At 39.0% G+C, this 205,885-nt stretch overlaps 1 protein-coding gene across 2 annotated transcripts; it reads right to left on the bottom strand.

The window, feature by feature from the left end:
- Positions 1-1,350: 1,350 nt before the first annotated feature.
- Positions 1,351-178,984, bottom strand: GNAL (G protein subunit alpha L). 2 transcript variants are annotated; one of them, XM_063396725.1, is made up of 12 exons: positions 178,390-178,984; positions 111,751-111,823; positions 110,852-110,906; positions 110,548-110,667; positions 54,447-54,544; positions 12,765-12,819; positions 10,344-10,417; positions 9,442-9,500; positions 9,087-9,207; positions 7,679-7,809; positions 5,461-5,528; positions 1,351-1,598 (listed from the first exon to the last, which is right to left on the bottom strand). In XM_063396725.1, exons 1-12 carry the CDS (start codon positions 178,850-178,852, stop codon positions 1,452-1,454), a joined length of 1,464 nt encoding a protein of 487 aa, XP_063252795.1. In that variant the 5' UTR covers positions 178,853-178,984; the 3' UTR covers positions 1,351-1,451. The 2 variants fall into 2 exon arrangements, with proteins under 2 accessions (XP_063252795.1, XP_063252806.1); XM_063396736.1 differs by lacking the exon at positions 178,390-178,984 and adding an exon at positions 112,155-112,708.
- Between the last annotated feature and the right edge of the window lie 26,901 nt (positions 178,985-205,885).

The raw sequence follows: 205,885 nt of genomic DNA, 5'->3' as shown, positions 1-205,885 counted from the left end.
TTTCTCGCTATTTACTTGCACAATGAAAGCCGCTGTTGGTACAAAGATTGAAGAGCTCTATATAATGGTGCTTTACACATTCACAATCGGTCTGTGCAATTGTGAAGTTCTATGAATGACCAAAGAATTACCAAACATATTTTCTAATTATAAAGGACGAAAAAGAAAAAAAAAGAAATAAAAAGAAAATAAAAGAAATCCTTGTTTCCCATTAAAACAACACCAGGTTGCAATTTGAACACTCGAATGAATTCCAATGTTTTAAAGCTGAGACTTCAAAAGAGAAAGGCATGTTTGCTGCAACATCCGGTGACTGTAATACCTTACTTGGAAAGGTAAGTGGTTAATTTGCATAATTTATAATTTTTATACTAAAGAGCATTTTTATATAAACCAGAAAAAAACCCCTAAACTCTACAGATAAAGTTCTTACCTCCAGTCACTGCTGCAGGTAAGGTTGACATCAAGCTGTACAGCGCAATCAAAAACATACTTACATCTTAGCTCATTTTACAGGTACAGCCATAATCAAGGCACAAAGATCTTCTACAAGTATTTTTCTTCAATAAAGTTGTACAAAATAATATTACATTTTACAGTCTGTACAATATAATAAACCAGCAGTAAAACAAAAAAATATATATAGGGAGAGGACTGTTGTCCAAGAATGATCGGAACTAAAAAGGATCATTTGTGGACAGCACAAATAACATAAGTGAGGGTGGTAAATTTTCTGCCTAGATGCAACAGGCTGAAAAGTAGCTGTAATTCAAATGCCTGAGGTGTGCAGAGACACTTAGCTCCAAAACCCCAGAAAAATTGCTTTGTCTTCACTGTTCCTCTCATTATCTACTCTACTTCCTGTGCCAGTAACGGCTTAAAAGAGGAGGTCACTTTATCAGTTGACCTGCAACTCAGAAATGCTAAAAATTGTGACAGAGTAATAAATATTGTGGTGCTGCTACATTGTGTGTCTACTTCCTCAACAGTATTTAATAACCTGATACAAAGTGCATTAATCTTTTTTTCACCCATCAAGTACTCTTCAATGTCATGTTAAAAAGGAAACCCACACAGAGGGATAGGTATGACTTCAGTGTCATCCAGCTGACATACCGGTCTGAACTGAGGTTAACCCGCTGGAAAAAATTTAGCGGGTCACGTTCAGTTTAAAAAAAACAAAACCTAAGGGAACGGAGGTAGCCAAAGGGCTTTAGTGGAATGACGAAGAAGTGGCATGTCAAAATAAAGCACAAAAATAGTCCCAAAAAGCATGAAGGGAAAATAACCCAAACTTGCTTCAAATCAGCTTTAAGGTTAAACAATTAAAAGTAAACAAAGTGAAGAGACTGACATTTCTATAGTATATTCTTCCACCCTGTGTGGGGTAGTATCAAGAGAAAGAGTAAGGAGCAAAGAATTTAAAACCACAGGTTCCACGGTGATCCTGCTCACAAGAGTTCGTACTGGCGGAGGTGCATCCTCTGGATGATGTCCCGACAGTCGTTGAACACTCTGCGGATGTTTTCTGTGTCCACTGCGCACGTGAAGTGAGGGTAGCAGTAGTGCCGGCCGTCTCCGCTCGCCGTACTTATCCTCTGTGGAAACAGGGAGGCAAAAACACAGGGATCAGGTGCCGTGCCGTGAGGAGTTTCACATCTCAGCAGTCTGCAGAGCCGTGGGGAACCAAGAACCCTGGGAAATCTGTATACAGATCACTCAGGGAAGTAAACAAGAAGGGAGGGCTGTGGTCTGGTCAGTCGGAATGGCAAATTTGAAATGAAGATTACAAAGCGTTCAGGATACTGTTACGGGGTCAGGACAGGAGTCCTTTGTGGGAGCCACCGATGCCACCTTGGCTGCACAGGCTGCTGCCATTTGTGCATCACTGTGCAGCCAAATCTGTGCTGCTGGCAGCTGTGCAGCCTGCCATGCAGCTGCCCCAGGAATTGTTTCCTCTTCTTTTTTTGGTGCCATCATGTGGCAAATTCTTGAACTCTTGCTCACAAAACCAAACCCCTCCTGTTGTGGAGCCAGCAGTGGAGAGAACAGCATTCAGCTGCTTCTGCTTCTTGTGTCACCTTGAGTCACCTTCACTTAGAGCACCTATTAAGCCAGCTGAAGGCTTGGTATCATCATTGCACCCCGAATTTGGTGGAATTATTGCCAGAGTGGCTGAGTTCACTGAGCGTAACGAAACATGCACCAATCCAGTAAACATCAGACCATGCAAAATCACATTTTCTCAAGGCTACTGCACAACTTTTTAGCCTCTAACTTAAAGCTCCAGCATCTCTTTGCCCATGGTTATCTTGTTAAAATTCCCCAGGATCTTAAAACATATATATATATATAAAAGGCTTAATTTTTGTTCTGTATTACTGTAGGACTGACAAATATAAATCCATTCTAGATCATTATCTTGCAGAATAGAAATGAAATGTCATGAAAGCAGAAAGTCAGTTTTTAGGATAACAGTTTTCATAACTATTTTCTAAATTTTATTATAAATTACTCTGGCTAAACAACAAAAAACAATATTCTATCTCATTCTGGCTACATCATATATTTTTTAACACAGGATTTATTTTACACATAGGTTTGACCTTTTGAATACCTGAAGGTAGGGATATGCAAAAAATGACATGTAGAGATATGTCATTTAGAAGCCATGAGTTACATAATTAGATCAACAAGAAATTGCAGATCTTTTCTAGGTAATTTTGGTAATATCACACATTCAACACTGATTACACAGGGGTATTCATACACAGTCTAAAAATTGTTTCCTTACCATACTACTTTCAATACCTAGTCCAAGGCTTACCCTCATGAAAAATACTAATAACTGTCTGCTTGTGTTTATCATGCACTGATTTCACTCATGTCTATGGCACTAAGCTGCCCACAGTCCTGGTTACATACACAGCATGCCAAAGGATGTTTTTTCAAATATTAGGGGGCTGTCTGTTTTTGTCACCTGACAGCTCTTGCAGTCCTCTCGTCTGAAGATGAAGATTTGTCACCCCTTCTCAAAACCCACTTTGAATAGTTGTATGTTACTCAGCACCAGTTCACAGGGGAAAAAAAATCCCCTGGGTCACTGATGAAAGAACATTTGCTTTCCAGGTGGGAATATTTAATACTGGCATGCCTGCACTGCAGGGGTCAGGATGACACGTGAATTTGAGGAAGCCTGGTCTGTGTGTTTGAACAGCAGCTCCTTCACCTCCCAGACTCAGGTCTGTAAAAACCAGCAGGACAGGAACCAGAGGGGCCATGCCACTGTTCTGACTGGGGGTGTAACTAAAGAAAACATCAGCAGCTGGAGAGCCCTGTGAGCAGAACACCAAAACAGGGCTGGGAACAGCCTCACCAAGGAGTGCACACGCACTCTGCCTCCAGGAAGAGTCTGGGAGGAGAAAGGATGGGCCCGAGCTGAAAGGCAGAGGATTTCCCACAAGATACATTTCCAGGACCAGAGATACCCCTGCCAGCCCAGCCCTGAGGTGCAGGCACAGGCTGGGCTTGGGCCCAAGCCATCCCTCCCTCACTGCTGAATCCGACAGATCCCAGCCCTGCTGCCCAAGCCTGAGGGGCCACAGCCCCACACCAACCCTGAAACCCTGAGCTGGCATCTTTTGCCTTTCTAATTCTCATACACTAGTTTGTAGCAATAGTTATTGGAAATGTGGTCAACTTTAACCTCCTACTAAAATTCATCAAAATTACAGGCTTTAAATTTGCCACTACCATTCCTGCAGTCAGGCAGATTTAAGGGGTGCAGCACCATGGTGGTGTCACGCATATCCATGGTTTATGCAGACCTGCTACCATGACAAAAATCACAGTAAAGCATGATAAACACAGATTTCTCTGAACCATGTCTGAAAGTTTAACAGAGTGCAGCAAGGAAAAGGTCATGAATCAAGAAACTTGTGAAAGAAATATAAAACAAAGCCAAGGCAGACACAGGTAGAAAACGCAGGCCTTTTCTTCCTGGCAGCTGGCTAAGGCCATCAGATCCCTGCCAGTCTGTATTTCACTCCCTCTCTGAAACCTCAGCCTTTTGTGCCTGACCCCATGGAACTGAAGTGACCATGTCCACTTGGCCTTCTCCCACCTCGCCCTCGTTCCTCAGAGCACAGAGCCAGGAGACAGACGTGTCACAGAGGAGATGCTCTCTGCCAAGCCTGCAGCAGTTGCAGGGAAATGAGGGAGAAGCTCTTCTGGCCCCACGCCTGGCGAGCCCCAAGGGGTGCCTGGCAGGTGCTGGCCCCAGCACAGGAGCTTCCCTTGCCCCAGCACCCACAGGGGTTTCTTCTGTGGCTGCAGTGCCTACGCCCCCTCCCCATCCCCTCCTTCTGTAATGCCAGTGAGTCATGACAGGTAAGGACCTCACCCTGGATGAGGTTTTTTAAATCATAAAAACAGATAAAGGTGGGCAGTCTCACCCTCATTTCCCTGTAACTCAGCTCTCAGAGCCCCTCTCCTTGCAGGCTGGATATCGTCACTGCTTCACAGGATTCCAGCATTACCTCAGGAGAGATTTGCCATGAAGTGAGTTTTTTGGTAACTCTTACGTTAACACGGCGCAATCTGACATTTCTCCTCAGGATCTGGAAGGCTAAGGCAGCAACTGGAAATCCCCAAAGTGTGAATACAGCTAATTGCTTCTTTCTTGGTGCGTCAGCAGCTGTAAATCCTAACAATGCTCGTGAATGCATAATGACTTGAAAATCCTTAATTCTAAGACTCCATTTGTTATCTCAAACACACACATATAGCTTCTATCAGTAGGGCGTGGTGGATGAGCTTTGGTTCTGTTCTGTTACTGCTCTGCACTGTGGGAACAACTCAGAATGAGCGAAGCCACAAGTGATACTGGATTAAACTTTCTGTTTCTGACAGAGAGCTGGGCTGTGACTGTGTGCCTGACAACTGCTTTCACCTTCAAAATGTAAACACCACCTCTTCACTCCAGCTATGGAGGAAACTTTAACTGCAACAAAAATGTGACTACACAAGGAAACTTTCTTATGATGCTTCAGTAGGGCCATGACACCTGTGCAAAGGTGTGGCAAACCTCCTAACTGGCATACCAGAAATCTTATTTAAACATAAAATCTGCCTTTTTTTTTTAAATTCCTGCTGTCAGCTGACCACTGCCAAACTCCTTGAAGGAATGCAGGATGAAACAAAGAAATCCTATTTGTTTATGCACTAGCACTTACTGTGTGACAGTCTGCATGGCAGGTGACTTTATATAAAATGGGCATAAAAATGTGCAGCACGGAGGAAGGCTCTGCAAGATGGGCAGCTGAAAAGAATTAGGGAATTGCCAGACGTTGTCCTCTCCTTCTAGCTTTCTGCAAAACCCCATCAGTTTTCCCTAAATAAACTATGCCATCTGTCAGTATTTCCTATGATAGAATCACACATAAGATGGAAATTACTCACTAAAAACTCATCCCGGATGAAGAACTTGGCTCTTGTGACTTTGGGGTCTTCTCCTGCATCTGGTGTTGCTGTTCAATTAAAAACAAATGACATCAGAAACATGAAAACCAAACAAACATCTATTTGTAAAAAAGATTTAATAAGGAGGAAGTAGCCATCCAATACAGAAATTGAAATGTTAAATACTAGAGGAGATTCCCAGCAAGTAATTCTAAAATGAAGAGTACTGTAAAGCCTGACTATGCATACAACATATTTTAGGAACCTGAAAATTGCTGAAATCATTGCAACAACGTCATTGGTCATATCACAAAAAGGCTTACTCACATCCACAGGTTTGTTCATATAGATATAAAACAAGTGGGAGTTAGGGTTTAGCTTTTATCAGAAAATACAACTCAAAAAAGCAGCTGATCTGTTCAGTTTCTACAGCAGAACAGTGTCTCCTGAAAAAAGCTTCTGCAGGCAGGAATGTGAGTTTTAAAATGGTTAGTCCAAGATTACACTTGGAAAAAATGATAGCACTGAAAGACCTTTTGATATATATATATATATATATATATATATATATATATATATATAAATGTATTTTATTTCCAGGCTCCTATTCAGCAGAATACTTCAGACATATTGCCCATCAAGGGGTCTTGGATTAAATTCTGGTTGAGCAGGAGACTTGGTCAGTATTAACTGTCTGTCAGCAGATGAAGTTGTCACCATCTAGGCCATGCAATGACCGTATTTATTCTCAGTGTAAAAAACAATGCAGTGAAGAGATAACCCATTTATTTCCTTTCAGTATTATCTCTCATCTAGGATACCAAAATAGATGCTTATAATATTGCAAAGGGCAGAATTTATCAGAATACAGAAATGTATTTTTTATCCATAGTGCTGGGGGTAAAAATAGAGCAGCAGCACAATCAACAGCATATTGGAATTCAGTGCTGCTGCCCTTAAATAATGTCAGCTGAAATTGAAGAATAAGTGAACAACTACAGGTTAAAAATAGAGAGCTGCTTCATGTGTGAATATTCTGGATCACTCTAGATACCCACTGTAAAATACCAAAAGCTACTTTTTTCTGACAATTGGCTTATTATAAAAAAATGCTGAAAATGCACTCAAACTCTGTCTATGTGGTGTATGTTTGAGAAGTGGAAATTTGGGCGATGGAGATAAGATTTCTTCTGATAGCCCTCAGCATTACAAACCAAGATTTCTTCTGATAGCCCTCAGCATTACAAACCAAGATTTCTTCTGATAGCCCTCAGCATTACAAACCAAGATTTCTTCTGATAGCCCTCAGCATTACAAACCAAGATTTCTTCTGATAGCCCTCAGCATTATAAACCAAGATTTCTTCTGATAGCCCTCAGCATTACAAACCAACGCAGATTTTGGGACAGTTAATTTATCCTCTGCACCTGAAACTCAGAATCACTCTCATGAAGTTCCATGCCTCAATGAAGGCTGAAAATAGCTTATCACCACCTTCACCTCTGTAACCAAGGCTTTTGGTGGTGGTTGGTGGAGAGTGACAGCCTTTTCCAACAGGTGGCTGCAAGCACCTCACCAGGAACATCACTCAGGTAAGGCAGAGGTGAGTGGTCAGAAAGTTTTTACACTTTTCTAGACAGACCTGAGACCTTTGGGGAGCTCTCTGCCTGGCATGCACCTGGCACCATACCAGAGTTTACCTCTGCAGAGTAGTGCAGGAACCACTGCACTTCTTGAGATAAGAAACTGATTGCTCCATCACCACAGCTCTCTCCCTATCTACTGATGTGGTTTTCCTCCACTGAAGTTCCCTTACTGGTCTGCTGGGCTTCTCATCAGTGTTTCAAAACCTGAAATTCAGTGTTGGAGGACACAGAATGGCTGCAAAGTAAGTCTCCTGAATCCCCAACACAGTTCAGCACTGTGGGAGGCCCAGACAGAAGGATCTGGGAAGGGGGGACCTGTGTGGCTGCTTTGCTCTCCCGGGACTGGTGGTTCCTCCCAGAAGGTAGGGTGGGTGCTGTGGAGCTGGAAGCCCTTCAGACCCTACCCACACTGGGTGCCTGTGAGCTACAGGCTGCTGGCAGCTCCTTACCTGACCAGCAGCTCATGCAGAGGAACAGTGTGTGCCTGGGAGTGTGTGTGTGAGAGCCAGAGAGAGGAGCTATGGGCTGGGCCATGCCAGCAGACCCAGTCCCAGAACAGGGAAAAGCCTTACCATCCTCAGGTACTGTATAATGCGCGTATTCAGGAAAGTAATCTTCAATTTTTGATTTCCCTGCCAAGACTTTTTCAGCCAGCATGTCCTGCTTATTCAAGAATAAAATGATAGAAATGGTCCGTAACCACCTGTCAAAAAGAAACCAAATGTTTGTGTTATCTCTGACATGTTACTCAACAAAAATGTATCACATTGATAGAAAATATACTGGCAATCCCTGTGTGGACAGAATGTGAAATAGTGTAGAACATGCTTCAACAGAAAAAAAAAAGATCACCTAAGTGATTGTTTCGATTGGTCTGCACCTGTGCTGGTAGGTATATTTCTAGGGGCAGTAAATACATTTACAAAAACTGCAGTGGACATTGTTGAAGGGAGCAGTTTTCAAAATTTTTTTCTAAATTCTCTTTCAGATATCAAATTGGGAAACTGAAGACATTTTCTGGAAGCACCACAGTTCACAACCAGACATTATTGCCTGCTTTATTTGGTTGTGATACAGCAAAAGAACCCAAACATCAAAAAAACCCACAACCAAACAAAAAACCCACAAAACCAAAAAACCCACAAATAAACAACAACAAAAAAAGAGACTAGAAAGTTCCCTTCCCTCAGACTGCTCTAAACTACTGTTCATCCACACAGTTGTCCCATCTTTTAGGGCGGCCTGTATGACACCTGATGAGTGGAAAGAAAATAATGTCTCTTTTCTTCCCCAATTAATCCATCACTGTGACAACGTGCCTGGGGAGGTGCAGTTAACATTCTCCCTTCACTCTGCCTTCAGTCACTTCTCAGTGCAGAGCATCCTCACAGGTGTGTGCTGAACACTTCAAACTTACTTTGCACTTCGTGTTTACCTGTTCTCCACCAGGAGCTCATCTGGGTTGCTATGTGGTTCTGTACCTACGATTTCCATGCCCTGTGGCAGCGTGGCCATCTAATGGCAGTTCCAGTTGGGTCCTGCCTGACACCATCCCCCAAGGCAGAGGTGCCCTGTGCCCTCAGAGATGACCCTTACGAGAGCAGCTGCCCGCATGGGGAACAAGCACAGCGAGCCGCTCCTCCGCTGTTTGAGGAGGAGATCAAACGCTCCTCAGAGGATCCCGGTCTCAGCCAAGCAGCAGAGTGATGTCTCCCCTGCTTCCCTTGTAGCAGCCAGCCTGGGGGCCTTGCCCTTTCCAAGCTGTCCCCACGCCCTGCATCATTTTGGCCCAGTGTTGAAATGCCACATGCAGTGTCCCTGTGCCCTGCCAGGGAGAGGTGTCACCGTGGGACACTCTGGCCCAACCTGGGTATTTCCTGAATAAACAATCTGAGCCTACAGCAAGGGGAGTCCTATTTTGAAAGGAGTTGAACTGTAATTAAACGGGGGAGGATGGGTGGGAAATGAGGTTTGTTTTACCTATTATTCCAGATACTTTTGAAAAGGTCCAGGGATTCCCGTAGTCTGTTTGTGTTGTTGTCTTCCCTTATTACCATGTTGTAGCTGCTGCAAGCCACAACGAAGATGATAGCTGTGACATCTGGGCAGAACACACAAAAGAAAAAAGGACAGAAAGGAGAGAGAATTGAACATCTCCGTTATCCCAGCACATACTCCTCAGGGTAACACTGCCATTACTCACCAATCGGCCAAAAATACCAGAAAGAAGTTATCTGTAACACTGGACCTCTGTGCTGGTGTGTGGATATGAACACTAAGCTGCTCACACCACAGGGAAGAAGTTCAAAATAAAACATGGAATATTTTTACTTACCATTAAAGCATTGGATCCATTTTCTTCTCTCATCTCTCTGGCCACCTACATCAAACATGCTGTTAAAAAGCCATAGGATGTTATATCACTTATGTGCACTAGGAAAAATCACACGAAGCATGCACAGCACGAGGGTTCAATTTAAAAATCTGACAGCCCCAAGGAGAGGGGCGGTGAAATATTGCCTGAAGAGGAGAGAGATCTGCTGATGCTGCACTGCATGTCAGAGACAGCTGCACTGCTCCACCTGCCCTGCTTTGCCAGGAGAAACCACTGAACCAATAAAATGAGAAATACACTCTTCAAGGACGAGTGCTGGCCTTTCCAGTCCACAGCAGGGCATATGGCATGTACCACTGTACTATGAACAAGGACAGGTTTCAGGATAATTTGGAGGGTGGTGGGGAGAGGACTTCTCTGTATGGAGGAGGACATGAAGCAGCTCAGCCCTGTCAGCACTGCCACTTTTTTGGGCAAAAACTGGCAAGAGAAGCCAGTCTGACTGTGGGTGTTTTACAGAGACACAGCAAAAAATTTCAACAAACACAGAGCTTGCTCCTCTGGAAGAAGGGAGGATTCCCACTGGCTTCTGTGAGCTCTCATACCCAAAGGTATTTTATGATTTTATAGTGCTATACCAATGCAGCAGTTTTTACAAGCAGCTACACACAACCCTGCTACAGAGCCCTGCTAGTATATATAACTAATAAAAGCTCTTTTTGCAAAGTATGAGGAAATTTTACTAGGACCTATGGAAAGAGAGCTACAAAGCCAAATCAAACAACTACAAACCATCCACTCCCACCCTAAGCCTTCCATACCATGCATACATGAACACAGACACCTGAATGAAGCTGTTAAAAACAAGTATGATATTCATAAATCATTACTAATAGACTTACTGGAAATTTACTTTATCTACTTGAAATCTTGTTTCAAAAATCCCTGATGTCAACACTCTGCATCTTAGTAGGTCCTGGAAATGAGAAGACAGTAATTAATTATTAAGGCCTTTTTTTCTAATCTTATTTTGTTCTTAAAAGCTTGGAATATTATTTTCCACAAAAAGTCTTACATGTTTCATTTAATGAAAGTTCAATCAGACCTGTTGGTAAATCAGCATTTGTCTGTACTGACATGGCAGATAATGATCACTGCATGTGTTTGTGCAGTCAGAAAGCAGGAGACCCCATCTATGTTCTCCTTACTGCCCACTGAAACCTGTTCTTGATGGTCATACACCTTGGTATGTGATGAGGATAATGAATTCTGAAGTTATATAAAACTAATTAAAATGTTATTCATGTTGTAAAGTCAAGTATTCAAATGTTAGAAAACTCCAGATTTACAGTTGCCCAGGCAACCTTAACTCTGCCCTCTTTTGTACTGAATGAGACAGGAATCCTATTGAAATAATAGCTTGTGACTGAGTAATTAAAGCTCTGTTACAGAGCACAAGGGAGCACAATTTAGGTCGTGCAGAAATATGGCATTTCTTTCCTATTTTTTAAATTAGCAATAATTTACAACTTAACCAACTCTTCTTTAATAATTAAAAAATGAGAATTTCCTTGATTCTTGAGGGGAGTAGGCAAAAGCAATTTCTGATGTCCCCTTCCTGGTTGGAAGGAGGCAGCCAGTGGTGCAGAGTGCAAGCACAGCTTGCCTTTTTTCCCTACTACTGTCTGCTGCTTCTGGTAGCCAAGGCAAGCCTTGGCTGCTTTGACAGCTGCATACACCCAGCTGAAGGCTACTTCTTTAATACTTTTAGTTATTTTATATGTTACTGTCATTCTCTGTCACTTGCTGACTTTGTTATGGTGCAAACCCCACCCCCTTCCAAACCAGAAAGCAAGGGAAGACAAGAAATAAGTGATTTTTACTAGTTAATTCAGCAAGGCAACTGATACAGCGTAACAGGACAAAAACAAAAGCAAAAGTTATTTGCCCCCCTCAGAGCAAAAGTTTTCCACCTGCCCAATACCAAGGGCCTTATCTGATCTTTCAAGACATTTCTCCCCAAAGGAAATATCAGGAAAAATTTCTAGGTGATGAAAGACTACTTCAGGTAGAGAAGGGCCTCGCAGGAACAAATAGGCCAACAGCAATGTAAATAATGAAAGCAAAAACGAGGCTTTTCTTCACTGACTTCTCTCTCCAGGTGAGTGATCTCAATGCTAAAACCATGAGGTCTAGATGGGGCAAACCACAGTGCTAATTGCTTTGGTCTGAAAATGTCTCAAGTGCTTGAATAATTGATCCTATACTGGGTCGACTTTAGGACATGCTCATGGTTATGGGCCTAAACTCGGTCTGAAGGAACAGGCTCTTCTCTGCATGCTTCCTTGGGTGACCTCTGGCAAGTCACCCAGTCTCTCTGAAGTTCACTCCCTGATTGCAAAGGGAGATTTGACAACTCTTTCTTTTTAAGGGCATCCACCTGTTACACGCCTTGCAGAGATTCTCTTCTGCCACCTGTATTTGGAGTTTATGACGTGGCCCACAATCTTGGCTGAGACTGCTAAATGACAGTGGGATAGCAGCACTGAAAAATAACAGCTTCAGCATGTTTGCTGAAGAGACAGCAAAGGAAAGCACACAGCCTGAGCTCAGGGAAGGCAGCTGAAGCCAGGCAACATGGTGAAACCCCTCCTTACTGCAAGGCTGCACCAGTTCAGCCTTAATGTGAATGTGTTTGTCATTAGAGCACTCCATCGCAATGTATCACAGCATCTGGGGAAAAAAATGTCCTGTCCTGCAAATAAAGCTTAAATAGAAACTGCTACCCACAGGAGATGGGCACAGCCTGCAAAGAAGGAATCTGCAGGCCTGCAGAGAAGTTTGCAAGCTCTGCTGCTGCCACTGGTGCTCTCTCCTGAATCTGGACACCACATCCACTGCAAGCTTTTGCCTCTGAAGGACCCTTCTGATGGACCTGGGAAGTCTCCCTCTGGGATCACCTCCACCACTGAAATAATGCATTGCTGCTCTGTAGCAAAGGCTGGTGAGCCTAGAAATAACTTTCTACATTTATGCTTTCTGTTCTTTTTTCCATTCACCCTTTTTTGTGGGAAACAGAATGGGAAGCAAGAAGACAAAACTGATGTATTACAGGAATCACTGACCAAATATTACAACAGTAAAGGACAAGTTAGCACCACCAAAATGCCTTCTTTAATACCCATTACTTAAACTGCTAGACCATATTTTGCTATCCTGCCATATGCCCTATTTCAGCTGCATTAGGGACTAAAATAAATTACATGGAAAATCCAGATGAATGTCAGTCTTGGTTCAGACCCTACCCCATTATTTTTACTAACCTGATCTGTGGGTGTGTAGTCATCCATGCTGACGCTGTCAATTCTTTCTAAAAAGCTAGAAGAAAAATAAACATGCACTTAGATACATAAAATTCTGTCTAGTAGAAGACATTTCACTACCTTTTCTAGCTTACACTCCTGCTGAGAAGTAAAACACAACTTGAATGGTAAAGTTAGGAGCCTGATTATTTTCCTGTATTGTTCAAGGTTACATTTTATAAGCCAAACAAACATTTTACCCAGGCTTTGTTTCAATTCAGCATTTTAAAGTTACCATTATGCAGTACTCACAAGTGTTCAAAATGCAGTTAAAATGTTACAATTTTGTGACATCCGCTAAAAAATACTACGACTAACCACAGCTCATAACATCATATGGTTGTTAAGACTTAAAAAAGATTTTGGGATTTAATATAGAAAATGTGCAATGGGGTGCCTTTATTTAACAATGCTGATCAAGTATAATGTTACGTTAATTATGGTCTCAGTAATGTTAGCAGAAATGCTCGTTGGTATATACAAAAAGCTTTAGACTGACTTGCTGCCATCCAACACTGCAACTACAGCACAAAAAGTACAGGTTAATGAATCTGATTCTTTAGGTCACTCACCACATGCACGGAGTAAAGGAAAAGACTTACAGCTGCAGGGAAGGGCAAGAGAAAAGAGAACCAGAAAAACAGGGGGGAACTACATTCTATGATTATTTAAAAGATTTTTCAAGCTTTCATTCTTTCCTAATATGTGTTAGAATGGCAGCACTTAAGGACATATAAATGTGATTTTATATTTATTGCTAAAAGAGGCAGGTTCTCCTCCCTCACTTCCACCCATTTCTTAGATCTCCTGTGAGCCCAGCTGGTTCATTTTCCCTTGACTGCCTTTGAGACTTAGAAGCTTTCTTGAATTTCTACATTGTTATTTGGTATTTGACAGTGAATATCCCATTAGCTGACACATCCCACTACAATATCATCAAGATTTCTTTATCAAAAGGCAAGTTTTCCCCAATTTTTTTACTTGAGTGTGCACATGAAATACGTATCCCACTTAATTGCAGTGGGAAAGAAAGAAAAAAACAGTGAACTCTTGACTTAAAATGTAACTCACTGTTAACACAGGGGTCACAAAGACTGGCCTGTTGAAAAAATAGCCCCCTAAAAGCCGTTTGTAATTCTCATAGCAGTTTCCCACGGATTTGAACTGAAAGGAAAAGAAAATACACTGCATATGTATTTACTTATAATATCTTTCCTTTTCGAACCTCCACTGTTACAGCAGGGAAACAAAATGCAAGATCTACAGTTAGAATATCCAGCTTTTCTTTCTGGATTATCAAGGTGTGATGGGTAAGCACAGGGTTTAACAAAAAAATCACTGTTTAGCACAACTCAATGGATGCCTGTTAGCAAAACTATACAGAAGAAACCCTGAAGAAAAAGCATCTTTTCACAAATCCTCCTTCCTTGCCAAAAGCCCTATAAATTTATATAAGGATATAGAAGTACATTTTTATAGTCAGTTACAGTCGCCATGGGAAAGCAGTTGCATTCAGGCTGAACCTTGTGGTCGGATGATTGCTGTCACCTTGAGTGAGCAAAGTTTACCTTCAGTTATCCCCACGGTTCATGCAGACACTAGAACAGAGTGATGCATTTTTAAGCGACACACCTATTGCCGCTTGCAGCACAGAACATGAAAAAAGAAGGCAAAAAAGCCCAAAGCAAAAATGGCTCCAGGATGAACCTTCCTGATCAGAGTAATGTTCCTTAAAATTGTTGTTCTTCTAACTCTGTTCCAAAGTACAGACCATGGCTGACACAGAAAGGGATCTGCTTAAGAGTGTGCACTGATGTCAGTGTTTGTGCACAAACACAACTCCACCACAAACCCTGCAAGACAGCGTGGATTGGCTTTTCTTGCAGAAACGTGTCTTGTGAAGTTGGCATATAAATCAGAGACAACACATCTTGTTTCCACAATACCAGGACCCTTTGGGTAGAATTTATCCAAAATGGTTCAACACAGTACTAAGTGCTCACTCAGACTTTTCTCACCTATACAACAAGTCCTTAGGGGAGGCTTTTGGTTGTTAGGACTTGCACGTTTCAAACAGGCAAACTACAGCAAGGAACAGAAGAGTGAGGAGTACTGCAGTTACACTGCACAAAATCCATGGCAGGTTGGGAAAGAGGTAAGTCTCCTAATTAGATGTCCTACCTATGAGCTGAAGTCATCTTTCGCTTCCTCCCAGCAGCGAGTTTTGAATACCCTAAACTGCAACATCACAGCTAAGAGAGAGCCAGCTCTGACAAATATCATGTGCTTAAAAAAAAATCGTTTGACACAGCAGCTGTACCATTTTATGCTTGTAAAGTTGATGTCTGCATGTAAGCCATACTGAAATAAATGCAATGATTTACAAGGTTGTACCTGCCACCTTGCTGTAACAGTATCACTAACATCCAATAAATCCACATGCAGCTAATATTAGGACTGGGATAAATTCTGTAGCTTTATAGGAAATTAACCTTTCCAGTGTGTGATGGACAGGCCTCCTAAGATTTCTTCTGCAATGACATCGTTAAGTGTTCAATGAGATTTCTAAGACAGCGAAACACAGACAGCTACACTCTCACCTTTTCAAAAGAAAATCAGTGCTTGAATATCCTTCATATGAACTCCTTACTTGGCTAATTAGCAGAACATCAAAAAATAGGCCTGACAGGCAAATGTACATACTGGGTACAAGAAATGGATTCCAGATGAGATAAGGAGTCAGTACTGCCTCAGTTCTAAACACGCTAACTTCATTGTCGTTACCGTATTAAAATGGAAAAAACTGAAATTACTTTTCTAAACTGCTTTCTAGAGAACATTAACTTCACCTAATCTTAATTGTCTTGAAGAATTATGTTCTGATAAAATATAGATTATTTTATACATATATATATACTTACAGATCAGCAAATTTTAAATTTACAGGACTGAAATTTCCATTGAAAGAGCTTAAAGTACAAAAAGATCTCTCAACTGTGGCAATGCTGATGTCTCAACTAAAAGAATCAGAGTGAGGAAAACATAATAACAGAAGAATGAATAAAAATGGACACCAAGTATCACTTGCTCTCTTTTTAGATCCTGTTGTTTCCTTTTGGTTTTTTGGGGCTTTTTTTCCCAGCTCAGGGATGTAATTATTTTCACAGAATCACGCCTTTTTACAATACTGACAGGTTTTTTATTTATGTAGCTTCTACAGAAACCCATGCTCAGGATTTATGGTAATTCTGCAGTGACTGTTTTGCATGCATGTGCAATGAACTCCAAATTCACACATTCAATTCAACAGTGAACAAAACAATAACATGATACAGTATTTACATTTCTATTTCACAATTGTGGTTTTACTTATAAAGGATTCAGTCAGATAACAGGTATGGCATTTATCTTCTTTTAAATTTTATATAAGGTGTTTTACATTTCCCTACATGGAATAGCAGAAACTACCCTTTTCTTAAGAAATTAATTAGGCAAGGTTTTGGGCAAGGTTTTAGAAGGAAGGTCTCTTCTGCTCTGTTTGGAAATGGTTTGAGATATCAACAAATTAAAGCAAACTAAAATGGACCCATAAAGTTAAAAAAATCATGAGCTACTGACATTATTATATCTATTATTAAGCTGATCTGTAGTTTTATAAATATCTTCAGTGAGTTTCCTAGGAAACTCAGCTGACACTTAGTTTGACAAGCAATCTCTAAATTTTATATTATGCAAGCTGTGAACACAAAAAAGTACAGGTTTTAGATGTGCCTGCCAGTGCATGTGGGAACTATCAATACGCATTATTCTCTTTAAAAACCATGGCAATTTGAGCAGCAGTAGCAGCTATATAAGAATTTCTGAAAAAAGGATTCATAAATGCACAAATAAAGAAGAGGTAATCGTACATGAAAATCCTTTTCTCACTGAATAAATCACTACATGGTTCTGTGTAGATATTCTGACTCCACAAACAAAATGACAATTAAAAGAAAAATCGTGTCTTGAGAATAATGATAGACAGAAAACCCATGCTGTATTTGTAAGCGTACTTTGACATCCAAAGAATTTGAAAGATGAAGTGCTAGATCACATATCAATACAACAAACTAGGCATTTTAATAACTCTTGATCTACTTCAACCATTTTTATACTCTCACCTGAACATTTCAATGGCCTTATATAAAAAAATTCCCATGGAAAACAAGAAATCAAATCCATTCATAATGCTTGTCTCTTAAAAAGCAAAAGGTATTGTGGCAAATCTTTAAAGTTTATGTTCTCAGAGTGAAGAATCTCAAAAACCACCATCAAGTAAGTTGTGTGGTCAGCAAACCTTTACAGTGGACCATTAAGAGCTTTGCAAACACCTCAGCCAGGCTCAAATAATTAAATATATATGTATATATTTGGAACCATCCAGTACTAGGACTTTTAATTCCACTCGCCTTGGATATGAAGTCAGATACAGGTGAGGCAGATACTTCTCAACAAAAACACATACGCCAAAAGTCTCTAGGGATGTGAAATGGAAAAGACTTTTTTTTTTGTTTCTGCTGCAGTTCTCAGGGCCAACATCAATATTGCACTTTCCCCTCCCAAATATATATATTTTTTAATCAGCTAAGTCATTATAATCCTATTAATTCTTCCTGCAACATTTGTAACAGAATACTGCAGATTTCTGCTCTTGAGAATACCTGAATAGCTTAGGCTCTAAGGTTGGGCTTCAAGCAAACTCACACTATTCTGATATATTTCTGGGCAACTGAGAAAGACACAATGAAAAGAGCCTCCAGTAAGAATCGAACCCCTAAAGGACTCATTTTCCCAAGTCATGTGCTGAAAATATCAGCAGAAATCCCTCAGAAGGCTTGGTAAAATTTAGCGGCTAAGGACTTTCCTGCCAAATTTAAATCATTGCTATATTTTAAATAGAGCTTCCATGTGCTAGAGGCGTGCTCCTTTCTCTCCCTGCTCACCACTCTGCAGCCTCTTCCCACCGGGAGCCAGAACGAGTGCGAGGGCACAGCAGGGCGGAGGGCAGAGGGAGCACCAGCGCTGGCGGGATCCGCCCCGGCTCACGGGTGCCGTGCCCCAGCTCTGAAGCACCGGCTGCAGCTGTGGCGGAGCACAACACCCCAGACAGACCCTGAGCACGGAGGATGCTGCAGCGGGGCCGGTGCTGTGCCTGTCACACGGTGCGGCCCCGCTCCCCCGTGTGCCCCAAGCCGAGGGCTTTGCGCGGGGCGGTGACAGCCGGGAGGGGGCGCGCTCTGCCCGCCTCCGCTCCTTCCCCTGCCCACCCCTTCCCGCAGCGCGGCCGCAGGCGGAGCGAGGCTCTGCCGCCTCTCGCCGTGGGGTTTTTTTGCTCTAACACACGAATTTAGCACAGATCTTGCGAATTTACGTTGCTCATCCCTGTTCTCGGTTTTCGCTCCCGTGCTTCCCCGCGGCCCGGCAGCCTCGCAGCGGAGCTCACGCTGCGCTGCCCGCGGCTGCCGGAGGGCTGCGTGGGGCTGACCGAAAAACCGCGGGACACACGCACAGAAACGCACCCTCACCCATCCGCAACGCCCCGCTCGCCAGCAAGGCCAGCCTGCCGCGTGAGGGGATGAAAAGGTTAAACTGGAGGCCAAGAGGGAGAGCAAAGTACAATCATGCCTGAAAACCGCCAGCTCCTTATCGGCCCAGGGAAGCTGGAGGATCTGCGGTTCAAAGCATCTGCCCAGCCCTCTGCTCGGGCCAGGGGGGTCGCAGCGGCCGCAGCGGGGTCAGCACCAGCCTGCTGGGGACCACGGACAAGTGAGAGGATCGTACAGCCTTTGCAAAGCCATGTGTTTCCCTAGGGCAGCACCAGCCGCTGTGCTTGCCCCAGAGGGAGAGGCACAACAAGACTGAGAGGGTCTCAGGCCCCGATGGTGACTTTCCCGGGCGCCTCAGTTTGCTGCACAAGCAGGACTGGGAGCACAACCCCTCCCGTTCTGTCCCTGGCACGGCTGCTGCCAGCTGTGGCCCCTGCCACCATGAAGTCACCAAGAGCACGGCTGTCATGAGAGGCTCTCCTGGCACCAGCAATCAGTGCTCCTCGTGATCGCACAGAGCAGGAAAACTCCAGCGTGAACCCCATCTACTGACGACAGCTCTGGCAAGACACTAACAGCACAGTCAGATGATGGCTCCAACCAAGGGCCCATATACCATTCATCAGGCGACCCTCTCCTGCAAGGCCTGCTGGTGGCAACTGGGGGCACATTTGGCGAGGAGAAAGAGAGATGGCCAAATCTAGTTTTCCTGGTCTATGGTTTGGTTAAGGGAGTTTCCTAGCAAAAATCCATTTCAGCCTCACTTTCTCCACCACTGCAGAACATCTCCAAGCTTCACAGGCTTTGGCATGTGTCCAGCTATTAACCTAAACAAATTCAGGAAGAGTTCAATTGCATTAAATGTTTCAGATATGAGTAATACCCCCTTTTTGCTTAATAAGAGCAATCTCACTTTTAACTGAAAATACATAAACTAAACAAAAAAATTAATAAACAGTATGACTTCCATAAACTGCTTGCCCCCACTGGTTCCTTAAATTTGTTAAGAAGCAGTGTGAATTTTGGGAAATGCATTTCTTCCTTCTAAATTTAGCAAACTAACCACTTCTTGGCTTAGCAGATGTTTTTGCTTTCTGAGCGAGAGGCCTATGGGGATCATCATTAACCCTCTTCTTAACATAAACACTGACTAAGACTTAAATCTGGAAAACTGTCATTCACACAGAAAGGTTAACAGGCTCCAGAAGAAATGAGACTCATCATCTGCAACTTCTGCCACATGGGATCTCAGAGAACAGGGAAGATGACAGGCAAAGAGAAAAAAAAGAAGAAAGGTAATTTATTTACTTATTTTAAAAGCAACATTATTTTTCTACTGCATGTGTTCAGACATTTTATTCCCAGGGGTGCAAGTGGTGGAGCCACTGCAAAACACAGACTAAGAACAAAGCACTGATAAAATCTGAAGCTTAGACTGGCACATGCAGACCCTTCTTTGGATCAGCTTGAATCCACCGAATTCAGTGTATCTTCTTTCTTGTGAGCAGATAATCCTAGGCAAACAATCATTATGTGCATACTGAGACACCCATGGAGTATTTATACAGACACAGATTTGAGTTCTGCAATGTAAAGGCTACACAGAACGCATCCTGCAGTTATAAGTTCAATTTTGAACAGCAGACCCAAAGATAAAAACCTGGAAACAGAAAGCTCATACTGTGGTACCCAGAGAGATCTGGATCCTGACTGCTTTGTGAGCTGATGTATGGCAGATTAGGATCTCTTTATCCACTGTCTGAATGAAACAACTGTTTAACATCTTCCAGCAACTACACAGACTGGTGCTGGAAGGGAAGCTGAGAATACCTAAAACATCAGATGAGACACATGGGCAGAATGCAGCCGTCCCATCCGGACCTCCAGAATGTGCCTTTTGACAGAATAATAGATCAAAACCTTGGGTTTATGTCCCACTAACTAAACTGCACAGAAGACCTCATCTCCATCTCTTCTGGTGAATTCTTCAAAAAGAACTTGGACTTTTATGTTCAGGAAAGCTGAGCTGTGGGAAAAAGCCTTGATAACACTAAAAGCTATAAAATGCATCAGGTTTACAAGCATCAGAAACATACCATAGCAGTGACAGGGGATGTCAAAAGTTAACAAAATGTATTTTCATTGGATGTTGCAAATAGAGCTTCCCCTCCTGCTTCCAAGTTATCTTGCTGTCATAATGGAAAAATTATTTCACTGCAACTGACACACTCTGATTGATGGTTTTGTTTTCAAAAATTGTTGCACTGTAAATATCTTCCTAGTGTACACAAATTCACCGAGTACTGTGAGCCCTGAAGAATGCCAAATGCAGGTTAGAAACAGCAATAGCTGTTGAAAATTGAAGATCACTTATTCTGGTGGAAGTGGTTTGGAATAATAAATCTGTTATGGTGACTGCCAGAAAGGAAAAACCAGTTTGACTGGAGTTTTTTACAGAAGAGAAAGCAGAAAATCTCCAAATGGGAGAAACAAAGGTAAAAAACCACAGACTGAAAAGGAAGAAGTTTGTGTTTACCTGTGGCATCAGTCCAAACTCAGTGCAAGAGATCTTGCTGCCAAAAGTTCTCAGGCCTAAAATCAAGCCAGATGATTCCAAAAAGAGGATGCTAATACTCTCTTGATAACCCAGATGACGAAAAGTGAATTCTTTAGGTGGCGAACACTCCTGGCCAGAAAAAGCATGTTTTAAAAAGTGTGTTTATTAATGTTTTCAGACCTGTGTATTTTTCTGGCATGTAAATGAAAGGAACAGTGTGTTAGAATCCTGAGCAAAATGAGTGTGTATCAGTTTGCTTTCACCTATCATGCTTGTCAGGCGTTGACATGGCCAAGAGAATTGACATGGCTGGAGACCGAGTGAGTGCTGGGGTTAAACAGAATGGCAGTAGCTCCAAGTATTAACATTTGGATCACAGGATCTCATCAGCTCTCATGAGATCGTCTTGGAGGCTCCAAGACATAAGCAGGATCTGAAGCTTCTACAGATAACACCCATTCAAGGAATATGAGGCCTCCTAATAACCATCCTACCAGAAAAGAAGTTTTCTGGGATTGTATGTAAAACCTGAAGTATGCCATCACTGCAAACTCAGGAAACAGAAAAAATGTTTCTATGGAAATGTCAGGAAGGCAACCAGCTTCCTGCACAGTGGAAAAAAGGAACTCTTAATGCTGACCTAGCAGAACACCTGGTACAATTTCTTTTACCTTATTGCAGTTTATGAAGTGCAGTGACAGATCATTTCTCTTCTGCACTCCTTAATCCTTGTCCCAGCTTTAACAGTGCACTGTCATACCTTTACTTCGTGTGAAGGACATGTTTCACTAAAGGTAAGGGTCATGCTGGACACAGCTCTGTGAGTAATCCTTTGATGTGCTGGGCTGTTGTGTGGTTCATCAGCTTCTTCTCAAAGTTACTGACATAGGATACTACCTTGTCAATGTCCAAGAAAAGAAAACTTACACAACGGCAAAATTTAATGGCTCAGGAGTTAAAGGACAGAAAGATGATGAGGACTGACATCCTTGCAGCATTTCCTGAGCACTTCCAAACACCCAACAGAACCACTTCACCCATCATTCAGAGGTACACCTGTTGCCTTCTCTTTAGAAGAGCACAGAGACATGGCAACAGTTCACCTTCAGTGGGAAGGACTCAAAGCTTGATCTTCCCAAACTTGCTCATGCCAGGCACTAGAATTTATTAGGCCTTCCCTAACTGTAGTCTAGAGCAGATGAACCGGTTATCCTTCTTATTCCCATGCACAACACACTCTGGAGCTATTAATGAAAAACAGTATCAGGTAAATATCTGTATATGATCATCTGCCTTAGAAATTACCAGGTGAAAGTAATAACATCAAGCAGAGGTCTAACAGTACAGATAAAAATGCTAGACATAACCATTAGAGTCGTAAGAAAATTCCTGTATCTTTACAAATGCTGCTGCTGAGATGTTTTTATTAAATCACCATTATCCTGCCCATTTTAGAACAGGATATATTTAACTACTGAATGTATTCAAGCAACTGGTCACACCACCTACGGCTTGGCTGAGTGAATACCTCGGGTAGCTGGAGGAAGGCATGGAGCTAAAGCAACAAGATGAATTGTTACTACAAAAATTGAAGGAGAAGAATGCAGTGGCTATGTCCAACTTGCTAATAATTGGCCTACTTCCATTTAACAGCTATAAGCTATTTAAACATGGGTGATAAAACTTCAGTGTTAAAAACTAGCCCTACAACCCTGCTAACTACATTTGAGAGAAGTCACATTAACAACTGTTTACTATTAATAGAGCATTTTGTGAAAAGCATTCCTAATGCTGCACTCCCTGTAAGTTTCTTTACATTCACATCAATTTTCTTTGGCTTTTACAGTGCACAGTGCATTTATACTTTTAAAACAACATATAACGAGTTGAGTTTGAGGAATGAGGAAAATAATTATGCAGCAACTTGATTATGTTCTGCTTCAAGTTACTTTAAAGATTAGATTACGCTTCTGTTTTTAATCTCTCTACCCTGTACCTAACAGGTGGCTGTCATTTCTTGGGTCTGGTTTACAAAAAAGCTGGAGCAAAGGGATATTGGCTTGTGGCTAACAGAGAGTTTGGCACCATGGGCAATCCTTTCTGCCACCTGCATGTCCTCCACACTGAGATGCTGGCTGCCACCATCTCTGGCCCCAGGCGGGAGAGCTCAGGAAGGAGGGGGCTGAGCAGCACTGGCCACGCTGTGCTGGTGCTGCAATACAGCAGCATGGCCCAGCCAGCCTGAGGATCTGCAGCCAGCCACCTGCAGGGAGCCTGGCAGCTGCAGCTCCCTGCAGGATTGTGACCAACATCACCACCCCTGAGGGCATGACGGTGAGAACAACTTCAGCCTTTACAGCTGAAAAGTCACTCTGCCACTTCCCAGCAGCTCTTGCTTTGCACCATGTTCACAGCTGCAAGGAAGGGCAGAGACTTGATCAAAGCTACCTTATCAAAAAACATCCACCGAGATCAGTTTCAAATCCTGGACTACTTTTAAAATTCCTAACAACAGGCACCAAGAAGGAAGCTGAACTTCCTGACTTGTCTTCTCCACCTATACACTTAGTGGCAAAAACATAGAAGATTTATGCAGTAGCAGCTGGAGAAGGTTGAAAAGGAATACACAAATAAGGCATAAATGTCAGAAACCCAAAGCCACTTGTCAATTCAGACCTCAAAATGTTGTCTTTTCCCTCTTTTTTTTCTTTTAAACAGAAGAATAAAAATACCATTCCCAGCTTGAATGTAACCTGTGGAAATGAAAACCAGGAATCATTTGTTCTCTAAATACAGAACCGTCACTCATGTTTGTGCAATGATTTATGGCTGCCTATCTACATATATATATATGCAGGTCACCCTGCAGTCAGGCTTTGAGGGCAGGTGCAAGTTTTGTATTTTCAGGGAGAAAACTAGATGCCTTTTAGTACTTTTGCATTTTCTTTCTCACTTGAAACACAAGGATGCCTAAAACAACAAATTCCCTAACAGGTTCTCTTTTCCTCATCAAACCGTGTGTACGACATTGTGGCTCTGAGAAGGAGCGTGCCCACCACCTGTCCTGAGGGCAAGAACAACTCTCATGATGACTTCTAAGGATCTGAACCTCTTTGACAGAAAAGTCTGAATTCAACCAAAGTTCAAATAAAAACGTTCTTCAGACTATTGCTCAGCAGAGTTGGGTGCCCTCAGGAAGTGGAGGCAGAAGGATCCAAAGTGGAGTGTGAAGAAGAAGAAGGACCTTTATCCTCTGGGACTTCATCCTTTGGGATCTCGGCTCCGCAATGAGGTGAAACTCTCAATCACCAGAGTTGGACACTTTTTTAACAAGAAATCTGGGAAGCTTCACTAAGTGATACCAGACCTAAACTGCAAAGTTACAGACAAAGCCTCAGCCTGTGTGAAGGAATATCCTATTGAATTATTGTTTTTGCCCAGTACCTAAAAATAGAATTTTTAAATTTAATGTACATTATTTTTAAAAATGGTCTTTCCTCCCATAAAAAACTTTTCTTCAAAAGGGCTTTTAATAATAAAGTGCACTGCAATTCAGTGAAAACTAATTAGGGACTAGACATTGTATTGAAATCATCACAGAAACAGAATCAAACCACAAAATTTTGTTGTTTGCCTCTTCTACTTCCAATCAAATGTGATTTCTGATCCCAAATACCAGAGCACAGGTATGGCAGCCAAATCTGCAAGCATTTATTTTAATGAAATAAGCACACAGATAATTGCTAATCTTATAATCCCTTCAAATTGTTAGTAACCTCCTTAATTAGATTACACATAATCCAGTCCTAACACCAGCACTACAAATACTGATCTCCTGCTCTTAACAAATGTCTGTACTGCAATGGGGCATCATGCATTAGATGTTGAAGCAGTTTACACTTCCTTCAGAAAAATAATAACTTTGCTTTGTGAGGCATTACTTTGTTTGGGGGTGCATTGACAAAAATTTTAAATCCAAAAGTACAGGTTTACAACATAACTGTGATATTTTGAAAGCAAAAGCCATTTGTTACCTCAGCACACACTGATACTTCACCTGTTTTGCAAGATGTTTGTTTGAGAAAGTCTCAATGCAACTCATTCAAAAAGTGAAAAATAATAATACTCATATTCAAAGGAACTGTTTTTACTATGTTTCTTAAATTTTAGTATTTTTAAAAGCATTTCTAGTACCTTGAAAACTCAACAACAAATCAAGAAATGTAACTAATAAACAACCTCACATCTTTAGGACATGTATCTTCATTTATTGGTTACGTGTTGGATTTGAGGCTGCTCTGACCTAAATTCAGCTCAACCACTGCAATGCACTTCTGAGCAGATTTGGTGTCAAAACATCATGTGGACAAAAGCCAAACCAGAGAAGTGAGAAAATGGGGATGTTTCCAACCTTTTTTAATGCCTTGTGCTTGTGTTTCTTCCCATCTCAGCACTGAGAAATAGTATGATGGGCTTCACCACCACCCTTTGTGGATGTCCTGGTCCACTTCTGCTCCTCCTTCCCATGCCAGCAGGGAAGAAACTATGACCAAAGTTAATCTGGAGTGTAAGAGAAGTGCACTGAAGAACTGCTAACCCTGTCCTCAAAACTGACACCATCTTCAAGGTAAGCTGTTTTCTCACAGAAGGTACAAGTAAGAGGGAATTTTAATAACTGTAGAACAAAAGTAAAGAAAATAAACACAAACAAATGGCAAGATATTCTGACTACATGGCAGTTTTGAGCTTCCCTGCGCTTCTTTTCCTTGTGTTAGAATGATGAAATATTTCAGATATACAGAAGGACTAAGAAGTTCAGTGCAAGAAAAGCTTTGGTTCTACCAAGACTCACTCATAAGCATAGTTTTAAGGATGCAAGTAGTCCTACTGAATGCAACAAGACCTTGGAATTCAAGGGGACAGCTCCCATGCATAAAAGATCAGTAACGTGTGCAAAATTCTGGATGTCTGGAGCCTGAATGAAGGTTTTTCCCCTCAAAGCCAATGAAGACCCCACTCTTTGCTCACTGCAGCCCAACTCCAAACCCCACAGTCAGAACTACTGCCCAACACTATGTGACATCACACAGCATGTCTCTGTACTTAGAAAGTACAGAGGTGGCTTTTTATTCTGGGGACCGATCACAACTATGTCATTCTCCACAAGCGTAATTATCTTGCTATTAAGAGTAACCTGTAATTTTTCAGAAATCCAGCAGCTTTAGATACAGACAGCTAGCCCTCTCTCATATCTTCAATGCTTAGCCCAGGATATAATGGATACAATAAAAACACCCTACCTAACAGTGGTTCTGCCACACGTGACCCAAGGGAACCATCAGTGCACATTGCACCACCAGCACTGACAGCCTCCTCTGAAAGCTCCATCAAGCCACCAGGATCAATCCAGGCTCCAGCCTTACCTCGTAGTATGGCATATTGTATTATAAGTACTCCTCCTCGTTATACGGGGGATGATCTATGGGGACACTGCAACAAAGACACAGCCTAGGTCACTTTCCAGGAGGTGCCTGCTGCCTCTCTGGTGACTGCCACGGGCTGGTCCATGAGCTGAGGGGGCCCCAGGACATTCACTGCTTTATAAAGCAAGACCTGCACACCGATCTGTTGAAACAACTGGGAAAAACTCGTAATTTGCCATCACTAAACGCCAACTTGCCTTTTGAGAACAGCCTTGCAAGTGCTAAGGAGGTTTTGCTAATTATGCATGCAGGACTTGCTTTCCAGTGTAATTGATTTTCTTCAGCAGTTCACCTTAAAATGTTTTTGGCAAGGAGTACAACATCATGCAATACCCATGCCCTGCTTAATTACATCAGAAGAACAATAAAAAGACCAGAAAAGTGAAATAAGCTATAGAAGCTCAGCTTTTAACAGTCCTAGCCCACCTCTATCCTTTTATAAAGTCTTTTAAAGTTAAATTTGCTTGCTTGGAGGATCTGAATGACTATGGTCTTTATCTTTAAACCTGAAAGAAGAGAGAGGTGCTGGAAGTAGAATACAAGAGCACAGCATTTGTGACCCGACTAGACTTTTTTTTGTATTTACTGCTTCAAACACAGCTATACTGATTATCACCAAAAGTCTGGTAATAAGCTGGCTACAATTAAAATTTAGTATAGATATCATATAGACACCAATAGTCAAAGACATGCCCATGCATTAATACTGAAAATTCAGTGCCATGAGGGATTCAAAGAGCCAGTGCACTGTGGCATCATAATTAGTACTAAAATGACCAATGTTTTAACATTAAACATGACCAACAACTGTTAAGGAAATGAATGGAATGAAAGATACAATAAGAAAGCACTGTTTTAACATTAATAAATAAAAACAATACTGACAAACTACACCCAAATGAGAAAGTGAATTATGACATGACATAAAATACATATGCAGTGTTCTGAGGGAAAAAAAATGCATTTCCCATAAACCCACAACCAACCATTTTTAGGCAATTCATATTTTCTGTAACTGTTAACAAACCATTTATCTAGATGAGCACCAAATCTAGACAAGACGTCTTTTATTCTAACTATCCCCAGAATACACATTCAAGTGATCAGGACAGCTGCCCCAGCAAGCCACACAGCAAATTTAGAGTTTTACAGATATATACTGATACACATTTTTATCGGTGCTGAAGAGCTTTGTTCTACTATTTAAATCATCTACTGAGCATCTGAAGGAACATCCCTGAACACAGCAGGACAAAGAAAATTGTGGAAGGAGCAGTTTAGATAGAAATATAGCAAAATTGAAACCATGAAAGAAGGAAAGCTTTGCTTATTTATAGTACAAAAGAAATTCCATCTGGTCAGGCTGTGGGTTTTTTCTTGTAGAAATTAAACAGGAAATTATTTTCTCCCCTTCCCCCTCTTATAAAGCAAGGCATTTTCACTTATGATGCCAAAAGCTTGATATTTGTAGATTTGTCTGCCATCAGTCATTAATCAGCCTCATACAGTTTATAGGTAGAAGGATATTTCCTGACAGATACAGAAAACAGATTTAGAACCGAAGCCGAAAATTATATAAAGACAGATATATAGATACACATCTTAGCACCCTGGAGTACATTTCCAAAAATAAACTAGTCAAATGGTTATCTTCCTAAAAAAGCTGATTGCATAAGCATAATTACACTAAACACAAGTACCTGCACTATCTCTGTGAGAGTTATAAATAGTTCAAAGTTACATTATACAGTCTTATTCTAAAATGCTATTGTTCCAAGTTCATTCCTTCTCTCACAATCCTTTCAAAAAAGGCCCTCAGCTCTCACCACTAGCTATTTGCTGTCACTGCTATAGAACTTGTAAGAATCCAAATACACTACTTCCACCTTGCAACCTGCACTCATTATCCAAAGAAAAATTCCAGCAGTTAAGAAGGTCGCTTGATCACATCACTCTTTTTCTACTGATGGCCAGGATTCCTCTGCTTGCTTCTAGGGTCTTAATTTTGTAACTCAACAACTTTTTGCCATCTTGGAAAAAACAACTGAGAGAGGTGTGTATTTCAGGGTACAATTTATTCAAGATCCTCTTCAGAGACCTTAAGCTGAGAGTGTTGAGAAAGATATTCAGTTGGATCTAAGAACCGAAAAAATCTGCCAAGTACTAGATGGGAGAAGCACTATCTGCTCGATGCACACTGAGGAGACAGCGCTGGGGTTTTTCCCCACCTGTCTTCCTTTGTGACATAAAATTGCACTTACTGAATTTGTGCAAAAAAGAACAAAACTCAGCCTGGTAACAAGTAGAAAGTGAGCATAAAAAGCACCTCTGAGAGGAGGAACATGAACTGGCAGTGCCAAGCATTACCATACAACACTGTTCATCAGCATCAACTCAGCACTCAGACAACCACCACCGTAAATAACACAAAGGATGTATATTTTTCATCAGAGTGGTTAAATCCATCAGGGATGGGTAGCTGCTTGATACAAACTCCAGTTTCAATTCAAGTGTCATTTAAACATTAAGACCAGGGGGGCAAACCTAACCCCCAGGAGGAGGTCCCCTGTCAGCAAGGGCAGTTCTGTTGTAGGACACAAGCATGACAATGCTGTGGGAGGAGACCCTTGGCATGATGTTCTGCTGACAGCAAGGGTTTTGCTAAGAAAGAAGATACAGATGAGCTGTATTTTGTACCAATGATGACAATTCAGAAAACATCACCTCCTCAGCTCCATTTCTATGTGTTGCATATGCAGTAGATAGTTCTTCCTATACATGGTATATAATGAGGAGTGTAACAATTAAAAGCAAGCCAGCTGATATTAATTAAAGTTACTGAAATAACCACATATTTCTAAGAAACTGCAGAGACTGAAACAAATAAAAGACAATCCATATCAGCAAAAAAACCCTGTATACTTTATTCAATTATTTTACACAAAATAAGGATATTTCTGGCTTCTGCTGGGTATTTATACCAAAGTAGTTTTTTTGATGTTTAATCATGTAGGGGCAGACTTTTTTCTTTCCTGTGTCTAGCTCATGAAACAAGTGTCTATCCATGTTTCAGATACTGGAGGGATTAAGTGATTTCTTACATGGTCAGGCATTGAAATAGGTTGCCCAATGAGGTGGAGGAGTCACCATCCCTGGAGGTGTTTAAGAGGTGTCTGGATCTACCCCTGGGTGATGTGGTTTAGGATTTACATGGGTAGTGCTGGGTTCATGGTTGGACTTAGTGATATTAAATGTCTCTTCCAACTTTGATGATTCTATGACTCTAGGTAAACATACAGCTATGAGCTTATTCTACTCCCAGTGGAATTAATGCAGCCAGCTAGCCTTCTTCCCTAGAATGAAATCAAGTACACTCTTTAATTTACCTTTGAAGCTCATCAAGGAATGTAGAGGTTTCTAAATACATCACATTTGTAGAACAAGTAAGAGGGGTTTTACCAATGTATTAGGAAACATAATTATTAAAATCCAGTATCATTATTTCAAACTATGAGAGTTGAGAATAATGGAGGAAGATGTGGAAATGAAGAAAGTAAAAGAGATAAATATCAAAGAAAAGACCATTTGGATAAGAAAGAGGAAGTGCTGAACCAGAGCTTACGAAACTCACATTACAGAAAAAAAAAAAAGGAAGACACCCACAGGATAGGTACATAACTATGCATTTGAGAAAATTACACCTCAGACATTATCTTCATGGTGATCCACAGGCATACAGAGCAATCACTGCAGGCATCTACTGAAATTTAAATTAGCTAGCCCAATTATGGATAGCAGTATTTTTGCTATGTCAAGGCTTTAGCACTTGAGCCCTGTATTTTGGAGACCTGGCTGTATTTAAGCTTTTTTCTGCACAGGTGCCCAGACTGGTTAGGTTAATGGCAGGCTGGGTGTGTCCACACGGGCTGCAATTGCACCTGTGTCAAAAGATTCAAAGAGCCTGCAAAGGAGCTGGCAAGAGAAGAAATACAGAAAAAAAATCTTCTGAAATACCTAAATCAGAGGAAAGTTAAGGCTCATGTATAGCAGCTTCTTCACCAGAGACTGTGGAACAACAAAATTACAGCTATTGTATGCAGTTTACAAATATTATTTCCTAGCAAAGGTTTTGCAACTATATATAATAATGCCAGCTTTGATCTAGTTGTATTTAATTCACTACCTAATTAAAACAGTTTTATCTGCCAAAGTTAATTTAAGCAGTCGTATGTTAACCCAGCATAATTTTCAAGAAATCCTCTTCCTTTACAATTATATTGCCGTATGTTAATATGATGGCTTTTAATAGATTTTTTGTTTACATACATGTCATAACTGACCCACTGAAAGATTGTATCCTAGTATCTGAGTAAAGTAGCATCTGTTCTAAGTTCCCCTGTAGCTAGCAGATTCACAGCAACTATTACTCCAACTTGCAATTTTTTTTGCATCACTAAGAGCTCAGTGCAATTACTTCCTAAGTGTGCCATCTCTGCTGTATGCTTCATTCAGTAAAATCTGTTTTATGGATGTTTCAGTGGCGAGCTGAGCTGTAGAAGCTGTAATTTGTGAGCTGGATGTGACGTACAGCCTCTCAGGCACACCAATTTATTTATTTTGCTTACTCCTGATAACACTGAGGTGTGTGTCTGAAAGGCATTCAGTGAGCAGGAGATTCCCCACCCTCGCTGCCTGCCTTGGTTTCCTCCCAGGGCTGGGACAGGAAATGCAGTGGTTGCAATGCACACAACTCCCAGCCCTCCTGAGCACTGTCAGCACTGCAAGGCTGCTTAGTTTGGCCACAGACATGGAGGTGATTACTGACTTCTGTTTCACTGTGGCAGATCTGCTGGGAATAAACAGCAAGTTATTTCTTACAGAAAGCACAACAGTGTTTCCTAGCATTGGCCAAATCACAATTAGCTCCTGCTCTCCAAATTCTGTTTCTATGAGACCTAAACACGCCACAAAAATTCTAGCTGACAACCAACTGCTTTCCTGTGACTTACAGTTACTTCAAATCAAAATGTTTTCAGCTTATTTGTGTTTTGAAATGACAATGGCAGAAGTCATTGTAGCAAAACCAGGCACAAGGATGTGTTGCAGCTTGCATTTTAAAGAGGAAGAGATGGGTACTGGAAAAAGGAGGCAGGGTATCTGTGCGAGGGAACTGACAAGAAGTAAGTTCAGGGGTTTATTCAGAGATATTCACGGCCATATCTTGTTATTGTAGCTTACAGTAAGGCAGTATGGTACACTTAGATTGTCAATTCATGTAGCAGCTGTGAATTCTGAGTTCAGCTGGGTGCTCCCTTGGTTTGGCCATGGGCACTTGAAAACCTGGCCCCAAAAAGTCAAAGTACTTTCCTTAAAAACAAAGAGAAATAGTAACATCTGAATGAATAGTTTACAAGCAAACTTGGCTTCAAGTGTTAAGTTACCCAAAATGTTCCATGAAGAAAGACTTTATCATTATTGAATGAATTTAGAGTGCATGAAACATTCTTTAAGAATTTCCTGTTTCTACTCTTTGTTTCCTTGCTTTTCCTACTCTCAACATTACATTCTATGTCGATTTTTTTCCTGGCTGCAACTTGCCTAAAATAAAAAATAAACAAAAATGTACAGGTGGGGCTACAGTTCCTCTTTGACACTGAAGTCTATTAAACTCACAGTTCCAAGAAGACTCACAGCACCTATACAGGACTCATGCCATGTCTGACGTGCCTAGGAGCCCATATTCATATTCCTGGCCTGGGTTCCTTCCAAACCCAAATGCCAGCTTGAGTGACTCTTTCCCCAGCCCAGGGGAAAACCCAGTTAGGAACAGCAGGGAGGTAACAACAGGGACTTGTTGCACTCAAGAGTTCTTTTGTGCCATTGGTGACACAACTGGCTTTGATATTTGCATTTGTCTTGATGTGCCCATTGTACATTAATCTCATCTAACCCTGTTTTGCATGCGCTGCTATTGTAGGGAAATCATATTATTCAGCTTTTCCCTAAGTCCTTTTACACAACTATTTGCATTTACTGTAACAGCAATAATCACCCTCCCATTTCCCCAGGTTCCTGAAAGAGAAACCCCAACAAATTCAAGACCTGAAGTTCATTAAAACACATGCACCTGCAGGATCAACAAAGGATGCATCACCTGAACAGGTGGTTTTCAGGAAGAAGGGAGGCAGCCGGTTTTTGTTGTTTCTTTTTAACTATCAGTTGAAATGAAAAATTTCAACACCCTTTTTAAGCTTTTTAAAGGTTGTGTTTCAACAGCTTGAGTAATAACAGGATGATGCTATAGACTGACCATAAGCTTTCACGGCATGGCCTTGGCAAGTAATTCTGAGTAACAGACAAGACACTCTTGAAACTACCTAGTTTCTATTTGTGCCTCTGATAGCATGCAGACACATGGAAACCAAAGTAAACTAAGTAAAAGTTAATCTTTGAAAGGCTCACTGAATATTTACCCAGGTTAATGTATAATTTCTGAGGACAGATGCATTTCATGCAAAAATCCCACAAAATAAAAATACCAGTTATGAATGGGAAGCCTCATAGAAGAATATATCAATCCAATTCATGTGTAAGAGTGAAGTATTTGCTCATATTGCTCTTCTGCTTGCAGAAAAACATCTCCCTTGCTGTAAAGCTGTGCTTTCACAGCAAGGACATCCCCTGTGCAGTGGCTCTGCAGACAGCTGCATGAGCTTCTGCTACACACACGTGTCTTCAAACAACGACTACACTCTTAATAAAAGATAGAAAATTATTATAAAAAAGAGAAGGTTTCTAAATAAAATGCCTAACTCTAAAGACTGCATCGAGTGAGACAATGGGACACCAGGAAACATGGAATTCTTATTAGGCTCCCATGTTTGCAAAATAGGAACATCTCCTAAGAAACAGAGCTGGTGCATTTGCCTCTCGTGCGAGGCTCTGATTTGGGTTCTTCCAGTACCTGAAGGTTGTTTTTTGACAGCGCCCTTGTTTTGTTTACAGTACATTGCTGGGATACTCCCTTTGATTCAGCCTGACACACGTGACGCTCCGCCAGCTTCTGTTCTGCATTGCTGCTGCTGCTGCACTAAAAATAGCTTCTGCTTGCTTTGGCTCCACATCTAATTTATGGAAACTCACAGAAAAAAAGGCCCCTGTTAGTGGGTGAGCGACGTACGATTCTCCCGCTTGTGCTGCTCATCTCACTCGGCCTCCTGAAATGCATCAGTCAAAATTTAAAATTTTACCCTGCAGTTAAGGGTGGGTAATGGGAAAGATGAAAATGCTTAATGATAATTTAACAGAAAAACAGTCAGACAGTTGGACTATGCTATGTAAGAATGCCCATAATTCAGAACAGAAATTTTTAAAGGGCTACTAGTGCCTACTTGTTTGGGGAAAGTGCAATAAGGATTTTCTTAATTAGTTTACAAATGACAATAAGATTACAAACCTCCTGTTTGCTCTAACAGCTTTCACATGTTCTATACAAACTACTTCACTGTGCCATGCAAATAATCATCATGTAAATATGCCCTTTACGAAATGCTGATTTTACAAACTTTCTCACATAACTCAACTCTGTGTGAAACACTTTGCATCAACATAAATCTGACATACAGCTTTCTCTGAAAAAAATCCAAGTTTATGGTAAAACTCAAAATCAAAGTAAGTTCAACCAAGTGGTTACATTTCTTTCTACAAAAGAATGGGTTCCTAAAGCAAAATTTAGAATGTTCTAAAGCAAAATTTTTCAGATGTTAATTCATAGCATCGTGTCTAGGACTGTCACCAGCTGAGCTGGAGTTAGTTTCAAGGGAAAACCAAATTAGAAACAGGGATGGCAGAAGTCTGGTATCTGTATTAATGCACTGTTTTTTAATGGTTTAAATTTGAAGCCCTGAAATAATGAATAAAAATTCCAACATTGAAAAGGAAGGCCTGTTTTAAAAGTTTTTAGAGTGAGTAATGAAGGCCGTAAGGAAATGGGATTCAGATTTTATTTTAGATACGAACTTTAGGTTAAGCAAAATACAGATGGCTATCAGCAGCTAAAGCAGAAAGAGATTTCAAGGCTTTCTCTTGTAAAAACCAGCAAATAAACTATCTGCCTATGTCCAGAAAGGCTCCCTGCATAAATTTAGCAGTCTGTATGCAAACTATCAATTTAAGGATTGGTGTCCAAACTGTTATCCAAGTAGGGACATTACTTAGCAACTACCACGGCTAAAAAGGAATTTTCATAAGTCTCAAGAGAGGTTATGAATTATTGACCAAAAAATTCCAACAGAATCCTGAAACCAATTTAGGCTGGTTACAGTTAGCTGCTTGTGAGTTACATGACTAAGTAATGGTCACAGTGAGTCTATATCAATCTATTTATGCAAAAAATACTGTGCTGTGTTACTGTTAGAAAGGTCTTTAATTGAACAGGCAATTATTAACTTCAATAACTCTTTTGGGGCAACCCTTTTTTTCTTTGATTTGGGGCAAATCCTGCAGTGACGGGGGGAGGAAAGGACAAACAAAACCTGTTACATGCATATGTGCTCAGAAGCAGGGAATAGTCTTTGAGAAGAATGAAAAACAGCACTCTGCAGCAGAGTTTTTGTGTGCAACTGTGTGTGATGGAGAGGAAATAAGCGAGGAAACAGAATGATTTAATGCCTGCAGGAGTGTCATTTTCCTTTCCACCCTAACCACCGAATCCTTTTATTTTCAAGGAGTTCAAACCACAGCTTTAAAAGCCTTTTTTTTTTTTTTTTTTTTTAAATCTGGCGCATTTAAACATGAAATTCTGTTTACATTCTTAATTATGAACATGTATTGAAAATCTGTGGTCTATCTCCAATCCCAAACCAGTTTAATAGCATTCAAATCAATGTTTGCAGTCTGGCACTTGTTGCCTTTGCAGCTTTAGCCCTGTGCCTCTATGCTGCTGATGGAAGTGTGAAGCATGAAGTCCCACAGCCTTGCAGTGCAATCGCTAGAAAGGAAATGAGAGATGGGGTGGAGATGTGAGATCTCAAGCTTAGGAGAGGAGAGACAGCAGGGGCAGCCATCCCTTTAACCACCTCACACCCCGCTCTGCTCATCTCCCCTATCAGCAGCAGGATAACAGCACGTGAATACAAAGCTTGGCCCTGCCTCAATTTAATTCTGAACGTTACATAAGTGCTTGATAAACAAAGCAGGCAGCTAGAAACGAGATAACCTAGCCATGTGTATATTCAGCTGACTACTCACTTAGATTCCCAGCTCATATGCTGTGACTGTGATAAAGAGCAAGAAAATGGCCATAAATACCAACCTCTAAAGGCATTCTTGGATCTTCTAGGACAATGTAGTTTTTAACACTATGTGCTGGATAAACATGCCAACATTTTAAATATGGCCAGATTACACCTTTTATTTCCTTTTCCCTCCCCTGCTCCTAAGGAGTAAAATGAATGGCAACACAGGAAGCATTTCCAAACCATTTTGTGGCCCACCCACAGCGACAAGACAAGACAGGTCACATCTTTTACATGCACCTTCAAAAGGTGCTAGAAACTAAATGGTACATCTTGGCTTTGTGAACTTAATTCCAGGCAATTAGGGTGAAAGATGCATTATCTAAATGTCCCACTGCACAAAATACATGGGCAGTGTTACAGAAGATCCCAGGAAAAACCTCAGACACAATCTCTAATGTACACTTCTCACGATGTGGTAAGAAACATTTAAAGCAATGTCAATTGCATCTCTTGTCTTAGTGATGAATGAAAACAAAAGCATGAGGCCATGAAAACAAAGGCCATGAAAAGAAAAGTGACCCAGCTTCACACTGATAAGCAGTGACCGAACTCAGTATGTTTCTAATCAATTAAAAGCTACTTTTAATAAAAGTTTACAAGTACCTTTAAACAAAAGCATGCTGCTCCAGAACAGCAGCTAGAAAAGCCATGGAAAGGAAAGAAAGAATGCATGGAAAGTGCTGATAAAAACCCCCAAACAAAACGAAACAAACCAAGAACTCCAAATGAGAGTTTAAACATAAGCTACACTTCTAGAAATGTTATCTTAGCTGTACTAAAAATATACATCAAAATGCCCACTACTGCTATCTGAAGCTCCCTTCTGTTGGGCCCTCTTCCTTTAGAGCAAACAAAGTTGTAGCAACAGCCAGCTTTCTTCCAACTTCCCCTGCGAACAAGATCCGCTGGTGGATGTAAGTGGTCAACCACTGCCACCAGCTCTACAAACTTCCACATTTCTCTAATCCTATTCATTGTCTTGCCTTTTTTTTTTTTTTTTTTAATTTTTTTTAAAGTGGTTTAACAGCACATGCCAGTGTTTTTTGTAACTCCTTGGAGGTGTGCCTGTTACTTCTTACCCATCACCATCTCAGGTCAGACAGGAGGCACTGTCCAAATGCTACACATTTCTTACAAAGTCCAGAAGAAAAAGATGATCCTGTTCTTTTATATTCAATACAACTGGATTTGTACTTTCTCAAACACTACAACTTTTTTAGAACCACAAACCATTTTTGGCTGCCCTACACTACAAAACGAGAAGCACATTCTCCCATCTGGCACATAAAGCAGTGTTTTGCATGAACAGAGTTTTGAGGATTTTTTTTTTAAATTGGGAAATAAATTTAAATTTTTATGCATGTGTCTGATGTAACTGATGGAAGGAAATTGCTGGCCATGAGATTTATCTTGCAGCTACAGAACATGCCCTGTGGCCATCTGGTCATCTGCTGCAGAGTTGGGCTTGATGAAGCAAAGGGAAACAGAGACATGTTTAATGACCTCTATCCTTTGGGACCAGAGAAAGGCTTTATTGACCAGTTCTATGCCTTGGTTTATCTCAGGCTCAAGCATGGGAAGAAACAGAGACAAAACTTATCTATGCGTGCAGTTCTGAAGGATTGCCATGGCTCATTTCATCACCTGTACCAGGCTGTGTAAGGACCTTTTGAAATGAAGTTTTCTCAGTTGAGAGAATGTAATTTTTTTACTTTAACTTTGGGACTAGCTGCCAGGATCCAGTTCCAGAGGAACAGGGACCGTTCATCAGAACCAGAAAGTCTGGCAGCAGCTATGACATCATTAAGAAACTGGCTGCTGCAGCAGATGCACCAGGCAGGCCCAAGGACTTCCCTTCCTGTCCCCTTCCAAGTTCACACATTGTAAGCAGTAAAATAAAAGCAAGTCAGTACAGCATGCACAGTGGTAGTGTATCATGCTGTGAGATTAAAAATAAAACATGGCAAATTTGTGAATTACAAATGTTGGCTGGTTCAACTCTGCAACGTGCAATCAGCACTTCCCATAAAGAACTAGTGTGTAATTCAAGTATGTTACCATTTGTGCTATACCTTTTAGCTCTCAGAAATTATTCTCAAAATTATTTGAATTTCCAGTAATACATTCTTTTAGAAGGACTAGTTACTACACGTACACAGATCTGCACAGGCAGAACCTCCTAGTATCAGCTGAAAAATCCACATTAAAAATAGCAAGTTTGGTTGAAAATCCAGTGACAGCTCTGGGAACTGCTTAAATGTGAAGCTTAAATACAAATATGATTTATGCTGGGACTACTCAGTGCATAACAAAGAAAACAGCATAAGCCTCACCACTGGAAAACAAGTTTACATTAAGAGTTGTTATCATTATTAATTGCTTTCCTTCCCAGTTCTATCACATCACAAATTAAATATGCAGATCTTTTTCTAACAGTTTTCAACTACCAACCACAGCAACTAGAAGAAAATACTTATTTTAAGATAATGAAGTACTATACATGGAAGTGAATGCCTACACTGTTTGTGTTCCAATACCGGAAGGGGTTCCCCTATAAAAATCACAGCCACTCAAGAGAGATTTTTTTAAAGGTCAGATCAAACAACAGACCTAACAAAATAAAGGTAAGGAAGACTGAGCCACCTTAGAAAAGGATATTTTGGAACTACAAAATAAAGAAAATAATTTGAGCTTTATTGATAGGCTTTTCAATTCTTCTGAAAAGTCCCTTTACTTTTTGCAATTCTTCTTCTCTAACTGCAAGATTTTGCTGCACTGTCTGCAGTAGATGGGACAGACAGCAGAGAGTGGCTGCACTGGCTGTATGAAGAGAGATTGCAGTGGGGCTGCTCCTCTGCTAAGAATGGAAAAGGTCATCCTCACTACAGCCTGTGGATGGAGGAGATTACTGAGTATGCTTCTCCAAAGCCTGTCTGGAAATCTGTCTCAGGAAGAGCCCTGTATCAATGCAGCCATGTTGATTAAGGGTGTGACTCTTCTCATGCTCCTCTTCCAATAAAACCCCAGAAAAGGCCAAGCCTTTCTGTAAGGCACAGTCCACCCAGGTCTATTGCTTTGCATGCCTAAAATGGCCAGGTGGCAGATGAAACTGTAATACGGTTTAATCAGCAGGAAACTAAACAGCACAGATAATTTTAGCAGTCAATCCCACAGAAGGACACTCCACTCAAACACTGCCTACCTGCACTGTATTTATTAACAAAAGAGCTGCCTTCCTGTATCTATTCCAAATGCAATAACCACAGATTACACTGAGTTATCCATTTTAGAGCCAGATTATTGCATCTAACAATTCAAAACCCTGAATGGTCGCTTTCTCCCTAGGCTGCTGGGTCACTGGAAATCTGAACAGCTCCTGCATGAACTGTTCCAAGTGACATGATGGTCTGCTGCCTTCACTGATGCTTCTGAAATGCAGTCTGAAGGAACTACCAGGCAACCTTTTGAAGATAATATTCTTTGGTGAGTTAAACTCATGTGGGAGCTTTCTTATCATCTAGCTTGTCTCCTCTGTAGCATGCCCCATGGAAGATACTCTTTCTCTTAAGAGGAGCATCTGACATTTGGATGGGTGTATTATGTTTGTTTTACAGAGTCTAAAGCAAATAACCCTCAAAGTCATTACTGGAAAATATCTACATAAATATCTACATTGTTCCTGACAGTTCTACAAGCATTAATGTTGGTCATAGGCTTACCACATTTAAAAGCTCTTTGGTGTCTGCATTTCACAATGAACAACTCAGGCTTTGTCTACATTTGGCACACAGTGAAAACACACTGACTACTGAACACAGTTTTACTTTTATTATAGATAGGGAAAATAGTTCTTAATGACGTTTGAATTGGTCACATTTTACACACTGGTCCTTATGCACATTAAAGACAAAACTATGAGCTAATTCTTTTCCAACACGGTGTACTTTGCCACTGTGGACAGAGAGTTGAGCTGGTTAGAGAAAAATGTTTCTCAATTACTTTCTATATTTTCCTCTGCTGTTTAGAGGAACTTGCAACAATCTCTGCATCACAGATTAGATAAGATGGTTAAACTGCTTTAATTCTGTCCTTAATTCTAATGTAAATATTTTTCTTAAACCTTGAAAACATCTGTAATATTAAACAAAATTAAAAATATTTAAATTATAAAGTAGAACAAATAGATATTGGCTGCATTTATTTTATTTCACTAAATCTGACTATTAGGATTCACATCCCAGCTTTTACAAACTTTTAATTTGCTGTCATGTAAAGCTGTAGTGAACTGGAACAGTGTTCATTTGATGTGCTGTGCAGTGAGAATTGAGAAGGACCAGATCTGTGTCTGTACCGCACCAAACACCAGGAAATATTGAAGCTGTTCTGGTATTTTCTAGACAGAATAATGATATCTTCGGCAAAGAGTGGCACCAGCAATTACTTCACTGCAATCAGAAAGACAAACTGATATCTATGACTGCACTGTACTGAAAAAACCTATGACTCCTCCACAGTAACCTTTAATATCAAACACAGCAACAGCTTTTATAAGGTCTTAACAAAGGCACTACCCTCTTTATTTTCACAGATAGCTGAACATGAGAGACATGTATAAAGTACCCAAGGCCAAACCAGGTAACGCATTCCCGATTAAAGCCACATGTCAAAGCTCTCCTTCCTGATCTAGTTTGCCTTTTGCTTCTCCTGTGTAAATAAGGAAGACCAAAGTCACAAGAAACTGAAGTAATGCATAATAGATACCACAAATCGGCATGATACGTGATGACAGCCTGCTGTGAGCAGCTCACAAATTGAGGACAAGTCAGACAATGGTACATATTCTGTGATTTGGACATTGAGAATTCCCTTGACTCCTTTTCCTGTGAGCAAGCTGTTGAGAAACACCGGCATTTGGGCAATTAAAAACATAGCGAGAACACTGACTGCCCAATACAAGTGCCATTGTAGTTTTCCTAGCTGTAAACTGATTCCCCTTCCTCTCCACTGCTGATTTGTCACAACTCCTTTAACCAGTGCTGGCAACAGGCCATTCACATCACTGTGCATTGTATCACACACACAGTTTCAGACTCATCCTTAGAAAGGCATCTAACTGTATCTCAAACTAAAAAAAAGGAAAATGGAAAGCAACATGCCATAATTTGCAAAGGATAGTGAGCAGGGGATAAAAAAAAATCCAAACAACAAAAGAGGATGAATGCTTTCAATTTAGTCCCATTCTTTAAATAGAACAGAATATTACAAACAGAAGAGCCAAAAAATCCCCACACCTATATACTTTCACTAACTGGGCTTAGGAATAAGTCTGCTGTAAAACCAACAAATGAAATCAGTGAAAAAACAGTTTCCATAACATTTTATCTTGCCATAATCAAACAATTTACACAGGCAGAACAAAAATCAGCCTTGAGCTTTGTGAACAGAACACAATGCAACATGGGGACAGTCATTCCAAGAAACCAAAGCCAAGTTACTCCTAATTCCATCTTGCACAAAAACAGAAAGTTATGCAGTGACCTGAAAGGATTTTTTTTAAATGGTGAAACACTGCTGTTTGTGGCATTCTAGGAAAACACATAATACTGGACCATCATACTTTGTTTCTGAGTCTGCAGAATGTCTCTGGCATTATCTGACTGTAGTGTGAAGCTGAAGATTTGGCTCTATATCACATCTCAGCACACTCTTCTGAAAGGCATCCCTTCAAAATAATCCATGGAATATTTATAAGCTGGAGACTACAGTGTGCCTTTGGGAGAGAATAGTATAGAGGAAGTGATATACGGGATTGAAAGGCAAGATGGGGCAGAGGGTCATTTGGTGCAGGGGGAAGAAAGGTAAGGAAGGAAAGCACCTTGTTTCCAGAGTGCCCTTACCTTCTCAAGTTGGCAGCAGAGCTGGAAGTCGTAACTGGGAAGAAATACTCTGTACTACCTGCACACGTGTAACACATGCACTGGTGCTCACACAACTGTATATACAGAAAAACCTTAGCTGCAGCAAACTGCATCTGGTAAGTCACTTCTAGCTCAAAGCACCAACCAAGGCATGCAGATGAGTGAGTCACAGATCTGAATTGATACCTGCAACTGTATTACATCTAACTTGGAGGAGATACATGTTCAGAAAGGTCTTGAGTTTAAACACGTGAGCAGCTGCTGGGAAGAAATGCAAAGCCCGAACTGGAGCCTCATTATGGAAAAAAAGGACAATAAAACAGCTGCAAATAAAGGGAAGCCCCTCTTGTGCACAGCCACAGTCGCCCTGGTTGTGCTGCACTGTCTCCTGGCACAGCCCATGTCACTCAAAACCTTCCACTGTTGGTGGGAAGCATTTTTATTGCTTTTGCTGTTTTAAGTATGTTGAAATACACTCAATGTAATTCCATATATTTCCTTTTCTTCACAGTCCTAACTGGTCTCCAGTGCACAACAAAGAGAAGATTAATTTCAATGCTCTCTTCTATTTTCACTTTGAGAAACAACTAGAATTTGATTATTTATCTTTTATCAAGGGAGAAATAAGTGAAGAGTCCTCACATTCCTCAGAAACAAACATACGTGCTTCGTCCAACTGAGCAGTTCAGGCTTTCAAAATTTCAGTTCAGGCCGTATAATTGGAGAAGAAATGCTGCTACACTGAAAAGGTAGTTTGTTACAGACGAAGAGGACTTCAAACAAATAAATACTTTAAAGGATTATGTTTCTAGGAAATTCGTATCCTGAAGCCAGGTTCTATTTGTTACTTTATTTCTGTCATCATCCGAGAAATAGGTATGTTACCTGCCTACTTTTAAACAACTTAAAAGCAGCAATGCATATAAAGACTAATCTTTGATTTGTTAATAGTTTATCATTTATACACAACAACATTTGGGAATTTCCAGCATACTTCAGTAAGAGTTTCTGATGGATTCTTTTCACTTGAGAATCATGAAGGAAGAATGGATTTACTAATAAGATGAAAACATCTGTTCTGAAAGCAATGCCCATTTCTCCCCCTTTTTTCCTGCTGGCATGCTTTGTCTGATTACATTGATACATAAAATAGAAAAGGATGAAATTATTAAGAAAAGGTCAAAGGAGGATTGGGAATAGCAGATGGATAAGCCAACCTTATACACCCAGGTAGACATGCAAGACATCTCCCTGTGACTGCAAAAATGACACATTACCTTCTCTCTCAAGTGCCCAGAGGCCCAAATGATAAAAAATGGTCAATTTGTCAAGAATAAAACAATGAACAAGCAAAACAGGGTAAAGCAAAGAAATGGATCTGATGTCATTAGTAAGTGGAAAGAAAAAAGGGAAATAAGTCAGCCACCAAATTTAGATCAAGACCACAAGTAAGTCATAGGTCTGTGCACTAAAACAGAAGAAAAAAGGCAATGCAAATAAAAATCCAAACATGCTGCATTCTGCTCAGAAGACATTCAGCCAATGTTGCAATAACTGTTACACATCTGTAAGGTGAAAAATCTCCAGAATATAAGCAGCTTTTATGCTGAAATCTCTCCGAAAGAGTGTAATATAGTGAGATGTGGCTCTGACTCCATTTTAAGAGAGCAAATTGATAAAATATCAGTGATGCTGAACCTTTCATGGGTTGGAGAAAGCCAGTAAGTCCCCTGAAGAACACACGATCTTTTTCACACGTTTTCATGGACTTCTATGGAGTTACAGGGAATTACTGAGTGTTGTGCTTAAAGAACACTGTTCTTGACAAACAATGTAAACAAACAGACAAAAGTTTTGTAGGGAACTTTTTTTCAGTCAAAGAGGACAGCACCATACTTGTTAAAAGAGCAGCACCTGTCTCAGTGCTCTGAGGTCCACACTACTATTACTATTTAGAAAACTAGAACCAATTGTATTAGTGGCAGAATGAAACTGAGACTTTTCAGCTGAAAGGCTTTTCTTATTTTTCCTCCTGGAAAAGAATGTAGTTGTGCTTCTAGCCTACTAGTGCAGATAACACCCATCTTCTGGAATAATGAGGCTAGATGAGATGCCTGTGAATAAAGGCATTTGTCTTAAGCTCATCCCACAGGCTGAAGAAATTAAATTAGAATTAAACATTTTGAAACTGTCCTTCAATTATTTCCTTTCTAAAGAAAGTCACTGAATGCATAACCATTTATTTTTTGCTATTTTTTCCCTCTTTTAAGGATCTTTTTTCTATATTTCTATATTTTTGTGATTTTCTGTGTATTTCTGACAGAATCCATACTTCTCTCATGTTTATTTCAACTGCCTTTTAGCCCGGCTACCTTGATTGCTCAGACTCCAACTGTGTATTTACTCAAGTTTCTGAACATTCACTTGTGCTGTGCTCTTCATATGGTGTGGAAATAGAAGATCTCACTAGCAGTGTCTCTTTGGTTGTTTCCAGCATCTTATGGGATGGCTTTTTCCCTCCTCATATCCATTCTGCTCATTTCCATCAGGACATAGGCTAAGCCCCCTCAACACTGTGCAATCCCATACACTTAACATTTGCCTCATTAAAGAGACATAGGAGACTGAATTCCTGCCAAAAATACCTGGTGCTTTATTACTTTTGCTTTATTTGTGAACTCATATTTATTATCTTCGCCCACCTATAATCTTCTCTTTTCATCTTCTTTTCATCCTCTAAAAAGATATAACTTGTTTACAACTTAGTAAAAGCATGCCTAAAATAATTTTTAATAATAATTTAATAATTCTTTCAACATACTGTCTATTATGAGGCTCTCCCTGACAGAGGTACAGAATGGTATATTTGTAAATAAGTTAACAAATTTCTATGAATAAGCTTTAACAGAGGTCTCAGCCTTGTCATCTTTACATAACATAATTTGCTGGTTACTGCTTTGGAAGCACTATGAGGTCAAAACCCCTAAATTTTGCCTGTGTTGGTTGTGCTCTCTGCACCACAGCCTCCTCTGGAGAACCTCCCACCTCGATGTCAGACCCTACTGACAGGAGCTGCCTACAAACCACGGAGGAAAGGGGTGACTAACCAGTGCAGAACAAGTTAAAGCAAAACCAAACCACCAAAACCCCCAAAATAGACAGAAAGACTTCCATGTAGTTAAGAGAAAATGAAACTTGGGGGAAACTAGTCACTACATTTGACCCCCTTTTTTCAACAACTGTAACAATGCTGAAGTAATGAACTATAGTTTACTATAATCAGTGCTGTAGAATGTAGAAAAATGTTTGTTCCCTGGCATATGCCTCTTTAGAGAAAAGCTTTTCAAACCTGTGATGTTTGTGGTGAAAAGCAAGTTTATGGCAAACTTGCTGGGAAGAAAGGTTTCTAAGATCCTGACAATGGAAGGAAATAGGACAAGTAACTAAATGAATATAGAGGTCATACTGGACCAACAAGTTCCTTTACACTCAAGGCTTACTTCTACATTCCCTGAACAGAATAAACCCTGGTGGCAACACTGCTCTATAGCATTCTACTGCTCTTCAACAAACTGCTTTTTAATAATGGCTATAGTAGTGTTGGCAATTACATGTTTGGCACAGTTGTGCCAATAAATAAGGGGAGGCCAAGAAATTACATCCATGCTGACCATTAAACTTCTCCACAATGTAGTTGGAAGAAAATTTAATAAAGAGTAACTATCCAAAATCTGTACCATCGGACTTTCAGGATGCTAATACTCAGAATGCAGATCTTCCTACACTCATCCTTCTAAACCAAAAGAGAGGTAGTGAATCCTTCTTAAAGACAGACAAAAAACAGCAAGGAGGCAAAATCAGGGAATAAAGAAATGTAGTTTTGGTCAGAAATGTACTTAAGGGTTATTTTGATATTCAGTCCAATTAATTTACACAAACAAATATGTGAAAATAAAACAAAACCTCTCAGCCTTCCAGCTGTGTTCACAAAAGAAAACCAAAACTGAAAGGTTGTTCTCAGAAAATCCATACAACTGATTGCAATATTCACCTTTTCCTGCACGAGCACCTATTTGTGAAACTGCTTAAACTCATCTCTCTTTTTTGATTACAATTAATGGAATTATCACGGGAGTAGTAAGAGGGGGAACAACTAATTCTTGAACCAATCCTAGATTAATGATCTTTCAGAAATTTTATTGTTTAGTATCTCCATTAAACAGGATATCTACTGGTATGTCTTATATGTATTTTCTTTTCCACTGCTTAATTTAGGCTCAAATTAAACCTTGGACAGAACCCCACAGTGTAACAAACAATTCTAATTAAATCACAAAGAATACTTTTACAAAAGACATAACTGAAACAATTTCTCTAAACTCAAATAAACCTTTAAAAAATTCTGGCAGCATCACTGTTGTCTTGTACTAAAATGAACAAAATTAGCTTTAACCTAATTATGAGAAGTAGAGAAATACCCTTGAACTGCTTAGTTTTTCAGTCTGATTTGTCTTAAAATTGGGATTACAACCAAACTGACAAATACTACGACTCTATTTTGGTTTAGTCTGAGGTGTAAAATTTATTTTTCAAGCATAGATGCTTAGTCTTTAGACTTTTTCAACACAGTATCAACTGTATTTTATTTTCTTATTTCTCAACTTCTGCATTCCACCATCTTTCTTTCTCCAAATCTGTCAGTGCAGCATTAATTTAGAAAAACACAGCCACCCAAACTCTGGCTTGTTGTAGATCCTAACATAAACAAGGCTGTGTAGATCTATTAGTGCAGAGGAGCCTGTGTATGCAGAGTCTGGCCAGTGAGCAGTTTCCTAAGGAAGAAATATGACTCTTGGCCTTTCTTTATCCTGTCATGTGAAACTGACTCTGTGAAAAAAAGAAAAACTGACCTTCTCTAAGCCAAAAATGCATGTGGCATTTAAGAAAACTCAAGTGTAAATAATTTGACAGTATCCCATATAATCTGCCATTAAATATTTAATGCTCTTCTTTTTTTAAGCACCACCTTACAGTTATTATACAGTTATTATATTAAATTTAGTATGTAAACATGCATTTCACAGTAGGTTAGGTTTAAAGTAAGAGAATATGGAACACACTTTTTCTATATAGCATAGTAAAAAAAAAATCTCACAGACAAAACCTAAAATACATTTATGTTACATAATGATCAGCTTATTAACAAGGTGATGTATTCTTTAACCAACTAATCTCTGCCACTGAGAACATGCACACACTCAGCAACAAATTGTAAATGAACAGATTGAATTAAACTCTGTAGAAGTGGAATAAATATAAGTGACTCTCAGTGTTCCCTGCAATATAATGAAGCTGGCTTTGGTCATAGTTTACTCTTTCTCCCACGCATACACTGGAAGAGTCCTAAACCAAGAACAGCATATAAATAACACCACAACTGACAGAATGACCCACAACTTCCTTCTGAAATCCACTCATAAATCCTGCATGCAGATTCTAGATAACCATCATCAGCAGTTTTACTTCGACTGAAGTCATTTTGAGATGCTGACCCCGAACAATGATTCATTCATAATCAGGATTTCTGGAGTTAAGCTGTATCAGCATGTTTACTGTACTCTTTCTTTAACTTGCCAGTAGGAATACACATTTTTTACAGGTTCTCTTTATTGGGAGTTATCTGTACTCTAGATAAAAGATAAACTTTCAAGACAACTTCTAAGCATGCTGATTAACTCTGCTATTTTCCTTTCCTATGTTTTAATAAGTACATGTATTATACATGTAATACATATGATTTTAATAAGCAAAATTCAAACAAAATGTCCCTCAGTGCAGTCCTTACAGAGAAGCCTTCTCTTGCTGCTGCTCAGCATCCCAGAGTCTGGTGATTTTCACCAATCACACTGGCCCACTGTGCCAGTTCACTGATTCAGCCCTGTACCAGCATCTATTCACATGTGCCCTCACTGCTGTGATGCAGAATAAACACAGTCTTTTCTCCTTTAATAACAAATGCAACAGAAGGCTCTTTCTTTGTCAGAAAGGATATTGATGCTTTAAGAGTGTATATGCTGAGGGTGACACTGAGTGTCTTGGTGCTTCAGCAGTCTTTTGCTCAGGCTTGAAAAGCTCCTCAAGTGTTGTACTGCAAACAATTGCAAAAGCCTGCAGTTTAACTGTGGAGAAAGGATATGGAAAAATATATCTCCAAATTGAATACAGGATACTAACAGACAAAACTAGATGCAGAGAGGCTCAGCTGATGGACCTACTAGCAATTCTCCAATTTGCTGAATGGATCACATTTCCAAACGAGACTGAGTTGCTATGTTACACTAACATGTCCTGCACCGATTATTGTCCCATGTGTGCAAACAGTCATGAAAAAAAAATAGGAAAAATGTTCATCAGTTGTTCAGGAAAAACTGAAAATTTTGATGACTAGGGCAGGAAAGTACTGTTTCCTTTTTTTTGAAGAAAACTAACACCGTCTAATAAAACATCTTAAAAAGAGCCAAAGTGTATTTTCATGCATCTGTCACAACTCTGCCTGGTCTTAAGGTTTTATTACTCCTTTAAATTGAGGTTAAGGAATATTTTATGTTTTTGTGCCTTCCACTTTCAACCTTTTTGCTTGTTCTAAAACCGCAGGAAACAGACCCAGTCATACACAGAGAAACATGTGGGAAAATGTATGGTTTAAATTTATGTTTGAGCAGCCCATCTAGGGCTGCAGAAACAGTTCTCCAGGGGTAATCAGTTAATAAGAAAAAGTATTTTCACATCAGTTGTAAAAGGCAGAGAAGGTGCTGTGTTTATAAACCACCTTCTATCTAATTTTTATATTTGAGAAGTGTTATTGCCTTCTCTAGGTACGGAAGGCATTTTTGAACTGAAGTGGCTTAAACAGGGGTACATGCCTGTATGCCATTCTGGCTATTTGTGAATGGTATTTTCATGCTGCTTCATCCTTCAAACGGAAAATACAAAGGCATTTTGGAGGTTTCTCCAGCTGCTTCTTATTCCATACCTTTGTACTTTGAAATACTAGTATTTTAACATCACGGTCACATTTTAATTACCAAAATTAAGATAGAATTGGTTAAATTTGATGATTTTTGCTTCGTAACTGAAAGCAAAAGGACAACAACAACAACAAAAAATCCCAGCAACACGCGAAAAGGTTATTTCATAGAATTCCCAGTGCATATTTTAAGAAACCACAATTCTGCCTCCTGATAGTGTGGTCTATTAGTTAGTAAACAGTGAAAAAGGCAACCATTAGACACTGGAGAATGACTTCTGTCCTATCTGGCAACCACTTCTGTTTAGAAGACTCATCAGTGAGGCTAAATTGATTGCTCTATAAATATAACCTCTCTCTCTCGCTCTTTTTTTTTTTTTTTTTTTTTTTAACTATTAAATAACAATTTAGTTGTTGGTTAAAGCTTATAGTTTAGATCAGGTAAGTGGAGAAACCTTGTTCATGAATGAACTAAATAAAATTTGCTTCTAACTTAAGCAATGAATTTTTAAGATTTGAAAGTGATACTGCATGAGAAATCTTAAAAGGAAAAAATGAAGAAACTTTATCATCACAGTGAGTTGTTTATGTATGAACCAGAATAGATGGAAGAAAATAATGTTATGGTTTTCTTGTGTCACCACAAAAATTTACTTCTTAAAATCTCATTACATGAAACATTTCAAATCAATACTTTTCGCTTGTTTTTCTAAGTAAAAAGTGTTAGTTCTATACTGAATAAGCAGTTACCAACTGTAAAAAGAATCACTGCTCTTAAAAACAATGTTCTCTAGATAACAACAGTGACAATGATAATAGTGTTTAGGTTAATTTATGACAATTCTATCCACATTGACTTCACCCCCCTGTCATGAAGAAAGAACACACCAATACCCCTGACTGCAATGCCACACTGGACACAAGAAGCAGACAATGCCAAGGTAGCTTTTCTGACCTTGGCTGTAAGAGGGAATTGAGTGATGACTGTGCATGCCAGCAAGTAAACCTTGTGTCTAGAAGAGTGCAAGGCAAATCAGAAATACGGTTGGTTTTAAGAAGTGCTGCTGTTGAGAAAACAATTATCTTTTTTTCTCACATCAAGAGCTGAATCTATGGACAACACAAAGAGGTGGTGTTTTTTTTTCAATTACTTCACCTAATACTAGGATAGAAATCTCAGAAATTGGCTGAAACCCTTTCCTAAGAAAAATAACATCTGTGTATTTTCCACCTATATCAGCTCAAATATAAAATCAAATTGCTTTGCTTATATCCCTTGTCTTTGCTTTCCTGAGAACTTGCATAATCAAGTTTTATTAGCCCAAATGTTCACATAGAGACCAATTTAGGCCTTCACACTTAAGTGTATCAGAAGTGGTATATTTTGTCAGGGAAAGAATAGACAAACTGGGACAAAGTACCTGTTGAGGGCAGGTAAATCCCTTAAATCCTTGGTCTACATCCTCTCCCAAGGAACTCAGTGAGCTGAGTAAAACCCTTTCCAGCCAGGGCCACTCATGAACACATGCTGCCATTTCCATGTGAACACAGTGAGACAAAATTCTATTCTGGAACTTCCTAATAAACCCGAAAGGAGTTGGTTTTTATTTCTAACAACAACAGCTTGAGCTTGAGCTGCGTGTGACCTGAAAAGAGAATTGAGTGTTCTGCTTTTGTCTTTTTTCTCCCCTTCCCTAAGTGCCTAGTTGTGCTGGTCTACTCTTATGCTCTAATAGCTTTCCCAGGCAATCTCTGAGCACTGCAAGCATCCCCACACCTTTTTTCTGATCACTGAAACTAATTTTAGCAGGTCACTTGACAGCTGAGGAGCCAAAACTAAGTTAGCTCAATGGTTGGTTACTTTATGGAAACAACAGATGGACGTCACCAGACTGGAGGTGCCCAATAGCCCCCCAAGGATGATTGATGTTCTGAATTGAAATTTTATACCTCTTCATTGCCACATACATTAATTGACTTAAATTTACAAAGTTTTTAAAGACATAATCAACTCACCAGCTTTTTTTTTTATGGGTAATTTTTTAATTGAAGGCCATCATATCTGAAGCTTTATTTGTTTTGATCTGTTTTACATTTAAAGAACTTTTCTTTGTAGTTCCTTTCCATGGATACAATAAAATTTGGGTATTTGGTGACCAGTATGAAGAAACTGAAATATTAAAAATGAAGCTGTATTCATCATATAGGAAACTAACTTTTAGAAAACTGTCCTTGAATCACAGGACTCCCTACTGTTTATATACTAGACAGTTCAATGCCAAAACGGCTCCAAATCACAATCTCAAAGTCCCTCATAGACGTAGAATTTGCTGAATTTAAGTTATGTGAATACAGACAAAAAAGCACAGTTTGAACAGAGTTCAAATAAGTTAAAGTTAGATGGGAGATTTATCATCATAAACAGAACAAATCTGCTGAAAGCTGTCTGAGTCAAATGGGGACACAACTAAATAATATCAACTTTTCAAAGTAAGTATCAGTTTTTGAGATTAAACTTGAAATTTAACTTGTAAGAAATATTAGATCAGAAAGACAGGGAAAACAATAACCTGTCAGTTTTATAATAATAATCGCAAAGAAATATATGAAAGTCATTGAGGAAAGAAGATGGTTGATGGCCAAGCAATAATATACCCTCCAAGAGTTACATAAATGTCTTTGTAGCTAGTGATAAAGAACAATCCTGATCTTTGCTGACCTCTGTCTTGGTCAGATTCATATTAGTTACAATTACCACAGGATGCATCAACATGATGTGTGCACTAAATGTATTCCTTAACAATGAAAGAAGTGCAGATACATGAAGACTCGTGTAAGAATATTAAAATAATTAAAATTATTAAATGAATGAGAATGAGGGAAAAGCGGGCCCTCATTCTCATTCTCATTCTCGTGAAGGAACAGTATCCTGATAATTTGAAAGGGCACTGAGGATCAAGGAAAATTAACTTTGAGGCATAATATAAATAAAACATTTGCCTCCGTGTCCTTCTACTACCTCTGAATCCAGCAAAATACTTCTCCCACAGCAATAAAGAAAATTAGGTTAAGTTTTAAAAATACAGAAGCCCTGTACTGTAGCCAAATTAAACTATTCCAAAATACACTGTATTTGTAACTCACTTAACAGTCAGCAAGTTTGGCTGCTGACATTATAATTTGCTTATAATGCTTTTCAGTATTTCTAAGCCAGCCACCCAACTTGTTGTCCAATGATATTTATAACACATGCTGGGAGTTTTTAGGTTTGGCTTTGTGTATTTCTAAGATGAGAAGTGGTGACCTACTGATAATGTTCTTCCTCCACTACCATGCCAGAGATTAGGGTTTAGCTGATGGCATGGGATGCATTCTACTAAAGCCAGTGGAATGGAAACACTGCAGATGTTTCACAATCCCACAGTAAGCGTGTGTATCAGCATTACCCTCCTTCCCTTTTCCCCTTCACCAGATAAAGATGACCACAGGCAGATTCTGAGAGAAATGCCACCAGCTCCTGCTGAGCCAGAAAACAGCACCCTCACCCTCAGTATTTTTTAAGAACTGGTGTGTGGGTATCAGAACTGGATTTCCAACCTCTGCTCACACGCTGTCAGTTTTGAGGAGGATGTGACCCTACTACCCTGACAAATGCCCATCCAATGCTAGCACAGAAATGTTCTTCTGGGTAGAGGGGCAGATAAAAGCTGGGTGCATTTTTAGCATCTTTCTTATAATCTGAAGATTATACTTCAGTGTTTTAAATCATCAAAACCTGTGAGAAAAAGGCTGTTGGATCACATCACTGACACAGCTGTACCTGAGTTTAAAGTTTCTGCTCTAAGACTGAAGATGTGTGAACAAGGATAGGTCACTCAGCTGTTATATTTTCAGGTAGATCATCACCTGAAAAGCACAGATACACTCAAGGAATATTCAAGTATCAAATGATACTTCATCAAGGGTCTTGAAGGTGAAGAATTATGCAAATGTACTCACTACTATAACAAAAAATCTTAGAATAAGGAAAAAACAAGGCAGTTACAAGATATGGAGGGAAGAAACATAGAAAAAACCCTATTAAACTTCCTTTAACCTTTCACAGAAAAAAGGTTGTAGGATTTAGTTTTATGTTCCAAGACAGTGGACTTCTAGATCCATTTTTTTTCCTCATTTGTATTTTGGTTTTGGAAACAACATGAGGCCTAACATTCTTCCTATCAGAGCCTGTACATAGGCATCATTTTTTTAAAGGGAAAACTCACCACCATTAGCACTATAATTTGGTGTATTCCTGCTTTTGCCTGGCCCTTTCAGCACCATTTTTCAAAGTAGGACGACTGTGAGACACATCGCCTTTTACTGATCACTGAAGTAGGGTTCACATTCATGTATTTTAAATATATACAGTTATTCTGTTTTCTTGGTCTGATGTTTTATTTGAGTTTGCGAATAGATATGATAAACAGTCAGTCTGCACTTTTCAGCAAGCACAACTCAGATCTGTACTATGGTGGTGGTGGTGAGTGAGGGCAGAGAGGAAACCCACTGATTACAATCCAGGACAGCTAAGTCTGTGTACAACCACTGCTTTAATTTCTAGCTACTCTGCACTGTGAGCAAATGCCCAGGTTTTGGTAAATGCACTAAGGTCAAATGAGTTCCTTCATACACATATCTAATTTTCCCTCACTTCCATGTGCTGATGAATCATTTTTTCCCAAAAATGGTCTGGAAAGAGGGAAAATAAATTATGACCTGCAACACTGAAATTCCGCACTGTGGCAGAAGCGTGACAAGTCCCTTAGTGACATGGACTTATTCCTCTGTTTCAGGCTCAGCACCAAGAGCAGAGAGGAGAGAAAAGCAAAACACTGAATGCAAGAACAGACTTGTGGCATTGCTGCAGACCATACTGCCAGTTAGACAAATCATAACACACTGGAGCATGTACTCTGAAACCCTAAATGACATAGCAACTGTATGAGTATATATTTTCGCAACAGCAGTTCACATGAAATGTGTATTTTCGACGGAAATCTAATTCAGAGCTGTGTTACTATCAAGGACAGCTGGGTTTGTAGCACTTGTAGTGTTAACAGACCATTTTTAGATTAATAGGCTTTCATCACTGCACTATGTATTTATGATTTGCAACTTCACAATCTACCACACTTCTCAGAACATTTCCGACCACACTGAACCCGTTTTCAGATTTTGACTGTGTTACGTAAACATGTATTATTTCACTTGGAAGGACAGAATACCAAAAGTACTACTGTCTTTAATTAAATACTGCTTATAATTTTTTTCCACCTAAAAATATATTAGTAATGCAGGTATTCATCTGGTTATGTAAATGTCTCAGAAATTTTTCTGGAATGTGAAAAGACAGAGCAATTTCAGCATTGTCTGGGTCTCAGAATTTTAAACAAAGGATTCTCCTTAGATTGACTCAATATTATTCCAGCTTAATAGTTTCAATTGAAATGATTTTATGTAAATCAATTTTGAGTGGAATAAAGATACCTGAAGTTATTTGATTTTTCATACTTTTCTTTATTAGACATGAAATATTTGACACAGAATATTTAGTTGTATAATAATGGCAAACTACGAGAATTAATTAATTTTGCTACACATGCTCCACCTATATAGAGAATGAAAATTTTAATTCCTATATTGCAAAACTCCTGCATCTCACTGATATATTTTCTAATTTGTTATAGACCATCACATTCTTGGCTATAAATTTCATAAAAAGAAATACTTACTACTGTGCACAGTCAATCAGTTGATATTCGTTTGACCTCTCGAAGCACGCCTTTACACCTTCATCATCCCAGAGCTTTTTTGCATGTTCAAAGAACTCCTGAAAATGGGAAATGAAATAGATCAGAGAACATTTCTCAATTTTTTCAATCCCCAATCTGCGCTGTTCCTGCCCCCAACCTTTATGCTTTATGCTTTGCAAAAAGATAGATTATACACTTTAAAAAAGCTGTAAGCATTTATTAGCAAAATTGCAATAAAATAAACAAAACATATGGCTGCTGAGAGTTTCCAGCACATGATATATACTGAAGACTGTCTTCAAAATTCATTCCAGTCCATATATAATATTTACTGTAAGTACAAAAGTTACCTACAAGCATGTTCACTTCATTTTTAACTGAATTTATGCTTCTGTCATGGAAAAGGCATGAAAGTGATGCAAGAAGCTGCTCAGCTAACACACATTAGCTTTCCAGAGAAAGAAGCAGCCTGTAACTTTAAAAAGATTGTGCAATTTTTCCTGAAAAACACAACTTTCCGCTACTTGGTATTTTCTCATGCAATACAATAACTTGATTGCAAGACTTTCAGAGTCTTTGCTCAACACTATATCCTCCAAACAGCTGCCTGGCACAACGTGCTTTTCCTAGCAGCTATCCCAGGCTACCCAAACCAGAAATATCTGCCAGCAAGCTTAATTCAGAATTATCTGAAAGAGGAACCAAAGTTGTCCTTGGTGCCTGTGAAGCCCCAGCCACACATGCAGAGAGGTAGGTCCAACCCTGCCTGGTGGCTCCTTTTCTCCAGCCCCAGCTCTAGAGACTCAAGGATCCAGCTTGTTTTAAAGCTGGGAGTCCATTTTATGTTGTATCATTACTGGTAAGTGATGCTGTAACAGAGTTTTTCCAGCTACATCGTTCTAAATTCAAATGAAAGATGTTTAGATGAATTAGTATTTCCTATATTATATAGCTCTTTCCTTCCTTGAACAAAATTGTTAAAGCAATATGTCAACTCAAACACAGAACTTGTTTTCTTAACACCTCTACACTGCTAATAAATCACCAGAGTCCTTTGGTTAGTCACAAATTTGTGAAACCTAACAAATTGCTTTTCCACAGTTCAATCTGGCTCTGTGTAAAATGAGTGTAATACCACTCTTCACTTCATGATCCTGTCAAAATTTTGCATAAACATTTGAATTCTGAAACTTTTCTGAAATTGCTTGCCAGTCTCTCCCCACATCTTTTCAGGATTTAAAACCTTTTGCCTTTTTTTTCTTCCCCAACTATACCACGCACAAGGTAGAGAGAGAGAGAAAATTCCATTATTTTAGAAACTTTGGAAATGTTAGAGAAGATATTAAACCAGGCATGAGAAATCTTCGCAGAAAATCTTGGATGAAGAGAGGAAGCAACACTATACAGTTGGCAGATGCTTATACTGCCCTTGAAATTTATTTCTTCACTTGGTGAGGACATGTTTATTTAGTCTTTGTTATTTTAATTACTTATGTAATGATTGTTTTAAACACTGCAGATCCACCTTTTGAAGTGATGCTACAGCTATTATAAACTCTTCCTACAGCAGAAAAAAGCAAAAACAAGCTCAAGAAAGGACAAGATATCAAACTAAAGCAGAAGGAGAAAGCGGACACACGTAACAGAGAACATGACTACAAGAAAAAGAAAGAGCTGGAAAAGCCAAAATCATAAATACCAGAAACCATGGAACACTCCTCAAATATGAAGCTTATGCTTACTTGGGGCATCAGCTGAATGCCTCTTACTTGCTGGCATCTCTGGCCAAAGAAAAGCACTGCCTTGTTAGTGGACAGAGGGAACTGTGGGTGTCTGGTCCTGAGGCAGAAGGAGCCAGCTCTCCATCCCATCAGACGGGAGCAGGGTCCAACTCAGCCCTTCCTCCCACAGGCACGCGCTGCTGCAGGCGTGGGGTCGGAGCACAGTGTGGCTGCCTTCCCCTCCTCCCCATCCGCGGGTGGAATTCCCACCCACCCCGAAAGCCATCTCTAAGGGGAACAAACGTGTAAAAACCAGTCCCATTCAGCCCCACAGAGCCTATAGGAAGGGGAGGAGATGAGGAGGAGGTCAGTGTACAGGTATCCTTTTCTGGAGAATGGGATGGATTGAGAGATCGGTTGACAATATAAATAACCAAGTAAAAAAGCAAACTAATAAATAAATAAAGTTGCACAGCTACAGTAGTTCTTCCCTTCTCCTTTTACACCCTCTGTATGAGCTTTATTTACTCTTATAAATCTCCTCTGAAAAAAAGGCAGTCATTTCAGCTCAGCTTCTTGAGACCCTACAAATATGTTGTAAATACAGGGTTTCCATATCGTATGCTTCAAATATTTCCACCTGACCATTATGTCTCAAAGCAGTCTATTTAAAGGGACTTCTAGTCTTCTAGTCCTAAGCAAATCATATAAAACAGAGCAAATATACTTCCCTCATTAAAATGTACTGATCTACTGCAGAGGAGTACACTTGATTGCAAATTGCCTCCCACACAGCTAGCTACTCGATCCTTCCTTCCCAGGTGACTAAAGCCTTCCAGAAAAATCCTGTTTCATTTCAAGGTGCCAAGTACCATGATCCAACTTTTCACACTTGTTTTTAACCCTTCTTTTGTCTGCTGTAAGTAATGTAATGTAATGACCCCCCACTGCAAGCACAGAGGAGGATTCTGCACATGGCAAACACATCTGGATGCCAGCCCCCTCTCCATCACAGGACAACATCCAGACAGCGATTACCACGTCAGCTTCAACCCCTGCAATCAAGACCCTTTTGCCTGGCCAGCCTTCCAACAATCACTCCCCTCCGCCCCATCCTTACAACTCATTCCTACGAGTTGCTTGTCACTTCTCCCGCCATGGCCACATTGTGGCCACCTCAATGGCAAGCACGTCCTGCTGCGGGCTTGGGCTCTGCCTGCGCTGCAGCACCTGCTCTGGGGCTGCAGTATCCTTGGGGTGGCAGCACAGTAATTCCTGTCACGGGGAAGAGTCAGGATAATTCACAGAAGAGACAATTCAGCTTTGCTTCAGCTGGTAAGGAAATATGGAGTAAAACATTTTAAAACGTTACCTTAGGTCAGTAAAACACAAACAAGGTTTTTAAGAGTAAGCTGAGACCATGCTAGCTTACATTCTGAGCTGGCCATACTAAGACTTCCTTAAAGGTGTGACTCCTGGAAAATGGCTTTTCAGTTCTCAGAAGTCACAAGCCAGGTCCTTTAAGAAATCTCGACTGGGACAGAAGAAAACAGGGACATGGTAAATCACTCTGGTAATCTGATGCACTGTATCTGCAAGCACACGCAGTTGACTTCTATCACATCAAAGTCACCAAAATCTACTAAAAATATTTAGCATACTGAAGAGAATCAGGAAATAATGTACTGTGCCTGAAAGCAGAAAACCACCTACATCACGACCAAACAGAACAGTTACTTCAGCAGAACTCTTCCGTAGGGACGGAGGCATACAAATAGTTGCACCTATTAATATACATATAAAATAAAACAATGAATATACTTTTAATGTAATATTTTAATTGGAGCATTAAAGAAGTAAATGATAATGCTTTAGGTCTCATGAATTACAGATGTCATGAATTGCAGGTACTTTTTACATTGCACATGTTAATTTATACCATTTATCTAAGAATTTATAGCAATCACTATACCATACAAAAACTTGATGTAATATTTGGATGTCATCAAAATGAAGATGTGACAGACAAAATCTCAAATATTTATTAATATAAAACTATCTGGAAATTTTCCACTCTTCCTGAGACAATCCAAAACCTCAGCCCTGCATTCCTAAACCTTCTTCTCGCTAGCAGATACATTTTGCTATAAATAATCACATTTCATCCAAAAATCATGAAGAGCGAGCCAAAAGCAGGTTATGGTTACTTTTTTCTTTTCAGAAGAAAATAAGCTCAGATCTACATAAATGTAAATCACCCTGAGCTGATATCACTGATCTAAACAATAGGCTATTTTTACTGTGTTTTAAAAGGTCTTGTAAAAATATTTTTACTCACCTAATTCCGGGAAAATTTTCCTGATTCAATGTATTCCAATACACAGCATTCCAAGAAAACAATACAGGTAATGAATGCAATGTACTGCAGCTAAGCCTCGGGGCACTGTTTTTCAACTTTGTCTTACTAGAAGTTACAGCCTGCTCTAGAAATTCAATTTTCCTTATTTTGGAAATAGACTTATTTATTGGTAGGTTACCTTAGAAACCTCCTCCCCCTTACAACTCCTACAAAAAAATTTCAAGTAGCTAAGAAATCGACTTATTTAACTTTTTAGATACCTAAATTTGGAATAAATAGTAGTGATGGTTAAACAATTACATATCTTCACGAACATATCTTTATGTTCTTTTGGAAAAAAGAACTTTTCATCTAACTGCTTTACAAACCACAAAAGTTCATGTTAGGTCAGGAATACAATTTTTATTCTACTAAGATTCTTTCTGTCTTCCTTCTGGATGGAGCATACATTTAATAGCTATCCTGATGCCACCTTTCTGTTTCCCAGAAAGTGGAATTTAGAAGGCTCCATCCACAGCCATATTGTCTACTTCTGTTAATATATTTTAAACATGGAAACAACAGCTTAGATCAATGTGGAGTCAATCTCCCTCAAGCCAAAATTTATGCTCTTATTCTCCTAAGCTTCAGGACTGTCAGGACTGTAAGACAGTTTCTCATCTAAAACACAGATTAAACCTGTCTGATTACCTGACAACCACTTAAAGAAGTGGCAAACGTTACACATTTTCATAGTTCTGCCATTGTGGGTGTGAAATGAAGTCATCACTTCTATTCTGAATTTTCAGTTACTACTTCTTCTCTCAAGTACTTAACCAAACAAAAAGTAAATCACACAATGCATTAAAATTTCCCACCTAACACCTCCCCAACTCCCAATGAAAACTGCAGTGCAAGATGATCCAGAGAATTAATTGACACAGGAAGGGAGGTATGTGCCTCCCTGCCTAGCAGGTTACTTGTACCTCCCAATGCACAGTGCAGGTTTACATGTATTTATACATACAGATGGTCCCAGTCTCCCATCCATGGAACTATGGAAACATTTTGTGGAATAAGAGTGACAACTGATGGGGAACATTCTAATACCATAAGTATGACACCCATAAGTGAAGTCAAATTAAGGGTGTATAAGCAAACTACCTGCAGGGTTTTCTAAATGTGGCATGTTTGATTCTGCAATTCAAACAACATCCCTTGAAGCACCCTTTTCTGTACCAAGGCTGGGGTCAAAACAGAACGGGATCCATCAGCCTGCAGCCCAAGTCACAGAGCATGGCAGCAACAGCAAAGAGCAGGATGCAGTGCTGTTACAGCAGAGGACAGACAGCAACACAGTCTGGGAGGAAGAACTCTAACCTAGCACTTTCATCTCCTCTCACAGAGCTGTGAGGAAGCCTTTGTCCATGTGGTGCCCAGGGGATGATGAGAGTGACTGCATTGTGGGTGATGGGAAGCTCAGCCGAGCTCCCCCTCACACTCCAGAAAACTTCACAGCTCCTGGGGCTGCCCTGGCAGCCACAGATCTGATCAGTGTATCAGTATATCAGTATTCTCTGGGGGTTTGCAGCATAAGCCTTGTAAAGTAACAGAAGAATGGCAACTTTAAAAAGTTTACATTTGAGCCAAGTAAACATCTGGAATTTAACATTATGAAGCAAAACCTACTTTCGTGGATCCTAGACTCTGTTGCAAGCCTCTACAGTCTCTGCTCACTGTAGACAGTCTCCATTTTGAGCGCCTGACTTTAAATTGAATCCTAACCCAGCGTTTAACTGAGGTGGTTGCAAACTGATGTTTCAACAAACCTGAAGTAGACAGTGAATGACAATCTGCCCCAGTGACTCCAATCATTACTGGTTTGCTTGTATCAAGTGTAGCAACTAATTTTCTATTAAAATTGCTCTTCATCTGCAAACACCTACTGAGTGCAAATGCAAGCTGTGTCAACAAAAATATTTAAATAGATTTAATGATTGGGTGAAGTACAAGGTAAGGCACCCAAGAGAGAAGGAAGCCTGCTCAGTTACCTCTTCCACAAGTACAGCCTCTTGATAATCATCCTCTTGTTTACGAGTTAGAAGCGTCCCTTATGGCTCAGTCAGCTCCCCTTAATCCTTTATGAAATGTTCTGCCTAACAAGGGAGCTGTTTTGCTGTAGGTATACAAAAGGCAGCTGCTCAAACTCCTAATGCCCACAACGAAGCCAGGCAAACAGCTACAATTTGAAAACGAAAGCAGAATACATGACTCGAATTTCCCCAACAGCACTGTTGTCAAAACCTTCATCAGCACCAAAGCAATAGCGTGAGAAACACCGCAACCACGTAGGGAGGGGTGGCCAGCTGGCACACAAGGACCATGCTCAACAGTAGGGTTCAGATGTTCCTAAAGAACCAACACTTACAGTAGATTGATTATACAGAAACCTTTAGGAAAAGTACAACCTCCACCCCCTGCAAAGTATTTTCTGTTGTAATTTGTGGGTGTGCAATAATCAATGCAATTACTTTGCTAGTTAGTGACTCATTCTGATAGGCACAGCAGCAGTTTGGCCTCTAACCCTCCTCCAAAACCTAACTTCAGATCTGTCAAAGAGAATTACAGGATATTACATCCAGATCTACCTTCTATTCATTTTCATTGGACTTATTTTGCCCTTTTTTAGGGCCAGATGCAACAGTCTTCAGGCATGATCAGTCTGCACTAAGCATAACCTCTGTTCATTAGAGCTGAACATGGGAGGATGGCAAATACCACCTCCACAGAACACAATCTGTGTTGGGGCATCTCATATTCCAAGAAAACAAAACCAGGATATTAATTCCTAGGAAAATTTTATCTGACTTGCAGTATAAGGAAAGAAGCTGGGGCAACAAACAGCATTTATGAATGTATAAAAGCACACAGCCACCACATGCCACTGAGTAACATCATTGGACAAAACGCATCAATTGTGGAGCTTGCTGACATGGTTCAAAAACCACGTGTGCAGCCAGCACAGATAGATTCTACATCCCTTTCCTGAACTATTTCTGTGACTTCACTTCTAAGCTCTTACTCTACACTGTATTTCCAAGAAGTGTGTGCAGTTGAGGGATCAGCCTGATTGCCCTAGCAGTTCTATTTCTGCCTGCTGGAAACATGTTCCATCTGCCATCTTATTTTATAGAAATCAACAAGTTCAACTTTCATAGAGCACAAAATTCATCTGCAAGGTCTGAGAAATATATTAATATGTGCTTCAAACTTGCATCTGTCAAACACTAAAAAAAGGTCTGAAAGGTCTTTAGATCATACTAGCAAAAATAATAACATGATTTTTTGCTTTCGTAGTATTTTGAGGCCACCACTGTAGTTTGGATAGGCTTTGCATATAAGAATACATTATAAGTCAAAGAACAGTTACACGTTTTTCCTTCACTATCTGTTAAATACTGGAATTTTTTCTGAGCTAGACAACAAAGCTTTTATACTAAAACCAAAAACCTCTGATTCAGTCTTCTAGTCTCCATTTTAACTGTGTACTTCAAGTTTCAATCTGTTCAAACCCTTGAATGTTGTCGCCTACCTGCTATTTTAAGGGGCCACCAAGCTCTCAACTAAGAAAAGGAGAGATAATTTAAGCAAATTACTTAGTGCCTTAGTATATAGTGCCTAAAAAATGTGTCAAGGATAGAAAGCTCACACACACTCTTTTCCTTGAAATTATGCTGGTTTCAGGGAGTCAGGACCTCTCTTTGAATGTACATAAAAGCTCTTAATTTGAAAAAAAAAAACTTCTCAGAATATTTGTGAAAGCAATTAAAGGTGCATTACACAATCTTACAACATTGCTGCCCTTTGTATTTCTGAAAAACTTGTGAAAAGAAAAATGTAGGTAATGTTATAATTCCCTCAAGGAGAATTTTTTTTTGTGGACAACAGATGATGACAAAGCGTGAAATTAATCTGCAAGTGCTGAGTAAGATGCAAAAAGAACGAAAAATATGTAATGACTTGACAAAAAATTCAGAGCAGGTGATTTATTCCTGTTATCAAAATGCTGCTTACACAGTTGTCTTTGTATAGCATTGAGGCTTGAAACTGGAAAAATTACTGAAAAACACATAATCTGTATATCACCTGCACTGGGAGATATTTGCTTGCTGTTTATTTATTGAAAGCAATAATGGCACCATGAAAATGTACAGATTCTGTATGCCCACATTTGTTTCTTAAGCTGACTAGGTAAGACTAAACAGAATAGAGTCTGTGTGAAATAAAGGATGGCCAAATCAGCCCACAGCACTTTTGTTACTGCTTCTGGTTCTGCAATCATTTAACTCCTGGGCCTTTGCAATGAACACCATATTCAATTCTAAGTCAATATCCAGTCAGTGAATACGTACAAATCACTCTGCAATCCTTGACCAAGGGACTGTTATGGAACTGAGACGTGCTGCTGTCAGACATCTATTATAAAGCAGTAAACTTGAGACATTTCATAGCAGGAAATATTATCAAGATTTTTATTTTCAAAACACCGGCCAATGACAATAACTAACATGCTGTAACATGGCAGAATTGGATCTGAATCCTCCCTGATTATAAATCTCACGTAGCATTGTATTAGATCACATTTTTGTATTAGCTGCATAGCAGGGCAATTTTCTATTCCATGCCACAAAGCATTTGGGCACAAATCAATACCAAAAAATGGAGACCTTCCAGTGGATTGTTATTTCACTGAGTAGTGAAAACCATGAAGTTAATTCTCACCCGCTGCGTTGAAGAGATAAATCTAAATGTGCACTTTGTCACCTTTTGACACTGAGAACCTGACCCTCTATTCAAGTTCCTCCTGCATGCTTCCAGTCCTTCTTACAAGCCTGCCTCTGTTGCCATTATTCAGAGGGTGGGGACTCCCCCCAAGACATCAAACCAGTGCAGCACAAGGCTGAGGGGAGGCAGCTCTTCCCTGTCCCCAGGCAGTTCTCCTGCCCTGCTGGGTTCCATAGGGAACCCCTGCTGCTTCTGTAAATACAGCTTCAGAGTGAAGACAAGCGTCCAGTGAGCTGTACAAACACAGGACTGCAGCCTGTAATTCTTCCAGCACAGAAAGTTTCTACTACTCGCAGCTTCAACTGTTTTCCTTAAACCAGTTTTGAAGGTCATACATCAAGGAACTATTTCATGCTCTAATATGCACTTTATTATTTGTAAGTGATTTCCTACCAGACAAGTGGCTTGCAAGGACAGAGAACTCTCATTTCCTTTTATAGATTTGATTCGGAAATAAATGCTGGCAACATCATGTGACAAATGGGCAGCATCCACAAGTTGAGCAGCTCTCAAAATTGTATCAGAAAGTAATGGAAAAGCCAGTCTGCTGCTGCCAGATCTATTTAGCCTTCTACTCCTCTGCACAAGTTTTATCTAAATTCTTTGGCATTATCTCTCTTCTTTTGACACTTCTTCCTGTCCTTAGCCATGTGCAAAAACCTAGCTTCAGCACACTAACTTACTAATTCTTAAATATTTATAATAGTAGGAAAAGGTGATACAAGTCTTTCTAAATTGAGTTTCAGAACGTTTTTTCTTCTAATTAACAACCACAAGTACAGATATATGTATATGAGTAAGGATTTCCTATGAAAAGTGACTTTTTTATCTTTTCTATCGGATAGCTGTTGTCGTTTAGAACCATTCTTGGAAATGACTGGCTACAATTACACGAACCAGTAAATTTGGCTATCTGAAAGCAATATATTTTAAAGGAACCCCATAGTTTGAAGATGTGCTTACAACATTTATGTATGCAGAATTACTCTATCTTATTATTTAGTAAGATTAAGATATCTTAATAAAGCTCTGAGAAGTAATGCAAGTAAATGCAAGTAAATTTCGGCTGCAATTTATACAACTTCCAACATTCTTCTAATGCCAGTTTCCACAAATCTAGCGTTGACGAGCCCTAGAAACCAACCTTTTCAAAGTAATTTAGAAGAATTTCAGCTAGCAACTGCAGAAAAGTAAAATTTTTAATTCCATTTTGAAGAGTACATAATTTTCAGGAACTATGATAACAATATCCTATTATGTATAACATGAAAAGAATGTATATACAGTAACAAATGAAATTGTTGAGGCATCAGAAGCTAAGTATTTTTTGTTAGCCCATACATATTGTTACCACTCAGAAACTGCTTAGAAGTCAACAGAAATCTATATCCACAGGAATAAAAGTTTTGACAAATATAGATGTCTAGAGACAATGGACAACTTGTGGATGGAAAATTCTGTCAGAATTTCAGAGCTGAAAGTCACTAAGGGGGCCCAACTGTTTGGCATACAGATGTTTGCAGGGTACCTGAAAAAATACTTTATAGAGCCTAAGATAGCTTCTTCCCTTTCCTTCCAGTCTTTTGTTTACTATTTGCTGCAGGATTATTTCTCACTTCAAATGTAATCTAACATGAAAGCTGCTGATCAATATTGTAAACAGATGATTAGTGTCTTGTGACTGCCAAAGAAGTGTTAATGAATCTCAACAAATGATGCTGAACCAGGGATGTGAGGTAAAATAATTGAATTGAGGGAGATAATAAAACTAGGTAATTCCTTCTGTTTAAAAGGCAAATATTGCCAGAACTCCTTAAACAGAAATAAATTATTGTCTTGTCTCAGAAATGGTAGGAAATCCATTCTTTTGGATTAATTAAAACCAAACTGCCACCAACTGCAGCACTGCCTACCTGAAGTAAAACACAGAACTTGTGAGTTTGAGGTCATTGCTACTGGCCTCCTCTACCCTGCATCAACTGAGGTGAGACTCCAAGGAGCCTCCCTGCACCTCCTCTCCCTGCTCTTTCCTTCAGGTATTGCTCGGCTATAGAATCTGCCAGAGCCCCCACAGGGCCATCAGCAACCTCCCTGCAAACGGGCGGATCCACATGGACAAAAAGGACCTGCTGGATGCTGCACCTGCTGAACAAATTCAGTTCAGCTGGATCTGGAGAGAAAAGCTGACAGATATGTGCCAGTTGTGAGCGAAGCCTTGGAACAATGTGAAGATTGAAGATAAGTCAGACAAGGACTTCTGTTGCCTTCTGTTACAAAACCCAACCAAGTGACTTCAGAATGAAACAGAGAAATAAATAACATCTTCTAGCAGCAACCACTCTGAATTTCTAGGGAAACTCCATTCCACAGACATTCAATCTTTTCAGAGCTCTTGCTTCCTGTGAATGACTGAAAGAGATGGCTGGGCAACAAAAGCATACAGGTTATTCCCAGCTCTCTAAAGAGCTCCTTGAAGAATGCCAGGAACAGGTGCATTGTAGACAATAACCTTTAAGCAACCATAGATTTTTGAGAACTGAGGGTAGTTCATCACCAGTAGTTTTAATTACACAAACAAACAAACAAATACCAGACAAGCTCCTCTTCCTCTCTATCTGCCCACTGATCCATTGTTCATTAATCCATAGCTTTTTCAATTTTCCAACTTGAAATACACTGGTGAGGGAAAGAGCCTTCTTCATTGATTCCATCAAAGACTTTTTTGGCAGTTAAACTGGAAAATGTACATAAACACCAGAACTGAAATTCTTGATCAGTTGTAGCAAGTCCAAGCCTTAACACTGTGAAATAATCCAATACCTACATTTAAAGCAAAAAATAAATATTTAAATACACCATAGAAAAGTTGTTTCTTTCCAGGAAAAAAAAGGTATTGACTTGGAGAACTCAAGACTGTAAACAGTACATCAATCTGTCACACTTGGGGTATGACACATTCAGTTAAACATAAATGCCTTCTTCATATGGGACTGTTTCTTTTTTCAAGCTACCTTTTAAAAGACTGAGGTTTATTTTTAATGCAATATAATTTAATTAAACAAACATTTGATATACATTTTTAATATGAGAAATTCGTGTAAGAACTTTGCTTTTCAAGACTCGCCTTCTACAGGATCACGCTTTGAAATCGTATTTACGTTGCAATAAAAAGGCAACTAAAAATAAAGCCTTGAGCCTATTATACTTTTGTGAGTTTGATATTTTTTCACAAATATTTATTTACATGAAAGTATAATAAAATGTGGATAAAGAGCAGAGTGATCTTCACAAGAGAACAGTCATCCAACAAACCAAAGTTCTGTGACTTTTCTATTGAAAACTAAAGGACACTCATATCCCCTATATAAAATATGGGCTTTTGTTGCTCAGAATCAAAAAATCTAAGTTAGTTCTCCAACACATTAATTGACTTTTAGAAACCATATTGAAACATGAAAATAAGCAAGTATTTCTTCACTGTATTTGTACAGTTTCTACTTCCTACTGTTTCCCCACACAGCTGAGTATTTAGCACTGCCCTTGGGCGCCGGATGTTTCCCACACAAAATGACTGCACTGAGCACACGTAGGCTGCAGCAAATCTCAGCAAGGTTAGAGAACATTTTGCATGGCACCCAGGCACTCAGTGCAATGGGATCCTGACGTTAATTTGAAGCTCTGGAGTATGTAAACTCCTGTGCAAGGCTCCAGTGGCCATCAGCATTTTCAGATGCCCCAGATGGGGCAAAGCTTTAACCTGTTGTTTGCTTCTGGTGAGCAGGCTGGCAGAACTGTACTCTCAACACAGCTTGAGCAGGCTGCTGCTCCCTTGAACAATTATCAAAAATGTAGAGAAAATGTTGGCTTCCTAAAACAGCGTTTCAGTACAACAGCAGGTGCACTTCCATTAATGGTGACTGTTGTGGACAACTATGAATTTTTCCACATTTTCAGCAGAAACAAGATGGCAAACACGCTGCCTCTGTTGATTAACAATAGCTACAGGATGCAGAGCTACACCACACATGAAGATGAAACGTAGGTCTGCAAGTAAACCTTAAAATAGCATAAATAAACATAGTTCAGTTGTCAGTAACTGATCCATGATCATCTTGTTTATGATACACTTTTAAATTACAAGTCAGTGCTAACAGCCCCTTGATGCACAATTATTATCTGGTTCATTACTACATATACTTCTAATGGAACGAGCTGGTAAACAGCAAGATGTTTATTATCAAGAGAATACTGAAAAGTGGTTTTCTCTTTAGAAGAAAGCAACAAGATAAACATATTTGCTTCTACTGAAGTAAACTGGCTAGCAGGATTCTAGAGACATTTCAGGGTTTTGGTAAAGCAACAGGCAGCCAGAATATGTATTATTGTATTTGCCATGTTTCAATTATATAAATGATAAAGACTCATTCTAAAATAGATGCCAAAGATTAGACAGTGAGCCGAACTGACTTAATATATTTCACCAAATATCTTAAGTGGTTCCTGTTACTCCAGGTAAGCTGGCTGAACGAAACATTTCCAAAAGGAAAATTGCATAAAGTTCCTAAAAATGTGGTAGAAAACAATTTGCAACAGAAGAGAACAACAAAGGTATGATGGAATATCATCAAATAAAGTAGGCATCTTTGTTAGTTAACAACCACAAGAAAGGAGTTGATACATATTAAAAAAAAATCCAGGAATTTTTATAGCAAAGTTGTAAAGAGTTCTGGGCTGTTGTTGTTTTTATTTTTTTTCTCTTTAGAGACAGATATGAGTTATATATCACAAAGTTTTGCTAGATTAATTACACCTCATCAGTGTGTGAGAAATTCAAATCTGTGAATAGCAGCAGTGTAAGAGGAAAAACCCAACATGAAGGCAAATATTTCATAGGAGTGAGCCTCTGATAGCTCAATTGCATCATTCAAAAAGAAGTCATGATACAACAGTGGAAAAAACCCTTAGCTCAGAATACCTATTATACCTTGGCAGATCAATGCAGATACACTGCATTCATATGCTGTATGAATTTAAGAGATGTAAATTAATTTGTGTTACATTTTCAGATATTATGATCCCTGTGACTAGAACAAAATGGTTATTAAACCTTTTGGTGAAATTTCGACATTTATAAAGCTCAATCATCAGTTCTACATCTTGCAATTTAAAATTTCTACATTGTTTTTATATATCAACATATTAAAAATTTGGTATTTCTTAAATTTCAGTTCTCAAAATATATCTCCTTGCAAACATAATCCATAGCTACCAGTTTTTAAATGCTGTTGAACTGTGTATCTGATTGCTAATTTAAATCAAGAATTTCTAAGGGTGACTTATAGAACAATTAAAACATTCTTCTGAATATATAAATTTATTCTCCATTAGTGCAGTATAAACTTGGTACACTGCAAAATGCAGAGTCAATCCTCTGACTTGGAAATTTTCTGTTTGCAGATTTACAGCCACATCAGCAACTTTCAACTGTAATTTACTGCTATAGATACTGTATTCACATGTAGCAACTAACACTTACCTGCTCATAATGAAGATTTCCAGGAACAAAGTTGGAAAACTACGGATTATCTAACATACCTCCCAGAAAACAGCTGCTGTGTGGCCACATCATTGGATTACAAGTCATAAACCAGATGTAAGATTGTGTGTCATAAACCATAGATGTAGACATATCCATCTTGGAGTTCTTTAGTTAAAACATTAAGTCAAGACATAAAGTGTTGAAATCTGAAATTATTTCCCTCATCATTCATATTTTGCTACTCATCTTGGACCTTAAGAAAATCAGAAATAAAAATAAAAAAATCTCTTTTGCTTTACAAAATCAGTCAGCATTCTTATGATGTATGAAAAAAAAATCTATTTTTAACTAAGTCATTTAAGTTCTACACTGATATCCCATGGAAAATAAGTAGTTTCCATATCTCTTTCTAAGTATAAACAGCAGGAAAAACTCATGTGCTTTTCCAAAATTCCTCAAGCACAGGTCATAAAGTACTTCAGCTGCAACTGAAGCATGTCATAGCTCTATACTGAATCATTACACTCACTTTTCAGATGGTTACATTTATCTGGGATTATAAATCTTGCTTACACCACTCGGAGAGCCAGAGCAAGTATATAAAAGAGTACAAAGAAAGAAAAACAGCATTACTTACATTTACTTTTTCTTCAAGAGTTTCATTTTCTCTTTGAGACTTTCGTTTAAAAATTATTTAAAACATAAACAGTCTTACCCAGATCACTGTTGAATTATAAAAAGAGAGAAACCCAGTGTATTGTTATCCATTTTATTAACTATTCTATGTTAGCTGAAAACTATTAAATATTCTATCAAGGCAATCAGTTCCAGTGTTCCATCTTACCTTTTCTTTTTCTGAACACTCTGGACCATGCAGTCCATGAATTTGCCATATTACTGTTATGATTTTTTAAGAAATTAAGGATTTTTGTAAGACTCCTATTTCAGTATTTAATATAAATAATACTGTAATAAGCCAATCATGCTGGCAGAAGTACAGCACACTACTGGAAATACCTGTTCTTGGAGGTGATTTGGATTGAGCAACTGGGCGATGCTCTGGATAGAAATTATTCAAGTCCCTGTTGGCGCATTCAATATGAGTAGGTCAAGTATATGGCTAGATGTTGTGTTATTTTTTGCAATTCAATAACAGTGCAAATATGAACTGACAATATTTCTCCCACACAAACATAAAAAATCAATTCTAGCCATATCAGCGATGAAAGAAATATGAAGTACACTGTGATTGTTGGTTTGCCTGCAAATTTCCATGCAGTAATCCTAACAAACTATCTAGGAAAGTTTCAAATGTAGCAAAAATGGGTTTTGGAGGTTGTCTGGAAAACAACTACAAAACTTTTGCTTATTAAACTTCTTTTTTTTTTTTTTTGTATTAAACTTTATATATTTGAACCAGATTCCCCAAACTGCTGAAACTACGGACAACAGGCTAATGAAAGGGAATCATAATACTTAAGACTGTGGTGTTCTAGGACAAGAACCAAGTAGCTATTGCCAAAGATAAATCAGCTTTTCTAACCCAACCATCCCAGGGAGCAGATGATTGCCTACCTGGGGATTTTGTCTGACAAAGAGGGTAGAAGCTGTAAAGAGAAGTTTCTCTCTGGCTTCTTAAAGACAAGGGTAGGTAGCATATGTGACAAAGAGAAACAGCAAACAAGGAAGGCACTGGGGGGGGGAATGATGTTTTCCTTTCTGGAGGATAAGCCACTAACAAGGACAGCAGAAGGAGAAGCAACAACCTTAGAAGCACCTGCCTTCAGCTGAGGAAATCCTCCAGAAAAAGCAAGAACACGCAATGGGAATGTGCTCACTACAATGACTGTTTTGGTCCAAGTCTGTTCTTTCCTATGCTAAAAGCACAGGTTGTGGAGAAAAAAGCTTCTTAAATCTACATATGCACCCTCTTTGAGAAACTGCCTGAAGAACATGGCTGTACTTCAACTAATATCAGATGCAATGTTCCCTTTGGTGAAATAAACATTTTTGAAACACTACTCCGAAATGTGCTTGGGTTCCACACTCAAGCGGCACTGAAGTTTTCCATCAGTGGCATATTTCAACCTCCAGAACATTTAACTTCTCTCTTATTTGTAAAACTTCTATGATATGGTTGAGATCTAGCCTATGACTAGATCCTTTGTACCAGAAAAGAGACTCTGACCTCCCAGTCCAACTGTAGGGGGAAAAAACATCCCTGAACATCTCCTCAGGTGGGGAACTCCCCCTCCTTATGAGAGCTTTCAAGGAAGATACATGTTTTTGACACGAATTTGTTTTTCCTTGATGTACTGTTAAAAACCAGCTTACACTAATATGAGGAGTAAATGGGAGATTATTCTTTATTCCAAATTGGTTATCTATTCCACTATACAGCTGGGAGGAGAAGGGAGAGTTTGGAGAGAAATAAAGCATTCAAAATAATCTGAATATGAGAAAAAGAATAAAATAAATATTCCTAACAGGAAATCAGGCATTCTTAAGAGAAACTTTCAAAACTTGTAGGAAAAAAGGTCAGTTTTAATGACTAATTTCTCCACTTGACAAGAATTTGCAACCATCACAGCTAACCCTCCGGCAATTATAAAAATGCCCTCACTGATGCTGTCTTGAGATTTCAACAGTATTTTGCAAAAAAAAAAAAAATACATAAAAGAGTGATTTTTAATTATTTTTCTCTGGCAGTCTAAACTTTTACTTTCTTCATTTGATGTCTGATATCCTAAAGACCTCTCAACCAACAAAGAGTTTTTATATGGAAAGTATTTCACTGGAGCCACACCAGCGTGTGTAACTCACTTAAAATCTGCAGCAGACATTCTGATTATTTTAAAGGGCAGGGGAACAAATATGTAAATTTGGTTGTGATGGTTATCTTCAGATTTTAACAACGTAAAAAAAAGTATTGAGGAGAAAACAAATGAACAGCAAGAGACAAGCAAAAGCATCTCAGAATATGTAAGGAGTGAATGTAGTCACTGAAAATTTATTTTGCTGTTTCTTCACAATTTCCAATTGGACATCAATTAATCTGGTAGAGAATATCATAATTCTGTTTCCTTGCTGATTAAAAAGGAGAAAATTTGCACTAGTTATAACAGAAAAAAAATTTGTAGACTTTCTGTGATTTCCAACATTATCGTGTAAGTGAATTTTTGCTCTGCAAATCAGCCTCAGCACCACCCTCAAGTAACTACGGAAAAAGTACTCATAGGACCCATTGGTCATCTGGATTTAGTATGGCAGGTAAGAGGGAAAATGGTGCTTGGTCTTGGAGATTTAGCATTAGAGTTACTTGTCTTTCTAGTTCTTCCATGGTAAAGCAGCAGAAAAGAAGTGCTATTAAGGAAAGCACTCTAGTTGACACAGACTAAAAGATCCACATTCACTTCTGCCTATGACTCTCAAGAGTGGTCTCTGTAAAAAAAACCCAACAAAACCAAACAACTGTACCCATAGTGTTCTGCTCTCCCTGTGCTGTGAGTTTTTTAAAGAAGCTTTATTTCACCTTAGCTCACATATCTTAATGTAACTCCATATTGTCAGTTGAGCTTTAAGGTATTTTTGACTTTCTAGCTTGTATCATCATTAGTCAAATTAAAAAATGATCCTTGATTTTTTAACAATAGCAATAACAGAGAATGACTTTACACAATAGTCTGTGTTAATAATCCTAAAAGCCAAAATGTACCTATTATGTTTTCTTTCTACTGCCAAATTTTTCTCACTCCTGAAATACTAATTTAAAAATATTCCTTAATTACTTAACATTGAACTATTTTTCCCCTTTTGACTTGCCACTTCAAAAGTTAGAATTATTCAATACAAAATAAATCTAAATTCATCTGCAGCCAAAAAGGACATTTTTCTCAATTTAGTAACACCACTGCATGAGAAGAATGTAAGCAATACCTTGATCTCTATATATGCTTGCATAAAGACCAGGCAAACATTTTTTAAAACTTTCACAGAATACTCAACCCAGAAATTTCTAATCATCCTAAATGAACCGCAAAAATGCACTCAGTGAAATGTACACATATTTAGAGAAGCAGATTATTATGAATGCTATCAGTAAGAATGATAATTTGCAAATGATTAAACTGCAAAGATAAATAGAAGGTCGATTTTTATAACTTGATTCTGGCTTTGCCTAAAAGGATTGATGAGGAGCTGGTACAATTGTCAAATAAAGTCATGAATCCCCATTTTAGGCATCTGTTTATTTCAACAAAATTCCTAAGAGATACTTGGTTTATAGGAATTAATATTTTCTACGGTCAAGGAATTTTGAAACTATTCTTTATATGAACATAACTTATTTATTTTTATTCAGTTTCTCATACAAGGCTTGAGACTCTATTTATGTGGTAGTTTTATTTAAGGCTATGTTTTCCTTGAGATTCAGAATCAGGAATGCTCTTACATTTTTTCACATTATCCTCTCAGCATACCCCAGATCTAACACTCATGACTATCCTGCATCGCTGCACAGAGGTTTTTTTGCTGGTTTAATTTCCTATCTTCTCTGTAAGAATGAAGTCGAGAAGGGTTGTTTTTCACCCCGCCCTTTCCAAGTTGTTCCAGTACCTAATGGAGTAACAGCAGAGACTATGGGATCACGTATGGAGGCATGCAGCACGTAAATGATTACAAATCAGCACAACACATCAGCATGCAGCCACGCAGCACAGCAGCCAGGACCCCACCTTTTCCAGCCAAAGGCCCTAGAGTGCCGGCTGTGACTCGGGGAGGAAACCAGCTCAGGGCGAAAGTGTTTTCTAGCAAGTGAAAGGGACAAAGAGCGTGGTAGCTGACCTTGTTATTTCCTGCTTCTTGCTCTTCGTGCTGGGGAAATGGGCATTTTAGCAACATCAGCTCAAGCGAGCCAAGATTGTCTGCTTTCTAATGGATTAAGGTAACTTTTCCTTGTAGAGCAACCTTTGTTTTCTGGTTGAACAGTAAAATGACAACACTATGAATTGCTGCTGTGTTCGTTCACTTTTCCAGCAGCAAAGGTTTTTAAGATACATGCGCTTAAAAACCCAGTGTGTACGTTTTAGCATACATCAGTTATACTTAATATCTAAACCAAAGAGGATTCCTGTAAATCCAGTGAGCTGGTGATCCTGCCAGTCCTCTGGCAAAAGAGATATCTTGCTCTGCCCTCTGACTGAGAATCAGGCAGAGCAGAAATCTGAATTTCCCAGATGAGTGCTCTGACTGTCTGCCTTGGAAGCTCTCCCTGGCTGCACATTTAGCAGACAGATTTTTTAGGAAACACTCTTCCAAGTTTTCTTGGATTCTTAAAAACTTTTGGTTTCAATGAGTCAGCATTTCCAGACGAAAGGCTGCTGTACTGAAAAATTAATGAGCAGCTGTATTTATAATAGCCTCTGAGATGATATTTATCAATTTTGTAGTTCTAACTGAAGAGTTAGCTGTGTATTAGCTGCTAACTGGAGCATTAGAACATGCCCTCCTCCCCTCCAAAGGCTCTTAGGACTTAAATCAGTAAATTATTAAGAACTTTAAAATTTCACTGATTCAAATAAACTGTTCTTTCAAGAATGTGTGTTCTTACGATGTAGATGTATTTGTGTCATTATGGAAAAGACGGGAACTGCAACTTCAATATCAAATCAGTATTTCCCTCATGGCTGCAAAATAAGGAACCTCGCAGAAGAAGATAACCCACTGTGGTAAACAATCAAGACATATTTAGAATTACCAAACTGTACTCTTGCATTTTGTAATGTTTAAATACAGACAAACTGTAAGGGACTTAAATTATTAGAATGCTTCATTAAAAGTATATATACTTCTTGTTGTTATTGTAAATTAAGAATGAAGAATGCTTACTCATAGTGTTCTCACTTGACAGTATAAAATGTTTATTTTGGATATGTTTAGCAGTATTTTCTGATTATGCCCTGTGTAAATACTGAAGATTGAAGCCCAAACATAATTTTTTATAGAATTCAAAATGCCATTTGTGGACTATCAGAAGACCCACTGAGTCTGTATTAAGGCATTCATCCTGCTGCTTTGAAAATCCAGGCAAAAGCTCCCGTTTGCTGTGGCAAGAGGGGAACACACTGGAGTGTAAGTAGCAGGCAAGAATGGACACCTCCAAACATGAAACAAACTCACCTCTCTACACCTGCAGCTCAAGAAACCAACTATTTATGCCAGGATTAATTAAAGGAGAAAAAAAGTGGTAATTTCAAAATACCATTTCAAAACTATTGATGACTTGCACACATAACAGATAACAGACAGATAACATACTTTCATCCAGCCCCATCCACACTGAATATACAATAATTACCTGAAAATTGGTTGGTGCTTTAAGTGTAGAACACTAAGTCACCACAATATTACTTTTCCATTATTGCTAAGATGAACATGGATAAGCACAATCCCTCGTAAGCTGTTACTGCATGTAATACATGCATTCTGATGTTACCATCGGAAACCAATTCCTTAAGCCACAGTATTCCTTTTAAACTAAGCTAAATCTGGTTATTATAGTTAAGTACAGCTTGTACCTCTGAAACATGTTTTCACATAACTTTTAAACATATATTTTTAATTATATATTAAATTTGTATATTCAGAAACATGGATTATACTACTACAAACCCAAAATCTGTATAACACACTTCTATGAAAAAAAATCCTTCTAAGTGCAAATATTTATTTTTACCCTTAACTGAAGAGGAAAGAAGAAAAAAAAATTGTGTCATGGCACATAAAAACACTTGCACTTTCCCACATGACTGCCCTCGCAAGACAGCACAATGTTTCTTCAACAGCTGAATTCTAAAAGCAAATATAGGGAGACAAAGCCACAGTTTCTTACAAAGGTTTCCTTATTACTAAAATAGCTTAATGCAGCAAAATCACATCCAGGTTTCAAGTGTCCTTCTTCAACTGCAGGGGTATATACTGGTTTTTTATGAAGTATTCTCAGAGCATGCACTGTCTGCACAGCACAAGTGTGACACGTAAGTCTCAGTGACATCCAAGTGTAAAAGGAATGCCCAGTACCCACACAGAAGATACCAGCTCATATGTTGTATTACCTGGATCATGTTGTATTGAGAAAACAATGAAAAGTCATTTAGAGAAGCACCATGGAAAAGCCCAGTAATCCCCCCCAAATATACACACATACACTCATAAATAAAAGACTTGATTTATTTCAGAAAGATTCAAGAGTATTCCTGGAAACTCCTTCCTATGCAACTCCTCTGTGTTCTGATGGATGCAGCAGAAACAAAAGCACGAAGATGGTATTGCTCTCACTGATCTAACTTCAGTCATCAGATTGAAGTGGTTACTGTAATTCCTAATGTTATAATGTTTTCTTTAGATTCCTAACACAGATACCCTTAATCAACATTTACATCATCTGATTTTCAAATGATCCCACAGAACACTTCAGCCACAGCACTGCTTGGATTTCTGTGGAAAAGGGATTTTTGAAGCAAGCAACATGATTTTCCTAAGTCTTCCACCTCCCAGGGAAGTTGAACTCACAAAAATTTATGCTCAAATCTTAACTCTTTCTTCTGCAAACTGTCACAGATTAATTTTCTTGAGTCTGACTTCCTGAAATAACTTCATACTTGATCACACCATATCTATACTTGGCCAATTATGTTATAACAAACATAATGCAAACTAAGTTAAGTTTCCATTTAAAAGAGAAAGAATACAAAGTTTTGCTCTACTTAATTAAACCTAAGCACATTTTTAAAAAATTAAAAAATGAAAGATTTAAACTGTGATGGAATATTAAATGATCACAAAAATTACTGTACCCATGCAGACCACCAAAGCAAAGTTTCTCACAGTCAAAATAAAAGTTAGAGATTTACTCTTATTTGGCAAACAATTGAAATAAGATTATCTCAGGTGTATACAGACGACTGAAATGATCATCTATTCAGTTTCAAAGCCTAGAAGAAATGGTTCTGCCCAGGGGAAATGGAAAGCAAAATGAAAATCTGCTTAACACTCTTGAAACTTAATTTGTAACAATTTCTAAAGAAGTCTACCTTGAAGGAAAAGTGAATGAAGCAACCCTCCTAAAGGAAGCACAGTGTGGTGCTTTTGAAGTCAGATGACAGAGCTGGCTAGCCAGCTTCTAGACCAATTCTGAGTACAGAGACTTTGTTTGCCTCTCACTGTGAATGCCCGTGGTGAACTCTTGAACCTGGAGGCAGCAGAAGCAGCTCTGTGTCCATGGATCCCAGCAAAAGATCACAGCCCTCCTGATGAGAAATGCTACCAAAACCTCTTCTCAAAACAGTGAAGTGGCTGCACCCTCCCAGCATTCATGACCACAACTCAATCTTTCCTGATTCCCATTTGAAGACTTGACTAAAATATCTTTTGCCACAGATGCAACCCTTTCAGCATGTGCGTGTCACAGACATGAAGGCTCACAGTCAGTGTTTTTATTTTTTTTTTTTTTTTTAATATGAAGGACCTAGAGAAGATAAGGGAAAAGAATATAAACTTGAAAAAACTGATGCAGTGTTTCACTGGCTGTGCCATTTGATGTGATTGTGCCTTTCAGAATAAACCTAAAACTTCTCATGTTGTAAGAGCTCCTGTAATAATGAATCTTTGTTCTATCTCACTCATAATCCTAGCTTTTAAAAAGAGCATGAATCAATGAAAATAAAAAAATAACAATGAGGAAGCAGATGCCCCTTTTCAAAATGTTAACATTAATACAGAACAACTATAAACTGTCTTTCAAAATAAGCAAAACTCTTATTACAGATTTCTAATGATATAAATAAATAAATGTTTATAAATAAAATCCACGAATTCACAAAAGTCTTTGTAAGAAAGCCCAGCAAGTCCAGTTTCTCTTTCCTATGGAGGAACAGACTTGAAGTATAGAAAAACCACTTGAAAGAGTGATATCTGATGGATAAAAAGGCAGTAAGAGTCACATAAAAGACTTTGCCCACATTCTGTCAGGAATTCTAAAGAACTAATGAACTCTTTCCATCCTGAGAAAGAACGGAGAGAACTCACACTTGCACATGTGTAGAGGTGTGTCAGACAGCACAGCCACATGAACAGTGTCTGTTACTGATGCGGGCATCTCGCGATTCCCTGTGTACTCAGTTCCCAAGACGTAGATTCCCTGCCTTCAGGAGCATGCCATGCCAGCACAGCAGAGTGGGGGACACTCTTCCCTGACCACTTCCAAAAAGTACTGCTATCCCAGGGCTGCCCACAGCAGCCCAGCCTCTGCAATGGCAGAGATGAGGTAAAAGGTTGGACTTGGCAGCAGCTTCCTCTCAAGTCTCGCCAGGCCTGTAAGTGTTGCGGCAGGAGACGTGAATGAAGTAACACTTCAAATGCAGCTGGGAACCAACTGCGTCATCCTGGCTCAAAGAAGTGACCATCGGAGTCCACAGATGCAAAGTGCCACTGAAGTCTGAAAGAAGGAACTTCTTATTAACAGAAATTGGTATCATTGAGAAATCCTTAAAAAGCCTTCTCTTGAAGAGAACCGCATCTACTTGTGGGCAGAGCAGCAAGCCATGGTGAAAAAGAAGTTCAGAGTGGAGGGCAACTGTGTCTCCTTCCAGGCTGCCCCTAACTCTTGTTTCTCAGAAGGGATACACAGTTGTCTTAGCTGGTATTTAAGAAATCTGAATCAGGAGCTTAAAACTATGACAACATGTAAAGGAATAATTATATACCTAGTGAGAAAGGAATGTATGAGGGAGGGATGCTTTGTCTGGGTGCCAGCACCAGTGAGTAACAGCAAATGGTTCAAACTGGAAGGGCCTTAAAGAACCAGTTGGTCTCTTTTGTTTGGAGGATTCCTGAGCATTTTGCAGGTTTAAGTCTCTGCAGGAATCTGCTCTGCACTTACTGTGGACACTGTCTGATCCATTCCAATCTACTGAATCCTGCCTCACCTACTGCATTCTGGAGCTTTGAGATTTAAAGTTGAAAGCTGGTTTGTTTTTTTTCTTTTTTTGTAACACTTAGTAATCATGTCACAGAAATAGGGGAAATGTCACAGGACAAAGATGTTTTTATTGTGCTAGTACAAATGTACTGCCCTGTAGCTATTCTGTTTTTTACCTCATGCATCTTTAAATTATTATACATCTTCATTTTTCATAATGTCTGAAAGAGTTAAAAAATACATCTATGTTCATTCCTCATAGTAAATGGGAATTTCTCATAAAGATAAATGTAATAAACTACTACAGTCAATATTTTTCTTTAAATGGTCACCAACACATTTTACCTTGCACTTATTTGCTATATTGGAAGGATGTGATTTTAAAAAAATACTTGTATTAGAGGTGGAGTTTCTTTCCTCAACAATTCATACTGATAGTCTGATTACTGCTTTTGGACTTTAAACACTAAGGTCCTATAAACATGAAATGAAACACAATCATGAAGAATTAAATAACAAAAATAATCCAAGTCAGTGTTATCTCTGATCTCTGTATCTTTCTTTATGATCTGGACAAGAAACTAATTTTCTTTTTCACAATTCCTAAAATAATAATGGTCTTAGATTATTCAATTTTTCTCCTTTATATTCAGTTGTAGGTGATCTCTAGTTCTTTTAAGTTTTATTGCAGCAACAGAATGTCATGAGGTGCATATATGACCTGAAAGTAGCGGGAAATATTTTTTTGATAACTTTATTTTAGATTTCACTGACAGTTTTCATATGCTTTCAAAAAGCATCTGGATTTTCTTCATGGGCACCTATCCTGTCACTGGATAAAGTCTCCAGATGGTCCAATTGCCCAGCACTCTTGATTTTAGAATAGGAATTTCTTCTTCTAGATTAAAAAATTTTTTTTGCATTCCCTCGCCACCCAGTTCATATCACCCCCCATGACAGGAGGCATCCTGAACACATTGAGATAAACTCACAGAGTTTGTTTTCCAACTATTTAACTCCAGGCAAACATCACATTAAAGCTGTCCATCAGCATTCACTCAGGCTGGTGCTCCAGAGAGGCCCCCTTGATCACTGCTGCAGCCCTGTTTGGCAAACTGCTCCTGAATTTCTTTTTGTTATTTACAATTGTTATTGTTTAGATATTTTTGATAGTACCTTATAGGTGTTAATTTTTTCCTAAAGATTTTTTGTGCATTTGCTGTTCAGATCATCTCCATCAACTGGAACTTCTCACATCTATCTTAGGTTCTGCAAAGTAAAATAACTTTGCAAAAAGTGATATGCCTAACAGAAAAAGCCCTCAAACCCACCACTTATACTACAAAAACCTTATGGGAATCAGAAAACCTTGAAACACTTTGAGGGCATCTTGTGCAACAAGTCTACTAGGCAAAAATGAAAGCACCAGCTAAATTTCTTTTGCTCTGTTCTATTGAGAGCTTTACACTGCCTTTTTCTTTTTCCTTGAAGACAACATGGAGTATAATACGACGACTCAACAGATTTGATCTACTTCTGACCAATACTGTTAGTAAAGTATCTACACAATGGTTTAAATTCCAGTAGTTCATCTCCCTCTCTGAACAGTCACACACATCAACTAGGGCCACATCACCCGAGGGAACGGAAAACTAATATACTGCATTTGGTGTCATTTATCTGTGTTTTTCTACATGTGCAGGAGTGAAAAAGATTGGTTTCCCTCATTTCCTGCCTTTCTCCAGAAACAAAAATGTGATGTTGGAATGAGAAGGCAGGATCACCTTGACTGGCAAACCTTGGAGACTGAGCCATGACTCCATCTGATTTTCTTTCCATTTAACCTAAAAAGCAGAGGAGGTCCTTCAAGGGGATGAGGGAAGTGGGATTTCTTTTTTTCAGGCTGTCTGGTCCTTTAAGTTAGGATGACATTTGATAGCATACCATTGCTGCCTTACTACAGAGAATAAAAGTACTTCTAAGAAGGTTTTTAAAACTATTATTATTTTAAATGAGACATACATGGAAATTGGTTTGTTTTTCAGTCTGATAAGAGCTCATTTTCTCATGACGAATTAGTAGTTTTGGATGGAAAATCCTCATTTATTTAAGCCTGGTCACTGGAATCCCCAAGATTTTTTTTTTTTCACATGCAGTGTGCAAAGACCCTTTCAGGTAGATCTTTGGAGATCAATAACAAAAAAGAAACTATGCAAAAAACTGTATTATCTCTATTATATTCAAGGAAAAGAAACAAAAAAATTATGAACGTAGCAGACATAAGCAAGGAAGCAGATTCAGGAGACTTTGCTGTCAAAACCTCTTTCACAAACAACACTTTGAGCTTTGTGCCCTCTGCTCTAAAGTTCTGTGAACTCAGCATTTTCAGTGAAGTGTTCTCCTTCAAGCCAGCCTGTGTATTTTGCAGAGGCCTCAGCTGCCAAACAGCAGCTGACATTTTTAAAAGGTGAGTAGCTGTTGACCCTATAAAATCAGGCATGGGATTTCAGTAGCTGAAGAAAATACCTGAAACTATGCTCCTAACATTTCTCTAGAAATAAAACCTCACACTAACGGGTAAACCACTAAAACCAAAATTCTGTGCTTAAAGCAAAGAATACTTGATGGTACATGTTACACTTTAGAATCCTTAGGGGCTTTTTTAATTCATGAGATGCTGTAGGAAGAAACCAGTGAGGTTAAGGCCCCATCTTCCTTTATGGCCTCAGATTAAAAATGTTTCTTAATAGTGCAAAGCAAGGCAAATAGGGCATGCATGTGTATATTTGTCTAAAAACATGAAAATGAAAACTGCTTTTGAAAGGCTCTGCAAATAGGATCATGGAGAGGACTAGAAAAAAGAAAAAGAAAAGAAAAACAAAAAAGAAAGAAAATAGTAGCCTAGATGCCAACTACTGGTTATCTGCACTGCTAACACAATAGGTCCAGTGTTCTTAGTGGACACTGCCAATGCTCCTAGTCTTAAATTAGAGCAAGCAGCTGTTTCAGTGTACAGCTGAGCGTGACATAAGCCTGTGTAAACACTTTTCTCTGTCACATTCTTCTAAATATATGAGGGTTGTATTTTTCTCCCTTCGTGTAGAACAATCCTCTTCTCCAGAAGTTCCAAGTAACTTGTAAATTGCACTTCAATTCTGCCATTAAAAAACCCCAAAAGATCAGGGGGACAATATAATTTGTCAGGTGGGTGTGTGTATCATGCATCAAAATGTCTACTTTTAAGGCTAGCAAACTCTTGTGTTCCACAAGCACATTATCCCTGTTCTCCGGAGCCTACATTTCCCAACGTTAACACACTTGGCAGGTTCCAAAGCCAGTTTTGATGATAGTGATAGGAAATCTCTACTTGTTGTTCCTATGGCTTTCACATATAAAATAACCACAGAGCATGGTGATACATGTCTGTATCTACAAAGAAACAGAGTGCAAGGAACAACTGATTTGGTTCCATGGAATTCCTTCTGTCCTCATATTTTAAGTGGACTTAACTACTGAGCATTTTTAAAACTGAAATATTAAAATTGCATAACCAACACTGGTAAATTGTGAAAATCCAAGTAGGGTTTTCAATAAACATCCATCTCCCTTCTCCTCCTCCTCCCTTTAATTTGCATATACTTTTTGGGGCATCTAGAGGTCAGGCAGGGAAACTTGAGAAGAGACTGCAACAAATGAGCAACAATTTGCACAGTACCAAAATTGTTAAGTTGGAACCATGACACTGATTTGCATGAAGAGGCAGCTGACCTCCATCTTATGACTTATTTTTAAACCAAACAGACTCTGAAGCTGACAGACAAAGGCAGATAAATTGCCTTTTCTTCCAATTTTCAGTTAAAGCCTATGGAGATGGATGAACTCACAGCAGAGTAGCCAGGCTCCTTTACTGTAGAGACAAAAACAGTGGTTGAGGACACCACCAGTCAAAAGACAAGAAGAATTCCTGGAAAAGCTGCAGCAGAAGCAACAGGTCCCTGGGGAGACCTTGCTAATGTGGAAATTCTTAAAGCAACGAGTTTAATACTCAACTCTCACCTTTGCATGCTACATTTTTAAACACACTGTCCCTTGGAGTGGGGGACCTGTCATTTCTGTGGTATGCAATTCCTATGTTGTTCTGGCCCTGTAAAACTGTGCATCTGACCTCTAGGTGAGCTGCCTTCAGGTTCTTAAGGATGGTGGCCAACACCTACACAACAGGAGGGAGGATTCAAGAAATGTGTTTGTAGTGGGAAACAGTCTCAACCAGGCTACCTGAAACAGGGGAGCAAGTCTGACACCGGTTAATGCTTTCTCCTTCTGTTACCACCTTATACCATCACCACCCTGGCCACTTCTTCACAGGGGTACTTGGCTCTCCAGCAACTGGGATCTACACATCTGAGTTACAATCCTTCATCCAACGCTAATCTAAATGCTTTGGCGATTCCATCCATATAACTCGAATGTTGTTTCACAGCTGTTCTGTCTCTTTCACCACCATCAGCAGAAGTTATAAACCAAGAGTACAAGCTCCATCTTCAAGCTGTTCAAGCTCTAAGTTTAGGTGAAAACAAAAAAATACATATATGCAGGCTGCTTACTTTGTGTTAGACTTCTTCATTGTGTGACAGCTACGCATTGATATATAGCTGTATTTTCTTTGCAAGAAAGATGTAGATCAATCTCACTTGTTACAGGTGCTCCAAAGTCTGTCACTCCACAAGGACAAATATCTCTGGAATGAACCAGGTACAGGCATAAAAGCACAGAGAAATTTATATTGGAATTTTTCTGGATCACCCAGTCCAACCTCCTGCTCAAAGAAGGACTCATAGCACATTTACAGCTGAGTCTTGACAAGTCTCCAAGGATGGGGATGTCATAGCCTTTCTGGGCCACCTATTCATGTCTGGCCAAAGTGGATTTTTTTCCCTAATATGACCTTCTCTTGCTGTACTTGAGTCTGTTAGCTCTTGTTTTACCCCTGTGCACCTCCAAGAGGGGTCTGGCTCTGTTTCTGTAACTTCCTATCTCTTTTGATTGTTAACAAATCATGTCTTAGCCTTCTCTTTCCGGGCTCAATCATTTTCCTCCCTAATTTTGTTAGTGGTTCTTCCACTGGACTTGCTGCAGCTTTCTGACAGTTTGGGGTGGGTGCAGAATAGGACACAACCCCTAGACAATGTCTCATGAGTGTTGTGTAGAGAGGAATAACCCCTTCCCCTGACCATCTGACATTCTTCCTAGTGCTGCTCAGTATGCACAAGACACTGCTGACTCAATGCTTACTGTCTCCCTCAGACCTCCAAGGTAACTTTCAGTGGAGATACCACTTGGACAGTTGGTCTCCTGTCCACACTGATACTCCAGGGTTTTTTTTTTTGTCCCAGGTGGCTGACACAGCACTTCTCATTGCTGAACTCTTGGGGGTTTCTGGGAGCCCAGCTCTGCAGAGTGTACCATGGTCTTTGTGAATGGTAGCGCCGCCCCCAGCCAGTTGACGGCTTTACCCACTTTTGGGGAATACCAGTCAAAGGTCCATTCCAGTCCACCTTGCAGCTCCTGCAATGAATTTGCTCCTGCAGCTGTCTACTTTGGAAAAAACTGGGTTTTTTTTTCAAAATACTGGCAGCACAACAATGGCAGCAGTGTGAATTGAGGAAAGCTGCTGTTGGCCAGTGTTTAGACTCCTGCTGCTTTTCTCGCCAACAGAGCAGCAGCACATAAAGGTTAGTTTGGACGCTTCTATATGAGGCATGTATTATTGTACAGGCAAAATTGTGAAAAACTGAAGAGCCATGAAAGCCCTCAGCAGAACAGATAGAAAAAGAAGGCCTATAAAGTAGGAAGTGAAGAAGTGATTTAAGAGAGACTAGAAAACAGTTTGTTTTGTAGTCATGAACCTCCTCTCCCATCTGGTATTTATGTTACACACACACAGACACACAGAGCCACAAGTGCAGGCATATATATTTCTGCCCTCTGAATTTCAAGGCACACAGAAACAATTAAATCACCTAGATTTTAAAAGCAGATAAAATATTTCTTTAGATGCTTTTCTGAGCAGGCAGATAACTGCAGGCAGTTATCATTTTGGCTTCTTTCTTTAAATCAGATTGTTTGCCTCAAGCATACTCAGAAAAGTCTTACACTAAAAAATAAAAAGTTCCTTGAGATGAAGGGAAGAATTGCTAAAAGCAGTGGCAGAGAAGAAATTACCCTGCGTGGTAAAACCAGAGAACCTGCAGAGTAGAGGATTGCTCAATGGGGCCAGCTACAGCATTACCTGCCAAGTCAGCCACTCTCACAGACTGGGAACTAGCAAGCGAGAGACACAGCCAGTTGGCTTTGGCGGAATATTTATGGAGGATGCAGAGGCTTATTTACTGAATAATCTGGAGACCATCTGGTGGTATCCAGTGACAAGAACACTGAGCTGAAAGTAGAAAAGCCTGAGCTCTATTTCTGGCTCTGCCAACTATTTTCTGTGACCTCTGGTGGCTCAGTTTGCCCATATACAAATCAGAAAAAAAAATTCTACTCTCTTCTCTAGGAAATTTTGATACTTCAGTAAGAATTCACACTTACTACTATTTCAGTAGTACAATCATTTATTTACATTATCAAGAATCACTTCAGAGTTAATTGTTAGAATATTTTTTGAATCTGCGTTTGTCCCCCGTAGTAACAAAAAGATTACAACCACCTCAGTGGAGGTGGTATATAATGTGGAGTTATACCAAAAGAATTTCAAAACAAGCTGGACAGTTTTCTTAACTGGGACATTTCTGAAATAGAGAGATCCTATTTTTCATCAGAAGAAGATGCACATGAATCACGTGAAGGAAAGATCTGTACATCTTACTGCACCTTTTCCACACCCAGCCTAATGCACACTACCATCTACCATGACTGAGCTGAAAAAAGGATAATCCAAAATACTCCTGAGTTCTGAATTTCCTACCATTTTGCTGAACCTTTAACTAATCATCTGTAGGGAACAAAGGCAATTGAGTAACCAGATCAATACCCACAAGACATGCTGATTCCCTTCACCACAACCTACTCTGTTTAGAGGCCTACAGGTTTTCAGACTGATAGCAGTAGGTGGTTATATTGCTAGATTTGCTTCTTTTTCTCCAAACTCTGCTGACAATTTACCACGGGGCAATGCAAAATCAACCCGATGGGGAGATAACAAAAAAAAAAAAAATTCCCACCAAGGAACAGTAGCTCTTTGAGAAAACCTCCAGGTGACTAAAAACTAGCACTAATCCAGACTCTGATTTAAGTCAAAAAGAACTTTTGTGCTGCATGCAAAAACCTGCTACCTCCCTTGAAAGTGTTTTGTTGGACTCTTCTGTAGGTGATAACACAGTGGAAGTAGAGAGGTTCTACCTAGCAGGAGGATACCCACGCAAGCAGAACCCAGACACCTCCCACTTTCTTCCCACAGAACTGGTCACCCTTGTCTAATCTCCTTAAGTCATCTGGTGTCTCACTGGGGAAGTGCTATCTAGGACAAAGAAGTCTGTAGGGATGCTGGCAAGAGTGGAGAGAGAATCTTGTGACCGAGTGCACTGGGGCTGAGCTGCTCAGGAAAATGATAATGAAGTGGAGGAGCTCTATTTTTAATGGGGGACAAAGGCAGAAAGGTAGCAGGAGGACCCGACCTCCCTTGGAGGGAGGGAGAGGAAGAGAGAGAGGAAGGAAGAAATGCACTTCTTTTCACAGATTCATAGCTCAATAACTTTACACATAACAATGAAATTTAAATTTAAACACCGAGTTACTTTTTTCAACAATGGTTCTATATATGATAGCTCCAAACTATGACCTTTCTTTGCTGATGCTGGAAGAGATCCAAGATACCTCAGGAAGAAGTTGGGTCTTCAGGTAAGTAGATTTACTTTTATATAGTATGTAAGATTTTCCAGACAATGTGTGGATCGGAAAAAGGCTTGTGTAGAGATCCATGTTTCTTAGGAAATGGAATAAAAATAGCCAGAGGCTGCAGCAACTAGACGAAGTCCTGGAAAGTCAGCAGTAGACTTCCAAAATAAAAATAAGGCATACTGCTTGGAAAGTACTTCAATTGGAGAATAATACAAACCCATAAAGTTGAATTTCTTCTCTGGTACTGCAATCACAGGACTGCCTGAGCCTGCATGATACTACGTATTTCACAGTGTCTGTATCCCTGCAATCTTATGCAGAGATTAATAAAGTATGGCAGGATATACCTGCAAACTATTTAGACAGCTTTACAATTCAACCCACCCTGCTGACAGGGGAATAGGAAAGGGGTAATCGCTTTATTATTTACTCACTGGACTGAGAAAAGTACTGTATGACATGGAATGTCATCAAGAGGTTACTAGGGACACTCACAAAAAACATTAACTGCCTGCTTGCTTGTATTCTTTTTCTAAAGGACTTCTAAATTAACACATCAAAGTCTCTTTATACTAATATATTTTGTATAAATTACAGTAAGATCATATTAAGGAAGATGACAACATTTCAATGTATTTATTTTCAACTCTGCTAAACTAAGACCAGTGCAATGTATCTTTGTGCATGTATAAATCCATCTCCATGTTTTGTGAAATAATTCTGTACAGCAAAAAAAGCTACAAATCATTATTCACTTACTGTTGATTCAGTATAAGGGCTCAAACATACAAACCCCACATTTTCCTTTTTACATCTCTTAGTTCAGTTGAAATTCCACTGTCCACCGTGAAAAAGTAAATCACCCCAAATATTAATAGGATTTTGGTTCAGTTAGTTACGGTATTGAATAAACACTCAACTGTTATCACCAGATTTTCTCACATTTTCAATCATATTTTCACTTTTTTAGCTATGCTGAATGTTTTCAGAATACGAAATTTAAGACTATGATATGAAAACTGAAATGATACCTGCAACTTTTAATGAAGAGCTATCATGAAAGCATACCTTCAAACTACTTAGCTATGAACTGAATAATCTCATCTCAAAATTCATTAAATGCTCAGTAATCTGAAAAGCACTACACTGCCCATGTCTTATCTGCAGTAAGGAAAAGCAGAGCTCTGTTGTAATTCACTGAAACACAGAGATATCATATTACACTTATATTTGTAAAATGGCTTTTTACATTTACTTACAAAACAGCAATCTTAAATTACAAAATTATAAAAAAAAGAGAAGTTATTAATGTAGTCTTTCAGGCATCAAAACAAGTTTTCAAACACTGTTAAATGTACTTAAAATATCAAACAATCGGTATCATGCAGGACAGAAATTTAAAAGCGTTCTGTCATCAGGACTGCTCTGTAAATTTCCCTTCAACAACAGCAACTTTCCCCTACTTTGAACAGCATAGCATGAAAATGATGGCTACACAGCTCTGTACTCTGTACCACCCACAACCACTTCGGCCAGCCGAAGGCAGGATGAATTCACACTACACGAAACAGACCTATGACAGTGCATCTTTTCTTGAATGAAAACAGAGCTTGGGTATGCTGCAAGTACTGGCTCCTGATGCCAGCAGCAGTTTTGTCACTGGAAGGTGGTGTTGCAGCCTTCCAACTAAAAGACACGGCTCAACTGCACCTCAGCAGTTTATGATTTTTCAAATAAAAACTTGAAGCATATCTGTTTATCCATGAAGCTCTGCCTAACTTAGAACAGCTATTGGAGGTTATTTTTGTTTTAACACACCATTAGATCACATGGTCTTCTGTATTTTGTAGTAACAATTTTCACAACAGCTACCCTCTTGCCCTGTTACATTCATTTGATGAATCACGAGAAAAAGCTACATGTAATGTTTATAGCTAGCAGCACACACTTCAACTGAATTATTTTTATATGGATGTATACATCGAGAACTGTCTTATTGTGGACTTAATGACATTAAAGGCGACACCAATTAAAATGTATGAATCCATAGATTTGTAAAATTAGTTGAAAATCTGTCATTTTTCTACTTTAGAAGTAGTTATTTTCTGTAATGCTTGTATTTTAAAGGTGGTTTAGAAGTGATGAGACCTTAAAAATGAGACAATCTCTACAAATCTGACTGGCACTGGTGATGATAGATATCAACCCCAAATCCTACGCTGTTCTCCAGCAAATCATACTCTTTATGTTGATGATACTGACACTGTAAGACAGGATCTTTTGATGAAGTACAGGACATAGAACATCTTCTTCCACAGCATGCTCAGAGAAATTAACTTCCTCATCTAAAATATACTTTAAAACTATTTTTATACTTAAAAAACTATTCCATCTCAAATTAGCCATGTACAATTTAAATGTGCACATATTTGTGAGAATCAGTCTTGCGCTTTGTGCACGGCTAGAAGGACAGAAATCAAGATGTGTTATGCTTGACAGAAGCAGGCTGGCAGAAAAGTCCTTACAAGAAAACCAGAAGGACTGAAATGAAAGCTTCAGTAGTTGATACAAACATTTTACAACTTGTTGAAAGAGCAAGAAGATACATTAACAAAGATGGCACAAGATCCACTTTTATACAGAACATTATTCAGAAGGCTCTGTACATCTGGCAAAGACAGACTCATGCACTGGGGCAACGTTGCACTCAAAATTCTGCACCTGGGTCCATCACTCCACCCAACTGTTCATAAAAATTCATTTATTTTAACTTATGAGCAGAAAACCTTCCATTCTCTTTGAGAACGAAAAATATTATGCAGCACTCCACAGTTCTTAAAAAAATATATGTCTTGAAGGAGAAAGGTTATTGGCAGCCATACATGTAAAATATGACTGTAGCCATAAAAATGTACATGTTACATTTAAATTTCAGTTGTAGCTTAATTTACCAGTCTGTTTCAGCCCTACTGCCAAGGTGTGCTGTCTGCTCAGCTTTGTTTCCCCAGGAATGGTGACTTACACTGTCAGATCACCTGTCTGACAAGCAGTCAGGGCTTTCACCTAACTCTGCAATCCACTGGACAGTTCCAAACAAATGCCACAAAAAGGCAGAGGACCCAAAGAAGGCCTCCAAGTCTAACAAGACTGCCCTTGGCAGGAGAAAGGGGTTGGTTCAACACCTCCTCACTGAAGGGGAGTTTTCAGCATGATCCTAACAAGTTATTTTTTTGTGCTGAATTAACTGCTCATGGACACGCATTGTGTGAGCAGGCAGCCAGCACTTATTCACCAAAAATTCCCTGACATGCACAGCCTCTTGTCCACCTGGAAGGGGACGAGGACTGCTCTGAGGAGAATCAAGCAATAGACCTGAAGGAGAAATGGGCTATTTGTTGTCACTAGAGAAGTAGGCTGGGTGTCTACAATATCCACAGATAACCAGAATTCATTAGCTCCATTACTTAGAGAACAAATTACACTCTACAGGACTGAAAAAAACCCCACTTAAAGCTCCTGGTGAAGACCAAAAGCAGATTATGCCAAGCACATTACCCCATTCTGCTTTAGCTGGGAAGAAAGGCAGGAGAAGGAATGGAGGAAATGAGATTTAAGTTACTTGCTGGAATTGTACAGAGATCTGAGCTGGCTGCCAGAATATGCCTATTTTTCACATTAGGGACTACTGACTAACTCAAACTGTAGTTCAAATGCTAGGACTATGTACCAAGGGTGGCAGTATAAAACGATGTTAGCTCACTTGTATAATAGCCACATATAGCTATATTGAGTCACTCTTTAATATATTATATGATACATACTACATAAATCTTGCAGAACATTTTCCCCAAATCTAAGAAACTTTTATGATGACCATCATCATAATTCCACAGAACAAATTTAAGATACAAACCATAACTTTTTCAGCAGCTTCAGCACCCTCAGAGCACAATAACTCTTGGGGCTGGCTATTTAACAGAAACTTCTGCAATCAAAGAAACAAACAATATGGCAGTCCTAGATAAAGTCGAAATTAGATTTAAATTGTATTTCCAAAAACAAGCTCCCACCAGAGATCTAGTAGCCTTATTGCTATACTGCAAAATGTTTGAAAACTGCTTTTCCAGCAGCAAACATTTATTAACTAGATGAAATGTTCCCATCCCACGAAAAGTCTTTGTATTAGAGTGTCTTTAGAAGTCCCAAACAAAACATTAGTTTTGTGTTTACTGTCTAAAGTCAATTAATATGGATAATCAGAAATAGTCAGAAATTAAAATTACTTGAGTCCTAATGAACATGGCTTGCTACCTGTCACTAGAACTTTCAAGACTTGTAGTGAGTGAAGACAAAAAGGTCAAAAACAGAAAAAAAAGATGTCATCTACACATCAGAATACCTAATAATTTTAAAGTCTAAAATTATGTTTACAGGAAAATTAAAGCTGGAAGTTATTCAGTTCCATATTACATCTAAGGGTATCAGTTTACAGTTAATTTTGAAATAGTTTTCTTTTTGACAAGATGTGAAACAGTTTTTCTAAAATTCATCTGCTAGAAAGGTGCAATTTCTTGACTAGATAAAAGCATGAATATCTCTGTAAATGTGGGTGCTATTTTTTTTTTCTAGTATCACAGCCTGCTGCTTGTTTGCTATCTAGCTGTTTAGGTTTTTTAAAATACATTTTGATACTTTTAGACATGGGACAAGCTTCCAGCTCCTAAATGACCTGCAGTGCAATTTACTGTAGCGTGTACTGTACGAAGTTCTTTGGTATCCACAGGAACAGTTACCAACTGATGTGAACTTCCTTCCCTAAAGAGCTTGTTTTGAATAACAAACTACTCCAGGGGGAAATACATTATCTTGTCTAATCAAACGTTCAAGTGAGGCTTATTTCATTCCAGTTTTACTATGCATTGTGGAAATGTGTGTGACATTGACCTTTAATTGATCTCAACCTTAAAGGAAGACAGTAAAAGCTTAGCAGCTCGGATTGTGCATATGATTTTAAAGCTACATCTAAATAGTTTAAAGAATTAATCAAAATCTCCTATTGTTTTAGTGACTATGTTCTCTAAGATGTTTGCTTTTATGTAATCTGTATAAAAGGTATTCGTAAATATCAGTTGTTATTTGTTCTTACTTTGTTCAATCAGGTTTAAAATACAGATGTTACTGATACATGGTTTATATTACCAACGTGCTTCCTTTTACCCAAGTGTATTTATCTAGTGCTTTTTGATTAGCTGGAAGTGTTTCCCACTGAGAAACATGTACTTTAGACACAAAACAATTCAACAGGACAGTATCACATACATGTAGGGCAAAAGTTCATTTTTCACGTCAGAGACCTCGTGTCTGGTAAAAATATAACTCGGCCTCTTGTGATGTCTGCCCAGGTGGCATGAAGCAGAAACAGCCACGCCATTCCTGAGAGGCCTTCTGCTCAGGAGACATCTTTGGGGGAATTTACTGCCCAGGTCCCACCAGGGAAGGAAAGGACAAGTCACAGATAGCGAGGAAAGAAGAGGAAACCAGGGGATGTATTGGGGTGCTTTCTTCAGCATCCTCTTTCCTTCACCTCAACCATCCCACAGCAGATGTCCCTAGACAGGAGAAAACAGCATCTAGCATGCTCATGGAGAGCAGGGAAAGGAGATCAGGAAAGCCTTTCTGATGCTGTGAAAAACACTAATAAAGAAAGAAATATTCTGAATTACTCAAGTATGCAGGGCTGATTATGTGTATCCAAAAAAAAAGAAGAAACCTACATAATTCCTGTTGTTAAACAACAGTTAGTGCTCAAAGTTTTTGACACTTCTTCCAGACTACTGTCAGAAAGATAGTATAATAGCACTATAAATAAAATAAGCAGTATAATAAACAACATCTGAAAAACTGCTGCAATACCCAGGTGTATACATTTGCTGCAATGGTAAATTGCCGTTTTTACAGTAAATGCTACAGTTTTTACAGTTGCTAATGCATACAAGGCATAAAGCTCTTGGAAAATCAGAATAAATCCATCACACCCCAAATATTATCGCCTTTTTTGCAACTGATGCAAAGCAATTGTATTACATTCCTTAAACATTCTCTGCTTGTAAAGAATCACAAGTTTCAGGTATTTTTAAAAATGGTACTAATGATTCAGTTCCAAGTCTGATTCTGTTTGTTTTTGATGTATTTTTGACATCCATTCAGGTAAGTGAGAAAACAAGCTAGTTATTTCTCTTCCTCACTGCTAATTTTCTGTTCTAGTTAGCTGCAGAGGTTAATTCTACGTTGGCTGGCTTCAATCACATTTTCTATCTACCACTTTGTAAACTTTCTTGTAAACTTATTCTGATCTTAAATAAAAAAAAAACCAACATAACAAAACCTGCTTAAATTAAAACTTTAACTTTGAGCAAAATGTCATTATTCTTGTTTTGCACTTATTTGAAGAATAAAGTAACAATATTGGCTTCTATTGAGGTAACATTGTACTAGTTTTGAACATGTAGTATGTTTATATTTTAGATAATTTATGTTTAGACGCAGATGGAGAGCAATTTTATCCTAGTCTAAAGCAGCTTGATTTTTTTAACAAACCTGGTGACAAACATGCTTATGCCAATATTTTACTTCACATGATAAAAAAAGTGAAATTCCTTTCCAAGTGTCTCTTACATGCTCAGGAAACATCACTGGTACATTTTCCTTGTGATAAAAGAAGATTCAGATTTTGGAGGACTAAACATGGAAACTAAGGTAAAGGATGACAGTAATACAATTTAAAACAAATTACAAATACTGCTAGATGCAGAGAAGCCTTCAGCTTGCCTCCACATAGTACTTGTTATTAAGTATTGAGCTTATAATAATGAATATATTAAGTATTCAGCTAAGATGGCATCTGTATTTTTGCAAAGACTGATATATTTTCTGTTTACATAAATCCAGATTGAAAGGCAAAGGAGGTATTAATTTTCCTCTTTTTTCCTCCATGAGAAAAGAGATGAAATAATTTAATGCTTGAGTTAATACAGGCGCAGATACTAGCTTGTATTTAACATTTTTAGCAGGAGTTGAAAAGTTCAACTGAAAAACTTCACTGGACTTTATGAAGACAAAACATTAGATCGTATCATGTTTGCTCTCCATTTATCTCCTAAACAACACACTTTAGCTTACCTAAAATCTGAATTGACCCTCAGGCTTTTTAAGTGTATGCATTGTGAAACTTCAGGAGCTTCACTGCTCCTGTGGAAAGGCCTTTCCCTTCTGGATAGCCACAGGCTCCCTCACATTATCAGATAACACCTCTTACAAGGACAAGCTGGTAGAAATGAGTTGATGATTTTCTTGTAGTAGAAATCTCTCCCGGCTTACAGAAAGAAAACCAGAAAGGAAACCATCATGGATTCTGGCAAGAAAGGCAATGTGGTCTCACACTCACTATGGTTCAACTGGAAAAATGAAATAAGGGTTAACAGGGAATCTCACTGGCATATAAGCCAAAATTTTCACCTGATCAACAGCTATGATTCATTTGTTCTTTTAGTTAACCTATTTAAAAATGAATCAGCATAGTGCTGATAGGGGATATATTGGAAAGCAATCTCTTCTGGAAATGACTTCTAAATCATATATCAAGAAGGCTTTGCAGGGTCACACTAGAGCTCTTTCTAGCCTACTATCCTTTTTCCAACAGTGGATGCCCAAAAAGAAATGGATGAGGTCAGGACAAGGATACATAAGTCTTCCAAGACTTCTCAAGAACTTGAGCCAAACAGGCTTTCTGCATACTCAGGAGCCCACAGCTGATTTCTGTTTTGTGGACTCTGAACACATCCAATCTCTTCCATGTGAACTTCAGAAAATAGCTTTGATTCTGCATACTGTCACTGACACGGCATGCACTGGGACAATGCTCCATTCTTACTTTACAACCACAGGAACACTTACACTGGCTGATCCAATACCATGGGAAAATGTAAACAGAATTTCAATATGTATATATCTAGGTATCCTCCCCGGCCACATCTTTTGTGGTCAAATGACTCCTCATGGGATTTCTGCATACCTATCTAGCATATTCTCAGTAGAAATAATAGAGTAGTAGAGAGGAAGTGCCTTGCAGTTACATAAGAAAACCAAGAGAAAAGAGTTCTCTTGACATAAGGCTCAAACAGCCATGTAAGTCTTTTGTACACTCAAGTTCATGTGAATCGATTGCTTTTGAAAGGCATCAGACTAAGCCTTAAAGCTCCAGTCCACAAAAAGTTAAGTTTAGAAATAACTGCAGTGAATGTAGCTGTGTTTACTTATCCAAAAGGGCAAGGGTGAGCAAGACAGACCTGTTCTTATACCATTTAACCTCTGCAAGGAATGTCAGTCTTCACATCAGAAGCAGCAAAACCAACACACCGAGCTGGGTTTCTTCTGACACACAGATTCTCAGTGGCTTTTGGTCTGACTCTAATCTCTGCCTACAGATAGAGAGGTGGAGGAAGTAAGCCTGCTTGTTTAGATAGCCATCACCTTCCCATTCCATCCTACTGCTTGTTCCCATCTCCGCTTTCTTCTTCTCCATTTTGTGTCCCCCACCCTCAGTTAAAACCACGGAAATGATCCGCGCTAAAAATAACCTCTCCCTCCACCCCATTTGGTCAGGCCAAACAAACAGCTTCACCAGGACACAGCTCAGGGCACAGCACAGGCAGAAAAATGGGAAAGTGCAGTGGATGGTGATGGGGGAGGGTTGGAGGAAGGAGGACAATGGCTTAGCCTGGCAGCATTGTTGGAACAAAGGCACATGAAACTAAACAGTAGGCACTCCTTAGCTGCCCAGAGCAGCTACATGATTCAAAGACTGATGACTTGCTTAAAATATAAAACCTGAGGAGAAAAATAATTGATGTAGAGACATGAAAAGGGTACCACGTGAGCATAAGTATCTCAAAAAAGTAAATAAATTCCAAAGTCAATTGGCCAGTGATATACCCTCCAGTTTTGAAACATCAAGTCCCAACAAGAACCCAACCTTTCCACACTGGAAAAACCTGCCCAGAGAGAGTATGCATTGACACAACATCACCTACAGCAAACGAGGAGTGCTCAGAGCAAACTTGCTAGGAGCAAATGCCTGGAATTCCCTCCAAGCCAAGCCGACTGTTAGAGGCAAAATTTTCTCCCTACTACATCCTCACATTTCACAGAGAAACTCTCCATAAAGTGTTGAAATTTTTTTATTTTAAATTTCCCTCTTGGTGTCTGGAAGCATGCAAAACAATATGTTTTTACAAAAAAAATCCCAAACAAATGCACCTAATTATGCTGTTTGCAAAGATGATTTGTTTCGGAAAGGGAAAAATAAAAGAAAAGAAAACTTTGATTTACTGCCTATTTTTTATCTCTATTTCCCCCAGGATTCCAACTCCTAAGTTTAAGTATGTTGATACCTATCACGTAAGCATGGATCAAGAATGGTGTTAGCATGACATGTGGCTATACTTATAATAAGCCCACCATTCCTAACAATTACAGAACCAAAAAAAGATATGCCTTTCAAGATGACAATCCTTTGAGTCAACAACATTGCAAGACATGTCAGCATTTTTTCCTTCAAATTCATTCCATTAGGAAAGTAGGAACTACTCCTAGTGGGAATATGCAGTAGAAATTGTCTCTTTTTTTCCTACATATTTTGCTATCACAAGCAGGAGAACTCATGAAACCTGATAGACTGTGATCGGCGTCTGTAGTTCTCTAAACCTCTCACTAGCAAAGTCAACAGCTTTGTCTTAACTCTGCTCTCAAACCCCTCTTCTGAAGACAAATGCAAAACACACATCTCCAAAAAGCCTGCAGACTACCAAGAATGGCACTTGCCATGGGACTCACAAGTTTATTTCCTCGTGGTGATAGTTGGGAGCTGTCACCAATACTTCAAAGTTACTCACCTGCCACCCTCTACCTGGAGAACCTTCTCACTGATGCCACAGACTTGAAACAAACTTATTTTATCCTCCAAATGCTATTTTCAACTCCACATACTCCCCGGGCTACAGCTAACAGCCTCTGAACTGGATTTTTCACCCCACTCTTAGCCACCAGATGTCCTAGTTCTTGAATAGATTAGAAATTTGTACAGAAGTAGGAAAAGTCTTATACACAAATGCACATGTGTGCCAGTGCGCACACACATGAAAACAAAAACCTCTGCTTGTTGGTTTGAATTGAAAATATCTGAAAGCATGCTCTTTGCTCCTTTGAGCCTTTGGAGATAATACTCCTGACTGCAATACTTCCCTCATCCTTTTTTTTTTTTCTGCTTTCAGGGTGGAAAATGCTAGGCCCTGTCCAATTAGGAAATGTGCATAACTCTCCAGGAGAAGAACTGAATCATGTGCATCTTGCCAGGAATTAGTTTTAAAACAATCAACATGTGGAAGCACAAGGGAGTTTTGTGCATGCTATACTATAGTCTGCTACACTGTCAGAAATAGCACCCTGGAAGAACATGCACTATTTAAGAGAAATTATCACTGTCTGTTTATATAACATGGCCATGACAAAATTAGCTAGATAACTAATGGAAAACCTAGATTAATTCAAGACATGATTACAGAAGATTTAGTTTTGGAAAAGAAGTCTGGGGTGCTTTCAACCAACATGCCCATAGAAGCTCTGTGAACAGCAAGTGCCAAATGTGAAAGACTGACTGACATGACCTTGTGTCTTCCAAAGTTTCCCAGATTTTCAGTTTTTAAATCCTTGAGCATGAGGTGATTCATATCACTGAAAATGCAGACGTAAGTGCCTGAAACTGGGCACTCGTATCTCAGTGTATTTATGAGGTTCTGACCATTACATTTACTGTTGCAGAATATCCCAAACATGTGAACTACCATACACCATGGAAGAGAGGAATTTTCTCTCCTAAACTTCATTTCCCTCCCCCCACTCCCGAAAAGACAGGCACAAGAATATGTAATTACATCTTTTTAAATACTAAAAATTGTATTTGGCTCCCCTTCCCTTTCAACTTGGAGTGATCTCTTTCCAAGAGTAAACATAACCAGTTTACTTTGTCTCCTCTTACTCTTCACGCTTCCCTCTGGACTCCATTCTTTTTAAGCTCAGTTCCCAAAATTAGACACAATTGAGGACTCACCATTGCCAAAGAGAATGCCATAATTACTTCATGCTTTTTTGTACAACAGTCTTGTTAATGCATCCCAGAATGAGTTAACTTATTGTTTGTGGTCCATTACTACAACAAAGAATTTTTCCTGCACTACAAGCAGTTTCTTTGCATCCTGTATCCTCTTCCATTCCCTTCCCTAGAGACTTTCTGTTTATTCCTGAGAGGCTACCAGAAGGGGATGACTGGTTGACTGCTGGAGACAACCATATTTGACAGACTTTAATGTACAGATTTAGTATTACCAAGATCCTATAGCAACTTGTCCTTAATTCCTTGTACTGCTAAAAAAACCTGAAAAGTGAAACAGAATTGAACTATTTTCTTTGAAATGTGCTAGACACAACTGATAGAGAAAATATGATGAAGAGAGGTAGAGATTTAAAAATTAAAGAACTAAATAAAAGAAGTATTTCAGCGGTAAAAGGAGGCCTTCTCTAGTAGCCACTCCTTACTATTTTTGCTTCTTTAATCACAATTTACAACACTTTTTCCCACAAACCACAAGTGCTGAATCATGTAAGACCTAAATTGACATAAAAATAACAAAAATCTGCTACTTGCAGCATTTCCCCAAGGGAGATCAAAAAGTTCAGACCATTTTCTCTTAGTGACACACAGCATTAGGAACTGCTAAGGAAAAAAAGGGGCATTTTGTATTTTTAAACATTTTATTTCTCTTAATGAGAAGGGTTCCAAACAATGGTGTTCTTTTCTGCTAAATCAGGCAAACCATAATGAACGATTAAGGAACTATGAGCAGATTTGAAAGCACAAATGTCCTTTGTGGTACTGTAAACACTGCCTCTCCAAAATCAGGCTGAAGAGCAATTTATTTTCCATTTTAAGAACAAAAATAAAGTGTGTTCTCTGTCTGTACGGAAGAAAATATTAGTCATGGTAGATAATTTTAAAAACGCGTCTTCATAAGTCATACATGGCAGTATAGCAAATGAAAAGACATGTCACTACACATGAAAGAATAAAAAAAATTGAAAGCAATGCATTTTTTCAATAGACTAGTCAACATGTATAACAGATCTGAAAATACCTGAGATAAGGATAATTATCATTAATAGTACCCTTTGGGCTCTGCTAATGTGTTGGTACAGAGGCCTTCACGCATATTCCTTTTACCTGCAATTGTGCTCAAGCTCTTGTGGAATTACAAAATAATCTACTGTAATTATACAAAGTTATTAACTCAGTGTCAAAAACTCCCCAAACCTGACCAACAGCAAAACACCAACAAAAATTCCCACCCCAAAGTAAAAAAGACTACATAATGAAAAAGAAAACAACACCTCGAACACTACTTGTAGTTTGGGTTTCTCACTGCCAACAGGGTCTAGTAAAAATGGAAGGGCAACAAGAATGAGCAAAGACATAGAACAAGCCCTGTGAGAGAAGTTAAGGAGACTCTTTAAGTGGAAAGACAAATGTTTGAAGGTATATGATATGCAATCAGAGGGGCAATGTAGGAAAGACGAAATATTTCTAATAAGAGAAACTAGGGAAAACTTGTGGGCAGTAGGCTTGGAGGGAAAAAAACCCCAACAAAACAAACAAAAACCTCCAAATCAATCAAGTGGCACTTCCTCATACAACACATACTTAAACTGCAGAACTCACTGCCATAACTGAAAGCTCACACAGGTTGGAGGGGAAAAAAAAAGAAAAAGAAAAAGAAAAAAAAAAAAAAAAAAAAAAAAAGAAAAAAAAAGAAAAAAAAAAAAGAAAAAAGAATTCCTGGAAGAAAAAATATACCAAAATTATTAAATCCACAAATATCACTCCCAGTCAAAAAAACCCTCAGCCATAAAGCTGTAGAGACTAAGACAACCAATATGGGAAACATTACTATGTGCATGTCCCCTTCTTAAACTCTTTTTTCCTGTCTCCCTATCAGTCATGGTCAGAGATGAGATCTGGTGCTAAATGAACCCGTGATCTGAGCTGGTACAGCATTCTTACGGTTTTAGTGAGCTGTGCAAATCAATTTAAGGTAAATTATCTAGGACACTGTGCATAAAACCTTTCCTTCTGCACAGAAAGTTATGCTGCTGCAGCCTACTGTTCAGCAAGCCTTTTAAAGATATTATTATTAAAAAACCCCACAATATGAAAATGAATCACAGTGATTGAAAAGACCTACTGTTCACAGCTTAATAGCATCCAGAGAACTGTCACTTATCTGAAAAAGATTTTGCTTATTTCAAGTTCTGTGCCAATCTCTAACCTACACAACTTTACCCACCCCCAAGAAAATCCATAAAAGTGCTCAACGACCTCCCAAATATAAAATTAATGGGGAGAAATGATTTGCTTGTTTTGTTTCACAATTGAAAGTATTAGTGATTTTTATATTAATATCCCTGCATAACCGGAAGCTCAGCTGCATGAATGCTGTGCTCGCAGTACTAGCTGTGCATTCAGGTCCATATATATCCAACTGTTTAAGCCTTTGCAGCATTAGACCCTTGAGAATGTAGCTGCTTAGGTTGACTTCTGTATTTATGGAATATAATAGTTCTTGCCTTTCATTCATCAGTGAGAAGAATCAAAACCTGCTCTGTAGAACTGAAGGCCAAGGACGAAATTTAATACTTTATTTCTTTAAAATCCAGTGAAAACCCTCTGTGGTTTGAATGGCTGGCTCTCAAAAATGTCAACAGCATCTTCCTCTACTGACATGATTTTTAGTCCCTAAAATTATTTTTTAGTTATGATTCCTCACTTACACGTTTCCTGACTAATTATTCTTCTGGTCCATGATATACCCACACTCTGCTGCTGGTTAGCATGCTAAGTTTGCTGCTGCTAAAATCTAGGGAGAAATTCAGTAGATAACAACAATGATTAGAAATGCTAATTCTAGGGATGGTAAAAGAAAAGCTCTACTGTTCAGCTAAAAGTATGCTACCCTAAATAAATGAGTCTTTTCTTCCCAAAAGGAACAGGCAACACTGACATCCTGAGATGGAAAGAGATGCTAAAGTTAGAGGACACCTGCCTGCCAGAAAGAATACTCTCACTCACATTTTAAAAGCTAAAAATCCTACCATGAAGCCTCACTCTGCTGTGATACCTGCTGAAAATCGAATAATTAATGATGTGGTTTCAGTAGCAGGTGCTGACACCTGACCTCTTCCCTAATGACTGTGTATTTGTTACACAGTTTTTTCATTCACATTTCTCTTACACTTCTTTGTTTGTTTGTTTTTGCCTGGAGTTGGTAACTCCTCATGGCACACAGCCTGCACTGACAACCAGGTCCTGCTGCTGTTTGTGATCAGCTGTAGGTTTGCAGGCAAGGGCCACTTTGTTGTCTGCACAGAGGGCAGCAAGGACACACTTTCCCCTATTTTAGTTAACTGTTCTTTGCCTTTTCTTGTTTTCCTACCTGACAGTTCTTAAATTTGGTATTATTTAGCTCCTATGAAAGAAAGTATGTGGGTGTATGTTAAGAAAAGAATGATCTGCACAGCTCTGTCACTTCACATCCTCTGGAAGTGAGGGTGGACGTGATCAAAAAGCATTCACCAAATTAACAGAGATAAGAAGGCTTGCATATCTTTAGCCTATTTCATCTTGCTAAACAATTTCAGTTCAAAACAGTGGGATAATTATTTGCATTAAAATATGTTTAAGACCTACTGACAGCCCCAAGAAAACTAAAATGTAATGAATTGGCAGAAGTGTCAGAAAATGTTTACTTTTAAAAGATTTAAAAGGCAAAGTTCATCTCTAACGTTGATGTAAAAAAAAAATTCCAATATTCCTCTTGCCTAAGGATAAATATCCTTTCAAAACATCCAGCATAGGTTTTTAAAACAAATACTAGTAGATTAATTACAAGAGTACACTTAAAACCAACCAAAATTAATCTACTGATTTAAAGCAAGAAACCCTAATCTGCATGCTTCATGTGAGAGCTGGCATGCTTACAACAGAGGTAGCTCCGTTCCAAGAAATTATTACAAGTTTCCAAATTAAAAGGCAATATGAACTTGAAACTGTGTTGTACAAATTACATTCTCCTCCTGACTCCTTTTAAAGAGAAGGCTTTGAAACTTGAATTGAACCTCTTTAACTACAGAAAAACAAATTATTGACAAGGGTGACAGAACAAAACCATAAACATTTTATGAAAACTTTTAGCAGTTAACTGCAAATGAGCATTGTTCTCGCCTTTTATCTGCTTTATAGCAGTTCTATTTATATTTCTTATAAAGAGCTTCTTAGATCCTCAGAAGAAAAAAGTTGTTTATAATACTTTTTGGTTTTCAACCTATCCATTTCGGAGTATGCAAGGTATACATAGAGTCTTCTGTTCACACTGTTTAGGTTGTTCTCTGTCCCTCAGCTCAGGTTGCTACCTTCTGCAAACAAAATATCCTGTCTGTGTATGCAGTCTTTGTTGACATTATAAAAGGTAATCCGCTGTTGACAATAAGTACAAGCCATGGATGAAGCTATGGAGGTGATGAAAAAAACACGCAAAGCTCTAAGTCGGCAATGTTAGCACTGCTGCAGAAAGAGAAGCTGTGATCTCATCAGGAGCTGAAGAAAGGGGGATGTAGCTCTTTGCTGCTGTGGAACTTCTTTGGAACTCTAAATAATTACACTAATATTATTTGAGTAGGTGATAGTCTCTGTTCCATAGGTCTCCACTGGCTTCAGTGGCAAGATGCATACATGTGATGATTTATCCATGATCTGCACACTTTTATCATGGCCACTGATGTCAAAAACAAAAGTTCTCCCTGACTAGTAAATATACTACTTTTCCAGAGCACTCAAAAATGGAAAAAGCAGCAAATCAACCTGTGATCTTTGGCTTAAGAGATTAAAATAATTAATTGATAATAAAGACAATTCTGAAACATACTCTGCTTTTCTTTGGTTAATGGAGAATCTGTTTTAAGGTAGTGTATAAATAATGACAATTCATAAAACTGCCATTTGTGAAAGTCTGAAATGTCATCATCATTTGACCAAATGGACATGTCTTCAGTAAGAGTGTGGTTACTTTTTTCACTTATTTACATTTACTTCCATTATAATTCAGTTCGATTTACACTTAAGGGGAAAAACAAGTGAAATTTCTTGCCATCATTTGATGTTCATGTCAAATCTTAATATATAACCTTTAATTGGCAATTCAATCTTTCTACAGAAATTTCGGTGCACCTGAACGGTAGTGGTAAAGATGACAAGAATCTGTTTCTTGCCTGAAGAAAGACTGGGAATCAGGACCAGTTGGTGATTCTGGCCACGCTACTCCACCTCTGTCAAGCACCAGCACAGGGATCAGTGCTACTCCCCTGGCTGTTCTTCAAGCCTTACCTCCTAGGATGGCACGGGACTGCTGCCACCTCCGCACGGCAGCAGCGCTTTCAGAAGATGCCCTGGCAGCAGACACAGTTGTGAAGGGATTCAAAACAGCTGACCCTCAAAGCAACCACACTTTAAAATAAATCTGTGTCCTTCACACATCTGTGGCCAGGACAATGACAATGACAGTACAGGCTTTAACCTATTGATTCTGCCTTTCTTAAATACCAAATTAGGGTGTACACTGAAAAATACTTGAACAACAATATTCTAATGTTCAGAAATGATCCTCTAATACATTTTTGGTTCTGTGAGGAGAATCAGTCACTCCTACTTAAAAATGCTATTAGTCCTAAAATTGTTAGTTTTCCTGTTGCCATCAAATCTAATAAACAAATTTAGATGCATACATTTTTATTGTAGTAAAATGCAATATAAGTGTATGAACTTTTCATCTCAAATTGCAGCAAAAAATGGCAGAATGTGACATTTATTACTAATAATTTACAGTAGTTGATTGGATGCCAGACTGACTGCAAAAAAGCCTCTAATTAATTGTATTAATAGGTACAAAACTTGGAAGTAATACCACAAAATGTCAACAGGTTTGGAGATCACTGAAATAACAAGTTTTACTTAGCAGCAGCAATGATGATAATAACAATGATAATAAATGATAATATCTTTCCAATTTCACAATGAAAGTCTCTGTGTTGTGTGATGATAATAAATAAGTCAGGCTGGATGAAGTGTGAATACCACCTCACTATCTGGGAAATCAGACTCACAATGTAAAACAGCAAACATTTAATTTGGTGTTACTATGATGATGTAATATTTAATGTAACACTGAACTTTATTCACAGGCACCATTGTTCATAAGACTCTCAAATAACTGCCTTTTCAGAATGGAATTAATTATTTTACACTGTAAGCTACGAAAAAAATATACTCTAAAAATGCAAAGTACTTGTGAAAAAGGTGAACCTTTTCCAGATATTTCAAAGTTGAATCTGTTCTTAAAAATATTGAGACAGGAAGGCGCAGAAAGAAAATTTAATACCTGTCCCTTTAATTTTTTTTCTGAATGCAACTCCTATTTATTAACTTCGGATCATTTGTGATCATGTACAGGATTTCCTGTAGCTCCCAATCCCTGTATTTCTACTGCTAATTGTTGGGGGCCTAAGTAGATCCTTGAGCTCCTTTCCTGGGATACAAATTTAATTCTTTACTTCTCATTGGTAGAAACTCTTGTGGGTCAGTGAGTTTGGAACAAGGGACGGAAGAAATATGTTACACTTTTATTACAGAATAACATTCTACTATAGCAAAACCCTTACTTTATCTTATGCCTGAATATCAGTTTTTTGTCTAAGGCAAGCACCATCCCAAGTACAAACTGTATTTTAAGCAAGAAATCCTGAGCTTCACAGAAGGGCTGTACTTTATACACAAACCACTAAAATTTTAAGCTCCATTTGTTTTCAGTAAAGTCAGAGTATTTATTAAGGAGATAAAATAAAGGAACTAAAGAAAACCATAGTACAGTTCTGTACTTTTACAATTCCAGTATATATTATAAATTTGAGAATTTCAGATGTTTTGAGATTTGTTGGCTTGGTTTTTTTTTTTTCCTTTTTTTTTTTTTTTTTCCCTCCCAAATTGTCCTATACTTGTATGTAATGTGATCCCACTTCCAGTCTTGTACTTTTGAAACTACACAGTTAAAATAATAACTGATTATTTCTGAAAGCACTACTGGATTGACTGATCCATCAAAAGCTAACTTACTGCCTACAGAGAACAAGAGCAACATAACAAGTAACACTGAACTATTTTTTATCTCATGTATGAAATGTTTGTAACTTTAACACTGACCAATCAGAACATTAAGGACTCAGTTTGTTGATTTAATGTAAAGTAGACAACTTAAGCCACATCTGCATGCAAACAGTAATTTCATATGGAAGAAAAGCTATTGCTGGGCTTTAGCTGATCTGCTCTTCACATGAAGAGAGTTCAAATTCAGTATCTGCTCTTAATGCATAGTGTACAGCACGAAAACAACTGCTACCACAACAAAGACAAATCATGGGTTGCCTGATTGCTTGTTCTCCCTAACATCCACTACTTTCCAGCATCAGTTCTGACAATTTTAACCTCTGTATGAAGACCAAGGAGCTGCCAACAGCTGTAAGAGCACACGTGTTTCAGCTGTCCTTCTCTGACAGCCTTCCTCATTAGTTCTTCAGGTGTTATCAGTTCAGGGCAGTAATGTTGCCAGACCAACACATCTTCATTGTTGTCTGGCCTTTCAGATACTTTCTGTATTTGTTTAAATATGAAAATATGTGTTTATGTAAATACGAAAATCTACCAATGTGAATCTTGGATCACAGAATACCACAAATGACTTAATTTTTTTAAAGTCTAATTGATTTTAAAAAGTTAATATTGACCATAGTTATGTTAAGTACTGCAGTCACAGGTAGTTATAAAAACTTGTGTTCGTCCTACCCAAAATGGTAAACAAAGCCCTAAAGCAAAAACTTGGATAGAAAGCAAAATCAAGTGAAGCTATTTGAGGGGCAATAGTCTCTGCATTCTCTCTTTTATGTTATTTTTGGGTAAAATGTATATTTTCACACTCGCAAAAAAGATAGGAAAATTGTGAGTTAACTGAAAATCAGAAAATGTAAGGTGATGCTATTTTGTAACTCCTTTGGGCTACATCAAAGGGAAACTTAAACATTTTGTGGTCAAATAAAGTCACAGCATTAACTGTACAACCTAAGCAAGATTAACCATATATGAACCATACTTATGAGGTTTTTTAAAATCCAGGATAAAGATTTTCTACAGCCCAACACTACATTTCACCTAAGAAAGACTTTCAGTTGCTTCAAACACTGAGATGCACACTGTGAAAAGCAGCCACCTCCAGGTATCAACACAAGATTGAATATGAATACCAGGTACCATAAAAATTTGAAATGCTTAGCAAAAGTCTATGTAACTTCAAATTCTGAGCAGAAGTATTTATCTTTCTTTATTGTGTCTTTATAATATGATCTTGATGTCCTGATTTTTAAGAAGAAAACCTGAAGGAAAATTAAAGCCATCAGATAGAACACAAACTGCAATACCTGAAAATGTAAAGCAAACTGCAGACCTGATTAATCTAAAGTACTTTCCTTGTCAATGCCCACATTAACATTTCATTCTTAACAGCTAAATGAAAGAGCTTGCCTAATAAAATAGCTATAAAATTATATTTAAAACCCACATACTAAAATCAGCACGAGAGACTGCATCCACACAATTCACTATTTACAAAGGTTCCAAAAAATACTTTGCCTTCCTAAAACATTCCTGGCAAAGGATGGTGAATCTTTTAAAAACTCTCCCCCTCCTTAAAACCTGTGAAGTGTTTACATGCTCTCTGCTAAGCAGATGATTCACACTGGTAACTGGTTTGTATGGCCAAACACCTGACGCAGCTGGGGTAGGTGACCACTACCTGCTACAAACCCACACAAAACTGATCAGATGAGCTTCACTCAAGCCACATTTTATGCAAGGCGACTTCATTTGGCTACATTTTTGGGGAAGACAAGGGGCAAAGGAATTATACACTGAGCAGCTTTGTAGTTCCTAGAAAATTCAAAAACTTTAATAAAGACAACTGAACCTGAGTAAACACACACTCAGAAAATATGCCACAGCTACCAGCATAATATGGCCTTGATATGTTCACCCTGATTCACACAGGACAACATAAATCCCCATCAATAAAGGATTAAAATTGCAGCAGGTCAATTCCTGTTAACTATAGCAAATAACATTTAACACTTTGCCAAGAATAATTTTAAAAATCCTTTTTGATAGGGCAAGCATGCTACAATTCCAGTGTTAAAGCATTTCTGCTGATTCCACCTTTGAGCGAAGATAATGCCTAATCTAGTCAGACAAAAATTTATCTTGATTCCTGTCAGAACTTCAAGGAAGAAAATACAGTGGACACTTGACTTCTTTCAATTTATCAATTTTGTAAAAACTCTAGTTCTAATCTCTTATGATTTATAGAATTAGAACACAACAGTCAGCCAAGAAATACTTTGTAAAAATTGTACAGTCTTTTATAAAAATAATGAAAGACTATATAAAAATTATAAAAGAAATCCAGAAAGCTTTCAATTTTTTATAGCAACTAAAAGAATCATCAAGGTAGCATAACCAAACCATATAAATAATGATTTTTTAAAGTAAGTACAATTCTTGTGGGGGGCACTCCACAGACTCTTAAAGTAATGTTAAAATACTGTAAAGAGAAAACTATTTGTTTTAAAATTTGTATCATTACTAAATAAAATATTCTGCTTACATTTTATAGAGAGGTATGTAATTAAAAAACCAGATAAACTAAGACCCAGAATATCTTAGTCTACATATGAAGGCACCATCTTTACTCAAGTTCTTGGAATTTCAGTCATAAATTGCAATTAAGAGTATGATTTCACCCACAGGAAATCAGTATTTTCATATCCACTTATTTTAAGGATAATTTTCACAATTAAATGTCTATTAGTTAATTTGTATGCAATTTAAAAATGCCTGTCCAAGCACACCCAATAGGTCACAAATACACTTAAATTAGCGGCCCAGGAGTGTTGGTGAGATTGTGCCATCAGTGAAGCTTCTGCATTTCAACAGGGATCTCTCTTGAAAGACTCATGATAAGATGCAGTCATTTTCCCACATTTGGCATGCAACGTATCTGAAATCCATCTTCAACTAACACACATCGATTTTTATGACAAAGATTACACAGCTAATGTCATCCAAAAAAAACGACACATCTGTAATTCAAATGGCAGCACTAAGGGTCTTCAACAACTCATTACCATTCACACTGCTACAAATCCTAAAGCTGCCCCTTCCCTCATTCAAAGAAGGGTAACCTTTGTCACTCTACAGATTGTGCCAAAATGTGCCCCAGTGCCGCCTACATCAGCATTTTTTCCTTTACAACTATTTTGAAGTAAGGATGATTAGACCTAAAGTCTTGAATGCCTACTGCTAAAAACTTGGTTTGGGCTCAGAAGGCCTCACTACTTACATCAGCTATTAATTACAGAATCAGTAATGCTTAGCAGAGGATGCCTGACTGATTACTATCCAAGTATTTATTTTTATATCTGTCCTTATCCAAAAATACTAAATGGGTCAAAATTTATTTCAGCTGGAAACCTAATTTTACTTTATCATTGGCTTAAACTGGAGTAAAATCAAGCCCTGAAGCACAATAGCATTTTTTTTCAATCTGCCTTGCTCACAAATCCTCCTGGAGATAAATAACATTCTCAACCAAGAAAAATTAAAAAGCCCCCAAAAATCTTGGCATACTTTACATTTTAAAAATATTACACCTATGAATTGAGCTGAGAAGAAAACAAGAGAAAATATGAAAGTGACACAGAAATATATTTACTTGTAAACCAGCATTAGATTTATCATCTTCTTTTATATTTGTAACAACCTTTCAAATATTTTTTAAAGATTAGGACTAATAATTGACACTATTTAAATAACATGATGGTATTTTCAGAAAATCTATTTTATTAAAACCCACTTATTAATATTTTTATTTTAAACCAAAATTGACTTTGAATTGAGATTTCAAATGAATTATTAATTGTTTCAAAGTCCACTGGGTCCTATTCTTTTCCCCTCCAAGAAGGTCAATTTTTCTTCTATATAAAATACCAAGTTATGAGTCAAATTTGACTAGATACAGTCAGCTTCTGTGAAAAAGGAGAAAATTTGAAAGCAAAAAAAAAAAAATCTCCAGCCCTATGAAAAGTCCAGTTTAGCCGTCTTTTATCCCAGAAACTCAAAAGAACATACATATTATAGAGAACTGCAAAGTATATTTATCACCATTTTTTTACTTAAACATCTAAGGATCAAAATTCAAGAACTAAAAATCCACACAAAACGAGCAACAAATGCCTCAGAACTATAATACCTGCATAAGAGAAATGCTTCATGTCAAGCTCACATTCAATATCTAAAAAGAGTTCCTCATTTTCACTAACTTACATCCACCAATTGAGCAATTATGCAATATGTGGGTGTACCTTGCAGTCGGTTTTTTTTAACATCTGCATTCTGTGTTAAATTCTAACTGTACAAGATGTCTGATAATTTTTCTTTATCTTGAACCTTCAAAGTGGTAGGTTTACCAGAGGCAAAACCACACATCAGAGAATATGAGTCATATAATAAAGAAACTACTCTTCCCCTTCTCCCCCTTGCCCCCTGAAGCTATAATAACCTAAAGACGCTCTATTGTAAATGGCTTCTTTGGCAGTATTGATAGCATGTACAACTTGCAATCATTTAGCCAACAAATGAAGATATTTTTAAGTCCTTACTGTATCCATAACAAATTACTTTCAGTACCATTTTAAGGCAAATTAAAACTGTGCTATTGCAAAAATAAAATTCAGAATGTCTATGCACTTGTTCTCATATCATGCATAAAATATGACACATTCTATGCATGTGTCTATAAATAATAACATAAAAAGATAAAAATAATGTAAGATGCCTATGCAAGTCAATCTGAAAAGTATCTCTCATTTGTATACAAAAGATCAGCCTCCATGCAGAAGTCCCACATTGATTCCATATCAAATTAAGGCAGAATTTACATACAAGGAAACCACTGCTCATGCCAGCTACAATACACGAGGAAGCAAAGCACCTTACTTGACCACTGCTTCTGCAGGCTTCCACTCTGAAGTGCAGTAAGTATGGCAAACAACACTGAGGCCACTCCAGCCTTTTATTTCCTTTTATATCCTTTTCCGCAGGTGGACACTAACTCCTCAGACTAACATCCTGCATCTAATTCCACATGGGAAATCGGCTTTCAACAAAGTCTTATTTGATGTGTCAATATGTAAGATTGCATCAGAAAAATTGAAGAGAACTAGAAACAGCATTTAGAAACAGCAGCAAATAAATCCGTAACAACAAAACCTTGCACCATTAAAACAGGTGCAACCACCAGTCTTGTTAGAAAGTTAACAGAGGTGATGCTGGCATAAGATCTTTCCATGGCCATCTTCCAAAAAGTAAAAGACCCCAATGTTTCAGTAAATCAAAGTGAAGCAACACGTTTCCCCTTGAAGCAGAATAAACCAGTGGTTTCTGTTCTTACCTGTGTATAGTCAAAGTCAGAAAGAGGAGCTATACTCTTGATGTAGTCCATTCGAAATTGGTTTTCTGGGTTGGCCAATGGAACTGGGGGTATTAAAGTGCTCATAGCTGAAACTATAGTCTAGAATTGGATAAAACAAAAAACAAACACATTAATCTGGATAAATCTAGGATACAGGATCAATAGAAGATAATCCAATCTGATCAGCAAAATGGGATTTCTCTCATCACTGTCTTGGAGAGCATAATCCTTACAATTTCCAGTACAAACAAGCATTTAAGAACAGTATAAAGTGTGTTCTTACCACAATAGCATCTTTAACGTTTTTCCGAATATCCAGTATTTTCTGTTTCTTTTCTCTGCATTAAAACAGAAATATTAACACTTTGATTTTTTTCTTCCAAAGCAGTTCAGTCACTTGCATTTATTTTTTTTTTACTGATCGCTTGTTTATCTGCTCTTCAAACATTAAAACATACTACTAGGAAAAAAAGGCAAGACAAATACATTTTCCCCTTATCCATTTTTTTGCATAGTATGAAGAGCAATGCACGTTCATCCCTAATACATTTTTTTTTTAAATCAGACAATCACAGCCACATCTGCAAAGCCTTCCCTGATGGAACTGGAAATCATTCTTTCATTTCTACAGCATGCTGTAAACATGCTCTAAATCAACAACACGTAGGTGAAGGCCAACAGATATTGAAAATGAATGCTATGGATTAATAAATGATTTCTGGCAAAGAGTTCTTAAGAGAGAAAATGATGTAGCTTCACAAAACAGGATGATTTCTAAGAAATAGGCAAAATTAGTTTCAGTTTTACGCTAACTCCAGCACCGGAAAAACAGCACACAGTGTCATCCTGATTCTGATTTGACACGTATTTTTATATTACAGACAGATGCAATATTTGGTTATTTGCTTCTATGTAAAAAGTAGTCGCCATGTTGTTGCTACACAGGGGCCTGTCAAGCGCTGCAGTAGCAACAGTGTAAAATACAGTAAAGGGGCCAGAAGGAGAAAATGCAAACATACAATAGCAGCAATTTCCTTATTCTCACTCCCCTCCCTCCCTCAAAACACAGTGTCAAGCCACCAAAACACAGGGGGTGAGAGCTGAAATTTCCTAGCGTACTGTGTGTTAACCTGTTTCCAACATTTAAGGAAAAATAAGTCACAAAGTGTCAATTATTCTTACTCTGAATTAAATCCATTGACATGTAGGATTCGCATTTGTTTCACAATAGTGCTTTTTCCTGACTCACCAGCCCCTAAAAGAGAAAGAAGGAAAGGGAGAACATTGTGATACACGGTTCAGGCTGGGGGGTCGGAGCGGTTGGGGTTTTTTTGTTTGTTTTTTGGACGCCACAGCATCTCCCACCTCGGCAGCATTTCTGTATGTGTGCATCCATGTGGCTCAGGCGCCGAGCTCGATCTGTGGACGCCTCGCTCATTGCTCAATAGGGCAGCCTACATTTTCCACGGGCACGGCGCACGCCGCATCTCCCCTCTCGGCTGCGCCCGCCGCCCCGGCGGGCTGGGGCTGCTGCCCCCTCCTCGCCCTGCTCGCCCCGGCCCCCACCTCTGCCGCTTCCTCCTTACCCAGCAGCAGCAAGCGGTGTGTCGCTTTATAAGCCAGCCTCTCTTTCTGCAACTGCTTCTCTATTTTTTTGTTGGCTTCTCGCTGCGCTTTCTCATCGATACGCTGATCCTCCGTTTTGCTGTTGCCCAAACACCCCATAGCCGCTGCTCAGGGTGGATGTCAAATCGCTGCCTTCTCAGATTTAGTATTTACAAGGGGGAGGGAGCGGGGGGAGGCAGAAGACAAGTCTTTATATCCGCGTGTGTCCCTGCGACGGTTTCTCTCCGCTTCTTCCCACCCGGCTCGCTCACATAAAATGGTCTCTGGCCGCTTTCCGATCGCAGCGGAGTTGGCTGCTTCGCTCCCCACCAGAGATGCGGAGAGCAGGCGGCAGAGGTAACCCTGCCCCGGCGGGGAGGGGGTGGGGGGAGAAAGCTGTGCAAAAATGCCTAACATGCAATGAGAGGGAGAAAAGGGCTCCTCCTGGAAACCAGCCGGGTGCCGCTCTCCGCTCTCCCTCCCCACCGCGCACACAATCCCTATATTTCTCTGTAAAGGTCTATTTTTGTCTTCCTAACTCAGCACTGCCTCTTTCTGCGAGACCAGGAAACAGCCCCGCTACCAGCCCTACGCGCAGGGGAGCCGAAGGAGAAAGGTAAAAGCCGGACGGATCTACCTGGATCCCGCGGGGCCGGGGCCGGGCGGCGCCGCGGGGTCCGCGCCCCCCGCCCCGGGCCGCCCCCGCCCGCCCCGCTCCGGCCCCGGCCCCGGGCGCGCTGCCGCCGCCAAAACCCGGAGCTGGCACCGCCGCCGCGGGACCTGCGGCCTCCGGACCCCCGCCCGGGCCTGCCGCAGGGGCAGGGAGCTGCGGGACGCGGCGCTCGGGGACCCGCGGGGCTTCTCCCGACCTTTCCCCGCGCTCCTCGGCGGTGCCGCAAGAGCCCGGCCGCTACCAGAGCGAGGGCTGGCACGCCGGGGTCTGGAATCCCAGGCTGGCACAGGTGATGGCTGCCATCGTGACTGACCTGCGGGAGCAACGCCGGGAGCCGGCCCCGGCCCCGGGCAGTGGGAGCGGCCGGGGTCTGCCCGCGTGTACCCCGACACACAGAGCCCGCACAGGCACAAACACCCCGCCTCGACTTCTTAAATATAAAATATGCCCCTTTCCACACAAGTGGTCCAGGCAGCACATGGGCCGGTTCTTCCCTGTGAATATCCCAAACTGCATCAGCTGAACCAGAAAATGAAGCTGTCCAAACAGCTCACGATAATGTGTGATCCGAACATGATAACATACATGTCTAATATCACTACTACAACAACAAATGTCGACAAGAAACCATATCTCCGTTCCTTCATTTGCCTCCATTTTAGATCCTAAAATGAAACTTCAAGCTAGACGACCATAAAGCATTCCTTTTTGCTTCAAACCTCTTGCCTTGCAAAGTGGCACCTCAGTGCAAAAGCAGCAGTACAGCACCTGGCTCTTCCTAAACTCCCCCTGCGCAGAAACCACCTGCGCTACTCAAACGTGATGCTCGACACATTCAGGCACAAGAACACTGGAAAAAGGATGGACATTACTCAGGAGTCCCAGTATACTTTATAATAGCTCTTATCTCCAAATATTAGTCCCCCATACTTTCAAAGATGGCTTATTGAAAAATCAATATTTTGATAGATACATACGTGTGCAAAATCCTGGTCCTGAGTAAAATCAAAGAGAGATTGCCATCAACATAAAAAAAATCAATTTAAAAAGTCTTGAGATGTATGTAGCAAAAAGAAACTAGATTTTAGAAGCAGAAGGATTTAGTTTAGTTGGTTTTGTTTTTTTCAATGGCTTCCTCACTCAGGTGGGAAATGCTGAATCAAGGAAGAGAAACTGGTCCTGTCTGCTTTGAGCACACATCAGAGGAAGGTGAAAAGGGCAGGACCCAGAAAATGAACAGGTACTGCTCCACCTGTGGTTGGGTATGTGGAGTTTTCAGGAGACTATGGAATTCAAGTACCAAATATGTGGTTTTATGGTACTGCTTGATCTTGACTCTGGAAGCTGTTTTCATCTTCCATCTTACATAGGTGGGGGGAGCTGTGGGGAGGGGGAGGTAACGCACTACAGGATTGACAGGATCTGCCAGGCCAAAATATGCATTTTTTAAGCGTTACTGAGCTGCATTTTTTTAGGACAGCCTGCTTTTTTCCTATTGACATTTTTTCTGTCTGGAGAGGCAAAAGCACCTCAGATACAGATAGGTTTGGAAGCACAATTCAGGGTGACTGCTGTTTTTGGAGGCTGTCAGACACAGGATATATGATGAATAGCTTTTGGGAAGAGCAGTCGTTTGCTCCCTGCCACAGCACTATGAGAGCTCAAAACTACATGGCTTGGTTAGAAATCACTAACTGGGTCTGAATTTTCAGTCTTTCAGTGTCGGAAGCTGTAATTTTTGATGCAGAAGACGTGTGTAGCCATATTTATTACCTATGCAAATACCTCAGTTTGAGACCTAAGTCCCAAATCTGGCTAGTGGCAGTCGGTCTATAGGAATCTGCCTTGTTTCTTCCCCTCCTCTCCTCAGCAGTTTTCCTCTTTCACATACTAGCATTAGGATTTTTGGTGCAGACTTGTTCCCAGCTTTGAAACAGCTGAGTGCCAATAAATAGAATTTTACAGGATCCTGGTGTATCCTGCTTTTACCTTTCTCCAAAAGAGGGAAAGTGTTTCTCATTTCCTCTCTCCCCCTCGAAAAACCCCATGACCCTTTCGGGTCTCTTCCTCCTGAGAAAAGATCACACAGTTCAAAAATGACACGCGCAAGCAACCTGTTCCCAGAAAGAGCTTTTAGCTGTAATTATATTCCCAACCCTCCCTTTGCTCTTCCCAAACACAACTCTTATCCCGACATAACTGAACTACAAAATTCTAGAAGCAATAATAAACAATAGAGAAATTTTCACCCCCTTTGGACACAGCTCTTTTTTTTTTTTTTTCCAGAGAGAAATCATAGCTATCATATGAATATGTCTCCTCTGCACACAGATAAGTCTAAAACTCTATAAAAGGTTGCAGCAGCACTGCTTCACCAAACCAACTTCCACAACTTTCAGTACAAATTGTACACAGGAATAAAAACAAAATCCTGAACAAAGGAAAGAAGACACTTCCTGGTCTTCCCCTCTCTTCTGAGGCAACCAATGTGGGATCCTCCTTGAGTTCCAGAAAGATAGGGTATTTCACATTGCCTCTGCCCCTTCATGTCAGGCAAAACTATATACATACATATATTTATGTATGCACATTTATATATGCATATATTTGTAAATATCAATACATACTGAGTGGATAGCTGTGTGCAAAAAATGAGATTCGCCTTCTATTTTTGTGCTCAAACTTGGTGCTATCCCCTCGTGAAACCAGGCAATACAGCATAAGCCCTCCTGGAGGGAAACTGGAAACAGCTTTACTTCCTGCTCTCCTCTTCGAGTTCCCACCTCTGGACGCAGCATTTGTGAGCCTCAGGCTGAATGTTGGGGAGCACAAGCTGCTTGCTTGAGGCTGTATCTGCATTCCTGTATGGAGGAGGATTGACAACCCAGCTGAAGCCACACTGGGTGGCCACCCCTGCCACAAAATCAGTATCATGTCTGCTCTGCTTGGAGTAAGAAGGGACAAAGCCCCAGTAAGAATTAATGTGGAGCTCCTCTGGATGCAGCTCAAAAGACCTGGCTGCCCCTCCAATCCAGAGCAGGACTGATACAGAGCTTTTTCTTGCAAACACTGGGTAAAAGTGGAGAAAGTTTCTATACAGCAATCCTGCAGACCATTTGCAGTCCATCTTCCCTTTACACAGCCTCCTTTGTGGCTTTGGTTCAGCTTTTTAAAAAAAAGAGCAAATGGAAAGATGGAGGAAAAGCATAGGGGGGACCTAAGCCACTGAGATTCTTCCAGCTTGCCAGTCTTCCTGCCTCAGCTTTCACAGGGATCTCTGAACTCTTTGCTGACATGGTCCTGACACTTTTGCTGACAAGTATGGCACTAGGTGAGTAACACTGATCTCTGCTTCTCCTCACAGACCTCTCTTTTTCATGTAGCCTACTGCTGCAAATCAGGATATGCAACTCACTAGTGGTTGAGTTTTTACTCAGCATCAAATTTGTGAGGAAAAAAAAAAGAGAAAAATGAATTGTAACTGCATAGGTATTTAAGAAAAAAATTCTTTCTCTCTAGTAATAAATTACTGGTAAGTTTCTGTCTCTGTAGATGTCAAATATTAACACAAAAGTACACACTCCGTGGAAGGCCACATTTGGAGTTTTATAAGATACATGAACCAGGAACCAAAAAAATTATTACTCTAACTGTGTTAAAAATACTGAGTATGGGTTTAGGGAAAAAACAGCATGTACTTTGCACAGAAGTGAATATCACACTCAAAAGAAATCTAACCTTCATACTTTTGTTTAACCCATGATCTCAAAAAAAAGTCATTACAATTCTTTGAGAGGGGCTTATCTGTTTTAAGAAGCAGGATGGGAGAGATGCCAGAAAAGATGAGGTATGCATTTCCACAGTGACTGCGGACCTGATGCCGAATTGCCTTCATGTCCATTGATTAAGGACAAATTCACTGATGCAGAAGAGGGTCAGGCAATGCTGAAGGGCCTGGAAAAGCTCTGAGTTCCTTGGCTACTTGACAGGGTTTGCTGTCCCCATTCCCAAGCCATACTCCTTTACTTGGCACTTGCCACACCGTAACTCACCTGACAAACCCACTTCTCCTGTGCCCACTCCTCTCCCATCTTTATGCAGCACAAGGAGCAAAAGGGAGAAAGCAGCAAAAGGGAGAAAGCAGGTGATGTGATGGAGAAGAAGACTGTGGGCTAATGATAACAGTCTGAAGAAAAGGAAAAGTTTTCCATAGAAAAACTGCAGGCAGCAGTCCACAGAAATGACAGTGATAGCCTTTAGCCCTGAGAAAGCATTTGTGAAGGGGAGGATTAGATCTAAGCAGGAGCCAGATGCTCCTTGGGAAACCTGTGTGGAAAAGCATCAGGTGAAAAGCAGATTTGCAGTATTACACTAAAGGAAGAGGACAATCCTCTTTCATTCAAGCTAGTTATTCCTCATCCATGTCCCACAAGACAGCACAGGAAACAGGGAACTTCTGCTGTGGCCATCCCATCAGCTCAGAGTTTCCCTTTGGACCCTTATTGGTAAAATCATTCCAGTGTTCATTCTTGTCTTTTCTGACTAGAAATTCCTCATCTATGGAGACTCACATGGCATCATTCCACACACGTCCATCTGTTGGTACCAGAGGCAGAAGCAGCTGATTGAAACATAAATCCAGCAACATCCTAATAATGTCCGACTAAGTAACCTCCCGTGGTTTAAATTCTTACATATTACAATGAAATAACATTGTTAAAATGACATGGATGCATCTGCAATAAGCAAAAGGGAAATGTCTTTTGATGAATTTGCAAGGCAACAGTATTACAGGATATGTTACGTTTTTGGCAAAATGGGAGACACTTTTCTGTCATGAAGAATTCCACGTGGGCTGGATGCTCCAAGGGCACTTCCCCAACTTCATTGCTCCCTCGCCTCCCCAGAACAAGGTAATACATTCCCATTTTAAGGCAGTGGAAAGTTAGTTCTAATCAGTTGTTTAGGAGAGTCGTCGGGATTAAACAGATTTAAACAAAGCCAGGCAAAATATGCTAGTATTGCCCTAATTTAGAAGCAAATTAATCAATAAATAAAGAAGTCAGCTAGAAATATAGCTGAAGTTACCACTTTCAGAAAAAGAGTAAAATCTATACAGGAGAGACATGTCCTGGATTCTCTGCAACATGCTGACTAATATTTTGCACAGCTGTAACAGCAAAGCCAAACCATTTGTCTGCAGTTTGTAAAAGGTTTTGTACGTAATGTAAAATTTTGCATTTAATAGTAAATGCTAAGGTCAACTATCGTGATCTCGCTATTTGGACAGGAACAAAAATCTGGAAGGAAAACTAACTTGTGAGACACTGTGTGATGTGTCTTAACCTCACCAAGGCACACCTCTGAGCAGGACACTCACAGTCATAGCATGCCTGCCTCCACCCCATGTCTTTAGACAATATTCTGCTGAGCTAGATTTTCTCTACATTGACCCCAAACACATGTGGCCTGTGATTTCCTTGTATCACCCCTCTATCTTGATATAAACTTAGAGATACCTTTTTGTTTCTTCTCAGTTGTTTTAACTTCTTTTGTTAAGAAATTAAATTTTAGCTACCCTAGGAAATAGTTGATTTAAAAAAAAAAAAAGAAAAAAGGAAGTCTCCACCAGTTTAAAAAGTTATGCTGTTATGCTCTAATTCCTGTGAGTGCCTGCATGGTTAGTGGTATCTCTCAACAGAAAATACCAAAATCATTGCATACAACTACCTTAGTGTGAAGTGAGGAATTCTGTAACTGCTTCTTAACCCTGTTTAAGGATCCCAACATGTAATTACTCACAAGAGCAATCATTAAAAATTATCTTCAGGAAATAATGTTGCCAGTAAGTTGGTAGTCTCATGCACTCACAACCTGATTTACATCAATAATATTACCACAGAAATACAGCTTTTGCTTGACTGCATGACTAGAAAATCTAGATAAAATATCAAAACTTACTGAATAAACAACAACTTAGTATTTTTCTCATTATGCATCTAATTTTTAAACTGTACATCTGTTTGTAACAAATACCTGTTGAGTCATGTTCTTCTTGGCCTTGTGTGATATTAGGTCTTAAGTTTCCTTTAAGTATTTCTATGGTATATTTGTACAAAGCAGAGGATCTCTGGATTAAATAGCTCTCACATATTTGCTCATAATTGAAGAGACATGGCTTATTGACCCATGTAGTCCTTTCCACAATGAAGTTTATGTTACTATTAAACTTCAGGCTTTCATGACATGAATTTATTTATTTCTCTGGTATAGAAACTGGTCAATATGAAGACTAAGCAGATACATTACTTATATAGATGACTATTCCATCTGTATACCTACGTGGGAGAGGGGGAAAAACAATCTTAAGCAAAGCATGATAATCTCCTGGAAAGTAAGCCTACTGTTTTCTCTTTTTCTACTGTTTACTTATTCACTTATTCACTGCTAGTCTCAAATGCTATTCTGATAGAATGAGTTCATGAAATTCAAACCCATATGATTTTACTGATCTTATTTTTACTAAAACCCAGAAGTTTTTTCCAGCATCTACTGTGCTGCTTGTATAACATGGATTAGATTCTTTGGAGCAAATATTTCTCACAGGATCATTTCACTTGGGGTGAAAGGTGATAAAAGCATTGGTGCACGAAGGAGAAAGGGGAAAGGTTGAAAAGTCCACAGAACTTGCAGACATTTTGGAACAAGCCATTTAATAAGTTACTGAAGAATCTGTATTTTCTCACATACTTTGGGAAAGAAAAAGTTTGTTTTTACAATAAAAATGTACAATGAGAGAAAATTTCCTAAACTATGGTAACATTTTCTCTGGGTTTCAAGTTGCAGACTTATCAACAGTGGTGCCACATTTCTGTACAATCTGCATAATTGTAGGCTTGGGTTTAGTTGTTTTTTGTGGTTTAGGGTTTTCTGGTTTGTTTGTTTGTTTGTTTGTTTTAAGGAGACTCATTCTAGCTTGATGCCTCTCAACCTCCTTAAAACTTCAAATCCTAATGTCCCAATATTGAAGCACAATGCTATGCAGAACTATCACAGCAGTGTCTGAGGTTAGGAATAGCACAAGTGCAAAAGGGGTTTAATCCTGCAATTTCAGCTAATGCAGCTGCTCGGACACTGCACTGTATGTTTTAAAATATTGAGAAGGTTTTAGAAAGCTTATAGCTGCTTGGAATATTTAGCAACTTACAACAACACTTACATCCTCAACCAATTTGCCTGCCAATCCTAAAACATTTAAAGGGCATTAAACCTAGTCGTATGCAGACCCTTCCTGCTCAGAATCAGCTACACACACTCTGCCACCCACATCACTAAACACAATGACAAGATTATGCTTCCATGCCTTTGCAGCCTATTCTTCACAATATGCAAATCTTCAGGAACTGCATTTCTGATCCCGATGCAACAGCACAAAAGCTATTGTCATAAGAAATGGTTTAACCTGTCAGCAACACTGTCACCACAATTACTACCACTAATAAAGATATGATCATAATCTGCCACTTAAGGATCATTAGATACATTATGACTATTGTATTCACTTACATAGTTCTTACATGGACACTAATTGAGAACACTTGATTTAAATAAAATCAAGCGCTATAAATATTCATTGACAAATCTGTTCTTAACCTTTAGAAATATAGGGTGCTGCTTGCTGATGGAGGGAAAACCAGCTATTAAAAAGGCTAACCCTGCAAAATATTTATCAGAAATACAAACCACTGTAACACTGTATACAAAGAAGAGAGCTTCGTAGAAGCACACAAAGATGCTCTGTCTGAACATGTAAATGACTTACATTAAGCTAGGTTAAAACTCCTCAGTACCATTCAAATGCTTGTGGTCCATGCAACAATTTATACTGTGTTTAGGAATGGACAGCTGTACACTCAGAAAGATTCAAGTATATCTGTAAAAGGCACAGAGTGCCTAACAAAAGTTTAGTATATGTAATTATTTTTATATAATTTTATATAAGAGGTTGCAAAAACTATGAAAAATATAGCAAATGCGCAAATATTAGTTGTATATGTGTCCTGGGTTGAAAAATGTAACCAAAAAAATGTATTCTATTTTCATCTGTTGAAACCGGTTGGGAGATATTGCTCCTTATCTCTTCTAATTCTAGGGGTGGAAAGAGGGCGGATGCCTTCTGTTAATGGGACACCTGATAACACCAGATAAGGCAGTGCCTTCTTATCTCTTCCTCCACCCATCCTCCTCCGAGGGACATCACCTGTGGATGGGCCATTTAAGGCCTCTCACATGACTGATAACATCACCTCATTCCATTGTGAGATGCTCCACCCAGTGGGAGGAGCCCAAGCCTTTCCACTGACATAAAAACATCAATCCCAAACACCAAGGGAGCCTGTTTCCACTGGATTCCCAGAGGAAGACTGAACCCTTTTCTTGAGGATCATCTCTACTCCAACAGAGCCACATCTGTCACTCTCGGAGGACTTACTTCGGGCACCCAAGTAAGGTGCCCGAAGTAAGCACCCTGACCAACACCCTGACCAACAGAGTGTCAGGTTTGGATTCTGACTCTGTCAGTGGTCCTTTGTACTATTGTATTTGTCTTCTTTTATTTTTATTTTATTTTTATCTTTCTTATTGTTTGTTCTCTCTCTATTAAATTGTATTTCTGACTTGGAGTATCGCTGGTCGTGCTTTCAAACCAGCACAATATGGATCTCAGATGCAGCTCTACTGCATGTATCATAGAGTCCTCCCCTCTGAAAGCTTAATTTCTGGAAATATTTCATCTCCAAATGACCATGAGCTGTCAGAGTGACCATGAAAACAAATCAAAAGGCATGTTGCTGCTTTCCAGAGAAGTACAAGAGAGCTTTCCCATGACTAGAGAAAACTATTTAATATATTCCAAACTGAACTGTTTCACCTAAGTCAATAATTCCTGCTTGAGATGCTGCAAGCCATGTGTAAATGAGACAGGAAAAAAAAAAGTTTCAGGCTGCCAGAAGCACCTGCATCTGGTAAGACTGGAGAAGCCATCACCAATATCCAGCCTGGTCCAGCTCAGAGAGTAGTGCAACTGTCTAAGGAGAGAGAGGGCACCAGGGCATCCCTTTCTTCATGATTCCACTTTATCACGCTGAGCTGCCGTTTCTGCTGGGGAAGTCCCATCCAGCAGAGGGAAAGGAGGCAGAAGATGGCAGGCGTCCACACACCTTTTGGAGCCTGTTCCTCCTATTGTGTCAGCAAACAATAGCCTCCCGCTAATCTGTGAATCTCCTCAGGCTCCCTTCATGCCTTTACCATACTGCCTTCCCAGCCCCAGTCACTGCTAGTTCTCTGCTATTTACAGCTCTCTGAGCCGTCAGATTATCTCTCTGTATGCTCTGCAAGAAGGTAAGTTGAAAAGAAAAAAAGATGTCACTGAGTCAAGTGCCTACATTTTCCAGTTTAACTTGGATACTTTCCACATGCTATCTCCAAAATTTTATGTGATTTGTAGCATGAGCCAATGGCTGTCTTCTGTTAACTGCACAGACCACGCAGTCAAAGATTAACAGAAAACTGCTGCTGTGGCAAAATACTTCCAGTACTGCCAAAATCTGTGTTTCTTAGTACTTTCAATTGCCTATGGAATTCTGATCTAGTGTTAGTATACAATGGACAAATTATGGCATTTTGTTGCCATGAACTTGTTGAATGAATATGGAGCCGTAAGCAACCTGGTCTAGTGGAAAGTGTCCCTCCCCCTGGAATGGGGTTGGAATTAGATGATCTTTAAGGTCCCTTTCAACCCAAACCATTCTATGATTCTTTTCTGTGCCTTTCTGGAAAATAACGAATGGATAGACTGCATCTCAAAAATTCAGAATGTCAACAGACATAAAAATACAAATACTACATAACTATTAATGTGGGTTTTGGTTTTTTTAGGCATATGATCAGATTTTAAGAACTAAATCTTAGCAGATGATTGTTCTAATTTATTGAAAATAGGATGGTAACTTACTAAGTCATGCTTTATACTGAAAAATACTCTGGAAGTATTTGGATTACTTATAAACTAAACAAACCAATGCCATATTTATTATCCATATACAATAAAAATGTACAATACAAAAATAATGTGGGCTTGTTTGGTTTGGTTTTTTTTTACAGCTTCCTCTGTTCCAAGTGTATGCTATGGTGTGTTTTTTAATTTAAATTTTTTTACTTACCTGGCACATGAAAATCCTGACCCTAGATTTAAATATTTTTGTTACATATTCCAAATTTATGCTTGGAATATGTTCATTTAAACATTCTGGGGTTAACAGATCAAAGATAAGCAGAGAAACCTCTGCTATGGGCCACAGAAAATCTGCTATAATCATGCATAAAGAAGACATGATGTTACATACACTAAGAGTTAAAACTGCACATTATGCAAAACTCTATCATCAGTAACAATTTTAAGCTACTGCAGCACAAAGGATTGAATTTTATAGTAAGTCAAATGTGTGGTGCAATGCCACAATTAAAATCATTCTAACACCGATGTTTAAAATCTAATTACAAAAAATATTAGATTATTATGATCACTTCCTCCCTTGAAATGTCTTTTTCTCTTCCCAAACTATAAATGGATTCAAGGTGAGTTCACCCAGAGAACAACCAGTGCCCAGAAATCACTGTGAAATGGAAATAAAGGTTACTAGCAGGAAATAGAGCTGAGCAGCTGCATTGCACGGCAGCAAGACAAAATTAGTGTATTCTCAGTGATGTGTAAATAACTTGGGAAGTAAAGGTGCAGAGCTGGTGACCAGTCAAACTTGCTGGTCACCAGCAAGTGACAGAGCTTTTGCATGCAGTTTAACAACTCTGCTGCCGATTCATCGTTTTTAGTGGTATTTATGAATCCACTTTTTTTCTTAAGAAGTTAATGCTAATACATTTTAATGCTTTTCCTCACTTAAAAGGAATAGTTCTTTCAATACAGTGCTGTTCGGTTTAGTCCACAAGGCATCCAATGACTTCAAGCAATGAGGAAATCCATATGAGCAAGCAATTCTTATCTTTAACATCTCATGAAAACAACTCCAGCTTCAGTGATGCTTCATGAGGATGGAAGAAGAAAAATGCTTCAACTATTCTGTATCTATTCACTACACAGATTGTGACAATACATTATTCTTTGCATTGTGGTTTTGTTTTTTTTTTTTTTTTTTGTATTTTAAATTCCTCCCCCTCTAAATTCTACAACTGCAAGCTAGTACAATTGGAATACAATGCCTTATGTGTACTGATGCTAATACATATGAAAATTAGCATTTACCTATCAACACACTGAGGCAAGCCTGAATTTCCCTTAAAATAAAAATGAAAAGAGAGCAGCATATAAGAGCTTTCCTCTTCTCCACGTAGAATTACGTAATTAAAAGCCTGAGGTAATAGGTATGTTATTGGTTTATATGTACACACACAAAAAAATTCTGTCTCTTGGTATGAAGTTACCCCTCCATTTAAAGTTAGTGTTATAATCAATCCATCAACTTTTTCAAGGGCTCCCCACCATCCAAATGTGTTCACCTTTACTGGCTGAGTTTCTGTAAGTCTGATGAAACTGCCTTAGGATCCGAGGCCAATAAAGACTGCCTTACCTCAGAATTTTCTTTCTCCTAATGACCAAACCTTTCATCAAAGTGCAAGATAGAGAATAAACAAAATCTGTACATATTTCTGTAAAGGGAACAAGATCATGCGTGTGCCTAAACTTTTTTAGATAAACACCTGCTTGAAACTTTAATAGGATCACTGCAGAATGCTGCTATGAAGTTACAATGGACATTACGAAATTTATTTCATTCTCCAGGTATACCCCTATTTGTGTTGCATTTTTGTTACTTTTACATTTGAGCTCTTCACTATCAATGCCAACTTCCACAACTTGTATTAAAGAGCTGTCCATATCAACCCACTTAGGAAGCAGGCATACATGTCCTCAAAAATCCTGAGAGGCAGAATACAGACGTTTAAATCAAGGGTAGGCAAACTTATGATACCACACCACTTTCAAACATGGAAGTTTGTAAAATCTGCTAATGTGTTCAAGTTATTGGAATCCACCTGCAAATGCCCCAGGTTTGTCACACAGTTTCAGTGTGCAAGGTGGACCCTGCTTTTTGATACTCCCTTTCTGGGGGGAAGAGGGTGGCAGGAGAAGAAAGATCTGTATTTTCCACATTAAAATGTCAGAATACTTAGGTTCAAGCTATTCAAAGTCAACATATGTTGAGCAAGACTGTTTACACTTCAAAGTGACATCCCAATGATTAGATGAGCTACATGAAGAAGCTACCCCCTCACTGGACTGCTTGCCAGTTTTAATCTTTAGCTCCTGACAGGTCAGATAGCCCAAATAAGAATTATTCCAGGTATTCTGAGAGGCATGGCAGAGCTGGGCACACAGAACAATTTTCCTTTGAGTTTGAAAAATCTGCAGCAAACAGGATTCACTGCCATAGCTCACAAAACCTACAGAGATACCAGTGGGGGTTCATATAACTTTCCATAGCAGCCCAGAGAAAGTGCTGATCAGAACACAGCTTGTTTCATTTCAGACAACAGCTAGGCAAGGTCAGGCAGCTGGAGAAAATGGAATACATCCTGGTCTACAATTACTCTGTCATACCACTGACATTTTTATCGGGATAGCTATCTTTAGAATAGGAAGTAAGTGTATTAAACAGTACCACCTTACTTTTCTTTCTGTTCCCTGATCTCCTTTACTTGCTTACAAGACCAACCTACCATTTTATGAACAACTTCATTCTGTAATTCTTATAGATGCCTTCTTTGATAAATTTCTTTCTACACCCTTCCCCTCCCCCTAGCTCCTCTGCTCTGTACTCTCTTGTTGAGGGCCTTTTCAATATCTGTCATCCACTGCAACAATCAGTGCCAACAGCATCAGTTTTGCAGGAAATCATATCAATCATGATTTCAAGAAGTTGTGTGAGAACCCATGACCATCATAAAAGAATGATATAAACTTTAAAACCCCCTCCCTCCAACTTTTCACGCTATAAGAGCTGTCAGCAGCAGTCTCTTTTCCTCTTTGATACAGATGATACACATTTCAGAAGATTGCCCTGACTATGTAATTACATAAAGATAGGAACTAGCCCTTTGAAACTCTCCTTCCTGATTTATGGGGCATAAAAATCTCTCTCAAAAGAGGCTGTAAGACTCCTGTTTCCTGAAAAACTTCCGCTCACAGATCAGTATATAAAATTCTAATGTCCCACCCCATTTCTCAGTGCCTCTTTTAAGCAGCAAATTAGGTTTTGAATGATCTTGAATAACAAAAAAACCCAGACACACTCTACACTCAAATATCCTTTTCAAGAAAAACTTGATTAAAACTTGAGAGAAGAACTTGGGAGACTGTGAACAAAAACAACAGAGTATGTTAGAGTATTTACTATTCCTGAAAAAATCAGAGGCGAAAACATGAAAAGCAAAGTATGTTGATTTTTTTCCCCCACAAACAAATATATACTCATTTTAAAATCTTTGTCCATTGTTCAGTACCTTATCTGTATCTTAGAAGCAGTGACAGTCAGCATGTTTCTGCTGAAGCACCAAATGAGTAACCTTCAACCTAAGGCTGAAGGCCAGATGACCAACCTTAGAGACATATTTACATTGTTATGTTTAAAATGCATTTTATGTTGTATATTTCATTACAAATTTTTAGATTCCAAGTGTGTAATAGAGAAATAAATTAAACATCATAAACATGACTTATGGAGATGGCCTCAGAGTTAGAGCCTAGGAGGTACTTGGCTGTGGAACAAACAACTTCTGGAGATGTTCCAGGACTACAAACTCCCTTTTTTTTCAATTAGATGATCTAACAGACCCCGTGATGATCCAGCACAACAAACAAATTGACTGAGGACATGCCAAGTAGTAAAAACAGTAAAACATGATTTTTGCCTCTTAGCACTAGGAATTCACTCTCATTAAAAGCGGGCTCTTCTGCAAAAAAAAATCCAGCACTAAATTTCACACTTATGATTATAAGAAGATCCTCTTGTTCTAAGAAACTGAAAAAGTTTGCTGCAGGACATTAAAAAGTTTAATATAGGGACTCCCCTTCATCAACACAGGGTAGTGGTTAGCACACTTCCAAGCAGTCCCATTTCAGACAGTTTGAAACCAAAATCAAAGCAAAACCAAATCCTAAACAGGATTATCTAAGGACTTGTCACTGTGTAAAAATAGCTCATGTGTTTGATGCTCAGTCATGAAACACATTACAGAAACCTGAAAAAAAAAGTGTACATATACACACACACTAACACTTTTCTGATGGTAATCGCACACATGTAGAATTTAAAACAACAAAAGATATCCAGCACAGACATAAACTAAAAGGTGAAAGGAACCCACAAGAGATGTAACTCATGAAAGAAACCACAACAGTTTAATAGTGAGAAAGCAGTGCTGTAGGGGCCTTAGCTGGCTGCTCGTCTCCAGGCGTGCCCCAGTGCACAACTCATGTGTTTGGAGTACGTTTTCCCCCACTTGCTTTCTCGGCTGAAAAGCTAATGAAGTCTCAACAAACAGACTTAAGTTCAAACATCATTAATTCTGCTATTAAGGTATATCACTAAGAGGTTCTCCCACTTATATAGTTATGAAGTGCCTGGCAACAAGGACATTTATAAATACTTTCTCCAAAGGAGGAAAGACCGACCTGAATTTTATTGCAGATCACTAGCTGTATCATTCTTTACAATTTCAAGCCCCAGAACAGTAGCAGGAAGATGACAGATTCCCCCAAATTTGTGCACAAAAGGTTTCTGCCAAAATGGTATCAACTATTTTGCTACGGGTCCATAATGCAAAATGTCTCAATCGTTCTTTTAAAGCATTACTTATGATAAAAATTACCAGGTGCCTTCAGGCCAGAGCAACACCAGGCACCTCTAAAGCCATCTTAAGAGCAAAAGTTTCAGAGAAGCTGTACTAATATGAGTATGGTTGCTGGACTGCAGGCAAAGCATATGAATGGGGTGTCTCCTCTAAAAGCCTAATTCAAGACATCAGATGGCAGCCTTGAAGCTGCCCCTTCTCTTCCTCTACATGGGAGCAAGGAGTGAACCAGGAAGGACCCGTTCCAATCACCCCTTCTTCTTTCACAGTCACTCCACTCCACCACCACGTCTTACGGGTCCAAAAGTATTCCTCCCCCATATGTCTGGCATGCTTTGGTTAAAGGACAGCAAGCTGCTACACATTTCCTTCACAGGACCAAAAGCATATCTAGTATGAGATGCACAAGTCTGCATTTTGTCCACAGAGGACACGTGCTGATCGTTTGATAGGGAAGGATTATACTGTCCAGGACTCTTCCACAGACACCTCAAGACATGTGGCCTGCTCCAGCTGGAAGATGAGCATCACCATTCACAGCAGCGTGGTTTCTGAGGAACATATGAAAGGGGCTTCCAGCTGTAGATTGTGTTAAAAAAAATTAGGATTTCAAGCTGCATGCAATGTTTTTGTTATCTTGTTCAATTTTCCCCTGCTTGTAAGTAATTTCTTCAGTTATAATAGTAAAGCTGAATACCATGGAAAGAACTGAAGAGCAAGCAGCAAATTATGCTCTAAAGTGCCATTAATGTTGTCCATTGTCCTGCCATCAATGCATCCACCTCTCACAAATGTGTACAGTATATGTGTCATCAATGTTCCTACCAACATGCTGCATGTCTTAGGGTTTATCCTTTAACTCCAGTGTCACCTGAGTGTCCAATAATGACAATGATTTGGCAAACTCAGAGCTGCCAGGTAGGCACAGACTTCCCTTTAAGAACATAAATATGGTTGATTTAATTGTTGTGGATTTAGTCAGGTCCTCTGGAAAATGTTTTTCTGTGACTAAAAAAGCCCAAATGCCCCAAATGAACAAAGATGGCAATTTTCTTAACCAATGCTCAGCTGAAAAACAGGTTATGACCCACTGCTCCTGGTGACTTCCTTTCAAACAAAAGCACATTTAAAACATGAGAATGCAAAAGAGGGAAGAACTGATGATGATGGAGGAGTTTTTCAGAGTTGAATTAAGGCATCATATGAAGAATCTCATGCAGATGTGAGGAAGACAAATTAATGTAAACATGGACTCATTAATACACAGATCACAGAATCATGCAATCATTAAGGTTGGAAAAGACTCATAAGATCATCAAGCCCAGTCTTTGACCAATAACCACCTTGTCAACTAGACCACAGCACTATGTGCCACATCCAGTTGTTTCCTGAACACTTCCAGGGTTGGTGACTCCACACCAATCTAATCATCCTTTCTGTGAAAAAAAAATTCTTCCTGATTTCCTGCCTGGACCTCCCCTGGCATAGCTTGAGGCTATGCCCTCTTGCCCTGTTCCTGATGAAGTTTTCCCATCTCTTTTTATGACATAGCTAGCCCACCTAAAATTTTATTTTGAATCTCTATTTGCAGTACTTCGTAAATTATGCAATTCTGACTAAGATCTGAATTAGAAAAGATGAGAGGTAAATTAGGTCATAAGAAGACAACCAACATTGCAATCAATCAAGGTTTCATAATTTAAAAAAAATGAAACCATTCATCAGCCACCAGATTTTTTCTCAATCTCTGAAGAGTATGTGACACCCATTGAGGTTGGAGGTGGCAGAATTTTTCCTAGATGTCTCCTGATTCCATTTAATATTTTATTTCAACATTCTTTTGATCCTCTCTCCCAAAATAGTCTCTACAAATACCGTATCTATGATCTCCAGTACTGACATGAAGGAAAATCTTCAAACTTTCGCAATCTACGGATGCATATGTATTTAATTTTAAACTACTGACATTTTAAGAGGCATCTCTAATGTATTTAGTTGTTGCAGGTCTAGCTTGTGGGTTACTCAAGAGCACAGGCATGAAGGCCACTGTTAATATGCAATTAATGCAAAATTTTACCAAAAAAGCTTTGGTAGGTAAGTAGATAACAGTGGGATGGAAGGAGGTTTAATGCAACATATCAAGAAGAACAGAGACTGAAGAAATATGCACCTGGCCAGACCTCAGAACTGTATTATTAGGGGAAGATGTGCAACAAGTGAGATGCAGAACAAGCAGAAGTGGGAGCACAGTTGTGAGAGAGTAGCTGAAACGCCATTTGCCACACATATTAAAGTTAAAATTCTGCAAGTGATGATCAGCATAGATAGACAAGTCTGAGATCCGCCCAAAGCAAACCTGTGAAGAGCTATAAAAAGCAAATGGAGTTCTTGAAAGAAGAGTTTAATATGGGATTACAGTTATTTGAACTGCTTTTGGACACTTGAAAATCTGTTACTATAAAAAAAACCAAACCAAAAAACCCCAACAAGTGCAAGTATACCACTACATGTCTCAAAAGCAAAAAAGAGAAGTCCTCCTTTTCTGTAACTGTGCCAAAATATAGGCTTTCCAATGACAAAAAATGCAGAAATCTTTCAGCTGATTCCCCTAGCTTGGTCCCTTTTGGAGTTCCTCAGCCTTTTCTATATTTGTGTAGCCAAGATATCTCCTTTGCGTACTGATAGATATATAAAGACAAAACTTTCTCATAAATCCATTGTTAAAACATATAAACAGAAACACATTAATATCATCAGAATAGTCTGTCAGTCTCCCTGTGACCATTTCAGTACTTAGTTGACCCCTCCAAATAAAACTTGTAAAAGGCCTTTGAAACAGGAAGAAAATTGTCTGCCTATTGTCTCGGCGTCACTACTCCCCAAACACATTCAAAGAATTCTAGAAAATGAGTGAGACAATATTTCCCTGTGCAGAAACTGTGCTGCCAAGATGAGCCCTTACCTCTTCCAGAGAAGCAGACCAACACATCCAAGCTGGAATCTGTTTGTGTTTATTGCTCAACCAAAAAGAACAAAACATCCATTTCATCACAAAGAGAAACTTTGGAGACAGTTTTTTGTTAGACCTAAGAGTGTTTCTGCACACTTAGCAGCTGTCAACCCCTCCAGAATGAAAATGCCCCCTCATTGTCTCCACAGAGTCAAATTTCCACAGTAATATGTTAACAGATAACGTTCCTCTATGTAAAAGGGTGCTTCAATAGATCAGAAAACAAAGCAAAATATATGGACTGTTTTGGATTGCTCTGAATTTTGGAACATTTATGGGGACTGCATCAAGGGGCAGGAGAGGAAACAGATAACATTAATGTTCTTAACTCGAGCATATGTAAATAAATGCATATGTATATCTGAGATACAGCTGAATTTTTCTTTACCCTTACCACATTAGCTTTTCTAAATGTTGCTGTTCTTTTCCCACAATATAAAGGTGGCTGTTCTAACCATGGCTTAGACTCTGAAAATGTTCTCTGTCTCAACACTTTTCCCTGGATTTAGAGTATAGCATTTACTGTACATTCAAAAAAGCAAAGGAAAAACAAGACTTCAAGTCCAAGACTTCAAGCCCAGGCACATGTTTTATGTTTAAAAGACAGTCTATCTGAAAAAAATTATATATCCAAATTAATATCTAGCTGATAAGTTTTCACTAGAGGAGAGACAATGGAAGAGACAGGCTAGGCACTGAATTTAAACTGTGCTCCAACAGTGTCAGTTTACATAACATGACTGGCAGAAAACTGAAAAAATTGTAAGAAAAATGCTACAATTGGCATTTGTATGCTTTTGTTTTGAAGAAATGTTAGCAGAATTCTTAAGAATCAAATTTCTTTTAAAAAGAGAAACTGCATACATGTATGTATGACTGCAGGGTCAGGAAATTTAAATAGTGAAGTAAAGAGCTAATAAGAAAAGGGGATTGAAGCTGTAGTGAAAAATGATGGGCATAAAAAGCTGCTACTCAGTAGCAGCAGAATTTAGTGCAGGTGGAGAGAAAAAAGGAGAAAAGAGAAGATCCTTATCCAGATGCAGAGAATCCAGATGACAAAGAAAATAATATAGGTCTTTGACAGAAAAGGAATATTAGTGGGAGGAATGCTTGTCAGCTCCATATTCCCTTCCCTTGAATTCAAGATTGGAGTAACCCTTTCCTTTAAGTTTCCTTTTAAGTTCCTTTAAGATCACCTCCCCTGCTCTTCAAACGTGTGTGTCATACTCTTTATGTAAAAGGAGGACAGAGAGGAGGAGGACAGCTTGTGGCTGTGGTGGGGAGAGGAAATATAAGCAATTTGGCTATTCTTTAGAAAACCTTGACCATTATGTACTTTTAACTTCTTCCCTGATCAATGTGTTTCATGATCTAGGGCAATTCCAAAGAAAATCCCGGTGCTGGAGTCCTGCTACTCCGGGAGTACAAATCTAAATGCTGTCGAGATGTACTGAGCTCTTCCCTGTACAATGAAACACCTGACAAATTCCACAGTTCCTTCACTCCTATGTCACTAACAATAACTGTTCACTAACGTCTCATTAAGCCTACAAACCACCATCACCTCCCCTTCAAGCTGACAGATTTATGAAATCACATCTTTCTCATAACATATGCATGATCTTCTGCATCACATTCCAATTCCAGCTCTGCCAACATATTCCAGTTGTTGCCTACACCATTCAGTAGGGCTGGAGGGTGACTGCAGTGCTCCTACCAAACTGTCCAGACTGCTGCTGGCACTTATTACAGACAGAGCAAAGGTGGCACGTGTATGAGCCCCACATGTTTCTCAGGGAATCTGACAAAACTCACCACTCTGGAAAATCATGAACTATCATCACAAGTCCTCTGAATGCTCCACATCTGGACTGCAAATTCTGGGCCATGACTCCTAACGTGTAGCACATCTTCCCATTACAGCTGTCAGATCAGAAAGAGGTGCTGAGTCTTGAGATCTGTCTGTGTTACAGATATCTAAAATATTCTAACCAGGAATTTGCAAAGTGACCCCAAAGGTGCAAGACCTGATCTGGATTAAGAACACCACATGTAGTACGTGTCTGAATAACAACTCAGTATGAACTAAATTAAGGATGTATCAATTCCAACTGCATATGCATGTGTTTGTTGCAGTTTTAGAAAAGGATGTGGTTATTTTCTTCCACATCAGCAGCCCGTGAATTTCTAATACAGTCATTTGAATAGAATTCCTGTCCCCACTGTTTGCCTGAATTACATAGATATTGCACAAATTCTATAAACTGTACATATAGAAATATGATCTATTACATAAATCAATGAACTATCCTGCTAGGAGCACTAGAGAACCAGCAAAGATGATGCTTTAAGTCACCAGGGTTTCAGTGGTTCAGCAGATTGCTGTGAGAACTGCCTTGTTGAAAACCTTGGCACTTTGGAGTGGGGGCAGGAAGAGAAGACGTGTAAGAATGAAGGGAGGAGAAGGAGGTTAAGCTCAAGAATAAAAAGAAACAAAATAAATAATGCAAAGGCTTTGCCTACAGAAAATTCTGTGCTGTTTTGGGGAGGGAGAGGATGTTTATCCCAGACAAAATCCAGCAATTATAACCTCCTCAGTTCTCACCTCTCTGAGTGAGCACTTTTTCTTCTCTTTCTCCTAGCAAATATAAGCCACACTAACCCTGCCACATTTCAGCAGTGAGCAATATCAATATATTTCCCTCCAAAAAATGTTGTGATCCCATATTACACTCATTAATACTGCCTTGAAACAATATTTTAATACTTATGATAAAATCAGACCTACTCTTAGAAAAGCACACGGAATAGGTTATACAATGTATTCTTAAGCCTAGGAAATACTGATGGTCTGCTCAAAGAAAGTAATGCCAAGATGGTGCCTTGAGTAAAAATTGGGATCACACCACTTAACTGGATGAATCAAAGCCTGGAGATGAGCTTAAATTTCTGACAAAGTTTAGTTCAATCCCAGCCAGAAAAGCCTCAAGCAACTCCACTGTTCTGAATTGTTTTAGCTTTTCTAAACAAATCAGAACAGCAAGTGCTATTGGAGTCATAAACAGATTTCCTATTTAAAATGCTCAACTTTAAGGCTATTGACCACATTCCCTCCCTTCCTGTCCCAATTTAAACTTGGCTTTCACAGCTCCTGCTGAAACCTGAGGTAAGCCAACTTTGAATCAAATTTAGTTTTGTCTGCTTTTAATTTGATTGGACTGGCTTTCAAAACAAACCAAGCAAACTCTCACAACACTGAGATTTCAAGTTACTGAACTTCTTTTGCATAATCTCCCACTTTTCATCTTAATATTACCCCTTATGCAGGGCTGATAAAATATTAAAAATATACTTTCAAAATGAGGTTTTGTGGGTTTTTTTTACGTGATACAAACCATTTAAAAAAATGAAGGATAAGAATTGAAAATAAAATCAATGTGCTCATCCACACTTGAAGCAACGCTCAGTATGTATAGGGGGTGTGCAGAAAACACGGTCCAAAGCCAGCATTAAAAAATCCCCCCAAATTTGTTGGTAGTGGAAATAACCCCAAATCAGGGAGCTTTTAAAGGCATGAGTATGAAAAAGGTGACTCTTAGCACAGGCCAACTAAATAGCATGTTATCACAATCTTACAGCCCTTCTCTTGGATGTCTTGCTGATTTATCCTCCACCTGCTCCTGTCAAAGTTTATTAAATCCTGTTAAAAACATCCCAGTATGATTACTGAGCACAACTCAGGCAACTGGGATACTCCTATTTCTGTGACAAGCTTGGGCCAATTCCTGCTGAAAGAGAGGAATGCCTTACCCACCACACAGAGTTACAACAGCTGCTCTACCATGGTATGGACTCATCACCTGAACATCAGCTTCCTGCCCTCCCTGTTAAAAACAGAAGGAGGTTTAAAACAGAAAGGAATGAGCTGCTACATCATACATTTCACACAAGGAAAAGAGTTTCTAAGTCACTGAGGACTGAATTCTTACTCTTCTTACTTTCGGGGAAGATTTTCCTGACTAATAACCCTGCTTTCCTAGACCACAAGATCTTGCAAGAACAAGGAGGCTAAATATTCCTCTAAGAAAAGTTAGAAAAGGACTCTCCAGTCAGTTTTTCCCACAGCTTGCTTGGATTTATCTTATGCTTAGATAAATAGGATCCATAGCCCAAGATAAAGTAAAGCTTCTATTGACCACAATGTGCCAAGATTTTACTCTTATTACTGATCTATTTAGAAAACAAGGAGAAAATAGTATGTTTTGAAAATCAAGTTTTAAATTACCAGTCTCTCGACTGAATATCTAAAGCAATCTAAACAAAGAAGCAGCAAAGAAGCTATTACTTAAAGCGATAGGCTAATTATATAATTTTAAAGTATTGTGTCCCACACGCAGGTAATAGAATAGCTATCTATCTATCTATCTATCTATCTATCTATCTATCTACACATCTGGGTTAGCAGTAAAAATATCACAAATATTTGCTTTGTTATATTATTCATAATATACTTCATTGCTCTGGCAGCAGTGTGTTAAAATCAGACAAAGAGCAAACTGGTTAACGATTAAGCCCTGCTATTTCTACTACTGCCAATGAGTTGGCAGTGGAATACCACCAGCACTCCTGCAGAAGCAAAAGTTAGTCCAGCTACTACTTTTACTGCTCCTGCTTCCTCCACGCGAGTTCTTTCCCAAAATCCAGTCTTTTTAAGCTTTTAGTTACTTGTCTTCTGCAAAGCCACCTTTCGCCATGTGGCCAGGTTTTAGTTTCCCCAGGTAAAAGTACAGGGTTAAGGTTCTTCTGTGCTACTCTCTATGAAATATTTTTTTTCCTTCTCCAGGTTCAGCGTATTCTGTTATTTCTTTCCCATACACTTCACATAGGAACAGTTTCCAGCACCAAAATAGCTCGTCCACCACTGGGAAAAGAGAAAGTAGACCCATTTTCCTGTACACTTCTTAAAATGGTCTTCTTGCCAAGCATTGTTTCTCATCTGTTGTGGAACATGACACCCTATTTAAATGTCAACATGAGTTCAACTGGGGCAACCAGTGTATTTTTGAAGTGGCTCTACTCCGAGTTTCTTCCCTACTACCATCAAGTTACTAAGAGACCAGGTTTACAGTCTCTGGATTAATAATAATCCAAATGTGCATGTTATTTTAACCTTTATATACACCAAAATTAGAGGAACTGTTAAATTAAGAATTTCTCATCTGTGCACAGCTATTGGTACTCTGCCATCTACATGTTGCACTGCACCTCTAAAGCCACAATCACAGAGTAACTCAGGGGTCTGTGAACTAAAACTAAATCCCATGGGCATTTGTGCCAGAGCTAGAGGACACTCACTTAAAAAGTGAGGGGATCTGACACAAAAACCTGCATCTGAGCAACAAGGCTCTAGATGTGCATTATAAATGTTGAAAAATGAAAAATGTACATTAAAATCAACAAATGTACAAAAAAGTACTGTTTAGGCAATCATTAAGGAACTACACACTGATTTCACAACACTGAAAGTGTGAAAAAACTTCAAGCTCTTGTTTAGCTTCCAAGAGAAAGGTAAAACATATAAACACTCATAAACCCCCCAAATAATGTAGTTAATATAGCTTCAGAAAAATCCATCTATTTAAGATCCCCAAATACTTGGTCGTTTTATGTGTTCTGGTTTTCCATTTTTGTATCATAGCTGCCAAGGAGAGGAAAACAAAAAAAAATGTTCTTCTTTTTGTTTGCTTCTTTTAGAGCTCCTCTGCCTAAGAAAGCATTTCTCTCATATACCCATGTTCCTGAAGGAAAAGAACAACTGCGTGTCAACTGATAGCTGCCACAAGATAGTTGTTGAGAAGATCAAAGTAGATTCACCATTCCACGGGTTAGCTTCCACTGCCGCCTCACTATCTCCAGAGTACTTCAGAGGCATCTTTGAGAAGAGGATTTCCTGTTGCCCAGCCAAGAAGAGTCAAGCTCTAGGAAAAATTTTTTTGGGTTGTCTCAAAGTACACTACTTGGTCACAGAGGAGGCACTGAGAGAGTCAGCTGCAAGCAAGCCCAACTCCTGGAAGCCAAAATAAATTGGCTGCATTGAAATCTCAGGATTTTGGTCACACAGCAAGTTGTCCAGTAGTTATTTTTCAGATGGTATTGATAATGTCTACTTTTATTTCAAAGTTAATGTTTAGGACATATATATTATGAAACCATACAGCTAACACTGAGTGAGGTATTTCTCACATGTGCTTCAAAGCTTATTTCAAAATAGATGCTAGAAGTCATAGAAGTGCCTTCCAAAGGAAATACATATAACATCTAAATCTTCATTTAGATCCTCTCACAACTAAAACTACCAAATTCTTTAATTGAGAGTATACAATAGCTTAGAAGAAATACAAAGGTTTAGTGTGAGGGAAATGTACTGGAATAATGCAATGTATTTGACAGTCAAGGGTGCTAGAATAGGAAGAAAAAAGTCTAAACCAGCCAACATGAAGTGGAATGAGATAACAATACTTCCCCATAAGGTGCTTTTAGGTCTTAACAAAGCTATGCTTCTGAAAATCTCTACAATTCATGGCTGACAAAACCAGAATAACATAACTGATAACTGCACACTCAGAAAGCTTAATACAATACAGTAACTTGCAATTTGTGCAGTCTTCCACTTTTCCTAGCAAATAATTACTTTGTTGTCCCAGACAAAACAGTCTTTGGTTATCACAAAGGACTACTAAATTACAAGAACTATACTCAAATAATAACTACAAACTCTGCTAAGCAAAGCAGCAACAAATAAGGATTATAAAAACAAAGAGGATGCCAGAACAATCTTGTTTTGGTCCTTAGCATGGACAGGAAGATCTAAGACTGTAATTGAATGTTGGTGTATCAACTTTTCCGTAGGTCATCTAACTCCTTTCAGTAAGCAAGCCTGCTGCTTTCAGCGTGATTCAGGGCAAAGGTAAAGACTTTTCTCTGAGTCCTGCTTCACCTTCACACAAGCTGCCTGGAACTGCATCCATGGAATACAAGGACAGTAGTAAGAAAAAGGCTACAAAGCAAGTTCCTGGTCAAATATTATGAGCAAACATGTGGACAAGAGAAGGACTGTGGATAGATGAAAATAACTTGTCTTATTTCAAACATTTGAACATTGTTTTGGACAACTGGACTGTATCCTCATCTCTAGATCCCTTCGTAAGCTTGTATTTGGATTGATATTTGATTTGAGAAACAGTGACACTTGGATAAAAATAGTCTGGCTGAATACCTGTTTGGTAGGTTCTGAATTTAGAGACAGCATCTCAACTTGCTCTATTATTAAAATACTTCATATTTGCTAATAAAATTAGCAGTCATTAATTCTTGTGCTATGCAACCACCTCCTGGCTCTGTAGCACCACACACTAGAAGCCTCTTCCCTGGATATTAGCTCTAATTAAACACTAAATAATTTCATTCATGAAAAAATGTTAATGCATTTAAAACCTCATGTAAGGCCGTGCACCTTACACAGTGTGATCTCCACTTCTTTTGCACTGTATATCACCAGAACCACAGTGATCTGAAATAGCTTTACAAATTTCTGAGAAAAGCACAGCTGAACTTAACACACAGCTCATAAGAACACTGAAATTACCAGGATTTGAAATATATGTCAATTCATTATCAAGAACTATGAACTTTGTATTGAACTGTTGCGCACGTATTTCAGCCATATTTCAAGGTCTAAATTATTTCTCCCCCTCTCAGAGCCTTCAGTTAGTTTTTTTAGAAAACCTTCCATTCACTGGACTGCATTCGTAGTCCTAACAGTGCAAAATGCCAGAACGTAAATAAATGTTCGTAGTCAGCAGAAACCAGTGCCTGTGATCCACAGGAACAGCGAGCACTCACAGCTACAAGCAAAGCCAAGGGAAGGGGAGGGGAGAGGCAAAGTTGGCTGAGGGGGCAGGGAAGGAAGCTGTGCTCTGAAGATATGGTGGAAATTTTGTAATTGTTTAAAATTTGGCAAACAACAAACATCTGGCAACCTCCGTGCAGGAGGAGATTCTGAGCCCTGCCTATGCTCTGGTCCCTCACGCGGTGCAACAGGAAGACAGTCACACATTTGATACAGCCTGAAATCACAAACCATTTCAGTGGTAATAGCTATTAATAACTCCTTCTGCTTCCCAGGCAAGGAGGAACCAAGCCTAAATATATAAGAACATCAATTTTGCTAACTTATGTGCCAACATGCAAAATCCGCGCTCAAAGAGTCTCACGAAACTCGAGAGAGCAGACGTATAGTAAATTATGTTCCACTTCTGCACATTTAATGAATATTTACCTTTATGGACAGAGAGTTGAAGGATATTTTTTTCTCACTGGAATCTCATCTCCAAGGAATTTAGGTCTGCTTAAGCTTTCCTTTCCACATTTTTCTACTTATTTAGAAACTATATATATAGTTAATAAATATAACAAGTCACATAAAGCATAAGGTGTACCAAACTACCTCCTCTTTTTAGTTTTTTTAGATGTGGCTTAATATACTAACATGGTTAGACCACAGTCAGGTAAGGGGAACTCTCACTGCAATGAAGAAGGTAAAGTTTAACTTAAGCTCTAGGTATCATATCTTTTATAAAAATAAGTTACCCAATTTTGTATTTTTAAATTTATATATGGAGTTTGAACTCTATTTTAGAGCTGTTTTTAGACTTGATCCAAGACCCTTGGTGCTTTAAAACACTTCTGAAAATAATTTTCTTTAGTGAAAAAATATATTTCTCATTTAAGAAATATATATATTTGTTTGATATTACAGCCTTCATTAAAAAAACCAACAAAACACCTTTCTCGTTGATTTTTACTATGAGGAGAGTTTGTTTTTGGAAACTTTTCAATCAAGGTGTGTATCTCCATCCTAAGATTATTTTCAGAAAATTTGTTCACTGTCTTCTCTTCATTTGAAGATAATGAAAGGCCTGAATGTTATTTGAGGGATGGGAAAAGGAAATATTGGGAAGTGGCAGAAGATGAGGCAAAAAATGCCACTCACCACTTCTGTGAGATTGTGAGAGACTGCAGAGCACAACAAGAACAGTTTTGCCATGTAAAAATTGCATTCTACTACTCGCTTAATTTAATTATATTCTACTGGCAGAAAACATTTGAGAGCTCTTATCTTTTTGACTTTTTTTAAAAGATGAAGAAGCAAAGGTTGCTTCTTGTCATGGTTAGAGCACACCTGGCAATCTTCAAACCCACGCCTCAAGAAATCAGCTTGCTGAAAGTTTCCCCACTTGCCAAAATTAATCTCATTCCAGGTAATGCCTGGCACCTGTTTCCATGCTATATTTCAAATGTCCATTTTCAATTTTTTTTTTTTTTAGAAGTTTCGTTCCTTAAACAGGAATCATTTCATGGATCACTTCAGGCAATGAGCAAGACATAGTGAGACAGTGACGTCTTGTGATACGTATTTGCCAAAAATTGTTTGTAAAACACAGGGAAACAAAAGTTGCAAGAATAAAAAAAGGTAATGGACTGTATACAGCAAATCCACCGTTCTTTCCCCACTTCCTACCAAGAAAAAAGGAAACCTATTTCTCTACAATTTAAACAATTTAGCAGGCAAAAGAACAACAGGTTTGCATAGCCTTTTTCCAGCTAGTGCCAAACATCAGCATCTACCACAATGTGACTTTAGGATGTCATCAAGGCACGGTGCGCTGTGCTCGCACTGCCTGTCCCGTGTCTGCAGCAAGGGCATGGAGCCAGGGCAGCGCCTCCCGCGCTCAGCCTTCCACAGGAGATAAGGATCATTGTTCGGCCAACCAAAACTTCCTGCTCTGAGGAGCTGCCCCAAGTCCCGGGTGCCTGCAGCCACCCGGCCAGGCCAAACCAGCCTGCCTGCCATCCACATTGTGTCTCGGCAGACGGGAGGAGGCTCTGCCATGGGACATGGGCAGCGCTGCAGGCTCGGGGCTGTGTCACTGCTGAGGGCAGGAACTGAGCTGGGACCTTGTCTGCACACCGGCAGGGAGGAGAAGCACGGCAGAGCACAGGAGGCGGGTGCTGGGCAGGCACGAGAAAGAGGGGAGCAGGAAAGGGAAGGAAGAGCGCAGGATTGGGTTTTGCTTTGGAAAGAGCTCCCTTTGCAGTAGGAAGGAAGGGAGCACAGGGTTAGAGTGACATGTGTGACAGAGCACATTTGAACAGGGCTCATATTTGGAGAAGCCAGAGGTAGGAAAGCATGGGGCTTAGGATATTTGCACGGGCATCCCGGATCAGGGAGATGAACGGGATCCTGAGCAGGATTGATTTCTGCTTTGGAAAGGAGATGTTGCACGAGTATGCTGGGCTACCATCCTTGTCTGGGATTTCCTGGACCAAAATAAATGTGCAAGGCTTTTCCTCCTCTGCTGGTCTTAGTGCAGCTGTACTGTACAGCTGATTCACACCCATGCACAGAAATGCCTGGAATTTTTCAGCTAATGGCAGCCCCATTAGAAAGTTTGGAAGTCCCTAAGGAAAACGTTCTCAAAGTCAGGAACGAATGCGTAGTTTTTGCTGCTGACAGCAGCAGCTAAGCAAACTTGGTCTGGAAATTCCACATCCATCCCTCAGCCCAAAGGCGTAATTTCTACATGGGGAAGAGTTACAGACAACAATACCAGGCATGTCAACATAATTACACAGCAAAGCCTGCAGTCTCCAAAAAAGCAATTGCTGTCCAGCCATCCGGCCCCAGAACACACGCAGAGGACAGATGAAATGTCTGCTACAGAGAACAGGGCTTCACACTGTCCCCAAAGCGATTTTGATCCCCTCAGAGAATCAGCAGCTGCCAAAATCTATTCTTAGATATTTGAAAAAATTAGTGCATGTTTGAAGATGGGATACATTTCTCCTTCATAAATATGATTTTTATTTTGCAAGAAAGTGACATAAAGTGCATTATTATAAGCCATATTTAGTAAACCTCTAAGTAAGAGGTGCAAATCCATTCCACATATACTAAAATGCTTCTAATAAAACAAGTTTAGAAGACAAAGTTTACACTTAATGGGCCAGCCCATACAGATCTCAACCCTCTGCCTAAAACGAATAAAGAACCCCAATATATATTTAAAAAAAGGGGGGTGGGGAACATTTAAAGGATTCTGCTTGGTAGCCACATATAAAAGCAGGTACAGCCATCAATTTTGTTATGCACATTCCCATAATGCAAGGTAAGACCAAGTTCCAATCCTTATTTGAAACTTTTAGGCACTAACACAAACAACTGAGATTCATAAAGATACACCAAGTGAAATCTAGGAAAAAAATGCCATGGAATCGCATGCCAATGATAGCAATGCAAAAAGTCATCTTAAGCTTCAGATGCAGCCGAAATTTTCTCAAGAAAGCAAACATGATGACTTGTACAGGTAAAAGTAGCACAGTAAACAATTTACCGATTATAAACAATTATTAGTTCACAGAGTTTAATGGAAGGTACTGCCACACGTTTAATAAAACTGAAGCCATCTGTTCCAAACATCTACAGTGGGAAAACACAGATGAGAAAGAAAACCCCAGCATCAAAATGTTTAATTCATATGTAGAACTGAGAATAGAATTTGTTAAAGAGCACTTTCTTTTTGGAGCCAACAGTCATAATATCATAGACTATCCTGAAGGACCTGCAGGGATCACTGAACACTAAATCCCGGTCCTGCACAAGACACCCCAAGAGTCACACCATTTGCCTGAGAGCATTGTACCAACACTTCTTGAACTCTAAAAGGCTTGGTGCTGTGACCAGAGAGCCTGTTCCCAGTCACCCTCTGGGTAAATAATCTTTTCTGAATATCTTGCCTAAACTTCCTCTGACACAGTTTCCTGCCGTTTTCTCTGGCCCTGCCACTGGTCAGCACAGAGCAGAGATCAGAGCCTGCCCCTCCTCATCCCCTCAAGAAGCTGTAACTGCAATGAGGTCTCACTCTCAGTCTCCTCCAGGCTGAACAGACCATGCCTTCCTCTCGAGGCCCTTCATCATCTCCTTCGCTCTTCTGGCTGTTCTCCCACAGTTCTCCATTCTCCTCACGCTGTGGCACCCAGCTCTGCTCACAGGACTCGCGGTGAGGCACAGGAGGCAAATCCCCCCTTGTCCAGATGGCCCCCAGGCCAGCACTGAGGGCGATTCTGCTTGTGTTGCAACGCAGACAGCACACTGCTTAGGACAGGTTAGAGAATACACTGTAAGGAAAACGATCACACACTTACGGATTATAGAAACAGGAAATTAAATTATATACACAGTGTGGCTGAGGAAAGGTCCTAACTTCAGGCCAGTTGGACTGTTCTGGCACACAGTGATGTGGCAATTCTCCCTGTGCTCCTTCCCTTGGCCGCAAAGAGTGAAATTTCTCCTGAGGTATTGCAGAATGGCAAAGAGTGACACAGGAAAATTAAACTTATATTGCTGAAACATTTACTGCTTTGAAGCATCCATTTCAGCTGCGTCATACAAGCTGTTGTTTCATGGTTGAGAAAGTTATATCCTATTGCAGGATTCTAAAATTGGGCCCTGTGAATACCCTTAATCTATGATTTTATCACTAATTATGTGATAGTAACCGGTTCTGTTAATGTAATACATTTACAGTCGCTTTTCTGGAGACAGGTATCAATGCCTTGTTTTACTAATTTCTTTTTTTGTCACCTGTAGTGTTCTTCAGCAGAAATGTCACTGCAGTTAATATTCAAGCTTTTTTTTTTCTAGACATTTATTTCTTTTTATTATCCTTAAAATACCTGCACAACTTGACATGAGTACACTTTGAAGAGTAAGTCTGGCTTGAATACTAGAAGAACCCTTCAAGTTTGCTAGATTGTGATGCTGTTATGGATACTGCCTTGTTTTTTAATAATGCATTTTAAAGGAGCTTCAACTCATTTGACCTCACAAATTCAAAATTCTTAAAAAGCAGAACTGAGTTTCCTTATTCTAACATTGTTTATTATTCATTATTATCTTTATATATCAATCTGCTTTTGATTATTAGTTTCTTAGATTTTAAGTATTTGGTATCATGATAATCCTATATTTCAAAATTAAAACTGTGAAACCCTTTAAATGGACTCCCAATTTTAACTCCCTCTTAGAATAACTGTGTTCCGTTTAAACTGAACTTTAATGGGCAGAAAAGCAGACAAATGGCTATTTTCTAATAACCCAAACATCATAATTGCACATTTTACCTTACATGCCCTGGTACTTCTGATGGTTTTAACGCTGGGGATTTTAAAGTGTTACAGGAACAAGTAAGTTACATGAGGACCAAGAATCCTGTACTTATTAGGCTGTCTGAGGAAGTCATCCTCTAGAGTTCTGGCATGCTTATTTCACTTCAGAGTGCTTTTGTGCAAACAAAATATGTTTTTCACCAACTACTCATTATGGTTTGGAAAAATATAGAAAGGACTTTTAGTCTTATCCATTTTAAGGAGTTTAGCATGTTTCTGTACTAATTTACTAAGTCCTTGTACAAATCTTTTCAGGCTCCATTTTTACCATATGCTAAATACATTAGAAACCCATTATACATACTCAGTATTTTCTCATTGTGATATTTTTGACATAATTATAGCTTCTTTTAAAAATAGACAAGAACATATTTAGCGTTTTCCCCCCAATTAAAAGCAAACAACAACAAAAAAATCTCTCTAAAGCCACATGATCTCCCAAATGAATTAGAGTGAGAAAGGACAGAAGCATTTTAAAGTCTGCTAAGCATTTCAAGACAGATATTAACAATGTAAAAGCAGTCTGAACCAAAATAAATTTCAAAGGTGTAGCTAAGAACAGCCTATTCTGGATTTGAGTTTATTTTTAAATTGGTTTCAGCCTAAAACTACAGTGCTACAGAATTTTGTACAGATCTATACATTACACCTTACCAGGAAGTACAGTTCATACTACATTAGGAATCCAAATACTAATGTTACTTTTTAAACTTAGAATCAGTATTCACTTTGAAAGTGGGTGACATTGCAGGAAAAGAAAAAAGAAGCCACAAATTTTAACTAAGATTATACTTCTGGACAATGTATTAAGAATGCCCACTTTGAGTTTCACAGTGAGTAAGACTGGAGCAGTACATATATGTAGTTCTACAGGTTTAATGGCTTCTGGGTTGGTTTTATTTTTTTGGAAACTCAATAAGACCTTCCACAGTAATTTTAAAAATTTGCTTTCTAAAAGCGTGCTGTGTAAATAAAGTCTATTCATACAAGGCTGAAAATGAAAGATCCTACAATGAGTATGCATGGTCTTCTGCATAAAATGTCTGCATCTACAACATATATATGTGACTAGTTCTGACACTCAGAATATAAAGATCTGGCCCTACTATAGAGGGACTATGTTTTAAATACTATGTTTAAAATACTATGTTTTTATGGTCTAAATTGGTATCTAAAGTACACTCTGGACTTCAGACCACTGAATGGCATTTCATCGCTCTGCATCATCAGTTGGAGACAAAAAGGTTTTCAAGGAATATGAATAAGAAGGGAACAATGCTAGCTTCCTAAGAATTTTCAAGCAGCAACTATAGATAGGCTCCTGAAAGTTTCTATGTGAAACAATTCCATCCATAAAGGAAGTCACTGCTCAGTTAAAGAAAATTACTTCAAATCTTGCTTTCTTTTTAAAATGTGGTGGACTATTTCCATTTCATGAACATGAAAGGAACACTGAAAGTTTCAGATTCTTATAGGGTGGGGTTTTTGTGTTTATTTTTTGTCTTTGCACTGGCATGAAATTATAGTGTATCAAAAATGATCCGAATAAGTAAATTTTCAAGATATAGATACAAAATCAATGAAGAAAGAAGTGCCCCTAGGGAAGGAAAACAACAACAACAACATAACTCCAAAAGAAAACAGAAATCAGATAAAACCACCTGCAGGGATGACTAATGAAGGATAGCTAGACAGAAGCTCATGGTGCCTAAAGGAGCAGAGGACTGCAGTGCATGAACGACGTTACAAGCTCGTGTAATCACAGACAATAATTCAAAGGCAATTAGCTCTGGAGAGTCCAGAGTACACTGCCAGTGCTCGCTCTGCTCCACAGGCCATAAACATGACATGCTGATCTATGTGAGCATGTCAGAAAAGAGCAAAAGTCCTAACTCTAAGTTGTTCCAGGAAGAACAGCGAGGTCAAGGGTATCACCGGTGCCTGAGGTTCCTGCCAAGGCAGGAAATGTGTTAATGAACTTGCAAGCAGCACACACCAGCGAGTACCTCAAGCAAGGCAAGAAATCACAAACAGCAGCATGTTATACAACTGTATTTTGTCTCTAACCAAATCTTCTGCATAATCATGAAGACGTCCTTAAAAGACAAAATTACATGCCTGAACTCCAATCATGCACTAAGTGTAATTAAAAAAAGGAGAGAGAAGTTCCCTGCCATCCCCTCCACAGTCAAGAAAACTGAAACTGAACTAATGCCAGATAAATGCAAGGACTATAGAGTAAAAAAATGAACAGTCTTGCTACCATTCAAAACTCACTTACTATGTCAACACAGATAAGGATCTATCACAGATATGGGGTTTTTTCCTCCTAGGAATTTCCTAATCCTTCACATAAAGGGCTTTGCAAACTTGATAATATAAAGTAATTCAAGCTCACTGTGAACTGCTCTCCCAATCCACACTGTTCAGGTGAGTAAGAAGCTTTCAGTTTCTATTCTGCACCTACTTTGATCAGCCCACTAAAAATTTCTCCAACATGCCAGTCAAAAATTAAGAGTCACAAGAGCCAAGAGGTTAAACCAATGTTTACACAGCATTTAGGTGATCTAGGTAATACTGGAGTGGTTGTGTAGTAACAGGCGGGATAGTGCCCAAAGTTTAATCCTGATTCTTAAATACAGACTCCTAACAGAAAGGAGGATATTCTAGTAGTAGGCAGAAGATGTAGTTCTTTAATACACTTTACAGGAATTACTAACATGACCTGATGTTCATGTTGAACTTGACTTTCTCAAATCAATTCTGGAGAACAGTACCCAAAAACTGTAGCGTGTACAAAGAACCTGTAAAGAAAGACTGAACAAATTGTGTTTAATATAAAAGAGATTAACCTGAAACAAATACAAAATACTTTTTAAAATTAAGGAGACTACTGCAAAGAAGATACTGATTAGTTCAGTCAGAGAGAACAGGAAATATTTACCTTAATTTGTAGTGAGAGTTCAACTTGATACCAGAAAAAGGCTTGCTTACAAGAATCCCATGAGCACTGCAACAGGTTAATTCAGAAGATCAACAACTGGAGGATTATCAAGAACAAGTTGGAAAAATGTTTGTCAGCTAGAACTTAAATATAGCTCTTTATCAGGAAGGTCCATCTGAAAAGTCTTCTCTAACCTGGTATTTTTATTATTTTAAGGGACACCTTATTTTACTCTAAGTCCAACCATGGCAATTCAAATGCCTTTGCAGAGCATACTCTGAATTTCATAATTGTGTACGGAATATGTCAAGCGAATGGAACTTTTCAACTTAATCAAAAAGGCCCATCATCATAAGCCTAATCTGCATTGCTCCAACAACAAACCTGATCTTTCTTTTACTTTGATGGATGTAAGCTCAGGTTCAAGTTTATTATGAAGATAATTATTTTAAATACTGACAAACACCTGAAATTTTCCAAGACTGAATTGCCCTGCAGACAGGAAGTTGTGTCCTGGCTTAAAACAGTTCAGACTGTGGTTCCTAGACTAAGGATAGGAACTAATGGAGATATGCAGCCTGTCATCATCATTGACAAGTTACAGCTGACATCTCAACCCAAATAGTGTCTCCTTTTTAATGCAGACTTCCTAGCAGTACTGCATGAAACATATTCATCACCAAACTACAAAAAACAATTTGAAAATTTCAGTGAACTGCCTAATAGCAGACATTTAAAAGTGCTCCAAAATTTTTTACAGTCCTTAGTCTGACAACAAGACCTTACCAATGCTGAGGCTTTAAAAAATAGACAGACAACTGCATTACAAATCCATACTGCTGCATAAGCAACACAACTGTGGAGTTCAGTGACTGTCATCAATGACTAACTACCTAAGCTTTATAGAAAATACACATATTGGGGTAGAAAACACCTTAGGCACTTCACATTAAGGAGTTCTTGAGATGGATCAGCAGCAATGCTTCCAAGCTCGCCTATTATTAAGACTGTCCAACAACTTCCATTACAAGACACTGCTATCAACTGCTTGTGACTTCGCCAAATGTTAGGTGCTGTGCAGAAATGCTCCCTGCAGAAAGTCATGTCAGACCAAACATTTTGGAAAACTTGGCAAAAACAGATCATTTCTGTGAATGAATAGAAAATAGTTTGCTTTGCCTGGTTAAACGTACTCAGATGACAACTTAAAATCAAACAAAAAGCACACGGACACAGTATAATCAAGTTGGAGCATCCATATGCTTTAAGTCAAGATTTGGAAATCTGCAGGGCAATGTAAACTTTAAGATAATGGGACCCATCTCTTATTCAAGTGAAAATCTGCCAAAATTAGTCAATTTTCCAAGTCTTTTCTTTTTGAAGTGGTATCAAGAAGGAGAAGAATGTTGCACCTGCTTGGTACATACTTGCTTTCCCTAGGTGGAATGCTTTAACCCATGAGAAATTCTGTATTCCCAAAACTGCAGTTGATTTGGGACCAGGAAATTCTGGAAAAAACATACACTCCCCATGTCTTCTGTGGAAGGTTCAAACTACTTAGAAGTGGTATCATCAAAATGCAGAACAGAAGCAGGGGCTGCTAAAAGAAAATTCACTGGGAATGCAGATTAGTTGAAAAAGGTGGAGAAAACCTAGAACAGATAACTGTGGATGACAGACTGGGGAGGAGTGATGTCAGCCAGAACTTGGTCAAAGCAAAAAACAGGCTATTTCTGGAAGGAGAGACAAATGGAAAAGTGAGTGGAAATGGATCTGATAAACTACGGAGCCGAGACTGACAAGCATCTTGTTAAGCAGTGAACATCAGCTCAGAGAGGTCCTGTGAGACAGAATTGTTTGTGGCAACCACAGACACCACAATGCTGGAGGAGGTTAGAGAAGTGGAAACAGAAAGCACTTTGGTCACACTGACATGACTGTTCTATACATCAAGAACCTTTCTGGTGGCTCATGTCATGCTGATGTAAGATCTATCATGTCTCATAAGTTTATTTTAATACAAATACGAGACCTAGTAAGACAGACTCTTCTAAACTAAGAATACCTGTGTGACTCTAATTCCCTCCACACCATTCTCCCTCATGAATCTGTTTTATGATGCAACGTCCAATTAAATTACAATGTCCTAGGAATCCTAGCAGGATTCCTTCCTCATGCTAAGCACAAAACTGACTTCCTCCAGGAATGAACAAGTGTTATGCTGTAAGGGATGCTTGTTCCTAGGACTCTCAACTCCTCTCTTGCAAAGCTGTCGTGAATGAGTTTATGAACTGCAAAAGTCATTAAAGCAATTGAACATTTCTTTAAAACAAAACGGAACATGAAAAATCCTCTGTCTTCTAATTTCACAGGATTTCACTGTAAATTTAAACAATTACTTTAAATCAAGCCTTCATCTCAACTTTCTGGGGTGTGGTTTGGGTTTTTGTTTGTTTGTTTTGTTTTGTGTCCCACATGCTGGACTTGGCAGCCATGACACATATATAGGTATCAGGAGCTCAGTACATAAAATGCAACATGTAATTCAAAGTGCTTACCAGAAAGCATGGAAAGCCTTAGGAGCTCTAAACTAGAGAAATAAAACCCACCTTGAAAAAACCCCAAACAATTCAACCCATACCACAGTTTAACAAACAGTTGATAATTAGCGTCTGTGAGATTCAGTTTCCAGGTGCCTATACTACTAAAATCTCCTCCCAATTAGCTGCTATGCACATCAGTTTGTTGGTATTTGTGAAATCCACATTCATGGTGGGGGTGAGTGCTCTTAAGAAGCCTCAGAACTACCAGTCAGTCTTCAAAGCATTGTTTAGATGGTTCCTAGCACCCCACCCCAGCCTTCCATGCAGGCCATGTACCACCTCTCCTCACAGTCTGAGTAAGATTAGTGCATGTGTTCATCACCTTTCACCTGGGAAATCTGTGCAGACAGTGGTGTGCAAAGTCACACAGGAGCTTATCCTAACCAAGTTACTTGGCTCCTGCCAAGATCCCCCACAAACGATGATGCCTGAGAATCGGACTGTCAGAATTAGAGCAATATAGAGAGTTTGTAAGGAGCTTCCTGTTCAAAGGGCAGCCAAGAGTGGATTCAGAAGTAGGCCTGCAGGCCACAGGCTGCTTATGCCAATGCATAAAAGAAGTGTCCTTGCAGGCATGAGCCAGAAGAACACAAAGAACAGTCCTCACGTGTGTTCAGTGACCACTAGCTCCCTGCCCACAATATTAACGGTTACAAATCACCTGGCACTTTCCTTTAAAAAAAAGGTGAGAAAGTGTCATTAAATTCAATTTATGAATAGGAAAATATGTTAGGTAGAGCTTATCACTGCCCTGAGTATTCACAGCAGCATACTGGCACTCTTCTGCTAGAGATGCGGTGCCTCCCAGGGAGTTGTTTCTCATGCTTATGTTCACTTGACTTTTCAGATGAGAACAATTGTACTTATTTCTGTTCATGAAAGTTAGGTTTTTCATGCAAAAATGGTTAAAGAAAGACTTCAATGACGTTAGGTTGCTAACTGACATGTGAGTTATGACAGCCTATATAAACTTCTAAAGCAGTCTTTGGGAATTGTTAAAACACATTTCCAACATTTGACAAAAATAGCTTTCAGACCAGTGATATTTGCTAAAATACATGCAGATCTACTGCATTAATATTATGAAACAAAGAATCCAAACACAAGAATTCTTTGCTATCTTAGACACAAAAATATGAAATTCCTAGTCCACAGCAAAAATCCAATAGTTTGCCTTGCAAACCCTATCTGCCACCTAATCAATGGAAAAGCCAATTGGTCACATCAGGTCAGATCCCAGGATCTGACAAATTTATTTCCTCTTCTCTCTTCACTTATTTTCCTGCAGAGATTTTCACAGCTCTGTACGGCAAATGCATGCAATGCTTTGTGAATTCTAAACACTTAATGAAACATTGCACAAACATTCAGAGTGACAAGTTAAGTAACCTTTACTTAAAGCAGACCTTGAGCTACAGCACACCAAAAAATATATTCAGCTTTTACAACAGCATGATTTATCATTTGAAAAACAAGATTTAAAAATTGTGTGCTTTGCTAGGTCAGGAGTTAATTTTCAGTGATACTAATGTGCATTGCTCTAGCACTCATTTCCGTTTGCCTTCTTCCATCCTCATGTGAGTTCGCATGTTACTAAAGAAGCTCTGAACCCTGAGACCCACAAATGAGTTCTCTAAAGTGGGTACTAATTTGCAGCTGCATAAACATATCTAGACTGCTTTTCCTACACTTCACAGAAACTTCCCGTGTTTTGAATAATAAAGGCAAACATGGCACAGTCCATGATGTTCAAAAATGGTGAGCAGAAAGACATCTTGGAACATAAAACATAAGTCTGATTTTTCTGTTTTTTGGTAAAAGAGCAGATACATTAGATATAAAACCAGAACCTACTTTTTGGGTAAAAATTGGTGGTGTGTTTGGATGGTTTGCAATACCTGCAGAAGATGGATTGATGCAACCACTGGCTAACCCTTACACTGAGACTTTCCAGTGCTCTTCAAAAGCCAAGTCATAACAGTGACTTCAATATAATATTTATTAGGTAACATTCTAATATCAGCATTCTAATAAATCAGCTGTCAGTGTACCACTGTCAAGGTTCAGTGTACCCCGTAAAACAACAACCAATTGTCTCTAAAAACATTATTTTTTTTTTGTTAGAAACTGGCTATGCAAAAGTACTTGGACTAAAAATTAAAAGATCTAGTATTTTTTAATCCAGAGTTATTTTCTTTAAACACCTTCTAATAGAAAAGAATGCTTGCATTCATTCCAAGTCACATTAAATAAAAACATTAAAGTAGAACAGATTTCCCTCACCCTGGATAAGTAATTGAGGATCACAAGGTCAGGAGTTCATGACTTAAATCCTCTTTTGGATGCAAAGACCAACATTTCATCATGTTTCCTTCTTAACTCCTTACTATTCCCTTATGGAATTCACAGTCTAAGCAAGAAAGAACTTTGGCTCTCATGAAAATAAATCTGTCCCATTAAAAAATACACGTTAACCCCAGCTATTAACTTGGAGGACTATTAGCAACTTCTCCTTTGCAAAACAAGACAATAAGGTTTGTAATTATTCAGCCTTTTTATAAATTATTGCTTTTCTAAGTGACACTCTGTAAGACTATGAAGATGAACTTGTCAGAGTAGAAATGTGTACCAAAGGTGATTTTATTTCCTACTGAAAAAAGGAGGATTAGCAGTAACTAATACCCTACTTTTAAAAACTGACAAAAACACAGCACTTGACATATAACATATTTATGCAGGGCCTACAAACACGCACCATTTCCCAAAAAGCATACCCTAGCTTTAATTAATTTATTATTTTATTATTAATTTATTATTAAATTTATTCATTTATTATTAATTTTCATACTACTTCCATGAGACATTTTCAGCCATTTTTTCAAAATGTGATAAAGGACTGATATCTGAGAAGGCCTTAATAAGCAGAAAATGTACCATCATGCTGCTAAATGGACATGGCTCCTATATTTATTTTCAAAACTCAAAGTCAGTAACAGTACCAATAATAGCTTTTTCATGGAATTCATGGAAGGATACCACCCCAGTTTTACATATTGTGCAAATGCACAGCCATTCATTAAAAGTTACAATACTAATTTGTGGCAGAACTGAATATTCTCGGGTGGTCAGAAAGTCTTTTCTTCAGTAGAATGTTAAAGTTTAATCACAGAGCAGAACTCCCAAATCATGGCTCATGTCACGTAGTGCAGTGTAAGCCCATTTTCCAGCTGGTACATGGCTCACCACAGGCTGGTGCCTTTCTTAAGGGGCGGTTTTGATGGCCAGCCCTCCAGAGTGGAGCACCTCACAAAAAACCAGTTATGAAATGCTGATACAGATGACCTACTGCCATTTTTGGTTGTTACCCTCACACCCCAGACACTTGCATATAGGAGTTATTAATTACCAAAGCATGGGAATAACTTTACTGCTAACAGCCCATCTTGAGCTGTCTCAGGGAACTTGGGGTAGGAAGCAGAGCAGTTAAGAGCAGCCATCTAAGGCACGAGTTCCACAGAGGGGTTCTCAGCAGTCCTTAGTCACTGCTGTTTGATGGACTGCCTTGGGTCTCCCATGACCTTTTAAAAATCCTCTTACTACCTACCCATACACGCTATTCCCTCCAAGGCTGTTGCAATCTTTAAGCCTTCAGTTTTGCATCACTGGTGCTGAGTGCTCAGGAACGTAAAACAATTTCAGGGCTTTCTTTCAGTATTTAAGCTATTATTTCAACAGACCTATTTCAGCTCCAAGACTGTCTTTTAAGCTCCCTAAGAATCAATCACACCACTTCTCTTGCAGCAGTGAATGCCAGAAGATCCTCGAGATAGGAAACCTGGTTCTAGAAATCCCTTTTTATACCCCTGAGGTGGGCTGTAACAGTGGAGAAAGTGAAGTGAAGGGGAGTGTATTTAAAAGAAGGGGGTGTACACACACACACATAAAAAAGAACAGCACCCTGCTGCAGCTATGATAAGACACTGCTAAGATTTCAGGAAAGTACATTTGACTGTCATTTAGTCTGGAAGGGAAAACTGATCCACAGTCTGAATTCCCACAGTGCTGGTTACAGCGCTACCCTTGTTGCTAAAAACATGCTGCTCAGCTGCACATGACAGGAGGAAGAAGCTGGGACCTGCATTCGCTGGCATGGATCGTAATGGAGAAAAGCATATAAACAACACCTTTTTGCACGTTCACAAACAGGCTTCAGCACATGCTATTCTCCCAAAGGTCCTAAGTAGGCAGGATTTCATCTGACTGGTTGATTAAAGAGATTAGTTCACTTAGTCATTACAATGAGTGTCACATTTCTAAGCGAGCACAAGAAAAGGCCCAGGCTGCAGTAGAAAAAAGAGCTTACTTTACCAATACCAGCAACGGTGATTTTCTCACAACTGCAATGAATTCAAAGGTTGTCAAGCAGGATTTTCAAAATACCATTTTCAGGCAGAGGAGACTTTTCTGCTTACAGTTCACCTTTCTCATTATATGAAGAAATAGGAACAAAGCACGTACTTAGCAATATCCTGTGAAAAAGGCAAGACTGTCTTTTTCTGGTTTTAATATTACCTACGTAGCTCTCATTTCACTCCTCTACTATCATTTTATTTATTGTGTCTTTCCAAGACCAAAAAAAGAAGCACTCCCTCAACCAAATGAAGAAGCACTGTCTCCTACAACCCCACGTGCTCCTTGGACATCTTCCTTTCCCCCACTTGCCCTGGTCCCAGCCACCCATGCTAAATATGGATTTGGGGATACTGCTAGAGCTGCATGATGAGAAATTAGTAAGTGGGAACTAGTTCACTGCTGCTACCCCAGTGAATCTGAAGACAGTTATAACAAATAATTGTAAAGGGGATTTTATGTTTTAAATTGTATAATATCTACCTTATGAAGGCGTTTTTACTGAAGATTGACAAGTGTGGGAAGTGTGAATAGTGCAAGTGTTCACAAATTATAAGGATCCAAAAAAAGTTGAAATGCATGTGTTATAATATTGGGGAGAGGAGAAGAAAGTGGAGGTGTCATAAAAAAAGGAAAAAATGGAAGGCATTTTGTGAAAAAATTACCCAGAAAAATTAAAATGGTACCATTTCTTCATCGACTTCCACGTTTTGCTGAACTGCACCTGCAGTGTTCTTCATGTATTCAATTGAATGTTCGTTCTACAGACATCAAGTCTTTAAAAATACCTTTTTCTAACAGGCACTAATAGCAACTTCATGATTACATAAGACAAATACAGCACTCTTGTAACACGTTCAGTTTACCTAACAAATTTATCTGAGGTCTATAGCCACACAATCAAATTAAAGACTAATTCGCCTACCTCACTCTTGCTTTAGAGAGTACAAAATCCTAGGAAATTCTAAACATACAGCTATTATTAAAATGTATGACTCAACATTAATGAGAAATACAACCAGACTGACTGCTTTAGTACTGTCATAACTGAAAAACACAAAACCACAACATCTTTAGGAACACTGCATATAATCCCCTAAAAGGTAAAGCTTCTGTAAATTTTGATGGATTACTCAAATCATCCTGTGTAGCTAATTCTTACAGCCTCTTATGCTCTAATGCTGCAGCCTGCTCACGAGACTACCAAAATGGCTTACTAAATACAAACATTCAAACACAGCCGAAGGAGTGCCAAGGAAGCTGTAGAGCTCAGTAAACCCTTGCTCTACCTCCAGCAAAGGGCAATGTGGATTTGCAAAAGGCACTCTTCCAAAGAAAGATTAGAAAGCAGAGTCTGGAGCTGAGAAGTTCCTCTGCAGGAAATGCAGGAAAACTGAAATAAAATACAAGAAAACAGGATGATGTGTGCTGATTGTGAAAAGCCCCAACAGATTTAACATGGAAGAAGAGGGCTGCAAAGGGAAGCAGGAGAGAGACGAGCAGACGTGCAGGTATATTCACAGTTTTAAAAAGACATTCTCCAGGATTTTTTTTTCTCTTTGCAACAGATAAAGCTGTGCCTCACAAAGACTCTTCAGTCAGGGGTTAGGAATCCTATTTCTTCTACAAGGAACATAGTCTCAGAAATCTGGACGCAAGACAAACGTTAAGAGTTGCAGATTATAGATCCAGCATTTTAACTCAGGGAGAATTGACCAATCCCTCCTGGAACCAAATGGATGACTGGAGCTCATGAGGGAATGATTAACAAAAAGGAAGGGGAAAGGACATGAGCTCAGTGACTGTGACACAGATAACCTAAACCAGATTTCTTAATGTTAGTCAGTACTTTTTTTGTCCTACAAAAATGATGCAGCTAGATCGCCTTTTAAGGATTTTATTATGTTTTTAAAGAGAAATTAGTTTGCTATATCCAATACACTTCCACATATACATCTTTTACAGACAGACAAAGTGAATTTATCAGTACCATAGGCAAAAGAATACTCCAACTCTAAATCAAGACCACTCCCACCTAATAAAAATATTTTCACTTCTTACACTAAAGTCCTGACTCATGCCTAAAAGAATCTTAAAGACATAGAGGACCACATGTTTATACAGAGTTCTCAAAATAGATCCAGAGTCTTTGTTTACTTACTCCAACTCATCCTCTCCAAAGGAATAGCCTAAGAAAGTGATGATCTTAATAGATGCTGTCAAACGGCTGTATATAAAAGCATTTTCTACTTAGTGACAAACATGCTGCAGAAGGATGTAGTTTAGACCTTTATTCCCCAAAGCTCTCAACAGCTGAACAGATTTCCTCATCATGCAACACCATACGAAAAAGGATAATATGTTCAAAAACTTATTTTTGGGCACAGCAAGACACCATAAAGTAAAAAGTGTCCATATTCACTTTATTGTACAGTGACAAAGTGGGAATTCACTGCATTTGCCCTTAACTCTTTGATAACATACACTGTAAGCGATGAAAGACATAGCATCATATGCCAATTAAAATGGATTTGCTTACTAACTCTGGAAAGTGAATCTTGCCAGACTCAGCTGCCAATATTTTGCAGAGACCTTTTTGACTCCACCCATAGCAATATCAGTCTTCGAATGTTGCCAATACCACTGAAACATTGTGGTTTGAAAACCACAAAGTTTTAAGTGTAAAACATCTAAGAGATGAAGCAATCAGCCTGTCTCTTAAGCAATTACTCTTTATGTAGTATATACCTACTGTACTTGGAAATTGTTTCTCATCTGATCCATGTTACAAATAATATGATTTGGTGCTGTTCAACAATTAGAGGTTACATATGTCACACAGTCTTAAAACAAAAGCATCACAGGGCAATAAAGTTACATTTTAATGCTAGTAAAAAAAAAAAAAGTAATTTCATACAAAAGCTGAAGTGCTATGGTCCATCTACACAAACCACACAGCTTCCAAAGACTATACAGAAGTACCTATACAAGTGACTGCAGCAATTACATTGTATTTTCTGCACCTTTCAATTTTGCATACAACACCAAACATTCATTAAACCCGCACTATTTGATGAGGTTTAATAGGAACTAAATGCTGGCCTAGTTTTAATGCATCACAAGTGTCCACCGTTCCCTTCCCCCGTCCCCAAGTACAAAGCAGCAAGCCCTTCTGCAAAACAAGTAACCCTGTGTATGTACCAAGGTGCTTCACAGAGAAATCAATTCTCCCAAAATGCAAGTACCAATTACTTTTCTGAACTCCTACATCCTGTCATTTTCCCTCTGAATTTTCTGTCTAGGACCCTGCATGTCAGACAGTCCTTGGACAGGGCATTTTCTATTACCATATCTGTTCTTGAATGCAGCCTTAGGTTGCCCTGCAGGTAGAACCCTGCAGGGTTCTTCAAAGGTTTTTCAAAACTCTCAGCAAAAAAAGCAAAACAAATGACATGCTCAAAGAAAAAAAAAAAAACAAACAAAACAGTATGGAGTCATTCCCCCTCTTCTGATCATACAGAAAAAACCAGCCACACTCTTGGATTCTTTCAAAGATGGTTCAGCTTTTGCAATACATTGGCTTGTAGAATAAAAGCAATGCTCTGACCATAAAACACACAAATCCTTACGTACACAATAGTTTGCCCACTTCCAACTATCCCGATTGGTCTAATATAAGTTCTCTTCCCACAAACTTGCTTTACACTGTATAATTAACAGGACGAACAAAAGAAAAGAATATCCATCTCAGTCACCAAGAAAGAAAGAGTACTTTATTTGTACTCTGTTCCATAACCACACCACATCAAATAGTGCTTTTTCAGCAGTGAAGGTCAGTAGACTGTATTATATTTATATTTACATGAAAGGGCAATCCCATCATTAACACTTACAATACAAGTAGTGATTTGGGTTATGGCAGTTCATAAATCTACCACATTTAACAAAATAAAACAAGGCTATTGAGCTTCAAAACTTTTCTTGAATGAGACAGTGGCAAGAGGGAAAAATAAGTATAATGAAAAAGGTAAGGTGATCTGCCAGTTGTTGAGTAACACTGTAGTTTTAAGATCCAACACTGATTTTCTGGAGAATTTCTGGTATAGCTTTTAAACTTGCATGACAGCACATGAAAAGCTGCACACATGAGCCTGTCCTTTTCAGGATGCCACTTAAGCTCATACACAAGTTCTCATATTAGACAGTATGCTCCCATTTCAGTTGTGTTGGGTTTGATGCATGCTCCCTGTGAGACCAATATGAATACAGAGATCATATAGTTCTTTTACCTGGTAGTATCTAATGCCCTTTATGGAATGAGAAGCAAAAAATCCTCTTGATTCTCATACAGTAACAATTTATTCTAGTCCTGTAACTAGTTCTGCAAAGACTTCCATTTTGAGCTCTTAAATTTATTTGAAAAAAAGACTTCAAGTAACTAAAATAAAGATGCAAAGGTAAAGAAACAGATGCCTATTGGCACAATGGTCTATCCCTTCAAATTGTATTTCTTTTTAAATGCATCCTATCCTAAATATCTCAGGAAGGTAGAGCCATTAAATTAGCCTTTTAGCCCACTTCTGAGATACAAAAAATGCCCTCACTTAAGTATTTATTGCCCATTTTCCAGTTCTTGAATCTTCTAACTGGAATACAATGCAGACAGCATATTTTCATCCTTACTTGAGTGAGGGACACATGAAGTAGTCTTAAACAATTTTGGGTCAGATACCAGAAGTCCTGCAAGAAGTGTGCACAGACTACACTTACCTGTTCTGCATATAAACTGCTGTTTATTTTCCTATCTTATTTCCTTCTTCTAGGTACTTTATGAACTTCAGTAATACTGGCTTCAGTCCCAAAAGTTTGATATATATGATGAGAGCTTCACAGTATGCCAAGGAAACACAGAAGACAGAACAAATACCTGACACTTTTGGTCAGGTGAAAAAGATGTCAAGAAATTGCTGAGTGATTCTGAGGTCAGGCAGATGACATGAAATGAACCCATCCCTGTGCTGGTTTACAAACCAACACTTCTACCCTGAAATAACTGTTCACTCAACATTATCAAGTCAGTCCACAGTAAGAAATTCGCCTGTGATGCTATTTTGGAAAAGGCTGTTTCATTAACCAAAAGGTAGTTCTATCTACCTTCTTTAATTAGCACAGTGTTAAATCTACAGCCAACTTTTCAGTATTAGTCACTTTTCAGTTATTTGGTTATCAGTACCTCAATACTAACACTCGGTATTTCTTTCTTTGCCTTGTGTTGATAGGTTTCACTGAATGCCTGACACTGTGTCTCTGTTTTCCACTGGAATCCATCAGACAGATCCTGACTTCGTGTGCAAATTTAGGAAAGGCTACGGCAATGTAGTGCCTTGAACAACAGGAGTCCTGGACAAATACTGCTGAGGTTAACAAAAACCCTCACCATTCCAAAACTCCAACAGCCTTTGGATAACATTTTGGAACTGAAACTTCAACCCTGCCATGTAAGTTTTGTCAGCAGCTCATGATCGATCTTCACAAATGCTGCCTTTACCTGCTGGTGTGGGGATGGAGAGGAGGAAATATTTCTCCCAATTAAATATCTCTCAAAAGTTCATAAAAACTGACATCGCAGATGATGAAGTTCTGACCCTCTATTTTCAAGCTGCCACACCGGCAACAAAAGTTCTAAGTGTAAGTACGAGCACCTTCATGTCAACTGTAATTAAACCCCAGGTCAGCAGCACTCGGCGGGCTCCTTTCTCTTGGCGTGTGCTGCCACCACGAGGATTAAAGACAAAATGCAAAGAATGCAGGAATTCCTCAAGAACACCTGGTGAAGAGCAGCACACAACTGCAAACCTTTCTCTGGTCAGTCCCACTTCTGGGTTTGCTACCCTGTTCCAGCCTATCACTCTCAGCCTCCTCTGAGAGCCTTGAAAGGGTGCAAGTAGGGAGAATTCAGGGACAAATAAAGCAGGGAAACTCTCCAAACTGGCTAAGATGTCCCAAGCTGAGAGTCTACAGCTGAGAAACCACACCACTTTCACTCCTCCTGCCACGTTTATACACAATTTATGCATCCAGCTTTTATTGAAAGAGAAGACTTCCTCCTAATCATCTTAGTGGTCCACACAACCGTAAAAATTTTGGAAAGGAGTCCAGTATTCCTAGTGACAGTAGCACTACTTCATTAACATCACCATTAAAATGTCATGCATGCTGTTTTGATAAACAAATCTGTTCACAAATCTACAACAACAACAAAGTCTCAAGCAGTCAATTAGTCATTAGTTTTCTCAAAATGTAACAGGACAAGCACATCATTTGTTAAATCAGCAGAACAACGCACTGGTAATTTTATTGATTATCAGGGTGGACAGACTTGTCTTAAATTCTTCAGCTACACCTTTTGGTAGCAGAATAAGCCTGAATTAGAATATTTATATTTATAGTGTCAGTAAGTTTATATACACAAAACTGTAGTAGTCAAGGATGTGTGGTCCCCTGAGAAGACGAGAACTTGCAATGACAATATTCATTTACTCATAACACTAAGGCAGATTGCTGCTTTCCAACATCTTTAAGGAAACATGATATCCCCTTAAATATTTGTATTTAAACTTTCCTTATCCATGTATCAGTTCTGTTATCCCTTCTGCATCAGAAAACAGAAAGGTTTCTCAGCGTTTTTTTCTTTCAAAACTTGACATCCCTTTCTGAGTTTGAATCAGTTCTTTCTCAAAATTCAAGGTAAAATCACATTTAATGAAAACTGTTTAAGGAGATTTAATGAGTTAGGAACACCCACCCAAAGACCTGCAAGTTTATTATTTGCTCATTATGGATGAGTTTCAAATGACTGATGTCTGCAGTTAATATGCACGCCAGTACTGTAAATGTGCACATCACATAGCCCAGAAAGAAAGAGGATGAACCTATGGGAACACTTTCCTCAAGCTTTCCTCAAGCTCAACACACTGGTGTATACAGAAGAGTAAAGCCACATGTCTTGAAAAGTGATGTGATTTTAGAATCACATCCACCACATCTTGGCTAAGATTTATTGCAACACCAAGTTTAACAGCTAGGAGTCTGTCTCTAAATAATGGATAATTCCTTCGGTGAATTCCATCACTTACATGAGGTTCAGATCAGGATATCAGAAGGGCAGCTCAGGCATCAGTCAGCAGGAGGTTCTGTTTGTTTAAGCACCTAAGTTTCTGGATGAGTAAAGGTGATCTCACCTATGTCTGATGCATTTGGCAACCCAAAAATAGGACGAAAGCTCAAGACATGAAAGGTGAACAGCTTGTAAAAGATGACTCAGATGCGCCTTGAATCAACACCAGTCTTGTCTAAGACAAGGTTGGTGAGACTTACTGCTTTAAGAAATAGGGTAAGGCTGACCTAATAGGGTGACCCTGAGTAACACTGGATACTGCCACCACTCAAATCATTTCCACTAAATCAAGGATACTCACCAATCAACCTTCCTTCCCATAGGGCTTCAGGAACAGCAGTAGACAACGTGAAGGGTACATGAACTGGTTTTAAAGCTCTCAATGTCTTCAGTATCTATCTTTGACCAGACAAGATTCTCCTTAAAAGAGGTTGCATAAAATGGCCAAGTTGGAGAAACTGTGAGAAAGGAAGGAAATAACTCTATTGCATGGCTGTTATCTGCTACCCAAGCACCAACACGGAAATGTACGCATTTCATTCCAAATGTGGTGTAAACTGGAGGGGAGCACGGTGGGAGTGGGAAACTGAAGCAAAGTAAATCACAAGCTGTAATAAACTTCAACAAATATCTTCAGAGTTGCTGTTGCCATGTCTACAGTTAACCACTCACCACTGTTTAACCACAAAGCCTAAATGCAACCTGTAGACTACATCTCCACTAAGACTATTCACAGTGGTCTTGCAATTACTGTTTCGGTGGCAATGGGGTTATTTGAGACTTGAGGTGCAAGAAACAGCCTTCCTCATATAATGTCACAAAATAGTCTAGGAAACATTTAAAGGACTTAACAGTCAACATGTGAGTATTACATAAAACATCCCATAAAACATAAGGTCCTAGGCATTTGTCTTCACATCCCAGGATATATGAATACTGCACCTGCCTTTCTGGGGCAAACCCACAGAAAGATCATCTGCATCTACTGTAACAGGGTGTGATGAATGAGTGCCAATCCAGTGTACCTCACTCTATCAAAGTACTCTTAAAGACCACCTGGCCTTCCAAAAGGACCTATTTCCTACCATTAGTGGGGAGAACATCTTGTAGAAGTTTTAACTTACATCTGGCAGGTAAGGAAAATATATGGGCCTAAAAAATAAACAACCATAAACAAAACCTGACTTTTGCATATTCTCATTCATAGGCAAGATGTGGAAAATGATAAAGAACATCTACTAAGCTGTGTGAAGATTGCAACTCTTTACTAAAGAGCCTTTAAGAAGCTGAGAATTTACTTCAGTCTACAATAAAAACAATGGTGACCATTATAAAAATGCTAGATCAGCCTCTGTCTTGTACAGAAATTTCACCACAATATGGCATTTCATGAGCTGATCTTGAAATTAACCATCATGCACCCCCCAAGTTTTAAAAAAAAAATTAAAATCCATGCTGCATTCATAACAAAATAACCACAGGTTTTCTTTACAAGTTTACTCTCAATTCTCCAAATTGCAAAGACAGCATTAATAGTTCTAATTATGCTATGGGATAAGCCATGGCAACTTAGCCACAGAATCCTGCTTCATTCAGTGCAAGCAAATGGTGAGTAATGAGCAAACCGAAGTGATACAAGAGTACCTATAAACTGGTGAAACTGGTGTAGGAAGACATTTGGCTCAGCCATGAGGCTGCTAAAGTTTTCTTTGAGAAAAAAGAACCGTATGCCTCTCTTTGTCACGGAGAAGTTTGCTTCACTGCATGGCAGGTCACACACACAAACCCCTTCGTATCCAGCAGCACCGTTCTTCACACCTGAACCAGCAGGTAATTGGAAACCCAGGTGGAGACACCTTTGAGTATCACAGCTTCTTTTTAAGCACACAGTATCTGTTCAGAGTGTCACTCAAATCTACCTAAATTTATTCCATATTTGTAAACAAGTTATTGAACTTTCTTTGTAATTCCACTGGCTGTTTTAAAGCAACTGGAAATAGCCAGAAGTGACAATACCCTGTGACTCAGTTTTTTCTGAATTACTGACATGGTTTATCCAACACTGACCTCAGCTTAGACAAGATCCCACAGCATTTATTTGTTCTGGCATAGTACCACAAATAAAAGACAAGCACTGAGGAACAGAATAGATGTGGGATCTAAAATAATAAGATTAAATTGCAACATATTTTGAATGGGATTTGGATCCCATTTTGTTCCAATAAAAGAATTCAGGATTTCCAATCTGTTATCAAGCCCACTGATGACACATTCAATAACATACTGCACACAGAAATATTTGTGAAGTGTTACTTTTACAGTCACACAGATTTTCTAAGGGGAAAATGTAGACCTTATAATCATACAGAAGCTCTGTAATTAAAATTTTACCACTACACAAGCAGTGCTATGACCAGAGAAGGTAAACTTAGCCATGAGCATGATGCAGGAACTTGACCATACAAGAAAATACTGGTAACCTCCAATCCATTAACTAAGAATCTGCTTCATCTTGGGGTAAATCAGATTACTGACTGCAGCAACGAGCTGCTGTTGAATTTTTTCCCCATGCACTCTTGTCATGCATTAGCAGCAAGGGGCAGGGACAAAGTTTTCCCTGTCTAGGCTCAGAGACCTTTGCTTGGTGCAGTAAGGGACTCATTCTCTGCTTGGCCTTTGGCTCGCAAAGCCTGTGAGATGGAAACTTTTCAGTTATGGCAATCTGCAGCAGCAATGCAGTCTGGTAATCTTTGCAACATGCAGCAGCTACCCCAGCCTGGCGTGCTGCTGCCAAGACACGCTCCACTCACTGCCTCTCCTGCCTGTCTGAAGTGAGACGAGAGGATATCAACAGTTGCTACCTGTCAGCCTTTTCCACTGGACTAAAAGTGGAGACTGCACACAGGAATGCCAGCAACAGTGTACTTCTAAGACTTGAAGACATTTTCATGCTGTCAAGAAAGAGAATCTGTCTGATGAGTATCTGAGAGGCCCAGATCATTATGGTGGCATTGGGATATAACAACAGTAGCAGAAAGTCCAGTTTCTTCACAGCTGGGCTTTCACATCTTGGATGTGTAACCATCAGAGGAGCTCAGACAGCTGCAGCATTATTGCTATGTTTCTCCACTCTCAAGATTATTTAATTTGAGAAGCAGTTTTCAGAAATTAAATATCAACATAATAATTTGGACACCAAAGGTAGCAGCTTATTGTAACAGCTCTCTAAAATAGGCTGTAGACATCTAAACTAATAGTTGAAAAATAGATGATTATGTAAATTTGCACATGATCCATTTCTACTTTGATTTTCCATCTGAACAAGAGGAAATATATCAATGGTCCACTCCTTGGAAAAATCCACACTAAAGACTTTTGTATATACTGCAAGAATTATTCCACATGAAAAAAAGATGACATACAGTCAAACATGTCACACATTTGCTGTTATTTTATTCTATAACTGTATATGCTGTAAGGAATGAGAATACAATGAGGAATGCAGAGAGGAAGCAGTCATTTCATCCAAGACAACATAACACTTGTTGAAATCAGGCACGTGTACCAAAGTTTGGACAGATATCCTTCATGATGGAATGCCCAACTTTTGCACCTATATTTGACAGTTTGTCTACAGATAGAATCAAGCCCTACTGATCGTAGTAGTTGAGTCTTCCTAATGATATTCATTATATGACACTATCCAGCTGATTTTATTGTGTTTTAACCTCTCAGCTTAAAGTTTCCCATCATGAATACCAATGCATACTTATGAGCAGAAGGGAAAACTAGGAAAACAAGCAAAAAAGTGTTTCTGTCAATATTTTAATAAATCTGCTCTTCTGAAATCTACCCTAATTTTTTCAGCACCCTGTTGTTGAGCCAGAAGTTACATGATTTTATAGGCTTCATGAAAGATATTGCATTTTCAGTTTTAAGGCTCAGAATAAGAGTACTCTTAAAAAATATAAAATCAACTCAAAATAAATAAATGAATGAACTATTAACATCACTTAAATACATATTCAAGAACTGAGCCAAGTACAAAGTGTCAAAAATACCACTAAAACAAAAATTAAGAATATTCTCCCTGAAGGAATCGATACATTCAGGCTGTGAAACAAAACACTTTTGTAAGTCTTCATCAGTGCTGACCATTTGACTCCAAGTGAAGTTGGTAGAGGACAAAACCACTCTGCTTCTGAAGCACTTTTGATGACATGTGTCATAATCAAACTGAGAAATCAGGCACTCAGGAAAATTTTCTGCCATCCTTCTGTGTCTCAGCTCCCTCTTCCAACTTAAACAGTTAATTCCAGACTGATGACACCACAAAATTAAGTTCATATTTGGGATTCCTGCAGTCACAGCAAGGCTTACTATGCTTTCAGTGTAAAAGCAGGTGTTTTGCATACTTTCACATTACACTGACTTATAATTTCAGATCTTTATATACTACAGCAAAATCAGAAACACAACTGCTCCTATACTGGTAAGTAAATTTTCCTCCTCCACAGTTTATGCTCACAATCTATTCTGGAAAATCTTTTAAAAGAAAATGCATGTTTTCTCCACAGGAAGGGTCCCTGTGTAGAGAGTTAATTAAAATGCTAGAAGACCAGCCTCCAGTTAGAGCATTTATCAGAATACTCACAGGGGGAAGGAAGGGCTGCCCTTTGAAATGTTAAACACATTGTCAACCAGGGATGGGGGTCAAGAAAGAATCTCAAGCCATCTGATGCTCTGAAAAAAATGTGTACACCTCAGGATCAAACACCATACTGTCTGTGATGGGATGACAGACTTGGTCAGGTATTTTACAAACTGAGATAATTGTTAGTGCACATTTAGGATGAGTTAAAAAATAAGACTACCCCAATGTGTTCAGAGAGACTTAATTCATCAGTCAAATACCTATTAATAAAGGAACGGACTGTGAAGGTAAGAACTCTTCCTTTATTTTAATAAAAGGTTAGAGTAAGAATTGATTTCCAATATGTATCACATATAAGAATTCTGGCAATAAGCAGTTTTTGTAACGGATGTTACCCTTCCTAACTACTATAAAAAATGCCATCAAAAACCTGACTTAACATAAAAGTGTTAGTTTACTAAATGCTTGAATTTAAGAGCTTTATGTTTTGAGTTGGACGCTTTTATGGTAAAGATTGTACACCCGAATACGTAATTTTTTAGCCATAAACAAAGAAGGCAAAAAGTAACAAGGGTCAGCTGATTTGAAAGACAGCATTCATAAAAAGTCCAAGCAACTGCCTGCAAGACCTAACATACTACAGAAGATGCTTCTGGACCACAGCCAGTAACAAATAAAAGCAGAAAACAAAAAACACAACATCATGAGATTATCTTTTTTTCTCCTGTGCTGGTCTGTAGTAGCAGTAAGTATTTAACTGGCTTAGTACTTCATCCTGATAAAGCATTTCAGCTTGTTGAAACTATCCATTTAAATAAGCAGCTGGTTTCTTTTTTAAGAAAAGGACATGGAACCGTTTCAAACACCCTCAAACCAGACTACATAATAGAGATGAAAAGGACCGAGCAAAGTACTGCTCTTTCCAGAGAATCTCAAGTTACCAAAATGATTTGTTTAACAAGAAATCATAATAGCAGCATCCTGCTAGACCAACACGTAGTTAGTTTCATTGTTTAACAAAACCATTCATATTCCCCCAGAAATATCAAGTTAGGTTCTTTACCTTAAAACAGTAACAGTAAATTTCCCTGTGTGTCAAGACAAATAATTCTTTAAACTGAGATTCTTGCCCTCTCTCTTCACAATGTGATCTAAACAGTTCTTTTCTTAATATTCACAGGATAACTGTCTACTAGAAGGATCTGAGCATGCCCTGCAAATCACAGCAGATAACAGTGTAAGGAATGTCAATCACATTTATGGCTACTCTACGTGATAACCTGAAGGCATCAGAAAATCAAGGGTTTTTTCAGATATGAGATGCCATTATTTAGATTACACACAGTTTGAGAAAAATCACATTCCATCAAGCACAGGACTGGAATCCACTATCTAATGCCAACGAATCAGTAGTAAGTTATTTGCCTAATTAAAAATAAATATCTGAGGGATATTGACAGCAAACACAGTTGATTAAGTTGAAGGCTTATGTCAATATAATTTGATTATAAATAAGCAGCATGTGTGCCTGATGTTATTCTGCAAACAGTCAATACAACACATTTTAAGTGAATCGGGAATCAGATAATGTATGGATTTCAAGAATGAAGTGTGAACCATCAACTAGTTACAGTAAACTCTTACCCACTGATTAAGGATACCACTGTGAATAATGCTAGCTTATCAAAAGACCCAAGTGTGGACAAGCAGCAACACTGGAGAACAGCAACTATAATAAACCTGGTACAATCAAGTAATATTCTTCCATGAGCCACTGCAAGGTCATAGCTCCTATTTTTATAGGCCAGTTTCAGAAACACTTGGATATATACTAATTATGAATTGTCAGATAAACCAATTCAAAATTAAAAAAGTGAAATCAATGCTTCCTGCAGAAAAGAAATACAAACACCCTTAAAGCGAGCACTGCCCACTTCAGACACATTGGAAAAAACAGTCAGACAAGAGCAATAGGTGATGAGCACATTTAGCTTTTAAAAAATATATTCCAGGCTGTTTTCTTTCAAGGAATGGAGTAACTATGTGAGTTACAGATACAAAACAAGATGGAGAAAGCAAGTGTAATATGAACGCCAACCCAGCAGAAGCTGAAGTAGATGGGTGGGACACTGCGTGTCCTATTCCGAACTAGGGTTCAAAACAGTAACACTGCTTGGATACTTTGTATGAAGTAATAGTGTAATACTCATGTTAAAATTCAAGCAACTTATGAGTTTAAAGCACAGAGACTAAGAGGAAGTGAAATGTCTTGCTTACATATATAGTCAGATAGATAAATCGTACTAGTCACTTCTGGATTTTAGTCTAATTATTCATAAACCCCCAAAGTCTTCTCCACTGTCTGATTGTTTACCTAAAGCTGATTTAGCAGCTACCAATACCAAAGTCTTTATCAGCCTAACTTCAGAGAGAGAACTGTGTTTGGGAATAAAGGACTGAACTCAAAAGATGCTGTCTATTTATTTATGTGGGACTCAGTAATATCTTCAAATTACTTTTGTCTCACACAAGATTAAGAAAGATTAATTCAACCTTTCTTTGCACATCCTGTGAACAGACAATTAATTCAATTTTCTAATTGCTCTTTTGTCAGATTACCTAATTATCTTTTATCAGGGTATCAGGATAGAAATACATATGAAAAAATGCCCCCAACAACAATCCCAAAACAGCGGAAGTTCTTACTTTTAAAGTAAGGGTAGGAACAGAAGAACAAAAAGAATACTTTTACTCCCATACTCGTCCAGCCATCTTTATCTTAAGAGAAATACTGTCATTTAGGAACAGGTTACATTTCAGTGGCAGGCAGCACAGCAGGATGTACTGGAGTTACTCTGTTTTGGCTTGAGAGGGTTATGTATTTGTTTTGTCCTGAACACAGTCTACGTGTACTAGAACAGGGGGTGCTGCAGAACCCTGGCAGATTGTGACACTGCTCACACAACCAATGCACAGAAACCCAGAGAAACTGTGCTATTGAGATGAATGGCTTCCCCCTAGAGCAGAACAAGGTATTAACAAACCCCTGCTCTTCAGCATTGGATATGGAATGAGACCAAGGGTGGAAGTGCTCCTCATTCTGTTTCAGAGCATCAGAGTCCCTGTTTGCTTTTCCTGAAACAGCTGGACCAGGAGCACAAGCAGTGGTATGTGTTGGTAGTATGAAGACAGTCCCATCCTCCCTGCCCACCCTCCAAATCCCTCTCTAGCATATCTGAAAGGCTGTTTGACCTTTTACTGCATTGCTTTAGCTTTTTCTGACATATTAGAAAGCATTAATTCAGTCTCTGGCAGATAGATCACATATCTGTGAATATGCTTTAATTAGACAAGGACTACTGCCAAATGGGAGTCGACAGGGAGTCGAGTGCTCTTCAGGTGATCCTTTCTGCATTAAATTATGAGTAACTTCAAGTGTCAAAAAATGACTCTCTCCATCCCAGATTTTCCATGAAACAGTTTTTCTTCTACCTCTGGTAGTTCAAAGACATAGCTGACATACACCTAGAGCCAGGATCCCCTGACAGAGGAAAGTTCTGCATATCACAAGCCAAACACCACTGCGGGCAGTTTTTTGTTCTTTTTCCCACACCTCTGCTGAGCAAACATTTTCACCTGCACACACAGAGTAAAGAAGTAGAAGGCCTTGGGAGTGAATATGCAGCCTCCTAAAATATTATTGTAGTTTCCGCATTTAAAAACCCCAAACTCTAAAATGAACAAGACACTAACTGTAGTGTTTCAATAATAACCAAGTTGGAAAGACATTACTGAACAAACAAGCTTTGTAACTCAGATATCACACTGAGCAAAATAAGAAAACCTGAGGGAGGTTAGAATAGAATCTGGAGTAACAGATTTATGCACTCAGAGTGCACGAGGAACTTCATGCAAGAGGGACTACTATGGCTCCTGATCTGGAAGCAAAAATCAGGAAGCACGACATCAAAACTCTAGTGTTTCTCTACTGGTCTTCCATTAAGGCAAGATAAATGCTTTACAACACTAAAGAACCACAGAAAGTGTAAAAATATTCCCAAAATGAAGAAGAAAAATGTATTTACCAAAAGGAACAATGAATGGCAGTTATTAAAATACAGCTTGTTATCCAGTCTTCCTTTAAGTGTCAAAAGCTTGTGTTGCCCTCTCAGTGCTATTTCATCTGCAGGGACAGTCCAGATTAATATGAATTTGAGGTACAGCTCTGTTAAACAAAACAAAGCCATAAGAATTTACATGACAGATGGGTGGTTTCTTGGTTGGTTGGGTATTTTTATTCACCTCACTCCAACCCCAAGTGTGAAAAATACTCTCAAGAATTTCATATTTCTGTTCCTCTTTCAAAACGTTAAATCAAAGGAGGGTCAACTACTCAATCCAAACCAGAATTATTGCCCTGTAGTTCCCATCTGTTTTCATTCATGGAAATATTTTCAAGGGATAAAAGCAAAACATTTGAATGGCTACTCTTCTGCCTTCAGCCACGCTCACAAGTCAGTAGACCCAAGGAAGAAAAGGATCTGAAAGTCCTCTTAACTTACAGCCTGTCCTTCATGCCATTTTCCTGGTTGTTTATACATGACTAGGTTGCACAGCACCACACGTAACAGCACCAGACTTACAATGCACTATGAGGGTCTTAGGCACAGCTGAAGCAGAAGAATGTCTCATACACATCAAGGAATTTTTAAATTTATTCAGTTTTTAGTATTAGATGAGGAAATTACTAAATTAAATTAAAGCAAACACATTATGAGATATAAATACCTTCCACAGCATCTTGCCACTTAGAAAGGAGTCTTTTTGCCTATCTAAAAATTAGATTAAAAAAAAAAAAAAAAAAGGCAAACAAACCAAACCCTACCAAAACCCTAGAAAACACCCCAAAAAACCAAACCTCCCTCAAACTCTTTGATCATATCTTTTCAGCTTATGAAGTGGTTAATTCTGTGTATGTCCTTTATACAAATTATTAAATTCTTCTGCATTTTAGGTTTATAATTTATAAAAGAACATGAAAAATTAAATACATCTTTGCAAAGGCTGACACGTTAGAAGTGCTTAATATCATGTTCCTATCTCTGCTAGACAGCAAATTGGACAAATACAGGAAGCTCAGAACAAGCAGAAGATAACACCGTAAGTCTGTTTTGTAATTCAGATGGCCAGTGAGTCAAAGGATGTAAAAAAGCAATCTTGCTACAGAATCCACAACACTTGCCCTGTGCTTATGAAGATTTAAGGCTATGAGATATGCCAGGACATAATCCAACCACATGTTCTTGAAGGTTGGTTTATCTCACTGGGACTCCTCGGAGCCATCTCCTGCGTTTTACAAGAACTTCAGTGGCCGTGTGTGCATGCACAGACAAACGTGTGCACCTCTATCTGAAAAAATATCATTTGGAATAGAAATGGTTCTATAATCAACATAAAAAATTAATTCAAACATGAGCCTGGAAAGAGTGCTTTCACTTAAGGAAAAAAACCAACTTGCTTTTGTTGTAGTTTTGTCCTCCACACGTGAGGCATTTGGGAAAATAAAGATGATTCTGAAGAAGGCACTGCCTAGCACCATGAAGTGCATTCTGTATTTGCTCCGAGATACAGAACGATGAATTCTCCATAGTTCAAAGAGTTGCAGCATAGTAGAGTTGGCAATGTCTCAGCAACATTCACCACAGTTTTCAATAAAAGATTAGGTTGCTTAATATAAATTACACTTGCACACAATACTAAGGATCTGTGTTCACCCACACTTTTGGCAGGTTAACATAGCCTTCCTTCTTCATGGTGGAAAAATACAACTCTTCCTTATCCATTTTAATCCACAGATGACAAATTAAACACAGAGTATGTTACATGTATCAAAACCTATGGATTTTCAAATTAAGAAAGAGAGGCTGGTGGGGAGGAAACAGAGAGTGAGGACCCAATTTATTGTCAGGTTTTTACTACTGATGTTTTTCAGCCTGCTATTTATCTCCATTGCACGCACTAACCCAAATCACAGAACAAATGGTCTCATTTTCTGAAGACCAGCTAGATAATTTGCTTGAATTGACTGCTTAGAAGAACCTCCTTTTTGACTTTTAAAGGAATGAAGTCCTCTTAAAAGAAACTGTTACAAGTGTCTATCATAGAAAAAGTGCAAAACTTTTCAATTTTTTTTTTTTCTTTTTATTTTAAAAACTTGGAGGGAAAAAATCCTTCTACTTAAAACAGCTTTAAGCTGCAAAATGCATGTCGTTCCCACATGATGTAAATTCTTCTCTAAATAGCATAGGATTTATAATTCTACCTGGATCTGACTTACTACAGTAATGGTATTTTTGGAAGGACAAATTAATTATTCTTGAAACATAACGCTACCTTTAAAGCAAGTGGAACTTATAATTCCTCAAACTTATGTTTAAAACCAAACAAACATAAAATTCTGAGGATGCAATTCAAGTTTTACTTCAAAGAGATCTTATCAGTTAAGATGTTCCATTACAGGTCATTGATGTTACATATTATGTTACAGACATGAATTGGCAACTTTTTTCTCAGATTTTTTGATCTTCTGCACATGAACACAGAAAAAGAAAATAAGAAATCCTTTCTTAAGTAGTTTTTACCTATTCTGGTCCCAAGCAGCACACATTTCCTTCTTTGCAGAGCTTATTCCACAGGACTTTCAGTTCTTAAACTTTTATTTAATATTCATGTGCAGATAAATCACAAGACTCAGGATTTTCACACATACATTCACACAATGCTACAGGGATAATATGAAATATGCTAGTCAGTGTACTTAATATGCACATTACTCTTGGAAAAAACATAAATATGATGTACATAGACCAGATACAAGGCTGCATTTCCTCCAGATCCTGCAAAAGATTCATAAAATTCTATCCATCTATTCTTTTTTGTGAGAATAAGTGGCATCTCTGTCGTCTTATTTACACCATTTTGTTTCTCTACTGCTGTTCAAAAATCCATGGAGAAGAACCATTTCCACATCACTCAGCAAGGGTAAAATGTTTCTAGAACAGGTATAGAACTGTCAGGTAAGTTCAACTTGGTAAGCAGAAGGCAGGCCAGGTTTCTGCCACAGCTTGGGCTGTGTTAATCCAGCGGTTGCTGGATTAAAAACAAAACAAAACAAGCCACCAAAAAACCAAAAAAACCCCCCAAACCTTTAAAAAAATTAATTCAACTTTACAAGCTCAAGTGGTACCTGACTTGAAAATGTAAGTTGAGGGAAGCCATGACTGTATGAAAAACCCCCACCATTAAATATTTCCCCAAATTTGTAGTCACACTGTGTTAAAAAATGATAAAAGGAAAGAAAAAGAAATTGGATGTGTGGGTTGGGCAGTGGAAAGGGATGAACATGGTAACAAAGTTTCAAACTGTATTTCTTCTAAACTATTTGTGGGAGAAGGCATGGGGAAAGGAAAAACAAATATTCAAATCAAGGAGTTTTACATACTCTTCAAAATTTTGTCAGTCAAAAAGGTACAATGGTAACGGGACCTTAAAATGACATAGTATACCTGCAAAGTTTGCTTAATTAAGACAATGCATTCCAATAATCATTACATGCCTAATAATCTTAAGTTCTAATTAACAGCTGCAGAACCCACCCTTCCACAGCACTTAAAACTTCCCAGTATCACTACACCTAACACAGGGAAAAAATGATTTAGCTATTTTTTTCTTAAATATCAAGTGATTCAAGATAAGCAAAATCAATCAAAGAATGGAAATAAGTTAAAACACCTAAGTATAGGCTAAATCTAATTAGCTTTTAATTTACAGAGAAAGAAAAGCTAAGTATTGTAAATCAGGGATTGTTTTCAGTACACTTCAAACTCCCCCAAAGTTAAGAACTGATCCCAAATGTCCTGATGACTCCTACCCACTGATCTCCTCCTTTGCAAGGAGTGCATATCCCACTTCCTGTGATGCTGTAAGTTACAACAAAAGCAGAAGAGCTTTTGAAGAGACATGCAAATTATGCAAAGTATTAGGGATTATAAAACCCTTTTGCATTATTACATTGGCCAGGATTTTAAAGTCCTGAAAATATCTGTTCCTACCAATTACCTGTGCATCATCTCCACATTAGAAGTAGCTGGACTGTAAGGATCCTAAATATGCCAAGCTCCCTTGCAGACCAGGGAAGGAGTCATCTCTGATGGTAACAGAAAAACACCTCAAACATTCAACCTTATGCAGACACAAGGGAAGTATCACCACATCAAGCTAAACAATATTCAGGTATGAAAAGCATAAGTTGACACCATGTACAAGTTAAAATTATTTTTAAAATAGAATTCATTAGGCTTAAGATTTAAAATTAGCTTGGGGATGTATGATGAACTTAAGCATTTGATGCAGAACATATATGAGACGGCAATTTTAGTCTAAAAGCCACTGACAGACCAGAAACTCTCTTTGCACAAAAAGTCCATTTCTGACAACAGTCATTCAGTGCATGGTTAAGAAAAGAAAAAACACCATTTCTTTTATATACTCTGAGTTATACACCTCTGAGCTTTCTGGGATCTCCCAAGTAGGAGCTTCCCAAGCCTTACAAGGCATCTTTGTGTTTGATTTCCACCGATTCAGAGGAACTACGTTTTTCGGTATGTTTTCTAGACTTTTGTGCACGAACATCACCAAACATATCTAAATTTCATTATCAAGTCAGTACTTAAATATCACGTAAGCAGTTCCAGTACCTTTTAAGTGAAGAAAATTACTATCTCTGTTTCGGCTCCCTCAATCCCTATATCATTACTTTCAGTTTCTGTTGAACAGAAAAGCTTTTACTCAGAACGCTTTCAGTTTCAGTTTAGCAGAGAAGTATAAAAGATTGTGTTCTGCTTGAGAAAGTCATCCAAAGTCAGGATAGCAACCAGGAGTGAGGGTAAATAGAAAAAATAGGAGTCAGAGGTTAGAAGACAACAGCTTTAGGAAAAAAACCACCTCAATCTATAGTTTACTTCAACATTACATCAGCCTTAATTATACCGCAATGGTTAACACTCTGTTTAAAGCCAATTCCCCTTCACCCCACTTACTCACAAAATACTTTAAAATACGAGACTGCAAATGAGAATGTAAATTGCTTCAATAAAGTGATTTGTAATGTTTCTACAGTTTCTAGGAAATCAGCAGCTAAAATAGTCTTGCAGAAGAGGGTACCTGCAATGCTCTGGAAAAGAAGACCAAACACAAGACAGAAACGAAAGCTACAAAACTCCGATCAAGCCCTGCAAATATGTTCAATAAATCCATATGCTTAAAAAAAATCCTCATCTCAGGGTTAGTAAAAGCATCCTAAGAATTCTGCACAGATGAACACTTCATTTATAAAAAGAAAAGGAAATACACCCCCCCACCACCAATAATACAGCACCCAATAATCAATCAGTTTCTTGTATTTTTAATATGGATGTTAAGCAAGAAAAAGCCAACTGTGGTGGAAAGCCAGATTCCATTTTATATGGGTTTTTCTTTCAGAAGAAAACAAATGGACCCAACCCATGTCTGCTGTTACTCCCGTGCACCAGTAAGGCCTCAGCATCACAGCTACTGCCACCTGATACTTAAACACCTATTTATGTGGGAGGCACAGAGAGCTGATCTCGAGCACTTACTGCACACCCTCCCTTTCACAACCCCCGGTTATGAAAAAACACATTAAGTGCTTCCGACTGTAGCTTAGGGGAGAGTGTCAAAACATCACGTGCACCACCAGACACCAGTTGGGGGGAAGCTGTGACAGGCGAGAACACGCTCCTTGAGAGATATTTACCGACACACACTACAAAAAGCCTTTGAGACTTCATAATATCTTGGTAACTCATATGCACAGCTCATCACAAAGCTGATTGTTTTCATTTGACATAATAAAAGAGTGAGTGTGCTTTTAAGGAAAGGTCGTTTTCAAAGATTTATAAGCTTCTCTTCTAATATACTACTTATTTAGACTCTGGAGATTCTTAGTATTCTTACGTTAATGCATTTACTTGCATACACTTTTGATATCTAGCAGTGGCTCCTTAAAATATGTGCTGTATTTTTCTCTAAAATTTTAATAATATGCTCTAAACTTGCTCCAGTAAATGTAGGAGATATATGAGGACAAGCCAAAATGAGGCTGTTCTTTACAAACTCATGTTTAAAAAAAGAAACACAAAGCCCACGCCAATGCTGTTGCTCAACTTTGTTTGTTCTCTGACGGTGCTCTGCTGTCACTGCATTCACCATTTCGCCTCTGCTGTGCATTTCCTCCATGTTGATGTACAAAAATATTCCTCCTCTCTCTAGCAAAGGTTCGCTTTTCAGGTTCACTCTGCCAGGAAGACCTTAGGGACAGGGATCCAGTTATTTACAACTTGAAATGCTAGAAAATATCAGGCTGGTAAATAGTCTTTATTCTAAAAGACCTTTGTGTACATTCTATGTCTTTTCCTCTGAGCAAGACTGAAAGCTATTTCCTTGTGCGATGCGATTTTGCTTTATTCCTTCTCTGACAAATAAAGCCTTCCCCATTCTAAATAATTTCCTCTTATCTACAGCAGCATTTCCACCACTTTCAAAAAGCCACACAAATCACCTGCAGCTCTTCCTACATCCAAATGAAACATTTAAGTCAGGCCCTGATCTGCAAGGCCTGAAACAATAATCCAATATTTCCTCTCAACAATACAGAGATCAAGAGAATCTTTTTGATTACAACACGGATTTTAAACAAAATTCAACACAGGGAATCATAGGAGTGTTGAATTTCTTTTAGAGTGCCAAAGGTCAGCGATGATTTATTTTTCAAATGGCATTGTTTCTGAACAGGTGTTTACTGCTCTGGTTTACAATGACAACCACCCATGTTATAGACTACATACAGTATCTATTTGTTAGAGTTCTTTTGTTCAAGCAATGATAATCCTCTCCAGAGGAAGGCCACCAAACAGGATCTCTGCCTTCTTGCAGCCATACTAGTCAAAACATGCGCTCAGAAGCCTCAGGAGGAAAAAAAATTAACATCTGGTTTAAAAAGGTGTATTGATGAGTTAATTACTGCAACAGTTCAAGAAGCAGAAGAGACATTTTACCACTACTAATAATAATTCCATGGAGTATGAATTATATCTTCCTCCTTCCCTTCTACCAGCTGCACTATCCTACAAGCTGGTATTTTATGGGTAATAATAAAAGTCCATGATTTGTATTTTGGAAATGGAGCACTACAGTTCTGGCACACCTTTTGTCCACTGCTGTATTTCATATTTTCTCCTCCCCTTACCCACCAACAAGAATGAAGGAATCCAGTAAAACAGAAACTGAGTTTTATAAAGAAGGATGTAAAGACTACCCCAAATCTGGAATGCGCTTAGATAAGCACCAAAACTCCCTACTATGCAACTTTACGAGAACAGGTAAGGAAGTTAACACTAAAGCAAATCAGTATTTTCACGCTAACAGAAAACAGAGATTTATGACTACAGCTAAGAAGCCAAATAAGCCCTCTGCTCAGACCATAAAAAAGAGCCCTGCAGTATGACTGTTCTGTTTCCTGCAGGAAATGAGATGCTTGTATTAGATACCCCTGTGGTTTTCATACTGTAAATGTATCAGCTGGTACAAATCCTCTGGAGAGACTATTAACTAATGCTTAGAAAGAGCAGTGGCAACAGCAGACCGCACGTAGCACCTCAGAGAAGAGGGGACAAAAGCTGGCAAGTCATCCCTAAAAAATCTGAGAGCCAGCAGCTGATGAGCACATCTTGTAGTAGAGGCGATGTCTGATGAACGTACATAGCTACACCCGCTTATTTCCCCTTACTCCGCTCACTGCTTCTTTAATAAGGAGCCTATTGCTCATCACTCCTCTCATTTGGGAGCCTCAAGCCGCTCCTCATTAAACCATCCCTGGTTGCACGCGGCACAGCAGGATCATCCGCAGGCTACACACATCTCCCGCATGCATGGCCATTTTTCCTCCTTTCTACTGTGCTTTAAAAAATTAATAATAATTTTTTTTTTCCCCGTTAATGTTTCCGAGTTGCGAGGACGCCGAGCGAAGTTCCCGCCGCGGGCGATGGGGCACCCCCGCCCGGGCAGGGAAGACCCCGCTGCTCCCCATCCGCATCGCTCCCGCCCGCCCGCCTGGGTGGAGCCGCTCGCCCTCGCCCGACGAGCGCCGATCGCGTTCTCCATTGCAAAACCACCGCCAGGGCCAGAAGCGGGGAGGAGAGACCAGGGGGAGGAGGAAGGGAAAAGAAGGTGTAAACCTGTCTGGGGGAGAGCCCGGGGACGGACACGGCCGGGGGGGCGGGAGGGCAGGGCCGGAGGGGGGGAGCAGCGGGGAGACAAAGGAGGGATGGAGGGAGCCCAAGGAAAACAGGGGAAGCCGGGGAGGGGGCGCTGCCGGGGAGCCCCGCGGGGCACCTGCCCGCCCCGGCACACCCCCGCACAGACAGACAGACAGACAGAGACACACACACACGTACCGAGCAGCAGCAGGCGGTGCGTCTGCTTGTACTCCCGCTTCTGCTCCTTGAGCGCCCGGTCGATGCTCTTACTGACTTTCCTCGCCTCCTTCTCCGCCTCCCGCTCCTCCAGGCGCAGCTTCTCCCAGGTCCTCTGGAGCGCCGGCGGCTGGTGCAGCGCCTGCTGCCGCGCCGCCTTCCCCCCGCCGCCAAGGCCGGGGCCGCCGGCCTTGGGCAGCGCCGGCTGCCGCTCGGGGGCCGCCCCGTTGCCGCCGCCGTTCTGCAGCAGCAGCAGCGGCGGCCCGTCCGCCTCCCCGCCGGGCTTTCCGCCGGGCCGGAGCGGGACGCCGAGAGGCTGCGGCTGCGGGGCGGCGTGAGGCTCCGCCGGCGCTTCGGGCTCCGAGGCGGCGCCGGCGCTGGAGATGGAGCCGCCGCCGCCGGCGTCGCCGAAGAGCCGCGGGCGCAGGCTGTAGCAGAGCCCCATGGCTCGGTGCCCCCGCCGGGGACGGGCTGTGGCGCGGCGGCGCTGGCCTCAGCGCTTCCCGCCGGCCGGGCGGGCGGCGGCGGGCGGGGAAGGGGCGCCGCGGAGCCCCTCACGGCCCCGCTGGGCCATCTTGCATCTTCCTCCCGGGTTGTGGCGGCGGCTCCTCGGCGCCGATCACCTGACACCGACCGAGCTGCCACCGCCGGGTCCACGTTACCGTAAATACCCCAGCGCCAGCCCACCGCGCAGCGCCGCCGGGGGAAGGGCGGGGGCGCCGCGCCGGCACACAGGCGCACACGGAGCGCAGCCCCCCACCCAGCCCGCCCCGGGCGGCCGGGGGCTCCCGGAACTCCCGCTCCGCGCCCTGCCCGGGAGACCCTCGCCCCCCGCGTCACCCGCCCTCCTTTCTTCCTCCCCGCTCCTTGTTTCCTCCCTGCCTGGAAGGGCCGCCGTGTGCCGCCTGTGCGAGCCCCGGGAGCTGCGCACACCCCTGCCCCTCTCCGGGGCTGTGCCCCTGACAGACAGCGGGAGAAGCCGAGGCGGAGGCCTCTCACTGAGGGACCCCGCATGGTGACAGCGGCCCCGGAGAGGCCGAGGCAGCCCCCGCCAGCCTGGCATCCTCACGGCTACAGCACGGTTCGGAGCCCCTGTGCACACACATGCGGCTCCTCGCCCACGCGCTGACTAAGGATGCCGTGGGAGGAAGGCTTTGGGTGCGACGGTAGGAGAAAATAATAGGCAATGTTGGGGTTTGCTCGCTGTCTCAGTCAGTGTTGGCAGCAGTAGTACTCCAGCAGCGTGCTGCTGTGGGCTGTGGAGGAAAGGCTGGTGCTAGAAAGCCAGTTCCGAGGCGGTGGCAGCCCTCCTCAAGAGAAGACCTGGAAAAATTCACGTTACTTGGAACGTGTCTCAAACAGGCTCTCCTTTTCCCTCATGCATCTCCATGTTCTTCATGATCTCAGCGGTCCTTTTTCGGGGGCACGTGGCTTGTGGATGAAACTGGGTCTCTGAATTTTAAAGCAAAGAGCAAGCCATGTGTTCACTATTATGACTGACATGTACCTTGAGCGTAATTTAGAGACTCTAACTTCAGTAACCTTGACTGCGCTCATGAACGTCTTTATTCATCCAGCATCTCTTTGGATTCTGTAATGACCTGTTGTATTAGGTCATTGCTTTCGTCTCCTATTTTTTTGCAGTGACCAATATTCTGTTAATAGATGCCACTGTTTATATAATACACTGTGAAGAAATGGAGGGAGCTAAAGTTCCCATACTTTTTTACAATTAATGAATTAGAGCAAATTAGGCACAGTTTTTAGTTCCTGGATATGGGAAACAGAATTGGTTTTGTGACAGATGTATTTGTGTCAAATGACTTAACAAACATCCTATAAAATATATATTTATCAGGCAGTGAGTTGTGTGTCAACATTCACTGGGAAAAAATCCCCAACACCCTACACTGGCATAAAATGAATAGATTCCTTTTAACTGAAAGTATCAACTGTCCGTGATTGCACCACACAAAAGAAATTTTGCCAGTGAAAATATAAGGAGGATCCAGCACACTCTAGACGTTGTTCTCTTACACCCTTCAGAATGCTCACAACTATTTAGATTCTTTAGCTCGAGAAACCATCCCGTAGCTTTTGCTTTTAATATATGTTTTAATACCTAACTCTGCAGTGTCCTGGTTGCAATCTTTTTGCAAAACACTTAAGCAGTTACATCACAGCAGAGGATGTTTCACCACTATTGCAGAGCTGCTCTGGCTTGGTTGAAAATCTTTAGGGATCATAAGGATACAGTATTTCTTAGGCTGGGAGTGAAAGATTGCAGCTTTCGGCTGAAAACAAACAGGAATTTGGATAAGAGGAATCTAAATGGACTGAGTAGCTGGGATCCTGGAATTAGTAGCTGTATACTTTCTGGTGTAATTGGATCACATAGGATAATTTGCTGTTCATCCAACAATATAATAACACCATGAAAAAAACCCAACAACAAACAAAACCCAAAGTAATGGTGAAAGTTAGGGATTTAATATTTGGGGTCCAAATGTTGATAGACATAGTTTTCACTCAGAGGTGATCCTCTGAGCTCGATGCATACAACATCATTTGCAGAACCATGAACTGCTTTCCAAGTAGTACACGAGTGCCATAACCTGGCCAAATGAGTTCAGATTAGGTAAAATTTCTCCTGCTAAAGTGCTCCTGGGCATGTACAGTGTGTGCTCAGTGAGTAACAGGGAAGATGAATGATACATTCACAATTAGAGAAGAGACCTGTCAGAAAAAAATGGCACTGTAAAATCACATGCTTTGTAAATAATTTTGAAATAGCAGCCCATGTATTAACAACTATGTATAGGTAAGATCCTTAAAAGAGCTGACCACTCTGCCCAACACTAAAATAAATACTCTATCTTATAAAATATTACATAAAGTATGTTCACTGAAAGATCCTTCGGTGTCCTACAAGAGTAAACTGTGTCTTGAGAAAGAAGTCTTTCCTAATTCTTTTCTTATAACTTGTAATAAACAACAATAAGCAGCCTGTCTTCTCTCTTTCCCCAGAGGAATAGTGATCATCACCACTTCCGGATTACCATGGTCTGAGATTTTCAAGAATTTAAAGGAAAAAATCAGTATATTGCAGTTTTCTGGTCTGAATACTCTCTGAAGAATCTTCCATGGAATTTTCGAAGGTTAGTCATCCAAACCAGGACTTAATGACTGGCTCCGTTTTTCAGTAGCACTAATTAGCCATGAGTGTCATTGTGTTAACTGAAATTAGAATCATAGGATCATGGAACAGCCCAGGCCTGTCCTCTGGGGAAGTGGTCCTCAGAATTTCATCTGCCTGACCTTTCATGGGAAAGGCAGCCTGCATGAGATCATCTCATACCTTGTCTAGCTGTATCTTGAAAACCTCCAGCAAAAGAGACTCTTCCATGCCCCTGGCTAGGTTGTTCTAGTGAATGTTGCTCCCACTATAAAAAATTATTTCTTGTATTGAAATGAAACATTTCCTGGTGCAACTTGCACTCATGACTTCTTGCCTTCTTCACATAGCTTCTTGTGGCATTTCTCATTTGTCTTTGTGACCACCCTTTAAGTACAGGGATTCTGTGATGGGGTGCCTTCTGAGTGTTCTCTTTTCCAAGGAGAAAAGAAGGTCACTCCTGAACCTTCTCCACAGAGAAAAGATCTAACTCTCTCAATCTGCTCACAGGGTAAGTTCTGCAGCCCTTGGATTATCTTTGTGGCTTTTCTTGGGACCTTCTCCAGTCCATCTACTTTTTTTTTGTGGGAATGGTTAATAAATAAATATCTTTAGGTATGAACTTGTAATAATCCACTTTAAACTGTTCTTTCTTTTCTTGCTTTCAGTGTATAGCTCTACTTGAGAAATAACTAATTAGAGGTGGAATCCAGTCATATGCAGGAACTGCGTATGTCCATGAGATGCCTTTATTTACTCCAAGGAGTAACACAAGTCTAGTAAGAAAATCTGTAAATATTATTCCTAAGAAGAGGTGTATTTACTGTTTCTTAAAAATAACTGCAAATTACACATTTCTTGAACACTCATATGAAAATAATTTGTGTTCTTTTCTCAGTTTTATAATAATTTTAACAATATTTATCTCCACTATATAGCTTTTTGGGATTCATACTATGTTCCAAGTTTTAACCAAGATGTGAGTTTTTGTCATCAAACTAAAACAAATGTAATAAATGCAGTTGCCTTGAAAATATAACTGTGTGGTAACTGAAGGGATTCCAGCTAAATGAATCTGTAAGATTTTTGATAAGGCAAAGATCTTAAAGGCAGGGAGAAGCTGTTCTGGGATTGGACATTTGTTTATGTTCTTATGTTCTTTTTCCTCTGATAAGTCACTGTAATGGTGAACGAGTTTATCCATACTCTGACTACAGTCTTGCCATATTGTTTTTCTGTATCTTTGTCAGAATACTGCTATGAATTTGGAAACTATAAATTCAGAACCTGCAGTGGGATATTACTTCTAAACGCTTTTGATGTATTTTCTTTGAGATTTTTCAGAGCCTCAGTGATGATTAGTGAAAAATGCTCCAAGAGTTTTGGGTTTATTAAAGAGGAAAGCAATGTGCTAGAAGGAAAGAAAAAAAAAGTAGAAAACCATGTGCTATGACAACCACTAGATATTTGCAAAACTCCTGTTGAGGTTCATTTTCCTCATGGATAAAGGGTCTAGGTTTTACCCAGCTGCCACCAGATAATGAATAGCTCTTATCTTCTTTGATACACACTTGTCAAAAATCTACTTGCTTCTTGTGGAACAAGTACTAGTATCCTTGAAGTTTACAATAAACACTAGTGTGCCTGTGCTGCCCCACTGTATCATTGCAGGTATACAGGAAGAGGAAAATACTCCTCCTTGATATATGTCTTGCTCTCTAAAGACTGAAACCTATGCTGCTGAGAGAAAATTTGCTAGTAAGCACAGCTACAATAACAAATCTCTATGTGAAATAGCCAAGGATTTGATGAGTCCCCTGATCTCCTCCCAGTCTCAATTTGTCCAAAGACAGAAGACCACTGAAAACAGAGAAAACTGTGCATTTTCCCTTGGTCTTCTTCACAGAACTTTGCAGGATTTATAACTCATCCATCCTACACACAGAGACACACAGAAACACTGATACTGACTCTATCCCCACAACCCTGTTTTCACACAACTTTAACCTTCACCACAAATTTCACATGCCACTTTTACTGATTGCTTGAAGATTTATAAAGGGAGAAAAAACAGGCCTTATAGTGGGAAATCAGCTACAACTGTAATAGTTGTAGAGCAACAGTGATTCAAACCTAATTTTATCAAATCATCTCTCACTCGTCACCATGGTATTTTTTGCACCTTGTCATATCTGAGCATGATAGCAGTAAAATCATCTACCACTTCTTTTTGGAGAGCTCCTTCCATATAAATACTGTAAACAATTTAGTAGCTCTTAAAGCTTCCTCCTTAAACTACCCTGCTGAAAAATCTGATATAAGTTTATTAAAAGATGGGCCATTAGTGACACCAATAAAAATGTCACTAATTTTGTTGTAGTAAAGTTATCTTGTACCTCCCATTATTTGACATTATTTTGCCTTGCTTAAAACTGTACAAAAATGGGATTTCAGCTAAATTCCAGCACCTGCTGAAATCTGTCTCAAGATGAGTATTTCTGTTTGGTTTACCTTCTGAAATACCTTAGCCATTTTCACAAAGAGTTTAATGAGAAACATACTGTCCCAAAGTAAAAACATCTTACAGGGTTTCCGAAGGACCATCAGATTATCGTCTTGTATCAGTCATGGTAGATCTTTTTGCTTTAAGAGAAGTGATTACCAGGATATAGAGGACATTTTAAGCAATGTCAGAGTAGACAAGCTTAAGGGAATTTACTGCAAGTACCAAAATAAGATAAAAAGTAGGTCAGCTTGCTTGAAAACTAGGTTCTGAGCAAATGAAGTAAGAAAACAGTTAGAAAGAGATTTAAAATGCAAATTGTGGGATAAGGTAATTTTCTGTGGTACTGGTACTGCATAAAGAAGGGAAGGAAAGAGTGTTAGGAAAACAAATAAAATTGGAGCCTTTGTATGCCTAGCAGTGTTACCAGATAACATAATGCACTGTTGTGGAGGCATAACCACTGCTGTCTCTGTAGCATTTCGTTTGTTGCTACTTCTAAAGGAATTTGAACAGCAAACCTACAAAGCTCTAAAGGATCTCTTTAAAATATCTTTGTAAAGATTTCTTTAAAATTTGCTGACCCATGGTGTCGAATCGAGGGTTTGCAATAATTTTTGTGCTCTGAACAGGGGTTTTTGCTTTGAGAAAGTCTGATCGAATCTGACTAAATTGTGACACTTTTAAAATGTGACTGGCACAACCTGAAATACGGAGCAAAAAGCCATCACAGCTTGCTTTTACTGTGAGGAGCAGTCCTACTTGCTACAGCCCTGATCCAGGCAGAGGGAAAGGACATGGCTTTGGGAACACTTCTATTAAAAGGCTCTGATCCTATTTTGCATGTGAATAATGTATGTATCAATCGCACACCGAATTTCTTTTAAGTCAGGGAAGCCTGCTTTATCTGTGCAACCTCAATTCATTTCCATATAAATATTCATCATCATGCAGTCTTCAACTTCACACAAACAACTTCTCCAGACTAAGCTGTTTGTTTTGGGGACTCTCTTCTCTTGATGTGAACATTTAGCAGATCTGTAAAAAAAGTCTTAGCAAGCAATAGGGAGTTCTAGAACCTTCTGAATAACTGGAAAATTTGTTTTATTTAGGAAGATCCTTTTAGATTACTGCTTTAGGGCAAAAACTACATTAAGGAAGAGAACAGAAAACAGATGAGCTGAGGCATACACATAGGTCATCAAATTTTAACTTTCATTTTGATGGTAAGCAAATTATTTTTTCAATTTCAACTGAGAATCAATGTAAAAAATATACTAAATAATAGAAGGATGGAAAAGTGCTGTTTGGAAGGGGACTCTGGGTATCGTAGTTCAAATGTGAATTTTGGAACCTAATACAAAGAGAGGACAACAACACAAGCAGGAATAGCTGAAAAAATGGCTTGTTAAATAATTATTTTCTGCAGTGCATTTTTGGTGAAAATTGACAGAATTGTTAAAATCAGAATACTCAATCAAAAAATTAAATTAGGCTACATCAGGATTGACAGTTCCTTCCAAGACTAGCCACTTAACAGGACTGAAATAGCTTACAGTTGGGAAGGCAATGAAAATAGGAAAGAATTAATCAGTGCTTATTGTAGAAATCAAAGAGGAAAAGCAGGAAGGAATATTAAATGAAGAGCAGACTTTATAAAAATATGTTGACATGATGTTTGTCTTAGGTTAAAAATATTGAAGTAGTTTTAGTAGAAGATGAGAAAAATGTTCTTGGATTTTTATGGCTAGTGAAATTAATTATTATTTCTTTTTACGGAGAAATCCATTCAATGGTGGAAACCCCAGACCAATTTTTATAATTGTAATAGAGATTTCTTAGTCCTGTGTATTCTAGATCCCCAGTAGTAATTTAATTTAATTAACATGGAAGAAACTTTCCCATTCCTTTCTTCTCTTGTCTTACTCTTATTCATTTTTTGATTCATTATCAAGGAAATAAATTTGGAACCTGAATTCTCTGCAGCCTTCCCACACTTCTCAAGACTGACACAGCAGAGAAGTTTAAATACCTTGGGATTTCTTTGCTAGGGAGACACTCTCCCTTTGAAGCAGTTTTATGCCAATCCCAAAATCTACAGTGACACAAATTTTCTTCACAAAATGTAAACAGAGAGGATAGTCTGCTTTCTTCATGTTCTGCTTTCCTCTCCTTTTAGCCTTCATTCTCTTCTTTGAATAGAAATACCAGGCAGCTTTCAAGAACACAAAAATGTTTAAATTCAAAGTGCTACTAAAAATAATCATACTGCCTTGTTAATCCCCTGCACATGCCCCGTCATTCCCCAGGACAGCAAGGGATACCCATGCATTGCTTAGCTTCAGGTGACAATCTAGCACTGGATTCCTACAATTTCTCATGAAGGACAAGTTTTCAGCTTTACAGAACATGTCCCAGAAATGAAATCCTGCAAGAGCCAGCTGTTGGTAGCTGCCTTACAGTGAGCTAGAATGAAGCCTTTCACCATTTAAGGTCTTATTTTTAAGAGGTTCTGCCCAGGTGATACAAAAGAAAGGTTTGCTAGTCTTTTATTAAAGATTTTTATTAAATCTTCATGCATATTATTAAATACTTCTGGACAAGAAGGTGCCTGCTTATGGTGGAAGTTCATTAACACAAACTTTTGTAGCTATTTGATAGTATTTTTTTTTCTGTGCTAACACCAGAGATGCTGTGAAGATGTGAAAATATGCACAGAATGTAATTTGTAAGAATATAAAAAAGGATTTACATCTTTATGAAAAGAGGAAAAAAAATTACAAAACCCGCCATTACACATAAGCAGCTGAAGAGGGGATTTTAAATCCCAAAGGATGATAAATATTATCAATGTATAATTTTTAAAGCTACATATTTCTACCCTTAATAATGGCTTTTATACCTGAATTTCACTCTGCTTTACTTGATAGTGTCAGGTAACTGCCATCTGATTTCATTTAAGGTATATTAAAAAAACAGTGCAGTGACAAACAGAGCCTGTCAACTGTATAGCAGTGGACTTCTGCTTTTTGTATATTAGTTTTCCTCTAGTGGCCATTATTAGAAACTTCAGGTCCAACTTGAAATAGATTTAATTAACCATTATTTAGGTTGGGTCTTGCAGTAGTAACCTGGAAACACTTATTCCATTATTCACACATAAGTGACCTTGATGACGGCCTTAATGTTATTTAAATGCAAATGTAGAATTCAGATGTTCTTCTCTGAAAGGAATATGTTTTTATTCTTAGCTCAGAGTGCACAGCTTTCAGCACTGTTCTCTTGTGTGGGATCATGCAGGTCATGAGGCTGTCAGCACCCTCAAACCAGGGTGTGCAGGGAGGAAAAGGTGGGTGAAAAGTGTGGTACTTGCATGGGCAGGACTCACCATTTTATTTCCTGCATTGTGGCTCTCACAGATATCGTGCGCTATCATAAGAATTTTCTTTTCCATAATACTGACAAGTGTCCAGCATTCAACTGTGAACGCTACAAGAAAACGCAAGAGAGTGTCCTGAGATGTTAGTGAAAGTATCGCATATATCAGTTTCAGGTGGAATGTATTCCACTTGTCTAACTCATTTTTTTCTTTGCTAATTATTAATATGGGTTGAAAAAATAGGTTATGATTATTACCTTATGTTTTTTGGTAGCAAGGTAAAATCTGGCTGTTAAAAACAAAATTAGGGAGCAAAAGGTCCACCATCTGCTGATCTGCTGCCTGGATTATGTAGGCAGAGATGGGTCACAGGGCTTTTCTGCTGCTCCTGCCTCTAGGACAGGTTTCTGAAGCTGTCCAGCTGCTTGAATGGATAGCATGCACTGGCCAGGGTTGTTTGATACCTCTTCACGGCTGTACTTGGGCATGATGGCAAGATCTGAAGTTCAAACAAGTTTGTAGCTCTTCACAGAGCCCTCAGGGGTCAGAGGCCACCTTGGGACAGGGTCTCATATCTGTGATTGTGGCAGGTGAGCACCCCCCCAGATCTGTCCCCAGCTGGTGTGTGGTGGCTGCCAGCCTTTGGTGCCAGTATTTCTGCCCTTACAGCACTACTCCATGGCTGTGGCACACACACCAGGACCTCCACTTCCTCACCCTGTGCCCACCCAGCAGCAGGAATGAAGAAGGCAGGACCTCTTGGTGGACAGACAGGGTCCCCATGAGAAGCCTTGGTCCAGAGAAATTTCTGAACCATTACTAGGTGTGACCATGAGCCCTGACACGACCAGGTTACAGAGTTACAGAATCATTAAGGTTACAAGAGACTTCTAAAGGTCATCAAGTCCAACCGTTAACCCAACACTGTCATGTTCACCACTAGGCCTTGTCCTCAAATGTCACATCTACACATTTTTTTAAACACTTTCAAGACTGGCGACTCAACTACTTCCTTGGGCAGCCTATTCCAATGTCTGACCATCCTTTTAGCCAAGGATATAACCCTCTCCTGGTGCAACTTGAGTCTATACCCTCTTGTCCCATAACTTGCTACATGGGACAAGGAATCTGGCCCCCAGCTTGCTACAACCTTTCACGTAGCTTTGGAGAGCAGCAAGGTCCTCTGTGAGAGCCTGCTTTTCTCCAAGTTAAAACCCCCCAGATCCCTGAACCTCCTTTTCTCTAGCTTAAACAACCCCATCTCCCTCAGCTGCTTCTCACAGGGCTTGTGCTCCAGACCCTTGAGCAGCTTCACAGCCCTTCTCTGGACATGCAAATAGGGCCCTGCCAGAAATGCCCTGGGTGTGGTTTTCCTTGGAGCAGTGGGTCTGTAAGTGGAAGTTCTCCCCTTGGGATGGGATGCTACCAAAGGAAACTTCCTGGGATTGAGTGCTCTCCCCCCTACCATGCCTCCTCTTCCTGAGTGACCATTTTACTGCTGGATACCCCTGAGTTATTCTTTAACCCTCTGGGTGAGGCAAACTGAACTTCTGGGTGCCCTGGAGTGAGAGGCCTCCCTTGTGTGTGAGTGACCATGCATGTGCTTTGGATCAACTCTTTTGTGTCCGTGTAGTGACAATATTCCCAACTGGCATACCAAACTGGTAACTTGTTATACCACTGGTATCCCTCTTGTTCGTTTTGGCACTGGTTTTGGTTGCAAATTGAAATTTGTGTGAGTTATCTGAGGGAAGTTGTTTTTCTGTGCCTCTGTGACAGTGACAGACTTCTTTTTGCAGCTGAAGATATTGTGCACTTGCCAGTCACTGTAGTCAACAATTTGATTAGAATTATGTTGGTCTCATTGGAACTTGAACCTACAGGCATCAAGAGTTTTAGAAGTGTTGGTGTTGAAAAAGCACTCTAATTCACTATCTCTCCTGCTTCTGGGAAAAACAAATGGTTATGGACTCCAAAGAAGGTAGTCAGAGCTCTTTTGCCTTCTTCATCATTTTGGGAGCCTGGTGATGTTTGTAGGAAAAGAGCAGCTGATATTATTTCTGTAAGGGGTTCCAAATCTGTAAGGGAAACTCAGTAGCATTGGAAAACTCTGGTTTTCCCTTCTCTTTTATGAGAGACAGACTTACTCTTTTCCCAGTTGTTATATAATATAGTTTCTCCGGGCTTCATTGAATTATCCATTTCCTTGATCCTGCAAAGCATTGGGCTTTTGATGAAACAGAGAGATATGCAAGTTCTCAGGGAACCTGGTACTGCTCGACTGAATTTTGGATACTGAATGAAGGAGGATACTATGGGAGTCCTTGTCTCCAAACACACAGCCAAAGGAAGAAGAAGGAAAATAGTACATGGAAAGCAAAGACGTTCTGGAAGGTTGTGTAGGTACAGTGATTTGGGAGGCTGGAATAGATGTGAAGGCTTTGAAAGCCATAAAACATAGGTCTCAAGACTAAAGTTACATCCTTTACCATAAACTTGCAGTGCTTTCATATGTATGGGTTGTTTCCATAGTGAGAATTGTGAGAGAGCTCAAAATCAGAACTTTGAAAAGCACTTGTAACTTGTGGTGTGTGTGGTGGGGTTTTTTATGTGGTTTTTTGTTTGGTTTTTTGTTTGTTTTTTGGGGGTTTTTTTTCCCCTTTGTACTGGGCTGTTATAAAGATTGTTGGATATTATTTGACAATCCTGATTGTCAAAGCCAGAATCTTCCATTACACCGTAACATGTGAGATTTTTTGTTGGGAACAAAACCCCAAACCAACTAAAAAACAAACAAACTCTCTAAAACTACATCATCCTAACTGACAGTGGCAACTTTCTATACTGTTAGTGGTGTATTCTTCTTCTAAATAGTGCCAGTTTTGAGAAAGGCCTTTGTAGCATGAAGGATGTAGGATTATACACATGCATTTTTCTGGAGTGGGGTAGTGACTAAGGCTAGCACAGTGCCAGTCCGTGCAAGCTGTGAATGGCAAGGAAAGTAATTTCTTTAGAAGGATGGTATGTTCCTACTTGAAATGCTTAGATAGACTGTACTCTTAACTGGAGATTATCCTTTGTCAGAGGCAATGAGTCCCTTTACTTGTAAAATACCAAGCTGTCCTTATCTCTCATTTCTTCTGATGCATAAAAAATTGCATTATGGAATGAAAGTGCCATCTGTGAGATAATTTTCAAAAACATCTACAGAATGGCTCTTCATGTTCACACTTTTCTCTCATTTTGATCACATATCTTATGCAGCATGTTGCACAACACAAATACACAGCCTTTTCCAGAAATACGTGCCCATGCACTCTATGTAAATGTAATGTCATATTGCACTTTTCAGTTGTGCTAGTTAGAATTTAGTCAGTTTAGATGCATTAATGGGCTGCTTAATTTCTCAGCAAGTGTCTCTTTCTGACAATTGCATTTACAAGGTAAGTCTTGGGATAACAGGAGATTCTGCATAGGATGTTTCTGAAGCATTGCTGAGATATAAGTAAAGAGAAACAGTTTCTTTGAATCTATTACGATATCTCTAAAATAAGGGGGAAAAGGTCAGTTCATCCAGAACTCACTGTCACTCTGAAATGATTGCTTATTGTCAGAAATCTGAATATATGTTAATGCTATTCCTATGTCTGTGTGAAGTAGCATTGTTGTACTGTGTCCTTTCAGGCATATTTATGTGAAATGAAGGAAGTTTGCAAGAAAGTGTGACTATTTCTCAAGTTCAAGACTAAAAGCACCATGCCACTCGAGCACTTTGTACTGGTTAAATCCAGTACAAAAAAAATAAAGTTCTTGTTTGCTAAATGTCCCTCTTGAACAAGGCCAAGTGAATTTTAACATCTCCAGAGCAGGAGCTGGAACGATGGGTTAGGTTAAATGTAATAAGGAGGGAGCTAAACCTGAATGACTGGTTTAGTTTTGACTGGTTGATCTGGACCATGACATCAAGAAGGGGCATTTGATGCTGGCCTTCCTTTTATGAAGGCTAGCTAATGGTGTGGAGGGGACATGAGTAGCAGGGTCCAAGAGCCAGACAGAACCAAGAAGTGGCAGCTGAATTTGAAGAGAAAGCTGACAGTGATAGGCCTTGGTGCAAGTGTTGCTGGTCTTTTCTGTCAAACTGTCTTACTGTAAACCTTCTTAACTGCACCATTTTCTTTGTATTGAAAAGGCTCCTCAGGGAAAACTCTGCTAAGCTCTGGGGTCATCTTGTATTGGTGACATAAAAGAACAAGGTATGATACCTCTGGAGACACCTCGTGTAGGCAGCAGAATGAGGAGTACAGCTAAACATTCCAAGTACAGAGAAAGCTTGTGAGAGAGCCTTGTTAGAGAAGACAAAAGCCATCACCCATATCTCCTTAGACACAATATGGGTTTTTTTGGATGCAGCCTCTGTTAAATAAAACTCTACCATCCACCTCTACCAAGATAGAGTTCACAATACAGTTTTTTCCTCTGTTCTTGTGGATTAAGTTGTTGTGGGGCACCAGGCTGCCACAGGGAGCTATAGAATGTATGTCCATATTCCTGTGTCAGCAAGGTGGCTACTTGGCCTCTGATCACTGCTCAAGAACAAATCTTTTCTGTTGATGTTCATTGTGCAGCTGTGCCATGGGTGTGAGTGACCACAGCCTCTGAGGTGCTAAATTCTGCTGGAATGGTTAGAAACCTCTGCTTTGCAGCAGTGTCAGATTAGAAACCTTTGCTTTGGAGTGGTGTCACAACAGCAGTGGGATCGCTTTTGGCCTCAAATAAGGCTTGTACTCAAATAAGACACAGGAAACATGCTCTATATTCTCTGGGCTGTCTTTGATCAGCTTCAGCAAAAATAATTATAGCTTGTATTTATGCAAAGCATCTGGGGACAATTTCAGCAAAGAGTAGAAAACCTACTAAGAACAAATGTCATTTTATATACCGCATATTTGTGATAAAGTGATGGCACCTGTGGACACTCTGAGGAATTTGGGCTCAATTCTCAATTTGTCCTGTTTGGTACACCACAAAATGAAAATAGGGATAGTGCTCTTTTTGCCTGTTTTTCTTGTTTGCAGCAACTTATTTCAGCTATTTAGACACTGTCAGGACACTTTACCCTAACACTGTTTTTGTTATAGTGTGCAAGAAACAACCATTACTCTGGGATTTAATTTCTGCACATTCAAACAGATGTGCAAGGATAAGGCACACCAACACATTCTGCAAAAGGAAGCAGAGTAGGATAGCTGCAAGTTTTCAAACCACATGCATGCTGAAAGCTGGTGTCAGAAAATGTGTTTATTTTTGTTTTAGAGAGGAAATAAAAGAAAAAGAAAAAAAAAAAAAAAAAAAAAGGATCCCTGTTGTGCTTTGGCACTTTGCCTGTCTCAGCTTTGATGGAGCGGCAAGCACCCTGCAGTCTTCCTGGAGCAGCAGCAGGGTTCCAAAGTGGGGGGTACAATCCTACATGGAAAAAAGCTGCTGGAATTCTATTGGGGGTTGTTTTAGTCTTGCTCTCTTGCCTCTCTGTTCCACCCAGAATGGGAGTTTTGAGTCAGAGAGGCCAAAAAATCTGTTTTGGGGTGTGCTGCTTGTCCACCCCCCATGGCTGGCTGGGAGTACTGCTCAGGACATTCCTCTGTTCCAGGTTTCTTCCAGGTTGGATTCTGTCATCTTTATTGAATTGTCCACTTACTAGTGTAGGTGTGTGCACCTGAGCTCTTGAGGTGCACCACTTAGTGTTGTCAGAGGGCAAAACGAAGGGATTGTATTGTAACCTAATATGCCATATCACAGCATCTCATCTTAGTAATCACTGTTACCGCAGTGAAAGAACAGGGTTAAGCGTGCACGTCATTGCCCCTGTTGCTTCTTAATCGACTGAAAGAATCAATTTCCATTTTTCACATGCATTTATTTTGTACAACTCATTGATTACATCATGCTCAGCATTTTGATCTGCTTCTGTTTTAAAATGATGTCTTCTGCTTGGTGCTTTGTAGCTTCAGCAATATGGTTATTAACAAGGAACGTGGCTGATGCTCTAACCTAACCCCAGGTCTAAGAATAGAATGTGCAAATTTACAAAACACTGGGCTTTGTTAACTCACTGCTCTATGCTGCACTCAGGTAGGAAACATTCATCTCCAGTATATTGGTGTTCTGTCTCTCTCTGATAAGGTATGCTAAAAAATAGCAGTCGAGCTGGGGCGAGCTGTGTGAGTGAGAACTGACAGAACTTACTAGATACATGTGCAAAATTTAGAAATCACATTTGAAATTAGGTGATTAGCTAATTTATTTCAATTATGGAATACCCTGTTTAGCTTAAATTCCATGTTCACATAAATGTCAGGTTTGTGACAGCAGTCTTCTGCATGAATTAATTGCAAGGTTTTTGGAGTTTCTTGGTGATGTCCAAGTGATTTAAAAATAGCCTTTGAGATCCAACATCTGCCTTTAGAGGCTTCAATAATATTATGGGGGATCTAAGCAGCAAAAGAGGAGAAAATAAGCAGGAACAATATTGGTGGAATGGACTCACAGCTGTTATTATTAAAGAACAAGTGGGGAGAAGTAATTATTTAGATGTACTTGTCTAATGGTATGGCTCAAGCAACAGGATTAAACCATACTCCCAAAAGTTACTGTATACTTATTCCCTGGATCAACTTTATCCATCCAAATTGTCAGTATTAATATGTTGTGAATGTTACATGTCTTTGAGGATGATCAAATATAGACAAGGAAAAGAAAATATCAGTGCATTTGCAGTAAAAGCAAATTCAACCCTTCCTTTCCCTTTGTGGATTTAGGAAGAATATTTGCAATTGAGGTCTAGGTGAGTTGCTTGATTTTTTTTTTTTTTTTATTTACAAAAGTGACTGCAAGTCAACTTTATCTTTGTACGCCTAGGAGAATGCCCCAGTTTTAAAATGTGTTATGAAGATTCAGATTTCTCCCAGGTATTAGAACATAAAATTCTCTATCTGTGTTTGGGCTGGTGCAAAACATTTTAATCCTAGTTTTCCTACTTATGCAGATGACAGTATACCACCAATTATACTATCTGAAAATATCTGAGATAGAGAAGGTTTAAAACAATTATGATCAGAGCTGGAGAAGCCTATTGTTGCCTTGTCCTTGCACATCTGTTTGAATTTGAAGAAATTAAATCCACAAGAGCAGGATGATCAAGTTTTATTAAAAATAGCCCAACAACATTGGGTTGATGTCATCAGCTTCTTAGAAGAAAGCGAATGGCTTTCTGTGTTTCACTGAATTTTCACTCTTTTAATTTGCCTTTGCAGTCTAGTTAACTAGATCAAATCTCAAGAGGAACCTTGAGTTTTTTTGATTTTTATTTCTAATGTTAAAAGAGATATGGTACCATTCTTAGAAATTTTGTGGACAGATTTTCTGGCATCTGTAGGAAGAAACTGGAGAAAAGTGGTCAGGAAAGCTGACATTTAATAGCTATTATTATTAAGAATAGCTCTAGCTACATTTTTTGATTATTTTGAAATATTTCTAGACTTCTTGTGGTGGAATGATACTTGATATTCAAGAGCTTGAGCCCAATCCAATTTCTTAATTTGTTAAGCTGAAAGAGGCACAAAATCAAGGTTTCTTTTCTAAGTGGTAGCATATCTTTAGCTATTATTGTCCACAATTAAAATATTGTTTCTGAAATATTCAGCCCTTTATTTTTCAACTGTGAATCTTCAAAAAGTTTTATGAATATTTTTCTTTTCACTTTCATATAACATCTTTGTGGATTCCCATTGTTGTTTCTCCAGTATCTTTACAATGGTAATTTACTGGTGGACCTTAGAGATACATAGAAATGTGTAGGTGGAGAAAGCTTTTCCAGTACAAGCATTTTTTGAAGACAGAGAATATATGTGATCTGAAAAGTGAATAAATGTTTATGAGAAGGAAATTTTGCTTTAAAATTTCTAAATGGGAAATTCAAAGAAGTCGAAAAAAAAAATTAACTATAATTGACTACACATTAGTGTGTGGATAAGCCAAACCCCTTCCAAACTCAAAAAGATGTCTTGGGTCCTTTGTAGCACAAGGGGGCAATGTTGGCCTTAGAAAGAGAATTTTTCTCTTGCCTCCAGTCTAAATGCCATGCCTAAGTTAGAAGTAATAATGATTTCATATAGAGTTGAGAACTGCTTTTTCACAGAGCTGTCTCACAGGACGGGTGACTTTTCATCAATTTACTTAACTGAAGTTGTGAGACTATCAGGTGATGTCTAATGAATTTTTGATCCTAATTCCAGCCCAAGGAATGTCATAAATTTTGCATCATATATAAAGGCTATAGCTTTTATAAAATTCGCAATTAATCAGAAATATGAAGTCATCCAGGAAGAGATTTTTGAGATTTATAGCAGCTATTAGGTCCAACTTTCTATGCATTATAATTTCCAATTCAATCCAGGACTCAATGAGGTGTAAACATTTCCTCCAAGAATTGCTAGCATTCCTCCGAGAAACAAACGAACGAACAAACAATCTTTATAATTTCCTTTTCTTCCACACTGTTAGGCAGGTATAGCTGACATTTGGAGGAAGTAACTACAGCTATTCAACAGAAACTGTTAAAAACTACCATGTCAGTTCTCAAGAAACACTTTGTTTCACCAAACTAAAATAATGCTACCGAGGTGATGGAAAATAGTTGAGAAAATATAAATATAGATCATAAATAAGTAATAACAATGAGAAAAATAGTGTTTGTTATACTTTTTTTGTACTACAGAAATTACAAAAGTAGGCAGGGCTAGCCAAAACTCATTGAGGTTAATAGACAGAAATATTTTTCCTTTTTCTTACTGCTTAATGTGTGTTAAACTAAGGGTGCTATGCTGAAGAGCTGTACATCATTACAAACAGTTTTACTGGTGAGAAATAAAATTCATGGTGTAATTATAATTTTTTTAATGGAAGTATGCCCTCCTACTATCAGAATTTTTATTCTGACAGTATTCTGGATAATGTGTAAAAAAATCAGTGCTATGAAAACAAGGAGTGCCATAGATGAATAGTTAATGGAATTATTTTCTCCATTGAAAGTATGATATCCTCCATGCATAATGAAAAATATTTCTTAAATCATCTAATTTGTGGATTACTTTGACATATTTATACCTACTTTCAGAAAATAGAGAGAGATGGACTGTTATTGCTCTGTCATTGGGAATATGCAATACTGTTTTCAAATAAAATTATTTGGTTTTCTTTAAGTTTCTTTGATTGAATAAGTCTCATTTATTTACATTTTTTGGTTTCAAACCCTCAGTAGTCCCTCAGCCAGTTTTACAGCTGCCTGCTCTGTGCCTTTGGCTCACACAGAGCAAAGAAAAGGAAGGGGAAGAAGAAGCAATTGAGCCTTCCTCTAGCTCTTGGTCCTAGCTGAACATAAAAGATGCTAGAATTCTGTTCTCTAAAAAGAGGAGATGACATAAAATATCAGGAAGGCAGTGCATGAGTGTGAGGAAAGCAAACAGAACTAATTCCAAGAGAAGCCCCCAGTGGTGTGTAGAGAGGGTGAAGGAGGTTGTCACTTCATCTGCAGAGGAAAGGAAGCTCGGGGCTGAGAGAGCACAGGGGGGTCAGCATTAGGAAGGGCTGGTAGGGAAGCAAGAAAAAAGAAGGAAAGAAGCAGAATTATGGGAAGTGGAAAATGGAGTTTATTTGATTGAATTTTTTATTGTCTAGCTGCAACATTGCCAGTGGGATCTGGATATTCTTTCAGTGGGGTGTCCTGTTGAGACCCTCATGTGGTATGATATTATGAGGAAAGGGAATGAACCATTTGTGATTTTTGTCATTTACTGTGAGCAGAAAACATAAACATTAGCCTGATGGGTTTTGAAGCTTCTGTTTTATGATATTTCTGTAAAAAAAGTCCTGAATATACCAAGATGAAGACAAATCACCAAGAGGCTTGGTGCTGGGAGGGTGATTCATGTGGATTTGGGGAGGGAATTTCTTCCTTTTAGCCCACACAGGTCTGCACTGAGCAGCATGCTGCCGTGGGAGGTGCTGTGTGTGTCAGGAGATGTGTTAAAACCAAGGTCTCACAGCTCCATCAGAATTCCATGGCTCTTTTCATGGTACTGGGTGTTAACTCTGTAAACTGGCCAAATGTGTATTTGAATAATTATACTCTGCCCTCTGCCGAACACGTTCCAGGTAGTTTGAATTGGAAAATATTTTTCTGTTTTGTTTTATTAAGTGAGGGTTTCTAAAACAGCCTTGTAAAAATTGGTTATAAAAATCTGTTCTAATTCAGTTCCACCCCCATTTAATTGATAGGTAAATGACCAGTCTCAGCTTTCTTTTATACCATTATTGAAGTGTTTCTGATGAAACTGTGTTTAATTCTTGTTTTTTCCTTGTCCTTCTTGAATGTGTAATATTGGAAATCCCCAAGCTTTAGTTCAGGGGCTGTATAGAATTGGTCAAAATCAAAATAAGGAAATGCAGTTAACATTAAAAATGCATTCAAACATGTAATATTCAAGAAAACTGGGAATAGGTGACTATATATTATAGAACTACTGTATCACAACACAGTGGAATCCAGGAGAACTTTGGTTGAGCAGAGACTTCAGGACTTCATCTCTCTTAATTGCTTTCAACAGCATTGTCAACATGTCTAGCACTTTCCGTACAAAAAAATATACCTTTGTCCTTTGTGGATAAGTTAATTTTAACATGACCCCTATTATGTCTCAGGATATGCCTGAAATAAGTTACAGTAACTTCTGGAAGCAAAATGCCTCCTACACCATAAGCCTCTCAGGGTTTTCTAGATTTAGAACAATTTCCAAATCGTGTCCACACATTCTTTGAATGGAGATAATGTACAAAAGAGATGTGTGTACCAGAGTATGCTGAAGTCTGCAGTGGCTTTTTCCTGCATGCCTTTGTGCTGGTGTCTGACAGCACCAGAAAACAGATGCCAGGCAGACAAAAAAGTCCAGCACTATTTCTTGAAAGGCTGTGGTGTTGTCTTCAGGCAAGGAAAATAAACACCCTGCAAGCACATCGATCCAGGTTGGCTGCAGGGCAAATAGGAACTTGGAAGCAGGGGTTTGGGAAAGCTGGGGTTTTTTTAGGTTCCTCCTGGCAGCTACCAGATCAAGTACAGCAGAGATGTAGACTGGGAAGTTATAATGCAGCTTTCACAAGAAATAGGATTTTTGCCCACACTTAGAAGTTTTTTCTTACTGTACCATAGAAGCCTCTTGAGCAGTAATGCAATGAATCCTGGTTTTTGTTTCCCCTTGTCGTTCTCTTAAATGATGAAAAACGTGCAGCATTTGCTTGTCGATGCAGTGGTGGTTTGACTTTCAGAAACACAGTTACAGTGAACTCAGAAGGTATTGTCAATTTTAGCTTTCCACATGTAACAGCTCCTGGGAATTTAGTCATAGTTGTTTTTGCAATCTTCTAAAAAAAAAAAAAAGACTAGTACACTTCTTCAGTCCCTTAAACGTGAACTTTTAGAAGATGAGGGAGCCTCCCAAAGTCTAAAAAATTGCTCTATGTTGCCCTTTAAAAATGTAATTTCAGCCATTGTATGATCTGCACCTGAGTCTATCTGTTCGTGAACTCCTGAACTACCTTTGGCAGTATGTACTAAAAGGCTTGGCTTCCTCAACTGAAAGTAATTAGTAAAATAGTAAAGCTGAAATTTTACTTAAAAAAATATTATTTTTGCATAGGACAAGATTACATCATGGCCTTTGTTAAGATTCAGTTAACAAGAATTCTTTGTTAAGCATTAAGGCCATGATGTAAGAATTTTATGAAATTGGTTGAAGTCTAAATAATTGACATAATTTTTCTGGAACATGTGACTAATAGAAATATTTTCTAAATTTAGGCCATTCTTTTGCATATTTTAATGTGGGAATTCTCTTTAGCAGGAAGATTTCAAACTGATGTTCAGGTCTGCTGTGCCTGACTCTCAAGGACAGTTCTTTCATTCTGTGCCACTGTACTAATGGCAGCTGATTTGAAGCTTCAGTTGGTGCTCAGCATAGTCGGGAGAGCAGAAAAGTCACAATTTCTGATAGCTGTTGTGCTGTAGTGACAAGAAATAGAGATAGGAGCTATAAGAGAGAGGAAAACACGCCCATAGATGACATATTTAAGGAGGGTTGTGTGTAATCAGTTCAGCCAAGGATTATTTTGGAGCTCAGCAGCCCCAGTTCTGGAGGCAGCCATTCTCTCTGCAGGGTGGAGGAGGGTGGGTTGGTCTCCTCCCTGCCATCCCTGGGCAGCAGCCCGAGGCACACGGGGCAGGACAGGCAGCACTGGCATCTCTGCCCTCATTGCAACCTGCACAGGTGCCAGGGGTGTAAGTGCTGTTTGCAACTTAATTCCTAAGCACACATAACTTGTGCTTATGAACTTGTCTTCAAAATCTTGTGAACCTTCTTGTATTTTTCCCATGCTCTGACTTCATCTGTGTGACAGACTCTGAGATGGTGAGTTTTTATGAAAAACAAAGGCCCTTCATTTGAGAAGCCTTAATGAGGCCTTAACTTGTTTTTTACCCTCTGTCAATATATTATACTAGCCTCAGGAGAAGGTGTGTTATCACCCAAAGCTTCCCCCCCTTTCCCAGCACACTGAAAACATTTGCCAAGCATAATTTTGTGGATACCAGCATCACAAGCATGGGTTAAATGACTAAGAAATAAGCTTTATGTAATTTCTTTTTAGCTCATTGTGTTTGCACAGCACAGGTGGCCTGCAGCTGTGGTAAAGCTGATCCTGCAGTGACACGTAGTTCATGCTCAGGCAGCGGGAGCACAGTTAAGTCCAGTGCTTCCAAGAGAGTACGTGGTGTGCAGTCTGAGGTTTTCCTGAACAAATTGCATTTATGGGGTCTGTGCACTGTAACCCCAGGCATGCCAGAATGTGTGGTAACAGGCAGGAGTTACTGATTCAATTAGGCTGTGACATGTAAGGAAACCCTAAGAACCCCCTGGATAGAATTTACAAGGTTCCATCCATGAAAATAATCCAAGAAAATCCCCTGGAGGCTACACTAGCATCACCATGGATTTCTTTCTGTTTCGTGCTGTTCTCCAATTAGCAGCACCCAAGACTTGATATGCTGATTAAAAGAAATGTGTCCTAGTTACCTGTTCAGGAATCAAACCCCAAAAAGAGCGTCAACTTCCTTATCATGTCTTTTGCTTTTGGAAGGAGCTTTGCTCTGACTGTCAAAGGTGTAGGATGTGAGATGGAATTGAATCCAAGCTTACTTAGAAACTGGCTGAAGCATTACCTTCATGCATATCTATGTGTTAGTGAGGATGTAGTATAACCTTGAAAATGACAATGGAAAACAGGGGGAGAGGACATGCAGAAAATCTTTTGTTTCTGATGGATTCATACCTCTAGACCTTGACTTTTTGGTTGTCCTAAATCCCTGCAAAGGCCATTAATTTGCATATACTTAGTTCTAAGCAGCTGAGTGAAGGAAAAGGTCCTTTGCTTCAAATTCCGTTTTAGGATGTATTTTTTTTCCATCAGCACTGCCTATCAGTGTCTGTACTTCCTTCCTCAGCTGCAGCTGCCTTGAAATAAGCTTTGAATTAACTCAGAATTTGAAAAGCACCAAAGGAAGCCCTTTGTTTACTACCAAGGCTTGTGTGAATCAGTATGCTGGTGGTCTTTTATACAGAGACTCAAAAGGGTGTCCTACAAGCAGACTTTGAACTTGACTCCCTCTTTCTTCGCCACTAACAGATATGTCACCTGTAAAATGGACAGGTTGTGATGATTTATGTGGCACTTACATTGCAGTGGTACCAGGGGCCATGGATCCAATCACGGCTCTCTAGAGCAGTCCACAGACAAAAGAGAGTTATGTCTTCAAGCATTTATGTGCACTTCAATAGTGTCAAGGTGTTCCTGAAGAAGCATGGTAACCCTTTATTTCAGCAAACAGACTCAGAGTCTTGGAGCACATAATTAACTTACTGTGGTTCTGTTGTGTGAGCATTTCCTCTTCTCTCCCTGTGCCCTGTGGAACAATGTTGTGGAGCACTGCGTCGAAATAGTTTCAAACACATCAGGGTCTTCTTTCCAGCCTTTTGAGCTGACTTTTTTACTTACCAAAGCTTACTTACCAGTCCTCAAATCCATTGCTGCCACCGGAGCAGTGGGAGCTGGCAGTGCTGGGGCACGCAGTGCCAGTTGAAATCTGCCAGTGCAATACAGGAGCACGACAGACCTGCTCAGCAAATGCTTGCATGTCAAAAGCCAATATCCCCTCTACACAAACCCATTATGGTTGGTTAGGAAATATTGTCAAGCTAAATAGTTTCTGGGTTTGTTTTAACCCTGATTGCTTTAACACTGCCTATGGAATCTTTTGCAGTCTACTGGGGTTGTCTCAAACTAGTTGAAGAGGAAGTTTTAACCACATTGCTTTAATTTCTTTTACTTCGACTTTTTAGACTAACATTTGCAAATGCGCTTTTGGAATCTTCACACATTCACTTGGGAGATCATTTTTCTTAGGAAAATCTTTAGGGTCAAATGAATTTTCCATATGGGGATTCTAGTCCCTAGAACCATCCCAAGAAATAAAAACTATCAAGCTGAACTATCAAGTACATTTAAAATAATATTTTTCTCCCTTAAGAGGTGAACAAACGCTACTTCCTGACAGCACCTTGCACATCGAAGACGTTGTGCTGTGTTTGTCTGAATTCTTTGAAATTTAATCAGCTGAGCAGTTTCTGGTATGAAAAAATTTGTTTCAAGCTTCTTAAAAGTTGGAGATAAAAATTTGCTATAAAAGTCATAATGAAGTCTTTGCTCCAGTGACAAAGTCTGGAAATATAGCAAGAAAAAACAAATTTGTGAGATTTGTGGAGACCACCCTTCAGTCACTTGTTCACATCTTTCTTTTGCACCCTGTCATGGAGGTGGCACAATGTACTTGCAAGTCCAATATTATCTTAGTGGGTAAAATGACAACAATATGTGTCCTTTTCCAGCTGTACAAGCAGATACATTGACAAAGAGAGAAACAGGTTCTATACAAGGAATTACTTTATTTCTCTTTTTATCTGTCCTGAATTTTGTTGTGATGCACTGCAAATGGCTGGACAGTTCTTCCATTTTAGTCCTTAGATCTTTACAGGGCCTGCTGCGTATCAAATATACATTTCTATGCTCCAGACAGTATCTTATCTACTTACCTGGACTCTTCTCAGAGAAGAGAAAGGAATAAGAATTTTTAGGGGCAAAGTTGTCTCACACAAACACTCAAATTGACCGGATATATCTTGTTCCAGGATTTTTTTACTTCTCTTCATTAATAATGAAATTAGACAACTAGCTGATAAGGAAACTTCTACTACAGAGGTTTAAAATCATGTACAATAAAGTCTTATTCTATGAATTTTGATAAGATTGTAGGAATTAATATGCTAACACTGACCTTTCCTGGTAAACATCTAAGCATTAAGGTAGGGACAAAAGCCCCATAATTTAGATGTAAGTTCTGGTGTTGACTGTAACAGATTTTGGTTTATTATCCATTTTCTCTTAGACAAAATTCCTCTTTATATGATATTTTCTCTCCTTAACATCTATGTTCTCTATTTAACATCTGGTGTGCTGAAACCCCTAATTTCCCTAACATGCCTTTCTGTATTTCAACAGCAGTTAGAGGTTGGATACTTAGTGGATCCAGTGGATCTTCTTTGCTGTGTTTGCTCTGGGTGATGAGATTTTATTTCAAACACAAAAGGTTGCCATTATTTACTAAATTTTATTGCATTTCTCTAGCCTAATTTCTCAAATCTGTATTTTAATATCATTTTGGAGTCCCGCCCTATGTTTGCACTAAAGGTTAACTTTTTAATGAGTGAATTAAACTAGCTTCTTTTTTTTTTTTTTTTTGGCCAGAGTGATTACTGCAAATATGAAATAACCAGGTCCAGAAGGCCATTTGTAATTCCTCACATTTTAATAGTTTGTGCTTTCAGCACAGTTCATTACTCTTTTCCCTTTAATTAGATTCAAATGCATTCCAAATGCTCTTAACTCTATCATTTTCCATTGTTTTTTAGCTCTCCATGCTGACTGAATTTTGTCTGTCTTATCAAGTGCAGTTATCTCACTAATTTTACAGTTTTAGTTCACTCCATTTTTCTTTTTTCTATGTTTTTATTGCACTTCTTTTCTGCCTAAATATTATGTCCCATTAGCAGGCTTGTTGTTGAAATTATACTGTCTTTCCTTTCTTTTTCAGTACATTTACTTGAATATTTTAATTCTTTCTAGAGACCTTCATGGTTCTTAAGAGGATGATAGCTTGCAACATTATTATGGGATAATCAAACTGCAAAATGGAAAATAAAGAGAGAGAAGTAAAAGATTTCTCGTGAGGCTGCCTGCTGTAGAGGGTTAATGAATCAGCCACTTAAGAAACCCCATTTGTATGAAATCAAACTCTTTTGTTAGTGTGTTTGTATTTTAGTTTCTTTCAATTATTTGTCAGAGAGGTCTCTAAGGCAGGTTCATATCATGAATGTATGAACAGGGTTTTTTTGTAATGGTCTGGGTTTTTTTCATTTAGTGTTTAGTTAATGCTGTCCTTCATTCCTCTTGGAGGCTGTTCCATTATCTAATGTGTAAAAATGTCATTTTTACTATTGGTGAAAGCACCTGGTATGCTTTTAAAGTGGTGTCAGGCTTATGAATGCAGCTTTACAACATGGTGTTGTATTTATGAACAAGCCAAATTATCATCTGCAGAATTTTACTGCAGGACAATTATATTTATATGCTTTAAAAATACATATCACTGCAGCCTGGCTTTTGCTTCCAATTCTCAAAAATGAAATTGCAACAAATGTCGGAAAGAGTTAGACTTTTTTCTTTCTGCCTTCAGTCACTTTCTCCAATGAGTTGGATAAGTACTCTGTAACTGGACTCTTTTTGGCTTCTTTTACTACTGAACTAAAGCCAGATCTATGAATTAATTCAGCTTTTACCTCTTTTAAAATGGATGAAATCCCAATGAAAGTCCCTTAACATAAAATTATTTCATAAATAGCAGATTTAGAGGCAATATAAATACAATTATTTGGGTGATTACATCTCTTCTTGGTAAAAGAAAAGGAAATATTTTAAAGTGAATCACTGCCTGCCCTTTACAGTTCTCTGTGTAGAGACCATTGTTAATAGTCAATGACACTTGGAAAGAGGGTAGAGTTGGATAAAAATCACAGCAATATAATATAAAAGCTCTTTGAGTGGGCTTGTCACTCATCAGTTGAAACCAATTAGAAAAAGAGGAAAATACCTGCCAGCAATAATGCTTGACCTAATCATTAATGTGGCATTCTTTGATTAACCTGACCCATGCAATAAGACCAAAATCACATATGTACTTAAAATATAATGCAATGAAGGAGACTGGAAGGGAATAAGTTTTCAAATTGCTTTCAAGGACTGGTGCCCTTGCAATTAAAGCTTTTTGGAAGATGCACTAAACCAAAGGATATTGTGCTTATAACTCCTCCATTAACTTGTGAGCATATGGAAATACAAACAGATGAAGGAAGTAGTTCCACTAAAATTACTTTGAGACTTTATGATGTTTAGATAAAATTTGCTTGTGGTGTCATAATATTCATTCTGGCCCGTAGTGCTCTATCACCTATAATTTGATCACTCTGTATTTTGTTTTTAATGGAGGTCAACTATGAAAACTTAAATGAAAACAAATTCTCTGCAAGGTGACTTACCAGTCAGGATGTCATTGATTGTATACTGGTTCTGTAGTCATCACAAGCCTCTTGCTGGGCTGCTGTGATGAATTTTAGCTAACATTGCTATAAATTCATACTGAGTATTATATTGTTATTTTAATATCACTGTTTAAGTTAGTGTTAGCCATTTAAAAAACAATACATGTATTTCAAGAAGGGTGCTTTGCTTCAAGCTAGCATTGGAAGTTATTTAAAAGCCCATTAGCCAAAGCCAAAAGGGCTTACTTTAAAATTGTCAATAAGCATATATCTGACAAAAATACAGATGTAGAACCTACTCCTCCCACCTCCACTTAAACAATAGGCTAAACAAATGATGTTATGCTGCTGAAAATGTTAGCTGCAAAGTACTGTGTAACCATTGATGCGCTCCTCAGGACAATGTTTTCAAAATCTTATTGAAAAAGATATTTCATACAAATTTAAATTTCTGTCTAGAGCAATGATAAGAATGTGCATGGCAGAAACCAGAAGGGACAGTCAATCCACAGACCTTGGTCTAGTAAAGGGGGCTTCTGTCTTGCAGTCCTAGAATATCAGGCATGGAGGAAGGTGCTAGATCTGCCTTATGAAGTTCTTCTTTCTGA

Source organism: Prinia subflava, chromosome 1 (genome assembly GCF_021018805.1).
Source record: "Prinia subflava isolate CZ2003 ecotype Zambia chromosome 1, Cam_Psub_1.2, whole genome shotgun sequence".
NCBI lineage: Eukaryota > Metazoa > Chordata > Aves > Passeriformes > Cisticolidae > Prinia > Prinia subflava.
Note: the sequence above shows the minus strand (reverse complement) of the source record. Positions and strands in the feature narration are given on the sequence as shown.

Excerpts from the sequence above, each read along its gene's own strand:
- GNAL (XM_063396725.1), bottom strand. The coding sequence starts at position 178,852 with ATGGGGCTCTGCTACAGCCTGCGCCCGCGGCTCTTCGGCGACGCCGGC. Across the intron at positions 5,529-7,678 it reads TTATACAGTACCTGAGGATG|CAACACCAGATGCAGGAGAA; the intron begins GTAAGGCTTTTC and ends TTAATTGAACAG. Across the intron at positions 1,599-5,460 it reads TCATCCGGGATGAGTTTTTA|AGGATAAGTACGGCGAGCGG; the intron begins GTGAGTAATTTC and ends CTGTTTCCACAG.